This window comes from Pseudorasbora parva, chromosome 3 (assembly GCF_024679245.1).
Source record: "Pseudorasbora parva isolate DD20220531a chromosome 3, ASM2467924v1, whole genome shotgun sequence".
NCBI classification, from domain to species: domain Eukaryota; kingdom Metazoa; phylum Chordata; class Actinopteri; order Cypriniformes; family Gobionidae; genus Pseudorasbora; species Pseudorasbora parva.
This window is the reverse complement of record NC_090174.1, coordinates 3,621,938-3,910,295: the sequence shown is the minus strand read 5'-3', so window position 1 is coordinate 3,910,295 and position 288,358 is coordinate 3,621,938. Positions and strand designations below refer to the sequence as shown.

General features: G+C 39.6%; 2 protein-coding genes across 7 annotated transcripts; both read left to right on the top strand.

Annotated features, from left to right (window-relative positions):
• The first annotated feature begins 58,649 nt into the window (after window positions 1-58,649).
• znf618 (zinc finger protein 618) lies at window positions 58,650-117,804 on the top strand. Of its 6 annotated transcripts, none has more exons than XM_067437555.1 (14): window positions 58,650-59,304; window positions 63,144-63,223; window positions 83,460-83,733; window positions 87,096-87,173; window positions 88,900-88,947; window positions 89,084-89,173; window positions 93,485-93,556; window positions 98,197-98,286; window positions 104,295-104,387; window positions 109,376-109,420; window positions 109,736-109,813; window positions 110,932-110,967; window positions 111,430-111,555; window positions 113,732-117,804. In XM_067437555.1, exons 3-14 carry the CDS (start codon window positions 83,493-83,495, stop codon window positions 115,261-115,263), a joined length of 2,529 nt encoding a protein of 842 aa, XP_067293656.1. In that variant the 5' UTR covers window positions 58,650-59,304; window positions 63,144-63,223; window positions 83,460-83,492; the 3' UTR covers window positions 115,264-117,804. The 6 variants fall into 6 exon arrangements, with proteins under 6 accessions (XP_067293656.1, XP_067293652.1, XP_067293654.1 ...); XM_067437551.1 differs by having other exon boundaries at window positions 58,650-59,699; XM_067437556.1 differs by lacking the exon at window positions 58,650-59,304 and adding an exon at window positions 60,163-60,210.
• Window positions 117,805-152,908: 35,104 nt separating this feature from the next.
• pappaa (pregnancy-associated plasma protein A, pappalysin 1a) lies at window positions 152,909-286,999 on the top strand. The gene is made up of 23 exons (XM_067439882.1): window positions 152,909-153,296; window positions 161,314-161,606; window positions 163,726-164,495; window positions 172,135-172,280; window positions 173,617-173,910; window positions 175,300-175,492; window positions 178,475-178,596; window positions 193,851-194,349; window positions 204,697-204,825; window positions 207,562-207,653; window positions 212,415-212,611; window positions 228,663-228,770; window positions 230,145-230,280; window positions 230,367-230,580; window positions 238,267-238,435; window positions 250,019-250,202; window positions 251,378-251,579; window positions 251,687-251,876; window positions 253,271-253,418; window positions 255,851-255,966; window positions 268,298-268,369; window positions 270,681-270,779; window positions 285,369-286,999. The coding sequence occupies exons 1-23, from the start codon at window positions 152,909-152,911 to the stop codon at window positions 285,471-285,473; spliced, it is 4,866 nt and encodes a 1,621-aa protein (XP_067295983.1). The 3' UTR covers window positions 285,474-286,999.
• The last annotated feature ends 1,359 nt before the right edge of the window (window positions 287,000-288,358 follow it).

Below are 288,358 nucleotides of genomic sequence, written 5' to 3'. Positions count from 1 at the left end.
GGACCCCCTAAGAAGGGGGCTCCTGTATCCAAGCAGAGGATGAGCAAGTGGGTGGCCGAGGCCATTTCACTTGCTTATGAAGCTGCCGGGCAGCCATCTCCTTTGGCTGTCCGGGCACATTCTACCAGGGGTATGGCTGCTTCTAAAGCACTTTTGTCGGGGGCTTCCCTCCATGATATATGTAACGCGGCCGGATGGTCGTCTCCTTCTACCTTCGTCAGGTTCTACGAGCTAGACCTGGCATCTACAGTAGGGGCACAGGTTCTCTCGTAACCGTGTGCGCTTCGGTTTCACACATACGAGACACTTGGTCCTATGGCGATGTGGGTATAAGCGTTCTCACAGCGTTTCGACGCAGCTCGAGTTCCCCGAAAGGGAACGTCTCAGGTTACGTATGTAACCCTAGTTCCCTGAGGGAACGAGACGCTGCGTCGCTCTGCCATACTCCCGGCGTGTCCGTGATCACTTACTTCAGGCTTTATCAGAAGTTAGTTCCTGTTTGTTTTCACGGACGTTTTATAGCTTCCGGTCGATGACGTCATCACGCCGACGATCGATCTTTTTTCCGATGGAATGGTTCTACAGGCGCTTCACGACGCATTAACGCAGAGGCGTTCTCACAGCGTTTCGACGCAGCGTCTCGTTCCCTCAGGGAACTAGGGTTACATACGTAACCTGAGACGTTTTTATGATGTATAATATTGTGTTTTAGCTGGTTGCTGGTTGGTTTGGTTCATGGCTTGAAAGTGTTTAATGAAGTCTTTTCAAAAATCCCGGAAATTTTCTGCAGAACCAAGGCTGTTGAAAAAGTGGAAGGGCACTTTTGTACTATATATCAAAGAATGATCACAGTCAAATGTCTCACATGAAGCACTGGTACCACAACACATCAAGCCCTGAATCGCCCATTGGCTTAGATTAAATAGAGAAGTTACTTCATAAAGACTCTACATTATGCAATCACAGGTACTGCATATCGGCAATCCTCTCCCACTTCAAGCAATGACTCCAAGTATGATTTTTTATAGCCTCAGGCATGAAAAACTCCCTTCTCTGTATATGCACCAGTGAACAATTCTGAGAGGCAGAGCAATTCTCAAATTGCATGTGTGCACACATTGAACGCAAGAGACTCCTGTTAGAAAACAGCAAAGGCTGCTAAATTAAAGTGACAGAGTGTTGTTCATGAGTAAAATAAGCATGGAAAAATAGACTGTAAAATCAAATTAGTTAGACTTAAAAGGTCATGCAAACCGATTGCGAAGTGAAATTATGTTGTACTGACGAATGCTTATTAAATATAGTAGAAGTGTAGAGAGTGGATGATAATTTACTTTCAATGTACTCTTGACTTAGTATAGCTAAAATTGTTGTTTGCATTGTTGTGTTTATGCTGAAGGCTGAAGTATGTGTGTGACTCAAATAATTGACACAATAAAATACATTATCACTAATATAGATGGATTATATCAACCCGGTTAAACATGTCACAAGGTGCTTATGACATAAGTGTTTGCAATAATACTGTAAAAGATCATTATTCTGCATGACATTAGACTTTAATATTTATTTAGGTCATCTATTTATTACTTCTCTTCCTTTGAAACCAAATAACTGATTTCTTGTGGCATCATTGCATCAATAGGAAGAGAATTACAATAATATGAATGAAGCTCCAAGTGCACATTTAAAGGGAACACTGATCACCATTGTGGTGAGTTCAAACAAAAAGATTTTAGGAAAATAAACATTCATTTATTAAGTCAGCTTAAGTGATCTTCTTTTATTGACAATTCAACATTCAATATGACTTTGGGAGATGAGTGAATGCAAGATTGACACTATAAAATGTTATCTGTTCTCAGAGAAGTTTTTTTGTTGTACAGTTTATGGAAGCAGATGAATAAACGGTTTTGAAAATTTGTATTTTTTAAGAATTCACGAGGGAGGACCATGCTGGAGAATAATTTATTGAAGAAGTTAGGGATGAATAGGGAGGGGATGTGAAAGGGAAAGTATGCAGGCTGATCTAGGCATCTAATGTGGAGACTCAGAGCGGGGACATTATCTCAGTTAAATGTAGGCAAGGTGATTAGCCCCTTCTATATGTAAAGCGCTTTGGGTGTCTAGAAAAGCACTATATAAATGTAATGAATTATTATTATTATTATTAGATGCCCGATACAACCTGAAGGGAAGAGAACAGGGGTCGTAAAAATGGTTGAACGGATGAGAGAGGGAGGGGAAGGGAGGATTCGAGAGAACGAGACAAACATACTGTAAGGGCTGGCCGATATAAGAAGGTTTTGAGAAGTCAGGTGATTGGTTGAGGTGTTGCCCCGCTCCCGAACTCCAGTTAAATAGTTAACTTCATTTATTAGTAGCGTACAAGTATTATACTTTTGTGAAGACTTTCAAAGAAATTATTAAAATGAGATTACCTAAAATCAGTCACAATTGACTGATTGCAAAAAAGTAGTCAACCACCAATTGTGCAAGTTCTCCCACTTAAAAAGATGAGAGAGGCTTGTAAATTTCATCATAGGCACACTTCAACGATGAGAGACAGAATGAGACCCCCCCCCCCCCCCCCCAGAAAAACTCATTATCTGATTTTTAAATAATTTATTTGCAAATTATGATGGAAAATAAGTATTTGGTCAGTAACAAAAGTTCATCTCAATACTTTGTTATATGCCCTTTGTTGGCATTGACAGAGGTCAAATGTTTTTCTAAAAGTCTCCACAAGGTGTTTACACACTGTTGCTGGTAGTTTGGCCCGTTCCTCCATGCAGATCTCCTCTAGAGCAGTGATGTTTTGGGGCTGTCGCTGGGCAACACAGATTTTTAACTCCCTCCAAAGATTTTCTATAGGGTTGATATCTGGATACTGGCAAGGCAACTCCAGGACCTTGAAATGTTTCTTATGAAGCCACTCCTTTGTTGCCCGGTGTGCTTGGGATAATTGACATGATGAAAGACCCAGCCATGTTTCATCTTCAATGCCTTTGCTGATGGAAGGAAGTTTTTACTCAAAATCTCACAATACATGGCCCCATTCATTCTTTCCTTTACATGGATCAGTTTTCCTGGTCCCTTTGCAGAAAAACAGCCCCATAGCATGACGCTTCAACCCCAATGTTTCAGAGCAGGTATGGTGCATCTCAGCATTATTTCTCCTCCAAACATGACAAGTTGAGTTTTTACCGAAAAACCTCTATTTTGGTTTCATCTGACCATATGACATTCTCCCAATCCACTTCTGGATCATTCAAATGTTCTCTAGCAAACTTCAGACGGGCCCGGACATGTACTGGCTTAAGCAGGGGGACACGTCTGACACTGCAGGATTTGAGTCCCTGGTGGCGTAGTGTGCTACTGATGCTATCCGTAGCCTTTGTTACTTTGGTCCCAGCTCACTGTAGGTCATTTACTTGTGATCATTTTGACCCCACAGGGTGAGATCTTGCGTGGAGCCTCAGATTGAGGGAGATTATCAGTGGTCTTGTATGTCTTCCATTTTCTAATAATGGCTCCAACAGTTGATTTTGTCCTTTGACAGTTCTTTGATTTTGGCCATAGTGGAGTTTGGAGTCTAACTGTTTGAGGTTGTGGACAGGTGTCTTTTATACTGATAACAAGTTCAAACAGGTGCCATTATTACAGGTAACGAGTGGAGGACAGAGGAGCCACTTAAAGAAGAAGTTACAGGTCTGAGAGAGCCAGAAATCTTGCTTTTTTTGTAGGTGACCAAATACTTACTTATTTTCCACCATAATTTGCAAATAAATTATTTAAAAATCTGCTCAGAAAAAGTGATTTTCTGGATTTTTTGTCCTTATTCTGTCTGTGACCCGGCGAGTTTGAAAATTGTGCAGTCTGACTAGGCTTAAGAGTGTGATTCTAAACTGAATCAGCCAGCATAATTTTATTTACATTTATATTTTTTATTTATTTACACTATTTAGTACACATACACAGTGGTGTAATCAGTAAAGGGTAAGGCGCTAAAGATATTGGTTTTGACGAGATCGACCTGGTTTCAAATCCACCTTTTGTTGAGCTCACACTTCTCCCTTTACCCATTATATACCTCATCAGAAAGGCATTTACTTTCAATAAATATTGAGAAATTTTTCTAAAAATGGAAATAAAGTGCCTAAAGAAATGTTTAATAATAATAAAATTATTTGTCGGTTAGGTCTAGGGAGGGCTTTTATTGTCCCATTAAGGCGACATTTATTTAATACTTTTAATAAATAGTATAAAACCCATTTACACTGTTATTATTGCATCCTGTAAATGTACAACAACACTGAGGTGTTGTATCTGTCAAAATAAAGTATAAATTGTATGTAATTACTATTTACAAATATGCAAAGAACTGCTACTTTTCGTTGTGTGAATATATCACGGTTTTCACTCAGTAAATAGCATGTACAGCTATTTTCACTGAGTGCAAATAGCCGCTGCCTTATTTTTAACCAATGCTCCAATTGACCCTGTTGCATTGAAGCAGCTTCTAAAACACTTCCAATCATTATGCCTGATGATATAGAGTTATCACTGCTAAAACAAGACAAAACACAAATGCATTCTCTTTTTATTGTTCTTTTGTGAACTACGTTTTTGAATAAAAAATAGGGATTATAAAATGGGAGATTTGCACAAAAGCAGTGTGTTCCATCTCTGTTAGAGGCCAAAAGAATGAGCACAATTTGTTTCAGAGTTATGTGGAAGTAGAACATATTCCTAATTTATCTGCAAGTCAGGGTATAAATTCACCGTGACTCTGGTAATGACGCACATTCGCAGGAGAATTGAATTCCACTCACGCCTTTCTGTAAATCCAATTGGGAGATGTTTTTCCAAAGTCTCTCTGTGACCACTCCACAGCGCTTGATATTATGGATTCACACCATAATTGCTGGCTCAAAGTGAGCCCTAAGTCACCTTAAGAAAGTGTGCGCTTTTCCATCCGGATGATTCTTCCACAATTAATATAATGTAGCTTTTTTCAGACCTCTTCCTCTCAGATGTTGTCTTTCAATCAATAGTGTTGCACAAATCACCTGCGTCACTTGCAGGCTAAATAAGGACAGAACATTTGATCCGAGTCGTGGACCTGAACCCTGAATAATCCCATTCAGCTTTGGTTTCTCTGGGGTGTGAGATCCTTCCATCATTCCCAATATGATCTTTTATGATCTTTCAAAATCAAACAATATTTTGATGTTCTGCAAACAAGTTAATCATTCACTGTCAGAAAAAAAGGTACATTTCTGTCACTGGGGCGGTATCCTAAGGTACAAAACCGAAAAGGTACTAATATGTACCTTTAATGTTCTACTATGTACCTTTAAGGTACTGATATGTACCATTTAGGGGTGAGTAAGGTACAAAGATGTACCTTTTCACTTTTGTACCTTAGGGTACCGTCCCAGTGACAGCACTGTACCTTTTTTTCTGAGAGTGTTCAGTGACTTTCCTTGTTTGGGCAAAGTTATGTACAATTCATGCAAATATTAAACTTGCACATTTTGTTATGCAGACACAAAATTCTTCCCATCCGCTGCAGCTCTCATATCTCATTTTCCATTAATACACACAATAACGAATGATGTTTTGCATCAGAGCAAATTGAACAAATTACCTACTGTTGTCAAGAGGCTCTACTAACGTAATGGCTCTCTTGAGAAATCTAATGAGAATGATTGCTAATATTACATTATGTGCTTCTCCTTGTGTATTTTGACCTAACTGAGCTTCCGTTTGTGTGTCTGCATCTTAGAAGATGGATGGTATTCTAAGAAAAATGAAAAGGGTCATGAATTGGGGAATCAACTTTCACTCGAGCTTTTACAGTTTTTCTCAGTCGCTTGGTACATTTCTCGAATCAAACTCACAATTTGCAAAACAGTAAGTGCATTTCTCAAAATAATATAGAAATAGCAAAACACCATGGATAACCTGCAAAAGCCACTCTCTTCCTCAAAATCCTTAGTTCTTTTCTCAGAAGTAAATATCTGTGTCAATGAACATGTCAGTGCCGTCAGAATGACGAGTCCTTGTGTGATTGTGTACGGATAACTGTCTTAAAAAAAAAAAAAAAAAAAAAAAAAAAAAACATTGTTGTGTATTGTGCTAATTAATTGAGATTTCTTACAGCTCTTACAGGTTTTTGGCCTTGTCTGTTCCGTTGCTTCTATTACTCTCCCCTTTTTTGTAAGTCGCTTTGGATAAAAGCGTCTGCTAAATGATTAAATGTAAATGTAAATGTAAATGGATAAGACAGTCAAATTGTTTAGTCATGTTGTCAATATAACCGTTTACTCTGGAGGATGTTCTGATGGAAACTACGGCTAAAGTTTTGATCACAATTATTGCCAATTGTATGTTACATCTGTATGTGTGAGTGTAATTGCAAGAGAAAGGAAAAGATTCAAATTGAGATGCAAAAATGAAAAGACAGCACTGAATAGCACACAAACACAAAAAAAACCTACAGAAGAAATGTGAACATAGGAAAAACTGTACATGCGGTGCTGTAGAAATATATATATATATATATATATATATATATATATATATATATATATATATATATATATATATATATATATATATATATATATATATATATATATATATATATATAATATACCTGCTAGTTGATGTTTCATGAGAAACACCTTGGTTCAAGGGCGTAGGTTTGGTCTCAGCTTTGGTGGGGACATCCCACCAGGTTTGCCCAGATTATATAGCCTATTATTTATTACTGAGTATGGAAATGCACCATAGTTTAGGAATGAATACGATTATTAATTTATGAGGCTTTTCAGCCCAATTTAGTACCATTATAATAATAAAACAAAATACTCTTTAATTGTCAGGTTTATAAATGATTTTAAAAACTGATTTGGAAAAAAACCACAACATGCACACAAAATTACTTATTTTCAATATAAAAAATGATTGTGGACTGGATTTTTTTTTTTTTTTTTTTACCTCTTATCACATTATTGAGCATGTCAAAGATTAGTAAGATCTTTAGATTTGATGCATTGTTAGGTTTTGTTACTGTTCGTGGCTCTTTTTGCCCCACTGACTTCCATTAAAACCACATTTTTTGATTGTAAAGCCATAATGCTTTGTAATCATGCACAATCACTTTTTATATTAAAAATAAGTTATTTTGTGTGTAAGTTTTTTTTCCAAATCAGTTTTGAATCAGTTTTTGAAAATCATTTATGAACTTGGCATTTAAAGAGTGATAGTAGTGATAAGAGTGACAATTAAACGATGACAACAGCTCGACAATAAACATGGAATCAAGTAGGCCTATGCAAACTTGCAACAGAACACATTTTATATTATTTTACATTTGATTATTTTATTTATTTCTAAACAACTCTTTAGTAGCCTATATTGGTGCACTTTAAAGGGACATAAATAAATACCCAAAAATAAAGATTCTGTCATCATTTACTCGCCCTCATGATGTTCCAAACCTGTATGAGTTTTTTTGTTCTGCTGAACACAAAAGAAGATATTTTGAAGAAAGTTTGTAACCAGACTGCTTTGGGGGCACCATTTCCTTCCATGGTAGGAATTCAACATAACAAAGAAATGTATACAGCTTTGGAAAAACTTGAAGGTGAGGAAATTGACAGATTTTTAATTTTTTGGTGCACTGTCTCTTTAAGCAGTCATTTTGAACCACTAACCACTTTACTGACAAACATGTTCTGAAATTCAAAAATTAAATAAAAATTTCTTTATTAATTTATTATTATGACTATATTATTATGCAATTATTTGTCCCATTTCTATCTAAATATTTTTTTAGATGTCAAACTTTATATGACAGGATTTTCATTATTAATATAGCCTATAGCTAAATGATAAATCAATAACATTAATCAGGCTATAATCTATTAATTAACCAGTCTAATGTCTAGAAAAATACGTCTGCCAAGCTTTGATAATGTATGGGTTATTATATTAATATATTATCCATTAAAAAAAAACAATAGGCCTACCTAGAAGCACGGATGTGTCCGTCATCGCTGCTGCTTTCAGTCAGACAGTCTGAGACACTAAAATGCTTCTCTGCAAAGGGTGCAGTTTGTCTTTGGTTCATCGTAAGTTACTGGACAGACCCACTGATACCTTTTTTCTATTCAGCCCTATATCTGGAAATCCTCTTGCGTTTAAACGGTGGACGCGAGCTCGACATTTTTTTTTAAAAACCGCACAACGCGGTGCAAGTGTACAGCGCATGTTCTCGAGACTCCGTCGCTATGGCAGCAAAGTCGCTAAAGCAATCTTGTGCATGTGCGTCGACCCGTATTGGTTTGATACGGCGGGACGCGTCATTTTGCTTGTAAATACGGGACGAAACGGAATCGATCCATATAGCAGCACGAAGGAGTTTGCTAAAATATTGGTGGGGACAATTTTGCCATCTTAAAATATTGATTGGGACTAGTACCTAGCGTCCCCCCCTAAACCTAAGCCCATGCCTTGGTTAGAGAAAGTCAAAATTCACCTGGGAGCAATTTACCAATTCAGGAAAGATTTAGAAAAAAGTCTAATGGAAATATAGAAAGTATAGAAATATGCAAGACATATTATATTACGATAACTTGTTCAACCATTTTGCATGTAAAGACTTATGCTATAAACTAATGCCTAAATGTTGTGGGGGGTGAGACTATTCAACAGAGACCCAATATAATACATTTTGATCAACATGACAGAAGCAACTGATATGAATGAATGAGGCATATATATAGCGCTTTCATATGTACTACTGTACACCCAAAGCGCTTTACACTCATGTCAATCGAGGCTAGATTTACAGACAGGGCAACATGACATCATGACTTTGGGCACTTTCTAAAGCCAAGTGGTGTGTTATCTGTACGCATTTTGAGTTATCCGCTTGTATGTCTACGCCGTGTGATTCCGTGTTAATGTCTACGCTAAAACGAACCATCATCTCAGCGTCTATATCTGTGCCGTGTGATTCCGCGTGTATGTCTATACCGTGTGATTCTGTATGAATGCCTACGCCAAAACGAACCTGTGGCAAGGGGGGCATGGTTCAGCGAGGTCTGCAGCGGGAGAGAGAGCCGCGGGACGAGCGGTAAGTGAGTGGGTTGGAAGCAGATTAATAACACCTGTCTCTCGTTCCAGTAATGAGCGCGGAGAGGGTACAAAACATCGGTGGAACCGGAGATCGAGGAGAGAGAGAGTCGGACTGTTGGTGCGCAACACGGAGAGACTGAGTTTGACCCGGAAGCCGGAAGTGCCGTGAACCGGAAGTTATTGTTGCTTGAGTTTGACTGAAAACACACGCCTGAGTGTGGTATTGACTTTGCTAAGAGAAATAAAGAGAAGCATCAACAGTCCAGCCGACCCCTGTGTCCTCTTCCTTCCTTACTATATCGAACTTGTTACAGAACCATTATGTGTGTGTATGTGTCCACAATGTAAATGGATTTATAAACATACTAAATTAATAACAGCTTTGGTCAGGGTCACAAACGATCTTTTGATGGCGGCAGATGCTGGTTCCCCATCCCTTCTCATCCTCCTGGACTTAACTGCAGCTTTCGATACAGTTGACCATAACATCCTCCTTCACCGTTTACATTCCACCATTGGTCTCTCTGACTCGGTCCACAACTGGTTTTCTTCTTATCTCACTGGGAGAACTGAATATGTTGCGTTAGGAGAAGCTACATCCCTGTCACACAATGTCACCTGCGGTGTCCCTCAAGGCTCTGTGCTCGGACCCACCCTGTTTATACTCTACATGCTCCCCCTTGGCCGTCTCATCAACCGGCATGGGATTTCTTTTCACTGCTATGCTGATGACACTCAACTTTACTTTAGGACAAGTTCATCTCCCTCTGCTGACCTCACACCATCCACTTTGATCACTTGCCTGGATGAGATAAAGGCGTGGATGAAGCAAAACTTTCTGCAGCTAAACAGCTCCAAAACTGAAGCTATCCTAGTCGGCACTCCACTTCAGGTCCAGAAGTCCGTTATCACCAGCATTGCTTTCTCTGATCAGGTCATTCCTCTTTCCACTTCAGTCACGAATCTGGGGGTCAGAATGGAATCACAGCTTACTTTTGAAGCGCACATCAAACACCTGTGTAAGACCTCCTTCTTCCACCTCAGAAACATTGCCAAACTTCGTCCCATTCTATCGCTGGCTGATGCGGAGAAGCTTGTCCATGCCTTTATCTCCTCCAGGCTGGACTACTGCAATGCGCTCCTTATTGGCATCCCTAGCAAAAATCTCCAGAGGCTGCAGTGTATTCAGAACAGCGCTGCTAGGATCCTCATGAGGGTGCGCAAATACGACCATATCACCCCCATTCTAAAATCACTCCACTGGCTTCCTGTGTCGTTCAGGATCGAGTACAAGATCTCTCTCCTTACCCACCAGTGCATCCATGGTGATGCTCCCTCCTATCTCAAGGAACTCCTCACCACACAAACAGCCACTCGTAACCTCCGCTCTGTTTCGCTGTATCGCCTCAAAACTCCCACAGCCAATCTCCGTACTATGGGGGATCGGGCCTTCTGCTCTTCAGCCCCCAGTCTGTGGAATGCTCTCCCTGACCACCTGCGGACTCCACAGACTATAGATACTTTTAAGCGTGGTCTTAAAACCCACCTTTTTAGCAGAGCTTTTAATTGACTTTTAATTGACTTGCTACTTGTTTAATTTATTTTATTTTATTTTTCGGTTTTATTTATTTATTGTTGTTGATTGTTTTGTTTTTGTTTTTAAATTCTGTAGCACTTTGAGATTTTGTTTAATATAAAGTGCATTATAAATAAAATTTATTATTATTATTATTATTATTATTAAATTATGTTTTTTTTTGAAAAGGTAAAAATGCAGAATGTTTCTTGTGATGGGAAGGTGTGTGTGTGTGTGTGTGTGTGTGTGTGTGTGTGTGTGTGTGTGTGTGTGTGTGTGTGTGTGTGTGTGTGTGTGTGTGTGTGTGTGTGTGTGTGTGTGTGTGTGTGTGTGTGTGTGTGTGTGTGTGTGTGTGTGTGTGTGTGATGCAGTTTGCGGTGATATCCACCGATTAGGTGGGCCAAGTAATACAAAAATAACATTCCAATAACTGCAGGTGGATGAGAGATAAATCATTGCGTTTGTTTGAAAAAGACGTTTTGCAGGCCATGTGGGCGAATCATTCTGTTTGCCGTTTTCAAAACACTGTACTCATAGAGATGCTGAAGCTCATTATAATATGCAAAACTTTTATCCAATCCTAGCCGTGGGCTTACTTCGAAGACTTCAAAGCGGCACGCCCATAAAAATTGAGCGTTCCATGAGAGAGGCTACAAACCAGGGTAGAAAGTAGCCTTTTACTTATTCATTATGATGTCTAATTATGATGAATGTAAAAAAAACATGCAAACGACCGCCAAAGTTGAATAACACACCAGTTATGAAACACTTAATCACCACGGGTTACAATGGAAGAAGACTTCAACGAGTTCACCCAGAAATTAAAATTAGCCCATGATTTACCATGATTTGCTATATGACTTTTTTTTTTTTTTCAGATGAATAAAATTGAATAAAAGTTATATTTAAAAAGTCCTTTACGCTTTTTAATGCCAGTAGTTGTAGCTATGTTTTTGAAGGTGCATTCTGCATTCCGTATTCAATTTATGGGAAGTCTATTGAAAGTGCCTCTGCAGTTGAAAAGGCTTTGGCATCTTGAATTGCGAGAAGGCGCTTTCAACACTTTTTCCACGGAAGGCAATAGGCAGGAACTTTACTGTATAAAGTTTTAATATGGATATTTTTCTTACATAAACTCATAGATTCACTTCAGAAGTCTATACTAACCCCCTAGAGCTGTGTGGAGCACAATATTTGATGTACGGACATGGACTTCAAAAAGAGAGCTACAACTTCCATTATAAAGCTTGGGTTAGCAGAAATGTTTTGATTCTGATTTAATTCGTCTGATAGAACTTAATTTTTGTTGATATATGGTAAAAAAAAAAAGTTGATATATGGTAATATATATATATATATATATATATATATATATATATATATATATATATATATATATATATATATATATATATATATATAAGAGCTAATGAAATATTTAAACTTAAGACAATATTTTGTGTCTAATTTACTTGAGACAATTAGCCGTGCAGGATAATGTACACCCAGCCGGTGGTTATTGCAGAATAAACCCCTTCAGAATGACACCAGATCCTGATCACTCAGTCAGAGTTTATTCTGCGATAACAACCGGCTGGATGTTTCCCTTACTTGTTTGCTGTAGTTTAGAAAATGGTATTAAAATATGACAAACTCTGAGTTAGTGTCAGAACAAATTCATCTTGATAATGTCAGATAACTGTGATAGAAAGGAGTGTAATGAACTACAATCAACCAATCAGCTGTTACATTTAAGGACATGATTAAATAATACCAGTTCAGGTCAACCAATGACCAACAATGCTTTATTTTGTTCTGTCTGTGGTGTCAAAGGTCGCATTAGCAATTCAAGAAAAAACACTGAAGCAAAACATGCTCCAGCCAAAGTGTCGGAATCAGTTTGGTTCCAAATTTTTATAAATTTTACTAGTAAACACTAATTTAAAATGCTTTAAAATAAAAATGTAACTGACATTATTACAAAGTTGACATTTTAAAAGTGCACGTAAGAAACAATCATGAAAGTGTCTCCCTCTTTACTTAAATGGCCTTTTATTTAATTCATATTATATTATACAAGCACACCACCAATCAGGGGTGCGTTTACAGTACAACAGCGTGGCTCTCTGCTGAACTACCATCATACGAACTATAAACTAACGAACTGCTCACGACGGTTTCCCTGAACCGTATTGCGCAAATTTCAACCATGTTGGTTAATGATGTCACGCAGGTGGTGGAGTAATAACTTATTTTAATGAATTCGTTTGAGATCAAATTAATGCTAGATTTTTTTATTTATTTTTTTGCTATAAATTATCGACATGGCACTACAAATCTGTTAATAAATCTGTTTTTTCTCAGTTATTTTGCTTTATTTCCAGATTCAATCATAAGCCTGTTCTTATGTACTAGTGCACATCAGCACATGCACACTCTTCAAAAATGGTGCTTTCACGTCTTTTAGTTTTGCTTTAAAGAGATTTAATGACATTTGTATGTATTCGAAAGAAAAGATACAGATTGTACTAAATGTCAGCCTGCTTATTTGGCTCATGATATTGATTTATTAAGTCCACGTCATGCAAACAAGAAACTCTCTTGTCTTGTCTCTCGCTGTCACTCCAACCACTTATTCATTGAAACTGTGGTTTTGTAAAACACAGACTGGTTGAACTATGCTGATAATGACGGAACTTGCGACCATAGTTGGCTAACGAGGCTTTTGGGAAACACACGCTGGATCTGGTGTGACTCCTCCCTGAGAAACAGTCCAGTGATGCAGTCAAAGGAATCCAGATCCTGAGGGGATGTGGTTATATCACCCATTACATGTCTTTACGAGGAAATCAGATTTCAAGGTTCGAAATTCCTTGGCTCAAGAATGAAACACAAGGTCATGTTCTCTCGCCTCCTCTTGTCAGTTTAGTGAAGTATCAAGTAAAGTAGTTTATGAACTCATATTGCTTTTTAAGTATTGTATGTTTTTTTATTTTTTTCGTGGTTTGGAACCTGATATCTCTTTGCAGACAAACTGAAGATGATAATATTCTTTTTGTTAGTATTTATAGGTTTTCGGTCAAATTTAGCTTACTGCTGAATGTAGCGATAAGCATTTATGGTAAGCTAAAACTTAATTCAAAGGTTTTTTTTATATTGAAATGATATATCATGTATTTAAATATACACTATAGTATATAAGTATTGGGACACCCCTCCAAAGCACTGAGTTCAGGTGATCAAATTCATGGCCACAGGTGTATAAATCAAGCACCAGGCCTGCAGACGCTTCTACACACATTAGTGAAAGAATGGGTCGCTCTCAGGAGCTCAGTGAACTCAAGCGTGGGGCCGTGATAGGTTGCCACCTGTGCAATAAGTCCATTCCTGACATTTCCTCACTACTAAATATTCCACGCTCAACTGTTATTGCGATTTATAATAAAAATGGAAGTAATTGATAAAAACAGCAACTCAGCCACGAAGTGGTAGACCACGTAAAATCACAGAGCGGGGTCAGTGCCGAGGGTCGAGTGTGCAGAAGTCACCAACTTTCTGCAGTCAATAGCTCCAGACCTCCAAACTTTCTGTGGCCTTCAGATGAGCTCAAGAACAGCGTAGAGAGCTTCATGGAATGGGTTTCCATGGCCGAGCAGCTCATCCAAGCCTTACATCACCAAGAGCAATGCAAAGTATGGGATTCAGTGGAGTAAAGCAGCCGCCACTGGACTCTAGAGCAGTGAGACGTGTTCTCTGAGTGACCAATCACGCTTCTCCGTCTGACAATCCCATGGACGAGTCTGGGTTTGGTGGTTGTCAGGAGAACGGTACTTGCCTGACTGCATTGTGTCAAGTGTATATTTTTTGAAGAGGGGTTTATGGGGTGGGTTGTTTTTCAGCTGTTGGGCTTGGCCTCTTAGTTCCAGTCCACATTTTGGACAATTTTATGCTCTCAACTTTGTGGTAACAGTTTGGGAACGGCCCCTTCCTGTCCCAGCATGACTGCGCTCCAGTGCACAAAGCGTCGGTCCATAAAGACGTGGATGAGTGTGTTTGATGTGGAGGAACTTGACTGGCCTGCACAGAGTCCTGACCTCAACCCGATAGATCAGCTTTGGGATGAATTAGAGCGGAGACTGAGAGCCAGGCCTTCTCGTCCAACATCAGTGCCTGACCTCACAAATACGCTGGTCAAAATGGTCAAAAATTCTCATAAACACTCCTAAACCTTGTGGAAAGCCTTTCCAGAAGAGTTGAAACTGTTATCGCTGCAAAGGGTGGGCCGACTCCATATTAAACCCTAAAGATTAAGAATGGGGTGTCATTAAAGTTCATGTGCATGTAAAGGCAGGTGTCCCAAAACCTTTGGCAATATATGTCAGTGCAAGTTGCTTTCAAATAAAACAGTTCAAACAGTCTGGGACTAGCCTTAGGCCCTGTCTGTGAAACCGGGGGGTTAAGTACTTGATTATAATTTTAACAGTGTGATATTCAATATTACATTTAAAGTTATTATAGTTTAAATGTGCTAAATTGCACGTGCATCTAATACATACACGTTCCAATAGAAATTACATTAAAGTAGGCTATATATATTAGTTTACCACAAATGCTTGTCAGTGTATTCATCAGTACACTTACACCAAAACAATAGAAGGTATTATGAAACGTCATAAATCCTACTCAAATGAGTAAACAAAACAAAGTTCATTTAATTGCATTTAACATCTGAATTTTTATTTTTATTTTTATTTTTTAACTATGCAAAAGTGCATTTATTCACAGAGGACATTTTAATCTCTGATTTGTATTTTTTCAAAGTGTGCTTGTGTACAGGCGTATGTATTGTATTTTGGTGAATTTTTGCTTTAGACCGTTTTTACAGTGGTCTCAGATATACATTCCCATCAGTGCAGTCTGATATTGAAACACTGTCCTCTGCTGACTATATTTATTTGCCTTCATTTTCTACAGCATGCATGTTGAGCTGTTCCAAAACGCTGTTATTGCATGTTGTGCATGTGTACATCACTCCATCAAGAACTCATTAAAGTTGAGCATTTGATGAGTAAGACCCGTGGTATGAGAAACACTGCCACACGTAAGAACGGTTATACAACCTGGAGAGAGAAGCAGAGGTGTATTTTATGCTGATGTTCTTTGCTGTACTTTCAGATAACATTTGATTTGCAAGTCGAGTCATGCTGAGCTCTCAGGAGATTATAACTGTATCTGATTGGACTAGAGAAAAATACCTTAGAAGAAAAATGTGTGTGTGTGTTTCTCTGTGTACAATTTCAATATCGCTACCCTGAAAATAAATAAATATAAAGTAAATATATTTTGAGGGGGTAGGGTGAATAGATGATTAATTTTGTTCATTTATTTAAATCATGAAAAATAATTTTAGCATGTTATTGAATATGGCAATGCTTGCATTTTTTTGTGGCTGATCTTATAGTAGGAGTATACTGTATATATAACTGATAATAATGTAAAATGTGCACCTTGAATTTAATGTAAGTCGCTTTGGATAAAAGCGTCTTCCAAATGCATAAATGTAAATGTAAATATCCATTGATATTTAGTGTACACAACTTTCATACAAAGGGTAATAATTAAACAAATAACCAAGGAAACTATACCACATACTATAAACTTAAATAGTTTACTGTCAGACGATCCAAACTATAAAAGATGTGAACAAGTCTACTTTAAATGTACACATAAACAACTTCCCAATGCAACGAATACAGCGAAAACAAGTGTGGCGGCAAGTTTGAGCTCAGAGTCTTGGGACGTGTTCTTCACCTCACAGCCGGTGGAAAAGAATCGGATAGGACTCGGGTAGAAGTCATGTTGACGGATGTGATTTACTGTAGTGTGAAGCAGAGCAGGAGTGAGTGTTGTGGAGCGGAGCAAGGCCGCTGGAGCGATTGTTAATGAGATGAACAACACACACCTCACGAGCAGCGGGACTTTTATTATGGCCGGCGCCATTTCTGTTTTTCCGGTGATGAGTATGAGGTAACGCAGCTCTGTTTATCAAATTAGATTAATTTAAGTGTGTTTAAAATGATATTATGACGTTACTCTGTGCGTTAGCTTAGCGGCTGCTGTGACTTGTTCACACTGCTAAGAGTAAAGCGCTTCTGCCAAATAAAACCGGAAACCGAGGGTAACGCAGACATGATGTCATGGACAGGCGACTCCCTCAGACATCTCGGTTCATTGGTTAAAAATAGCAATTTTCAAAAAGTTCGAAACATTTGGGATATTGTAAGAAATCAATATATAACACTGGCCTAGTGGTTTTTGGACATTTTACTTCAAAAATGCAACATAGTTAACCTTTAATCATGTTACACTGTAAAAAAAAATATTGTTGGTTTAACTTAAAAAAAAGTAAGTAACTAAATAAAAATTAAGAGTTAATACAATGAAAGAAATTGGTTTAATAAATAGAAACTCAAAATATAATTGTATCTGAACCATATAAATAAAGAAAGAAATTGTGATAAATCATGAATATTTGGCATATTTCACTGCATTATTACAAATAAAACACAATTATGCTATATAAAATATTTTAATACTATTTAAATAAAGAGTGATGTCAGTTCTAAAAAAAATTCATTGTATTAACTCAAATTAATTTTTAATTTCAATGAACTCAAAATTTTAACGCAACCAGGTAACTTACTTTTTAAATATATATATATATATATATATATATATATATATATATATATATATATATATATATATATATATATATATATATATATATATATATATATATATATATATATATATATATATATTATTTATAATATATATATATATATATTTTTTTTTTTTACAGTGTAGAAACAATACAGAACTGATGAGAACAGAAAATAAAACTATAATTAGTAAGATGCATGATGAACATCACAGAAATGCTTGATCATAATAATTCCTCAAAGCATGCATGAGTCTGCCATGTCTCTGTTTTATGGCTTTATACAGCTGCTTTTCTGCCTTCCTATGTTGCGAGGGCCGGGTTTCTTCGCACTAATGGGATTCCAATTTTAGCTACATCATTTGGAATATGTCAACGTTCAAGTTCAATTTCCCTTCCAAGCCTCGCAGGATCCAGTCCCTGACGGATGTCTTCAATTCAATCTCACCTGATGAGGCTCGTTTTTTAATCAGACAAATCCCAGCTCTTTCTTTATAGGGCTTCTTTGACCCAGAAACTAAACATTACTGAAGAACCCTTACATAACGTTTACTTGAGAGAAATCTGAAATAGCTATTAGGTTAAAGCAGCGGAACCGCATTATTCATGCTAGGCTGAAACCTGTATTGTGTGATTGAGAACACAGCCAGGGCTGCTGTGTATATTAGTGATTTACGTGAGCGTGGTATGCATGTTATGCCATGCTGATATTGTCTTGGGAATATTTGGAAATATTCAACTAAAAATGTATGTAATATTGCTGTGGTGTATTGCAGCGGTGCCCTTTTGTGGTTTAATGTAAATATGGAGAATATGGAGGAGGACAGTCTGAAACGGCAGGAAACATGAGTCACTGGAGTCAAACAGGTTTTTTGGTGTCAGCAATAGTCATTATTTCTTATTTCACTAACTCATTATTCCATTTTTATAAACAACTGCTAATGTTCTTAAGAACTAATAGCAGTATGTAATGTGTGTTTTATAATAAGAGAAAAAAAGTGTAAATTAAACCTCTGATGAGAAGTCCAATTAAGTAATTATTTGACCCTAATGGGTTTCTCCCTTGTGTCTAACCTCATTAAATCAGAACACCTTAATGGTTTTCTAGTAGATCTATTCCAGAAGGGATTTTGTTACGTAAATGTCACCGTGTGTGTGTGAGTGTGAGAGAGAGAGAAATATAGATACTGTGGAGTCTGCAGCAAATTTACAATCGACAGGACACTTACTGAAGATTTCTGTCTGTGTGTCGCATGAAGAGAAGGATTTGACTGCCCTCTAGTGGTCTGCGTTGGTTACAGCAGGATCCATGCCCTTTACTTCTGTCTTTCTTTAAAGAGATAGTTCACCCATACATTTAAATTCTGTCATTTATTACCCTCATAAATCATCCTCAATCACCCGTAAAGGTATGGACACCACAAACCGATGCCAAAGATCTAGCACTGAGGAAAGTCGATTGTGTTGTCTCCTCACGTCGCCTGAGTCGGGAAGAAAACAGCACAACACACCAAAAGGACTACAGGAGAATGTCAACTAGCATGTGTATTAGCTAGACCCGGTCCATTTAAAGGGTTAGTTCACCCAAAAATGACCCTCATGTCGTTCGACACCCGGAAGACGTTTATCTTCAGAACATAAATGAAGATATTAGTGTTGATATCCGATGGCTCAGAAAGGCCTTCATTGGCCACATTTCCTCTCAAGACCCATAAAGGCACTAAAGACGTCATTACAAAGCCCATCTCACTACAGCGGCTCTACAATCATTTTATGAAGCCACGATAATTAGTTTTTGTGCGCAAAAAAACCCTAAATAACCACTTATATGGGCCGATTTCAAAACACTGCTTCCTGAAGCCTCGGAGCTTAATGAATCAGTGAATCGATTCATGATTCGGATCGTGTGTCAAACTGCTGAAATCATGTGACTTTGATCTTAACTGCTGATTCGATACACTGATTCATAACGGGTCGAAGCTTTACGAAGCAGTGTTTTGAAATAGGTCCATCACTATAGAAGTCGTTATTTGGTTTCATTTTGCACACAATTGTTTTGAAAATGAGATCTCTGGCAGCGAAAATGTACAGATTGTGCCTTTAATCGAAATAGCCAACCTCTTCTCTTCTGATATATAAAGTTATTCAGAAGGTTAATATATTTTATAAAGTTGGGTATCCACCTTAGAGATAAATCACCATATTTATAATGAAACAATCATATACTGTATAAAACATGATATTAATAAAAAACATAGATAGATAGATAGATAGATAGATAGATAGATAGATAGATAGATAGATAGATAGATAGATAGATAGATAGATAGATAGATAGATAGATAGATAGATAGATAGATAGATAGATAGATAGATAGATAGATAGATAGATAGATAGATAGATAGATAGATAGATAGATAGATAGATCAGCAATAGCAATGCCCAAATTCCTACAATCCAATCAATTTGAAATCATTTTTGAAAAAAAATAATTATGACGAAAGTTTCATGCCACTTTAAAGTAAAATGATGAGAGACCAAATACTAAGAAAATCACATGTTTATTTAAACTTTTCACAATTACTAATATTATTATAAAATGTTGAAATAAAATGTGAAAACACTGACCAATTGTATATTTTTTACTAGTGGTCTCTGACTTTTGGAGCCCAATGTACAATAGAAAGAAAGAGTGAAAATATTGGTCCATCAAATACAAGTTGAAGTAGGATCATTTCTATATTCTTGCTGATAAATAATTATCTTCCCATACACAGATGTATGTACAACGATAAAACATCACTATCACTTTCATTTTTACATTGATTGAACACATTTTGAAGAGACTCATCCTCCTTTCATTCTGATAAAGAGCTAACAGAGCTAAGCACATCTGCAGCAGGCCTAAAGAAATAGTGTGTGTGTGTGTGTGTGTGTGTGTGTGTGTGTGTGTGTGTGTGTGTGTGTGTGTGTGTGTGTGTGTGTGTGTGTGTGTGTGTGTGTGTGTGTGTGTGTGTGTGTGTGTATGTGTGTGTCACCTCATATTTAATGTGTTCTTGGAGAAACTTGTAATGAAAAAATAAGTGTAACAATGGGAGACACAATTGGCAACATTATCATAATACTATCTAATATTTTCTTTGATGTGTAGTTTCTTTCTTCATTCACTTGTTGTGTGTCCAGAAAAACATTTGCTATCTGTGAGAAGCTAAATGTGTTCTTTACAGATCAAAACTGTGACATGTGTGGTGTCACAGATATTAACTCAAATATAATGTCCAGACCACTACTACAGTGGACAAAAGTCTATTGTAGTCCCAAGAGGATTCAGCCGGTCTGACACTGACACCTAGCGGTAGAGAACTGGAACATCAGCTCAATGAATACAACTGATGTTATACACACACGTGCATTTGTTATGTGCACTTTTATCAGGCCGCTTCTGTAATTGTTTGGTGCCTGTGACCAAAAAAAAACAAAAAAAACATTTCCCTGAAATGACATGATCAGTAAGTTAAACATAATATGTCACTATGGCCTGTGCTGTTAGTGTTGCCTCCAGGCAACATAGTCTATTTTAGCTTATTTTTAATAAAATGAAACATCTTTTTATTGCTCGAAAACCTATCTCAGGGCAGAAGAACTCAATTACTAATCAGTGAAAATGCACAAAATTGTTCATATGACCCACAGGAGTCTAGTTTGTGTCATGCACAGGTCACATTGCTTCATATTTTCTCCAATGAAAGTGCATTTTTCACTGATTTCCGTCCAGTTAATCACCCACAAAAACACATGAGTCACCTTCAGTGGTAAGTAAAGAAGTATTTTCAAGAACTTTACATTATATATCATCAAATGTTTAAGAGTAAATAACAAAAAAAAAAAAAAAAAAAATAAGTGTGTTTGCTCAAGGCATTGTACCATGGAATTGCGTAAGACCACACCAGACTCTAGGTTGGATACAGATATAGTGGTAACACTTTACAATAAGGTGGTGTTAGTTAACATTAGTTCATGCATTAGTTAGTTAACATGACTAACCATGAACAACACCTCTGTTCAGCATAGTTCAGCTTTTTTTAACGTTAGATAATAGAAATCCAGCTGATAATGGTTTGTTCATGTTAGCTCTCAGTGTATTAACTATGTTAGCAAGATTTTAAAAGTTAAAATTAACATTAACAAATATAAATAGCCTAAATGCTTTATAAGTGCAGTTCATTATTAATTCATGTTAACTAATGGAGCTTATTGCAAAGTGTTACCAATATGGTATATTTATTAGGAAAAAGAGTTAGAATTCTCTAAATATATTTGAATTTTTGCATGATTTTGTAATGTGCTTATAAGAATATTAATTCACATACTGCATATATTATGAGCTGCACATTTTCTTTAGCACTTAAAAAGGGAATAGAAAACCCTGCCAGTTGATGTGGGTGAGGATGAAGAGTCACGTGATCATAGTGACAATCGGCAGAGAGAGATCGCAGGAGATGAGGATGAAGATATGATAACTTCATGGCATGGTTTGGTGATACTTGTGCTGAACGATTGTCAGGATCCTGCCCTGTGTGTGTGTGTGTGTGTACTTGTTACATTGTGGGGACCAAATGTCCCCACAATGTAATATAAACCTGAGATCACCAGCCAGTGGTCCCCACAATGTAAATGGATTTATAAACGTACTAAATTGTTTTTTTGAAAATTTAAAAATGCACAATGTTTCCTGTGATGGGTTTAGTTGCAGGAGCTGTGTGTGTGTGTGTGTGTGTGTGTGTGTGTGTGTGTGTGTGTGTGTGTGTGTGTGTGTGTGTGTGTGTGTGTGTGTGTGTGTGTGTGTGTGTGTGTGTGTGTGTGTGTGTGGGTGGGTGTACTGTAAAAATAATAATAATCCAGGTCTTCAATTGAAAATTTTCTAGTGACTGATCACATCTAAATTTTTCAGTTGGCCGAATTGAATTTCTGTGAATTGATGCAATTTAAATCACAGAAATTCAATTTGGCCAACTAAAATATTTAGATGTGATCAGTCACTAGAAAATTGTAATTTGGGAACCTAAATTTTTTTTAAAGTGTGTGTGTGTGTGTGTGTGTGTTTCCCCTGGCCACCGTCTCTAACTGCCTGGCAGCCAAAACTGGAGTTGCTTCTGTGAGAAAATATCAAACCTCAGGTTTCCTGATGTTCTAGATTTTCCCATCATCATCCTCTTGATCTGTCCTAAAGTTCGCTGTCTCCGTGGACTGGTCTCAGCGGTCTGCCCCCTGCCCTGCTGTTTGAACTCTCACTCATTATCACTTCCTTGTCCTGCCCTGTCTCGGGTCTTGTTAAAGTGGTGGTTGCATGCCATTTGACTTTTTAAACTTTAGTTAGTGTGTAATGTTGCTGCTTGTGCATAAACTGTATCTGCAAAGTTACAGTGCAAACGGAGATATTGTCTTTTAAAGTCATGCCAGTTTATTGCCCACAAAAACAGCCAGTTTGGACTACAACGAGCTTCTTCCGGGTTGGTGACATCATAAACCCTTGCTGGTCTCCACAGATGTGACTTCTGCCCGTAATGGTAAGGGACGTGGCTTCCGGACAACCTGTGCTTGGCACTTCAGCCAATAAAAATACAGGAAACTACATCTGGCCATCTAACCAATCTAAGGCCCCGTCCACACGGAGACGCGTTTAGCTGTATACGTATAAATTTTGTACCGTATCAGCGTTCGTCCACACGGATCCGGTGTTTGGAAGCATGAATCCGATATTTTTTGAAACGGTGATGTCATCACACTACATCACACTACGTCCAGCACGGTGAAAGAGGTAAGGGATACAACTACGGGCACTGGGCATGCGCACATCAATATCACGTCATTTAATTAATGTATCTGCATTATTGTAAGGGTATGTTTTAGGTTGGGGTAGGTGTAGGCATTAATAAAACACATCTGTTAAGTAGCAAATGTATTTATTGTTATTTTATTGTGAGATTTTGCCTCACCTCCCACCACTGCTATAGCCACAACTCTTCTTCTCCGTTTTTAGTGTATTTCTGTGGCAGAATTACAGCGCCACACACTGGCCTGGCATGCAAACTACATCATTTTTAGACCGCTTTCGTAATCTCGTGTGGACGCAGATATTTCTTGAAACGAGAAAAAAAAAAAGGATTAGGAAATTAGGAAAAGCGATGGAAAGCGGATTAGGAAAGCGCTGGCTTCGTGTGGACGGGGCCTAAGACCTTTGCGTTTTTCGGAGGGATGGGCTTCATAGAAGCAGGAACCAAATGAGCCAATCAAAGGATAGTGGAGACAGCGGTGTGAAATAAAGGTCAAATATAAGAAAAATATGGTGTTTTAATACTTCTTTTTTTAAGACATTATACTGCACACCATAAACACAAACAGGCCTGGAAAAAAAAACACGAAACCACCCCTGTAATAAAGTCTTCATTGTTCATTCTGCGCCTGGGTCCTCCTGACGACGACAATGTTGCCTGAGAGCAACATCTGAATTTGAAATGTTACTTTTTATTAAATTTGACATTTTTAATACTGTACATTAAAAACTGTATAAATGTGTTTGTTCAGGTGTCTGGTTAAAGGGGGGGTGAAACACTCAGTTTCAGTCAGTGTCATGTCAATCTTGAGTACCTATAGAGTAGCATTGCATCCTGCATATCTCCGAAAAGTTTTTATTTTTTTAATAATTATATAAGAAAGATGCGCTGTTCCGAGTCTTTCCGAAAAAAGCCGAGCGGGTGGGGGCGTGTCGTGTGAGCGGAGCTAAATAATGACGTGTGCAGCAGCGCGCTGTGTGTTGAGTCGAGCGTCATCCCTAACAGCGGAAAAAAACTTTATTCAAAATAAAAATATGGCTTTTAATCAGATACAGCCATACATCTATGATCCGGAATCAGACCCAGAGGCTGCAGTTGAACAGGAGCAGCAGCAAAAACGACTAGAACAGGACGTCTGTATGTGGTAAGTTACAAGTTATACACTAACTATATAATATGCTTAGCGGCTTGTGTTATTTACATATTTATACTTGAATTATATCGTCGTATTTTTGTCTTTGAAGGTGTACATGTGGGAAGTGCAGTTGTGCACTGTAGTAAGTTCGATAATGGAAGGAAGGAAGAGGACACGGGGGTCGGCTGGACGGTTGATACTTTCTTTATTTATAACTCAAAACTTGTAATAAACTTCACAACACACACTGCGGTGTGGATTCTCATAGACGCTCGATTACTTCCGGGTCGGCACTTCCGGCTTCCGGTAACTCAGTCTCTGTGCGCTCGTATCAACCGTCCGATCTCTCTCTCCTTGATCTCCGGTTCCACCGAGGTTTTATTCCCTCTCCGCGCTCATTACTAGAACAAGAGACAGGTGTTATCAATCTGCTTCCAATCCACTCACTTACCGCTTGTCCCGCGGCTCTCTCTCCCGCTGCAGACCTCGCTGAACCACGCCCCCCTTGCCACATACCCCCACCGCCCGACTCAGGCCGGGGAGCCGTCCGGCCTGCAGCCCCCCCCCCCCCCCCCCCCATTTCTGGAGAGGAAATCGGCCACAGCCATCTGAGCACCCGGCCTGTGGACCACCTGGAACTTAAAAGGCTGAAGAGCTAGATACCAACGGGTGATCCGGGCGTTGGTATCCTTCATGCGGTGGAGCCATTGGAGAGGAGCGTGGTCCGAACAGAGGGTGAACTCCCGCCCCAGAAGGTAGTAGCGGAGGGTGAGAACGGCCCACCTGATGGCAAGGCACTCCTTTTCGATGGTGCTGTACTTAGCCTCTCTCTTCGAGAGCTTACGGCTAATGTACAGCACCGGCCGCTCTCCCCCCTCCACCTCCTGGGCCAGGACTGCGCCCAGCCCCCTGTCCGACGCGTCAGTCTGCAACAGAAAAGGGAGAGAAAAGTCAGGGGAGTGTAAAAGCGGCCCGCCACATAGAGCAGCCTTAACTCGGGTGAAGGCCTGCTGGCACGGCTCCGTCCATTGGACCGTATCTGGTAGCCCCTTTTTAGTAAGGTCAGTCAGGGGGCTGGTGAGGTCCGAATAATTTGGTATAAACCGTCTATAATATCCCGCCAGCCCCAAGAACTGCCTTACCTCCTTTTTGGTCTTGGGCCTCGGGCAGGTCGCAATTGCGGCGGTCTTATCAATTTGGGGACGCACCTGTCCATGACCCAAGTGGAAGCCCAGATACCTTACCTCCACCCGCCCAATTGCACACTTCTTCGGGTTGGCCGTGAGCCCCGCTCCCCTCAACGACCTCAAGACCGCCCGGACATGTTGCATATGCCGCTGCCAATCGTGACTGTAAATCACGATGTCGTCCAGGTAGGCAGCAGCATATGCGGCATGGGGACGCAAAATCCTGTCCATGAGGCGCTGAAAGGTAGCGGGTGCCCCGAACAAACCGAAGGGAAGCGTGACGAATTGGTGCAATCCGAACGGCGTGGTGAAGGCTGTTTTTTCTTTGGACAATGGAGACAAGGGGATCTGCCAATAGCCCTTCGTTAAGTCCAATGTCGAATAAAATCGAGCCGTGCCCAGCCGATCAAGCAACTCGTCAACCCGCGGCATTGGATACGCGTCGAATTTCGACACTGCGTTCACCTTGCGGTAGTCCACACAGAACCTGACCGAGCCGTCGGTTTTAGGGACCAAAACAATCGGGCTCGCCCAGTCACTGTTGGACTCCTCTATTACTCCCATATCGAGCATTGCCCCTAATTCTTCCTGAACTACTTTTTTTTTGTGTTCAGGTAAACGATACGGCCGGCTGCGAACTACCACGCCCGGCTCGGTCTCGATATGGTGCTGAATTAAGTCGGTACGGCCCGGTAGTGGCGAGAACACGTCGGCGAATTCCGCCTGTAGTTTTGAAAGATCAGTGAGTTGGGACGGTGAGAGGTGATCTCCCCCAGGGGCCAGTGCGACCGATTGTGCTTTGATGCTCGCCTCTGGCCCGAGATCATCCTCTCCCCCGATCACCGTCGCCAACAACACTGATTCGACCTCATTCCATTTCTTCAGGAGATTGAGGTGATATATTTGCCGTGCTCCGTTCCTATCGGACCGTATCACTTCATAATCGAGATCTCCAACCTGTCGAGCGACCTCAAACGGCCCCTGCCATTTCGACATTAATTTAGAGCTCGATGTCGGGAGTAATACAAGCACTTTCTCTCCCGGTGTGAATTTGCGTAGTCTCGTACCCCTGTTATACGACCGGCTTTGGCGGTCCTGGGCTTGCAACAAATTCTCCCTAGATAGCCGCCCCAAGGTGTGGAGTTTTGTTCGCAAGTCCAGCACATATTGAATTTCGTTTTTGGCCAAAGAAGGCCCCTCCTCCCAAGTTTCTCGTAGGACGTCCAGCACCCCACGGGGCTGTCGTCCGTAGAGAAGCTCGAAGGGGGAAAACCCCGTGGAGGCTTGCGGGACCTCTCGCACAGCGAATAAGAGGGGTTCTAACCACCGATCCCAATTTTTGGCGTCTTCCTGTACGAATTTACGGATCATGGATTTAAGAGTGCGATTAAATCGTTCGACCAAGCCGTCTGTTTGTGGGTGATAGACGCTTGTCCGAATCGATTTGATGCCCAATAACCCGTATAATTCGCTTAACGTGCGTGACATAAACGCCGTGCCTTGATCAGTGAGGATTTCCTTCGGAATCCCCACTCGGGAGATTAAACGAAACAGTGCGTCCGCAACACTCTTCGCCGAGATGTTGCGGAGAGCCACTGCTTCCGGATATCGTGTTGCGTAGTCCACGATAACTAGCGCAAAACGATGTCCGCGTGCGGATCGCTCTAATGGCCCGATGAGGTCCATCGCAATTCTCTCGAAGGGGACCTGCATTAATGGAAGGGGGCGCAATGGCGCTTTTGGGGAGGCCAGGGGATTCACCAACTGACATTCAGGACAAGACGCGCACCACCTGCGCACATTGTCGTGAATGCCTGGCCAAAAAAATCGGGTCATTAAACGATTCAGCGTGGCCGCCTGTCCCAGGTGGCCCGCCATTGGGTTAGAGTGAGCCGCCTGGAAAAGCATTTCCCGGCGGCTCTTTGGTACTAACAACTGGGTTGTATCCACTTTTGTCTGAGCGTCTTGGGTCACTCGATACAACCTATCCTTAATTATGGCAAAATAAGGATACGTGACGGGCAAGGCGGGTTGAAGGGACTGACCGTCGATAGTGCGGACCTGTTGGAAAGCATGTTTTAGAGTCTCATCTTGGGACTGCTCCAGAGGGAAGTCATCGCGGTCCGAGAGAATCAGTCTCTCGACCCCGCTCGTTTCCTCTGAAGCGGTTCCCGAGGGCCCCGCATCAGTCTCGCCAACCTGCACTCGCATCGCCCCGTTCCTAGCCTTGTTCTCCCAAGCGGCATCCGCGCATAACGACCCCAATAATGCCGGAAAGGCGGGCCAATTTGTCCCCAGAATTAGCGGATGCCGGAGGTGGGGACTAACCGCCACCTCAACACTATGATTTTCTCCCCTAAACTGTATCGTGACTGGGACAACCGGATATTCCACCACATCCCCGTGCACACACCGCACCTTAACCATGCGGCTTGTATCCAATGCCCCCGGTTGCATCAGGCTTTGATGGATCGAGGTTTGGTTACAGCCGGAATCCACCAAGGCCTGATATGTACCCCCCTTGATACTCACAGGAATTTGGTACTCTCCTGCTTGATCAGGGGTGGTCCGCTGGAAGTCCGGGACCCGGATCATTGTCCCGACGTCCATCATCGGACATCGGTCCACAAAATGGTCCGGGTCGCCGCACCGCCAGCAGGCCAGCCCAGGCCTGCCCGCCGCCCCTGCGGCGGGGAGTGGATTGGAAAATGAGCGCGGAGGGGGGGTGGAACCGGAACCGTTATCCCCGCCCGACCCCAGCAGCCCCGCCCCCCTGGGCGGGGCCCTCGAACTCCCGTATTGCCCTGGGCCCATTCCACCCCGACCTCTGGGGGGAATACGAGGGGGCCCTGGAGGGCGGGACCTAGGGAGAGGGACAGGGCGAGAAGGAGAGACAGAGGGGGGAGAGAGAGAGGGAGAAGTTAGTAGGGGCTCGCCGACCCCCGGGCACGCCACCAGATGGTCCTCCGCCAGGTTGATGGCCGTCGTCAGCGACGTGGGCCGGTGGCACTGGACCCACTCGGCGGTCTTCCTGGGGAGCCGAGCGATGAACTGCTCCAGTACCACCAGATCGACGATGTGGTCCACGTCGCTTCCACCGGCCAATAGCCATTTGCGGCACTCGTCCCGGAGCTGTTGGGCCATCGCGAAGGGCCGACCGGCCTCACCCCACGCCAGCGAGCGGAACCGCTGTCGATGCTGCTCGGGGGTCCGGCCGACCCGCTGGATGATGGCCCTCTTTAGGTCTTCATAATCCAGGAGGTTCGCCACCGGCAGTTGTTGAGCGGCCGCCTGGGCTTCTCCCGTGAGCAGTGGTATGAGGCGCACCGGCCACTGTGCCCGGGGCCACCCGCAGGCCTCCGCTGCCTTCTGGAACAGTTCGATGAAGGCCTCGGGATCGTCCTGTGGCCCCATCTTATGTAGGGGCACGTGGACCGGTGCGCTGGCGAGCCCGGCGGCTTCGGTGCAAACCTCCCGGGCTGTCCAGCTCCGGAACCTCTCGCGGTCCTCTTGCTGGCCGCGGACGATGGCCTCGAAACGGCGCTCCTGGTCCGCCCGCAGGTCCAGCATGGACTGGTGTTGTTCCTGGTGGAGGGCCGCGAGAGCGGTGATGATGTCCGCAAACGGCGTGGCGGAGGGCGTTGGTGTTGTCATGGCGGCGGCGCGGTCCTACTTCCTTCCCGGGTTTCGGCACCACTGTAGTAAGTTCGATAATGGAAGGAAGGAAGAGGACACGGGGGTCGGCTGGACGGTTGATACTTTCTTTATTTATAACTCAAAACTTGTAATAAACTTCACAACACACACTGCGGTGTGGATTCTCATAGACGCTCGATTACTTCCGGGTCGGCACTTCCGGCTTCCGGTAACTCAGTCTCTGTGCGCTCGTATCAACCGTCCGATCTCTCTCTCCTTGATCTCCGGTTCCACCGAGGTTTTATTCCCTCTCCGCGCTCATTACTAGAACAAGAGACAGGTGTTATCAATCTGCTTCCAATCCACTCACTTACCGCTTGTCCCGCGGCTCTCTCTCCCGCTGCAGACCTCGCTGAACCACGCCCCCCTTGCCACATGCACGTGTGTTTGTGTGTTTACGCGTGGTTTGTGTAGACAGTAAGCGGACTAAAAGCAGTCTCACTCACCCTTCTAACGTTGGGACTGCTCCATCATTCAGCATTAGGCGATTGGGAAAATTCGGCGTCGAGCTGGGCCTTGTTTATGAAACACCGAAATGCAGCGAACAGATATAAACATTCGCGCAACTCAGTTGCTGATCCGGAAAAGCAAATTACATCCACTGTTGCCTTAACGCGGGGTTTTTGGCGAATCTGTGCAGGACTGTCTTGGTCTGGCAACCAAAAACCCACTTTTTTGGTGACATTGTTATGTGCTATGTGTAATTGTCACCTGTCCAGCATCCTACAAGCCCCGCTTTGATGGGCGTAGGCTGTTGCTTTCGCTCTCTCCCTCGCTCTCTCTCACGCGCTTCCGGTAGAATTGTCCGTAAGGCCCATACAAGGAAATTCCGCCCCCACTAACGTCAATGGGGACGCATGATCTCAAAAAACTTGCCGAAACTTATGACTAACCGGAAGTAGTATTTTTGACAAAGAAATACTCCCATCAAACGTCCACCTTAACTTTTGAAACTTTGTCTATGTTTAGTATGGGATTCCAAGTCTTTAACAGTGTAAAAAGATCAGTATGCATGAAACAGCATTTCACCCCCCCCCCCCCTTTAAAGAAATTGATGTTTTAAATAAATATATTTATGTTTTCTACATGAAAATGTCAAAATGTTTCACAATGGTGGTACAATGTGGTTGTCAGACACAGACGAGGACACAGATGGATTAGTGCAAGTGCAAAGTTTATTATCAGAGGTAACAGACACAGGTGATACTAAGAAGGGTAGTGACACTCAGATGACGGACGATGAAGGTGAAGATGATGATGATGATGGTGGTGAAGACGAAGATGACGAAGAAGACGAGGATGGTGGTGGTTACAGGCGAGGGCTTCGAAGAGGGACAGGTAGTTGAGGTAGGATCAGTGCAAGACAAGACAGTGAGTGTGAAGGTGAGCCAGGTATATATACAGGGCCGTACCCAGGATTTTCTAAATACCGAGGTCCAAATTCCATATCCAAAAAAATTATTTCCCTCCTTTACACGCATTTTAAGACATAAGAAAATCAAAGAATCAGCTAACTGTAGCTTTAAAACCATGATGTCAGTGTGCAGTATACATTATTTTAAGAAGACAACAGATTTTTATAAATGAGAATCTGGTTAAATGTTGCAACAAAATTAGACTCCAAATTAGAAAATCAGTTTTGTTGTTAAATTGAGCCATAGACGACATATGTGTGACTCCGTCTTTGAAAACCTAGCTAAAGTTAATTATTGTGATTTACATTATGTAAAGAACATTATTTGAACATAACCTTGATATATTTAATGTTGAATGAGTAAGATCATGTCAAAGATAGAAATCAATGTGAAAATATAACCAATGAGTGAAGTCAAAATGTGATGCTCCTAATCTCAATATTAGATTATGAGACTTTAGCCTGGATTTTACAGACAAGAATCACATTATGTGTAGCAATTAGGAATATATTGTAGGCTAATGCTTTTTCTTTTCTGAGCACAGGGGGCTACCTGCTCTTTCGGTCTCATCGCCATCATCTTCTCTCTTTCTTTTTTCCCCAGTCTCCTTCTCTTGCCCTGTATCTTTTCTCTTTTCAAAGCTCAGCTTTGTTTGAAGCAGTCTTTTCATTTCCGTCCGTATCGGTAAAAACAAAGTTGTAAATGTAAATTTACTGAAGGCTTCCAAGAAAACCAGGTCAAGAACACATTATTAGTTTGCATCCCTGATTATTAAGCACTCTCGCGGTGTTGTGATGTCAAACATCAGTCGTTGTTCAAAGCGCCGGTTGGTGGTTGTGGCATTTGTCCCGCCTCTCCTCCACTGTGATTGGACATTGATGTTCACCCACAGTTGAACTGTTGGGCGCTCAACGCGTAAAAATGGACAAAACCTGCCAGCTGTTGGCGCTATTGAAAAGTGCAGCGCATCCATTGGAAATAATTGAAAACATACGCCGGGCGAGGCGAGAACACCTGTTTGTACACGCCGCCTTAATAGGCTATTATTTTGCAACTTCTATAATGTAGCCTACACCTCTGAGAATTACCGAGGTCCGGACCTCGGGGACCTCAATGGTGGGTACGGCCCTGTATATATAGGGTGACTGGTGATGGTGCCCAGGTGTTCAGAATGCCGGTGATGGTGAACGAGTGGGCGTGGCAGTGTCTGATGGCTGTGAGGGCCTGACAGTGGTACAATGTTGCCTTGAGAAAAAAACAATAAATAAATTATGACAATTTTATTGTTATAGTGTCCAGTTTCAAGCAGGAAAAACACATAATTTTTTTTCTCATTTAAATCATATTGCTGTCACAACTGCACCATCTGACAAGGACACTTACTCACTCATTCACAATCACCAGTATTCTGATCACCTGCGCATCATCACCAGAGCCACATATAAGCACGACACTCACCATCACTCATTGTCTGGTCTTGCATCGATCGCCATCCATGACAAACGTCTACTCACCTGTTGTTCTACTTCTTCATCATCATCATCAATCATCAATCATCATCATCATCATCATCACCATCTTCATCACCATCTTCAAAGGGAAGTTTTCAGACATCAGTCAGTTTGTGTTGCTACGTGTCAAGAATCCATTCTGTGTTTTGCCTGTGTCCGTTACCTCTGTTAAATAAACTGTTTCACCTTACACTTACCTCTGTGTCTGACAGAAGACTAGACCTAATTCAGAGCTCTTTGGGACACAGGCGGGGACCGCACCGCTGATCCCTACATCAATCCTTCACCACCAGCGGCTAACCCGACCGTACCACCATCACCAGCACCTGGGATGTCCGTCACTTCTTCAGCTGCCTCTGCGAGTCCCATGGCCCAACCAGCGACATACAGCGCCGTGGCAGAGTATTGCAGTGGGTTTCTGTTACAATGCTCACTGTACATGGAAGCGAATTCCCATCTGTTCCAACATGAGAGAGACCGAGTGGCATCTATCATTTCCTTGCTCGCTGGACGAAAACTGCAATGAGCACTATCCTTGTGGGAATGAATGTCCCAGTCACCGGCACTGTCTCCGCTTTCTGTTCTCACCTAAAGGAAGTCTTCGGTCAACATGCTGCTGAACTGTCTGTTCACAATCAACTCTTCAACATTCGTCAAGTAAGGAGAAACCGCTAGTTCCTACGCCTTACGTTTCCGCACGTTGGCTTGTATTAGCGGTTGGAATGAATCAGCCCTCATCACAGCATTTCCCCACGGCCTTCTGAATGAGGTAAAACAACTAATCGTCGTTTATGTGTCTTGAGTTGTTAATACAGAAAACAGTTTGAGTATGACATTGACTATCAGCCTGTGGTCTCACCACGCCCCCTGTCAATCCTCTGCCCGTTCAACCAACTGTCGCACCTCCAGCACCTGAACCCATGCAGATTGACACATACCATCTCACCACAATGGAATGGCAACACCAGATCAACCAGCAGTTGTGTTTGTACTGTGGGGGAGATGGACATGGGATTTCCACCTGCTCTGTGCAATCTCCACGTCCAGCGGTGAGTACCATCCAGTTACCTCATCAAACTCCTCATCTTACCAAGACCCTGGTGTACGTTAATAATTCTCACTCATCCATTTCAGCACAAGACCTCATCGACTCCGGGTGGGCTGGGAACTTCATCAGTCAGCAAACCCTCCAGAAACTGAATGCCCATCAGCAACGTTGCCCAGTCGACCTCAGGATAACCACAATACAGGGAAAACCGCCTGGTCGAGGTCGTGTCCACCATTTCTCCCCCACACTTACCCTCCGCATCGGTCATCTGCATGTGGAAACCATCACGTTCATGGTGCTGGAGGAGTCAACCGCCGACATCATCCTGGGATGCCCGTTGTTAAACCTGCACCAACCCCACATCCACTGGTCATCCTGGGAAATTCTCTAATGGGGTGAGAAGTGTTTCAAGCAATGTATTAGTCGACCAGTCAAGGTCAAACCCAAATCCTCTTCAGTATACCAACAGCTTCCAGTGCAGTCTACGTCAGTGGAAAGTCTGACACCCAGATCAACGTAACCATCCCTCCTGCTTACCGGGCGTTCCAGGATGTCTTCATGTCTTCAAGCAGCTGGCTACCAAACTTCCAACTCATCGGCCATGGGACTTTGCCATTGACCTCCTGCCTGGGGCAACCTTACCTAAAGGTTGCATTTATCCACTGTCCATCCCGGAGCAGCAGGCCATGGAGGAGTATGTGCACGAAGCGCTACATCAAGGGTTTATTAGACCTACCTAGAGGTATATCTATTTATGATATCAGGAATTGGGAATCAGGAACTCCTGGCTATTAAACTCGGCTTGGAGTGGAGACATTGGCTGGAGGGAGTGAAACACGCCTTCGAAGTCATCACTGATCATCAAAACCTTGAATATCTGAGAGATGCCAAACAGCTCAACCATCGCCAAGCCCGATGGCCCTTATTCTTCACACGTTTTAACTTCAAGGTAACATACCGTCCTGGAGACAAAAACAACAGGGCGGACGCCTTATCTCGGCTATATCAAGCGGATCCTGAACCCGAGAACCCAGAGACCATTCTCCCTCCAGTCATGTTCGTCAGTCCCATTCAATTGGCCATTCATCAACAGATCCAACAGGAGAACAACCAAAACCCTGCTCCGCTGGGAGGCCCAGAGGGGTGCCTGTATGTGCCGCCTGACCATCGCTTTCCCCTCTTGGACTTGGCTAATTTCTAACCGGGCTCTGGACACCCAGGAGAAGGACCCTCTCGCTCATCCATCAATGTTACTGGTGGCCCTCCATGCCTCAGGACATCTCCCGATATGTCAGGGGTGCTCAGTCTGCGCCATTGCGGATACTCCTAGGAGATTGCCTGAGGGTAAGCTGGTGCCCTTGCCCATTCCGGGACGCCCCAGGACTTATATCGGGGTGGATTTCATTACGGATCTTCCTTCTTAAGGATTCACTGGATTCTCAATCAAATAGGCAGAATGAGCATAAGATTCAGGAAGTCGGGACGACGGGACGAAGTTTAGGCTCGTCTGAGGACGACCTAGAGAGAGGGAGGTTTACTGCTATCGGAACCAGGATTGTTGGAGCCAATATCTACCCTGGGCCGAGTACGCCCAGAACTCCCTCTGGCAGTCCACCACAGGGCTCACTCCGTAACAGTGTGTCCTGGGTTATCACCGCAGTACCAACCAGGACAGAAGGTCTGGTCATCCACCCGGGACATCCGTCTTCGGCTGCCTTGCGGTAAGTTGAGTCCCCGCTACCTGGGACCATTCACCATCGAGAGGCAGCTGAATGAAGTGACCTACTGGCTCAACCTTCCTGCACAGTACCGTATAGCACCATTAGACATGTGCCGATTTTCGATAATGCGATTTATCACGATAATGAATATGCACGATATTGTTATCGTGGGCACTTTAAAATATCGTAAATAATAATTTATTAACAATTTATAATTTTTTTATAATGCACTCAAGAATACTTTGCCCATCAACCGTATAAATGCTCAACACCGCTGCGTCAAAGGGACACGCGCTCAGATATAAACAAGCCCAATGTGCGTTTGCACATGACTGAACCGGTGAAGGAGACGCGCTGCTGAAGTGCCGCTCAGTGACAGCAGAGGGCGCTGATGAACTGCAGAATGAAGCCGGTTACCCCGGAAACCAGCAAACAAACAAAAAAACGCGTGTAGTTTTTTAAAACAGCCATTCGTTTTTGTAATCTCAATGTTGTTCATCACCGCACCAAATACTTAATACTGAAAGACTTAATAGGCTATTTATTTTCAAATTTAAACATTTTTATGTTTTAATCTGGACTACAACCCTAATAATTAGAACTGTTCTAATTATTTGTTATTGTTCAGTATAACTTTTGAGACACGACTTCATTAGTTAACATGTTAATTCATTATTACCAAACTGACAATGAAAAATACTTATAAAGAATTAATCATTCTATGTTAATTTCTTAGTTACTTTTTAATAACATTAAAATCAAAATCAAAATAACTTTTAATGGACCTAAGATAAAACTAACAATGATCAGTATTTCTTAACTAACATTAACAAAAACATACTTTCTGTACCAAATGTAGCTATTGCTCAATCTTAGTTAATGCATTAACTAATGAGACCTTATTGTAATTTGTAAGCCTACCTGTTGTGCTTTATAGCCTAATTCTTTTGCACTTTAATCTGTTTGAAAATTTTACTTTTACAGCTCTGAAAAAAAATCAAGAGACCACTTAACATTGATTTCTCAATGAGGGTCTCTTAATTTTTTTCCAGAGCTGTATATATATTTTTGGTGCATTATTGTATTTAAACATTCAGTTATTTTTGTTCTTACAAAAATAGTTCTTAAAGCTGTTATGCTATGGCAACACTTTTTTTTTTTTGCAACTTATTTAAATATCGTATATCGTGATAAAACGTCATCAATTAATCGCAGCATGAAAAATTGATATCGGCACATGCCTAAGCACCATCATTCTACGTATCACAAACCCTTCACTGAACCTTTGTCTCCTCCCTCCACAGAGCCTGTTGATGATGCCGTACCTCCTCCCCAATGTCTACCGGGTGAGCTATCCTTGACTTGCGGCGGCGATGATCTCAGCTGGTATACATAGTGGACTGGGAGGATTACGGTCCCGAGGAGCTGTGCTGGATCAACAGGAATCATCCTTGACCCCAGCCTTCTGACTCAGTTCCACCAGGACCACCCTGAATGACCTGCTCCTCGAGGCCGTTGTAGACCCCGTCGCTGCCAACCATCGCAGTTGTCAGGAGCCGCCCGTGGAGGAGGGGGTACTGTCTTTGGCGTGGTGAGGTCTTGCACTGATCACCGTCCATGACAAACGTCTACTCGCCTCTTGTTCTACTTGCCTGTCTTCATCATCATCTCCATCTCCATCATCGTCTTCATCATCATCATCGTCTCAGGTTTCACGTTACACTTACCTCTGTGTTTGACAATTGCATACCATGGGGGTTAACTCATCAAAATAAATTACTGTTTTTTTTTTTCATTGCTAACACACAATTTTGAAAACTAGGTTGGTTTAATCAAAATACTTTACAAAACCACACTTCCAAACTGCAAAATTCCTCATATATCTTGCAAAATGAAGCACTGCAACCAAAACTACATATAGCATTATCAAAATCAAACTTTTGCACACAATGGCACACACTTCATTCATATGAGCAGATTTTTGTCTACCCAACTACACACTGTTGGGCATAATGAACAGCGCTCTCATCTTTAGTATGCTTTGCCATAATACTAAAATGTGTTCAATGTTTTCAAATTGTTGAAATTTCTTCAGATTTTTCACATGCACAGAAATATATATATATGTGTGTCTTATGCAGAGAACTGTGTTCAGTGCATTTAAAAAGAGATATTTGCAGATACACACACATGCTGTTGAGACATTTTTTTTTTATATTTTCATCAAACAAGTCAGTGCAACATAATCACAGCAGATATATTTACATTGGACTGAATTAAAATATGCTCACAAAAATAGTAAACTGAAGAAAACACACACACATTGCTTTTTGTGAATTGTGGGGACTTTCCATATAGGTGTAATGGATTTTACAATGTACAAACTGTACATTCAATCTCCCTGTACTGCCTCTGCCCCTAAATCTACCCATCACACAGACACACACACACACACACACACACACACACACAATTTTACTTGCCTCTTATTTATATATATATATATATATATATATATATATATATATATATATATATATATATATATATATATATATATATAAGAGGCAAGTAAAATAATTAAATAAGACCTGTGGTCTTTTCATAGTGCTTCCATCCTGATGGAAGTGTTAATCATTAACCCTTGAGGTGTTTGGCCAGGCACATGTGTTGGCCATTTAGCTCATGTAGTGTCATTTTGAATGGCAGTGTTTTGAAATGGCAAACATGTGACTTTATGTGTCTTATGCAGAGAACTGTGTTCAGTGCATTTAAAAAGAGCCATTTTAAATTTCAAAATTTGTGTAAAGCAGAAAATGTGTTTAGACTTTAGGAGACTTGAGCAGAGGTTTTTCTCTCTGTGTCAGTTTAAATAATTGCGCTGTGCATGTCATTTTAGTGTGTTAGCAAATGGAAAAAACTGTAAGCAATTTCAATTTCTCAATGAGATTAATATAAGTTTAAATGACTTGTACAACCAAGTTGATTATAATATAAAGAAGCAACTGAACTAGAGTTTTTAAGATGAAATATTTTACAGTGGAGCATTTGTGCAGATTGGTTGTGATGTGCAATGCTTTTCACTTTCCATGTTGTTTATAAGCGAAGTGGCTTTATTGCATCAGATATATGCCAGTTTGCTCACAGTCTCTTTCTTGGAATATCCATGCCTGAAATTAACCTTATACGAAAAAAAAAAAAAAAAAAAGTGTATATATATATATATATATATATGGGTCTCCAGTTGAACATGTTCTAGTGACTGATCACATCTAAATTTTTAATTTGGCCAAATTGAATTTCTTTTAATAAATTGCATCAATTCACAGAAATTCAATTTGGCCAACTGAAAAATTTAGATGTGATCAGTCACTAGAAAATGTTCAATTGGGGACCTGGATTTTTTTTTTTTTACAGTGGATGAGGATCAGGCCCTTCCTATTGGAGCATGATACTCAACTCCTCATCGACGCTCTTGTTTTATCCAGACTATTGTAATGGGTTCTTTCCAGCATCACTCTTAAACCTCTGCAACTGACCCAGAATCTGCATTTGCGAAGAGAGTGCATGTCACACCTCTCCTCATAAACGTGCACTGGTTGGAAATTGCCATTTGTATCAAATTCAAGGCACTGATGTTTGCCTACAGAACAGCCACTGGCTCTACACCCCTATACCTAAACTCATACTTCAGACTTATGTGCCCTCCAGAAGTTGTGTTCTGCCGTGTGGTGCCATCCCAAAGAGGCACAAAATGACTTTCACAAACCTTTACCTGAACTGTTCCCTGCTGGAGGAATGACCTAAGTCAACCGAGTTGCTGAGCCTGTAGCCATTTTCACATTCAAAAAAATTATACGTTGGATTTTTTTTTTTTTTTCAACTGGTTTAAATATATATTTTTTTTATTTTGTCTAAAACTATTAAGTTAATTTATTCTGAAATGAATATCAAACAAAAACCACAACAAGTAATCCAGTGTAATTACAAATTTACAAATGTTATCTAACAAGAAAACCTTTTACAAAATCGTATTAACTAGCCAGAAGATGGTTTTGTTACATCCATGGCATGCTCAAAGTATTTGTTTTTTATGATTAAAGCAACTTTGTTATTAGCAGGTCCTGAACCTATACTCTACACTTCACCACAGTGTGAACCTCTAAAAACACTAACAAAACACACACTTTTAAATCGCAACATTAAACATTAAAAAGTCTCTCCATTTTCCCAACGCATTAAAAATGCATACAATAGCACTGTATTTAAACATTTACTCTCAGAATTCAGCCCCTTTGCAAAGCATGATGGGAAGTGAATGTCCAGTTTGTTTGGGCTACTTCATTGAAACAATGAAAACATCAAGTTATGTCAAAGAGCAGTTTGTCAAGTTATGATGGTTTTATGTCAATATAACATGAAGCAGTCACATTTGAACCAGAAACCTGATATAATGGTGTTAATTCAAGAGGAGTTACTAAAGTGAACAGTAATGCAATCATTTTTAGAGGCTGAAGATGCAGCTTTTTTTGTCAAACTCTTTACTAATCTATTCTGTAGGCCATATATATTTATGTAAAAAAGTTTTTTCACTCTGTTCTGTTCCCGTAAGCCTGATTTTGCACTGCAAAAAAGTGTTGTATTTACATGATTTAATGGTGTACATCGGTCCCACATCAATCAATTAAGTTAAACAAACATAATTTGTTCATGTAACGTCAACATCATTGAAGAATACATTTTAAGTGACCCAATTATATTTTTTTACGATCGCCATGACAATTTTTTCAAAAGTTTTAACAATTTCCCTAAACTCTCAACACAGCTACAACACACACAGTTGCCAAAACGGTTAATTTCTTGCTCAAAATCCCACATTGTAAACTAAACTCAAACACTCATTTTTAAAATAATACACTAACACAATAATAACACATGTTCTCTTCAAACAGGAACATTTAGTCAATGGAATTACAGAAACTGCATTATTTTATGTGTCAGGTCTGCCTTATACAATACACAGTATATTTTATTGATCATAGATTGTGTGTCTTTTGAAGCCTCTCCAGAAGCATCTTGTTTTGTTGGGTTTAGTAAATGCATTCATTTTGTTTCTTTTGCTCCAGAAATTCAATACAAAAAATAAACAGCCCATCTCAGAGTAGCTTTAAGGGATGCCCTTCAGTTTTATTTCATTATCAGCAATCACTGTATTGACAATAGCACGTTCCTGTTCTTCATTTAGGAGCTTTCCTGTGGGAGGTAGACATTAAACCCTTAGATTGACAAAATACAGTTACATATTAGAGACCAGAGGCATACAGTCACTGCTACATGCTACAAGTATTTACACTTTGCAGCTGGAGAAGCCCTGCTTATACTATATATATATATATATATATATATATATATATATATATATATATATATATATACACACACACACACACACACACACACACACACACACACCCTCTCAAAAAATGAACTTATGATGCTGTTCACTTTATTTATATTGATTTAACACCATTATATCAGGTTTCTAGTTCAAATGTAATTGATTCATGTTAAACTGACTTAAAACCGTTACTCTTTGACATAACTTGATGTTTTTATTTTGAAATAACATGATTCAATCAAGTAAGCCAATCAAACAGGACTTCACTTCCCATCATGCATTGCAAATTGGCTGAATTTGGAGAGTAATAAATATATGTAATAAATGTAATAAAGTGCTATTTTATGCATTTCTAACTAGATGAGAAAATGGAAAGACTTTTTAATGTTTAATGTTTTGTTTTGTTATTATTTAAAAGTTTGTGCTATGCTAGTGTTTTTGGACGTTACCATTGTGGTGAAGTGTAGAGCGTGTGCTTGGGCTGAGGATCTGCTAACAACTATTAAACTTGTATTATTAATAAAACTATTACATATAAACAACTACTTTGGGCATGCCATGGATGTAATAAAACCATCTAGCCAATACAATCTTGTAATGTAAAAGGTTTTCTAAATGTTGTAAAAAATAGCATTTCACTAAATAAAAATAATCAATTAAACTGGATTACTTGTTTTGTTTTTTTATATTCATTTCAGAGTAATCAAATGTAATAGTTTTGGAAAAAAAATAAGAATGTTAACCTTATTTAACTTATCTGTTCATGTTAAATGAACACAAATATTTAAAGCTGGTTGAACATCATCCATTGTTGTTAAGATAATGTGGTGTAATCATGTGGAACCACTGTCCACGATTAAATCATGTTCAACCAATATGCTATTTTTTTTGAGTGTATATACAGTATATATATATACCCTTATACCTGTTGGTTTCTTGAAAATTCTGGATAATGGATGCCAGTGTGTCCCGGCTGAGATTTGGCTGTACAGTCACCAGACTCTCTGTCTGATAGCCTGTGGTTTATGACATGGTGTCAGATATTTCACAATTCCCAGTAGTGTCCGATGCACTGACAACCATATGAACATTTATGATGCTATCCAGATAGTCCACTTTCTACCGATTCTGTAATTTTGGTGTAATCTTCACTGTGAATAAAACATTTGCTACAAAATATGTAAATATTCACTACATTAATGACAAGATGATCTAGCTGTTTGGGGAATAATAACTAATAAATCATACCTGTTACAGCAGTAGTTCTCCCACCATGTTTACAGTTTATGGCATGTCCATCTCAGGATTTTAGGTTTCAAAATTATTTCTGAATTTCCCAGTGGTAAACATGACATCAGAGGGAGATCATGTGCAATTTTTACCTTGAAATCTCGTATTTATGATAATACCAATAGCATGTGAATGGAGCATTAGTTTCCTCATTTGTTCATTAGTCCCACACAGCTGTTCTGTTTCATCCTGATTATGTTTCCTCATGTTTGCAGGGTATACATCGACGTTACTTTCCCGCTGGAACACACCAGGGGCCTGTACCATGATGGTAGTTTAGCAAACTCAGGGTTACAGGATTAGTTTTGAGTTGACCAAACCTTTGTATTAAGGCTTTGTTGGTACCATGATGCTGATCATCAGCTTTCTCTGTCAACTCAGGCTTTGATCCTGAGTTCAGGGGTTTCGCTGTGACATCAGCAGTGAACAGCCAATCACACGCTGTGACATCAGCAGTGGACAGCCAATCACACGCTGTGACATCAGCAGTGAACAGCCAATCACACGCTGTGACATCAGCAGTGGACAGCCAATCACACGCTGTGGAACTGAGATTCACTTCTCGCGAGACAAGCAGTGAGATTAATTTCTCTCTTCTGCAGAATATTACATGATTGAAAAATATTAAGAATAATAAAAAAAGCTGTCTATGAAAGAGGAAAAAAAAACTTAAAGAAAAAATAGTATACATCAATGCAAGTAAAAGTTATTAAGTTAGTTTAGTTGATATAGAGATAATTGAACATTTAAGCTCAGTAAGCTTCTTTTTTTAAATAGTTGTATTTATTGATTTTAAAGCTTATTTGTATGACTTTATGTAGGCTATTTATATTAATTTTAACAAAGTTCCTATTAATGATTAACTAAAATGATAAATGTGTAATTGATTAAGGGTATAATAATTACATAAATTATATCTAAATCATTCAAAACTATTTTTATAAATATGCATTTTTAAAAGCCATGCGCTTTAGTCTTTAAAAACCATTTGCTATGTAGTGACCTTTAATTTGAAGCAGAAAAAGGGGGAGTGACTTTATTGCATCAGAGGTGTGTCACTTTACTCACAGCTGATTGGCCCAATTTCAGTTTGAGATCTAGTATCCAGAACATAACCTGCCCTGGAGCAGGTTAGCCGTGGAGCATAAGTTACTATGGCGATGAACACAGCTAAAAGCTAAACCACATTAATGGTACCTAAAACCCAGGATTGGCACAAACTAAGCTTAAACAAATCTGCCAAGCCAGCTAAACCGGCTTCATGGTACAGGCCCCTGGGGTCTCATTTATAAATTGCGTAGATTTCATCCTAAAAGTGTACGGATGTACACAAACAAATTCTGATTTATAAAACCATGTGTACTCCAGAACCTGCGCAAAAATCCCTTTATAAATCACAGCCAGCAGCAGATTGTGTGTATATGCTTCTCCACCCTGTCTCCTCCCAGAAATCACCATATATGGAGCTGACCACGCCTAGTTTTACTATGCATGACCTCATCTGCATATCATTTGCATGCATATTCCCATCAACGTGACACCATGTTCAACACTGTCAAAGGTAAAAGACATTGAAAAATATTAGTACGGACTATAAATGCCATTTGTGCCTTACACATTACACTGCTGAAAATCAATCAATATCCTTTTTATGTTGTCAAATAAATATAGCCTATTAAAATATCCATAAAAACAAAATTGTATAAAATACTTCTCAGGTATTTTTTTTTTTTTAAATAAAGTGTTATTTTAATTAAAACTATTTCGTTAATTTTAAACACTTCAAATCAAATCAAATTCATGCAGTTTTGATGATAATGTCCCTGAATGAAAACTCGTTCTCTCCTTATTCTGCCATTGCCGTAATCCTCCATCAGTGCCATCATGAAGCATTATACCCGGGTCACCGGAGGATTAATATGTTTTTAACAAATAGACTGATCGCTAACACCTCGAAAAAATCACAGAGTTAATTTGTGGGCGAAAATTTAAGATGAAAATGTTATAGTGAACACATGCTTCTTCATGACGGTTTTGTAATGAACACCGTAATAGTTAGGACCGATGAGCGTTTGTGCTTCATGACTGTATTTGCAGACTCTGAGATTTTATGATATATACATTAAGGTAAATATTTCGTTTTTACACTGTGTTCTGCAGTTCTCTAAAAGGGGATTTCATGCTATTCTGTATCACATGTAGTCGCGCCATCTCCTCCTGCGCTCGACTGTAAGGCAGCGCTGATTATTAGTAGGCTATTATATATTTTTTTTAATAGATTTTGAATTCCTTTTGGATCTAGATGCATATAGCCTTACACAATCGGCACAAATAACACTGTTGAATTTAATCTTCATGATAATGTGGTTATAATGTATGAAATGGAGTGAAAATTAAATGTCATTAAAGGGTTACTTCAGCGATTAGTGTAACATGCCCCTCGATGCAAGGATGAGACTTTTACTGATAGTTTTATGATGTTTATTCCTTTGAGAACTCTTATCACTCATCATATCACCAACGTAAGAGCTGAAACATATACAAACATGTAAAGGATCAGTTTACACGGTGCTGTCTTACATTTGTGCAAAACGAACATATTAACAGACAAAATGCTCAGATATCAGCATAGTATACAATACCTTTTGCCTCTTCAGAGGGGCTGTTAAGTATCTTGACAAAGTTACTACCGGTTTAGGATATGCTACATACTATTGAAACAACGGCGCTAGCCAGCGCGTGTGCCTCTTCAAGCAAAACAAAAGCGCGAAGCCTACAACCGGAAGTTAACCATTTCTGTACAAAGAATTTCAAAATAAAAGAATCACGTTTTTTTTCAGAAACAAAATATACTTATGGTTATTTACACTCCCACCAAATTATGAGTAAATGTTATATCAGGATAACAACAACGAAGAATTTTCAACAGCAAATAACCATTTCTCTTAGTTAGTTTAAGAACTTTCTAATATCAAAATTAGCTTTTGCACAGGTCGCTCTACAGTAGAAAGTTTATTGCAGCGTTGACCTTTGTTATTCAGTCTCCTGTCTCCAAAGGAGATTTTTGCTCTTCTCACGAGTCCGTCCTTGCCACTAACAGTCTCCAGGACTCTGGCAAGTTTCCATTCACCTCTGGGTGACAGTTCATCAATGTCCAACACAATATCACCTTCTCTTAGATGTCTTTTTGGTGAGTGCCAGCGCTGTCTAGCAATGATGTTGTGCAGATATTCACGCCTCCACCTGCACCAGAACTGCTCGGTTAAGAACTGCACACGACGCCATCTCCTTGCTCCATAAAGGTCTTCCTTTGGGAAGGCACCAGGTGGGGGCAGTGTTGTGCTGGATTTCATGTGGAGCAGGTGGTTAGGGGTAAGTGGTTCCAAGCTGTCAGGGTTGTTCAGATTATCTACAGTCAGTGGGCGACTGTTAACTATGGCCATAGCTTCATAGAATAAAGTCCTTAGTGAAGCATCATTCAGTCTCCCATGCGCAAGTGACAGAGTAGTGGTCAATACACTTCTGACAGTCCTTATCTGCCGTTCCCACACTCCTCCTGCGTGACTGGAGTGAGGTGCATTCATCACAAAGTCGCATTGTTTTTGGGACAGATAAGTACTCAGTCTTTTGGTGTCAAGTTCGCTTAGAGCGGTTTTAAACTCATTCTTAGCGCCAACAAAGTTTGTTCCCTGATCGCATTGGATTTGGCGAATTGTACCTCTGATAGCAATGAAACACCTTAATGCATTAATGAATGTGTCAGTGGACAGATCCTCTAAAAGCTCAATATGAATGGCGCGGCAGCAAAAGCAAGTGAACAAAAGTCCATACCTTTTATGTTGCTTTCGGCCTTCGGTAGTTACAAAAGGGCCAAAACAGTCCATCCCGCAGTATGTAAAGGGTGGAGAGGGCTCTAACCGTTCTGCAGGTAGGTCACTCATTCTCTGGCCCTCTGGAGCCTTGCGGAGTCTGCGACATATGACACATTGGCGGATGAAAGAAGCAACGGTCCTGCTCATCCCTGGGATCCAGTAGCCACTGGATCTGATTTCGTTTATGGTGAAACCTTTTCCTTGGTGTTTTACTTTGTCGTGACAGTGATCTATTATGAGTTTGGTCACATGATGTTCCTTCGGAATCACAATAGGGTGTTTGAAAGAGTCTTTGATGGATGAAAGTCTCCCTCCGACCTTGATGAGACCATCCGTGTCCCTGAAAATGTCTAAGTGGAACAGTTTGTTGTGATGTGGGAGCTGGTTGCCTTTGATTAACAGTTTTATCTCTTTTCCGTATGTTTGTTTTTGTACATCTTGAATGATGACCTTTGCCGCACTTTCTTGTTCCCTCACTGTAGCCGGCGCATTTGATTTGACTTTCTTGGCCCTTCTTATGAGACGTGCTACAGCTTTGACCGCGTTGGACCATGATGAGAACTTGGACAAACGTTCTGCAAGGCTGAAAGTCTCTGTAACTTTGGTTAACATTGCCTGTGTTTTTCTGACTTCTGGATCACCAAGAGACAATTCCAGCTCTGCACTTTGTGTAGTGGGCAGGTCTCTTTCCCAGAGAAAGGCGGGACCGGTGAACCAGTTAGATGAGAGTAGCTCGGTGACAGATTTACCCCTTGATGCACTATCGGCTGGGTTCTCTTCAGATGGCACATAAAACCATTGCTGAGGGCTTGTACTTTGGCGAATCTTTTGAACCCTATTCGCTACAAAAGTATGGAAACGACGTGCCTCATTATTCACATAGCCCAAAACTACCTTTGAATCCGTCCAGAAAAACTCTTTGATGTGTGCATAGCGGAGTTCATTTCTCAGCAAGTTACTAATTGAGACTGAAACTACAGCTGCAGCTAGCTCGAGTCTGGGGATTGTAGTGAGCTTGGTAGGAGAAACACGGGCTTTGGCTATTACCAATGAACAGTGAATCTCTTCTTTAACGTTTTTGGCTCTTAAATAGGTGCATTGTCCATAACCACTCATGCTCGCATCAGAAAAGTGGTGCAACTCTATTTCTCTAAGCTCTCCGAAACTATCGGGAAAGTAACAGCGAGTTATGTTTACCTTGTCTAAGTTGGCAAAGTCACGTTGCCAGCTCTCCCACCTTGGCCTTAGTGCTTCTGGCAGGGAGTCGTCCCAGTTGATACCTCGGTGACACATTTCCTGCAGAATCTTTTTCCCATGAAGCACATATGGCGCCAGGAATCCAAGGGGGTCGTAGATGGATGCAACAGTAGAAAGGATACCTCGACGTGTTGGTGGTTGGTCTTTTAAGGTGTTGTCAAATCTGAAACAGTCCCTTTCAACGTTCCATTGGATGCCTAAGGCCCTTTCTTGTGGCATGTCCTTGAATGTCAAGTCTTTTGTTTTTGTCTCTATTGCACATTCAGACGGAGGGATGCTTTGCAGAACAGCAGAGCTGTTTGAGATAAATTTGTGTAGACGGAGCCCTCCTTGCTTGCATATCTCTGTGGCCTCTTGTGCTAGCTGTATTGCCTTTTCTACGGTGTCGGTGCTTGTGACTCCATCGTCCACATAAAAGTCCTTCTCCATGAACTCAGATCCTGCAGGGTGTGTGTGACAGTGTTCTTTAGCCAAATACCTCAGACCGTAATTTGCACACCCTGGGGATGATGTCGCACCGAAAAGATGTACCTTCATTCTGTATACCCGTGGCTGTGTCTCTGTGTTGCCGTTTTTCCACCACAGAAAACTCAGGTAATCTCTGTCGCACCGCTGGACGTGAAACTGGTGGAACATCTTCTCTATATCGCACATTAAAGCGATAGGATGTTGTCTGAACCGAAGGAGGATGCCTGTTAGATTGTTAATCTGGTCTGGTCCTTGGAGAAGATGATCATTTAGACTTGTACCATTGTGTTTGGCTGAACAATCGAACACAACACGTAACTTAGTGGGCTTTTTGGGATGATATATCCCGTGATGGGGAATGTACCATCGTTCACCTTGTTTTCCTTCATTGTGTACTTCTTCGACATCACCCCTTTCTATAATGTCTTCCATGTAAGCTATATAGTCTCTTTTGTAGTTTTCGTCTTTGGTGAATTTTCGCTTTAATTGTTCGAGTCTGATTTCAGCAAGCTTTCGGTTGTTGGGTAAGTGTGGCCTTTGTCTGAATGGAAGAGGCATCTCACAGTGTCCTTGTTCATTTTTCCTTATTCCCTCCTTAAGCTTGTCCAAAAAGATGAGATCCTCTTGTGAGACAGTATTGTCACTTGCCTTTATGTCCTTAAAATCTGACTCTAGTGCATTAATCACGTCCATGGGAGTTACAGGGGGTAATTCCTTTATTGTGATTCTATGACACAAACTTGACTGAGTTTCACTGGACGCTGGTGTGGAGCCTCCGACGATACTCCACCCTAGGTCAGTGCGGATGGCATATGGCTCCTCACCTTCTCCTAGTAAAACTTGTCTTGGAGCTAACGTTCTGGGACAGTTAAATCCAATAAGGAGTCCAACATCACAACTCAGAAGAGGTGGTATCTTATCAGCGATTTCTGTCAGGTGGGGCCATTGATTTGCTGTGTCACTAGTGGGTATGTTGTCATAGTTAACTGGAATAAAGTCTTTGGTATATGAGGGGGGGAGGTCGATGTGAATGTCTGATTCGTAACCTCTCACACGCAATCCCGATACTCTGTGACTCTCAACAAAGGAGTGAACACCCAGCATGGTAGTTAGCTTTAACTTTACAGGGTGAGTGTCCGCTTGTAGCAGGTTGCTTAATTCTTCACAGACAAATGTGCTGTCACTCTGTGTATCTAATAGTGCGTAAACTAATTGCTCTTTAGACGGGCTCTGAACCGTAGACACCCATACAGGAACGATCATGGATGTGCTACTTGACTGACCCACCTTAGTGACGTTGAGAGCTGTGACTGCCGCGGTTTCATTTGGAGTGCTTGAAGCAGTACTTTCAGAGCTTTGAGGTCTTTCATATGCCTTGTAATTGTCATTGTGCAGACAGGTGGGATGCCTTCCTTTACAAATGTCACAGGTGTGACGATGGCGACAATCTTTGGCATTATGGCCCAACTTTAAGCATCCATAGCACAGTTTATTCTCTTTAACATAAGTGCGCTTCTCTTCTAAGGGCTGATCTGAAAAGTTAGAGCACCTTGACAACTGGTGGTTTTCATTTTTGCAAAACATGCAGGGTACCTTTAATTTTGTGTTGCTTGTCCTTGCCTTGTTGTTTTGTTCCATGGCTTGCGTTGAGAAGACTTGTGTGGATCTGTTTGGTTTAAAGTCCTTTGTGGTCCTTTTCTCGTAGGATGAGCTGCATGAGTGAAGGGCAAATGAAGAAGTGACCGGGTTGCATGCGATTTCCGCTTCGACTGCCACAAATTGTGCGAAATCCTCAAAAGACGGAAAATCCTTGCCTTCCATGAGTGTAACTGTGACCTGACGATTCCAACGGGCTGCCAGCCAGTCAGGAACCTTCTGCAGCAACTTTCGATTTTCCTCACAGTCGCTGAGTATCTCTAGACCCTTTACGTATGGTGTGGCTTGGAGACATGCATTTAGAAAGTCTGAGAATGTCCTTAATCCTTCTGCGTCCTTTGAGCTTATTTTAGGCCATTTTGACAGTTTGTCTCTGAAAGCTCTTTGAACAATAAAAGGCGGTCCATAACGTTGGTCAAGCTTTTGCCACGCATCCCTGTATGCTTCATCATCACTGCGAAAGAATGTGCCTTCAAGACAATTTTGTGCTGGGCCTGTGACATACCTTTTGAGCAAGTGAAGTTTATCAGCAGGTGAGATTTCTTTGCAGTCCACAAGTGAAGAGAATGAAGCCCTCCATTCGATGTATTTAATTGGATCTCCGCTGAACACTGTGGGCATTGGCATTGGGATTCTGTTTATGTTTATACTGTTTTGAATAGCTTGAGCTAACTGGGAAATGTCTGTGGGAGGAGCTTGAGTGACAATTTGAGGGTTTGGATTGTTCACTGTGCGATTTGACATATGGATAGACACATTGTTTCGTGGCAGGAATGGAGGTAAGCCACTAGAGGGCACTGGTGCTGCATGAATAGATTGGTGGTCAGCAGAGAAAGGTACATCGCTTTGTTGTATTTGCTGATTGTCCATATCCATGTTAATTTCTCGGTCGTAGATCTCAAGTTTTGCGCGAGCAGCTTGCATTTCCTTTTCTGCCTTCAGACGCTCAAGTTCAGATTCAATATCTTTCATTTTTTCCTTTTGTTTAATTTCTTCCTGCACAATTTTATATTCTGCTTCTTTTACAGCCAACTCCGCAGCCGCGTCAATCCTTTTGGCTGCGATGCTTGAAGTGTCAGACTGCTTACTGACACTAGACTGAGAGGCGGTACCATAGATGGAGCGGGCGTACTGTTGTGACAGTAGCTGATGAAGGCGCTGCCTTTCTCTATCTGCATCAAAATCACCGTCTATTGCTGTTATACGTTCATTAAGTATTTTCATAATGTCCTTAGTTACTGCTTCACAAGAGTCCATTTTGCGTCTGGTGTCAGGGGATGGCATAGTGCGCTCTCTTATCTCACTGTACACCTTCATCATGTTGCTCAATCCGTTTTCAATATCATCGGCCATTGCGCATAACTTGTGCTCTGATAAGTCAGTCTTTAGGCTTTCTCTGGATGTTCTAATTAGCCCTTTCCATTGTTCATAGAGACTTAACAGTTTTTTGTCCTTTTTAATTAATTCGTCTTTTTGGTAGGCTAGCATTTTCTCCGTCAGCACACTAGGCCGCTCTGAACGCCTAACGTCAGGTAATGATGACTCGGTCGCAGCCTTCATTTTATGGAGTTCGGCTAATTGTTTCTCTTTGCGTTCCATATCATCCTTTAACTCCTGCCTTGACATGCTCTCTGTATCTCCTTGATGTAATAAAGCTCTTGTTTCATTGATTTCAGTTTGTAGCTTACGTGCTCGCTCTTCAATGCCGTCCATTTTCCGTGTTGTCCGTTATCGTTGTCCTTAAAGTTCACGGGCCGTTCGATGTGGCACACTGAGGTGAAGCTCTTACTGTAACATGCCCCTCGATGCAAGGATGAGACTTTTACTGATAGTTTTATGATGTTTATTCCTTTGAGAACTCTTATCACTCATCATATCACCAACGTAAGAGCTGAAACATATACAAACATGTAAAGGATCAGTTTACACGGTGCTGTCTTACATTTGTGCAAAACGAACATATTAACAGACAAAATGCTCAGATATCAGCATAGTATACAATACCTTTTGCCTCTTCATAGGGGCTGTTAAGTATCTTGACAAAGTTACTACCGGTTTAGGATATGCTACATACTATTGAAACAACGGCGCTAGCCAGCGCGTGTGCCTCTTCAAGCAAAACAAAAGCGCGAAGCCTACAACCGGAAGTTAACCATTTCTGTACAAAGAATTTCAAAATAAAAGAATCACGTTTTTTTTTCAGAAACAAAATATACTTATGGTTATTTACAATTAGCATATGGCTTTGTATCAGTAGAAACCCTGGAGTATATTCAAATGATCGTGCTCCCCCCTCTTATATCCCCCTGAGACCAGAGATTTGTGCATTTTATTTCTGGAAAAATTCCTCTCGTGATGCAAATTGACGATATTTGTGTCATGAGAGGAATGTTTGCCCAGAGGCTAAAGACTACAGCCAGCAGAGGGAGCCATTTCCACATGTTTTGAACTCGCGCATGGGGAATGGAGATCACACTTACAGCACAACTCAGCTACAGGCATTAATTTAAACGGATGCTAAGCAATGTAAGTGTTTTAACTTCTCAAATTAATTTCTATGAAAGTTAAGCTTCCAAAGGCATGAACTGAAAACGCGTTGTGAATGTATGCCGCGAATTTGGTCACGATTACCTCAGCTCTCATCAGGAGAGCTCATCAACTCATTTATGACGTTAAATGTAATCTGACTCCTAATCTGAGTCTGCTGTGAGACTCACGCGGCGACTCGATCGTTATATTGAACATACACGTGCAGTATTTAATTGTACTTTATGAACTCAGTCACTGTAATCCAGTAGCGGCGGAATGGCCTCACAGGGCAGCTAAGCATTCTGGGAATTGTAGTCTTTCAACCCCATGAGACAAAAAATACATTTTCTGTCTTTTCTCAGTCTAGAAAGCACCAAGTTCAAAAATAATTTCACATTTCTACTACATTAATGACCCAGTTTAAATACAGATTCATCTTCCCAGCGCTGAAGTACTCCTTTAATTCTTATAATCGTTCTTCTCACATTTATTTTCTACAATCTAACTTCAGTTCACGACTTCACCATCTGTGTCGCCATTTCCTTTTGTCTCCAGAATGTGCGTACGCACGGCTCAAAGTTTGCTTAAAGGTGCGCACATCCTCCAGTCAAGTTTGTTTTTTATAGATCACAGCCTTTGTGTGGGAACAGGCGTACGTACGTTTCCAGCCCCGTTTTGTGCGTACGCACACTTTATAAATGAGAGCCCAGACCTTCACAGTGTTCTGACTTAAGTTGCTATAGCTTCTGATCCATCTTATGGTTTTTCTAAAATGAAAATTAAATGTTCTACACGTTTTTATTGAGGGGGGCAAAACTTTGATACAATCGCTTCATCCACTATATCTCTAGAGGGCATGCATCCCCGTCACTTTCCCGCCAGAACACGAGTGGCAGAAGAGCTGCTGCATGACTGGAGGTAATAGAGGAAAACGCAAGTAAAACAAACGATTATCAGTTAAAACTAAAGATTGGACTCGATATAGTGTTTCTTTTAACCTAACAAAGATCCAGTAATCCATGGATATTGACATGCTGTCACAAGGTGTTTGGGTGTTGGGTTTATGTTTCATGTCCACTGTCATGTTCTGTCTTGCACTTCCTGGTTTGTCATGTAATCCTGCCATGTGCGCCATTGTCTTGTGTTCTGTTGTGTCATTGGTTTATCATTGTAAACAGGTGTGTATTTAAGCCCTCCTGTTTGCCATGTGTCTTTGTCAGTTATTGAATGTGTAAATCTGCTGGTGTTGAGTTTATGGTAAACCAAGTCTTTTGTTCGTTTTGCCAAGTCTGTTTCATGTTTTAATTTAGTTTAATAAAAACAGCATTTGGGTTCTTAACCTCGCCTCTCAGTGGACAATGTTACACATGCAGCCAGGAATCGGGTTTTCCTCACATTTTTATGAGCCTTATTTCGACATGATAAAATAAATATTTATCGCTGTCAGTCATCAGTTTAGAGAGGGAATCCCACATTTATATGCAGATGGGTCTATGTATTGAAGCGTGTGTGCACTGTAAAAAATTCAAGTCTCCAATTGAACGTTTTCTAGTGACTGATCACATCTAATTTTTTCAGTTGGCCAAATTGAATTTCTGTGAATTGATGCATTCAATTCACAGAAATTAATTTGGCCAACTAAAAAATGTAGATGTGATCAGTCACTAGAACATGTTCATTGGAGACCTGATTTTTTTACAGTATGTGTCCACTTGTCAAGAATGGAAAACATAACACTTTAGAATAATGGTCATTAGTTACATTTCACCCAGAAATGAAAAATGTGATGTTTATCTGCTGACCCCCAGGGCATCTGAGATGTAGGTGTTTTTCTTTCTTTACAATATACAGTCTTGTTCAAAATAATAGCAGTACAATGTGACTAACCAGAATAATCAAGGTTTTTAGTATATTTTTTATTGCTACGTGGCAAACAAGTTACCAGCAGGTTCAGTAGATTCTCAGAAAACAAATGAGACCCAGCATTCATGATATGCACGCTCTTAAGGCTGTGCAATTGGGCAATTAGTTGAAAGGGGTGTGTTCAAAAAAATAGCAGTGTCTACCTTTGACTGTACAAACTCAAAACTATTTTGTACAAATATTTTTTTTTCTGGGATTTAGCAATCCTGTGAATCACTAAACTAATATTTAGTTGTATGACCACAGTTTTTTAAAACTGCTTGACATCTGTGTGGCATGGAGTCAACCAACTTGTGGCACCTCTCAGCTGTTATTCCACTCCATGATTCTTTAACAACATTCCACAATTCAGTCACATTTCTTGGTTTTGCTTCAGAAACAGCATTTTTGATATCACCCCACAAGTTCTCAATTGGATTAAGGTCTGGAGATTGGGCTGGCCACTCCATAACATTAATTTTGTTGGTTTGGAACCAAGACTTTGCCCGTTTACTAGTGTGTTTTGGGTCGTTGTCTTGTTGAAACAACCGTTTCAAGGGCATGTCCTCTTCAGCATAGGGCAACATGACCTCTTCAAGTATTTTAACATATGCAAACTGATCCATGATCCCTGGTATGCGATAAATAGGCCCAACACCATAGTAGGAGAAACATGCCCATATCATGATGCTTGCACCTCCATGCTTCACTGTCTTCACTGTGTACTGTGGCTTGAATTCAGAGTTTGGGGGTCGTCTCACAAACTGCCTGTGGCCCTTGGACCCAAAAAGAACAATTTTACTCTCATCAGTCCACAAAATGTTCCTCCATTTCTCTTTAGGCCAGTTGATGTGTTCTTTGGCAAATTGTAACCTCTTCTGCACATGCCTTTTTTTTAACAGAGGGACTTTGCGGGGATTCTTGAAAATAGATTAGCTTCACACAGACGTCTTCTAACTGTCACAGTACTTACAGGTAACTCCAGACTGTCTTTGATCATCCTGGAGGTGATCATTGGCTGAGCCTTTGCCATTCTGGTTATTCTTCTATCCATTTTGATGGTTGTCTTCCGTTTTCTTCCACGTCTCTCTGGTTTTGCTCTCCATTTTAAGGCATTGGAGATCATTTTAGCTGAACAGCCTATCATTTTTTGAATCTCTTTATAGGTTTTCCCCTCTCTAATCAACTTTTTAATCAAAGTACGCTGTTCTTCTGAACAATGTCTTGAACGACCCATTTTCCTCAGCTTTCAAATGCATGTTTAACAAGTGTTGGCTTCATCCTTAAATAGGGGCCACCTGATTCACACCTGTTTCTTCACAAAATTGATGACCTCAGTGATTGAATGCCACACTGCTATTTTTTTGAACACACCCCTTTCAACTAATTGCCCAATTGCACAGCCTTAAGAGCGTGCATATCATGAATGCTGGGTCTCATTTGTTTTCTGAGAATCTACTGAATCTACTGGTAACTTGTTTGCCACGTAGCAATAGAAAATATACTAAAAACCTTGATTATTCTGGTTAGTCACATTGTACTGCTATTATTTTGAACAAGACTGTATATTGGTGAAAATTGTAATGATAATGTTTCACCAGCATGTATGTGTAGCTGTAAATATTTCTGTGCATGTGAACAATCTGAAGAAATTTCTACAACTTGAACAATATTATACATAATATTTGTTATAGTATTATGGCAAGGCAGTCTAAAGATGAGAGCGCTGTTCATTTTGCCCAACAGTGTGTAGTTGGTTAGACAAAAATCTGCTCATATGAATGAAGTGTGTGCCATTTAAAGGTGCACTATGTAGTATTATTTCAGTAAAATACCCAAAAACCACTAGGCCAGTGTTATATATTTTGTTTAGCTGAGCACTTACAATATCCCAAATGTTTCCGACTATTTGTAAATTGTGAGAAAATTGTTATTTTAACCAAGGACCGGGACGTGTCAGCATAGTGTTTGAGCGAGTCGCCTGTCAATCGCGTCATATCTGCGTTACCCTCGGTTTTATTCTGCAGAAGCGCTTTTCTCTTAGCAGTGTGAACATGTCACAGCAGCGCCGAGCGAACGCACAGAGTAACGTCATAACATCATTTTAAACACACTTAAATGTATCTAATATGATAAACTGAGCTGCTTTACCTTATAATCATGACCGGAAAAAGCAGAAGTGCAGGCGCCCGGCGACTGTGTCCCGTCCCGTCATAATAAAAGTCCCGGTGTTCGCGAGCCGTGTGTGTGTAACAATCGCTCCAGCACCCGTGCTCAGCTCCTCAACACTCGGTCCTGCTCTGCTTCACTACAGTAACGTTAATAACCGCATCCATGAACATGATTTCTACCCGAGTCCTATTTTCCACCGGCTGTGAGGTGAAGACCACATGACCCAAGATGCTGCGCTCACACTTGGCGTCATCAAACTACACCTTTGTTTAGAATAGGCGCCCTCCAGTGGACGGAAAGTTGCATAGTGCACCTTTAATGCAAAAGTTTGATTTTGATAATGCAATATGTAGTTTTGGTTGCAGTTATTAATTTTGCAAGATATATGAGGATTTTTTCAGTTTGGGTGTGTGGTTTTGTGTTAAGTATTGTGATAAAACCAGCCTAGTTTGCCAAATTGTGTGTTAGCAATGGGAAAAAAAACTGTAAGCACCAGTGTGTGTGCACTCCTGGTGGCTGTGTTTGACCAATTGGCTCATGTGTGTGTTTATGTGAAATCCTTTGCGTTGAAATTGCAAGGAAATTACATCATGATAAATTGCTGTTTCGAATGCATGCTGACAATGTGCTTATAGTTCTGCAAATCTAGGCTGGTGTTTTGCTGCTTGAGTGTAAGGTTTTGCTAATTGTGGGAAAGTTTTAATTTTAATGTGTAAAAAAAAAAAAAGACTGTAAATGATTATGTAAAATGAAAGGGATATCAGAGCTATGTGTCATGTGGATTAGATTTGGCTGTATTTTGCGGAGCAGTTTTTGTTACATTAAATAAGGAGGCTTGAACAAAACTGCTGTGGGGAGAAGAAATCATTGAAGGTTCTTCAGCAGCAACACTAGCATGGCAGCCTCCAGAGAATCTTAAAGGTACAGTTCACCCAAATGTTTCATGAAAATTCTGTCATTTAAAGGTGGAACGACATTGTACCTGATTACAGTATTGCACCCCAATCTTTCTGCCACTTTGCTTTAAGTACTCAGACCAGCGTAAACTCTTTCAAATGGAAACACATGTTAACAATGGAAATTTAAATTAAATCACTCTCCCATATGCCTGTATTGTTAGAAGACAAAATGGCCGAAGCCACACCCACCATATTAGCATGTCTCTAAACTTCTTAAAACCTTTATTATATTCTCGTTAACTTCTGTGGGGATGAGATCTTTACCAGCCACACCGAGACGTTTCGAACGATATCAAACACATATAATACTGTATCCTGAGGACTGACATTGAAGCAAATCGATTTTGGGTGTATTTCAGGTGATCTCAGCATGAGGGGAAGCAGGAGTTTGGGGGAAGTTTCATGTGAAAGGAAAGGGATGCAGATTACAGCCATTCTCTGGAGGTGCTAAGGCGCTAACTGTATGAGTTAGTTCAGATGCAAACAGTGTCATCTGTCCTTTCAGTGAGTAATTGTCCCCCACCAGACATTTTGAGTTTCCCCAGTCTTTCAATGCTGAGTTATTTATAAATTAGCAATGACTTATATATATATATATATATATATATATATATATATATATAGATCTACCGTTGTGCTGGGTTTTGTTCAGTATTCTGTAGAAGAAGCAAGATCATTTAATAACTATATTACTGTGTAGAGATCCTATGATTACTCATATTTAAACAACTATCGCTGTGTTGTTGTCCAGATAAAATGACAGAGATCAGAAAAACAGACTTATTATATTTTTTTCAGAGCGCCAAACAACACACAAGTACGGTTTGTCTCCCCTTTAATAATTGCCTTTGATCAATTTTAAATTATTTATTTAAAAAAAAAATGTTTACTGTCCCCAAATTTCATTTGACAGTTTGTAAAAAAATGTTTTGATAATATATTGGCTATTTTAATATTTCATATTTTTCAAAAAAAAAAAAAAAAAGTGGACAAGGGAGTCTTTCCCCTTTCTTATGCAAACACACACACACACACACACACACACACACACACACACACACACACACACACACACACACACACACACACACACACACACACGAGATATTACAGTATAGGTGTTTTGCTCAAAATCCATTCAAATGCCTATGTTTTTAACTAGAGATGTTGTGGAAAGTGTCTTTTTAATTTAAATAGTAGGATCAGAACATGAAAATAAAGGTTTAGATTTTATGTCAAATTTAAATCACGTTTCAGATTTTGTACTGTTTCTAACCATAACTCATTTGTTCAAAAGTTCACATTCACTCTTTACAAGATGCTGTTTGGAACAATTATGAGCCAATATGTTGAAACTCACACATTCATGTATTCATGTAACTTACTTTTCTTTTTGTTTCTTTTTTTTGAGGCTCAATATGGTAAATTTCCAGAGATATCAGGATCAGGAAGTGCTGCACATTTTCTGAAGAGCAAATAACCAAATAATGTTGTAACTACAAAAGCATCAACACAACTGAACATTCATGTCTGAGTGCCATAAATAGTGTTTTTCCAAAGTTTCTGTGCCTGTTACTAAAATTAGTATTAAAAATATAATAATACACTTTTATTTTGTAATCTCCATTTTAAAGGCTCTGTTTGGTTCAGTCCCATAGATATAATGTGGTTACATTTTAAATATTATTGAAAACATGATGCATTGGTAACACTGTTACAATGCATCATGCTTTCATTTGTTAGAATTAAGATAAAAAACAGACAAAAGGACAATCTGGATTGGACAAAGAGAAAAGAGAAAAATCATGTTTTGTTTTCATTTTGTATGAAGTACTACATGATATGAGCCGTGTGTGGTTACACTTGCAAGCTTCCAAGTATTATAATTCGCAGAAACACGTTTTTCTTTGTTTTTTTTTGAAAATTAGAATTTGCATGTCAAATTTCATGAATCACATTTTGTTTTTCTGCGCATGCCCAGACTGTCCGCTAGAGGCGCTGCGGGACGAGAAGTCAGAGGGGGGAAAAGGAAACAGCTCAGGACACATAAAAGTCCTTTCTTTAGAGATTTGCTATTTTATTTTATTTTTTGGTACAAAATAATGTGCATCTGACATTATTTCATTTTCTGTAACTCATGACAGTGATATTATCCACATATGTTCGTGCGTCTCTGCAACATATGACAAAAATATAAAAAAAGGCACACAAATGCTTTAGTTTAAAATTTAGGCACCAAACTGTGAAAAAGTGACTTGTGGGAGAGTTTTCTTCATTCAGGCAGGTGAAAAAGAAGTTTGGTCACGAATGTAAAATTTGTTTCGTTTTGCATGCACAAATGTCCTATTGTATGCAAACCCTCCGTTGAATGATTTTGCTCCTCTAACCCAAACGCCGGGCCAGCTGACGCGATAGCTTCATAAAGGCATTGTGTGAAATTAATGCATTTGCAAATTGAGTAGCTGCCCTTGCATGATGGCGGATGAATGTGTCCGTGGGGCAGACCGCAACATTTCCACGGCAGCGACACATCAGGAAGAGAAGCAGCAAATCCACTCACAACTAATTCACGAGCTCCGTTTCTAGAAGAGAAAAAAAAATGCCCCGGAAAGACCCGCTCGTTTCGTCATTTTGAGATCCGAAGGGGAGGATTTCTTCATTCCCAGAAAATTTCTCCGCATGACCCGCATCATTTTGGGAGGCAACAAAGTGGAGCGCGCGCGTCTTTCCTCATTCACAAATGATACAATGTAACGGGCGCTTTGATCGCAATCACCCGGAGCTCGTGTTTGTGCGCGCGGTAAGACCCAATCCCGATTCTCTCAAATGTGATCTCAATGTGTCGTGCAGTGCATGGATCTGTTGATTTTTTTTTCTTTTCTTTTTTTCTCTTTTTGCGGAGCTGCTTTCGAAATAAAGTTTTGCAGCGAGTTTGTGTTGCAGTGAATTGTTGCATGTGTCCTGCGGTGTGTGTGCTCGGCTCGAGCCGAGGCTTTCGCAGGAGATTTGCGGAGTTGAAATCCGACGGGGTAGGGTAGAATCTGAAAACACAAAAAGCACACGCAGCAGCCATGTTTGCTGAATTTTCCTGTGAATTTTCAGCCCTGGACTCTTTCTGTGGCGACGGGGAGCCGCGCGTGTCTCGAGCCGCTCGCCCGCGCGCTAAACCGCTCCACGCGCTGAAGTTTGATGCAGGTGAAAGTGATGAAAGTGTGATTACTGAAAGACAGGGTTATTTTCGATGAAATCAGAGTGTAAATGTCGTTTTCATTTTTGCAGCGAAATTAGCGCCCTCTGTCGGTAGATATTTCGAGAAATTAAGAAATTACAATTAATTTTGCTTGCATGCATATTTTTTTTTCTTTTGACATATTGTGAGTTAGACTATATATGAATTGTTTTCTTCAGACCAACTTCTCCACGCATTGCATTCGTTTTTTTTTAAATGTTGTTTTGTAATGTATCAATTTTCCCTCAATGCCACAAGAAAACAACACCTCTTTAAACGACAAGCCTTTCACACATACACACTCACACATTGATTTTTTTTCCTTCTTTTTTTTCTTTCTTTTTGCACAGCACAACTGCAAATATTAATGATCAGTCAGAGCTGACGGAGGGTGCAGAATGGATGGGATTTTGGTTCCTGTGTTATATGTTCACACGTGCTGTTATCTGAATATTTTTTGCTAGTTACTCGAGGGAAGTGAGTATTTTTAACTTCCCTTTAAATGCACTGAGAAATTGTTTTTTTTTTTAACCAGCACTGCATGAAATGATTTAAAAGACAAATTTCAAATATTCTAAATATGTGACCCTGCACCACAAAACCAGTCAGTGAGATCTAAACATCATCTGGAAGCTGAATATATAAGCATTGGTGTGTGGTTTGTTGGGACAATATTTGGCTGAGAGATACAACTATTTGAAGATCTGGAATCTGAAGGTGCAAAAAAATCTAAATATTGAGAAAATCGTCTTTAACGTTGTCCAAATGAAGTCCTTAGCAATGCACATCACTACTAATAATACTTTGTTTATATATTTTTATGGTAGGAAATGTACAAAATATCTTCATGGAACATAATCCTAATATTCTAATGATTATTGTCATAAAAGTAACCTGGATAATTGTGATAGTGTAGTGTTGGCTACTGCCACAGATATACCCGTGAGATGCAGGACTGGTGAAGTGCTCTAGGGTCACATATATTCAATATTGTGAAAATGTAAAAAAAAAAAAACTGTTTTTTTCCACCCTGTTATTTAAAGAAAGTTTTTTTTTTCTTCTTTTTTTTTCCCTCCTCGCTGTTTGCATAAAATAGCAGTTTCCTGTTCTGGGCAGCAGTCTTTATTTACTGCAGTTTTTGATGACAGGCCCTGTTTTTAATCTGTCTGGAAAAAAAACAAAGAAATCAAAATGAAGATGTCAATGCATATTTTCAATATTTGTACCTGAAAACAAGATGTACAAATATGTGCTGTTGACAATGATTTAACAGTCGCTGTAATCATTGACAGGCCTTGCTATTTAACCTTTTTGTATGTTGAAATATATTTCTATCAGTTTCCCTTATTTATGCTGAATACACAACCGAGATCTGGTGTTCTCATCTCATTTTAGAAAAAGGGGCCTAGCGTGTAAGAGGCTTTAGTTAAAAAATGAAAATTGTGTCATTTACTCATCCTGTATGACTGTCTGTCTTTTGTGCATCATGAAACATGTTCTGACTAATGCTGGGGTGCACAACAGATTTGGACCCCATTGACATTCATTGTATGGAAATATTATTATTATTATTATTTTTTTCAAATGTTCCACAAAAGAAATGTCCTCATAGAGGTTTGAAACAGCGTCTGGAAGCCTGTTTCCACCACTCAATAAAACGTTTTAAAAGATAATTGCTACTTTTTATCTGAGTTTAAATCTCAGAATTTCAAGATAATGGCCCGTTTCACAGACAGGGCTTAGATTAAACCAGGATTAGGCCTAATTAGACATTTAAGCTGTTATTTATGTGCCTTAAACACAATCAATACACTGTACAAAATTATTTAGAAAAAAAGTTACCTGGTTGCCTTAATTTTGAGTTCATTGAAAATATTTTTTTTAGTTAATACAATGAACATTTTTGGAGATTCGACAACCTTTATTAAAATATTATTAAAGGATTTTGTAGCCATATTGGGTAATTGTGTGTGTTTTATTTCTGATGACGCAGTGAAACATGCCAAATAGTGCTATTTTCATGATGTATCACATTTTTTTATGTGGTTCAGATACCAAAATATTTTTAGTTTCTATTTACTGAACAAATTTCCTTCATTGTATCAACTCAAATTTTTAAGTCCAATAAACACAAAATATTAAGGCAACCAGGTTACTTACTTTTTTAAGTTAAACCAACAACAATCAACATTTTTTTTTTACAGTGTACTGGTGTGCATCTTGAGCCAAAACAATGGAACGGTCAAATTACATTATGTTAGTGCAAGTTTATTTCAGTTAAAACAGCTCAAACATGCTTTTTAGTCTAGGACTAGATTAAGCCTCGTCTGTGAAACCAGAGGATCAAATTAGAAATAAATATACTCTCAATTTTTCCCCCTCAAAATTGAGTGATATAAAGTCAGAATTGTGTGAGGAAAAAGTGGCAATTACCTTTTTTTTATTTTTTTATTTAATTCTGTGGCAGAAACAAGCCTCCATAAACATGAGGGCGAGTAAATGACATACGGTTTATTTTTAGGTGACCTAACAAAATATCAAAAACATATGCTCTAAAAGTCCACTAGTGAAAACATGCTTCTCTTTTGCAAATGTATAATTTCATACAACATTAATTCCAAATTCAGACAAGTTCATTACAAATGCTATTAGCAGCATAACAATTTAAGAGAGCTTGAATTAGAACATGAAGATGAATTTGTGAATTTCTTAGTGTTTGTTAATTCACCCTTTTCTTTTATGACCGTATGAACTAGTTTTTGCTAAACCATATTTCAGAATGATTTTGAGCAACTTCTGCGCTTCGTTTGAAGCATGCTGACCTTTTGTACAAAGGATCAAGATTTCGTGCGTGAATCATCAGGTTTTGCATGGCTTATGTCACAAATGTGATTTAGAATAACTTAATTAAGTTTACAGCTGGAGTATAATCCCAGGTTTCACCGTGCTCTTAGAACTTTGGAACCACATAAATTCCAAAAGTGTTTTTTTCCGCCTTCCAAATCTGAAGACAGAACCTCAGCTTTCTTAAGGAAAACAACTTCGCTACACAGATGTCACAGCATGATTTAAAAAAAAAAAAAGCTTTTTCTGCCACGGTTTTATTTCAGCTGTAAATGGTTTAGTGGCAAGTAGTATTCAGATCTATATTGGGGAATCAGGCCTGTTTTTGGTCAGGATTTGCTGCTCAAACACAAAACCCACACTCTGCCCTCCAACTGTTACTAATCTAAGAATAGAATTTTCATGGAAATTTTCAGAAGCCTGCCTTTCCCCCTTTTGTGTAATAAATTTAGGGATTTTCCATGCATGGCGTCCGGGGTCTGTAATTTTCCACTGCATTTCAATGTCAGTTGATGTAACTTGGAACAAGTGGCTAATTTTTAACCCATTGACCCCTTTGTTTTCAGATCTTACTCTTGTTTGGCTGAATTCAGGAGGGAGAGGAATAGGAGAGAGCAGTCGACTCCTCCGAGCTCTGCAGCACAAGGTAAACCGTCTTCACTCAGAAACCATGCGAGGTAGCTGCGTTTTACTTGCAGTGCTTTATGATGAGGACAGCTTTAAAGCTGCAAAAAGGACCACCGTGGAGGTGTGGTAAAAGTAGTGTGTGATATCTTTGTTTTAAAAACAGACCCAAATTAAAATCATTTTCCTCTTCTGCTGCTCTCAGTGCTGGTGAGATTTCACAGCTTTGGTGGAATGAAAGGTTATCAGTGAATAAAAACAACTTTTTTTTTGTTCTTCACACAAAGCTATTGTATGGTTTCAGAAGACTTTTTTAAGAATGCATAAAAATGCAATTCAATACATTTAAAGGGTTCGTTCACCCAAGCCGTCCTGGGTGTGTGTAACATTCTTCTTTCAGAGGAACACAATCGGGGTCATATTTAAAAATATCCTGACTCTTCCAAGCTTTATAATGGGAGTGAATGGTACCTACATGAGATTTTCACTCCCAAAAAGTGCATCCATCCATCATAAAAGTAATCCATACGGCTCCAGGGGTTTAATAAAGGCCTTTTGAAGCAAATATATGCATTTTAAAGGTGCACTATGCAACTTTCCGTCCACTGGAGGGCGCCTATTCAAAACAAATGCGTAGTTTGATGACGTCAAGTGTGAGCGCAGCATCTTGGGTCATGTGGTCTTCACCTCACAGCTGGTGGAAAGTAGGACTCGGGCAGAAATCATGTTCATGGATGCGGTTATTAACGTTACTGTAGTGTGAAGCAGAGCAGGACCGAGTGTTGTGGAGCTGAGCACGGCTGCTGGAGCGATTGTTACACACACACACACACACACACACACACACACACACACACACACACACACACACACACACACACACACGGCTCACAAGTCCCGGGACTTTTATTATGACGGGACGGACACAGTAGATACATTTAAGTGTGTTTAAAATGATGTTATGACCTTACTCTGTGCGTTCGCTCGGCATTGCTGTGACATGTTCACACTGCTAAGAGAAAAGCGCTTCTGCAGAATAAAACCGAGGGTAACGCAGATATGACGCGATTGACAGGCGACTCGCTCAAACACTATGCTGACACGTCCCGGTCCTTGGTTAAAATAGCAATTTTCTCACAATTTACAAATAGTTGGAAACATTTGGTATATTGTAGGTACTCAACTGAACAAAATATATAACACTGGCCTAGTGGTTTTTGGATATTTTACTGAAAAAATACTACATAGTGCACTTTTAATACTTATTTTTATAACTAATAAGAAACTTTAATCACAGGCTTACTCGAGTCTAGTTCTGGAGAGAGTGACCTCTGACCCAACGTACTGACGAACGCGGGAGCCCAAAGGACAGATTAAAACTAAACGCCGGTCATAAGGAAGTTAGGAAATGTGGAAGAAGCTTGAGTTTGTTGTTTGAACCACGAGAGGCGTCTACTCTCACCGGAGCTTACGTAACTTACAGTCTACGTCATGTCACTCGCATACGACTGTTTTCTTTTTTGGGTGAACTAAACCTTTAATACTGCTCTTTGTTGTTTTTTTTCTTTTTCTTTTTAACTGGTCCCTCCACACCCCAGTAAAGTAAAAGCTGTATGTTCTCATATTATAATGGAAAAAGCCACATTACATGAAAGAAAATATTTTAGTTTTGCATAATCTTTTAAAAGCCAAGCACCATGGGTGCTGTTCGCCCTAGTGGAATTGTTAGTTTTCTATGGCGTCCCTATGAAACGTTAATAGGAAAAGAACGCACGCTTAAAGGCCCTTTCACACTGGACGCAAATTTGACGCGCGAATAATTCGCACAATGGTTTTTTTTTTTGGTCAGCTGTTTGTGTAATGAGCACTTCCACACCGAACGCGAATGTGCTGAGGCGAAAAAACGACATTTATTTTTTTGGTTTCAGTTTCGATTTTTTTTTAATTTTTATTATTATTATTTTTTTTACACTAGCTCCGTCAAAAACGGCTTCAACCAATAAAATACAAGGAAACAAAGGTGACGAAATGTCCAGTTGATGTCACGAGCTATTCACTCAGCATTAATCTTTGCCAGGTATGGCATTTCTCATGAGATTACAGCTGTAGGTCTAGTCAAAGCAGTGCACCTGCAGCTGTGTTTACTACTGTGTTTACAGACAGCAATAACTTAAGTTAACCTTTTATAAATCTTTTTTTTTGTTAACCTTATGTCCACGATTATGGAAAGTGAATGTGTTGCCATCAGTATGTCTGTGGCACTTACATGTTTACATTGTGACTGTGCGTCCGGATCGTTTGGTTCCCTGAAGTGGGCGGTTTGTCTCGTCAGATGCGCTGCTAATGCTGACGTCTCAGGATGAGATCCTCAAATTGTCCCACAGACTTTAGAAAGTAAGTGCAGAACCGGCCATGATAAAGTTTTAGCTCCTGTACATGATTAGCATACTCTCCTTCAGACTCTCTGTTCTTCAAGACTGGGTTGCACCAGAAACCGACTTTTAAATAAAATGAAAAGCTCGTCTTCACTGAATGATGCAGTGCCGTGTTTTCTCGGCTGTCGTAGCAACTGTTTTGGAATGTTGGAGCTCTGAAATGTAGCAAATTCGTGTCGCGGCTGATACGAATGAATTTGACGCGAAATATTCGCATGCTAAATATTCGCTTATTTGTTTCGCTTTTCCGTTACGCGTTCGGTGTGAAAGGGCCTTTATAGAGGTGGCCCTGAATAGTAAAAGGGTCTCTAGGACCAAAAGTGCCACCAACATTTCAACAATTCTGTTTGTTATAACTTTTGGAAATTGAGTTCCTTATGCTGATAACAATCAATGTTGTGCATTTTGCCCATTACAGTCCCTGACAAAGTCTTGTCGCTTATCTATTTTCTAGAAATACCTGATATTAACCTGACTTTTAATTAATTAATTGGTGTTAGAAATAGCTCATATAAAAAGCTAAAACCCTCCCAAATGATGTTTAATGCACTGAAATAAATAATTTTCACAGAAAAAATAATTATCATTTAATCAAGACAGAAAGGTCAAATTTTGGCAAGACAAGTTTTGTCGCCTATACAGAAATTGAACAAATTTACTGCAAATACAAAAATATGTCAGCAAATTAAGTTGTGGTGCTGTGAGATTCAAATTTAATATCTTGTATGACTTCCATGAGCTTGAAGGACTGCATCCATGCGGTTTGGCAAGGATTCATACAATTTATTGATGAAGTCATCAGGAATAGCTAAGAAAGCAGTCTTGCATGCCTCCCAGAGTTCATCAATATTCTTTGGTTTCGTCTTCCATGCGTCCTCTTTCATCCTACCCCACATATGCTCAATGATGTTCATGTCTGGTGACTGGGCTGGCCAATCCTGGAGCATCTTGATCTTCTTCGCCTGAAGAACTTTGATGTGGAGATGGAAGTATGCGATGGAGCACCGTCCTGCTGCAGAATTTGGCCTCTTTTATGGTTGGGAATATAAGAGGTAGCTAAGATTTCTTGGTATTTTAGACTATTGATGTTGCCTTCCACCCTGCAGATCTCTCGCACACCCCCATAATGGATGTAACCCCAGACCAGGATTTTTCCGCCACCAAACTTCACTGTTTTCTGGGTGAATCTCGGATCCATTCTGGCTCCAGTAGGTCTCCTGCAATATTTGCGGCGACTGTGGTGTAATTCAACAGAAGATTCATCTGAAAAATCCACCTTCTGCCACTTTTCCAGCGTCCATCCTTTTAGCAGGCTGTGGGCCTTGGCAAATGCCACACGGTTTTTCAATTGTCTTTTGTTTAGTGCTGGCTTCTGGGCACTGATTCGACCATGGAGGCCATTTCGAGACAGAATCCGACAAACTGTTCTGGTTGACACAGAGACTTCAGGTGACTAGGTCTAGTGGAGCTCTGCTGCAGTGGAAAATGGGCTGGCCTTGGATTTTCGAGCCAACAAACGGTCCTCTCGAGCAGTTGTCTTGCGGGGTCTGCCTGACCTGGGCATGTCAAAAACGTCTCCAGTCTCTTCAAATCTTTTTTTTTTATCCTCTGTACTTGACGCTGAGACACATTGAAGGTGTCTGCCACATCAGCAGTGGATCTGGTCTTCAGCCTCTTGATAATCAAAACTTTAGTCTCAGGGTGAATCTTAGGCATGTTTGCAGAGGTCTAGTTGCAGTTGATGTGAAGGTCTAGTGTACTGGGGTTCTTTTTATACACACTTGAGACCTAATTGATCCATTATTAGTCACAGGTGAAGATCATATGACAAGGTGACAACACTTATGTCAATATTCATTATCTGCTATATCTTGGCAAAACTTTGATCTATCAAATGAAACTTGGTATACTTCATTAGCACCTTGATCAGAGGGTACGTGCCAAAATTGGGAACAGCGCCCAATTTTGACCTACAGGCAAAGAGATCTGGCTTTTTTTTGTTCATAACTTTTGAATTTTATCAGAAAATCTTGGTGTCTTCAGGTTAAATCTTGATCTTGGTGTCTATGGGTTCCTTGGGTGATGCAGAATCCTCTGATACCCAGTTTGCTAGGGCCATTTTGAAATTTGATACGCATGTTTTTGTTTGAAGGAATGTCTGTTCACTTGGCAGCATTTATGTCCTATAAATGTTGTTTCTTATGCTCAAATGGCATCAAAAAGGATATTTCACACCGATAATGTTGTAAATGTAATTGAGGACCACTGTAGACATGCATGATTGTGTGTTAAGGTCAATTAAGTCTCTTATAATATGATAATTTGACCTTTTTATGACCATTCAAATTTACATTTTAGGTTGTAAAATGTGGTGTGGTGTGACTTTAATATTGTTTTAACTACGATAAATATATTTTAAAATGTCTTAAGAATTGTAAAACATGACATTTATTAAATGATGACAGTGTAGAAATTTTGGTGAACTATCCCTTGAAATTCTCCATAAAGTGAAGCAACTTTAAAGTAACGCAGATGCTGTGCTATGCAGTGTTTTCCTTTAAATCCCTTAGAAACTCCATTAAGGTCCTGCTTTTTCCCAAAAGCAATGAATACAAAATGACTCTGATATTGTGGCTCTGTAGGATAATGTTAAGCCCAACTGCCTTTATGTAAATTTGGGCCTTATTTTTGATTCTGGTAATTATTAACGTTACATCACTCTGGGAACCTAGATTTCATAATGTGCTACATTGACTCCATACTGTTAGTTGCTCATAGCAAACTCTGCCTCTCTCACAGTTCAGAGAACTCAGAGAGGAAATCAGTACCAAATTATGGATGTGAGTGTTTGGATGTGTGGAATAATAAATACATTTTTGCATTTATTTGGAAATTAAATGACGGTAATAAGTTATATTTCTATACATTTATATATTTACTTTTGCTGAAATAATGTTTTTTTTTTTTTTTCAATATTCCAGTAATTTTCCCCCCATGTTTATATCATTACTTGAAGCATTACAAAATAATTACTTAACTAAAATAAAACCAAGAATAATATTAAAAAACTAGAATGACACAACAAAAATCTATCCAAAAAAACAAATTCAATATATTAACACAACACTGCTTCATATAAACAAACAAACAACAACAGCAAAAACATTATTTTTGAATAACAAAAGAATGTCATTAGTTTGGATTAATTTAATTTATCTTAATTTATGCTATCTTGTGTGACTTCCTTTCCTTTCTTTTATGGAACATAAAGAATAAAATAAACCTTAGTTTCATCTGTTTTTGCCCGTACAGTGGAAGTCATTGGGTTCTAAAACCACTTTAAAACAACATTGAGCCAGTATATGCACACTGGTTTGGAGCGACATGAGAAAATGACATGAATTTCAGTTTTCAGTAAGCTATCCCTTTAAGACATGGTCACCATTTGCCATATTCATTTTAATATTTAACCTTTAACTGCCATCCTCTGAACTTAAAATATGTGGTAATTCATGCAGTGACAATGCATTGGAATACGGACCTAAGGTTGGCCTCTTTTTAAAGACACTCTTATTATTGCTGAAGGCAACAGCTAATTCTTGCCCAAATTGACTCACTAAAGGATCACTGGGCCAAGGCACACAGAAATTACTGACTAATGTATGTTAATATTCAACCATGTCAACCTAAATTCACATTAAATGCTATATCTTGGTAAAACTTTGATTTCCAAATGAACCCAAATGAAACTTGGTATACTTAATTAGCATCTTGATCTGAGGGTATGTTCCAAAATTGGGAACAGCGCCACCTACGGGCAGTGTTGGGGAAGCTACCCTGAAACTAAAGTTTGACAAGCTACTCAACTTAAAGGGATAGTTCTCTTTAAAATGAAAATTGTTATCCTTTACTCACCCTCAAATTGTTTCAAACCTGTATGAATTTCTTTCTTCAGCTGAACACAAGGGAAGATATTTTGAAGAATGTCAGAATGAAAAAAAAACAAACAAAAAAAACTATGGAAGTCATGTGTGTGTGTGTGTGTGTGTGTGTGTATATGTATGTATATATATATATATATATATATATATATATATATATATATATATAATTTTGCTAGAAAATCAAATCATATCTAGCCACGTTGTGTTCCAAATTTGAAGTTGATATCACAAAAATTGGGCTGCTTAAATGTTTTAAAGAACCGTTTTAATTGTGACTCTGTCCAATTTCCAAACCAGTTTTACAGGATGAATTTTAAGTGTTTAAACTTTCATATAATACCTATTTTATGATGATTACTAAGCATAAAAAGCATGCCAAGTGACCAGTATCAAAAAAAAAAAAAAATTATATTTGTATTTTTGCCTTCTTTAGATAACTCTATTTTTTGATTATTTTAAGTGATTTCTTTGTTTAAAATGCCAGTTTGGTGTTCATGCAAGTCATTAAAACTTTTCATTAGCAAGTTCTATGTTTACTCGTTCATTTTGTTCGTTTTTAAGTTCTCTGTTCACCATATCAATAATATTGTGTACCTTGATAGAAGTTTCAGCACTATTCTGGATATGAAAATTGTATAGTGTATAATATGTATATTTTCTTATCATTTGGCCTGTCCTGGTTTTGCTTTGAATTGAAACTCACACTCAAGCTGAAATGAACTCTATGGGACTGTTCAGAACTGATGATCCATGTTATCCCAGCAGGATTTGTGCATTTTCCAAAGAGCATCTTATGTGCTTCAGTGGAAGCAAGAAAATCTGACCTTTTGCGCACACATGGTCAGTGTCGCAAATTTGCTTGTATTTGGTTAGTTACTTAGACGTACTCTAGAATATAGTTCACCCCAAAATGAAAAATTCCCTCATTTACTCAAACGTGCATGGCATTCTTTTGTTCTGTGGGACAACTGTTTTTTTCCCCCCATATTCAATAAAAATCGATAAGTTCCCGGACAAAAAGATAATGATAGTGTGTTAATATTTCACTAAATATAACGTCTGTCATTTTGCAATGTGCTGCATTATTCTCTGCAGCATCTAAGCTTACCGTGATGATTGACGATTGGATCGGCACTCTTAAAATATTGGTGATCATGATGGTATCGAATGTCTTGATTGGTGCAGCGTTACATTTTACACATTGTTAATAGCAGTACAACTCAATCGGTGCTCTGCTATGGAATATGTTTTGGTAGCACTGTATTTCACAGCCCTGTTTCCCATGTACTGATTATAGCCCTTACAATAACTGGGTAATACTACACCTTAACCTAGATAAGTTACCTTATATTACCAGTATTTTCTTGTGGAAGCACTGTACATGTGCATACTGTAAAACAAAGTGCAACCACATTTTTTCATTTAGTAATTAGTCAGTGTACATGTTATTTCATGGTGGACTGTGAGCTGCCGGAGGCTTCTTGATGGCCTCCTTTAGTGTCGGTCTTTCTGCTCGGATACTTTGGAGGGTGGCCAGTTCTGGGCAGATTTATTATAATTGTTCTACATTTCCTCACCTTTTTAGTATTAGTGGCGCTTGCTAAATCCCATCCACTCGCTTGACAGAGGAACCCTAACACCCTAGAATTGCAGATTACAATTTGGCATGAAGCACCACATGCATGTAGTGTTCATTTCATCAGCTATTTTTAGTTAATTTAGTCTTTGACATGGTGCTATGTCAAATGTACTTCATAGTTTTTATTATATTTAGTCATGCTTTAGTCAAATAAACATCTGCATGAAGATGGTTTCAGTTGCTACCCAAGTAAGTTGATTAGTTTTAGTCTTTTTGAGTGGAACGCCCCCAAACCAGAAGTGGCACCCATCTATAACGCAGTAGCCTCCATAGGAAAAAGATGGATGAGGATCGGTGTAAACATAGACTGTAAAAAAATGGATGTAGTGTCTGTGACGTCACCCATATGTTTCTGAAGAGTGTTTTTGAAGCCTCAAAGACAGCCGTTGCCATAAACATGTTATTTCTGCTGTAGAGCTGTAACATGGTAGCCTGACAAGCCAGACCCACATCAAGATGTTTGGTCTGGAAACTCACCATTGACAGCTCAATCCGAGGGGCGGATAAACGGTTGTCTTTCAAACTCCCTCTGTACGCGATGGGATAGCGCTACACCAACCAGAGCAACGAAGGTGAAGCAGAGCTCGTTGACAGATTAAACATTCGCCGTATCCGGTCGGCTAAACTCTGAACACATCTTCCCTTCTTAAGAATGACTTCAGTGCCGTTCTTTGTTCTTTTCTCAGAGAAAAGCTTAACTCCAAGTCTTACAGAGTCGTGGTCAAAGCTGATTCGAAAGACCGCCGTTCGTCAGTTTCTGTGTTTACTAGAAGCACGCAAACGCAACTCTGGCATCAGTATGTTAAGCCCCGCCTACCGACTCTATACACGATGTGATTGGCCCATCAAGAGTTTGGCGGTTACAGCTCAGAAGTGTATAGAGAGTTGCTAGACGACACTCGCGGCAGATTAGATTTGCTGCCGCTAGGGTGCATCTAGATTTCCAGGCTAGTAACATGGGGCTCAGTGAGATTTTGTTCACTTCTGGAGCCTGTCTCTAGTGTCCAGTCGATGATTTGCAGTTTAAGTATTTGCTTCAAGAGAAACTGGGGGAGGAGCCGCTTGGTTGTGAGCCCTCTTAACCAGATCTAAACCAGGTTGGATTTGAATGGTTTTGTCAGCTCTAAATCTACTCTAAAACTCTGAGTTTGTCCCGATAACTTCATTCAACAGGCCACTGGGTATTTTTGTCTAGTTTTAGTCAATGGAAACTCATTTTCTTCAAGCTGGATTTTGGGTAAATTCTTGTTTTTTTGGCTGAAATTTATAGCAATGATCTGAGAAATTTATTTTTACATTTCATCAGAATTTTTACACTTTCACCAATAAGCAGAACTCAAGAAAATAAACTCATACGCATGGTATTTGACCTTATCACACCCTACATTATGAAAACTGGTAAAAAAAAAAAATAACTTTTCTCGAAATATAAAACAGTGAAATTCCTAAAAGTAATTCCAAATTTTTTATTTTCCTGTTCAAACAACAGTAAACAAACAGACTTTGTATTGTCACACAGAGGTTTCTTAAAAGTGCATTTACTCAGCAACCACAATCGCAAACAGTTAAGGTTCATGTTTAAATTTATTGCAGTTCATCACTGAGAAGGTTTGATGGCAGATTTAGCTGCAACAAACAGCACAGTTGGCTTTTGACAGAACACATTCTGGGGAAATAAGGCCCCGTCCACACGAAGCCAGCGCTTTCCTAATCCGATCTTTTTTTTTTTTCCTCGTTTCAAGAAATATCTGCGTCCACACGAGATAACGAAAACGGACTAAAAACGATGTAGTTTGCATGCCAGGCCAGTGTGTGGCGCTGTAATTCTGCCACAGAAATACACTAAAAACGGAGAAGAAGAGTTGTGGCTAGAAGGGGTATAGCAGTGGTGGGAGGTGAGGCAAAATCTCACAATAAAATAACAATAAATACATTTGCTACTTAACAGGTGTGTTTTATTAATGCCTACACCTACCCCAACCTAAAACATACCCTTACAGGTATGCAGATCCGTTAATTAAATGACGTGATATTGATGTGTGCATGCCCAGTGCCCGTAGTTGTATCCCTTAACTCTTTCACCGTGCTGGACGTAGTGTGATGACATCGCCGTTTCAGAAAATATACGGATTCGCTGTACACACGAAAACGGAAGATGATCGTTTTCAGATTTATCCGCTTTGGGACCCGGTTTCGAAAAATATCGGATTCATGCTTCCAAACACCGGATCCGTGTGGACGAAACGCTGATACGGTACAAAATGTATACGTATACAGCTAAACGCGTCTCCGTGTGGACGGGGCCTCAGAGTCTTTCAGCTGGTCTATCTCAGCGGACATCGCTGAACATGTTCATCTGTGTTTTCAGATCATCCACAGTGTGTAGAGAGAACAACACAGGGCAGAAAATGTATCCCTTTAAGAGAAAATCTTTGATTGGTGGATTTAAATTCCTGACCTCTTGAAAGCTTGTAGTTGTTTGTAAAAACAGTCTTTAACTGTCTCCTGTTTTTTTTGGTCAAAAACAGAGGTTTTTTTTTTTTTTTACAAGTGCATTATTAAATTATGGATTCCATGAACAAAACTGATGACAAAATATGCAGGTATACAGATAATATGCTGGCTTGTTTCATGCCATATGAGACAGAAGTCATTACTTTCTCATCCACGCAGCCCAGCGACAATGGTGAATGAAACGACTACATTTTAGTCTCGCCTTTTTGCAATATTACATGTTGATATAGTCAGTTATTATTTAATGACACTGGTGTCTCGTCTTATTCTTAGGTAAAAAGCTCTTCAACAAACATGTTTTGTCCACTACTTGCATGTTATTGAGACATTTAGCTGATGGTTTCTTTAGAAGAAAGTATAATGACTCCCCCTTCATTAAATAAGCTTTCAGCAACTTCTTAAAAACCGGCAGGTATGTGATGAATGCTTGGTAGTATTTGGGTACCCGGGTTGTCCTGGGCACTACAAGTAGGTTTTGTTTTTCTGAACGGAGTGATCTTTTAGGATTGTATGGAAGTAGTAAGTTTGTGAGATATGGTGGGGCCTGGTTGTGTAAAGATTTAAAAATTAATAATAAAATGTTATACCTTATTCTAAGGTGAACTGGTAGCCGTTGTAACGAGGCTAGTATTGGGGAAACGTGATCGTGTTTCTTTACCCTTTTTAAAAGCTACGCTGCAGCATTTTGTACAGCCTGCAATCGGGCCAGGGATGCAGAATTCATACCGACATACAGGGAGTTGTACAAAATCCAATCGTGAGAAGACGAAATAATGGAGTACTCTCTCAAAATCTGCATCTGATAAAAATGGTTTTACTTTAGGTTATAAAAAAGGGTTTCGGACCACCAAGTTTATTTGCTTGTCCATTTTTTTATTATTATCGATTAGGAAACCTAAGTCTCTTACAAGAGGTTTAGAATATGGTTCTAGGGGACTCAAATCTAAGAACTCTTGAGTGGTGATTTTTGGATGACCGGTGTGGTGGTGTGGGTCAGTTTAAGGGTAGAGTTAGGGACAGGTGTGGTGGTGTGGGTCAGTTTAAGGGTAAAGTTAGGGACAGTTGTGGTGATGTGGGTCAGTTTAAGGGTAAAGTTAGGGACAGTTGTGGTGATGTGGGTCAGTTTAAGGGTAAAGTTAGGGACAGGTGTGGTGATGTGGGTCAGTTTAAGGGTAGAGTTAGGGACAGGTGTGGTGGTGTGGGTCAGTTTAAGGGTAGAGTTAGGGTCAGGTGTGGTGGTGTGGGTCAGTTTAAGGGTAGAGTTAGGGACAGGTGTGGTGGTGTGGGTCAGTTTAAGGGTAGAGTTAGGGACAGGTGTGGTGGTGTGGGTCAGTTTAAGGGTAGAGTTAGGGACAGGTGTGGTGGTGTGGGTCAGTTTAAGGGTAGAGTTAGGGACAGGTGTGGTGGTGTGGGTCAGTTTAAGGGTAAAGTTAGGGGCAGGTGTGGTGGTGTGGGTCAGTTTAAGGGTAGAGTTAGGGTCAGGTGTGGTGGTGTGGGTCAGTTTAAGGGTAGAGTTAGGGACAGGTGTGGTGGTGTGGGTCAGTTTAAGGGTAAAGTTAGGGTCAGGTGTGGTGGTGTGGGTCAGTTTTAAGGGTAGAGTTAGGGACAGGTGTGGTGGTGTGGGTCAGTTTAAGGGTAGAGTTAGGGTCAGGTGTGGTGGTGTGGGTCAGTTTAAGGGTAAAGTTAGGGACAGGTGTGGTGGTGTGGGTCAGTTTAAGGGTAGAGTTAGGGACAGGTGTGGTGGTGTGGGTCAGTTTAAGGGTAGAGTTAGGGTCAGGTGTGGTGGTGTGGGTCAGTTTAAGGGTAAAGTTAGGGACAGGTGTGGTGGTGTGGGTCAGTTTAAGGGTAAAGTTAGGGACAGGTGTGGTGGTGTGGGTCAGTTTAAGGGTAAAGTTAGGGACAGGTGTGGTGGTGTGGGTCAGTTTAAGGGTAGAGTTAGGGACAGGTGTGGTGGTGTGGGTCAGTTTAAGGGTAGAGTTAGGGACAGGTGTGGTGGTGTGGGTCAGTTTAAGGGTAGAGTTAGGGTCAGGTGTGGTGGTGTGGGTCAGTTTAAGGGTAAAGTTAGGGACAGGTGTGGTGGTGTGGGTCAGTTGAAGGGTAAAGTTAGGGGCAGGTGTGGTGGTGTGGGTCAGTTTAAGGGTAAAGTTAGGGTCAGGTGTGGTGGTGTGGGTCAGTTTAAGGGTAAAGTTAGAGACAGGTGTGGTGGTGTGGGTCAGTTTAAGGATAAAGTTAGGGACAGGTGTGGTGGTGTGGGTCAGTTTAAGGATAAAGTTAGGGACAGGTGTGGTGGTGTGGGTCAGTTTAAGGATAAAGTTAGGGACAGGTGTGGTGGTGTGGGTCAGTTTAAGGGTAAAGTTAGGGACAGGTGTGGTGGTGTGGGTCAGTTTAAGGATAAAGTTAGGGACAGGTGTGGTGGTGTGGGTCACTTTAAGGGTAGAGTTAGGGACAGGTGTGGTGTGTGGGTCAGTTTAAGGGTAAAGTTAGGGACAGGTGTGGTGGTGTGGGTCAGTTTAAGGGTAAAGTTAGGGACAGGTGTGGTGGTGTGGTTCAGTTTAAGGGAAGAGTTAGGGACAGTTGTGGTGGTGTGGGTCAGTTTAAGGGTAAAGTTAGGGACAGGTGTGGTGGTGTGGGTCAGTTTAAGGGTAGAGTTAGGGACAGGTGTGGTGGTGTGAGTCAGTTTAAGGGTAAAGTTAGGGTCAGGTGTGGTGGTGTGGGTCAGTTTAAGGGTAAAGTTAGGGACAGGTGTGGTGGTGTGGGTCAGTTTAAGGGTAGAGTTAGGGTCAGGTGTGGTGGTGTGGGTCAGTTTAAGGGTAAAGTTAGGGACAGGTGTGGTGGTGTGGGTCAGTTTAAGGGTAAAGTTAGGGACAGGTGTGGTGGTGTGGGTCAGTTTAAGGGTAAAGTTAGGGACAGGTGTGGTGGTGTGGGTCAGTTTAAGGGTAGAGTTAGGGACAGGTGTGGTGGTGTGGGTCAGTTTAAGGGTAGAGTTAGGGACAGGTGTGGTGGTGTGGGTCAGTTTAAGGGTAGAGTTAGGGACAGGTGTGGTGGTGTGGGTCAGTTTAAGGGTAGAGTTAGGGACAGGTGTGGTGGTGTGGGGCAGTTTAAGGGTAAAGTTAGGAACAGGTGTGGTGGTGTGGGTCAGTTTAAGGGTAGAGTTAGAGACAGGTGTGGTGGTGTGGGTCAGTTTAAGGGTAGAGTTAGAGACAGGTGTGGTGGTGTGGGTCAGTTTAAGGGTAGAGTTAGGGTCAGGTGTGGTGGTGTGGGTCAGTTTAAGGGTAGAGTTAGGGACAGGTGTGGTGGTGTGGGTCAGTTTAAGGGTAGAGTTAGGGACAGGTGTGGTGGTGTGGGTCAGTTTAAGGGTAGAGTTAGAGACAGGTGTGGTGGTGTGGGTCAGTTTAAGGGTAGAGTTAGGGTCAGGTGTGGTGGTGTGGGTCAGTTTAAGGGTAAAGTTAGGGTTTAGGTGTGGTGGTGTGGGTCAGTTTAAGGGTAGAGTTAGGGACAGGTGTGGTGGTGTGGGTCAGTTTAAGGGTAAAGTTAGGGTCAGGTGTGGTGGTGTTGGTCAGTTTAAGGGTAAAGTTAGGGTCAGGTGTGGTGGTGTGGGTCAGTTTAAGGGTAGAGTTAGGGACAGGTGTGGTGGTGTGGGTCAGTTTAAGGGTATATATAAATATATATATATATATATAAAATGCATAAAAAACATTTTTTGGCCTGAAGTGCTCTTTTAAAATTGCGTTTTCTAAGAGTGCTGCTTCAATGGTTTGCCCTCTGGAAGGAATCGACCAGTATTCGCTTCCTATGACTCATTTGGTCTGTTAATTCCAATAAAGCGATTACAGTTTGATGACGCAGAAGAGTAGATCATGTAACCCTTACTTGTGGTGTACATGATTGTAGCATCTCAGGCTTCATGGGGTGTGGGTAAAATAATAAAATTGCAGGTTATAAGGTGAGAGAAAATTCATTAAATAACGGCCAACCATTGCACACGTGCTCTTCTCTGATCTCGGAGAAAGTGTCGGACGATTCAAATAATGAAACATCCAAGAAAAACGAAACGGAGTGGAATGGAATTAAAAATACAGTATTTTAACACAACACAGAATTGTAGGAGTGTAATGATTTTATATATATATATATATATATATATATATATATATATATATATATATATATATATATATATATATATATATATATATATATATTACATACATATACATTTGCATACATATATATAAATAAAACGTATGTATGTGTGTATATATGTATGTATGTATGTATGTGTGTGTATATATATATTTAATGAATATATATATAAATAAATAAAACACATATACTCATATATATATTATATATATGTATGTGTGTGTGTGTGTGTGTGTGTGCATGTGTGTGTCCCAGACCAGGTTCAGTCTCTTCATCTCCTGCTTGTTTTGCAATTTTGATTTCCATCAAAAATTTAATCACAAGTGTTTAAGGGCTCAGCACTGGCCTGTGTGCTGCCCTGAATTTCTAATTTTAGTCTTTTCTTTCAGGATTTATTTTTTGTATAATTCAAGTGCGCTTTTCAATATCTCCCAGTTATTAAATTTTAATTCGAAGATCATTAGCATATAAATTGAAAAGGCTTTTTTTATATAGTTGCCCACTCTTTCAGAGGAAATTTAAGAGTGCAATATTTTTTTTTCACCACTCCCATTTAAATGTAAAATAGTAAAAATAAAAACTAATAAACAAAAAAGGAAACTAATCTTTTTTTTTTTTCTCCACATTACTCATTTTTTGAAAGTGGTACAGGCATGGCAGCGTTTTTCATGATGGGAACGTGTCAGTGTATTCTGGTTCAAGGAAACTAGGGCTGTCAGCCTAATCTCTTCCAGTCATCTCCTGAAATAGCCTGAGAGTAATAAATTCTCATTAGGTGACAGGGTTGAAATTCTGTTACCGCAGTTTGGAGTTGGTTTTCAAAATGAATCGGTGAAAGAGCGTACCTGTGCACAATAATAAATGCCTTCTGGCTCTTTCTGTGGAGGACGTGACATTAAGAAGTGACTCCACACTGTACGAGATTTTTGAAGAAATGTAAATTTAAAAATGACTGCTTTGTTTGATTTGTATTTGTGTTTTAAATTTGAACATTTCTGTCGTTATGGTAGCGTTTCAGGCATGTTAACTACCAACTTGTATAATCAAAAACACGGCTACTAGCATTATTCTAAAATAAATATATCACCACTAAAAATAAAACCACTGGAAAACACCCATTTCTTTTCTTTTATCAGCTTTGGCCAATACGTTTTTCTATTTGTCCGATATGTGTTGGAAGCAGGACTTTTATTTTGACAGAGAAACCCGTTAGCGGTTGGTTTGTTGTAAGGTACGTTCACACCAAACGTGAATAGAGCGTCTGGAGCGAATGATTTCCATGTTAAGTCAATGGAAAGGCGCGTTGACGTGCGTCTGGAGGTCCTGCGGCGCGATAGACGCGTTTCGTGCGGCGCGATGGATGCGATTCCGCCTCATTTGCGCATCCAGTTCGCGCGAATAACGCAAATTTGAAGCGAATTGAGCGTCTTGCGCGTGTGGTGCTTTTTGTGCGTCAATTTTGCCATCAATTCGCGCCGCGTTAACCAATGAGGAGCCTGCTTGCTGCTGCCACGTGATGAGAAACCCTGCATATAATTAATGTAGTTGTTTAAAGCTAAAATATGTGGTTTACCTAGGATGTTTTACTCATAGACAGAGCCTATTTAAAAAGAACACTCTTGCGTTCTTGGAGTTGTGAGATCCAGGCGATCTCCGGGCACTCAGCGCTCCTTAACCCCGGCGAGAGCAGCCTTTCCTCGGCCAGTCCTTCTGGCGTTTGCCGCTGGCTCGGATATCTATGTAGAGATTAAACATGACATACTTCGTCTTGTGTAATGTCTAATGGGCGATATTTGGTCCAATTAATCTATTGTTGCCTACCAAATCATTTTAACTATGGGCAAAGTGAAGTTTCATAACTTTATATTTTATTTAGATATACATGCAGTGAAGATAATCCATGTAGTGCGTTGGCTGAAGCACATGTGCTGTTAATGCTTAATATATTTCACCTGAAGCGCCTTTAACGCGCGTCTATTTCGCTTCAAATGCTCGATTTCTACACGCGTCCAATTAGCTGCGGAAGCGCAAATAGATTCAAAATGTTCACGCGTCAAACTAGACGTGGTAGACGCGATTTTAACGCTCAATTCACGTTTGGTGTGAACGCAGCGTTAGAAACCAACTATTATCATCCAAAACACTGCTATGAGCATGATTTGTTTTCCAGTGTGTTTCATTATTATTAATGTTGTAGTTAATGGTGTGCTTTTGTTTTTATTGGCATCAGCCAATAAGTGTTTGAAGTGGAACTTTTCTTTTGACACTGAGAAAACAAATCCTAAATGCAGGCAAGCCAGAACACACATTAATTTTAATAAATATTATGTAAAATAAATTTTTATTGCAGCATTATAATTGTGATTTTTGCAGTCTTTATCGGCAATCAAAAAAACCTTACAGACATTATTTATTTAGTAGCTTTGGCCAATACGTTTTTCTATTTGTCTGATATTTGTCAGAAGCAGTACTTTTATTTTGGCCACAGTTTGTTTTAGAAACCAACTAATATGATCCAAAACGCTGCATATTGCGCATAATATTGGCCATCAGAAAATATACAGACGTTAATTATTATTGCTGTTATTATTAATATTATTATTTGTGCTGATATTTTTATTTTTGCTTTGAGCATTTATATAAACACTAAAAAATAAATTTGGTTTTAAAATATATCAAATAGCATCAAATGTTCATGTTGTGATAATTACTCAAGCTTTTATATATCACAGTGTACGTTATTATCATGATATTGAAATAAGGTGTAAAAAAAATGTGTCATACTATAATGTTTTTCTTATAACGAAAAGAAAAGTGATTTTTATATTTTGTCTTTTAAAAAAATAGTATTTATTTCTTTTTATATTTCTTTGAGACTGTCTTTCCTTCTGAGAGAGCACATTCAGTAGATATAGATGGAGCTGTAGATTGTGTAGATTGCAGACACATGTATCAAGTTGATTTTATTCCTCTGCAGAGAGTTCTGGCTAATGCATATATAGTTGTAGTTTTTCTCCCAAACATAAATCTCTGCTATTCTGAACTGTTATGAATGTCTCCCACACAGAAGGGAAGTATTGTATGCTTTAAAACCGTTCTTGTGCATTACTGAATTCAGTGTTAAATTAGGTTATGCTGCTGTATAGAGTTTCTGAATTTGTTTTGATTGCTTCTAGTTCTTCTCTAACATTTGTTCTTATTGTACTTTAATAGTTTACAAGACATGAATTGCCCCAAAATCACAGTTGGGCACTTAAAGAGGACCTATTATGGTTTTCTTTTTTTTTCCTTTTCTTTTTTTTTTTCAGTGTGTAATAATGAAAAAGACAATGATAGAGAGAATAACTTTGCAGAGCTGTGTTTCTGAACTCTATGAAACACCTCCATTGTAGTCGTGATTGTTCTTCTGGGAACCAGCACATCTTAATATTTCTCATTTAAATAATTCATATGCAGAATCAATGGGCGGGGCCTGGTACGGCAGTGTTTCCCAACCGTTTTTTTTTTTTTTTTTTTTTTGCCACGGCACAGTTTTGAAAAGTAAAAAAAAATCCCACAGCAAACCACTATATAAAATTATAACAAAATTGCATGATCACACATTGCTTCAAATGGCATATAAAAGCTAGATATTATATTAAAATAGTAGGGGAGAGTGGGGCAGAACCTAACGCTTTCTCAGTTTGTGTAAATCCACTTGAGGTTCAGAGTATTTATTTTTTTCCCACATTAATTGCACACGTCTAGCACAATTATGTGGTTTTGTTTCATTGATACAGTGTATACTTTTTTCTTGATTTACCTCCGAAATAATGGAAGTGAAATATAGTTCATTGTAATATGACAGATTAACATGTTGTCTTATATAATAAATAAAAAAATCCAAAACAAACTAAAATATTAATAAAAAATGATCAATAAAATACAATTATTATATTAACTAAAAAATTAATAAAAATAAACACATTTGAGTTTGACAACAAACACATCGCAAAATATACATAATAGTTAAAAATAAAAATTAATAACTTCTGAAAATTGACTGAATTGAAAATTATTACTCACCTCTTTCTCATGGTTTCTCAATATAATTCATAAAAGTATAGAATATAATATAATATCATATTTCTAATAGGGGTTCATTGTAGCGCAGTGTGACAACATGCCTACCAGCGCAACTGGGATTTAACCCCGGCTTGTGACTTCTGCTGTTAGATCAGCATTAAATAACTATCTCAACTGTTAAATGAAAACAGTTCCATCAAGTGTAACGTTTGGTGGTGGGGGGATTATGGGGTGGGGTTGTTTTTCAGGGGTTGGGCTTGGCCCCTTAGTTTCAGTGAAAAGAACTCTTAATGCTTCAGCATACCAAGACATTTGGACAATTTCATGCTCCCAACTTTGTGGGAACAGTTTGGGGACGGCCCCTTCCTGTTCATACATGACTGCGCTCCAGTTCACAAAGCGATGGATGAGCAAGTTTGGTGTGGAGGAACTTGACTGGCCTGCACAGAGTCCTGACCTCAACCCGATAGATCAGCTTTGGGATGAATTAGAGCGGAGACTGAGAGCCAGGTCTTCTCGTCCAACATCAATGCCTGACCTCACAAATGCGTTTCTAGAAGAAAATGGTTAAAAATTCCCATGAACACACTCCAAAACCTTGAGGAAAGCTTTCCCAGAAGAGTTGAAGATGTTATCTCTGCAAAGGGTGGGCCGACTCCATATTAAACCCAATGGATTAAGAATGGGATGGCATTAAAGTTCATGCGTCCCAAAACTTTTGGCAATATAGTGTACTTAAAACAGTACATTCGCTTTAACTTGACGGCAAGTATCAGACTAAGGCTATTCTCTGCTCTACAAATACAAAAAAAAGTTAGCCTTTATGGACATTTTCTTGAGTAAAGAAAACTCTGTAATTACTCAAACATCAGTGCTTTATTTACTCTTGCATTGCAAACAAGTAGAGATCTCCAAACTGTGCCTGGCTCATTCTATATGGAGGTGGGAGGAGTTATGAGGTTTGACTGACAGTTTGAGGAGCCAATGGTTTAGTCACAACATTTTTTACATTTTTTATATTGGTTAAATATTTGTAAAACCCACTTACAGACATAAAGGATGACAAATAGCATTTATTTTATAAAACAATGACGAAATATAGAGAGAGGCCCAACAGCGTGTTGATATATTCTTATTTGTAGCATTTATTAATTTTTTTGAATAATTTTTGGGAATTGGATAATTTTCCATGGCACACCTGACAGGCTATGGAAAGGAGTGGGATATTTCCTAAACATGCTCGAGGCTTGACCAATCACAACACACTGTTCTAGTAGACCAATCAGAGCACATTGTGTATTTTAGAAGGAGGGGCTTCATAGAGGCAGGAACTAAGCAGAGTGTTTCTGACAGACTGGGAAGAGACAGGCTGCAACAATAGAGAATATGAGAAAATAATCAACACTTTCCAAGCAGGAAAACCTGTTCTAGTAGAGCACAAAAATTAAATCATTTCTTTGAAAAGTGGCATAATAGATCCCCTTTTAAAATGCCACTTCATGTTTCTGTCTCTTCTAGTTTCCTTTGCTCTTGCTGAGCAGTCCTGGAGTCATGAGTTGTCAGGAGGTTCCTAACCCCAGCCAGGAGCCGAAGGACACAGCTGTGGTCCCCACAGAGTCAGGAGCCACGCAAGCGGTGCCGACAACTTCACCGAAGCTCCCCTCGGTCACCGTAAAGACCGAGGTGGCTTCCACCGCCGAGTCTGTGGCCAGTAACGGCAAAGCGAGCGATGGCAACATACCCGCGGAGATCTGTGTGGTTTTGGGGAGCTCTCGCAACTCGCAAACACAAGGTATGAAATAGTTTTTAGTTGATATGTTCTACAAATGGGTGGCCATGTGTATCCCTTTATATTTATCTATCTATCTATCTATCTAATCTATCTTATCTATCTTATCTATCTTATCTATCTTATCTATCTTATCTATCTTATCTATCTATCTATCTATCTATCTATCTATCTATCTATCTATCTATCTATCTATCTATCTATCTATCTATCTATCTATCTATCTATCTATCTATCTATCTATCTATACATACATACTTTTGGAATGAAGTTTCTCAATATGATCAATTTCACTGTATTTTTTCAATTCATGTACAGTTTGACAGTAGAGTACTTATTTTAATGTCGATTTATTTAGCTAAGCAAAGTAGTGTATAAGCTACTCAAAATACTCAGTGTCATGTTTACTACTCACCCGCTGCAAAATAATTATACTTCAGTTCTCAAAAATGTATATTTATTTAACAATTTGACTAGAAGCCTTGTCAAATGACTGTCATTTCAACTTAGATGGTGGAGAAGGTGAGGTTAGCTACAAGGATCGAGTGAGCTATCTCTAAGCAGTGTTGATGATGACATTTAGGCTAATTTAGATTTCAATCCATCAAAAGTGATCGACATGCGTATCTACTGTTGTATTGTATGGCAACACTGGCAGGGAATAATATTAACCTTTGTCATTTGACAAACTGTTGTGTGCTACTTGGAGTTTCCAATTCTTACTTTACTGGCATCTTGCGTTGGATCTAGACAACACAGGGGATATTATCATAATGTTATCTTACTAAGAAACTTTCAGTTTAATCAGAAATAGGTTCGACAGTCAAGAAGTGGATAAAGTCATTACTTACTGCTTGCAGGAATTGGAATCGGCCCTTTCTTCAGTTTTAGACGCTGAGCGAATCCTGCTTGATATTGTCCCAGGTTTAGAAAAACTCTCCGTGGTGAAATGGGCAGAGCAAACTAACAATTTTGAGTTAAATTGTTGTGGTATCTGATTGTAAATAAACATCAACCATGACTGTTGACCTTTTTTATCTGTGGGAAGGGTATGAAAAGTCCTCACATCCCCTGCACAGCCTGGAACATAACATTTATTTCCATGATCTGCCATTTTCGCTACCCTCGCGTGAGGCTTGTTTACCTGAACTCCCAATGATTCGGCTGCGCAGTTCTGCTTGACATTGCAGATGTTTTAAGGGTGTACATAATCAGGATTCCAGCGATCGCTTCACAGTTGGCGTTATGAGAATCGCCTGTTTTTCCGTGGTGTTTTTCACAAAATAGATTTGATGGAGGAGGCAATGGTGTTTGAGACTCGCTGTATTTTTCTTTTAAAGGACTCAGGATTTTGTTTCAAGACCAGTTAAGACTGCTGGGATATCACTAAATTGCCGGTGCATTGTCTGATTTATTTATTAACATCATTCATTGGTTTGGATGTAAAACTCACTGCTTCAGATGCAATCAATAACTAATTTCTAATTTGATTTATTTATTGTGCCGGTTCAGAAATTAGGGATTGTGTTAAAAATGACACCAAAATTAATATAAATGCTCACAAAATTCAAGATATTGTTACAAAAATGTTTATATGAGATCTGGATTTTTATATTGTAATGTGATATGATTAATCAATATCAAGAGCAAGAGCGCTGTTTTCACACATTTGAGCATGACTGCAAACATTTATATTGCTTTTATACAAACATTTAAATAAAGAAAATATTAAAACGTCTTAAGAATGAATGGTTATGTCTTGTGGACTATATGCAAACATTTTCTACGTAAAATATCTTATTCAGCACAGCATTACATGAAAAATATCATGCATTTTGTATGATCCCTCGCAGGGTTTTTCCTACATTTAAATTTTTTTGGCGGCCGCCAAAACAAATTTTTGTCCCGCCAAAAGTCTTATTTAATGAGTTATTGTGATTTATAAATTGATGTCGATGACAAATGTGTGTGACAGGACACGTTAACTGAGTGACAGAGAATGCATCATTGCTCTTTTTCACTCGCACATATCAATCAAAATCAACTGAACTGACACAATGGTAAAAGGTCGGAAGACGGAATCCATGTTCCATGTGGTGCGTTCGATATTTTCCCTGAATTACTGCTGAATTATAAAGTCTGGATTCACACAACGCGTCCAACACTGAACTCACGAATCGGTGTGTAATCTTTTACTCACATAACTTCTGAAATGAGAATGCAAGTGTGCTTACCCCATTAAACAAGAGGGCTTAGTAAGAATTAGTCTTAATAATTCACAGTATTTTCATGTATTTATTAGTATTTATATTGATAATGTGTAACAAAAAAAATGTTTAGACTGGAATAAGGTGAAACCAGAACAACGCAAGTTGTTGATAACCAATACTTTTATTAAATTGTATATGGTAGAGAATTAGACTATTTGTTATTACTTTTTTAATGCTACTTTTTGATGATTGTTGCCAAAATAATTAATCAGTAAACCATGCAAACGGTGTAAAAATGAGGAACAAAAGAAACAAACATCAATACATCATACATAATGAGATATCAAAATTAGATAAGCAAAAAAAAAAAAACAAGTTTGCATTTATTTTACATTTATTGTCAGTATTGGACTCACAGATAACGCGAGTAGGTACTTTTACTGTTGGTGTGTCTGTGTCTGTGTGTGCGTGTGCGTGGATGACGATGTCTGGTCAGCCAGCACCGAAGACCATTTCTGACCCAGGAAAAACCCTGCCTCTTTATTTTGTTAAAATGATTCAGATTTTCACAGATTCTGCAAGCGGTTCACATACTTTTTCTTGCAACTGTATGATATCATTTGTTTCTGCTGCTTCTTTATTTGTGTTTTGTTCAGGAGATTCTGTACTCTTTCAGAAGATGTGTAATAGCGACCCCTACCGTGTAACAGTAAAAACATGGAAATCCCCAAAATTCGGTCAATGGCAGGGAAAGAGTTGAGAGTGTCACTGTGTTTTCTGAGATATTAACATGTTTTCAGCGCAGTCAAAATAAGACGCTTACAGAACAGAAAAACTTGGCTGCTAATGTGATAATTAAAAAATCAACATCCAAACCATGATGATATACATATTGATTGACTGGTAGTTACTGTGACTATACAGCAAGTAAATCATAATTGAGACATTTGCAGAAATATCTGATAATATTTCTCTTTTCAAGGAACACCAGCTTGTAGTTTCCCAACTTGTGCTAAAGTTTTAAACTGTAAGCCATTCGGTGTAATGTCTGAAGGTGTAATTACACAATGCACCTTTACTAAGACTTGAAACTTAGTAAAGTTTATTTACTTATATTTTACTTTACTGATATTTCCTCTGTTCTCTCTCTTACAGGCTCTTACATCTGTGGAGTATGTGGCAAAAAGTACAAATACTACAACTGCTTTCAGACGCATGTCCGAGCTCACACAGGTGCCGTTCTATTCTTCACCTACTCAATTTGATTTAGGATAGTTGTAAGTTCATGAACTGATTCGTACTGGGAGCATAGTTCTGACTTTGAAATAATATGAAGACCATAAACAGACAACAAAGACAGTACAACTTTCCATCACCTTGTCTTAGATGGTTGCGCATTACACCAATCATCTTACTCACAAACCCATGACTCAATGTGTATGTATATAAGTGAATGTGTGTGTGTGTGTGTGTGTGTGTGTCACACACACACAGTAGCTGGTCATATAGTTCGAATATCATCAAAAAGTTGATTTTATGTGATTCTTGTATATTATATTCATTCATTACACAAAGATGGATATATTTAAAATGTTTATTTATTTTAATTGTGATAATTATAACTGACAACTAAGGAAAATTCCAAATTCAGTATCTCAGAAAATTTGAATATTGTGAAAAGGTTTAATAATGAAGAGACCTGGTGCCACACTCTAATCAGATAATGAACTCAACACAACGGCAAAGGCCTTTAAATGGTCTCTCAGTCTAGTTCTGTAGGCTACACAATCATGGGGAAGACTGCTGACTTGACAGTTGTTCAAAAGACGACCATTGACATCTTGCACAAGGAGGGAAAACACAAAAGGTCATTGCAAAAGAGGCTGGCTGTTCACAGAGCTATGTGTCCAAAGAGGCAAAGGGAAGGAAAAGATGTTGTGGAAATAAATGTACAAGCAATAGGGATAACCGCCACTGGAGAGGAATGTGAAACAAAACCCAATTAAAAATGTTTGGGAGATTCACAAAGAGTGGACTGCAGCTGGAGTCGGTGCTTCAAGAACCACTACGCAGAGATGTATGCAAGACATGGGTTTCAGCTGTCGCATTCCTTGTGTCAAGCCACTCTTGAACAATAGACAGCATCAGAAGCGTCTCACCTGGGCTAAAGACAAAAATGACTGGAATGCAGTGCCAAAGCAACCAGTACCTGGTTTAAGGACCATGGTTTCCCTGTTCTTAATTGGCCAGCAAACACACCTGACCTTAGAAAATCTATAGGCTATTGTGAAGAGGAAGATGCGATATGCCAGACCCAATAATGTAGAAGAGCTGAAGGCCACTATCAGAGCAACCTGGGCTCTCATAACACCTGAGCAGAGCCACAGACTGATCGACTCCATCCCACACCGCATCGCTGCAGTAATTCAGGCAAAAGGAGACACTACTAATTATTGAGTGCTGTACATGCTCATACTTTTCAGCTGGTCAAGATTTCTAAAAATCCTTTCTGGATTTTTATTGGTCATGAGTAATATTAAAATTTTCTGAGATACTGAATTTGGGATTTTCCTTAGATGTCAGTTATAATCATAAATTAAAAGAAGCAGATGATTTGCTGTGGCGACCCCTGAAGGGAACAGCCGAAAGAAGAAGAATTATAAATTAAAGAAATAAACATTTCAGTCTGTGTGTAATACATTAATATAATATTTCAATTTTTGAATGAAATTAGTAAAATAAATCAACTTTTTGATGATATTCTAATTATTTGACCAGCACCTGTATGTGCTGGTCATGCTGCTGGAGCAGTTATTGGTGAATGCATCATTAAAAGTGCTGAGATGTTAAGAAATCATTAACGAACTGAAGTCTGAATCACAACCAAAATCATAAAAATACTTATCACATAACCAGTTCATATATCTGTCTGTATTTTGTGTGGTTTCTTGCTATGTAGAGGCCGAGGGTACGGCTTCAGGAGAAGGAGCATCTCTGGGAATCAATAGTGAGTTGCACATTTTCTCATTCATTGGAATTTTTTGAGTAATTGTCCTGGAATTTCTAAATAAAGTGGATAAAACTTTGTGAAATAGTCTTTTCACAAATTTTCTATTAATAAAAGTCCTTGTTTTCTAATCCAGGTTCTTTCCGTTATACATGTGACGTCTGTGGGAAAAAATACAAGTACTACAGCTGTTTTCAGGAGCACCGAGACCTCCATGCTGTTGATGGTGAGTTTTGCATTCCCTCGTTTCATTTGTAATGTATCCAAACTATCCAGTTTTTGGTTTACTGTATGTCATTGAGCGCAGGGGTGCTGTCACAGCTGTTTGAAATGTCTCCATATTTAATTTGGGTTTTACATGTACAATGTAAAACCTATTGAGAAATATATAAAATGGTTATATAAAAACGGTTAAGGACACAATTGTAGTCAAGACCAAATAGACCAGAACCCAGACCTAGAACAAGACTAGACACTTTGCCATTTAACCAACAAAACTGTTAGATCAGACGCTTTAATATCCTGAAATTAAGACCATCAGTCGGAAGGGTTCATTAAAATCGCCTTAGGGTCATTCCGTGTCAAATCAACCATATTTTGGAAAGTTCCCCAGCTCAAATTTAATTTTGTTGTTATTATTTTTTTACAAAGACAAGAATACATAGTGATGAAAGCTAAAATATTAAATGTCACATATGTATATTAAAGAGAGATTGGTAGGTCTATTAGTTAAATCTGTCGACTTTAGCAATCTTAGTGCATTTTACAATTTACCATTTTACTCATCAAGATCTCCATATCTCTGATATTGAACCATATAGAGCTCCGGAGGTCACCTGACCCAATCTGTTTACGACGCCATTTTGGCAGGCAGGAACAGCCGGCGCCAGCGTGAGTTTCAAGGCAACAGAGATCACTGCACACCTCAACGGATCTCTATAATTCATCCGGGGTGCTTTTGTTTGTTTTATTATGTGTGCGTGTGCGCGTGCATGCGCGCGGTTGTCCGTGAGGGGCTGCCCGGGTTACTTTCGTTTTGTTTATTTATTTGATTAAAGTTTTTTTTTTTTTTTTTAGATGTTCACAGCTTACATTTTAAGAGAGAAATCAGGAATAGATTAACATTATATGTTAGCAGTTAACACGAACTCGTCCAAATCAGCGCGCCACTGTGTGCATCTGTTCCATAGGTCCGTGTTGTGCATGCCAGATAAAATCAGTCATTACAATAAATGTCTTTTCTAATTTTTTTTTGTTTCAGTATTTATTTATTGAATCTTAATTTAGTTTCAAATAGCCTTTCTGGATGTTATTTATTTATAAAAGCACTTATGTTTTTCACTATTAAATAGCCTATCGTATTTAATGGGAACTTTATTTTTATCATTAGTTATGTGAGGCAAAATTTGTTTTTCTCATTTGCTTTGCCCTGTCTGTTCTGACATCCTGGCGCACATCATCTGTCCATCATGTTGAAATAGTAAGGTTTAAACAGTCTGGTTTAAATTATTTTATAGCTACAAATGCTATAGCGGCTCCGATTGCCTACCAAAATGGCAGCGTTTAGGCTGTGTGACGTCAACCTCCGGAGCTCTATAGGGCCATTAATATAAAGATACTAAAATACAAGTTTAAGAACTAGAATCTAAAAAGATATTGACATATATTTAATACTTCTTGAGATATAGGAATGCAACCCCCCCCCCCCCCCCCCCCATGGTCACATTTGGCATATAATGAAACAAAGATTGCTGAAGTCAAAGTATTTCACTCATATCCAACCATCTCTGTGTAAATAAAATAATGATGCTGCCATCTTACTAAAATACCCCCCACCTCCCTGTAATTTGGCTCCTAATCTCAACAGAAAATTGTCATTTTGACTCTCCTCTACAAAATAGTCACTTACTCAGTAAATATACATTTTTGACATTTCCTATTTTGGCTTTCTTCACCATTCATATTTGTCTTTGTACAGAATTTTTTTTAACAAAATCAAATATTTGAGCTGAGAACCTCTGGTTGAGTAAGTTCTTTCAAAGTACTTTCCACAAATATGATCATCACAAATCCTGTTTTCTGTTGAATAACTATTGTATTAAATATTAGATATAATCAAGGAAATATAGCTGCAAGCAGCAATTTAAAGGGGTTCAAGCACTTTACGGACTCTAAGCACATAAATAAAAAGTTATCATGTTTAACTTAGCAAGCCTGTAACCATCTTAGCCATAGATGGAAAAGCCAATTTACAGCCAATGCAGAACATTTACCATAGAAAATATATAGTTTTTAAAGCTTTTTAATACTTATAGCCCCAACTCTGGCCCAACCTCCATAAAAGAGTGCATGCTACTTTAGGATCATGTGCCACAAGTGCTCACCTAATGATGCAAAGGTTTTATTTAGGAATTATAGGCTTTTTGTTTACATGCACTCTTAGTTAGCCCCTCGTGCATTAAATTCCCTCTGGGTGGAGATAAGGTTTTCCTTAAACCTAATCCAGCCTTCATTTCGAAAAGTTTCCCTGCGTTCACATCGGAGGTGTTGGAGCTGTCTGCTTTTCACCCTCCGCCCTTTTCCTCCGCAGAGGATCAAAGGTTGAATGCCCTGTGTCTGGTCCATGCATTACAGACGTATTTGACTAGGACCAGCGTGTTTCAGAAGAGTGACCAACTCTTTGTTCCATGGTTTCCTTCTCAGAAAGGGGATCCCCTGTTTAAACAACACCTCACATTGGCTTGTGGACGCTATTATTTTGGCCTACGAATCAAAGTGAGTGCTACCCCAAGGTAACATCAGAGCTCATCACACGAGGAGCTTGGCCGCCTCTTGGGCTCTGTTCAGGGGAGTATCACTGCAGGATATATGTTCTGCTGCCAGTTGGGCTTCTCCCCATACGTTTGTGCGTTACTACAGGCTGGATGTCACCAGAATCTCTGTAGCACATTCGGTCTTGGGGGTGGGGTCTTCCTAACCCTGCCTTCTTTTGTGTGCCAGTGCCACAAATATGTTTCATGTCCTGCTCCATACTGCAGTTATGCGTATGCGTCGGTTTGGCGAGTTCGTGATTATTAGACGTGGCGAGCACCGCCCCTTGGGGTGACCATCTTTTTCTGGCTAACAGGACCTCTCCGTGAGTGTATTGGGCAATCGGAGAGCTGTCCATCTCTCTCCCATAGGTGGATCTCGAAATGAGATGAAAGAGAACAATAAGTTACTGTTGTAACCCCGGTTCTCTGAAACATTGAGTGGAGAGATCAACCAGCTTTGCCCCGCTTGCCGCACGAGAACCAAATATACTTACTGATATACAGTAGCGTATGCAGCCTATATATGTCCGCAGGTAAGGGGCGGGGCCTTACTGGGCATTGGCTGCGTGCTCCTGCCTATCTTGTCAGACTTGGTGCAATCGGATGCTTCTGCATAGGTCAGGTACGGATGCCTTCACATTACGGATACATTCCGTAATGCATGTGAAGCGAAATATCAGGTTTCAACTAGTTGTTTTGAAAAATCCAAAATATAAGAAAATATCACCAGGTGCCGATCAATTTGAGCATTGGTGACTTTGTAGAAGGGGTGAGTACGACCATCCCTTAAAAGTTTAAAGTCTCTACGACGTATGGTTTGGTCTGCCCGATCAATTTTAGGGGTGCTGGAAATCCTACATACCACTGTCACTGCTTTTCTACACACACACACACACACACACACACACACACACACACACACACACACACACACACACACACACACACACACACACACACACACACACACACACACACACACACACACACACACACACACACACACATTGATTGGATATTGGGTGCTACTGTATTTAGATATGTCCCAATATTACAATTTTAGATTTCTAGCATATTTTAAAAATTGCAAACCTCTTATAAAATGCAGAAACAAAACAGCTTCAAATATATTAAGTTTCATAATTTGGTTGACAGTCAAATGTTTTCTGGAGGTTGAGTACTGACCATTGACCAAGTTTCAGGTCATACTGTGGGCAATATTTGTGGAAAAAAAAGCCTCAATTTAAAGAGGAAATTATGAAAAAAGCTCTCTTTTTTCCATTTTTTAATTGCCAACAGTACTTAACAGTAACACACTTTGTTGATCTTCAAAACATTTTTCCCCATAAAAGCTGATGGCAAATGTATATACACATCTTGACATGAATTACTGATCATAAATTCTTTATTATTTTCTTTACTAATGAAGCAAGCATTGTAACTCCAGTGACAATAAAACCAGTGACATTTTTATGAAAGATATATTTTCTAAGATGGTGTTTGTGATGCTATTGATGCATTTATCCTCTTCATAACTCTCATCTTTCCCTGCAGTTGTTTTCTGTAAATACTGTAGTTTAAACATAGGCATGAAATTAAGACCCTCATTGGGAGAAGCAGTACTTTTGTCATCTTTAGAGATCTTAAACGCATGTATGAGTCTGCTATAAGGTTAAAAGTCTTGCCTTCACTAATTTCCATCCTCTTTTTGTTGTGTTGTTCAGATCCATATGACCATGTGATACCTGTGGAAGACCTAAAAGAGGAGACTGAATCCTACCAGAAAATGGGACCAAGTAAGAGTGCCTAACATCTCTGTTGCTCGTGGTTCTCTTTCATGTCGGTCATTTTGATGCTGCATCAGTAGCTGACTGAGAACTCAACCCGGGAGTGATGACTTCTCATGACCAAATGCACTGCAAAAAGTCAGAAATCTGAGGCAGCCAGCTTCAAAGTTTACTCAATTTATGGAAGAAAAAAAGATTGTTTATAGTTGCTCTGCGGTTCCATCAAACACAGTATATTCTATGAACTCAAAATGAATGTTTTTGACTTGCAAATCCACATTTAATCGGCTTGCATTTGACGTTAATATGAGTATTGATATTACATGACAGTGTAACAAATTGTGTAGTGAAATATAATAAAAAAAAATTCAGAATAACAAATATTTGTCATCATCACTTCCCAAAGCTTTGACCAAAAATATGAGTAATTAAAATGTATCAACAGTGCTCAAACTAGAGAACTTAGTTCAACCCTCACCACCAAACTTGACATTTTATGTTCTTGCTTGTTAATATTTTAAGTTGCTCAAACTTGCCAAAAGATTGACTTTAGTTAATATTTTCAATGTCAACTTGGACCCACTTTATATTACGAGGCCTTAACTACTATGTACTAACATTGTAATTAATCATTTGATACAATACACTTTGTATCAAATTGTGTACATACATGTCTTTACATTGTACTTACATTAAAACAAATACCTGCATGTAATTACGTCTGTAATTAATTTCTGCAGTTACTTTTGTTATTACACAGTTGGCACTTCCCTTACACCTAACCCTACCCTTAAACTTACCCATACCAACACGCCTGTCCCTAACTCTACCCGTATCCCTCCTCAATATCAGCAAAAGTGTTTTGCAATACAATTTGAACACCATAAATACATTGTACTTATTTTTTGATTTAAGTACATAGTACTTAAGGCCACCTAATGTAAAGTGGGGCTGTCAACTTCTTTGATAGTTCAATCAACCTTTAAATTGGAGTTTGTTTGATGATTGATTTTTTTTAACAGTGTAGAATTAGGCAAATTAATTTTCATATACCGTTTAAGCCCCAGTGTGCATATAAACAGGGCTAAGCTGTCAGCATGACAACCGCTCCACCGTGGTTTTTGCATGTATTAATAATTTTGTAATTTGGACCTGTGCAGACCCCTATGCAATGGTAGCTTAAAGTCTGCATGAAACTATAACTATATAATGTAGGGCAGGGCTTGATTTTGTCCGTGGGGAATTGATTGGATGGTTGCGGTTTGCTATTGGTGGATCTTGTGGGTGACGGGTTGCCCCGCCCTCATCATCAGAAGAGAAGAGATGTCACTACAAGAGAGATTCTGATTCAAGATTATGAGGTCACATGAAAATGATAATGATGTGCATGGATAAATCATTTATGATAAAAACTGCAATATGCCATAAAAAAAAAAAGAATTGTCAATCTTTGATTTTCGTGATGGGATAAGCTGCTGACGCTGCATTGAAGTGACTGATCTGAAAGGGAATGTCTGGTTTATGAATTTATCCCCAGATCCCTGAAATAAGTTATGAGATGCTGCAGAATGATTTGAGTAGCTCCTGTAGCTGAAAATCTGATTTACATGACACTGATCCCTCCGTTATATGCACATAAGGGCGGAGCTTAGGCACAGTCAGCCAATAAATGACTGTCTATTCAGGTTGACAGAATTCATCGCTCCTGGGCGGAGCTTCCACCGCATCAGTTCTACATTCAGGGATCCGGGTTATATTTAACACCCAGATGTTCTAATCGGGATATATACGAAGTGATAAAATATGCTGCAATCAAGAAAATGAATGTAGGGTTATTGTTTTGAATTTTCAGTGTAAAGCAGTGGCTCAACCTTTTTGACTCCAAGGCCCCACATTGTTCACAACAATATTTGAAGTCCCGACACGGCTACTTTCTGTAAATTAAATCCCAGGATTTCAGAAGTTTTAGGATCTGAATGCTTTTCAAGGTTTCCAATCTTTTTAACCAATGAATTTACATAACTTTTCTAATTTTATGCGCTTATGCATAAGAATTTTTGAAAATGTTGTATATATTAGCATGTTTTAACATGTTGCTAGCAAAATGTAACAATTTTGATAACATGTTTTAAAATTTTGCTAGCATGATTAACATGTTTACCATGTTGTTAACATTGTGCTAGCATAATTAACATGTTACTAGCATCTTTTAACACATTGTTAGGACATTTAACATTTTAATAGCATGTTGTTAGCATTGTGCTAGCACGATTAACATGTTACTAGAATGTTTAACACATTGCTAACATGTTTGTGCATGTTAACATAATTAGCCGGTTTAACATGGTTTAACATTTAACAAACATGCATTGCACTTTATTAGCACGAATTGTGTTAATTAATGTCTAACAACATTAATGTTGTTAGATATTAATGAATTAGCATGTTGTTAGACATTAACACATTATTGGACTGTTGTTAACCATTTTAATATGTTGCTAACACTATTAACATGTTGTTTGCATGTAACTAATGTGTTTTAACACTTTGCTAACATGTTAATGTGATTTAACACTTTAACCTGCTCAGATTATTTACAGTAGCACATTACATGTTCTATCATGTTAACATTATTTAGTATTGCAGTAGCTAGCATGAATAACATTCTGCTAACATGTTTTATCATTTTGATAACATGCTTTAACAGATTATTAGCATTTTATTACCATTTTGTTAATGTGATTAAAATGTTGCTAGCATGTTTTAACACATTTGTCACATTTTAACATGTGAACATTATTGTTAATATGATTTAACAGTGCTAACATGTTTTAACACATTTGTTAACATGCTTTAACACATTTTAACGTTGTTACCATTTTACTAGCAATTTTTTAATGTTTGCCAACATGTTTCCACATGTTGTTACCATGATTAACATGTTACTAACAAGATTAGAGGTTGTTAGCATGATTGGTATTTTGCTATTATGATTTAGCAAGTTAACATGTTTAAACCTCTTGCTACCATGTTTAAACGATCACAGTGCGCTAAATCACATTGCTAGCATTTTTTTATTTCAAATTATTTAATACTTTGATAGCATGTAGCTAGCATAATTAGCACATTGCTAGTATGAATTAACCTTTTGTTAGCATTCCTAAAAATAAATTAGCATTTTGTTAGCATGAATAAGCATGTTTTTAGAATTACTAGCATGAATTAGCATTTTGCAAACATGAATAAAAAAATTTGCTAGCATGAATGAACATGTTTACATGAATTAACATGTTACTAGCATGATTAGTACATTGCTAGTATTAATTAGCATGTTTTATAGCATGACTTTGCATGTTGCTATCATGAATTATCATGCTACAAGCATGAACTATCTTTTTACTAGTATTATTATTATGTTGTTAAAGGGTTTGTTTGCCCAAAAATTAAAATTCTGTCATTAATTACGTTGGACACCCGTCAGACCTCCGTTCATCTTCAGACACAGATGAAGATATTAGTGTTGAAATCCGATGGCTCAGAAAGGCCTCCATTGACACCAATGTCATTTCCTCTCTCAAGACCCATAAAGGCACTAAAGACGTCGTTACAAAGCCCATCTCACTACAGCGGCTCTACAATCATTTAATGAAGCCACGAGAAGAGTTTTTGTGCACAAAAACAACTAAATAATGACTTTATAGTGATGTGCTGATTTCCAAACCAAGATTCGAACCGTTATTAATCAGTGTATCGATTCATGATTCAGATCGCGGCTCAAACTGCCGAAATCTCGTGACTTAGGCGATCCCAATCATGAATCCATACACTGATTCATAATGGGTTAAAGCTTCATGAAGCAATGTTTTGAAATCGGCCCATCACTATATAAGTCGTTATTTAATTTTGTCTCTTCATAAATGATTGTAGAGCCGCTGTAGTGAGATGGGCTTTGTAACGACGTCTTTAGTGCCTTTATGGGTCTTGAGAGAGGAAATGACATTGGTGTCAATGGAGGCCTTTCTGAGCCATCGGATTTCAACAAAAACATCTTCATTTGTGTCTGAAGATGAACGGAGGTCTTACGGGTGTCGAACGACATGAGGGTGAGGAATTAATGACAGATTTTTCATTTTTGGGTGAACTAACCTTTTAACATGAATTAACACGTGCTAGCATTGAAGCCATGCTGCTGTTAACATGCTAGCTTGAAGGAGATGCTGTTAGAAGCAGCTTAAATATTAGATCGATATGCTTGTATTAAATGCTTGTTGTCTTGAGGTCCACTTGGTTGAGAACCACTGGCTTAAAGGAACGGCACACCGAGAAATAATATTTCTGTCATTATATTCTCACCCTCATGTCATTGCAAAGCTCAACACTTTTCTATTTGTTATTTGAATACGATTTTGTTTTTTCTCCAATGGGTTCCAATGTAGATTTGGACTATATTGACTTTCATAGTTTGGACAAACACATTCCTCCACAGAAAGTAAGTAATGCATGTTTGGATTGACATGAGGGTGAGTAAATGATGACAGATGATCATGGCTTGAGTGGAATAAATGGATCTCAAAAGCATTACGTTTGTGGTAATGCGTCTTTGGCTAATTAATGCATGTTGACTAATCACTGTATTTTGTGTTCTGAAGAAACAGGAAGCTACACGTGCGAGTATTGTGGGAAACAGTACAAATACTTCAACCCCTATCAGGAGCATGTGGCTCTTCACGCTCCAATGAGTAAGTCCTCACTTCATCGCCAGTGTTTGTGTTGGTGTTTATGGCAGTAAACGGATGAATAGAGCTGTGTAGATGTTATAGATTAGACGCAGGAAGCTCTAATCATTAAATATGGAGATTGCGGAAGCTTGTTCACCAAACTACTAGGAAACGTAATATAGCGAGATCATAATTTCTGCTGTAAAACTACCCAATCTGTCTGCAATAAACCTCACAGGATCTCAAACCGTTATTACGCTCGGCTGAGGTGTTCACTGCAAAGTCTTTCTTATTATCTCCGTCCTTCGTCTCTCCTCTCATTTATCTCTTAGTCCTGCGTTGAGGAGTTTGACATTGAAAGCTATTTAAAGTATGGTGAGAATATAGAAATGGGTCAGAGGGACTGTAGTGACGCTACCAGAATTAAATTTCAATTTGCTTCAAAAATGACTGATTATTCTAAATGAGCTTTAGAAATTTGAACGAGTTTTGCAGGGAGATGCGAAAGCATGTTTTCTTTATTGGTAAACTGAATGCTTGTAATTGATTGTCAATGAAAATTGCCTGGTGAATAATCTTATGCATAGGAAACATTTTAGACTGTCTATTATTGGCATAGTCATTTTATTAATATATGAACATGCTATATCAAACAGATTGTCTAGCTTTTATACATCAACATCTGTTTTATTCTGGCTTCATGCTTCATGTTGAAAATGTTTTTCAACATTTGAATGTGGGTAAGATACATTTAAAGAAAAAACAACATTTTGAGCAAAAATCTGAGAAAATCACATTTTTGTCAAAGACTCCATCCAGTAGATGGAGTCCATGAACGCCCTAAAGCTTCACAGTCTTATAGCTTGTGATTTAAAAAAAAAAATCAAAAATCAAAAGGATAAAACAATTTTGATATACACCATCAGGGGTGCCAATAATTCTGACCACAACTGTCAGCTCAAATAGAAATTTAGGTACTAGATGCGTGTTTTAATGACAGGATTTCTTGACTCACAATGATTAAAATGAAGTTGGAAAAATCTAATAACATGATCCAAAACAAAAAAACATCTGAATATCCTAATGCTTCCTTCAGAAGCAAAATTATATATATTAGACTTCTGATACTTCTGATACGTACTAAAAATATTTATTCGTCACCTTTTAGTGATTTTTGCCACTTTTGAAGCCAAAATATGTAATTATACGTGATTTGTGCAGACTGAGTTTTGGTGCAGTGTTTGGAGGAATCTGTCCAAAGAGAAAAAAAAAAAAACCATTCATTTGTAAACAACCCAAGCTAAGAGTTTTTATCATTTGATGAGATATTTGAGCTATGAAATGACTTTTGCAGATTTCTCTGTGCATTTCTCTGTGTGACTACAGAGAACGACCCCTGATTCTCAATATTTGCTCCCAAATGCAGAGATAAGATGCACTTTAGCCTTGCGGTGTCTGATTGTTTAAATAATCTATAAAATACGTGGAAGCTGGGCCAATAACTAACCTTTTTTCCACATCTACCAATGGCCAGAAAATTTTCCGGCCCTACATTTTTTTATTTTTTATTTTTTATCGGCCAGTAAACTGCTTTAGCAAAAACAGCAATTCATCAACGTTTCGGATACCATTAAAAATTCACAATTTTCAGGTAGAAAAATTGATTGAAAGTATGCTAAAGGACACTGGAAGCCATCAAAGGCAGTGTGTCGGAAACTCCTCCCTATTGTATAGGGTGACCAAACGTCCTGTTTTCCCAGGACATGTCCTGTTTTCAGGCCCTGTCCTGGCTGTTTTTTATAAAGTGATCAAAATGTCCTGGTTTTCATTATTTTCACTGGGTCATTAAGTTGACTGGCACTAGGGCAATCTACAAGTATCTCATTGCCGGGCCGAGTTTGCTGTTTTTCCACCCTACTATTGAAGGGCAGGAGGTCATGAGGAAGCTGGGCTGCTACTGGTGGATCTCACAAACCGAAAATCTCGTTTCGACTTTAATATGATTATTTTTACAACCTGTTTTTTAAATTTGAATAAAATGAAAACTAAAAGACTTATTATTATTCACAAATATTTAAACAGAGATATTACACTTATCCACTAATTTAGCTCATTTCGAACTAAAAGTCGGGATGGGGCATAGCATCTCTTCCTTTCAAAACAGCTTGGAGATGTCTGGGCATTAAAGATATGAGTTTCTGGAGTGGTGGAGTCTGGTCCCATTCTTGCCTGATGTTTGGTCATCTTTGACGTATTTTTTTGTTTAATTATGCATCAAAGGTTCTCTATAGGTGAAAGATCAGGCCAGTTCAGCATCCGGACTCTAATACGCTGAAGCCATGCTGTTGTAATAACTTCAGTTTGTGGTTTTGCATTGTTCTGCTGAAATACACAAGGCCATCCCTGAAATAGATGTTGTCTAGATATGTTGCTCTTAAAACTTTATATACATTTCAGCTTTCGATTTCCTACAAGAATGTCAGATTTGGACTCGTCTGACCATAGAACATTTTTCCACTTTGAAATGAGCCTTGACCCACAGGACATGTTGAGCGCTTCTGGACTATGTTCACATATTGCTTCCTTTTTGCATGATAGAGCTTTAGTTGGCGTCTGTAGATGTTACAGAGGACTGTGTTTACTGACAGTGGTTTCTGGAAGTATTGCTGGGCCCGTTTTGTAATGTTATTGATATAATCATGTCGATGAGTGATGCAGTGTCGTCTGAGGGCCCGAAGACCACGGGCATCCAATAAAGGTCCCTTACACACAGAGATTTCTCCAGTTTCTCTGAATCGTTTGATGATATTCACTGTAGATGAGGAGATTTGCAAAGTCTTTGCTATTTTACGTTGAGGAACGTTGTTTTTAAAGTATTCCACAATCTTTTTACGGACTATTTTACAGATTTCACAGCATCTGCCCATCTATACTCCTGAGAGACTCTGCCTCTCTCAAGACATCTTTTATAGCTAATCGTGTTAAAGAACTGATATCAATGAATTAGTTGCTAGATGTTCTCGCAGCTGAATCAAAATTGTCTTGCTTTTTCAGCCATTTGTTGCTCCTTTGCCAACTTTTATGAGACCTTTAGCAGGCATCAAATTTGAAATGAGCTCGATTAGTGGATAACAGCGTACAATTTCTACATTTAAACATTTGTCATCTATGATCTATTGTGAATAAAATATTGGCTTGTTAGATTTGAAAGTATTAGTTTTCATTTTATTTAAATTTTAAAAACGTCACAACGTTTTCTGGAATTCGGGTTGTATTTCTTATACATGGTATTATTTATTTCTGATGCATATGTTGTGATTATCATTATTTTAATACCTTTCTATGCAAAGCACTTTGAATTACCATTGTGTATGAAATGTGCTATATAAATAAACTTGCATTGCCTAGCCTAATCAATTGTAAAATAACACTACATTGTCACTGTTTTTATTAAATGAATTACATTTTACAAAATGTTATTCATGCTAGCTACTGCAATCAAAGTACTAAATAATGTTAACATGATAGAACATGTAATGTGCTACTGTAAATCATTTGAGCAGGTTAAACTGTTAAATCACATTAATATGTTAGCAAAGTGTTAAAACACATTAGTTACATGCAAACAACATGTTAATAGTGTTAGCAACATATCAAAATGGTAATTAAACTTGGATTAATCCTTATTCAATTTACAAAAGTTATTCAGTCAAGAGCAGGAATATCAGGCAGCTGTCACCGTGTGAATGCATGTATACAATATACTGATACTGTACACATACGTTTATGTTCATTTAAGCAATGTTTACTAGGATACTCACTGAGATGGTCATTTTTTTGACAATGTTTTGTGTGCATTTGTCTCTTCAAGTGCAAGAAGACCAGCCTAAAAATCTAGACGCACCCTAGCGGCAGCAAATCTAATCTGCCTCGAGTGTCGTCTAGCAACTCTCAATACCCTTCTGAGCTGTAAACGCCAAACTGTGGTCGGGCCAATCACATCGTGTATAGAGTCGGTGGGTGGGGCTTAACATAATGACGGCCGAGTTGCGTTTGCGTGCTTCTAGTAAACACAGAAACTGGTGAACGGCGGTCTTTCGAATCAGCTTTGACCGCGACTCTGGAAGACTTGGAGTTAAGCTTTTCTCTGAGAAAAGAACAAAGAACGGCACTGAAGTCATTCTTAAGAAGGGAAGATGTGTTCAGAGTTTAGCCGACCGGATACGGCGAATGTTTAATCCGTCTACTAGCTCTGCTTCACCTTCGTTGCTCTGGTTGGTGTAGCGCTATCCTATCGCGTGCAGAGGGAGTTTGAAAGACAACCGTTTATCCGCCCCTCAGATTGAGCTGTCAATGGTGAGTTTCCAGACCAAAGATCTTGATGTGGGTCTGGCTTGTCAGGCTACAAGATGACGTGAAAGAGAGCTCAATTCAGTATTTGTCTGAGGCGTGGCTCTCTTGACCGCACTTCGGATGATTAAACTTTCCACACAGCACGCAAATTGAGTTTCCTTTGGCATCTTGCACTTGAACATTTAAATTGACAAGGCTTAAACTCTCGTGGCAATGCAGCACTGGCCCGTCAACTGTGCCAAACGCCATTCATGTTTGTTCACATTCATATTCGCATATTGCATTTTTAGAATTTTTTTAAATGTTACCAATGATTGACACTGTTTCCATATACTTGCCAACATTGATTTATATATATATATATATATATATATATATATATATATATATATATATATATATATATATATATATATATATATATATATATATATATATTATTGTTTTATTTTTTTTTATTTTTTTTACTGCTATTTGCCGCTTGGTGAGTGTTTTATCTTTAGTCCCTGCATGGAAGACTGAAGCCAAGCAGGACAAATAGTGTAAAGACATTAATAATGTGTAATCATGCTTCAATTCATTATTCAAAACAAGTTCAAAAAGACATAGGCCTTATTGTTGTTATTATGGTTATTATTGTTAGTATTATTATTATTACAGTGAAAATTTAAGTTGAAGTCAGAATGAAACTGAAGCTCTAGTCTTTTCTTCCTTATTGTGCCGTATATCCAGGTGAAACGGCTTCTCAAACAAGAACAAATATATGGCGGGGCTTTATTCTTTCATGATTGGATGGTTGTCATGATTATTGACGGGTTGCCCCGCTCTCAGCATCAGAGAAGAGAAGAGATGCCATTGGAAGAGATTCTGATTCAAAATTATGAGGAATTCAATTACGATTGGTTTTATAGTGACTTTAAGAATCCATACCAGTATTGATTAAAAACGAGGAATCAATATTGGTTATCCACTAGTGTCCGCACTGACATGTTCAACGGTTGTATTGTATACATGTTAAGTGCATGTCAAAACGTGTCATTGGAGAAACGTTAATTTAACATCACTGTTTTGGGCTATGACTTCGGCCCTCCGAATCCAGTGTTTCGGCTGAACATTTTAAATGAAATCTGTGCAAAGTCTCATTCATCATTCAGGTTCATCCCAACGGCATTTGCTTGTCTGGTGTACTGACGTCTTTGTTCATGGGTCCTCCGTTTTAGACATAAACTTTATTTGTTTCTCTGAGCCAGTCACCTGAGGAGTGATTGTCATGTGACTCGATTGCTCGAGAGCTATTGGAAAATGACAGCTCTTTCTAACTGATGGCACCACAAGAACACGCAGTAAAACCTTCAGCTATCCTGAAATGTGAAAGGCAGCAGAGAGGAAAAAAAAAAATCAATCTCACATTTGTAGGAGCTCTCCATAAATCAAGCACTGGTAAAACATCTAATATATTATAATGAAATATTTTGAGATTTACATTCTGCTTGCCAAAAAAAAAAAATTATTGATCAACTTACAATTCCCATAAATCAAAGAGAAATTGCTTTAAGGTTCTCTATTCATGGAAAGTGCCTGTTGTATTTTGAGCAATGCACTAAGGATGACGAAATGAGCATTTAGGTATTTCTCAACTTTGACTGATATGTATTGCTTTGATTTTTGCATTGCAGAAGGAACTTATGGCCTTAAAATGGAAGGGAAAATGTCTAGCCAGTCAGGCCAGTCCAGTCGTGCTGACGTCAACAATTCCCAGAACTCTAGTGGTAAGTGACATTGAAATCTTTGAAATCTGTCACCTTTGGTATTGGAATCTCATAAAGTGTTTGCACTTTGCTCGGAGGGATATTTTACTGTCATAATCAAAGGTCTGCAGTGTCTCTCTCTCCAGACTGCCCTCCACAATGACATGTTTCATCTTCAAATCATTTTAAGCATGTATAGATGCTTTTTACCGGAAAAGGTTTTTTTTTTTTTTGAGTAATGCGATCCGCAAGGACTGCTCCGTGTCTTAGTAAGGGCGCGCAGTATTAAACCCTCTTTACTTTTTCTCATGTTTCAGTACATGACCCCTGTTATGACTGAGTAACCTTTTTCACTTGTGAATTGTGTAAAATTATTTGCTCACTGCGTATGAGTTTGCTGTGCTGTCCAATATAATTTGTGCTGCTCCACTATTTATTTACCAGGGCTGTATTACATTGCAGCAGATTCATAAAACAAACTGCTGTGCCATTAAAATCAGACTAAAAGATCAGAAGACCGTACACCATTTGGCAGACTTGTCTAATATTTTCAACTGGCACTACATCTCTACAAACTAGAAGATGAAATTATAAAAACATGAGCTTCAACTGTTCAAATACGAGTGTCAAAGAAAATGGGTTTGATCAAAGCTGGAAAGGGCTCCAGTACATCACAGCTGTGAATGTTAACATGCGTGAACTACACTAGAGAATAGTGTACACTCAGACCTACAGTAAACACTACAACTAGCACAAAAAGGAGAGCAACTCCAGCTTAATATCCTCGCCTGTTTTGAAATGCAAGAGTTATTGAACATTTATGAAATCTAAAATCTTTGTACTATCATAGTTCATGCATCAGACTTTTATAGCTCATACAATATGATATGCAGTCAACTCCAGAATTATTGGCACGCTTGTTAAATATGAGCAAAGGCGGCTGAGAATAAATCTGCATTGTTTATCCTTTTGATCTTTCATTAAAACAAAAATCACAAAATGCTAACCTTTTATTGAAGTAAAACAACTGAAAGTAAGGGGAAAATCTCATTATGAAATAAATGGGTTTCTCCAATGCATATTGGCACCCCTAGAAATTCTTATGAGTAAAATATCTCTTGTATTCCTTTAAGAGTATATTCCTTTCATATTTACTTTTTCTTAGCACTCAAGGGTGAGTGTGAGCATGAAATTGTCCAGCCATGACTTCTTGTTCCACAGGAGTATACAAATGAGGAAACAAAGAATTATTAATCATCAATAAAGAATATAGTTCTGATGTGCAGCAAAATATTTTGGAGCTTCACAAAAGCAGAAAGTGCCTTTAAGAAAACAGCTAAAGCATTGAAAATCCCCATTTACACCATCACGGCAATAATTAAAAAGTTCCAGTCAACTAAAGATGTTAGGAATCTGACTGGAAGAGGACGTGTGTCCATATCGTCCTAATGCACACAGAGGAGGAGAATTTGAGTGGACAAAGACTCTCCAAGATCACAGATGGAGAATCCCAGAGATTAATCGAGTCATGGGGTCAGAATTCCTAAAGTCACTTGCTCAAACAGCCCCTACATCACCACATGTTGTTCGGGAGGATTTCAAGATAAATCCTCCTCACTCATCCAGAAACAAACTCACGCATATTCAGTTCAGACACCATTGGAGCTTCAGACGGGACCTGGTTCTGTGGTCAGATAAAACTAAAAGAAGATCTTTTTGGCAACAAACCCACCAGATGGGATAAAACTCATCCCATGCTTATGGTTAAAAATACCACTGGATCTATAATGTTGTGGACCTTTTATTTCTTTTCTTTTTTTTTTTCTTTTTTTTTTCTGGAGGTCCTGAACATCCTGTTCAGATTCATGTCATTGGATTTCAGCAAATACCAACATATAAAAAATCAAAACCTGGCAGCCTGTAATAGAAATCTTATAATGGGCCGTGGTTGGATCTTCCATCAGACCAATGATTCAAAACAAACATCAAAATCTACACACACATGTATCAATGAGCACAACATTTATCTTCTGCCATGACCATCCCGGTTCCCTGACCTGAACACTATACAAAATGAGTGACAAACCGGAGAGAAGAGGGAATCTGAAGGATCTGGAGGGATTCTGTGTGGAGGAATGGTCTCTGATCTCCAAAATCATCAGGCATTATAGGAGAAAAAGCAGGTTGCAATAATTGTGTGTCAGTAATTTGGCCAGCATGAACAAGAAAATAACATTAATTTCATAATGAGATGAGACTTCAATGAAAGGTTTGAATTTTGTGCATTTTTTTGCATGAAAGATCCAAAGGAAAAACATTGCATATTTATTTTCAAAGCCCCCTTTGATCACATTTACCAAGGGTGCCAATAATCATGGAGCTGACTGGTGAGAATATTGAGCTCAAACCAGAGGATGAAATAACCTGATTTTATTTAGTCCCAATCGGATCAAAAATAGCAAATTTGGTGCAGATGCTGATATGGCCAAAAAGTCAGATTAAATTCTGATGCATTGCAAATTAGTGAGATCTATAACAGTATAGCACATGCTTACATGAAATGCATATACAGTAAATATCAGTCATCACTCTAATCTTAATAACATATGTAAATGCTTTGTTTTATGATCAAAGCTCTGCAGTTTTAAAACGTATAATAACAACGATGAAATCTTCCTCAAAAGTGTAATGGATCATATTTGAGACTCACTTATTGTACCTATTACTCAATTTAATGATGTATTGATAATCAGGTGAACCTAAGATACTTCATATTGAAATATTACTGACAATAAGTTATTCTCATATGTACTTTATAAAAATAAGTGAGGATGTGAACAACAAGCTGAAGGTGGACATTTTTACAGTTATACTCCAGATTTACTAACGGCTTGTGCCAGCACAAATCCTCTTTTGCTGTTAAACTACTGTCAGTATTTTCTAAAGATGCACAGAGAGAAATAAGTGCTGAAAAGGCGTGGATGGGGTTATTAATTTATGCGTCTGATATGCAAACCTGATTACAAAAAAAGTTGTGACACTGTACAAAGTGTGAATGAATAAGAAAATGCAGTGATTTACAAATCTCAAACTTATATTTTATTCACAATAGAATATAGATCTCAAATGTTGAAAGTGAGACATTTTGAAATGTCATGCCAAATATTGGCTCATTTTGAATTTCATGAGAGCTACACATTCCAAAAAAGTTGGGATCGGTAGCAGTAAGAGGCTGGAAAAGTTAAATGTACATATAAAGGAAGAGCTGGAGAACCAATTCGCAACTTATTAGGTCAATTGGGAACATGATTGGGTATAAAAAGAGCCTCTCAGAGTGGCAGTGTCTCTCAGAACTCAAGATGGGCAGAGGATCACCAATGCCCCCAATGTACTTTTGCCCCCAAAAGTAGTTTATCAGAGAAAAATTGCAAAGAGTATGAAGTTATAATCATCTACAGTGCATAATATCATCCAAAGATTCAGAGAATCTGGAACAATCTCTGTGTGTAAGGGTCAAGGCCGGAAAACCATACTGGATGCCTGTGATCTTCGGGCCCTTAGACGGCACTGCATCACGTACAGGAATGATACTGTAATGGAGATCACAACATGGGCTCAGGAATACTTCCAGAAAACATTGGTGAACACAATCCACAGTGCCATTCACCGTTGCCAGATTAAACTCTATACGTCAAAAAAGAAGCCATACCTAAACATGATCCAGAAGTGCTGGTGTTTTCTCTGGGCCAAGGCTCATTTAAAATGGACTGTGGCAAAGTGGAAAATGTTGTGTGGTCAGACAAACCAAAATTTGAAGCTCTTTTTAGAAAACTGGGACGACATGTCAATCCAGACTAAAGAGGACAAGGACAGCTCAAGTTGTTCTCAGCGCTCAGTTCAGAAGCCTGCATCTCTGATGGTATGGGGCTGCATGAGTGTGTGTGGCATGGGCAGCTTACACATCTGGAAAGGCAACATCAATGCTGATAGGTATATCCAAGTTCAAGAACAACAAATGCTTCCATCCAGACGTCATCTCTTTCAGGAAAGACCTTGCATTTTCCAACATGACAATGCCAGACCACACACTGCATCAATTACAACATCATGGCTGCGTAGAAGAAGGATCCGCTACTGAAATGGCCAGCCTGCAGTCCAGATCTTTCACCATTAGAAAACATTTGGGGCATCATAAAGAGGAAGATGCGACAAAGAAGACCTAAGACAGTTGAGCAACTAGAAGCCTGTATTAGACAAGAATGGGACAACATTCCTATTCCTAAACTTGAGCAACTTGTCTCCTCAGTCCCCAGACGTTTGCAGACCGTTATAGAAAGAAGAGGGGTTGCCAAACATGGCTTTGTCCCAACTTTTTATGAGATGTGTTGATGCCATGAAATTTAAAATCAACTTCCCCCTAACAATATACATTTTCTAAGTTTAAACATTGGATATGTCATCTATGTTGTGTTCTGAATACAATAATGAAATTTGAAAAACGTCCACATCATTGCATTCTATTTTTAATCACAATTTGTATAGTGGCCCTTTCAGATGTAGTATTTATGGGAGGAGAGTATTTGCATAAATCATGCATGGTGATTTACTAAGGTTTTCACTTGTCAATTTACTGGTGTTTGCAGAATTATTTACCTCCCATTTTTTTACTGGTTGCCGAGAGTTGACGAATGCCGCTTGCACGATGTCAAAAAGCAGCATAATAACAGAACAAAACAATTTAAAACGAGAGCCAGAACGAATACTTTACATTGTATCTGCATTTTTATTTAGAATCAATACAGAAACAAACTATCTGTGAAATGAGATGCGAGTAGCTAGTAACACTTCCATGGACATGAGCTGGCTAAAAACATTTTGGTGGACATGTGGCCTAAGTGTCCTAGTACGTTTTGGTGCCATGGTTTAAAACCTTTACCTACAAAGTGTTGCACTTCACATGAAAGTGTAGTCATCATAAAAATGATATGAATTATTTGTCTTCCTTCCAGATACTCCAAACAGCCGGACCTATACTTCCCTCCCCAGCCCTCAGAGTATGTATTGTGGAAATCAGTTTTACCTTTTTCATTTTCACTTGATATATCACTCTTCTCATGCTCCACGTAGTCCTTTTTTGTGTGCGTGTGTGTAAATCATGACTGACCTCACTCATGCCCATTTTTGTGTCATTTGCATGGCTTTCCAACCTTGTAGGTTTCTTAACCTTTAAGTAAAAACCTTTTTCCTGAATGCCTGATGCTGACCTAAATTTGTTAGCCGTATGTAGTGCTCTGATGTGAGGCTAGCCGGTTGCGCTCTGTTATGAGAACATTGCTGTGTTCTGAGAGAAACTGGACGTTTTGTTCCAGAAACCTACACGTGTGGAGCCTGTGGAATTCAGTTCCAGTTCTACAACAACCTCCTGGAGCACATGCAGTCCCATGCTGGTGAGTGAGCCCAGAAAATGAAAACATTTTCAGCTGTGCGCTCATCCAAATTTGGACTCACTCTGTTTTGTTTGCATTATTCCTTTGCATCACCACTTGGGTAACAGTAAAAAGGGCACATTTTTACAGAGTGTATATTGTGTGCACTGCATACTGAATTCGTTTCCTCCATGCGAGTTTGTTTCCACCATCTAACCTCTTTACTCATCACTTATTCATAGGCGTGCATGAATCTACGCCTTCGCAATTTCATAACTCCACATAGTTTTATTGCTCGTCATTCATTTGTTCACTCTCACAATCCCAACATACCCATTTTTTGTTTAACAGGGTTCCCACTGTCATCAAAAAACATGGGGTAATATTTCACCCAAATAAAATAGATTATTTACATAACATTTTCTTCAGCGGAACACAGAAGATATATTATCATATATTAAAAAACGTTTCAGCTGTTTTTGTCCATATTGTGGACATGAGTCAACGCAAAATGCTTAAGCTTTCAAGCCAAACAGGCATTTTGAAATGTATGCCTTTTATTTACAAATCAAAGAGAGTGTTGGTGACACGCATACACCAATAAATATGGCAACCTCAAATGTCAGTTCTCGTATTAAGATCAATACGGTCAATCGGATTAGAAGTGGAGAACGCTAAACACAGGTGTAAACAGGGTCTACAACGTTTTGAGCTTGTCTAATTTTGATCACTTCCAGAGATAAACGTGTTTAAAACCTGACTGCTTTCGTAGTTTAAATGCTTTGTCAAATACATTCGAACAGCCACTAAAGACCCCCTACTCTCCGCCCACTGACTTTACTGAACACGTAAACATTATGGGGACTGCGCTAGCCAGGCGGGATTTAAACTGTCAACATATTTGATGTAGTCTTTGTATGCATGCATTGATCAAGAATTTGATTTGGAAAAGGCTTATATTTCTGTAAAAAAAAATATTTCATCATGCAGTCATTTCAGAAGAGTTAAATAGCAACGAAGTCACTTGGCTCGATTTCACACTACCTTAATTCCTGGTTCCAGAGAAAACAAATTGACTTTTAATATGGGCAAAAACAGCCGAAACATATTTTCAAAATATCTTCTTTTGTGTTCAACAGAAGAAAAGAAAAGAATAAGTTTGGAACGACATGAGGGTGAGTAAATAATGACAACATTTCCATTCTTAGGTGAAAATTGTGTTTCCAGGCCAGGAAAAGTCATTGAAATTTCTGCACTGAAAAAAAAAGAGTGGTTCCCCGCTAAAATATTTGGCAGGCTAAAGATGGTTATTTGCACATTCAGTTTCTTTCAAATGAATTTTCGAACAAATCTATAGAAAAGGCATTGGAGTTCTTTGGTCAAAATGTGAGAGAACCATATATTAAATGTCTTGGTTAGTTTTATATCATCACAGATTTTCTGTCAAAATCAACTCAGAAAACATTAAAATTGTTAATTCTGTGTGGACCTTGATCAATAGATCATTCTCATTGCTCATTTGTAAGTTTTTATTTCAGCCGAGTATATTTCGGTTGGTTTTCATTGAATATCTTCACTTTTTCCAAGAATGAGTACATAATGCGTTTTCTTTATTCCTTTCTGTTTTCCCCGTTTAGCTGATAATGAGAACCATGTCAAAGATGAGTCTCCGAAACCTTCCCAAGCGCCTGTGGCCACACAGGAGCAGATGTGGAAATCTCCTCAGCCGGCACAACAAAGGAACCACATACCACCGTCTTTTCGTGAGTTATTTCTTACCACCACTACCAGAATCCATTCGCACTCATTTCACAATACACTCAATTTATCATAATGCAGATTCTCATTTGCTTGAGCCAGTAAAATTATTATCTATGGATAACTGGTTGCACATACTGACTGAAAATGTAAATTTAAGTTGCAGTAAGTGATTTCTGAGAAATGCATTACCACAACACACTGGTAACCAATTAGCAGTAGGGGGCCGTGTCCACTCATGATGGTGGAGGAGAGAAAGTGAGCAAGAGGGAGATTTAACAAAAGTCTATAGAAAGAGAGATGGCTAAGAGACATTACAAAATACAAAAGGTCAGAGGATTATCACTGGTTATGATCTGGCTAGAGCTTTAGGGCCTGCATTAAAAAAAGATGCTGAGGTTGTTATTTCTGTTCCATATCCGAGTAACATTGGTTAGGCTATGTTTCACAGAACTAATATATGCTGTTGATGTAATGTTAGCTATAGTAACCAGACCATTTTGAGTGCCATTGTTTGTGTGAAGCTGCTGGCAACTAATAAAGTACTCTTGCTTGTATGCACTTGTACTAGTACTATATTGGCAAAAGTATTGGGACACCCCTCCAAATCTTTGAATTTAGGTGTTCCAATCACTTCCGTGACCACAGGTGTATAAATCAAGCACTAGGCAGGCAGGTGCTGCTACAAACATTAGTGAAAGAATGGGTCGCTCTCAGGAGCTCAGTAAACTCAAGCGTGGTACCGTGATAGGTTACCACCTGTGCAATAAATCAATTCCTGAAATGTCCTCACAACTAAATATTCCACGCTCAACTGTTATTGGGATTATAACAAAGTGGAAGCAATTGGTAACAACAGCAACTCAGCCACGAAGTGATAGGCCACGCAAAATCACAGAGTGGGGTCAGCACATGCTGAGGGTCACAGTCGAAGAAATCGTCAACTTTCTGCAGATTAAATAGATACACACCTCCAAACTTCTGTGGCCTTCAGATTAGCTCAAGAACAGCGTAGAGCTTCAAGGAATGGGTTTCCATGGCCAAGCAGCTCATCCAAGCCTTACATCACCAAGTGCAGTGCAAAGTATGGGATGCAGTGGAGTAAAGCAGCCCCCACTGGACTCTAGAGCAGTGGAGACGTGTTCTCTGGTATGACCAATCACGCTTCTCCATCTGACAATCCCTTGGACGAGTCTGGATTTGGTGGTTGTCAGGATAACAGGACTTCACTGACTGCATTGTGCCAATTGTAAGCGGGGATTATAGTGTGGGGTTGTTTTTCAGGGGTTGGGCTTGGCCCCTTAGTTCCAGTGAAAGGAACTATTAATACTTCAGCATACCAAGACATTTTTGACAATTTCATGCTTCCAACTTTGTGGGAACAGTTTAGGGATGGCCATTATTTTCCAACGTAACTCCGCACCAGTGGACAAAGCATGGTCCAATAAAGACATGAATGAGCGAGTTTGGTGTGGAGGTCCTGACCTCAACCCGATAGAACACCTTTGAGATGAATTAGAGTGAAGACTGCAAGATGCAGGCCTTCTTGTCCAACATTCACAAATGCAATTTTAGAAGAATGGTCAAAAATTCCCATAAACACTCCTAAACCTTGTGGAAAGCCTTCCCAGAAGAGTTGAAGCTGTTTTAGCTGAAAAGGATGGGCCGACTCCATATTAGGCCCTACAGATTAAGAATGGGATGGCATTAAAGTTCATGTGCATGTAAAGGCAGGTGTCCCAAAACTTTTGGCCATATAGTTTACTTAATTTGTTGAGCTTCAGCTATGATACATCCACTATTGCATTGCATGTTCATTCAGTTTGGAGGCGGAACAAAGAAGGGAGAGGTGTGTTTGTTTGTATTAAGTATCAACGTTTCTCGGAAATCACTTACTGCACATTTAATGTTGGTGTCCTTATTAATTTTCATCATGTTTGGGAATCTGAGGTGACTGTGATTAATCCCCAACACACACTTCACAAGATTTATCACAAGAAAGGCAAAAATACCATACATCTTAGGTACCTTGTGTTACTCTTGTATGTGCCCAACAATCTTTTACTGCATTTTTGATTTCATATGACGGATTGCAACTGTTGCTGTTATGTGTGGATATTTTGTAAGATCAGTTAACTTGAAGAAAAAACAAACTAATTCAATTTTTTTCTGCTTTTGCAGAGAACAGATTACTTCCAGAAAAGGAGAGACAACAAGTGGCTGAACGTTTACTGAGAGTAATGTGCGTAGACCTTGGCCTTCTTGGCGTTCTCAGCAGCAAAGACTTCCTAAAGCTTGCTCAGACCCTGGTGGACACGGGTTCACGTAACGGAGCCTACTCCATTCGTGAAGCCTTGGGAGATATGAGCTCGCTGGCATTAAAACAGCTCCCTCGTATGTACAATCAGGTCAAAGTGAAAGTCACCTGCGCCCTGGGTTCCAACTCTTCCTTGGGCATTGCAGTGACCTGCCATTCGCAGACTATAGGACCAGACTCCTGCTATTTGCTAACGGCGTATCAAGTGGAGGGTGTGCGACTCCGACGCTATGTTCTAGGACTCAAGGAGGCTTCTTTAAGGGAGAGTCCTGAGCAGATACACCACTGGGTCCAGAATGTTCTGTCAGAGTTTGTCATGTCAGAAATACGCACGGTCTACGTGACAGAGCCCCGTTTGTCTTCGTTGCCCTTTTGCGGTCGCACCGGAGTTGGCCTTCGCTGCGCAGGTTGCTCTTTAACTGCAACGGTTCAGGCTGTTCTCGGTCGTCGCAGCCTGCAAGCACGAGGGCTCCATGAACTAGGGGAGCTTCTGGCCACGTGTCGCGACATTGCTGCAACGACCAGCTTCAGTCAAGAAGGGAAAGCTGGGGAAGAATCTGCCGCTCCACCCTGCTGGGACGCAGTCGCGGAAGCCTTGCTCAAGGTTCATGAGAACTTTGAGGCCACCTGCGAAGCATACGGCCGTTCGAAGAGCACAGTGCCGCTCTTGCAAGGCCTGAACAAGCATCTGTTAGGCACGCTTGCATGCTTGCTTGCGCCGCTAAGACAGGCAGCTCAGGAGCTGAGTGTGGAACGCTGCCCCACGATCCAGCATGTCCTTCCCGTCTACCTCCGTCTTGAAAAACTTTTCACCTCAAAAGCCGGTGAAGTGGGTGCTGGCAGTAAGCTTTGCCACTACTTCCTGGAAGCCCTGAAGGAGAACTTCAAAGTGGAACGTGTCCATCAGGTCGCAATGATCCTGGATCCGCAGCTGAAGCTGCGGCCAGTCCCTGCGTATCAGCATGAGGATATAATCTCAAGGGTGTGTGATATGGCTGCTAATATGAGGGAAGCAGGAAGCAGTGGTTCTGGAAGTACATCCGTGGATGAGCGAGATGGCGAAGGGCCGTCAGCACCCAAGCGTGGCCGTCTGGACTGTGGATTGGAGAGGCCATCGTGTGATGCCGAAGAGCCACAGGTACGAAAAGAGTTGTTCCAGTACCTCGGAGAACCACTGTTCAGTGGCACAGGTGACCTGCTGCAGTACTGGAGTTCGGTCATGGACAGGTACCCCAGACTGTCGCGGTTAGCGCTGTGGTTGTTGGCTGTACCGGCTGTAGCTGTGCATGGGGAGTGTGTGAGCATCTGCGAGCAGACCTTAGCCATGAAGCGAAAGCAGCAGGTCTCTGCAGAGGAGATGAACAAGTTGGTCTTCCTCAAGAGTAATTTTGCTTGAGACGGCTCAGGGCTTTCAGCTAACGGCACCATAGACTGTTTGAAATGGAGACTTTTTGAAGCAGATGTATTGTCACTTCTCTTTACCCCTTCCAAAAATCCTGGTTTACCGTAAGTGTCTATCAATGTGGCACATGATAGAGATTTACAAAGGAAAGATACATTGACAATTCATTCTCAAACACCCCTTCAGGCCATAGCTTTGGCAACGACAACAGAGCAACTCGATGAAAATACCGTCTGCCCGAGGACACGGATGTGAACTTGTGTTTTCGATGTTTCAGTTGAACTACCACTTAAAATTGATGTTTTTAACAGTATGTGGTTCATCCATCCTTCTTTTTCTTTCTGTGAACCCATCTGAAATTCAGTCAATGGATTATTGAAATTACTTTCAACTTTCCATCTATCTAAGGAAAAAAACGGGGTACTTAGAAAAAGCCATTTTTGTTTGCAACTACGCCTTTATGAAAACCACAAACACTCTTTGCTGTGACAGCTGAACAATACCTCTCTTTAGCGTTTTATCAGTGGGCAGATCAAGCTGTAGAGGTGTAAGTCTCTTCTTAGACAGGCCCTGATTCACTTATCTCAGTTAACCGGTTTGAGTGTTAAGCTCTTGTTCAGACTCAGGAGTTTAAGCCCAGCAGAACTCAAATTTATACTTGGGTCACACATAAGTAAACTATTTTGCAATTATTTATTTACATTTTTTGTCAGTTCACAATAACGTTGCAATAAATGTTACGTAGCAGAAGTTATTCTCTCAAGCTGATGCCTTGCACCTTTGTAGCAACCTTTTTTTCCCCATTACAGCTCACTGGGATCATTTCAATACTATCTGCAATACCTGAAACAGCCACTTAAACCCCAAGATTGGTTTTCCAATAATATTGGGTTATGGAAGTATATGGGAATGATCTGATGTTGTGCAAAGTTCTGGTCCAGATGATCTGATTATCTCGTCTTTTCTTTTGTCGTTTTTTTTTTTTTTTTGAAAAAGTGGGAATAGGGCTATGAAATGCAGAAACTGTCTGTCTCTCACTGTCTCAGTACAAACCTCGCTGAACAGAGGCAGCTAATTGCATTATTGTTTGAATGCATTTTAAGAGGATAAAGCTAAACAAATATTTCATTATTTATGCACTGGATTTCTCTTATTATTTTCATCATTTATCATCAGCAGGTAATTAGATTAAGGATAACACTAACTAGAGAAAACATTGCCTAGATTAGGACCAAAGTATCTTTTAAAAGTAGTTTGTCATTGTGAATAATTGCCATTTACAAACAAGTTATCTCATAATGCTCATGCTTCCTCATAACTCTTTCGCCCTCATAAATTTCCACTGCCTTTGAACAACTGTTTATTTCAAATTGTTCCAAGTAAACGAACAGCAGTAACAATTTTCACTTCCATGATAAAATAAACGATCTTCAAGAGTATTTTGCCGTAGTTTTTCCAAGGAAAGATGTGATTTAGTATTCTATAGTTTGTCTTGTAATGCCTTGAACATCTTTGTGTGATTATACAGATATGCATGCAGACAATATAAGAGTTTTTTTTAAATCTTTAATAAAATGGCTGAGATCTACAGACGTATAGTCTACGTTCACACAACAGCAGAATACAGTTGTCCGTCCTGCTTTGAGTGCTAAATAGCTGCGCTTCCGGTCACGCACAGATCGGTTATAAAAGAGTGACTGCATTCTGTTCTCAGAAAAGTTCTGTGATTAACTTCAGGAGTCACAACCAGATTTTGAGAGTTCAGTTATATACGTGCTAAAAAATGAACAATACAGCAGTCAAGTAGTTGTCTATCACACTGAAATGGGTTTAGCATGAGGCGTGCGCTTGGGCCCGTTAACCTCTCAGGTTATTTATAATGGTACCGTGTGGTGGGACAGAGAGTGAGAAGTGTTTTTAAGAAATAGGCTTACAAGGTGGAAAAACAGAAGAGTTTTTGACCGGGTTTATGAATCGTTTCAAGTAAATCGAAAATTTTGAAGATGTAATAAAGCCTTGATATTTTCATTATCAGGTGTTATTTGCCATGCCAGATGAGGACTGACTTTTGCCTGTATAGGCGTTTTGCACTCCTCTGCTGTTGTAGGTACAAAACCATTTGAAAGTCACGCCTGTAAGTAAATACGGTTGTTAATCCCGAACACTTGATGTACGCACCCCAACATTTTAGAATTGACAGAGATGAACGTAGCAGACGCTCGTTTTGGTCTAATGGTTGTGAACAAGAAACCTGTATAACAAGTTTAAACTATTTGGTGTCCGCTATGTTTGACCAAAGATTAGCGACCAAAGACGCATGATGTTGTGCAATTATAACTAAACCACCACTGAAAAAGACGCTTAGTGTTTTCTTGTTACTTGTGAAGATGCTGGTTTTAAATGGCACGCTCTATGCTGTTGCCTTATAACCATCTTGCTTTTGGACTTCCCCATACAGTCACTAAATATGAGCAACATAGAGTATTTGTTTTAGCCATAGAGACAGAGATGTCAAGATGTGCGTATGAGTCAGAACATTTTTTTCCTGTGATTTTCTTGTAGAGACTGTTATGCTTTTAATTGCGTCATTGACAACAAGTTTTTTTTTTTTTTTTTTTTTTTTTTGTACATACTGTTTAGATTTAAGTTTAATATGTTGTTACAATTTTATAGTTTTAAAACTTTACAGAGTCAAGTCAGTTGTAGAGTGGATTATTTTTATGTTTCGGATGGAGGCAGAGGTGGTAATATGACAACTGAAACTGACCTCACTTTACACCACTAGATGGTGCCATGACCCAACATGAATGTCATGTTCAAATACCAAAAAAGTCATGTGCACTAAATCAGAGGTCTTCAACAGAGTTTAGCTCCAATCCTAATCAAATGCGCCTGAACCAGCGAATCAAGCATTGGCATAAAAATCACAAGCTGAAGTTGGATCTAGGGTGTGTTTAAGTCAACAGTCAAGTCCTTGTCAAGTCCTTGATCACAGTGCATAGGGAAGTCCAAAAGTGGAGTTAAACACAGCTATAAATGCTACAAATAAGAGGTCTCCCGGAGCAGAGTTGAAGACCTCTGCACTAAATGCTAGGGTTAGCTTTAAAACTACTGGAAAACAAACAAACAAGGCATCGTTGTATATTGCATTAGGCTATAAATGTAACTTTTGCTGCACTCGTCAGTCTCTGCCATCATTGAAATATCTTTTTTAATGAGGCCGAGGTTGATTTAGGTTAGCTGGTGTCCAGGTTTGAGCATCGTTCCACTCGTTATTTTCAAGTAGGAGGCGGGAAAGTTACGAGTTCCAGTCTGTCTGCAATGCAAAAGCACTCAATAGAGGAGTAACAACCGTATTTAGCTCCACTGTGTGTACGCAGCCGTAGGGCCGGAATTGCTTAAAGTCGGCATGAAACAGAAACTGCGATAGTCGATTCTTTCCTATTGTGACAAATCAGAGTAAAACGGCTTCTGGAAAAGGGAAAAAAAAAAGGCCAGGGCTTGATTTTGTCCTTGAGGAATTGATTGGAAGGTTGTGGTTTGCTATTGGTGGATCTCATGTAAGTTGCCCCGCCCTTGCGCCAGTAAACGCATCATCAGAGAATAGATGTCGCTGCAAGAGGAAGGGGATGTCGTTTTGATTCAAGATTACGAGGCACGTGAATAAAAATAAAATAAAAAAAATGACATGCACGGATAATTTATATAAAACGCTGCAATATTCCTTAAAAATTATTTAATGGTGACTTTAAGAGCTTAGTTAATACAAAACCGAGCAGGGATGCATGCAGACTTGGTATCTCACAAACCCCAAAATACAGATGATGATGATGATGATGATGATGATGATGATGATGATGATGATGATGATACTGGCTAGCATGTGCAAATGTGCATTTGTAAAAACGATTTTGATAAACCTGGCCCAGAAATTGAAACAGCTGCTGTTGAATATTGTCGCCTTTCTCTGTAACCACAAGAGGGCAGAAGTGTCTCAGAAATCTGTCTTTGCAAAGAGTCTCCAAACATCTTACCTCTGTTTTCTAATCAAACATTTCAACTATTTTGATAAACTCAGTCTATGAATATGTCAGACTTCATGAAGGTTTTATTTTATTTTTATTTTTCCTTTCGCTGTCTTTTTTTTTCTTTCCTGGACGAATGTGTGCATTTCTTTGGGAAACATGAAAACTGGTAAAATCCTCTTGAGCAGCAGTCAAGATTGTGTTGACAAATACTAATCTCTGAAAGTATAAAACACTGTTTTAATCACAGCTATTTATGGATGTACAACAGTTATTAATATCACTCATGCTGTTTGTTTGAGAAGGGTTTTTTTTCTTCCCATTGTAGTTCAGCCAACATTTGTCTTTGACAGGCATTTTTCTGATTTTGTGTATTGAGTTGTTTCAGCTGTAGGTCTAATTTATACTTTTTTAACAACACTATTTTTCTAAACATGACTGATAGAGTTTTTCTCTCCTTATCAACTGTCAGTAGTACACTGCGCTGTTCTCAGAATCTATCTACTCCTGTAGTATGTGCTGTGTGAATAAAATATCCTCAAACAAGCAAAAAAAGGCAAGGGTTAAGTCTTTGTTTTAGATGGACACTCTTTATCTCTCATTGGTCATGTTACAGCCTGTTAACTTATTTATTTATTTTTTAGGTTGTTTTTTTTAAGGTGCACTATGCAACTTTCCGTCCACTGGAGGGCGCCTATTCTAAACAAAGGCGTAGTTTGATGACGCAAAGTTTGAGCGCAGTATCTTGGGTCATGTGGTCTTCACATCACAGCCGGTGGAAAATAGGACTCGGGCAGAAATCATGTTGATGGATGCGGTTATTAACGTTACTGTAGTGTGAAGCAGAGCAGGACCGAGTGTTGTGGAGCTGAGCACGGCCACTGGAGCGATTGTTAAACAAATACTCGCCTAGAGTTTTTGGGATATTTTACTGTAAAAATACTACATAGTGCACCTTTAATGTTTAATAAACAAGTGGGAAAACTGTTAAGGCAAAAGAATTAGCAAGAACATATGATCATTCTGCTTATAGCCTCCTGGCCTAACTGCATTTTTATGAGTAGAAAAATTACCTCAAAGAGGGCATATTGTCATTTGTATCGCGGTTTCATTTAAAAGAAAAAAAAAAACATTTTTTTTAATTAAAAAGGGGTTATGATTTAAGAAATCAAATTGTCCTTGAGCTTTTGATGTATAAAAGATCATCGTAATATAAGAATATAAGTTTCAGAGCTGAAAACTTCCTCCATGGTCAAATAAATGTGGTTATTGACAGCTGGCTCATTAAACGGGGGATCGTTTCAGTGGCAGAAATTGAAGTCAATCAGAGGCACTCACTTCCTGATGGCTGAGTGAACTGCGCAGGCTCAGACTGAGCTTGATGACGTAGATGTGACGTGAGCCTCCTGTCTGACAGCTGTAGGTCTTCTAGTAGTTGTGGAAAGTGAAATCTGAATCACGTTGTTTAAATGTTTTGTCCTGTTGCTTTTGGCTCACTATGGGCTTCTCTCCATTCTTCCCCCTTGACTTTATCAGACTTTGTCTCCACGTCCCCCCGACTGTCTCATAGACCGTAAAAGATTGCTTCTGAGCATCTCCTCAGGTCTATACGGTAATTTCTCAACTGTGCGACGCGTTGGTCATGACACAATCGTTAGCCTATTTTTACAAAAACAGCTTCTGCGGGGCGATAGTGTAAGATAATAGGTAATGGAGCCTTTTATACATTCTCGTGTTTCTTTATAAATAAACAATCGACAAATGGAGTCTTTAAACGCCGCAGATGTAAAGTTATTCACTGTCAAAGTGACTCAAAAATGAATGGGAGACAATGGGATGCTAACAGCAGGTGATGGCTTGGTTAGCAATGGCTGCCTCAATGGGTGGAACGCTTTCCGATCGCTAGATTACCCCCTTGGTGTTTACTTCTAAGTTTTTAATGCGGCACACACATACAAACCAAGAGCGTTCCATGAGAGGATAAAACCAGGGTAGACAGTAGGCTACTTCTTTTTCATTATGATGTTTTTCAATGTAAAAACCACATGAACATCATAAGTTGACAACAGTATAAAAATCCAGTTCAGGACCCCTTTAACATTTAAAATGAATGCGAGCATCTGATGTTCTCAATTAATTTTCAACAATGAGAGATGTCGTCGTCACGATTTCACTAGATTCCTTTCAATTTGTCATGCACAACTATATATGCACACTGTGAAAGTACAGTCCCTGACAAAAGTCTTGTTGCTTGTGTACAAATTGACCTAAAGTGCCGCTGAAATATGTTTCTAATCAAGATTTTTTTTTACAAGAAATCGCTCATTTTAATCCCACCAGCTTTTGTGATTATGTTTCAGTGAAAAACTAAACTTTCAAAAAGTATTCTAATATTCACAGCTTGGTAAAGCCCATTGAGTCAAGTTTTGCAAAGACATAAGTGTTGTCACCTTGTCATATGAGCTTCCCCTGTGACTAATAATGGATCAATTAGGTCTCAAGTGTGTATAAAAAGAACCCCAGTACGCTAGACCTTCACATCAACTGCAGCTAGACCTCTGCAAACATGCCTAAGATTCACCCTGAGACTAAAGTTTTGATTATCAAGAGGCTGAAGACCAGATCCACTGCTGATGTGGCAGACACCTTCAATGTGTCTCAGCGTCAAGTACAGAGGATAAAAAAAAGATTTGAAGAGACTGGAGACGTCTTTGACAAGCCCAGGTCAGGCAGACCCCACAAGACAACTGCTCGAGAGGACCGTTTGTTGGCTTGAAGATCCAAGGCCAGATCATTTTCCACTGCAGCAGAGCTCCACGAGACCTGGTCACGTGAAGTCCCTGTGTCAACCAGAACAGTTTGTCGGATTCTGTCTCGAGATGGGCCTCCATGGTCGAATCAGTGCCCAGAACCCAGTACTAAACAAAAGACAATTGAAAAACCTTGTGGCATTTGCCAAGGCCCACAGCCTGCTAAAATGATGGACGCTGGAAAAGTGGCAGAAGGTGGATTTTTCAGATGAAACTTCTGTTGAATTACACCACAGTCGCCGCAAATATTGCAGGAGACCTACTGGAGCCAGAATGGATCCGAGATTCACCCAGAAAACAGTGAAGTTTGGTGGCGGAAAAATCTGGGGTTGTAATGGTCTGGGGTTACATCCAGTATGGGGGTGTGCGAGTGATCTGCAGGGTGGAAGGCAACATCAATAGTCTAAAATACCAAGAAATCTTAGCTACCTCTTATATTCCCAACCATAAAAAAGGCCAAATTCTGCAGCAGGACGGTGCTCCATTGCATACTTCCATCTCCACATCAAAGTTCCTCAAGGCGAAGAAGATCAAGATGCTCCAGGATTGGCCAGCCCAGTCACCAGACATGAACATCATTGAGCATATGTGGGGTAGGATGAAAGAGGACGCATGGAAGACGAAACCAAAGAATATTGATGAACTCTGGGAGGCTTGCAAGACTGCTTTCTTAGCTATTCCTGATGACTTCATCAATTAATTGTACGAATCCTTGCCAAACCGCATGGATGCAGTCCTTCAAGCTCATGGAAGTCATACAAGATATTACATTTGGATCTCACAGCACCACAACTTAATTTGCTGACATATTTTTGTATTTGCAGTAAATTTGTTCAATTTCTGTATAGGTGACAAAACTTTTGTCTTGCCAAAATTTGACCTTTCTGTCTTGATTAAATGATAAATATTTTTTTCTGTGAAAATTGTTTATTTCAGTGCATTAAACTTCATTTGGGAGGGTTTTAGCTTTTCATATGAGCTATTTCTAACACCAATTAATTAATTAAAAGTCAGGTTAATATCAGGTATTTCTAGAAAATAGATAAGCGACAAGACTTTTGTCAGGGACTGTATATATGCATTTATATCGTAAAAGGGATTGTGACATCACAACGAAACTTTAGCAAATTGCCCATCTACTTATTGTACGCAAAGACATCAGAGAAACCTTGAAGCACCTTAAATACTGCAGCTGATTCCTGTGGATACTGGATAGCATCATGTCGAGAAGACGCTGTGCTTCATAATGTGTTTATTGGGTTTCATATTTTGTAGGTCTCTGGCTAACCGGGTAAAGTTCACATATATGCACCGCAATACATTACACAGACACACACACACACACACACACGATAATATTGATGGTGAGGAATTACAGTTGAAACATCTCATAATTTACCTCAAACTGAGTAAGATCACTGAGAAATGTCCTGCTCAAGGTTCAGCTTGAAAAATTTGTTCTTCCCTTGTTTCGTCATCAATTCAGACTTGCGCTGGAATTGGTGTTAAATCAACGTCACCGTTAGTGTCTATACCATGTGTACAATCGCTGAGCCAGAGCTGGAGTTCAAGAACCAATGAGGTTCATTCTCGTGTTACGCAGTACGTTTGAGCTTCAGCGAGAACCAATGAGGTTCATTCTCGTGTTACGCATCACGTTTGAGCTTCAGCGAGAACCAATGAGGTTCATTCTCGTGTTACGCATCACGTTTGAGCTTCAGCGAGAACCAATGAGGTTCATTCTCGTGTTACGCATCACGTTTGAGCTTCAGTGAGAACCAATGAGGTTCATTCTCATGCTACGCATCACGTTTGAGCTTCAGCAAGAACCAATGAGGTTAATTCTCATGTTACGCATCACGTTTGAGCTTCAGTGAGAACCAATGAGGTTCATTCTCGTGTTATGCATCACGTTTGAGCTTCAGTGAGAACCAATGAGGTTCATTCTCGTGTTATGCATTACGTTTGAGCTTCAGCAAGAACCAATGAGGTTCATTCTCGTGTTACGCAGCACGTTTGAGCTTCAGTGAGAACCAATGAGGTTCATTCTCGTGTTACGCAGCATGTTTGAGCTTCAGTGAGAACCAATGAGGTTCATTCTCGTGTTATGCAGCATGTTTGAGCTTCAGTGAGAACCAATGAGGTTCATTCTCGTGTTACGCAGCATGTTTGAGCTTCAGTGAGAACCAATGAGGTTCATTCTCGTGTTACGCAGCACGTTTGAGCTTCAGTGAGAACCAATGAGGTTCATTCTCGTGTTACTCAGCATGTTTGAGCTTCAGTGAGAACCAATGAGGTTCATTCTCGTGTTACGCAGCATGTTTGAGCTTCAGTGAGAACCAATGAGGTTCATTCTCGTGTTACGCAGCATGTTTGAGCTTCAGTGAGAACCAATGAGGTTCATTCTCGTGTTACGCAGCATGTTTGAGCTTCAGTGAGAACCAATGAGGTTCATTCTCGTGTTATGCATTACGTTTGAGCTTCAGCGAGAACCAATGAGGTTCATTCTCATGTTACGCATCACGTTTGAGCTTCAGCGAGAACCAATGAGGTTCATTCTCATGTTATGCATTACGTTTGAGCTTCAGCAAGAACCAATGAGGTTCATTCTCGTGTTACGCATCATGTTTGAGCTTCAGTGAGAACCAATAAGGTTCATTCTCATGTTATGCATTACGTTTGAGCTTCAGCAAGAACCAATGAGGTTCATTCTCGTGTTACGCATCATGTTTGAGCTTCAGTGAGAACCAATGAGGTTCATTCTCGTGTTATGCATCACGTTTGAGCTTCAGTGAGAACCAATGAGGTTCATTCTCATGTTACGCATCACGTTTGAGCTTCAGCGAGAACCAATGAGGTTCATTCTCATGTTATGCATTACGTTTGAGCTTCAGCAAGAACCAATGAGGTTCATTCTCGTGTTACGCATCATGTTTGAGCTTCAGTGAGAACCAATGAGGTTCATTCTCGTGTTACGCAGCACGTTTGAGCTTCAGTGAGAACCAATGAGGTTCATTCTCGTGTTACGCATCATGTTTGAGCTTCAGTGAGAACCAATGAGGTTCATTCTCGTGTTACGCAGCACGTTTGAGCTTCAGTGAGAACCAATGAGGATCATCCTTGTGTTAAGCAGCACGTTTGAGCTTCACCAAGATGTTCTCACGCATTAAGCAATTTTGATTGAGCTTCTATATCTGTTCACTGATCAATATTTCATAAACACTCCTAAACCTAGTGGAAAGCCTTCCTAGAAGAGTTGAAGCTGTTATATGTGAATAAAAGCCTAAATTCAATCTGTTCATCAAGTCATCGAGTCTCTTCAGAAAATTTGGACTATTCATTTACGTCTGAATATAAACTTAATATATAGTTTTAAGATCTCTTTATTAACTTTTTGAAGTGTTGAAGTTGTAGTTGTGTCGCTGTCAATGGAGAGACAAAAATTCGAAAAACATTTTTTGTTCTGTATGTGAGCGAAAAACTTACAGTTTTGGAATGACATGAGGGTAAATAGTTAATGACATAATTTTCGAACCATTTCACACTGCATCATGCAACGTACTAAACATCTTACCATTCCTAATGCATCGTAATAGAGTAAATTACTCTGAAAGTTTTTATTTTTATTTTTTGTTATTGTGTTCTTAAATTCAATGTAGATTTTTTTTCCTTTTCTTTTTTTATTATGCTTTTTCTTTTTTTTTCTTTTTTAAAGCTACACTGTGTGATATTTCCTCCCATCTAGCGGTGTAAAGGTTTATGACCATCCAGTCAATATTAGTTTCTGTTCCTCTCAATTCTGATTTCGTTTTAACTCCTACGGTGGCCGATTTAGTCCAAGATTAACATGGCTTCCAGTTCGTCCTCGTCTATGAGTGTTCCTTCAAGTGATGAGGTTACTTTAGAAAACTATTATAATTTGCAGTTATTTAATTTGTCAGTTAATATGTAGGTTATGACATCTATGTAAAATGAATAATAGTTTTACGTTTTCATTATTTTTTTACCATTTCATTGCCAACATTAGCTATCAGGTTCCCAGACGAATGGAAGCTAATCTTAGTAAAGTAACTTTTATCAGTGCTATCGTTATTCTGTTTATTGTACGACATCACTAGCGTAAGGCAAAGTTCACATTGTAGGAACAGACTTTTAGAAAGGCTTTCAGGTTTTCATAGAGCAGTCTCAAGCAATCCCCCTCTTCACATTCGACACGGTGCCATTGAGTGTTAAAATGCCAGAGGCTGAGCTTGAATTTACGGGTATGTCCCTCTTTGGCTACTGTACTTTCAAGATGGAGGAGCAACATGGCAACCGGCATTCGAACCCCTCACCCGTATGTATTTTCAATGGCATATTATAAACTTACGAGAATACTTTATTACTTGAAAGAAGTGAATATACATAAATGAGCACATATATATTTTTGAAAGAACTAAGTGTTTTTAGCTAAGATTAAACTAAAAAAAGTTACACAGTGTAGCTTTAAGAAAAATAATGTATTTGGCCTGTATTTGAACTACATATTATAGTTCTTGGCACAATGCATTGTTATTAAATGTTTTTTGCACTTTAACCCCTAAATTATTTTGGAATGTAACAAAATTATTTATGGTTTGTAATAGTACATTTTGAACATTCGTACTGTAGGTGCAAGGCTGAAACTGCATATTTACAGTAAGGGTAACCAATGGGATGATTTTAACAAAGTGCCATCATATCTTGAAAGCATACATTCTCTGTATTTGTTGTGAGGGCCCAGAGGTAGAATAGCGCTTTACCTTAGAAGACACCAGGTGGCAGTAAAATATTTGCTTTGCAGTTTAAGTTGCTGTATTTCACAGCAATCCCCTCTGATGACCTATCAAACATGTGTTTCAGTTTTACACTGTCTCGCTGTTTGTTGAAAACAGGAAACGACTAGCTGTCTTTATTGGTTCTCTCTCTCAGTCAGTTCTTACAGAAGTGAGTCAGAAGAATGAGACAACAGGTAGAACATTTCTGTTTAGTTTTAATAAGAACAGATCTGTAAAAGAAAGTGTCCTGTTGGTTGTGTTGTTTAGATGTTCTCTGCTTTATCAATATGGAAGGACATTTTCCAGAAAGGAGACAGACATGTTTGGCTTCCGCTGATGTAACGTCCCTGATTTATATGACTATATCCTCAAGTGTGTCAAATAGATCAGCCGTCTTCTTCAGATAGTTAGTGCATGTTGGATTCTGTCCTGTCTCTGTTTTATAGTGAATGAACAGAACTGGATAAAAATGATGTGAATGTGGCCAAATTAGTTTTGTAAGAAGGCAATGTAAGGGCAAATCAATCTAAAACGACAATACTACAATAACATAAAGATTCAACTATGATTATGAAGACTCTACAGAAAACAGAATAATTTTTGTTAAAAACGTCAAAATCTAGTCACACTACAATTTCTAAGTTTGATATGAAATGTAATTTGATATATATATATATATATATATATATATATAATATATATAGTAATAATGTGTCTGTGTGTGTGTCAATTCACTTTCGGAGAGAAGAGAGTGAGATCAGTGTATCAGTATCAGCAGAAAAGTAATATTGAAACTTTATTTTACTATCGATACATAGCAAAATATCTATATTTTTGACAACACTAATCTGAATTAATAATTACTAGCTTATGATTTAACCAAGCGGGTTAAAGTTTTGCCCATGGGTGTCAAGTTTACTTGCCTCAAACAAAACTTTAAATAACTTTAAAACATTTGAAGCCATGAACCTGGCACATTCACTGGCCAAAAGTTTTGGGACACCTGCCTTTACATGCACATGAACTTTAATGCCATCCCATTCTTAATCCGTAGGGCTTAATATGGAGTCGGCACATCCTTTGCAGCTAAAACAGCTTCAACTCTTCTGGGAAGGCTTTCCACAAGGTTTTCTTCTAGAAGGGCATTTGTGAGGTCAGGCACTGATGTTGGACGAGAAGGCCTGGCTCTCAGTCTCCGCTCTAATTCATCCCAAAGCTGTTCTATCGGGTTGAGGTCAGGACTCTGTGCAGGCCAGTCAAGTTCCTTCACACCAAACTCACTCATCCATGTCTTTATGGACCGACACTTTGTGCACTAGAGCGCAGTCATTCCCACAGTTTAGTAGGGAACATGAAATTGTCCAAAATGTCTTGGTATGCTGAAGTATTAATGGAACTAAGGGGCCAAGCCCAAACCCTGAAAACAACCCCACACCATAATCCCCCATCCACCAAATTTACACTAGCACAACACATTCATGCAAGTACCGTTCCCAGACTCTTCCATGAGATTGTCAGACGGAGAAGCGTGATTGGTCACTCAGAGAACACGTCTCCACTGCTCTAGTCCAGTGGCGGCTGCTTTACTCCACTGAATCCCATACTTTGCATTGCTCTTGGTGATGTAAGGCTTGGATGAGCTGCTCGGCCATGGAAACGCATTCCATGAAGCTCTCTACGCTGTTCTTGAGCTCATCTGAAGGCCACAGAAGTTTGGAGGTCTGGAGCTATTGACTCTACAGAAAGTTGGCAACTTCTGCTCACTGTGACCCTCAGCAAGCCTGACAAGCCCGACCCGCATCAAGATGTTTGGTCTGGAAACTCACCATTGGCAGCTCAATCCGAGGGGCGGGATATCTATATAAGAATGACTTCAGTGCCGTTCTTTTCTCAGAGAAAAGCTTAACTAAAAGTCTTCCAGAGTCGCGGTCAAATCTGATTCGAAAATCCGACGTTAGCCAGTTTCTGTGTTTGCTAGAAGCACGCCAGCGCAATTCGGCCGTCATTATGTTAAGCCCCGCCCACCGACTCTATACACGATGTGATTGGTCCAACCAGAGTTTTGCTAGACGACACTCGCGGCAGATTAGATTTGGTTGCCGCTAGGGTACGTCTAGATTTCTAGGCTAACCCTAAGCATGAGCTGACCCCGCTCTGTAATTTTATGTGTTCTACCACTTCGCGGCTGAGATGCTGTTGTTTCCAATTGATTATAATTGATTGTTATAATCCTGTTGAGTGTGGAATATTTAGGAAATGGACTTATTGCACAGGTGGCAACCTATCACGGCCCCACGCTTGAGTTCACTGAGCTCCTGAGAGCGACCCATTCTTTCACTAATGTGTGTAGAAGCGTCTGCAGGCCTAGAGCTGGAGTTATACACCTGTGGCCATGAACTGATTGAACACCTGAACTCAATGATTTGGAGGGGTGTCCCAAATACTTTTGGCAATATATTGTGCAATAATGAACCCAGTATCTTTTTAAAACATGTTCTTTTCCGGAAATTGCTTTGTCAGGCAAACTGATTGGAGTTCATAGTGTTTTTAGATCTCTTTTGTCGTGATTCCTAATCAATCACATCACAGTGAGTTCCAGCTCTCCTGTTGTGATGTCTTTAACATACTGTCTATGGCAGGGACAGAGCTATTTAAGCACTCTCAGACAGAGCTGTTTAGATCAGACAACAACGTTATTCCAGTTAGTTTCTTCATCCAAGGTCAGTTTGGAGAAAATATTGTTTTCAAAGACTGAACAGTTTGTATCTGTTGGCCAGATGGAGTTCATATTGTATTTGGATGTTTTAATTTAAATGGGTCATGAACTGTATTTCTTAAACCTATAAATCCTGACATATGAAACAAGTCTTTTTTATATTTTTTATGAAACTGTTTATCTTTAGATTAAATATATCTTTAATAAGTTTGCAATTTTTCTTTATGTTGACGTTTACAGTTGATGCATCAGGCTTTAATGCATGGCTTTATATGGAGCTCATATTCATATTCACATTTATTCCTCATATATGCAGAAATATGCAGTCTGATGCAGTTGTTGATTTGAAATCCTTATGCTTCTAATGTAAATCAATGAGATATTAAAAACAGTAAAGCAGATACTTTCATACAATGTTGTCACACTACTTTGTGATGCATATAATACATAATAATGCAATGCAATACAATGACTGAGAGATGAACAAATAAACCTTCATTGAAAGCCTGGTGATCATATTTGAGACTCACAAGTGAGCACGATAAAAGAAAAAAAAATCTGGATAATCAAGTTTTTCAGCTTTGATCATCATGTTCATCATTTAGAAAAGAAATAAATACTGTTAGTAGATTTTTTAGATAAAAAATGGCAAAGTCTAGTCACATTAAGCGCAATAAACGATGTGCAGGCAGTCTTGTGCTGACGTATTAATCTCTATTACGCAATAAAAACCTGGAATGGAAAATGATTTATTTTCGCAGCTCGGTTTCAAATAAAAGTTGTGTTTGGACTGAGAAGGAAGTTGTGAGTTATGACACAAAAAGACCACGAATCCAGCTTACGATGCAAATAAATCCATCTTGTGACATTTTGCGATCCTGTTGACACGTGCTCTGTCTCTCTACATTATTTCCTTTATTCTGTCCTCTTTATGGATGGATGGATGGATGGATGGATGAACAATAGATGGCTAAAGGAATAATGGATAGAAAGATATTTCAGGATCTCAGAAATTCTGACTTATTATAATTTTACTCATTTCTGATATTGCAAGAAATAAAGTTTCACTATGATTTAAATTAAAAATCATCTTTTATAACAATATAATATAATGAACTACTTATGATGCTTGTTGCTTGCTTTTTTTGTCAATTAAACAATACAAATATTATACAAATACTGCCATTGATCATATCAAATATTAATGAACAAGTATGCACACATTCACTCTTATTTGTACGTCTAATGTGTCAAAAACGCAAAAAGTTTTGTCTCATCACATTCAGTTATGAATTACATGAGTCATGTAAATGATGTAGTTTGCATCAATAGATATTACTGTCGGTCACAGCCCCGCCTTCTTTGATCTTATTGGTCATCTCGATCATTTTGACAACTTGTCCCTCTCAGTGTCTACGGTGGTGAAAGTGAATGAAAGTACTTTACATTAAATTACATTGCAGCAACAAATTGTACTTTTTACAGCACTTCAGATTAGAGGATAATCTCTTGACTCTCTTTCTCCTGATGTGGGTTTATATTGAATGGCAGAATTGCTTTTAATAGGATGTGATTAGAAACTTTATTGCATTAAACCTGTGGTGTCTGGGACTTTGTATGGGCATTTCAGCAGTGTCAACTTGACAGAAACATTGAAACCGCTGTTATGTTATCAGACAGAGGTTAAAGAATGATTTCCTAATGTGGTTCAGATATTTCATTAACTGGTATAATAACTTTAAATATTTGATTCTACGTGAGATGTTGTTGTAATTGACTAAAGCCGTGACCGTTTTGAGTTTGGTGTGTACTGTACTGAGACGGTTGTTTAGCCCGAGGCTGATGCTGTAAACGTCTAAGCCTTGATAATTCATCAGCGCAGGGTTTTTATAGTAGCACATCACTGTAACTGCTTAACACAAACCATCTAATGAGGCCTCTAACCGCCTCCAGATGGACAAGAAAAGACTGTTTTACATCATGCGCTCCCTGCCACGACAATTACAGCTTTTAGTAATGCTTCATAACAGGATCTGAACTGATCATGCAGTGCGGTGAACTTCATAAGAGCCCGAGTGCGATTTCTCAATTTGAACTGAAAGGTAGCGAACAAAATGAAAAATTGACATTCGAAATTTAAAAGAGGAGTAGAATGAAAAAAAAAAAAGAATCACCATTGCATTTTTGGGTAATATTGTGTGTGTGAGGTAAACTATAGACCATAGAAACTGTGTACACAAACCCTAATGTATGTGCACCAATCAGGCATAACATTATGACAGGTGAAGTGACTAACACTGATTATCAGAACCAGAATCCGAATGAGCTTTATTGCCAGGTATTTTTCCACATACTAGAAATTTGATTTGTTGTAGTGACAGAAGCACAACGGTGCAACAGAATGACAGTGACAAGCAGAGCCGGACAGTAACGGAGTACAGTACTTAAGTACGATTTTAAAGCTCCACAGTGTGATATTTCCCCCCAGCAGTGTAAAGGTATATGACCATCCAGTCAATATTAGTTTCTGTTCCTCTCATTTCCGATTTCGTTTTAACTCCTACGGTGGCTGATTTAGTCCAAGATTAACATGGCAATCCCCCTCTTCACATTCGACACGGGGCCATCGAGTGTTAAAACACAAAAGGCAAAGCTTGAATTTACGGGTATGTCCCTCTTTGGCTACTGTACTTTCAAGATGGAGGGCCAACATGGCGACCGGCATTCAAACCACTCACCCGTATGTATTTTCAGTGGCATATTATAAACTTACGAGAATACTTTATTACTTGAAAGAAGTAAATATACATTAATGGGCACATATATTTTTGAAAGAACTAAGTGTTTTTAGCTAAGAATAAACTAAAAAAGTTACACAGTGTAGCTTTAAGGGATCTGTACTTTACTTGAGTATCATTTTCGGGGAGTACTCATAACTTTACTCAAGTACATTTGAGAGGCAAGTATTGTACTCTTTACTCCACTACAATTCTATCCATAACCGTAAGTACCTGTTACTACTACTACTTAAAAAAAAAAAAAAAATCTTGGAAAAACCCTCAATTTGTTGTTTCCCTCTCTAACGTGATTAGATTTTGCAGGCGCCACAAATTAGGAGAGCATATCAGCAAATCACCTTTAGCTTTCTACCAAAGTCAACTCCATGGTCAGATTTAGATAAGAGATGAAACCATGGATGAAACAATGGATGAAGATGCAGTAGGTCCATCAGGGAATGTGCCGACCCGTGATGTTCTTGAGTATGCGGTGTGTGTTTAACGCAGTCAGTTTCAAATGTGGCAGCAAAACATCCATTAAAACTCTAGCAGAGGTTTGTCAGAGCGTTGTCCTTGTGCTATCGCCTTGTGGGCAAGTGAGAAATGTTAAATAAAGCAACATGGTAAGAAGATGAAAATTACTTGATTTTACTTTCAATTCATTTTACATTCTCCAAGGTATTAACTTTTACATGTTTCATAACTCCATAAATGTAAGCACTGTGGCAGTATGGTAATGCAATATTTAGAAAATATACTCTTGTACTCTTGATACTTACATACTTTTAAAAACAAGTACTTCAGTACTTAACTTAAGTAGTCATTTGACTTACTTGTACTTGAGTAAAATTTAGCAAGGGGTATCTGTACTTTTACTCAAGTAATGAAGCTGTCCGCCTCTGGTGAGAAGACACAGATAATAAAAATAGCAATACACAAATATACATACAATGTGCAATATAGCAAAGACACAATATACTAGTTCAAATAAACAAATTAGATTAGCAATTTGCTATGTACACTTATATTAGGTATAATTTTGGAAATGTAAATAAATGTGCGTTAAATAAGTGAATGAATGAGGCATTTATATATAGCGCTTCCGTGTGTACTACTGTACACGCAAAGCGCTTTACACTAATGACATGGATCTCTCCTCAACCACCACCAGTAAATAATTGAATGTGTGTGTGTGTGTGTGTGTGTGTGTGTGTGTGTGTGTGTGTGTGTGTGTGTGTGTGTGTGTGTTTCTCATTTATTGTCGATTGTTAATGAGATGGATTGCCTGAGGGAAGAAACTGTGTGTCTGGTTGTTCTGTTACTCAGGGCTGTGTATCGTCGACCAGACAGCAGCAGTTCAAGTTGCTGTCTGATCACGGCACCTGCTAGTGATGTTAGTTGGATATATTAGGCAGCAAGTAAACATTTTGTCCACTCAGTTTCAGTCAATCTCATGTCAATCTTGAGTACCTATAGAGTAGTATTGCATCCTTCATATCTCCGAAAAGTCTTTAGTTTTATTATATTTATAAAAGAAATAAGGGCTGTACCGAGTCTTTCCGGATAAAACCGAGTGCTTGGAGGCGTATCGAGTGGGCGGAGCTAAAGAATGACGAGCGCGCAGCTACTGCACGAGAGATTGCTGAAAGCGGTGACATCCTCAAGTGTGGAAAAGAAAACGTTACCCTAATAAATAACTATCAATCAGATTCAACTAATACAGATATGATCCAGAGGCAGATCCGGAGGCTGAAATAAATTGAACAGGAGAAACAGCAACAGCAGGACGTCCGTCTCTGTGGTATGGACTGTATTTAGTGGCCTGTCAACATTTGTGTGTGTTTACTCGCAGTTTATGAGGACATGATTCGGTTTATGGACTATTGTATGCGACTAAACCTTAGCAGTAGCAAGCAAAACGGTTTTGCATGTCAGATAGTGTATAAAAAAACAATGGAGTAACGTTAGCGCATCTGAATGAAGAAGCACGCTTTGTTAGAACGTCCCCTAGGTTTATGTTTGGGTGGTTTTACAATAAACAAACTGACACCTGTATTAGTCAGCTAAACAAATGTATTTAAACACACACCATAGATCGCATGCTCCACTGATAAATTAACTAACGTTATACACGATCGTGTTGTTTACTGATGTTTACTCACGCGACGATAGCCGACAGCACAGACATTTGAAGCAGTTTTACTCACCGCCTGCTTCCAAAGCACGACCGTGAACCTTTATCGCTGGGACCGCTCTGTCAAAAACACACTCTTCTTGTTGATTTCGTGAAGTCATGTGACAGCAGTGACAGTGGAGATCCACTATTGCGACGCGACTGAAGCGTGATGTGACACTTCTCGTCATTTCTGCGTTCATACCAGTTCAAATGCAGCGCTGCCTTCCCGGAATGCTATGTGGGCGCATTAAAGTCGCTTGACGTCACCCATAGGAATAAAGTGGAGTGTGGTGCGACAGAAGTGTTGCATGGACGAGTGGGTCTGCATCTTGAGAGCAGTGTTTATGGGGCATGCATTTGCTCTTTCGCCTCAGTCACGCGTACATGCACCCTACCGGGAGAAGAGCCCGTACGGCCCATACAAGGACCTTCCGCTCTGTCGACGTCAAGCCGACCCATACTCGAAAAAATCTCTCCGAAACTTGTGAGAAACCGGAAGGAGTATTTTTAACACAGAAATACTCCATCAAATGTCCAACTTAGTGTTTGAAACTTTGTCTATGTTTAGGATGGGAATCCAAGTCTTTAACAGTGTAAAAAGCTCAGTATGCATGAAACAGCATTTCACCACCCCACTTTAAAGTTGATGCTTAAGAAGCTGGAAAAATGGTCAAGCGTAAGGATTTGAGCGAGTTTGACAAGGGCCAAATTGTGACGGCTAGACGACTGGGACAGAGCATCTCCAAAACTGCAGCTCTTGTGGGCTGTTCCCGGTCTGCAGTGGTCAGTATCTATCAAAAGTGCTCCAAGAGGAACAGTGGAGAACCAGCCACAGGGTCATGGGCGGCCAAGGCTCACTGATGCATACAGATGACAACGCTGTCAAAATAATCCCCGCAAAAAACAACAACAGCAAAACACTATCCTGCTGTCAGGCCAGTAGATGGCGCCGATGTCACTTTGTAAATCACCATTTTCAAAAGTTTACTTTTTGTAGTTCCCATGGAGATGATAATGGTATCATTTTTGAAAACGTTTGAATATTTAATACAAATTAATGAATTAATTAACCACATGCACTTACTATAGGGTTAGGATTATAGGATTAGGGTTTGGTTTAGGGTGCATCATTTATAGTTATTACCATAGTAATGACATGTACGTGTAACAAAATAATGTGTTACCAGATATTCTAATAAATATTTTTGTACTGCAAAACAATAATAGTTCCACTTCCACACAGTGAAAGACTGACATTTGATGATGAGTTCATTCTGAATACAGCCACATACCCAAATATAAAAGGGTGACCACACTTCTTTTTTTTTTTTTGTAATTAAATGTGCAAAAGTAGTTTAATTTTTTCATCACAAAAGCAGCTGTTTTAACACAGGTGTAGCGCTTTTAGATCCACTGTATTTACAAATAATTAATTGTTATTTTTCTGTGGTATTTGTGTCTGTGAGACTGTTACCTTTGGTGTGTGTGTGTACGTGTGTACTTGTTTATGAGAGTAAGTGAGTGTGTGTGTGTGTGTGTGTGTGTGTGTGTGTGTGTGTGTATGTGTGTACTTGTTTATGAGAGTGAGTGTGTGTGTGTGTGTGTGTGTGTGTGTGTGTGTGTGTGTGTGTGTATGTGTGTACTTGTTTATGAGAGTGAGTGAGTGTGTGTGTGTGTACTTGTTTATGAGAGTGAGTGTGTGTGTGTGTGTGTGTGTGTGTGTGTGTGTGTGTGTGTGTGTGTGTGTGTACTTGTTTATATGAGTGTGTACGTGTGTGTGTGTGTGTGTGTGTGTGTGTGTGTGTGTGTGTGTACTTGAAATGAATGTACACACTTTTCTGTGACACACAGAGGCCAGTCAGTGGACATCTGAAGCAAATGCTATCATTATTGTACACTTTCTCCACAACACTGTCTTAGTGAAAAACACAATGATTGTCTTTACAGCAGAATGCTCTGGAGAAATAAGTGCCATAATAATTTACGGAATAAAAGTCACAATTTCTTTTGTGCAACTGTGTTGAATTTTCTATTGAATGTAATTGCATTTCTAATTCAATCTTAACATCCCATGGGTTCATGGCACTTTCTATAAACTCTTTAAACAGAATGTTTCTTTTGTCTCTAACGGTTAATGTAGTTATACATCTCTAGAAAAGCCTCATGAGCCTTTAAAGTGAGGCTCTGGGCCGGATTTGTGGATGACTTCCCTCTCAGATGCCACCATTGGATTTGCATCACCTCTGTCTTGTTTGAGAGATTCGAGTGAATGCTGGGACAGACCTGCTCATGCCTGTGACTGTAATCAAGCAGCAGTTGTCCAGGACAGGACGTCAGGGTGACCACTGGAGTCGGAATGACAATGTATTATACTTCCTCTGTATGTCCAGCTCAGTTTACGTTTAGCAAGCTTAAGAACGGGAAACATTATTATCAGTGTGCAGAAATGCACCCTCCATTTATGTGCACTCAGTATGAATTATTTCTCCCACAGAAGGCCTGTAGGCCAGTGATGTACAGGATTAGATTCACGGATAGGGGCTTTTGGTGGATTTTGTGTGCCGTAGTGGATTTTCTGCTGTAGCTTTGGGACTATTTTTGATGGCAGAACAAAAACAGACTGGCAATATCATGTCTAAAATATAAGCTGCTCAGTTTATTGAACACTTGTTAAAGTGAAATGTCATTGGCTCTCATGTGTCTCGTGACCGATTGTGGTAAAACATTAAAGTAACTGTATGTAAGAAATGAACTTCATTAATCATAAAACGGCCCTGAGAGGTTTATAAATCATGTTTATTTCAAGTAGCCTACTTATATCACTGACAACAGTAGTCTGGCCAGGATATTGTCATTATAAAGTTGTTGTTGCAGCCCTCAACTGATGCTGATGTTGACATGTATGGCAAGCCGTTTTAGCATTAAATACACCTTCGCATACTAGTCATAAATCAGTTTTGACTAGTCATAATTCCAGTTCCAATGTGATTGTGACTAGTCATAATATGGATTGAAGATATCTACAATGTTAATTTGACTAGTCACAATATACATTCAAGATATCTATAATGCTATTTTGACTAGTCACATTCTTCCATTGACTTCCATTGGAAATTTTTTCCAGATATCTTCAAATGAGTTTTGACTAGTAGAAATTGTAATTAAAGATATCTATAATTGATTTTATACTAGGCATAATTCTAATTAGAGATAGCTCAAATTACAATTGCACTAGTCATAATTAAATTAGAGATATCTCTAACTGAATTAATTCTAGTAAAAATTCTAATTAGAGATATCTCTAACTGTTTTTTGACTAGTCATAATCACATTTAAGATATCTTTAATTCATCAAATTTAAAGATATCTAAAATACATTTGTAGATATCTGCAAATAATTTATTACTAGTCAAATTATAATTGTAGATATCTTGAATTTGATTTTTTGTCTAGGCAAAACGTAAAGGGGGTCAATCAATCTCAATCTCAATGATTATCAAAAGATAATCAATCTCATGTCAATCTTGATAGAGTAGTATTGCATCCTTCATATCTCCGAAAAGTCTTTAGTTGTATTATATTTATAAAAGAAATATGGGCTGTACTGAGTCTTTCCGGAAAAAAACGAGCGCCTGGAGGCGTATCGTGTGGGCGGAGCTAAAGAATGACAAGCGCGCAAAGTGGTGACGTCCTCAAGCATGGAGAAGCCCATCGCTATCACAGATAATGATCCAGAATCATTCGGAGGCTGAAATAAATTGAACAGGAGGAACGGCAACAGCAGGACGTCCGTCTCTGTGGTATGGACTGTATTTAGTGGTCGTCAACATTTGTGTCTTTACTCGCAGTTTATGAGGACATGATTTGGTTTATGGACTATTGTATGTGATTAAACCTTAGCAGTAGCAAGCAAAACGGTTTTGCACGTCAGACTAGTGTAACGTTATACAGAGAACAGCAATGGAGTCCGTTAGCGCATTTGAATAACGAAGCACGCGATCGTGTCATTTACTGATGTTTACTCACGCGACAACCAAACAGCATAGACATTTGAAGCAGTTTTACTCACCGGCTGCTTCCAAAGCAGGACCGAACCTTTATCGCTGGGACCGCTCCGTCAAAAACACACTTCTTTGGTATGATTTGGTGAAGTCCTGACAGCAGTGAACGGTGGAGATCCACTTTTGCGTCGCGACTGAAACGATGTTGTGACGCTTCCCGTCATTTCTGCGTTCAAATGCAGCGCTGCCTTCCCGGAATGCTGTGCTGAAGCGTTGAAGTCGCTCGACGTCACCCATAGGAATAAAGTGGAGCGCGGCGCCTGGATCGACTGGATCTGCAGCTGAGGGAGTGTTTATGGGCGTGCATTTCTTCTCTCTCCCTCTAGTCACACGCGCGCGCCCTACCGGGAGAAGAGCCCGTACGGCCCATACAAGGACCTTCCGATCTATTAACGTCAAGTAGACCCATACTCAAAAAAAACTCTCTGAAACTTGTGAGAAACCGGAAGGATTATTTTTTAACAGAGAAATACTCCATCAAACGTCCAACAATAGTTTTTGAAACTTTGTCTATGTTAGAACGTGCTACATAAGGGCCTTGATATCGCAAGCCATTTTAGCATTTAAACCTTTGTCTGACTATCTATAAATATATTTAAAGATAGTACCAATTGTATGTTAACTAGTGATAATTATAATTCGACTAGTCAGAATGACAATTAGAGATATCTGCAATTATAATTGCACTAGTAAGAAATCTGATTCGAGATATCTCTAAACACATTGTGACTAGTCAAAACTCTATTTAAGATATATTTAATGATGTCATAGATATCGTCAATAGATGCGTCACACATACGCAAAGGTAATCAGAGATATCTCTAATTCAGTTTTGACTAGTCACAATTCTATTTTAAGATATCTGAATTGTACCTGCTCCTAGTCAAATCTGCTGTTGTGGTTGTGACGTGAGGAAATTTTCCACCAATAATCGACGAGTGACAACATTTGGATGCATATGATTAAATGTCTCCAGCAGACCCAGTCAAAAATATTTTGAAGAATGATTTAAAAAAAATTAGAGGTTAATAAATGTTTAAATAACATTGACAGGATGTAGCTGATTACTTTGATTAGTACATTGCGTTGTATTTACTCGTGTCATAAAGGTAATAATCCACAAGGTGGGAGTGGTGTGTTGTATTATAACAAAATATCTGCGATGTGATATTCTGCTGTGTTGAGTGATGAGCGCCAGTGCATTGAAAAGTTATTTTAAAATTATAGCATATGTATGTTGCACCAGAAATAAGGCCAAATACAATGCTTAACCTAAAGATTTTAAATGTGTTTGCTTGGGAATAAAAACAAACACAATTTAATACACAGCATGCACATCTCAACATTATTTATTACTTTAATATATAGCCTAGAATAAGACAACAACCTTCTTGATCTTCTCTGCATATTATATGTCACTTTTACACGTCCCAGCTACATTTTTATTTTCATACGTTTGATTTCCTTTTCTATAAAGAAGTTTAAAATGACCAAAGACGCAGGACTTTTATTATACAATTCTTAAACAAAATGGCAGATGACAACGGATTCCGAGGTAGGATTGGTTAATAAAATGTTTAAGGTGTGGCTTAGCTGAGGCATATTTGCATGCATGTTTAAGTTATCTATAATGAGAATGAGTGTTAATTCCAGATATCTACATCTATATTCTTCCTAGTCACAAAGCTAATTGCAGATATCTCCAAAGAAAGATCTTTCTAGTCAAAGAACAGACAGAGATATCTATAATTAAATTGCAGATACCTTTAAATGAGTTTTGACTAGGAAGAATTTCAATTCAAGATATCTCATATTAAGTTTTGCCACGACAAAAATCCAATTCAAGATATCTTCAATTACAATTTGACTAGTAATACATTATTTGCATATATCTTTATATGTATTTTAGATACCTTTAAAATTGATGAATTAAAGATATCTTAAATGTGATTATGACTAGTCAAAAACCAGTTAGAGATATCTCTAATTTAATTATGATCAGTACAGTTGTATTTGTATTGTTTATGTGCACTGGAAGCTTCAGCACCAAAAAAAAAAAAAATCCTTTTTTTGTGAAAGGCACACTTGGCAATAAATCTCTTTCTGATTCTGATTCTGATACAATTGTAATTTGAGATATCTCTAGAATTATGCCTAGTATAAAATCAATTATAGATATCTTTAATTAGAATTTCTACTAGTCAAAACTCATTTGAAGATATCTGGAAATATTCTCCAATGGAAGTCAATGGAAGAATATTACTATTAAAAATAGCATTATAGATATCTTGAATGTATATTATGACTAGTCAAATTACCATTGTAGATATCTTCAATCCATATTATGACTAGTCACAATCACATTGTAGATATCTTAATTGCAATAACGACTAGTCAAAATTGCAGAGGAGATATCTGGAACTGGAATTATGACTAGTCAAAACTGATTTATGTATGGGAGGCCGTTTCAGCATAAAAACGTTCCAGCGTTACTCGTCGTAATTATATTTTTACTAGTAACAATTCAATTACAGAGCTCTATAATTACATTTTTACTAGTAACAATTATGATTGTAGAGCTCTCGAATTCAATTGTTACTAGTAACAATTATGATTGTAGAGCTTTCTAATTGTATTATTACTAGTAACAATTCCAATTAGAGAGCTCTACAATTCATTTATTACTAGTCATATGTCTCCATTGACTTCCATTCATTTTTAATTATAGAGCTCTGTAATTCAATTGTTACTAGTAACAATTACGATTGTAGAGCTCTCTAATTGAATTCTTACTAGTAACAATTACAATTATAGAGCTCTGTAATTCATTTGTTACTAGTAACAATTACGATTAGAGAGCTCTCTAATTGTATTATTACTAGTAACAATTCAATTAGAGAGCTCTGCAATTCAATTATAGAGCTCTGCAATTACACATATCCTTAATGTGCATTTTTACTAGTAATAAATCATTTGAAGAGCTCTCTAATCGTAATTGTTACTAGTAACAATTGAATTACAGAGCTCTATAATCCCAATTGTTACTAGTAAAAATTCAATTAGAGAGCTCTACAATTGTAATTGTTACTAGTAACAATTCAATTAGAGAGCTCTATAATCCCAATTGTTACTAGTAACAATTGAAATACAGAGCTCTATAAATAAAAATGAATGGAAGTCAATGGAGACATATGACTAGTAATAAATGAATTGTAGAGCTCTCTAATTGGAATTGTTACTAGTAATAATACAATTAGAGAGCTCTACAATCATAATTGTTACTAGTAACAATTGAATTAGAGAGCTCTATAATCATAATTGTTACTAGTAATAATACAATTATAGAGCTCTGTAATTGTAATTGTTACTAGTAAAAATATAATTATAGAGCTCTTTAATTGAATTGTTACTAGTAAAAATATAATTACGACGAGTAACGCTGGAACGTTTTTATGCTGAAACGGCCTCCCATATTAATGACTAGTATGCGAAGGTGTATTTAATGCTAAAACGGCTTGCCATACCTTGATCTGTATCATAACCATGATGCTATTTGGGAAAAACAGCACTCTTGCTCATTTGTTATTGCTTATAATGTAATACAGCTACACTATTTAAAGCATAAACTACAAGTTACTTTGCTAACATTGTTTTGTTAATTTATGGTGAGATTTGCATGAATGAATCTGATGTGTTGAGGTGTACCCATGGTTATTATCTTATCAGTGAAAAATACAGTGCCTCAAAATGTTTTCAAATAAACTCTTTTTGCATTTTCTGGAGGAAATGTAAGTAATGCTTATAGTGCACAACACTCAAGGGTAAAATTGGATTAACAGCTAGCTTGATTTACCATGTCACTAGCATTATTTAGCATTTTGCTATTATTAATTTTCACTATCATTATCACTATCATTATTTAACATTAAGCTAGTGCTAATTAACATGTCGTTATGTTTTAACAATGTTGCTAGCGTTGATTATCTTGCTACCATGATTTAACACACTTGTTGCTTGAATTAGCATGTTGCTAGAATGATTTATCACGTTGCTAGCATGTCCTAAGCTAGTTGCTAGGCTTTGTTAGTGATAGATATGCAGTGGATGAAGCTTAAATACTCTATATTAGATATTAAAGTTTATGCTAATGTTAGATTAATGATAATTTCCCCCCTTAAAGCTACACTTTTCACATTTACAGCGGTGAAAAGGTATATGACCATCCAGTGAATATCAGTTTCTGTTCCTCTCAAATCAGATTTCATTTTAACTCCTACGGTGGCCGATTTAGTCCAAGATTAACATGGCAATCCCCCTCTTCACATTCGACATGGTGCCATCGAGTTTTAAAATGCGAAAGGTGAAGCTTGAATTTATGGATATGTCCCTCTTTGGCTAATGTACTTTCAAGATGGAGGGCCAACATGGCGACCGGCCTTCGAACCCCTCACCCGTATGTATTTTCAGCGGCATATTATAAACTTATGGGAATACTTTATTACTTGAAAGAAGTAAATATACATTAATGAGCACATATATTTTTGAAAGAACAAAGTGTTTTTAGCTAAGAATAAACTAAAAAGGTTACACATTAGCTTTAATGAAAGTGTATGGGACTTTTTGCGGTTTTAATCGTCTGTTTAATGAAAATCATAAGTTGGATCATTTTGAAAAGATACAGCAACAAGAGTCAGAACCGTCTGAAGGTCTGAGCCGGGTTTGTAGCTTTAAAGCTCTAGGAGGAGATAAAGCTCTAGGTTTACATTTTGGTGCAGAACAATAATAACAATCTTAAACAGTAGGTCAGTGTGTTGGCTTTGTCAAGCCAACATAATAATAATCATACATTTAGCTTAGCATTTAAGCACTAACATTCATATGTCTCAAAACCAAATGCAAATAGACTTTATATTGTCAGGCGCCCATTATAATTGTTTACAATTATTACAATATTTCTCTCATGCATTTTTTCCTCTTCTTCTAGTGGATCATGCTCAAAAAGAGGCATTTACATTTGGAGCTTGTTTTTTAGACTGCATTAATGGATTATATCCCAGTGTTTTTCCTTTTCTACGCTTGGAGGATTATCATGTTATTCTCTGTCAAACCTCATGCCCTGAATCTCACACGGCCGTGTGTTGTCAGCACAGGTTACCCTTCTAAGGAAGCATATGGTAAGCAATTTGCCATATTTTCCATACCAATGTGTGCAACAATTCAAATTAAAATTACATTTGCTATTTCCCACACTATATTTAAAATATACTTTAAACATATATTTTAAAGCTTTATAAGTTGCAAAATTAAAATGAAAATCTGTTACAGAAATAATTAGATGGGTTTAACATATTCAATCAGAAATTGCAGCAAAAGTAAATGTTATTTTTCTTAATTGCATTTACACTTAGTTAAGATACTTGCAATAGCATTTTCATTGAATGTACCGCAATGAATGTAGCAAAATTTAATATGGAATTGAAAATGCCAGCCGATCAAGTCTCCGCCCCCACCCTGTCAATCACTGCATCATGGCTGGGCCAGGTGTTGGAAACACGGCAGCAGCAGAGCTAGTCTGAATGCCAGATGAACTTATTCCTGTCCACAATATTTGAGGTCGGGAAGTTCGGTCTGGACTTGAGCCGTTGTGGAGCAACTATGCTTAAACCAGAGCTGTTCGGATCAATCAAATCATCAAGGCGGGCTTTAGACAATGACGGACAGATGATCAACAGTAACGCAATCATCCATGTCACCAAAGAGCGCTTGTGTTGAATTTGTTCTTATCCTAAACGCAGAACTTGCTCGTATAAGCATTCACCTTAATGATTTCTCTCAAAAATGATGATCATGTTGGTAAGTACTCTGTGTATCCTTAAATTATTTTTAGAAGACCGGCGAAGATCGTTTACACTCATCTTCTTCTTCTTCAAGGTAGGAAGGCATCAAGGCATGATAATGTTAGCTTCACTTCCTGTCTCCTGAGAGACCTTCATCTGTGAGTTTTGAAGGCAGCGTATCCTTCACTGCCATTGATATCCCACAATCCTGTGCATTCCACTCAGTAACAGTTGAACTGGAAAAAAAGATGCCGTCCCAAAGTTACATTTGCTAGTCATTTTGTTTGTAAATGTTAAATGTTTTTTTACCAACATTTTCCACTTCTGATGTACTTAAATATTTGTTTAGTTCTCACCAAAGCTCGCTCTATTTAGCTGTAGATCATTAAACTGTTACACTGCCTTAGAAGTCTGTCCGAAATCATTTTCGTGGGGTGCCTTCATGCACAAAACGCTGCCTTACAACTATTTTCTGATAAGGCAGCAGGGCAACAATTCAGCTGCCTAGATTTTCGGACACAGCCTATGCGACACTCAAGTCACTTACTCCATTGTTCTGATTGGTTGTAGGTCTATCCAATTGATGGTTCAGTTGAAACACATTCCATAATCACAGCCCAATGGAGCAGAATTGGACTCATATTCTGACTCTGTCAGAAATCATCAATCTGAGTATGATGACGGCAGACTACAGCAGAGCTATTAGAGCGAGGGATTTTCTCAAAGCCTTAAAATCCCCTTATTAAAACAGCACACTTTTAGTTTAACTGTCCAATTTAGTCCAATTTAGCAACGACTTGATGAGTGGCTATCAGCATTGCTACCTATCTCTGTCACAGGTTGTTTTTGGTTATGATTCATGTTCATGTTTTTGAGTTTGCCTTGTTCAGTGTTACGTTTCTCAGTTGCCATGTTCACATTCATGTTTCTCAGTTTGCTTTGTTCACAGTCATGGTTTCTGTTTCTGATTCCTTATCCTCTTGTGATCCTGCCATGTTTTCCTGTGCCATGTTGTCATTGGTTTATTGTTTAATGTGTCAAGTGTTCACAGGTGACAGGTGCATTAGTCTCAGTGTATTTAAGCCCTCCTGTTTGCCTTGTATCCTTGTCTTGTATTGTACAGTGCCTTGCGAAAGTATTCGGCCCCCTTGAACTTTGCAACCTTTTGCCACATTTCAGGCTTCAAACATAAAGATATAAAACTGCCATTTTTTCGTAAAGAATCAACAACAAGTCGGACACAATCATGAAGTGGAAACAAAATGTATTGGATATTTCAAACTTCCCTGTCCCTGCTGAAGAAAAGCAAGCCCAAACCATGATGCTGCCACCACCATGTTTGACAGTGGGGATGGTGTGTGTTCAGGGTGATGAGCTGTGTTGCTTTTACGCCAAACATAACGTTTTGCATTGTTGCCAAAAAGTTCAGTTTTGGTTTCATCTGACCAGAGCACCTTGTTCCACATGTTTGGTGTGTCTCCCAGGTGGCTTGTGGCAAATGTTAAACTACACTTTTTATGGATATCTGAATGGCTTTCTTCTTGCCACTCTTCCATAAAGGCCAGATTTGTGCAGTATACGACTGATTGTTGTCCTATGGACAGAGTCTCCCACCTCAGCTGTAGATCTCTGCAGTTCATCCAAAGTGATCATGGGCCTCTTGGCTGCATCTCTGATCAGTCTTCTCCTTGTATGAGATGAAAGTTTAGAGAGACGGCCTCTTGATCTCCTTCCATTTCAATATTATCGCTTGCACAGTGCTCCTTGGGATGTTTAAAGCTTGGGAAATCTTTTGTATCCAAATCCGGCTTTAAACTTCTCTACAACAGTATCTCGGACCTGCCTGGTGTGTTCCTTGTTCTTCATGATGCTCTCTGCGCTTTAAACGGACCTCTGAGACGATCACAGTGCAGATGCATTTATACGGAGACTTGATTACACACAGGTGGATTCTATTTATCATCATTAGTCATTTAGGTCAACATTGGATCATTCAGAGATCCTCACTGAACTTCTGGACAGAGTTTACTGCACTAAAAGTAAAGGGGCAAATAATTTTGCACGCCCAATTTTTCAGTTTTTGATTTTTTTTGTTGTTGTTGAAATATCCAATAAATTTCACCTCCACTTCATGATTGTGTCCCACTTGTTGATTCTTCACAAAAAATACAGTTTTATATCTTTGTTTGAAGCCTGAAATGTGGCAAAAGGTCGCAAAGTTCAAGGGGGCCGAATACTTTCGCAAGGCACTGTATGTGGTAACTTGCCATTAGTTTGTCAAGTCAAGTCTTTGTTTTCTGTTTTATGATTTCGAGTTTAATAAAGAGACTGTGCTTGGGTTCTTCAACTTGCCTCCCAGTGGACTAATGTTACAGAAGATCAGACAGCCAAATATGAACCCACCAGTCAGTTTGCTTCGCCTCTGTCAAGAGGATCAATCTGTTGAGGACTATGTACTGGAGTTTTGTGGACTATGCGGCCAGGTGGACTTTAAAGAGTTAGTTCACCCAAAAATTTAAATTCTGTCATTAATTTACTCTAATGTCGTTCGCAACACCTGTAAGACCTCCGTTCATCTTCAGAACCCAAATGAAGATATTTGTGTTGAAATCCGATGGCTTAGAAAGGCCTTCACTGACACCAATGTCATTTCCTCTCTCAAGAGGAGGTACTTAAGGTACCAAAGACCAAAATAAAAGGTACTAAAGACGCGTTACAAAGCCCATCTAACTACAGCGGCTCTACAATCATTTTATGAAGCAATGAGAATAGTTTTTGTGCCCGAAAAACAACTAAATAAAATAATTAATGACAGAATTTTCATTTTTGGACCAACTAACTCTTTAATGATGCTGCCTTCGAGGACATGTTCCTTAATGGACTTGAGGACTTTTTTAAGTTACCAGATGCCTGAGAGCAATAATATATTGATTATGCCCTTCTTTTAAGGGGCTCCTCATTTACTGTGGGAACCACTATCCCACAGCACCCTCCACACCTGAGCTTTTTCCCACACCCACTGTCATGTCGGGATTCTTTACATCATGTCTGCCACATCTCCAACCTACATCCAGAGCCAAGCCAAGCCAAAGCCCCAGACCAGCGTCTAGAGGTGGCTCCAGGCCATGACCCCATAGTCCCACCAAAGAAAATGTTTTGGAGGGGGCAGTGGATACCTGGAGAAGGCCTGGAAGGCCATATACATGGTCCAGGTCCGCCAATTCTCCATGATCCAAGTCCGTCCACACTCTACGATCCAGGTCAACCTATGCTCCATGATCTAGATCTGCTCATGCTCCATGCTCAAGATCTGCTCATGCTTCATGATCCAAGTCTGCCTATGCACCATGATCCAGGTCTGCCCATGCTCCATGGTCCAGATCTGCTCATGCTCCATGATCCAGATCTGCCTATGCTCCATGGTCCAGATCTGCTCATGCTCCATGATCCAGATCTGCCTATGCTCCATGGTCCAGATCTGCTCCTGCTCCATGATCCAGGTCTGCCCATGCTCCATGCTCAAGATCTGCCTATGCTCCATGATCCAGGTCTGCCCATGCTCCATGGTCCAGATCTGCTCATGCTCCATGATCCAGATCTGCCTATGATCCAGGTCTGCCTATGCTCCATGGTCCAGGTCCATCAATGCTCCATGATTCAGATCCATCTATGCTCCATGATCCAGATCCGCCCATGCTCCATGATCCAGATCCGCCTATGCTCCATGATCCAGATCCGCCCATGATCCGTGATCCAGATCCGACCATGCTCCATGATCCAATCCGCCTATGTGCCATGATCCAGATCCGCCTATGCTGTATGATCCAGATCCGCCCATGCTTCATGATCCATATCCGCCTATGCTCCATGATCCAGATCCGCCTATGCTCCATGATCCAGATCCGCCTATGCTTCATGATCCAGATCCGCCCATGCTCCATGATCCAGACCCGCCTATGCTCCATGATCCAGATCCGCCTATGCTCCATGATCCAGATCCGCCTATGCTCCATGATCCAGATCCACCCATGCTCCATGATCCAGATCCGCCTATGCTCCATGATTTAGATCTGGCTATGCTTCATGATCCAGATCCGCCCATGCTCCATGATCCAGATCCGCCTATGCTCCATGATTTAGATCTGCCTATGCTTCATGATCCAGATCCGCCCATGCTCCATGATCCAGATCCGCCTATGCTCCATGATACAGATCCGCCCATGCTCCATGATCCAGATCCGCCCATGCTCCATGATCCAGATCCGTCTATGCTCCATGATCCGCCCATGCTAAATGATCCAGATGCGCCCATGCTCCATGATCCAGATCCGCCCATGCTCCATGATCCAGATCCGCCCATGATCCAGTTCCGCCTATGCTCTATGATCCAGATCCGCCCATGCTCCATGATCCAGATCCGCCCATGCTCCATGATCCAGATCCGTCTATGCTCCATGATCCAGATCCGCCCATGCTAAATGATCCAGATGCGCCCATGCTCCATGATCCAGTTCCGCCCATGCTCCATGATCTAGATCCGCCCATGCTAAATGATCCAGATCCGCCCATGCTCCATGATCCATATGCGCCCATGCTCCATGTCATAATTTACCCACCTTCATTTTATTCAAAAACGTTTTTCTGTAGAACACAAATTGAAATAATCATATTTTAAGTGAATAAAAATTAGATGTAATATAGCATTAGAGTCTTATGCACTACTATAATCGTAGTTTGCATCAATTTAGGCTTTATAGTAAAAGTCAAAATTTACTTTCAAAATATGTAAAAGCATTGGTTTGGACATTGGTTGGGTTCAAGAGTCTGTGTTTATTAAAGCAGCAGTATAATCAAAGGCCTCTATTTTAGTCTGGTGAACTAGAACGTAGTCAAGGGTCTTATGGAGCTACTATTTTATGTAAATGACCATGTCCAATGTCCAGTTCTGAAGAAAAAAAAAATAGAAAACTAGTCTAAAGACTTTATGCCACCAATCACATGTACTGTTTAGAGTTTACCACAGTGAAATCGAACAAATTAAGCCACAACAGCATTGAATACATATGTCTGGTTTCACAGACAAGGCTTAGATTAAGACAGGATTATAGGCCTTAGATCAAGTAGGACATTTAAGTAGCTTTTATAAATGTGCCTTATAATTATTTCATTTTTTTTACTGGTGTGCATCTTGAGACAAAACAATGACATATTTTAAGATATCGCAGTACAAGTTGCTTTCAGTTAAACAGCTCAAAAATGAATTTTAGTCTGGGACTAGATTAAGCCTTGTCTGTGAAACTGGGTAATAATGTCACATTCAATGACTTGGATAATCCAAAACAGAACTATTTATTTGCCTTTCTAAATAATCTTTCATATTTCTTAATGAAGAGATCATACCATAAACGTATCTGAATGTCCTTAAAAACGAACAAAATAATTGATATATCTTGAATTAGGCTGTTTGTTTGTTTTCCTTCTTTCCAGATTTTAAGCATAAACCTTGTCAAATGTTGTTTTGCTTATTTTGGAAAATAATTTTACAAACTTTACCATGGTCTCACATATTTTAAGCTTAGCTTAGCAAGTTTAGCCATCAAAATAAATGTATTAACATTTTTTGATTGATCCGTTAACCATTCTTTAGTCCAATCATTTTTATTGAAGGCAATTTACCCTACATTTAGTGACATGGAATTTAGTGGAGCTGAAGGTTTCCTCTGAAGATCAGTAGGGGTGATCTGACCGCTGAGACCCATGCCATTCTTCTGTTCTGTCTGGACAAAGGGGAAAAAAAGTGGTCTCACCACTGCAATGTGACAAAACTGAGACAAATATTTAACATTGGTTTGGCCCTGTTTAATGGTAGGTAGCAATTTTCTGCTGTCTGCGTGTTCGTTTACACCAAACAAACAGAGAACAAAAGCTCTTGTGGCATTCCACACCAGCTCTGTCTCCACGCTCCACACAGATGGTCTGCCATACAAAGGTGGACCACCTCAAAGAACTGAGGAAATGAACTCGCCAACAATTTCATGCAGAATAGCGCAAATTCCTTGTCTTTGTCTTTCTCCATCCCTTTCTCGCCATCATATTTCTTCCTCTTTTAGAGGGCTGCGTGCAAACGGAAAGTTTTGCGCAGTAAATAAAGCCCAGTCACATGTTCACGTGCGCATTTACATGACAAATCCCTACTTAGGTATTCCAATCAAGTATATTTGATTAAGGTTAAAGCTTGTTATTTATTTTAATGTAATTATTAAAGTTAACCTACTTAATGAAAATCATTTTCTGTAATAAGCAAATGTTTCCACGAGCCCGTTGTGATAATTTCTTGTTAAAATGTTGGTAACACTACAGTAAGCTCCTATAATTGTAATGCATTAACTGACAACGAGCAAAAACATTTGTTACACCATTTTAAAAATCCTATTCAAAATACAACTGTTCTTTGCTGGTGCATTTTAGCTCAGGTAATGTTGAACTGTAAGATATAGTTCACCCAAAAAATGAAAATTTTTCCATTAATTATTCAGCCTCATGCCTTTCCAAACTGGTAAGATTTCTGGTCATCTTTGGAAGATAAATGAAGACAATTTGATGAAATCTGATAGTTTTTTTTGTCCCTCCATTGAGAGCTACACAACTACCACTTTGACACTTCAAAATATTCATAAAGAGATCTTAAAACGAATCCATATGAATTGAGCGTTTTGGTCCAAATTTTCTGAAGAGACTTGATGACTTTATATGATGAACAGATTGAAGCTCAAACGTGATGCAAAACCCGAGAATGAACCTCATTGGTTCTCACTGAAGCTCAAATGTGATGCGTAACACGAGAATGAACCTCATTGGTTCTCACTGAAGCTCAAATGTGATGCGTAACACGAGAATGAACCTCATTGGTTCTTGCTGAAGCTCAAACGTGATGCGTAACACGACAATGAGCCTCATTGGTTCTTGAGGAAGCTCAAATGTGATGTGTAACACGAGAATGAACCTCATTGGTTCTTGCTGAAGCTCAAACATGATGCGTAAAACGACAATGAGCCTCATTGGTTCTTGAGGAAGCTCAAATGTGATGCGTAACACGAGAATGAACCTCATTGGTTCTTGCTGAAGCTCATATGGATTAGTTTTATGATGTCTTTATGAACGTTTTGAAGTTTTGAAGTAGTGGTTTTGTAGCTGTCAATGGAGGGACAGAAAGGTCTCAAATTTCATCAGAATGTCAATTGGAACGACATGAAGGTGAGTAATTAATGACAACAGTTTGATTTGTGGGTGAACTATCCCTTTAACATTAAGATTGATAAATACTTGACTTGTTGCCAAGTGTAATTGGATTTATTTTGATTTCAACCAATGTGCAGGTATAATAACATTGTCAGATGACAAAAAAAAAAAAAAAAAAAAAAAAAAAGTATTACACAATTGTTTTTTTATTTAAATCAGAAATTTTATGATTGATTCCGGCTGACCAATACCAAATAAAATATTTTAAAGTTCATATTATTATTATTATTATTTTTTCAGGACTAAAGCATAAATTACAGCTTAAATAGCTAAATAAACCACAAATATTACAACAACTGTAACAAGTGATCCCGTGCGACTCTCGTGTACTGCGAAAACTTCCAAATGAATGAACAGGTTTGAATTGTAGCCACTAGAGGGACACACACACACACGCACATACACGCACACACGCACGCACACACACACACACACCCCTTCCCAACTCTTGAAACACTATCTAACACTTGGAGGAGCATGTGTGCTCCTGCCGTCAGTGCTTTACCTGTGACTTCAGGACAACACGAGAGGAGGATCGGAAGGAGAAAAACTCATGCAGGACCGAAACATGGGCTGGTCTGCTCCCATCACATTTTCACTCTTAAAAGACTGAAGGATCCCCACCAGAGCTCACAGCATACACAAGGATCCGCGATGCTCTGGACACCTCCGAACCTCCTGCAGAACACCTCATTCACTTCAACTTCTCACGCAAAGGCAACTTCAGCACAAGCAGCATCTGAATGTGCTCCATCCTCAGATATGACAGCCCGTCATGTTTGGACGTGTTCTGCGTTCATGAATTGTTCTTAAACATTGTTTTGCGAGTGGAGAAAGACAGAAGTAGACCGAGTGTGAATGAAGCTTTTTATTCATCGATCACTGATCGAATCAAAGAATAGTAGAAATATATATATTTTAAAAAATCACTTTTGCCTGCAGAAGGAGTCAAGAGAAAACACCAGTTCGTATAGAGAAATAAAGAGCTGTATTTGTATATCTGGAACGTTCGTCTTTGACAAAAGATTGTGAAAGAAGAGGAAAATAAAACAACAGTAAGAAGTGCAAGGACTTTGGAGAGGAAGAGTGCGTCCGTGCGCATTTCTCTGCACATCATTGTCATCTCTCTAGTTTTGAATAAAATGAAAGTTTGGACTTTTCTCCAGTGTCTCGCCATCCTGCTCGTCCTGTGTGTGGGATCAGACTGCGGGACGGTCCCGAGAAAGATCCGATCCAAACGCGAGCTGGTGAAGATCAGAGAAGCCAAAGCGGTCTTCCCGGGGGCTTGTGCCACCCGGCTGCCCCGGGGCAAGCGCTCCTTGCCGGCGCTGGATCGCCGGATCCCCCGCCAGCGCGGCCACTCCTCTCCAGCGGAGGATGCGAGCTCCTCTCGGGGGAAAGCCGTTTATTTTACGGGCAGAGGGGACCAGCTGAGACTCAAGCCCGGCGTGGAGATACCAAAGGGCAATTTCACCCTCCAGATGTGGGTTAAAGCGGAGGGTGGCCAGCGATCCCCTACCGTTATAGCCGGTAGGAACAGATTTTTGCATTTTAATTTGAATTTTGGTGGGATAGTAATGCATGTGAATGATGAAGCTTTGACCGGGTGGCTTTGACAGTATTAAGTGCATAACTTCGAGATAACACCCAGATCGATCAATCAGTTCCAGTAATCGCGTCAAAGCCAGGACTCCACACACACTTTAACGCATTTCTCATTAGCTAACGTGACAGGAGAATTGTGTAGCCTAGGCTTTGGTTTGCTGTTACGGATCTGAGCGCGCGCGCGTCTTTGCACGTTTGAAGAGCCACCGGGTTTACGCGCAGGACCCTCGAATCCATGAAAGACCCCAAATCCGCCCACTTCCATTCAGTTCGGAGGGAAACACATGGGAAAAGTGACTGTTTGCAGATGTCTGAAGTGCGCGTATAAAACACATTACCAAATCGCATCGCATTGCATTGCATTTACTTTCTCCTCCAGTACCCACGGACATCAGAAATAAAGCACAATTGTGAGTTTCCAAACACTACAACAGTTCTACTACGGCTTTTCAGTGAGTAAGCATTACACCATCGCGTTCGATTCCGCTTTTCACCGACAGAGAGCGTAAACGACACAAGACTAGGTCTTTTTTCTGAAAGTCATGAGCAGGAAAAAAAAAGTGCTGGCTACTAGAAGTGTGCTTTTTTTCCTTACGAAGTCACGCACGTCTAGAAAGAGCAGAGTGAGATTCCACTACTGATGCGGCATTGAGCATCAGTGATTTACGCGGGGCGTCTGATGTCAGTGCACCCCCTCCAGTAACACACCACACTGAGATAAGATGACATCATCTGTTTCAGGATCGCAGTGGGTTTGCGTTTGACTGAATGCCTGACCAGCACAGTATTAAATCTCCCACACACGCGCATGCATGCATCCGATCCATAAATGCAAGCGTGATGATGCTGTACTTTGAAATAATCAATTTAGTCTGATTAACTATTTTGGATTATTTTATTTATTTATTTATTTATTTATTTATTTATTTATTTATTTATTTATTTATTTATTTATTTATCTTATGCATTTATATTGAATGAACATCTAAAATATCTTCATTTGAATTCCACTAAAGAAAGTAAGTCATACATGTTGGGAATGACAGAATTATGACAGAAATATCATGTTTGACATTTAAGTGCAGCTAAAAGAGCGCCAAACCATGGTCCCACTTTATATTAGGTGCCCTTAAAGGGGTACTTCAGCGCTGGGAAGATAAATCTGTATTTAAACTGGGTCATTAATGTAGTAGAAATGTGAAATTATTTTTGAATTTGGTGCCTTCTAGACTGAGAAAAGACAGAAAATGTATTTTTGTCCCATGGGGATGAAAGACTACAATTCCCAGAATGCTTCGCTGCCCCGTGAGGCCATTCCCAAAGCCACCAACTTGATTAGTGACTGATTTAGAGACACTACAATTAAAAACTGAGCGTGTGTGTTCAATATAAAAAGTGAGTCACTGCGCGAGTATCACAGCACTGAGCACTAAATGCAGGAGTGATGAGAGCTCAGGTAATCGCGACTACACTCGCGGCATACATTCACAACGCGAGTTCAGTCTGGCGTGTTTCAGTTCATGCCTTTGCAAGCTTAACTTTCATAGAAATTAATTTGAGAAGTTAAAAGACTTACATTGCTCACCATAGCTCCGTTTAAATGAGTGCCTGTAGCTGTGGGCTGAGCTCTCCCTGCAAGCTGAGTGTGATCTCCATCCCCCATGCGCGGATTCAAAACATGCGGAAATGGCTCCCTCTGCTGGCTGTAGTCTTTAGCCTTTGGGCAAACATTCCTCCTATGATGCAAAAATCGTCAATTTGCATCATAGGAGGAATTTTTCCAGAAATAAAATGCATAAATCTCTTGTCTCAGGGGGATATGAGGGGGGAAAGCACAATCATTTGAATATACTCCAGGGTTTCTACTGATACAAAGCCATATGCTAATCGCTGAAGTAACCCTTTAACTACGATGTACTTACATCAAAAATAAGTATAATGTACTTATTGTGTTCATATTGTATTGCAAAACACTTTTACTGATATTGAGGTGGGATACTGGTAAAGTTAGGGACAGGTGTGGTGGTGTGGGTCAGTTTAAGGGTAAAGTTAGGGACAGGTGTGGTGGTGTGGGTCAGTTTAAGGGTAAAGTTAGGGACAGGTGTGGTGGTGTGGGTCAGTTTAAGGGTAGAGCTAGGGACAGGTGTGGTGATGTGGGTCAGTTTAAGGGTAAAGTTAGGGACAGGTGTGGTGGTGTGGGTCAGTTTAAGGGTAAAGTTAGGGACAGGTGTGGTGGTGTGGGTCAGTTTAAGGGTAGAGCTAGGGACAGGTGTGGTGATGTGGGTCAGTTTAAGGGTAGAGTTAGGGTCAGGTGTGGTGGTGTGGGTCAGTTTAAGGGTAGAGTTAGGGACAGGTGTGGTGGTGTGGGTCAGTTTAAGGGTAAAGTTAGGGACAGGTGTGGTGCTGTGGGTCAGTTTAAGGGTAAAGTTAGGGTCAGGTGTGGTGCTGTGGGTCAGTTTAAGGGTAGAGTTAGGGACAGGTGTGGAGGTGTGGGTCAGTTTAAGGGTAAAGTTAGGGACAGGTGTGGTGGTGTGGGTCAGTTTAAGGGTAAAATTAGTGACAGTTGTGGTGGTGTGGGTCAGTTTAAGGGTAAAGTTAGGGTCAGGTGTGGTGCTGTGGGTCAGTTTAAGGGTAGAGTTAGGGACAGGTGTGGAGGTGTGGGTCAGTTTAAGGGTAGAGTTAGGGACAGGTGTGGTGGTGTGGGTTAGTTTAAGGGTAGAGTTAGGGACAGGAGTGGTGCTGTGGGTCAGTTTAAGGGTAGAGTTAGGGTCAGGTGTGGTGGTGTGGGTTAGTTTAAGGGTAGAGTTAGGGACAGGTGTGGTGGTGTGGGTTAGTTTAAGGGTAGAGCTAGAGACAGGTGTGGTGGTGTGGGTTAGTTTAAGGGTAGAGTTAGGGACAGGTGTGTTGGTGTGGGTCAGTTTAAAGGTAGAGTTAGGGACAGGTATGGTGGTGTGGGTTAGTCTAAGGGTAGAGTTAGGGACAGGTGTGGTGGTGTGGGTTAGTTTAAGGGTAGAGTTAGGGACAGGTGTGGATCAGTTTAAGGGTAGAGTTAGGGACAGGTGTGGTGGTGTGGGTCAGTTTAAGGGTAAAGTTAGGGACATGTGTGGAGGTGTGGATCAGTTTAAGGGTAGAGTTAGGGTCAGGTATGGTGGTGTGGGTCAGTTTAAGGGTAAAGTTAGGGACAGGTGTAGAGGTGTGGATCAGTTTAAGGGTAGAGTTAGGGACAGGTGTGGATCAGTTTAAGGGTAGAGTTAGGGACAGGTGTGGTGGTGTGGGTCAGTTTAAGGGTAGAGTTAGGGACAGGTGTGGTGGTGTGGGTCAGTTTAAGGGTAAAGTTAGGGACAGGTGTGGTGGTGTGGGTCAGTTTAAGGGTAAAGTAAGGGACAGGTGTGGTGGTGTGGGTCAGTGCAAGGGTAGAGTTAGGGACAGGTGTGGTGGTGTGGGTCAGTTTAAGGGTAAAGTTAGAGACAGGTGTGGTGGTGTGGGTCAGTTTAAGGGTAGAGTTAGGGACAGGTGTTGTGGTGTGGCTCAGTTTAAGAGTAAAGTTAGAGGCAGGTGTGGTGGTGTGGGTCAGTTTAAGGGTAGAGTTAGGGTCAGGTGTGGTGGTGTGGGTCAGTTTAAGGGTAAAGTTAGAGACAGGTGTGGAGGTGTGGGTCAGTTTAAGGGTAAAGTTAGAGACAGGTGTGGTGGTGTGGGTCAGTTTAAGGGTAGAGTTAGCGACAGGTGTGGTGGTGTGGGTCAGTTTAAGGGTAAAGTTAGGGACAGGTGTGGTGGTGTGGGTCAGTTTAAGGGTAGAGTTAGCGACAGGTGTGGTGGTGTGGGTCAGTTTAAGGGTAGAGTTAGCGACAGGTGTGGTGGTGTGGGTCAGTTTAAGGGTAAAGTTAGGGACAGGTGTGGTGGTGTGGGTCAGTTTAAGGGTAAAGTTAGGGACAGGTGTGGTGGTGTGGGTCAGTTTAAGGGTAAAGTTAGGGACAGGTGTGGTGGTGTGGGTCAGTTTAAGGGTAGAGCTAGGGACAGGTGTGGTGATGTGGGTCAGTTTAAGGGTAGAGTTAGGGTCAGGTGTGGTGGTGTGGGTCAGTTTAAGGGTAGAGTTAGGGACAGGTGTGGTGGTGTGGGTCAGTTTAAGGGTAAAGTTAGGGACAGGTGTGGTGGTGTGGGTCAGTTTAAGGGTAAAGGTAGAGACAGGTGTGGTGGTGTGGGTCAGTTTAAGGGTAGAGTTAGGGACAGGTGTGGAGGTGTGGGTCAGTTTAAGGGTAAAGTTAGGGACAGGTGTGGTGGTGTGGGTCAGTTTAAGGGTAAAATTAGTGACAGTTGTGGTGGTGTGGGTCAGTTTTAAGGGTAAAGTTAGGGTCAGGTGTGGTGCTGTGGGTCAGTTTAAGGGTAGAGTTAGGGACAGGTGTGGAGGTGTGGGTCAGTTTAAGGGTAGAGTTAGGGACAGGTGTGGTGGTGTGGGTTAGTTTAAGGGTAGAGTTAGGGACAGGAGTGGTGCTGTGGGTCAGTTTAAGGGTAGAGTTAGGGTCAGGTGTGGTGGTGTGGGTTAGTTTAAGGGTAGAGTTAGGGACAGGTGTGGTGGTGTGGGTTAGTTTAAGGGTAGAGCTAGAGACAGGTGTGGTGGTGTGGGTTAGTTTAAGGGTAGAGTTAGGGACAGGTGTGTTGGTGTGGGTCAGTTTAAAGGTAGAGTTAGGGACAGGTATGGTGGTGTGGGTTAGTCTAAGGGTAGAGTTAGGGACAGGTGTGGTGGTGTGGGTTAGTTTAAGGGTAGAGTTAGGGACAGGTGTGGATCAGTTTAAGGGTAGAGTTAGGGACAGGTGTGGTGGTGTGGGTCAGTTTAAGGGTAAAGTTAGGGACAGGTGTGGAGGTGTGGATCAGTTTAAGGGTAGAGTTAGGGTCAGGTATGGTGGTGTGGGTCAGTTTAAGGGTAAAGTTAGGGACAGGTGTAGAGGTGTGGATCAGTTTAAGGGTAGAGTTAGGGACAGGTGTGGATCAGTTTAAGGGTAGAGTTAGGGACAGGTGTGGTGGTGTGGGTCAGTTTAAGGGTAGAGTTAGGGACAGGTGTGGTGGTGTGGGTCAGTTTAAGGGTAAAGTTAGGGACAGGTGTGGTGGTGTGGGTCAGTTTAAGGGTAAAGTAAGGGACAGGTGTGGTGGTGTGGGTCAGTGCAAGGGTAGAGTTAGGGACAGGTGTGGTGGTGTGGGTCAGTTTAAGGGTAAAGTTAGAGACAGGTGTGGTGGTGTGGGTCAGTTTAAGGGTAGAGTTAGGGACAGGTGTTGTGGTGTGGCTCAGTTTAAGAGTAAAGTTAGAGGCAGGTGTGGTGGTGTGGGTCAGTTTAAGGGTAGAGTTAGGGTCAGGTGTGGTGGTGTGGGTCAGTTTAAGGGTAAAGTTAGAGACAGGTGTGGAGGTGTGGGTCAGTTTAAGGGTAAAGTTAGAGACAGGTGTGGTGGTGTGGGTCAGTTTAAGGGTAGAGTTAGCGACAGGTGTGGTGGTGTGGGTCAGTTTAAGGGTAAAGTTAGGGACAGGTGTGGTGGTGTGGGTCAGTTTAAGGGTAAAGTTAGGGACAGGTGTGGTGGTGTGGGTCAGTTTAAGGGTAGAGTTAGCGACAGGTGTGGTGGTGTGGGTCAGTTTAAGGGTAAAGTTAGGGACAGGTGTGGTGGTGTGGGTCAGTTTAAGGGTAAAGGTAGAGACAGGTGTGGTGGTGTGGGTCAGTTTAAGGGTAAAGTTAGAGACAGGTGTGGTGGTGTGGGTCAGTTTAAGGGTAGAGTTAGGGTCAGGTGTGGTGGTGTGGGTCAATTTAAGGGTAGAGTTAAGGACAGGTGTGGTGGTGTGAGTCAGTTTAAGGGTAGAGTTAGGGACAGGTGTGGTGGTGTGGGTCAGTTTAAGGGTAAAGTTAGAGACAGGTGTGGTGGTGTGGGTCAGTTTAAGGGTAAAGTTAGAGACAGGTGTGGTGGTGTGGGTCAGTTTAAGGGTAGAGTTAGGGGCAGGTGTGGTGGTGTGAGTCAGTTTAAGGGTAGAGTTAGGGACAGGTGTGGTGGTGTGGGTCAGTTTAAGGGTAAAGTTAGAGACAGGTGTGGTGGTGTGGGTCAGTTTAAGGGTAGAGTTAGGGTCAGGTGTGGTGGTGTGGGTCAGTTTAAGGGTAGAGTTAGGGGCAGGTGTGGTGGTGTGAGTCAGTTTAAGGGTAAAGTTAGGGTCAGGTGTGGTGGTGTGGGTCAGTTTAAGGGTAAAGTTAGGGACAGGTGTGGTGGTGTAGGTCAGTTTAAGGGTAGAGTTAGGGTCAGGTGTGGTGGTGTGGGTCAGTTTAAGGGTAGAGTTAGGGACAGGTGTGGTGGTGTGGGTCAGTTTAAGGGTAGAGTTAGGGACAGGTGTGGTGGTGTGGGTCAGTTTAAGGGTAAAGTTATGGTATGAATCATTTTAAACGTAGGGTTAGGTGTAAGGGAAGGGTAAAGGGGTAATTATAAATGTAATTACAATAAATAATTACAGATATAATTACATGCCGATTTTTTATAAGTACAATGTAAAAACATATATGTACACAATAAGGCAATAATTCATTTAAATGTTAATACATAGCAGTTAAGGCCACCTAATATAAAATGTTTCCCTAAAAGGAAATTAATGAAATAAAAATACAATTTAATGATAAAAAAAATATATATATATATATGAACACTAGTAGTATTAGATTTTGGACCCCAGTGTGAATGGAATTAAATATGGATGTCATAAATCCATGCATTATGATGTTTTACAGCCATAAAGATATATTTGTGTGATGTAGAGTATGCGTTGAATTGACCAGAGATATAGGGCTGCTACCTTATAAATTCCTTTAAAATATATATTTAAAATACTTACATTTTTAAGGTATTTGAAGAACCCTTGTGAATATGTTGTGTTAGGATTTTAAGAAGAAGAAGAAGAAGAAGAAAACAAACAAACACAACTTGATTGAAGTGGACTCTGGCTTATGTAGTCAAGCTTAATCTTTTAAATCTAATTCATGCCTCTGAGAAGGAAGACATAAGGCACTTGTTTTCAGCAATGGCTGTTCTTGTTGTTGTTTTTACGCAGCGTTAGTCTTAACGCCGAGACTTAATGTTGTTTTTGTCTTGTTTTTGTGTGTGTCATGTTTTCATTCCATAATGCTTAACAGTGTGTGGAAAGAGTCTGCTGACAATTTGATAGGAGCATTTGAGTATGTGACGGCATTGTAGGAACATAAAGCAAAATTCGGCTCTACAAGACGCTTTACGTCAGTGAATTCAGCACCCTGAACAGCGCTGAGTGTGTGTCTGTGGGACGGATTGTAGATTTGGATGAGCGCTCTATAGGCCATGAACATTATTTACAGTCACGACTTGGCAGTTGAAGTAGAACTTGAGATGGACGTCACCAGATTGAAGATCCAGCTTGCAGAGATTGTTGAGTTGTAACTTTGGAAACCGTACAGGAAAAACCACACTGTTCTAATTTCAACAGAAGCGTATGTCTCTACATTAACACGTTAGATTGGTGTGAGAGCAAGAAAAAAGTGCTTAGCTGACACTGATCTTCCATAATGATGAGATACAAATCGACTTACACAGCAGATCTGATCTGAGATACATCGCAAGCTTGACCGGTTAGGTGACATCAAAGGAAGGACATTCATGCTTCAAGATGCTCAAAACATTACTTGACAAAAGCTATTATTGTTTTCTGTATGCACCCCCCCCCCCCCCAAAAAAAAAATAAAAAAATAAATAAAAAATAAAAAATAAAAAATAAAATCTCTATCCCAAGAGTGTGTAATGTTCAAAGCATACACCGAACAGTTGTTCAGTGGCGGCTATTTATGCAGGTTCATGTCGTTTCCTGATTCTATCCCTTCCTCCTCTACTTGTTTCCTGTCAAAGCAAATTGTTGCAATTGTTTTCCCCTCCTGACGCACTCCATTCTCCACCACAGGTCTCTTCGACAAATGCTTCTACGCCTCCAGTGATCGTGGATGGCTTTTGGGAATTAGAGCTGTGAGCGAGCAAGGAATCCGTGACCCGCGTTTCTTCTTCTCCCTTAAGACGGATCGAGCACACAAAGTTACCTCCATTCACTCGAATACCCACTACTTGCCCAGCCGCTGGGCCCATGTAGCTGTGACTTACAATGGCCTCTATATGAAGTTATATGTCAATGGTGCCCAGACGGCTGTTAGCAGGGAACAGTCAGGTGATGTCTTCAGCCCCCTTACTAAAAAGTGTAAGGTAAGTTTAATTCTTTTAGAGTTTTTTGCACTTTTTGCACAATATCTTGGAGAATCGCACACAATCAATTTTTTTTTAAAGTTTTTTTTTATATACACTACATGTCTGTTGTTAGTTAAAGGTGGAGTGTGTAATTTTTGCTTCTCTCTGTGAACCGAACAGAACTGCAGAAATGTTTTCCCTTCCGCCCTGAATTACAAAACAGACTCATTGGAAAAATCTGCCTGTGGCAACATTTCTGCAAAATATTACTTTCCTTTTTGCACATTTCGTTATATTTTCAATGTATCCAGTAGGTTTTTAAAAAATGTGACCCTGGACCACAAAACCAGTCATAAGGGTGATGGTTTGTTAGGATAGGACAATATTTGGCCGCAACACAACTATTTGGAAATCTGGGATCTGAAGGTGCAAAAAAAATCGAAATATTGAGAAAATCGCCTTTAAAGTTGTCCAAATGAAGTCCTTAGCAACATTTTACAGTAGGTAATTTACAAAACATCTTCATGGAACATATGTACTTAATATCCTTATCATTTTTGGCATAAAAGAAAAATCAAACACTGTCAGAAAAAAAAGGTACATTTCTGTCACTGGGGCGGTACCCTAAGATACAAAACCGAAAAGGTACTAATATGTACCTTTAAGGTTCTACTATGTACCTTTAAGGTACTAATTTGCACTCTTAAAGTACTGATATACTGATATAATATGTAACATTTGGTACCTTTTCACTTTTGTACCTTAGGGTACCGCCCCAGTGACAGCACTGTACCTTTTTTTCTGAGAGTGAATCATTTCCCTGTACATTGTATTGTTTTGACAAATGACGCATTGTTTTGTGCTCCAGTCAAGTTTATTACGTTGATTGCTGCACTCATCTCGGCTTTTTGGAAATTAAATGTCTGATGAGTAGCGCAAAAAAGTGATATAATGTACTACCCGCACTAAACCCTACCTATCAAAACGTAACTAATAGTGTTAAAGTTAAGCAAGAATGAATGCATATTAGTGCACCCGTATTGTAAAGTGTAACCTTTCAGATCTGATATGTGATGGGAAAAGGGAGTACAGTGAGTTTGACAAAAGGCAGATTCGAACTGGGTCAATTTGCATCAAAATGTTCTGATTTGTACATCTGCACTGCAACTGTTAACAATCCAGCGCCTTCTGTAATTTGGTCCTGCCCAATCAGACATCAGTGGGCGGAGTTAGTGCAAATAGCCTCTGCCAACAAGGTGGGCTTTTTGCGCTGTGTAAATATAGACTGCATTATTAATCTGCCCCTGTAATCATAATTCGTGCGAAGAGTTGTTAAAGTTTTGCTGCCACTAGTGTTCATTTCAGCTGGAAACTGCAGTGAATTGCAGTGCGTTCTGCAAAAAATAAATAAGACGTTTTTTCTTTTCTTCCAATGAGCCTTTGCTGCTGATTTGAACTGGTGAAATCAACCTACTAAGGGCTAATGCTGCTTTTACATGCTATCAAAATTATCGTTTATACAAGTTTCCAGGTTAAAAATTGCACATGAACACCTTCTCAAGCCGTATTTACCACTGGGAAGTTCGGGGATAATTTTGATACCAGATTTCGAATGTCCCAAGATGGGCGATGTCGTGCCATAAACTTTAAACACAATTGCTGCTGTGAATGCTTTATTCGTTTTTTCCACAACAGCTACGTCACCTTGTCTTTTCATTAAAGCAGTGGATATTTACAAATACGAATAAACATTCAAAGCGTATTGTATGTATTTTACACAGCGAAAATACCTTGTATTTGAGCGAAATTCCAGAATCGTCAGCGAGCTGACTATAAATAGTGCGGTGGATGTTTGGGACGTTTTTCATATAATTTTAGCTTTAATAAGTCAAGTCAAGAATAAACCTGCTGTCCTCCATGATTCCTGTTCTTTCCATCAACTAAGCACGACTTCAGAAGTTGGAAGCATGTGAAGGCAGCATAACTTACACAACTCTCCACATTGAATACTGCAATATAAGTTTTGCCATCAGAAAAATTACACTCTTAACCTTTGAAAAGCTGCCAGATCTTACATACTGCATGCAAATACAATTAACAGATAAATGTAACAAAGTGATCTGATCTAAAACTCAAGGTGCTGATGGTGGGTGGAAATGCCTTGAATCATAACTACAGAGGCTCCGTGGAACGTGTCGGTTTGTGGCGACAGGCTCTCTCTCAGAGGCAAATCATGAGAGACATGCATGGACAAGAGGACCCCGAGGACCTGGTTGACCTGGTGATCCGTGAGACCTTTGAACACCCAGCGCGCAAATGGCTGGCGGTGAAGGACGGCAGTTTTCCGGCACCTGACGAGGGTCCTCGTGCCGGCCTGTGGTCTTTGGATACCACCCTGGAGCCTCCGGCCTGCGGACAGACGGTGTGCGATAACACAGAAGTGGTGCGCAACTACAATCATTTCTGGAGCTTCCGTCGCCCCAAAAAAGTACGATACCGTGTCGTGAACGTGTTTGACGACTTTCAGCGGAAACCCACAGTCACGGATCAACAGATTCACCTACAGCATCAGCATCTGAATGAGGCCTTCAGCATGTACAACATCACCTGGGAGCTGACTGTGCACAACGTGAGCAATTCCTCTTTGTACAACCGTCTGGTGCTCGCCAACTGTGACATCAGCAAGGTGGGTGATGAGGATTGTGACCCTGAATGCAACCACACCCTGACTGGCTTTGACGCTGGTTACTGCAAGCCCAGGACGCGATGCCCTGAACATAAACAAGGAAATGGCATCTGTGATCCAGAGTGCAACTGTGAGAACTATGGTTACGATAATGGAGATTGCTGTAACCCTAGCATCACCAATGTGACCAAGACCTGCTTCAATCCAGCTTCTCATTTAAGGTAAGACTTTAAGATTAGCTGTGATTGGTAAAGCCACCCAGTCTATTAAGCTTTGCAAAAAATGTTGTCAAAGATATTTCATAGTTTGCTGGGATGAGTGAAGAAGAGGGCAGACTAAAGTCCTTCCTGTGTGTTGTTTGCTCTTTGGTTGCTTCAGTTAAATGCTAATTATTAGGAATTGAGATATTATAACCATTTGCATCATGGATTTATAGTTCTATAAAAAATGAAAGCAATTTGACTGTTGGCCTACACAAGCTTCTCTTCTAGTACAGGCTGCATAGTGGCTTGGCTTCACATTTGCTACATTTATGACAGTAATCATATTTGCCAGTTTTAGGTCTTCTTTTTTATCTTTAGCAGGGCTTGACATGAATTTGTTTGCTCACCAGTCACTGTGGCTATTGTTTTTCCAAAGTTACTATCCACTCAGCGTTTTCACTGGCCACAATTTTGACATTGATACCATGGGGAATAACTGTCCTAAATATATTTTGAATATCATCTCATAATTTGGCAGAAGGTATATTCGACTGCTGTCTCTTGAAGATCTGACACATGGATCCATTATATTGTTACACATTTTCCTAAACACGTAAACTATGTTCGCATGAATACTCAACATTTTGACATTATTTTGTGTTTATTTGACGCAAAAGCAGCGAAAACACTCAATTTAATGCAGGCTTTATGTACCGCCCTTTGGGTGTGCGCAAATACATGCAATCCCAAGGCACAATTCATGACCTGTAACACCAACAATATTCATCTGGAGCAAATGAAACCAGTGAGTGCGGGGAGGAGGTTTTGTGTGTGTCACTCGCTGTCGGAGGACTGAGAGGGAGAGAAAGGGAAGCTGCTATGGAAGTTGAGTATTAGAAGCATTTCAGATATGTCAGTATTTATATGTATAAAAAAATGACACTACATTGCACTTAGTTTATTATTTCAGATGCCTTTTTAAAAGACTTAAGACTGAAATAACGTATAGTATATATAAAATTCATCCCACCAAAGTGACTAGTAGGAGTGACTGTGACACACACTACTGCTGAAATACACACGCATTTGACGGGTTGGCGGGTGTTAATGCCAAGCACTGATCTTTAGTGTATTACCATACAAAGTTCTGAGTTTATTTGGTCTCCAGTCCGGCTCCAGGAAAGCCACTTTCCTGCAGATTTGAAGTTTAACTGGAAGTTACTAAAGGCAATCTAAATTTAATTGGGCTTATTCTCAAGCTCTTCTGGAAGGTGGCTCTCCAGGAGCAGGTTTGGACGACCATGGACAAGAGTAAAATTGGGGATTACAGATTCATACCCCTGCTTCCTCTTGGCATGGATTTATGGAGCTAAACATTTCTTCCGAATCTCTAGGGCTGTGTTTCCCAAAAGTATCATGAGCCTGATCGTAGAACAGTTGCCATTAATGGTCTCTAAGATCAGCTTGGGCTTACGATGCTTACGAGCCTAGATCAATCTCCAAAGTTCCACAGTTCATTAAAAGTTTATTGAAAGGGAGAAGCTGAACAGCATGAATAGTGGCCTTGTCTCTTTAGGTCTTTAGGAGGCAGTGTTGCCAAGTCTGTGGTTTTCCCATGGAATTGGGCTACTTTAACACTGTAGCCGAGGGCTGTTTTTCATGTCTGCGGGTAGAAGCGACCCCAATAATGTGATATTTAGCCCCGGTAATCTCAGACTTACCAATCGATTTGAAGGTTTTACCCTAACCCAACAACCCGCAATTTTGAGTACCAATTGGGTGGGTTTTGTTGTGTAAACCTGGCAACTCTGCCTGGAGGGCTACCGTCCTGCAGAGTTTGGCTTCAACCCTAATCAAACACACCTGAACCTGCTAATAAATGTCTTCAGGATCACTCGAAAGGACAGCAAGGTGTGTTGGAACAGGGTTGGAACAGAAGTGTGCAGGAAGGTAGCCCACCAAGAGCAGGGTTGGCTTCCCCTTCTGTAAGCCAGTGTTTTTCAAACCTGTCCTGGAGACCCCTGCTGCATTGTGTATGTCTCTCTCATTGATCACACCCACTATTAGTCTTAAAGTCTCTACTAATGAGCTGATGAGTTGAATCAAGTATGTTAGATTAAGGCTAGACGTCTAAAATGTGCAGTGGTGTGGACCAGGATGAGTTTGGGAAGCAGTGCTCTCAGTAATCTGCAATGGCAGTTGTACTTACTATTTCTCACAACTCTTCATTTTGTACAGTTGGGTAGTCATTTCTGAGCACTTCAAGTAAAATGTTTTTATCAAGGATCGTCTGCTGTATGATGATTTGCTCAAAGTACGATAAACACCAGTATTTTCGCCAAAAGAAAAAAAAATGATTAAAAGGAAATTGGATTTCTAAGTCTGAGTACCTGAGGCCACTGGATATAAAGCACAACATGTTAACAATTCCACCAGAATGGATATGGTCTGGTTTAACTTTTGCTCTCTGTGAATGGTAGCAGTGTTCCTTTGTTTCGAAAAACAGGTATAGCCCAAAGACACGTAGTAATCCGATGCTATGAGATTTGTTTTAGAGGGGATTTATTGCCTTAAGAAAAAGGTTTTTTTGTGTTCTTTTTTTGTTGGTATCTTTTATTTTAGTTGGGTGGACTACAAAGTAAAAAGCCCAATGTCAAGGAAGCTTATTTCTTGTTTAGAGTGGTCTCCAAGCAACAATTTTGTTTTCCAATTGTAGTCATAAACGTTTGTTTACAGAAGTGCACGCAGCTTCGTGGAAAAAGTTTAAACATTCCACGTTGTGAGAAAATAGTGAATGAACTGATAAGTGAAAACAACCTTTTTACATCATTGTTTTGAGCTGTATGATTCATCCCAATATTCCCGTATTGTATTTTGTCACGCCTTAATTGAGCTTCTCTTTCAAGGAAAATCCATGTTTTCTATTAGCCGTTTTGAAGGCTTTCCAGGCCACAGAATAACATCCAATGGTATTCCTGAAGCTCTTCAAATGACTCTGTGTGCGGGCTTAGAGGTGACATCAGTCATGAAAAACACGCAGGTGGTTTTTCCCAAATATTATCCCATCGCAATCATCATGAGACTGTTTATCACTGGATATCCAATCCAGTAACAGAAATCAGCAGTTGGCCAAACCTGAGCTTTCGACGGAAATATTGCAACTGATAGATGAAAGATGATTTAGAAAGATTAGAGTGAGAACAGAAGAAGAATTTTCAGATAAGCACCCCAAGTGGTTGTTTATTTAGTTTTGATTATGGGACGTCCAGTGAGACGCCTGATGGCTGCGCCGCGGACATTCGTCAACATTCCTTCTTAATTGTGGAATTCTGGATGAAGACGGCGCTACATGCATGGCACAACAATGGCTGTGTGGTCGGATGTTTATTTTTGTAGACCCGGAGCCTGTTACCACTTTTCTTGTTTGGAAGTCTAGCTAACAGGAGACATCGGTTAAAGTCTCTGAAAAATGTGAATGATATCTGCTTATGTTGTCTTACATGTTTTAGGCATGCATGTGTTTTAAGTTAATTCTCCTTACTTTTTGAAGAATGTATATTCAGATTGTTATTGCAAGCAAACAGCCTGTCTAGAGAGAGAGAAAGAGAGACTTGTGTTTTTACCTTCACAAGATCACTGATCAGATCTGACGGCCCTTGAGTGCAATTGTGGTCAACCCTAAGCCAAAAGTTAAACGCTTGTGCGAATCCTCACCATGTTGTACTCATTAATTCATCCCTGGATTTGGATCACGTTGTAGATGTGTGATATGAAAAAATGTCTGTCATGGCTTTGGTCCAACGATTAGTCACAGGTGAAAGGTGGTACTGCCTCGATGTCCATGCTTTCTTCCCCCTTGGCTGTTGTGTGTGTTGGGTTCATTGATGAATGGGGTTTCCTAAGCTGTCACACGGCTCACCTCAGGGAGGTCCTTCATCAGGTGCTTTACAGTCGTGTGAACTCTAAGTGCCCATAAACATAACGGACCTTAATGGTTTTGCCCTAATGGAGTGCCCTGGTGTAAAACAAGCTCTTAGCACGTTGAGTTAAAGGAGCTACACGCTCATAAAAACACCTATCTCTGGAAAGACACTTACAGGCACACCTGGTTTGGTCTCCTAGCTTGTCGATGAAATGTTTAATGCGGACCAGACTAGGGAAATTGTCATGGATTCTTGAGAGCGATGTTAACAGTTGCTATACAGCTTCTCCACTGGCATAGAAGAGAAAGTGCTAATGAAAGAACAGAACTTGCTCTTTCAGGCATATCATTTGCAGTGTAATGATAATTATAACAATACATTCACAAATTACACTTTTGTAGTAATTAGCTTTTTTGTGGTGTCTCTGTTCAAAGCTCAGAATGAGTGTTCATTTTGACAGCAAATTTTGATTTAGTTTGTCATATTTTAGTCACCTGAATTCTTTTTAGTTTTAGTCTAGTTTTAGTCAACTAAAATCGAATGAGTTATCATTCATCAAAATTATCATTCATAATGTTTCTACTTCATGTAACATGAGCGCTCATACTGGACTGAAGCCTCATCATGTGATCACGGGAAAACATGTCTTAGGGCGTGGTGAGCTCGTGCCAGCAGGCGTGGTAGTGAGCCGTTGGAAGTACCATCCTATGTCACGATGCACCACAACATCCAATAGGAAAATTCGACTGCAGTAGCCACCGTTCAACCTTAAAAGGATGTTTTTTACACCATATATTATAGAATTAAAACAATTTATACCCAAAATGTCTAAACATTTACTCTAATTAATAAAGAGCATTAATAAAGCCCTAGTCTTGCAGATCATTAACTAAAAAAAGTTGGTTTAGGGTTTAGTTACCCTCTTTAATGGTTTAAAATAACCCTGATACTTTATTAAATAATATGTGTCAAATACTGTTCTTAGAATTTCCTCCTGACTATGAATTGAATGTGAAATAAAATAAATAAAATAATTTATTGTGTAATCAAAAACATATAAATAATGCATGGATTTTAATTATAAACCAGCTCGTAATACACATTGACTCTTATTTTGAAACTATTGCAGCTGCTCTTTCAAGTTCAGATGCGGGATATTAATATGTGTTGTTAAAACCGTCTAAACATATTACTATCGTGAACAAAACATTGTCATTATTCATCAGCATTAGTTCATAAGAAATTACCTGGCATAAATGTGTGTTATTCATTGATTGAGCCACAGCGCTGTGTTTTCACGCTGATGATCCCCACACTACAATTCAAATGCATGCATCTGTTACACAAGACATCAGTTTTGACTGGATCTCTTCCCTAATCGTTCCTCCCTAAAGTTTCCCTCTCGTTTTTATTCGTTGACGAAAAGGACAGTAGAGTTCAGTCATTGTATTTGTCAATGAAAAACGGGTTTGTTAAAATTAACACTGCTCAGAGAATTGCACAGAATCATTCGTAGCAACCACTGATCAATATACTGCATATATTAAAACAGAAAAACCTTAGTGACAAAAACTAGTATCCTTGGTATCCCTGATGAAAAATTCAGCATAGGTTATGTTTTTTTGCATGCTGGTTGCTGGTTTCTGGTCTCAGGCTTGGGAGTGCTAGTTGGACCAGCTACACCAGTACAGTTTTGCTTGAGAATAGCATAACTATGCTGGTCCCAGTTTTGCCAAGTTGACGATTTTCCCGCATAATTAGGCTACTGCTATGAGCTGTTTTTCATGTCCATGGGTTATAGCGACCAAAATAATGTGATATTTAGCCCCCTGAATTGAAATTTTAGCAGGGGAAGCCCGCTAAAAAATGCAGATTTGGCTTTAACATTTTTATCCCCTTAGCAGACCAATTCTTAAATGATCCATCTTGAATTGTTGGCAATAAAAAATGATTATGGGCAAGGATCCTGAGAAGACAAGGATCCTGAAACCACATGATTTCCTGAATTGGGTCCAAATCCTCAACAAGTGTTTCACCCCTGGGCAATCACCCGAAGTAAAATAAATTAACTGTAATTTTAGCTGCAAGCAGTGCTAGAAGAGAAATATTCTTATAAGCATATTTTTCCATATCCACTCATGATGGTCTATTGGGCAAAAGCAAAAGGTGATGATGCCACCAATACAGTATATTTCATATGCTAGCTTCCCAGTAGAAAACTTCAAATTAGGTAAGGACATACCACCATTGCATCTGGACCTCTGAAGGTATGCTTTACGCAGGCAGTGGTGCTTACCATTCCAAATAAAAGAGATAATAATAGGGGAATAAATAAAGCTAGACACTGAAAAAGATACAGTCAGAGACCCACTATTTTAATGAAATTAATGCGCCCAATGGGAGAAATCTTTTAAGGGGACCATTTAGAAAGATCTTTCAAGAAGCACGCCACAATTATTTTTAAAAAGATGCTCATGATGGCGAGTGATACAGACCCCAAGATAAGTGAACTTATTTTTTTCAGTGGTATGCTGGAATACTGTAGTTGTGTTTTTTATTGTCTTATTGTTAGGAAATAATTCACTCTTGTGCTATCACCAGATCAAGCTCAATTTAAGATTGAACATTGGTCTAGGCAGTCTGCTCTGTGTTTAGTCCTTCAACCAATCAGACCACAAGAGGCATGATCAATGGGCAACGACCCATCACTTCTCTATCCATCATCATGTTAAACCCGCCATTAGCGTTCCAGGTGGATAAGCCAGTCTGTGATTGGGTCCCACAAAAAAAAAAAAAAAAATTCGCTGCCAGATCAGGCTGGGTTTACTCAGTCTACCTTTAACCAGAAAACTGACCGAAATTCTCAAACAAAGATATAGCTGCAGGTAAAGAAGTTTAGGGGTTTGAGATAAAAAAGCAATATATTGTCTGCATATAGAGATGCCTTGTGCATGGCCTCACTACGGGTGATTACAGTTATTGGCTGACTCTCGCGTAGAGCTTTTGCTAAAGGCTCAATTGCAATGCACAGCCCTGTCGAGTTTTGCAGTACAAGTTAAATGCCCTAGAATGTAGACCATTGGTCAGGACTAGCACAGATGGAGCACTATAAAGTAGTTTAATCCAAGAGAGAAAGATTGGGCTGAATCCAAATTTTTCCTAAGCTAATAAAAGGTATTCCCACTCCACCCTGTCAAAAGCCTTTTCGACATCCAGAGAAACAACACATCCCGGAACGGCTCGATGCTTAGAAAATACCACATTAAGCTGCCGGCGGATATTAAACAAAAGATTGATGATTCTCTATAAACCCTGTTTGATCAGGAGAAATGATGGTGGGGAGGACATCTTCAAGTCTTGAAGCAAGCACATTCGCTAACATTTTGTTTGCCCCCGCCCCACCCCGAAACGCGATTGGGCTAGCTTTGGGCGGGTTTGTTGTGAAAACCTGGAAGCTAGATCAGCACTATACTACATCTAACCAGAATAAATAAGCCTGGACCAACACGGAAGGACTCTTGTTAGGATTATTTCTTTTTCACCAGGGATTGCTTTGACGTAACATTTCATTTTAGTCCAAAGGAGTAAAATGAGATGTTATTTCATCCTCTGCGGAACAAGTTTTCCAGCCGCTTTGCAGTAAGGGAAATGTAGATTCATGGGTGTGGGATAATGAGTGTCAAATAAGCAGTGGATGCTTCAACCAAATAAATTATCTCCATGTCTGGTTTCAGGGCCTATCTGGATGTGAAGGAGCTAAAAGAGATCCTCAAGCTGGACGGTTCAACGCACCTCAATATCTTCTTTGCCAACTCCTCAGATGAAGACCTGGCTGGAGTCGCTACCTGGCCATGGGACAAGGAGGCACTGACACATCTAGGTACTGAGAAATCACTGCGTAAGCACAGTCCAGGTCAAGACGTTGAATTGTCTTCCTGCAGTCATGTAATGCTGAACATTTCAATCTATCACAATCTATGCCTACCTATAGCATTTCAGTGGTTCCTATTCTCAAGACTCATTGAGAAACAATTTTATTTTGTATATTTTGGCTAAAAATACACCACATGACAGAGCACAGTTCAATGCTATGTTTCCCCAAAGCACTGTAAGCCTAAGTTGATCATATATATCTTAATCTTAATTTGATCATTCAATACTTCCTACAAGTACTAAATATGTTCAAAAACAAACATGAGGTTTTATTTTATGTCCATGCTTTTAGAATATTGTTATTGGTCAACAATAGAGGCGGTTGTTTTTGCCAAACTAGCTTGCATCTTTTATGATATCCCATCATGTAAGCAAAGTCAACATTGATTAAAGAGTTTGGTTTCAATTCTTTGGTTAAACATTTATGACATTTTTACTGACAGCCAAAACTTTGCCTCGCTATAGCCTAGTCATCAGGGCTGTGTTTGGATGGCTATTAGATGTCTTTTAAACACAAAGTTGCTTGCTGGCTAAGTAGATTGTAGAACCACTGGCAGCAGAGAGTAGAGACCTATGATTAGCTTAGCTCACGGTGCTAACAAACGCTGATTGATGAAACCGATGAGTTGAATGTGATAAATGTGAAAGACTCAAATCAGACTCAAATTGCATTCCAGCAAGATCTGATCTGTACCAGATACCAGTGAAAATGGGATTTGGTCGACTGTGTAAATGCAGCCTTCATTCCACTAATTCAGATTTGCTCTGTATCACTTCTGTTTCTACAAAAACAAAATCTGCTTCTGTGCAATGTAGTTTCATCTACAAGGTTGAAGGGTTTACCTGATGTAGATCACAATGCAAGTTCAAGGGTCTAACATTGCCATTTACATTAAATAGATTGGTAGCACTTTAGTATTGGGAACATATTCACTATTAACTACAACTTTTGCCTCAATAAACTCCTAATTTCAGTTTATTAATAGTTAGTAAGGTAGTTGTTAGATTAAGGTATTGGGTAGATTATGGATGTAGAATATGATCATTCAGAATAAGACATTAATATGTGCTTTATAAGTGCTAAAAAATTGCCAATATCCTAGTTACATGCATGCAAATAAGCAACTAGTTAATAGTGAGATCTGAACCCTAAACTAAAGTGTCACCAATGGATTTGTATTTAAAACCACATAGTATAAAATACTACGAGTGACAAGAAGCAGGCATGAGTATGTAAGTACAAGCACATCAGGGTTTACACTGTGTTTCTTCTCTTTCCATAGGCGGTATAGTTCTGAATCCGTCTTTCTATGGTACATTTGGCCACACTCATACCATGATCCATGAGATCGGTCACAGTCTGGGACTGTACCATGTGTTCAGGGGCATCTCAGAGATCGAGTCCTGCAACGATGCGTGTTTAGAGACAGAGCCCTCGCTGGAAACTGGAGATCTGTGCGCCGATACCAACCCCACACCCAAATACAAGCACTGCAGGGATCCTGGGCCTGGCAACGAGACGTGTGGCAACCGCAACTTTGTTCACACGCCCTTTAATAATTACATGAGTTACTCAGGTAAGAACATACAGAAACTATTTTCCTCAATCTATCTTTTACTAAGTAATTTATAAAGCCAAATAGTAAATGGATAGAAATATTTGTCAGAAACTTAACCCCTCTCTCCTCATGCTTGTAGCCTGATTGAAGATACTTAAAACCTTAATAGACATTTCCAAAAGTGGGGAAAATTCATGATATAGTGTCATAGTTTAATTCTACTCCTAAATGGGTTTTCTAGGATGTGTACATTAAAAGGAGAACACAAAGCAGCCATACATTTTGAAATTAGCATTTTAGAAATGGTCACTCAAAGATAGTGCCTTTATCCTTTTGGAATCAGTCTAAAATTTTGCCTAAAAAGGGCAAGCAAAGATATAAGCTGAGAGGGTAGGGCTTTCAGGTTTGAATAGCAGGTGAACTGTGTATCATTTGCATAGCAATGATCTGAGCCATGTGTCTTTATGCTCAGTGAGCTTGTGTACGTCAAGAAAAGGAGTGGACCAAGCACTAAACCTTGAGGCACCCCAGTAATGTGACCTTCTCTCCTGGAAACTTTAAACATATGTAATGCTTTATATGTCTCTATAAGATAATACTTAAGCCACTGACATACTATGCTAATGCTAATATCATAGCTGACATTATGGGCCCTATTATTGGGTGCAGGTGCAATTAAGACATGTCCGAATCCACTTTTGCTAGTTTAATGAATGAAAAAACAGTGGATGGACCAGGTGCATGGTCCAAAAGGTTTGTCTCTTGTCTCTTTATGAGTCATGGGTGTGTTTTGGGCATAACGTGCAATAAATCAATCAGAGTCTCATCTCCCATTCCCTTTAAAAGCCAGTTGCGCTCAAACCATGGCGGATTTGGTATTTACATGTTAGTGGAAAGACTGAACACTTCTCCAGAGAGGAATCCTTTTATTTTTAATATTTAAAGTTCCTCAAATAGCAACACTCCAATAATGCTCCTGAACACACCTGGTTTTCAGAACAGACGCCCATGGGTGAGCAGATGCGCCCGTGCATTTGATATTTAAACAACGAGGAGCTGGATGTAAAAATGATAAATGCGTCAGGCTGAAACTAGCAGAAAGAACTAGAAGCGTCAGGGCTGGCGAGTGTATGGTAGGGCCCAATATGTTATGTTTACTAAGTACATACTGTTAAATAATATTTTCATGCATTTTGCATAATAGAAGACTTTGATCTTGATTGTAAAGTATATAAAAATAATGTATATTTCCCTTGATTTTTGTTTCTTAACACAACAGGTCTCACATTTCATCTTAAACAGTCTCTTCACTGACTTACTGAGGGTCTGTGTAAAAATGTGTTGGAATGTGCTCTGTGCTATTAAAACTATGCAAAATAACCAAACTTACACTCCATTTTCCCCCAGATGACGACTGCACTGATTCCTTTACACTTAACCAGGTGGCTCGAATGCACTGCTATCTGGACCTCATCTACCAAACCTGGCAACCCGAATACCGACCCCCTCCAGTCCCCATGGCACCCAAAGTGGTAGAACAGGAACAAGACTCCATTACTTTAGAGTGGTTTCCGCCCATCACTGGCCACTTCTATGACAGGTGAACTCAGGTTGCAATGCCATAGCACATCCCCTAGGGACTATGCAGCAAAATATATATCAGCATTTTTTGGCGAGAAGCAATCTGATACATGAAAAGTCATGGAATATAAATGTGGACGTAGGCCGAGAGGAGACATGTCTAAGCGTGTTCTGTTTAGTAAATATTGAAAGAGGAGACATCTGAGACATTTTTTTAATAGTTTTTGAGTACAGTGAGGAGATAGATTGCAGGAAGTGCAAAACAACCGAGAATTCTCAGCGTCTGCCAAATGGCTAACACATGCTATCAATTAATAGCGCTATTTCTAAACTGCGTTTAGCTGGCTGTGCCATAGATAGAGTGGAATTGTTCACATTGCCTTCCAAACTCATCTTGTTGGCCCAAGATATCCACATTTCATGACTCAGAGCTGTGGAACTTTACAGGGTTGAGTCTCTTTGTTATTGTGCATCAGTTTCCTTAGAGCCAAGTTCAGTCAGAGATATTTATTTGTGGGCCTGCAGACAGGCCATGAGGGACCGTTATGTGTGAGACAGGTGGAATTCACTAAGGCAAGCGGCAAGGGAATCCCCTTAGAGGAGCATGTTGAGACATGTCGCTCTCAAACACTCTACTTGGACCATGTGACATTGTTTACTGTATATCAGTATGACATTCTAACACCACAGTCTGACTGCTTAAGCAGCACCCAGATTTGTCGTTGCCCTTTGACAAAGAGTGCTTAATGAGTCATTCTCACACCAGAGCAGTCTTGGGGTGTCACATTTTTAAGTAGTGTGACAGTAGCATAACTGTTTTCCAAACAGTGGACAGCTGTTTTTTTCCAGTAACAACCTGTTTTTTTTTTTCTGTTTTTTTTTCAAATAAGTAGTGGCGTAGCACAACAAAACACTGTTTACGTTGATGCATGTGTAAGATGCTTTTATCCAAAGCGACTTATATTGCATTCAAGATAGACATTTTGATTTCCCTGGGACTCAAACCTTTGACATTGGCATTTAGAAATTGAAATATTTAATTAAATGCTGCTCTGCAGTATTACTTTTCAAGGTTAGTGTAAATTTAAAGTTGCTGTATGTATGTATGTTTTTGACTGTGCTAAAGTATAAAAATACCATCTTATGTTTGCAGATATTTAGGAAACATGCTAAGTTCACATGCTCGTCTCTCTGAAAAGCAGTGCTACAGTCAGTTATTCTGCTTTCTGGTCTTAGTGATAACGCACATTACCAGTTTACCCAATAGTGTTTCGACACCTAGTTCCACCAGTTTGGCGAAAAACACAGTGTATTGCAGCAAAGGAAGCATGCCGACCTAAAAAGTGTCGACATTCATCTAAAAATCTCTATTAATGCAAGCATGTTAAAACGCGGAAAAATCCACTCAACATCTTTAGTGTGTCTCCTCACCTTCCATTGTCAACGCTAGTTCCTGTCGCATGTCCATAAACTGGCAACACCCCCGGACTTTTGAACATTTAATTTGACCTTTAACTCTTTCTCCGTCAGCGTTTTTGAAAAAAAGTTGCCAGTCAGCACCAGCATTTTTCGTTCCTTTCCATCCATAAAGGTTCCATGGCCCCCTAGTTCTATGAATATATTAACATGCAATATATACTAATTATTTTTTTAATCAACTTTTGAATTTATGTTGATAAGTTTCATAAAAAGGCACATTTTGAGTGAGAAAATCGGATTTTTTTAAAGACTCCATCCACATGGGATTCAGAGCGATGATCAAACACAGATGGAGTAGATGGAGTCCATCAACACCCCAAAGCTTCACAGTCCTAGAGCTCGTCCTAGGGCCACATTTCATTCAGTAACATTAGTTTGATTTATATGCTGTTTAATGTTGATAATGGCGTTATTTCACATATGCATATGATTTAGGGGTGGGCGATATAGCCTCAAAATTATATCACAATATTTCAAGAATATTTGCGATAACGATATTTATGACGATATAGAAACATATCTATAACATTATATGTTCCAAAAATATATGGAACAAAGTTACTAGTGTTTTCACTGGAAATCTTAAAAAAAAAAAAAAAAAAAAATATATATATATATATATATATATATATATATATATATATATATATATATATATATATATATATATATATCGTACTGCGCTGAACAGACGAATCTCTCTCTCTCTCTCTCTCTCTCTCTCTCTCTCTCTCTCTCTCTCTCTCTCTCTCTCTCTCTCTCTCTCAGACAGGTGTTGTTTTTGTTATGCGCACTAGGGAAAGTAAATGCGCCATACATCATTGCGTCACTATATCATTGATATCTCGATATGACAATTTTTTATCATGTAAAAATTTATACCGGTATTATCACGGACGATATGATATGGCACACCCCTAATATGATTATATGTGATATTTGTTTCTGCTTCTTCTTCACCTGTGTTTTGATCAGATTCTTTACTCTTTCAGAAGATGACTCTTTCATAGCGCCCCCTACCAAATAACCGTGAAAACACAGAAAGCTGGAAATTTAAATCAATGGCGGGGAAGCTTTTTTTTTCTCATAAATTATGGAAAATTCCATCAATGGTGGGGAAAGAGCTAAAAATGGCAGCTTGACTGCACTAAACTATTAGTGGTGATGATATCGAGTGCACTGTCTATTAGCAATACTTTCTATTTTTGGTATATTTATGATTTTTCCCACTTTGTACTCTCTGTCACTGGGATGGTACCCTTCCAAACGTTTCTAATATGTATACTTTTGGTACCTATATTTACCTTTGAGAGACTAAAATGCACATATTTTAGGTACAAAGTTGTACCTTTTAAAAAGGTACCACCCCAGTGACAGCTTTTGTACTTTTTTATCTTTTTTTTCTGAAAGTGTGGCGTGCTTAACAGTTTTTGCCCTATATTGACGATTCCCATTGAATTGGTCATCTTCTTGAATTTGCTGTATCTAAGTTGCATTTTGTCTGTCTTTGTTGGTTTCCTAGAGAAGTGGGATCAGTATGTGATAAATGTTCAGAGGGTCGTGTCCTTCAGCAGTACGCCTCCAATTCCTCGTCTCCGCGGCCCTGCTCTCCATCTGGCCACTGGAGCCCCAGAGAAGCAGAGGGTGAGTTGATTTGTTCCACCACTTTCACATCGTTTCTTCCAAATACACTTGGTTGCCTTTGGCCAGTCCTGCAACCAGTCAATGCTTCTTTTAGATAATCAACGCACTGACTGCATCACAGACTATTCCATGTGTTGTGTCTAAGATGCAAGTGCCAAAAGTGCCTGGATATTACGCATTTTTCAACTATCCCGATATAGAGAATGTGTCATAGAGTTGATTAACTCGTCTACTGTCTGCATTCCGGATAAGTGTGATTTAGACTCAAGCAAAAGCCTTGAGAAAATATTTGTGGTCTGTGCATGTCCCTGGACAGGCGCTTGTGTGAATTTCTGGTCCAGCATTTGTAATACTGAACTGTCTCTGCAACCAAAAAAGAAAACCTCAATGTCACTGGCCCATTGAAACTCATTACAAAAAGGCCCATTTGCCTCAGCGGGGCACTTGCTTAGCACAGTGATACAAGTGTGCCGGCTCTCCTGGTCAGAGGCATGTGGTTGCCAAAGTCTCATGAGTTCATGGCGGCAGCATCCCAAAGGAAATGTTTGTTGTCTGTTGCCATGACAAATTTGCATCCCAAAAGTAAGATTCTCATTTCATGTTCTCCTGGAATAGTAGGATATTCAAACCTGTAAATCTACACTACTGGTCAAAAGTTTGGAATAATTGATTGTTTTTAATGATTTACATTTTTACAGTATATTTTACAATATTATTACAATAGAAAATAACTCTGTGTGTATATATATATATATACATACATACTCTATGTCAATATACATATAGTACCTTGTAATTTATTCCGGTGATCAAAGCTGAATATTCAACATCATTTCTCCAGTCTTCAGTGTCACATGATCCTTCACTAATCATTCATTGAAAATCAATCATGCTCCTCAAGAAACATTTATTATTATTATTATTATTATTATTATTATTATTATTATTATTATTATTATTATTATTATTATTATTATTATTATTATTAATGTTATATTAGCAGTTTTTATTCAGCAAAAACAAGTTGATCGAAAGTGACAGTAAAGACATGTTTAATGTTATAATAGTGTTTGTATAATAGTGATTTCTAAATGATTATATGGCACAGAAGACTGGAGTATGGCTACTGAAAATTCAGCTTTGAATAAGAAAGAAATTAGAAATTAGAAAATAAGTGACGTTATGTTGTACTTACTCATACAGAGTAATATTAATTAACTACAGGTACACTAAAAATGTTTTTCAGGATTTACGCAATTTAATTAATAGTAAAATTTCATCAGATCGAACTGATTAATCCTCACGTATTTTCATTTAATAACTGAAAAATCCTTAATCATTTATTATTAAAATAAAGATTGTTCAATTGAATTTTAATATTTATTAAATTGTGTGAATCTTTAAAAAAAGGCTTACATTAGTTACTTGTAATTATGCATAATTTACTGTTATTACTATAGTAAGTACATGTCGTAACTATGTCACGTTTAAATAAAGTGTGACTCATTTCTTTAATATTGTGATAATATTTGACAATATTACTGTTTGTACTGAATTTTTGAGAAAATTAATGCAACCTTGGTTGAAAATAAGTGTCTTCTTTCAAAAACTTAATTATTACAAAAATCTTAATTATTCCACACTTTTGACCAGTAGTGTACTTCACATCAAATGTTCAATTCTAGTCCTTCAGAAAACCGGAGAAATTGGAGAATACTGGAGAAATTTTCCACAGCAACAAATTTGTAAACCACCTATAAAACCTGTTGATGCCAAACTATTTTGTGTTCATGTTGTCCAACGATTGTTTCCAAACAGGTTTCTCAAATGTAGTCCTGTTTCAAACTATGTGAGGATGCTCCAACAAACCGAGGGGTTGATGTTTGGCTCGTTAGCATGGTCCCATTAGTCCTTGTTGGTTTATGTCCCACTTCAGGATCCTAGTGAATGATTTCTGACTATGTGTGTTCTTGAGGCAGCATTAATGTTGCCATGATGGAATTCTATTGTCTCTGTACATATACGGCAGACTCTGAGTGCCATTGAGCTGAATGCATTGCATGGAAGGCATTTTCCTGGTAACATAAAGCTCATTGAAACATAGGAATGTTCTGATTACACTTTTTGGTTAAATCAACCTTCACTATAATGCCAAAAGTATTGTTTTTCAGGGGTTGGGCTTGGGCCCTTAGTTCCAGTGAAAGGAACTCTTAATACTTCAGCATACCAAGACATTTTGGGTAAGTTCAGGCTTCCAACTTTGTGGGAACAGTTTGGAGATGGTGCTTCCTTTTCGAATATGACTGCACACCAGAGCAAAAGGTGTCTGTCCATAAAGACATGGATGACTGAGTTTGGTGTGGAGGAACTTGACTAGCCTGCACAGAGTCCTGACCTCAACCCGATAGAACAGCTTTGGGATGAATTAGAGCGGAGACTGAGAGCCAGGCCTTCTCGTCCAACATCATGCCTGACCTCACAAATGCGTTTCTAGAAGAAAATGGTCAAAAATTCCCATGAACACACTCTACAACCTTGTGGAAATGCTTTCCAGAAGAGTTGAAGCTGTTAACGCTGCAAAGGGTGGACCGACTCCATATTACACCCTACGGATTAAGATTGGAATGGCTTTCCAGTTCATGTGCAAAGGCAGGCGCCCCAACAGGCATTGGCTTGGTAATTTACAGTGTTCTTGTCCAGTGTAGTGAAGGATGATTTAATGCGTGAGTATTTTAGATGAATCCTCATCTTGTCAGGGCATTGTGACACTGGCTCCTCACACTGATCTCATCAAAGCACCCTGTATCTCTAAGTGCTCTTTAATTTTTAGATGAATTAATGTATCCCTTTTCTCTATTTTTTATTTCTCTTTTTTGTAAGCCTCTGTAATTTCTCTGTAAGCCTTATGCCTGTTCTCAGTGTAACTGTGAACAGCTAAGTGAACAGTTAGCTGGCGGTGGAAATTTTTTCCTTTATAAATAGTCTACACAGCTGTGCTGCTCCAGAATTTGCAGACAGCTGCTTTATTAATTATTGTTTGTGAGCATGGCTGGCATAAAATAGAATTATATCAGTTAGTTCCAGTCACGTCTTGGAGGAATACTCTTAGCCTGCAAATCAGAGCATTCTGGGTTCTTGTGGGATTTTTGGCCGTTAATATAGCATATATGTTTTTGTGGTCAAATCAGTGCTGTTTCAAAAGCATGATAGTCATTTTTTGGAGCAGAGGGGTGCTTTCAAGGGTAAAGTGGGTAAGTTTAAAGGAAGTGTATGTACAATTGTGGCCAAAACTGGTATTGCAATCACTTTCAAATTACTGTAGAGCGGTGTATCCCCTCTCCCCTCCCCCTGACTCGAGGGTGCCAGATAGTCTGCAGGATCAACAGAAACATTTGTAGCTAAAGTTGTGGTAACTAGAGCAGATCTAGCAACCTGGATGCAGAAATAGTACTGACTTCGTGATTGGTCGAAAAGTGAAGGACGGAGCTTTAGGCCAAAACATCAACATCAGTTGAGGGCTGCAACAACTTTACTCTTGACAATATACTGGCCGGACTACTGTTGTCAGGGATATAAATATTTGAAAGTAACATGATTTTGATCAGTTTAAGGGTAGAGTTAGGGACAGGTGTGGTGGTGTGGGTCAGTTTAAGGGTAGAGTTAGGGACAGGTGTGGTGGTGTGGGTCAGTTTAAGGGTAAAGTTAGGGACAGGTGTGGTGGTGTGGGTCAGTTTAAGGTTAAAGTTAGGGACAGGTGTGGTGGTGTGGGTCAGTTTAAGGGTAAAGTTAGGGACAGGTGTGGTGGTGTGGGTCAGTTTAAGGGTAAAGTTAGGGACAGGTGTGGTGGTGTGGGTCAGTTTAAGGGTAAAGCTAGGGACAGGTGTGGTGGTGTGGGTCAGTTTAAGGGTAAAGTTAGGGACAGGTGTGGTGGTGTGGGTCAGTTTAAGGGTAGAGTTAGGGTCAGGTGTGGTGGTGTGGGTCAGTTTAAGGATAGAGTTAGGGACAGGTGTGGTGGTGTGGGTAAGTTTTAGGGTAAAGTTAGGGACAGGTGTGGTGCTGTGGGTCAGTTTAAGGGTAGAGTTAGGGGCAGGTGTGGTGGTGTGGGTAAGTTTTAGGGTAAAGTTAGGGACAGGTGTGGTGCTGTGGGTCAGTTTAAGGGTAGAGTTAGGGGCAGGTGTGGTGGTGTGGGTAAGTTTTAGGGTAAAGTTAGGGACAGGTGTGGTGGTGTGGGTCAGTTTAAGGTTAAAGTTAGGGACAGGTGTGGTGGTGTGGGTCAGTTTAAGGGTAGAGTTAGGGTCAGGTGTGGTGGTGTGGGTCAGTTTAAGGATAGAGTTAGGGACAGGTGTGGTGGTGTGGGTCAGTTTAAGGGTAAAGTTACGGACAGGTGTGGTGGTGTGGGTAAGTTTTAGGGTAGAGTTAGGGACAGATGTGGTGGTGTGGGTAAGTTTTAGGGTAAAGTTAGGGACATGTTTGGTGGCGTGGGTCAGTTTAAGGGTAGAGTTAGGGACAGGTGTGGTGGTGTGGGTAAGTTTTAGGGTAAAGTTAGGGGCAGGTGTGGTGGTGTGGGTAAGTTTTAGGGTAAAGATAGGGACAGGTGTGGTGCTGTGGGTCAGTTTCAAGGGTAGAGTTAGGGACAGGTGTGGTGGTGTGGGTAAGTGTTAGGGTAAAGATAGGGGCAGGTGTGGTGGTGTGGGTCAGTTTAAGGGTAAAGCTAGTGACAGGTGTGGTGGTGTGGGTCAGTTTAAGGGTAAAGTTAGGGACAGGTGTGGTGGTGTGGGTCAGTTTAAGGGTAAAGTTAGGGACAGGTGTGGTGGTGTGGGTCAGTTTAAGGGTAGAGTTAGGGTCAGGTGTGGTGGTGTGGGTCAGTTTAAGGATAGAGTTAGGGACAGGTGTGGTGGTGTGGGTCAGTTTAAGGGTAAAGTTAGGGACAGGTGTGGTGGTGTGGGTAAGTTTTAGGGTAAAGTTAGGGACAGGTGTGGTGGTGTGGGTAAGTTTTAGGGTAAAGTTAGGGACAGGTGTGGTGGTGTGGGTCAGTTTAAGAGTAGAGTTAGGGACAGGTGTGTTGGTGTGGGTAAGTTTTAGGGTAAAGTTAGGGACAGATTTGGTGGTGTGGGTAAGTTTTAGGGTAAAGTTAGGGACAGGTGTGGTGCTGTGGGTCAGTTTAAGGGTAGAGTTAGGGACAGGTGTGGTGGTGTGGGTAAGTTTTAGGGTAAAGTTAGGGACAGGTTTGGTGGTGTGGGTCAGTTTAAGGGAAGAGTTAGGGACAGGTGTGGTGGTGTGGGTAAGTTTTAGGGTAAAGTTAGGGGCAGGTGTGGTGGTGTGGGTCAGTTTAAGGGTAGAGTTAGGGACAGGTGTGGTGGTGTGGGTAAGTTTTAGGTTAAAGTTAGGGACAGGTGTGGTGGTGTGGGTCAGTTTAAGGGTAAAGTTAGGGACCGGTGTGGTGGTGTGGGTCAGTTTAAGGGTAAATTTAGGGACAGGTGTGGTGGTGTGGGTCAGTTTAAGGGTAAAGTTAGGGACAGGTGTGGTGGTGTGGGTCAGTTTTAGGTTAAAGTTAGGGACAGGTGTGGTGGTGTGGGTCAGTTTAAGGATAGAGTTGGGGACAGGTGTGGTGGTGTGGGTCAGTTTAAGGATAGAGTTAGGGACAGGTGTGGTGGTGTGGGTAAGTTTAAGGGTAAAGTTAGGGAAAGGTGTGGTGGTATGGGTAAATTTAAAGGTAGGGTTAGGTGTAAGGGAAGTGTCAACTTTGTAATTACAAATGTTACTCCTGAAATTAATTACATATGTAATTAAATGCAAGTCATTTTAGGACAATGTAAAGACGTGTATATACACAAGTGCATTGTCTTAAATGATTAATTCAAATGTTAGTACATAGTAGTTAAGGTCACCTAATATAAAGTGGGTCTAATATATATATATATATATATATATATATATATATATATATATATATATATATATATATATATATATATATATATATATATATATATATATATATATAAAAAGAAAATGTGGAGCGGCTAGTATCTTTGGAAAACCCCTAGCCACAGTGTCTGTTGAGCAAAATAGTTAATGTCAAGCCCTGCTCACAATGCATTGCCCCCAAAACTGCCTATGATGGTATTGTAATTCATATCACAGTACAAATGCTAGTGCTTTAAGAGGAGGCGCTGAGTTTCCTTACAATTAAAACACTTCCCACGGTTAGGACTCGTTCTTTCATGCCTTTTTGATGAAATGGTGTCTTGCAGTTTTGATTTATATCTCTAGCAGAAGGAAAGGGTCATTATCAATTGGAGGAGTGTTTCCTCTTCAAAATCCTGCTTTGATGATAATGAACTCACGCAGACAGTGATGGATGCGGGTCAGCGATTGCTGTTAACCTTATCAGAGAGCACCTCACTTTAGAACCCATTATTTTACATAGACCGTAATTCATAATTTCTTTGATATGGCACTCTCTTTTTAGGCAGTGCACATTCACAGTCTTAAAAATAAACACACACGCTCTCTCACACAAACACTAACACATGCCGCACTTGTTGCAGTGTTGCGGAGACATGCCTGGGCTTGCCGCTGCTGCAGCGTGTAAACGGCTCTCTGTTTTCCCTCTTGGAAAGATGCCCTGTTAATCTCAGTCCCCTCAGCGTGCCCCTCTTACGCCAGTACTCATCCTGCGTGACATGCACCAAAGACCCCAGCACAGCTGCTTGGCGATCTGTTTGTTTGTGCTTCTCAGCCAGGGGACGGCCTTGCAGCGTCCACCCACTTTTGATCAGTTTCCCCGATGGCATTGCCGTGGCGTGGCTGCTCCACCTGTCGGCCATGGAGTTCACAGGGTTTGTGGTTCATGTCCTCAAGCCACTCCTGCTGTTTGTATTCGCAACCTTCATGAGTCGGAGTGCCTCTCTCGTAAATCTTTACGGCCAGGAGAATTATAGCAGACAAAGGAAAAAAAGCACGAGAGAAAGTTTGAGGGGGAGAAAAACACTGCAGATTGGGGGAAAACATAAAACCCACTCTTGGCATTTTAGGCCACAGAAAATCAAATGCAAACCAGCAGACTGAAGGGTTGGTTAGGCTGATTGAAGAGTAAAAAGAAAAACTCAAAAGCCTCATCTCTAAATAACTAACAGTCTATCCTACATTATGGAGCAATTTGACCAGATGCTTAAGGCGTGTTTTAATCAAAAGTTTGGAATACATTTAAAATGTTAAAAAATTAAGCAGCAAAAACTGTTCTCAAGCATGAATAATAATTGATAACTCAGCACAAAAAGACAATTTGAATGATTTCTAAAGGATCATGTGATGCTTAAGACTGGAATGATGAAGCAGAAAATTCAACTTTGATCACTGGAATTAAGTACAAGTATATTACAAATGTTAAAATATAGGAAAGTTCTTTTAAATTGTAGTGCTTTTGTGTTTTACTGCATTTATTTTACTCAAAGAAGAGTACTCTTGGTGACTCTTAGGGATTTTAATTTCTCTTTGATTTTATTTATTTCAAACGTTTGACTGGTAGTGCATAGTTTGCTTGTGTGTTTTTTTGGACATTGCCACACTGTCTGTGTGTAACCCCTCCTGGTCTAAGTGGACTCGAACACTCTAACAAGGAGGCTAAATGCTGCAACCTCTAGAGTCAGTCGCTAAAGCGTCTCTTTAGATCAAAGGAGTGAGGTTTACTCGCACAGCGACTACTAGCTGGCCTCCGTTACAGGTGCGCAGCCGATTCTACTAGACATGCAGACTTGTGCATGTGCAAATTATTGAATGTAGTACAAGGGTTCGTTTAGCAATGTGCATGCTTTAAACTTACCCAACCATCCTTCTTGCCAATGGAGTATACTTTATATGTTTATATGTTTATATGATTTATATGAAAAGTTTATATGATCAACTTTGCGAGAGATGAAAATGCATACTACAAAGATTTTACTTAAAATCTATAGCTACTTAATAAACCAATAAACATATTGTCAGGATACACACACTGGACAAGGTTAGGGTGAATACACAAGACGTTTATTGAACCACAGGGCAGGGAGTGGAGCGTGAATGGATATGGATCAGTCTTACGGAGATATGTGGAGATAATGGCAGGATGCAAAGAGACAATGGTGGAGGAACTCAGACGACTTGAGAGACTTGAGACATGAAGCTCTGGTCACAGGTAGTCACTGGAGTATGGGTATTCGCTGGAGAACAGGTAAGTGGGTCTTCCCTAGTTTGAGGTGAGACGTTGACTGAGGGTGAGTGCTGGGATTCTATGGGGAGCTGTGATGAGGTGACGAGATGCAGGCGTGACTGATTAGTTCTCGGGTGACTGTGAACGCTGAGTGCAGGAGGGGAGAGAGTCTGGCAGATCTGTGACACTAGCCCCCTCTACAGGTGGAGCGGACCAAGGACACCAACAGTGGTTGGCCGCAGGGACGAGGAGCAGGTCGAGTATGATGACTGCGATGGAACTCGGAGAGTAACGAAGGGTCAAGGATTTCGTCCTTGGGAACCCACGGCCGCTCCTGAGTTCCGTAGCCTTCCCAATCCACTAGATATTCAATATGACCACCTCCAGAATCTCATTAACGGAGTAGATGGGGTCAGCTTCAACTGGTGGCTCGGGGGGTAGGTCATCCTGGCCAGACTCTGTGGAGGGAGAACAAACAGGAGGATAGTGAGGCTTGAGGAGGGAGACATGGAACACAGGATGGATTCTGTAGTGAGGAGGTAACACAAGCTTATACGTGACAGGGGTGACCTGTCTTTCGACCTGGAAGGGACAGAGGAACCGAGGACTCAGTTTCTTGCAGGGCAGCCACAGACTGATGTCCTGTGTAGAGAGCCAGATGAGTTGTCCCGGATAGTAAGTGGGAGCCTCTTGGCATCGTCTGTCTGCAAACAGGGTGTGTCTGCGCACTGCCCGCTGAAGATGGTGGCGAGCTTCAGACCCTCTCGCTTTCCCAGAACCAGTTATTGACAGAAGGAACCTCAGAAGGTTCACTGGACCAGGGAAACAGAGGGGGTTGAAAACCAAGGATACACTGGAAGGGCGTGAGACCGGTGGTAGGTTGATGGAGGGAATTTTGGGCATATTCGGCCCAGGCAAAAAACTGGTTCCAGGTGTTCTGGTGGTGCTGGCAAAAGGTCCGAAGGAACCGGTTGATCTCCTGCACCTTCCTCTCCATCTGTCCATTGGCTTGGGGGTGATAGCCGGACGTCAGACTAACCGTGACCCCCAGGAGGTTGAAGAATACCTTCCATATGCGGGAGATATACTGGGGTCCACGATCGGAGACGATCTCTTCTGGGATACCAAAGTTACAGAACACTTGAGTGAACAATGCTTTGGCCGTTTCCATCGCGGTGGGAAGTCCTTTCAGGGGAATTAATTTACATGCCTTGGAGAATCTATCAACTACGAGGAGAATACACCTATTACCGTCAGAGGAAGGAAGTTCAGTGATGAAGTCCACCCCCAAGTGGGACCAAGGTCATCGTGGAATCAGGGGAGGAAGGAGCTTGCCATATGGCAGATGGCGGGGAACCTTGGATACGGCACACAGTTGGCATCCTCGGACAAACCTTTTCACATCCCTTGCCATGCCAGGCCATCAGAACTGGTGTTGCACAAGCAAGAGAGTCTGGGCGGTCCCCGGGTGGCCAGTACCTATGGATGAGTGGACAGATTCCAGAAGGTTATTGCGGAGAGTTGGAGGGACATAGCATCGGTCGGCGGGGCACCCCGGCGGAGCAGGTTCAAAGGAGAGTAGCCTTATCAAACTGACTGTCGAAATCCCACTTGATGGGATTGAGGAAGACACTGGAAGGAAGAACGGGCTTTGGGAGTTTCAACTACATCGGAGGGAGCGTAGAGTCGAGACAGCGCATCTGCGCGTATATTCTTGGAGCCTGGATGATAGGAGATGTGGAAATTGAAACGAGTGAAGAACAAAGCCCACCGGGCTTGACAGGGATTGAGTCATTTAGATTCTTTAAGGTACTGAAGATTCTTGTCTTCGGTGAGCACTACGAAGGGATGACTTGCTCCTTCCAACCAGTGTCTCCATTCTTCCAGCGCAAGCTTGATGACAAGTAGCTCCTGGTTGCCTATGTCATAATTCTGCTCCGCCGGGGACAACTTTCTGGAAAAGAAGGCACATGGAAGAGGCTTGGCTACATTCTCCTGCTGCTGCGATAAGATGGCTCCAACTCCGGTGGTTGACGCGTCAACTTCTACCCAAAACACCTTGTTTGGGTCAGGGTGGCACAGGAGCAGAGCGGAAGTAAAGGCTATCCTTCAGGGCCTGGATCCACCTTCTCAGCCTCTGGATTCCAGGCTAGAGTTTTCGGTTTACCCTTGAGGAGGTTAGTAAGAGGTGCAGTGAGCAGGCTGTAGTCTTGAATAAACCGTCGATAGAAATTTGAGAAACCTAGGAAGCATTGCAATTCCTTGACTGTCGTAGGAGTGGGCCAGGAAGTGATAGCGGCAACCTTCCCCTCGTCCATCGAGCCACCTTGGGCACGTACGTTATAACCCAGGAACTGTACAGAGGATTGGTGAAAGTTGCACTTCTCGGACTTCAGATACAGGGAGTACTTGTTCTGTTGCAGTCCTCATTCAGACCAGAGAAGGGAGTTGGTTTGACCATGGGACCGGCTATACAGACAGGTGAAGACAGGGTGGTGGTAGCAGTGACAGTGGTGTTTGTTGTTGCCCTGGGTTCAGTCAACTCTCGCCGGAGAGTGTCTGCAGGTTCTTGAAATGGATCGCGGGGACCCGGATCCATCTTCGGTCTAGGTCTCACCTTCTGTCAGGATACACACACTGGACACGGTTAGGGTGAATACATAAAACGTTTATTGAACAACAGGGCAGGGAGTGGAGCGTGAATGAATATGGATCAGTCTTACGGATATATGTGGAGATAATGGCAGGATGCACAGAGACAACGGTGGAGGAACTCAGACGATGTTGAGAGACTTGAGACACGAAGGAACTCTGGACATGTGTAATCGCTGGAGAACAGGTAGTTGCTGGAGTATGGGTAATCACTGGAGAACAGGTAAGTGGGTCTTTCCTAGTTTGAGGTGAGACGCTGACTGAGGGTGAGTGCTGGGATTATATGGGGAGCTGTGATGAGGTGATGAGATGCAGGTGTGACTGATTAGTACTCGGGTGGCTGTGAATGCTGAGTGCAGGAGGTGAGAGAGTCTGGCAGATCTGTGACACATATAAACTATATATAAACAATTAAGTGTAAAGGGTGTTGTACTGCTACTGTGGTTAGTGGAGTAATTGTTATAAGGGATAATGTACACCCAGCCAGTTGTTATCGGATGAATAAACTCTGACATAGTGATCAGGATCTTGCGTCATTCTGAAGGGGTTTATTCTGCAATAACAACCGGCTGTGTGTACATTATCCTGCTTATTACACGGCTAATTGTCTCAAGTAAATAGTGTCTTGAGTTTAAGCCTTTATTGTTGATCAGGATTTGTTATTACCATATATGTTGAAATTAAAGCTGAAAGACAGTTCACTCAAAAATAAAAATGAACCCATGATTTACTCACCCTCAAGTCATCCTAGGTGTATATGACAATCTTCTTTCAGATGGATAAAATCGGAGTTATATTTAAAACCGCATGGCTAATCCAAGCTTTATAATTGTAGTTAGTTGTAGTTTTTGAAGTCCATAAAAAATGCAGCTGTCAGTCAAATAACGTGCACTGCCATAATAAAGCTTCGAAGAGCCAGGACTTTAATATAACTCTGATTTTATTAGTCTGAATAAATCATGGGCTAATTTTAACTTCTGGGTGAAGACCTTGAAGTTTTCTTCCATTGTAACCTGTGGTGGTTAAGTGTTTCAGTCACAAGATTGCACCAGACAGTCGATGGAGGGACACTTTAAGTATAGTAGTGCTGGTTAAGATAACTCGTAGTACCTGGATGAGCGGTGTGTTATTCACTTTGGCGGTTGTTATTTGGAAATAACCCACCGCTGGAATGCGCAATTGACCAATTCGAATCAAATATTCCCCAGAGCCATGTGATAACTGGTGATAGTATACGGTGGCATTTGGCAGATTTGGATCAGTATACTGTATATGATATACCGTATATGATATATGGACTAAATCTTTTGACTGCATTCAGGAGGGCACTGTAGAGCCCACCAACCCTGCTACGCCCATGTGCCAGCTGTGGTCCTGCCCTGATTATCAAATTTCCCATCATGTGCAAAGTTTCAAGAGTTTATTGAGCATGTTAAGGGCCCCTGAAGACCCCGAAAAAAGCGGTGTCAGAATTATCGTAACTACGACGAGATTAAGCATTCCTCATAAAACCTGTAATTACTTATAACTTGTAAACTTGGAATTTTCTGAGAAAACTTACTTGTACCACATACCATGGCAGATTAGTTTTGCTGTTTATAGTGTTTATAAAGAAAACTGCTCAATCACTTAACTTATTTTTATAAACATTTCGGCAACAAGCCTTTCTCAAGGTGTGTTTCTGACAATTCCATACTAGTTTTAGTTTTAATATATCTATATAGTTTTTATACATTTTTATTTCAGCTTTAGTTATTTAGTGCATTAAAGGGTTAGTTCAGCCAAAAATGAAAATTCTATCAATACTTACTTACCCTAATGTCGTTCGACACCTGTAAGACCTCAGTTCATCTTCGGAACCCAACTGAAGATATTTTTGTTGAAATCCGATGGCTGCGAAAAACCTTCATTGACACCAATGTCATTTCCTCTCTCAAGACCCATAAAGGCACTAAAGACGTCGTTACAAAGCCCATCTCTCTACAGTGGCTCTACAATCATTTTATGAAGTGACTAGAATATTTTTTGTGCCCAAAAAAACCCTAAATAACACCTTATATTGTGATGGTTGATTTCAAAACGCAGCTTCTTAAAGCTTTAAACCGTTAAGAATCAGTTTATCGAATCAGCGGTTCAGATCGAAGTCACGTAATTTCAGCAGTTTGGCGGTTTGACACGTGATCTGAATTCTGAATCGATATGCTGATTGTTCAGGAAGCAGTGTTTTGAAATCAGCCTTCTCTATATAAGTCATTCTAGTTTTTTTGTGCACACAAAATATATTCTCGTGGCCTCATAAAATGATTGTAGAGCCACTGTAGTGAGATGGACTTTATAACGACGTCTTTAGTACCTTTTATGTGTCTTGAGAGAGGAAATGACATTGGTGTCAATGAAGGCCTTTCTGAGCCATCAGATTTCAACACAAATATTTTCATTTGTGTCTGAAGATGAATGGAGATCTTACGGGTGTCAAACGACATGAGGGTAAATGAATGACAGAATTTTCATTTTTGGGTAAACTAACAATTTAAGTTACACAAAATCAGATATGTTAAGATATTTTAAGATACTTCATATAAGGTTCATTATCATTCACATTGAAGAATGTGTTTTTAAATGTATGGTTAAGTTTTAGTTTAATTATCCTGGTCACTATCAGTCACATGGTTCTCTTCATTTAGAATCTGTTCACTGTTTATTGGTATCATTGACTGGGCTTGATCTCAGCTGTTTTCACTAGGCTTGTTCCAACGTCATACTGGGAAGTTCACTGAAGCAAACCTGTGCTCACAGTTCAACATACTGCAATTACCTTAAGCGGGATGTTTTCAGCCATATAACGCCAGCCCCCCCACCTTCCCTTTTTTTCCATGAATGAGCACTTTCCTAGACAAGCTAATACCCTGATGGGATTAGCTAATCAAGTGAAAATGCAAGGCACTAATTCATGGGCGAATTGTCAGGTCACCTTGAAAATCAGCTCACCGCTGCTGTGGCGGCTGAACCCTGACTTGAATACCTCCGGGACAGGGTTATTAGTCCACCGCGGAGTCATCTAGATACAAGATGGCAGTTATTCAACTTGTGAAATGACTACCTGATGAATACATTCATTACAGCCATTTCTTTCAAATGTGCTTGCTAGAAGATATGCTCCCATCTTGAAAAGTTCTGTGGCCGGTCAAATGCAGCGTAAGCAAGGTTAGAACGTAAACCTGCGGTATCGAAGACATTTTTATTGTATGTTTACTTCTATTCTGGCCACACACATACTCACAATAATAAACGTGTTGAGATGATGTGGCCTGGAAAGCCAAAAACTCAGTGCTCAGTTGATTAAACACTGGAATTTTGTGCACTGCCCAGAAATGAGGTTAGCAAATGGCTTTTGCTGTTTCCAGTTTGGAAGTGCACAAAGGAAAAGCAGGAGAACACACTGTCTACAGTGCCCTGGCTTCTCCCCACATTTGATGAATGTTGGGGTACGTCACTCCCCGTAAAATGAGTTGCTGTTGACTCCAAATATGGCTGGACTGCAGCACATGAGAGGTAATTGCCAGGCTGAAATCGAAAGCCTTGTGCGGGCCTCATCCTCAGGTCGCTCAGATTTCTGCCTCTTGCCACAGAAACGAGCGAGAACGTGAAGGAGCATGGGATAGGCGAGATGAATTTTAACAACATGTCATGCATTTCTCATTATGCTTAACTCCTTTTTCTGCTGCACCTTATGATTTACTGTTCCTGCTTCACTTCAGATATAGATACACAGTACTGAGCTACTGGTCTTATGTTATTGATAATATGATACAATGTTTACTACATCAGCACTGCACAATCTCAGAAGGAAAATATGCACAATTTTTACCTTTTGGGGGTACTATAGCTTGTCACTGCAGTATGTTTAAAAGACAACTCTGTACCTTGTCAACCCCTAAAAGGTGCATGCACCCTTTGAGGCACTGCTGTAAACTTTTACGTGTAAATTAGGTACAAAGTTGATCTTTTAAGGGTACTGCCACATCGACAAGATGTTTTATTGAAGTGTACTTTGCATTAAATATTTCTGGAATTTGTATGCAATAGTAAGCGATCCTGTCCATGAAATCTAAGGCTCTTTGTTTGCAAGAACTTGGCTTGGGTGCCGTAGAGTTATTATTCTTGTTTGAAAATCTGGTTCACATTGTTTGCTAAGCGAGAAAAACTGTAGAAATCTGTAAACCTCAAGTTAGTCCCACTTCTACAAGAACTAAAGAATCGCATCACTTACTGTATATCTGTCTTGCAAACAGTAGCCTTTTCTTTCGTTTACTGGTAATGTAATATTGCAAAGGATATCACAAGTTAAAACTCTCTCAGACTAAACATTGCTTTTAAATACTCTAATATATTTTAATGCATCTCTTAGGACCACCAGATGTGGAGCAAGCGTGCGAGCCCAGCGTCCGCACGTGGAGTCCGCATAACGGCATGGATCTGGGCAAGGTGCCCCCTCCCTGCCCTCTGCAAGGCTGCATGTTACAGCTGGAGTTCGCACATCCGGTGATCCCTGACTCCCTCACGGTGTGGGTGACCTTCTCCTCCCAGGAGGAAACCGTTCTGCCTGCCATCCACAATGTCATCTTATTGACTGTAGGTGGCAACAACCTGTCTCTGGGGCCCAGCAATTTGTTCTGCGACACACCGCTGACCATCAAGCTGGATGTGCATGAGAAGGTGTATGGAGTGCAGTTTTTCACCATGGAACAACATTTGGAAATTGACGCTACTCTGCTCACATCCAAACCTGACTGTCCTCTCTGTCAAGAATGCGAGCCCCTGCACTATCGGCTCCTACGGCAGCCAGCGTTCGTGCACGCACCCCTGGGGATCACACTGAGTGACTCAATGCGGAAATACATTGATAGGTGAGTCTTAATTTGGATTAATAAATTGCTCAAAAAAATTGCTTAAAAAAGATGCATTAATGAATGTTGACACAGTGAAACTTACTGTAAAGATGTTAACAGTTATTTAAAAAAAATGCATTACATTATTCCAGGTCCTGGCTACTATTTAGATATTCTTGTCCTGCCAGAAAATAAGTCGTATTGACTTTGGAAGTTGTCTTCGATTTTGGAACTGTTTTACCACAGAATAAAACTAACGTAATTCAAAGTTGGAGTGTGAAATGTGCCTGGTCAGTATTAGGCACAGCAAATCCCTGCTCAAATCTTGTGGTGTCTCTCTGTTCTTTTTTCAATTCTCGATTGAAGCCAAAAGAAACAAAGAGAAGGATGCAGCTGCTGGTTGATTTCTGTCCAGCGCCTGGCACCAGAATGCCAGTTAACATGCTCTGCCGTCTTGAGGTTTTTCTGGCCTCGATCGAGCACCTCTGGTTTGGGCAGTATTACATTAATGCTTCCCCATTTAAAGCCAGATATTGGGTCTCTGGTCAGCGTTTCTGTACTGGCCACTTCTGGATGCATGTGAACTTAAGGGTTTAACTTACCACCCACTGATATAGTAGCACAACGTTGCAAAGCAATTCCAATAGTTGTGGAAAATGTGCAGTTCACAGATTTATCTACAACCAGCATTGGCTATCTTTGCACAGACTATTATCACAATGCACAGTAATGCTGACACTACTGTAGGCTATTCATTTTTCTTTAGAGAGCAACCAAGTGCAAAATGTCTTCTGTATCCAGTTTTATATTAGATGAGGTTCTAACACGAGCAGCTGTCACACTGTTGGTTTAGGCTTTTACTGTAGAAATTCACCAGTCCAAATTAATCCAATCTCAAATGTAATACACTAAACACTGCATTGATTGACTTGTGCATCACAATCTAACTTTGAAAGAAATTCAGAAATGGAGAAAGCCACCTAATTTCATCTGTCACTGCAAATAACCTCAAGCATGACTCCCGTTTTGCCTTTTCTAACATATCACGTTAGAAAAGCTTATTTAGCGAATGCTCAGTCTCTTCCACTGACCAAATCTTTCCACCTGCAGCCACGTTGAATGCATGCTGGTTTGCAGATGCATCTAGTAGGCAACATTTTCCACTTTATAGGAACTTTTCTTCGCTATACTGTAGCTGAATAAAGCAAACATGCTTTTGATCTGATCTGAGGTAGGTCAGGTTTTGGCTCAAGTAAACTGTGGTCAACTCACAGCTGGGGTTGAGAGTCTGTTTTCTGAGTGACGTTGATTCTGAGATCCGAATCAATTACAATCACTTCTTCCCATGCTGAATGCATTCGTAACCACAGCTCTGATCCAAGAAAGATATTGATCTTTGGTAAATTTGTTCTGACACCTCTACCTAATTTGGGTCACCATGTCTCTCTCACTCATTAATTTGAATAGAAAGCCTTTGGTTTTGGATTTATACAATATGGAACGTTAAGGTCAGTTTAGAAATATGAGAGTTGGGTTGAAGCTCTGGAATTAGGAGTAAATCATGGAGAGGTGTTGACCCTGCATGTGTGCGACACTGGCCTTCAGAACCCCCCCAGCCATCTGCTATTCCTCTCCCTGACCTGGCCCTCTTTGCTGTCATGGCTTCAAAGGGCACCCCTGCTTTGAGCTGACAGGACCCCCCTGCCAATGAGAAAGAGGCCAAGACAACTGGCCAACTCATCCGCTTTAGGGGCCCCAGCCTCCTGAAGCCTGGTCCCCCTTGGTCTAAGACCATCACCTCATGACACTGTCATGTCAAGTCCACTGGTTATGGCATTCCAGAAGCTCCACCCTCTTACCATCTAATGATGCAATGATTACATTGTTTGATGTTTTGTCCCATAGTCTTTAATCTCACTGGAAAGTTGCTTTATTCAGTTTACACTTTAGATTAGGGTCCATTTCTGACTATTATCTAATTATTAAGTGCGACTATGCCCAATGACAGCCTGTTAATAATTAGTAAGGTAGTTGTTAAGTTTAGGTATTGGGTAGGATTAAGGGATGAATACGGTCATAATCCCTGTTTCCACCAAAGTTACCCCGAACATTAGTCCCAGGAACTTTTTTTTTCTAGGAACACCCCCCACCCCCCACCCCCCAACCCCCAGTCCTGTTGCTGTCTGTTTCTATTGCAATCTAAAGTACTGTGAAGATTAGTCCGCTGATGTAGGAATGCACGTGACTTTCCAGTTCCTGCCTGAATTCGTCCTCCGCATAAATGCATTAGCCTCGTCACCATATTTTTTAATCTCCATTGTTGATTTGAATAGCAAAAAAACTCTTACTGCACACGCCACAACAGACTTTTAAAAATGGTAAAAGATTTCATCAATATTGATTCACCAATACAAACAAAAATATGTTTTTTCTTCTTTACATTTAATTGTTGGAAGTTGGTGTAGTATTCTGATTTTGCATTTCACTGATTTTATTCATTTTGAGGAATACTGAATCTGATTTTGGGCATATGAGATCAATAAATGCCTTGCCTGCTCACATTTAGTCTAGAACTACAATACCTATCATGTTCACACACAACGCCTCTTCACTTACTCACGATTCCTCTTAACATGAGGGCAAGAGAGCTGTCAGTAAATTATTGGGGAAACGAACAAAAAAACAACTCAGTTGTACATTTAAAAGTACTGTGTTACTTTACCTATTACTTGAAAAAAAAGTAATCTGATTGCGTTACTCGAGTTGCCTGTAATGCATCCCAACACTGACCTTTAGAACAAGGTTATTTCATAACCCCTTGTGTAGGCAACTGTCACATTTCCTTGAAGATCCTCATAATCCTAATTGGTTTCGGACCAAAATTTTCCACTAAGTACAAGAATTTGGTCCAGATTATATCTAAACCAATGTAAGTTGCATAGGGAATGTGCATGTGCTATATACCGCCGTAGAGCTTTTGACGTCATAGCTGACCGCAGTAATCCCTGTTTACCAGAAGTCATGATCCGAAGGAATATTTGCACTGTGGAAATGTTGGAGTTTCTCTGTAAATTCACCACTATGAGTTGATCTCCTTTATATGTGATTGACATCATTTCTCAACAACTAGGGATGACCCAACTAATGATTTATCTTCATTGGTGCATTCACTTTATTACTGTAATTTCATTATCCCCAACTGAATCCTTAGAAATACAAGGAAAACCAAATCTTCTGTGGTTTTGGAAATATGACTACATGCGGGTACTGGTGTAGCTGGAATTCTTTGAAATGAAGATTGTTTAGTGAGAACTCCTGACAGCCTGCTGAGATGTGGGCATCTCATTTAAGACCGTCAGTTGCCAATGTCCCAGAAAATGTTTATTTTGCAGAAAATTCTTGTGCTGCTTGCGTGTGGTGTTTCCCTTGAGGAGGTCATTTGAAAAGCTGCTTTCTCTTGTCTTCGAACACTTCATGAGTCCTACATTGTATCTGTGGATGTCTTCCAACAAGTATTGAGTCCTTTTTCTTTTAATCAAGAATTCCAGGTTGGCTTGAAGTATTGTCTGAATGGGAATCTTTCTTAAGCTTTCTCTGATTTTCTCTTCCTCTCTCTCGTCTATGACTTCAACACGGGTTCTATAAGTTAAACACTGAGAATGCACCGAGGTGCAAACAGATGGTAGCATCACCCATTGAACTCGGCCAGCGTTTGACCAATGAGCTGCAAGTGCAATTCTGTTGACATGTTAACTTATTTCATGCCATGTCATCAACATATACTATTTATCCCATAAGCATATTGCTGGGCCTGTTGATCTGTCAAGAGTTTCTGGCTCACATGACATCATATGACATTTCATCAGCTGCACCAGTTCAGAACAGTTGAAAGTACAATGATACAATGCATTAATAAGACACAGATGAAGTTCTGTTGCAGGGTGGATGCTGAGCAGACGATGATGGCATTCTCTGAGACCTCTTTCTTCAACACCTCAGCACATGTGTGACATAGAAAGTCTGGAGGCAGATGTCTTTTTATGCAATAAGGAGTGGAACCTTGTTCTCTTAAGGATATGCATGATCTCTCACAAATGAAAGCAATGATCTGATCAATTTTTCAAATTTCTAGTTCGTCATACATCGCTTTGCATCACCACTGCATGTGGTGACTTTTAATCCGGGTCTGCAACTCTGATCAATGCTTGTAGAAATAGATTTGAGTATTACAAAGGGTGTGTTTCTACTTAGCTTAGTAAGAAGAAGCTTTTGCATATTCTCAACAAAGTGCAGAATCCACAAGTCCACATGGAAACTTATGCTTCTTTCTTAATTTGTTTTATGGCAATTTATATTCTTATTTCATATCACCACTTACTGGGCTGAAACAGACATGCTGCTGTGAGCATGTAAGATAAGATATACACATACCAACTTTAAATCCCATAGCAGATGCAGACAGGTGGAGCTGGGGAGGTGGAGAGTTTCAGAGGAACTGCAGGACTACCCTACAGAACACATTGTACTAGAGGTCTTTGCAGGACGTGTTTTTAATTTTTTATGTCCCGCTCCCACTAGGTTTTATTCTGCAACCACCCACCCACCCACTCCCACTTAAAATTCACTCTGTGTTCATCCGCTTACCGCTTAGAATGATTTTCTTCCCGACCCGACCGATCAGACTAAAATTAGACTTCATTTACAGATCCCCTAAAGAAAGAGAGTGATTGGGATAACAAAAACATAAATAAATAAAAAATAAAAATAAAATAAAAAAATCTTCAATCTTCTACTGTCAATACTGAAAAAAATGTTAATTAAATTTGCTAAATTAAATATGACATCTGTGACTCAAAATGAGTTACCGACTGCTACCGTCCTTGATTTATAAATGTACTCCCGCGCCACAGGAAAACTGATCTGGACCAACTGGAGAGCTGCAGGAATGCAGACTTCTACACTGTATCAGATTTAAATGTTTAGCAAACAATCTCATTGGCTGCAAGATCAGCAGAGACCAATCAGCTTGTGCCATGTGGTAATAATTTGGTTGCTTGCCGATTGCAAGTAACGGACCAATCAACTTGTAACCTCTACAGTTTTAATGGCTGAACTTTTACAAGTTTGGTTCAACAGGAATAAGCAACAAATCCCTAATGCTAGATGCTTTTCATTTATTTTGAACAGAAAATAGTGAAAATTATTACAGTCTGTTCCACCTAGTGACATTTAGTCCCCCTGTGGAAGTTGGTACAGTCTCTTTTAGTGCATTAAGCATGAAAGCATTAAACAGAATGCAGGGCTGATGAAAAACAAAGGGTATTTAGTAACGAATAAGTTATAACAATGAGCCTCTCTTGTGTTATAAAAGTACAAAATAAATAGAATAATGAAATATAAAACATGTGAGAATTCATTAACATGCGGTGACAATGGCGGATGCAAAAAATTCAATATTAAGCTTTATCAAGAAATCACTAAAAGATGAGCGAGAAGGAGCAAAATAGTCTACTTTAGTCCATGAGGAGACAGTGAGTGAAGCGGCACCCGAGGCTTCCCATTTCCAGGACACGCATATTTCATCACTGGACTTCCACGACACAAATCGGCTCAATGCCAAATGATTTTGTCTCATTATGATAGCGGAGACAACTTAAAGGGATAATTCACTTTGAAATTCAATGTTGATATGTTTTAGCTTCCCTCATGGGCATCCGAGATGTAGGAGTATTTGTTTCCCCAGTAGTTTCAATTTTGATCATTTTAGGTCAAACCGTTCTTGTCTGTGCCTCACATAATGCAGGTCTATGGTCACCACCTCAAAGAGCATACACAGAGAAGTCCAAATTAAACAATCCCCCATCGTAAGTACACACTGATGGCCTAAGACACGAAACGAGTGGTTTGTGTGAGAAAACCAACAGTATGTATATAGTTTTTACCTCTTGTACACCACTACGTCCGACTGATCCGAGGGCGCGCGTGCGTGTTTCCTGTTGTGACATTCGCACGTGCTGGCGTTAGTCTGCGCAAGCGCGGAAAGCGCCGGAAGTGGATCTCTCGCGCTTGTAAGTCTCTCATTGTTTACACAGAAATTTGGGAAGTGTTACCTTTCACTGTGAAGATCTAAACATATTTAGACGTACAGGACATCGCAATGGAAGAAGATTTCGATATATTCACAGACAAAGTTGAATTTTTTTCACAACCATATTTATTTGATATTTATTTATTTATTTTTTCGTGTCTTAGGCCATCAGTGTACTTACGATGGGGGATTGTTTAATTTGGACTTCTCTGTGTATGCTCTTCGAGGTGGTGACCATAGACCTGCATTATGTGAGGCTCAGACAAGAACGGTTTGACCTAAAATGATCAAAATTGAAACTACTGGGGAAACAAATACTCCTACATCTCAGATGCCCATGAGGGAAGCTAAAACATATCAAAATTTAATTTCAAAGTGAACTATCCCTTTAAAATGCCCATGTATGGTCATACAGATAAGAGTAAGATGTCATTCGAAACTGAAAGGGTCTATTTCTATTTGTGTACGCTCACAGTAATAATTAAACATTGTGTGTTTGTATAAAAAAGAAAACAAACAAGATGCCGCTTTCTGCCATCCTGGTTTCCTTTCCGTGATGTTAGTGGAGCAATCGGAACTCTCTTTTTTGGTAGGTGCCTAAATATTCTTATTAGCTCATCTCTTCTACTGCTCTTTTTCCTGTTGTGGCGGTTATCAAACAGCGTTGCAGTAGCCCGTGCGCCCCCTTCTGGACTGACGCATGGCTCGCTTGTGACTGACTTTATTTGTCATCTGACTGTATGCACAGTCCTTACTGTGATGGTTCGGTCCGAATGCATGTATCGTTACACCCGCATTGTTATACCATAATATAAATTCACATGTTTTTTTTTTTTTTTTTTTTTTCATGCACATTCACCTAGACTTAGAGCATGCTCAAAAACTCAAAAACTGCTGTGTTCAAAGGAGGTTTCCTGTTTTAAATAACATTAAGTTTCAGCTTTATGTGTGTACGGTCTTTCGCTGCATGTTGTGTAAATTGCTTTTCTCTGTGCAAAGCTTATTTGTTTTTTTTCTTTTATGGGATGTTTTCCCCTTTTCCAAAACACAGGCAAATTGCAGCTTAAACCTCTTGCCGGTGTCATTCATGTCAAGTGCTAATTTGAATGATTTGTTTGGCCTCTTATTAAGCGTTACTGTTTCCCTGCCCATTAGCACAGGCACATTTTATAACTCTGCTGACGGCAGCACGAAAACACTTGGCCTCACGTGAACCTGTGGCGTTCGTAATAAACGTAACGTCCACGGCACTCTGGTAATTTGGCAGTGTTGTTTTGTTAATCAGCAGTGATGTGCTTGCATTTCTCTCGGGGAACGTGTCCAACGTAAATGCAAATAATGAAGGCTTTGTGTATTTTCCTCTCGCTCAAGTTGGCTCTTTTATTAATGACCTGTGTATGTGCAGTTTTGGAGATGGAAAGCTGAAAGACTTGGGGTTCCTGTCTAGTAGTTAATGCACATGCTGTTTTGTAGCTTTGTGGGTAGGTTGTAGTTTAGACTTTTAGTAGATTTGAGTGTAGAACAAATGCAGATGAAGTTTTAGTGTGTATGGCCTTCTTTGTCTTTCTAGTGGGGATGTTTGCACAGAAATGACTTAAGGGGTCTAATAACTATTTAAACTCCAGTATACTTCAAAAACAACGGTACTTGTGAAATAGCATACAGATTAATGTTCTACTTCAAAATTCACTCCAAACACATTTAAGATCATTTTAAACTATAGTAGGTTTTAATTAAGTGTTCAAAACATTAGCTAAATGCAGTTTGCACAGTTTTTGTGTCATATTTTTTTCTAAAGTGTGCTGCTTTTTCACAAGGGTCCCCTGAGACCCGAGTAACTTGTTTTGTGTGAAGAGCCTGCAGTAAATATTAGCATCTACTGAGTATCATAGAGGAAAGGGGAATTTACTTTCAATCACTTCATGCAGTTTTGCTGACCAAATGCAAATGTCCCCCGAGACACATTTGACCTGGACAGCCCTCCAGTTCACTCAGAGAGGTGTTGAAGATGCGACTTGTGCTTGTATTCAGGTGTGCTCTGATGGAGGACACATGTCTGGCCTGTTTTTCTGATTATCAGCTGCCACAATCGTTCCCCACCAGAACGCTGTGACCCTTTCCTCAAAGCCCAGTGCTAACAGAAGGGTTTTGGTTTCATTGTCTCAGCACATCTTCATCCCTCATGACTTCCCACATGGTTCGGCTTGAGTATAGATTCACTTTCCTCTTTAGACTGACACAAGATCAGATGTCTCTTATCTCTGATCTCAGCCTCCACCAGCTAATGGTTCAAAGTGACAGCTCATGAGCTTAGATCCAGGACTAACCCAGCACTAGGAGTTTTCAGGGTGTAGAAGGTGTTGGGTCGGATTGACATTGTTCTAGTGGTTGACACAACTCTTGTGTGTTAAACCTGACTTTTTCAGCAAGGAATGATCAGATAGCTCTCACTGAGGTCTCTGAGCTATGCTAGAAGCCACATTATATTACCAAAAGTTTTGGAACGCCTGCCTTTACATGCACATGGACTTTAGTAACATCCCACTCTAAATCAGTAGGGTCTAATATGCAGTTGGCCCACCCTTTACAGCTATAACAGCTTCAACTCTTCTGGGAAGGCTTTCCACAAGGTTTAGGACTGTTGAGAATTTTTGAGCATTCTTCTAGAAACTCATTTGTGAGGTCAGGCACTGATGTTGGACGAGAAGGCCTGGCTCTCAGTCTCCGCTCTAATTCATCCCAAAGCTGTTCTATCGGGTTGAGGTCAGGACTCTGTGCAGGCCAGTCAAGTTCCTCCACATCAAACTCACTCATCCATGTCTTTATGGACAGACGCTTTGTGCACTGGAGCGCAGTCATGTTGGAAAAGGAAGGGAACATCCCTTCCTGTCGGGAGCATGGAATTGTCCAAAATGTCTTGTCCTTTCACTGGAACTAAGGGTCCAAGTCCAACCCCTGAAAAACAACCCCACACCATAATCCCCCTCCACCAAACTTTATACTTGGCACTTGGCACAATGCAGTCAGGTAAGTACCATTCTCCGGGCAACCACCAAACAAAGTTGATGACTTCCGTGCACTGTGACCCTCAGCATGCGCTGACCCCGCTCTGTGATTTTACGTGGGCTACCACTTTGTGGCTGAGTTGATGTTGATGACTTTGAGATGATGTTGTTCTCAATGGCTTCCACTTTGTTATAATATTACTAACAGTTGAGCGTGGGATATTTAGTAGTGAGAACATTTCACAAATGCACAGGTGGCAACCTATCACGGTACCACGCTTTGTTTTTTAAGCTACTAAAATGACTAATGGGAATCTGTGGTTTTATATTATAATACGTAATCTTAACTTTTGGTTTTGTCTGTGTAGCATGCAAGAAAATGTAATGCCTTTTCTCTACACATGAACACATGTTTAATGTATTCTATTAATCTAAATGAATATTCATTGTGCAATAATGAGCGCAATAATGTTTTATATATATATATATATATATATATATATATATATATATATATATATATATATATATATATATATATATTGTAATATTGCATGCCTATCTTGTAATTAGTTCCTGTTTGTTATTGTATTTTATAATGTATAAATGTAAGCCTACTGTATATACACTGAAAACAACTGGAGTACAGTTTATACATAATTACAAAGAAACATCAAGTAAATTTAAATAAGTTAAAACTATAAAATGTTCTTGTAAAATATACACCAATATTCTTTTTTTTATATATATATTGCTCGTTCAGTCATGAAACTCTGGAAGGCACATATTACATCAATCCTTTACATGCAATCTGCAAGCAAACACATAATTCCGAGTGGCTCAAGCTGATTGGCCTTTGTTGATCCTGTAGCCAATGAGATTGCTTGTTCAACATTTAAATAGTTTGGTTCAGGGTTTTCTGTGCGCTTGTCCTGAAGCTCCCTGTCAAAGTTCCTCAGAACCCCTATTTATTTATTTATTTATTTATCTATCTATCTATCTATCTATCTATCTATCTATCTATCTATCTATCTATCTATCTATCTATCTATCTATCTATCTATCTATCTATCTATCTATCTATCTATCTATCTATCTATCTATCTATCTATCTATCTATCTATCTATCTATCTATTTATTTATTTATTTATATTTCTTTATTTTTAATGATTTGGCATTAAAAGAAGAATCAATCCTAGTGGCAAATATTAATGCAATATTACATTCCTGACCTTGGACCTATGTGTGATGGTTTCTTGCATTTTCCACAGGGATGTTGAGTATGGTGGTGTATACACATACCAGGTCCAAACCATCTCCAGTCGGAGCGAGAGTGAGCCTTCACCGCCGCTCACACACCGCCTTGGAGCGCCGTATTGTGGAGACGGACTCATCCAGAGGTGAGATTGGATGAGTTTCCACAGCCTTCAGAGCAGTGGTTCTCAAGCTGAGTTAATCTAAGGCCCTGTTTACACCTGGTATTAAGATGCATTTTGATTGATCGGATCACATGTAGATGAGGGAGACACATTCCCAATCACACCTGTGGCCCTATTTTAACAATCTGAGCTCATGGCACAGGTGCACTTAGGGCACGTCCGAATTAGTGTTAATTTTGTCGCTTATTTTTTATTTAGTCTTAGTCTTGTGCTAAATGTCTTTGTTAGTTTTAGTCATATTTAGTCATTCACATATCTTTATTAGTCTTGTCATTTTAGTCTAGTTTTAGTCAAAATAAAACTCAATATAGGCCTATCTTAGTCAAGTTTTAGTTAAAACATATTAGTTTTTTTAAAAAATATATATAATTTCAGTCAAATAGTGTTTCAAACATCTCAAATATTGTTTAAATGTCATAATTACCAGACAAAATACACCTGACGAATGATTTTTGTTGAATGTAACTGTGTTACATTATTCGATTTTGATCAGTGAGATAAATATTTTAAAGGTCCCATGGCATGGAATTTTTATTTTATGAGGTTTTTCAACATTAATATGAGTTCCCCTAGCCTGAATGTTGTCCTCAAGTCGCTAGAAATTTTGATCAGTATAAAACAAGTTCAGGCTGTCTTTCTCTGCCTTTGAGAAAATGAGAGCTCAGACGAGCTGATCTTAAATTCTCTGGTTATGACATCATACCAGGAAAGGTTACCGCCCCTTCCTCTGCTTTGCCCGCCCAGAGAATTAGTAGAGAAAGGAGTCAGTTTATCAGTCAGCTCATGCTTTACCATATGGATTCAACAGTCCCACCACAAACAGTGAGTAACAGCGTTCATTAATGCCTGATCTGAGATCAGTGAGTTCTGATGTATAGCTAATCATACAAGTTCACACAGACTTTCTTTCTAAATCGTTGAATACTGTCAGTCCTGCAGCTGGCCGTCCTGATGCATCAGTGAATCAAGCCAGTGACTGAAACCATCAACTTCACGTGGTTTCTGTTAGCAGCATGAGACAAATCTGTTATTTAGATGATTAAACTACAGAGAGCAATCAAATAACACTCTTTATAATGTTCGGATCGGTCAATCACACGTTTGAATGACGCTGCTCATTATGCTCAACAGAAGCTCTTACTGTATTCATATCGATGTCGTGTTTGTTGTTAGCTGTGGTGAAAGCATTTTGTGAGAGAAATAACGTTGCAAAGTTAACTTGTGTTTATTCAGAGCTCTCAGATACAAACAAAAACTCAAAAACTCGGTACAATAACACTTCCTCAGCAATCTTTCCCCAGCTCCCTCTCTGTCTCTCTCTCGACTCGCAGCGTTGCGGCTGCTCCAGCTTGTGCCTGACTAAACCACGCCCCCTCCGCACGTTATCTCATTTCAAATGCAAAGATGTCAGCCAATCACAACAGTGGGTGTTTTCACTGAAGACTCACCGCAGACACGCCTCTTGAAACAGAGCATTCTAAACTGAGGGCTAATATCAGTATAGAAAAAATGCCTTTTATTTCTAAATTATGTTTTGTTTTTGTTTTTTATGTAAAAATCATACTAACAATATCAGTAAACTCCAGGAAACATTATAAAACAATAAAACAACCCATGCCATGGGACCTTTAAGTGCTCATTAATGGGCCTTAATTATTGCACAAATAGTTTTTACTACCAAAAGATCTCCTCAAAAGGATCAATACATATCATTGAACTAAAACATAGAACATTTAAATAAAAAAAAATAGTTAAGGTCACTTTTGATCACCTGTGAGTATGAGTTTGACATTAATGTTAACATTGTTGCGTCAAAAATAATAAAAAATAAGATTTTATTCAGCTTTGTCTTCTCTTCCGTGTTTGTTTTCAAACCGCAAATAAAGGATCAAACAGTCGCGAATCAGCAAATTGATTCGTGATTCGTATCGCCAATGTCACGTGATGAGTTTGACACGCGATTCGTATCTCGAATCATGACCGTTTGATTCTTTATTTGAGGAACACAGAAGAGAAGACAATGCTGAATAAAGTCATATTTTTTGTTATTTTTGGAACAAAATATATTGTCGACGCTTCAAAAGAGTCTAACTTACCAACTGATGTGACATATGGACTACTTCCATGATGTTTTCATGACCTTCTGGACGTGGACAGCAAGTTGGCATACACTTACATTCAAAGGACAGAAAGCCCTCGGACTAAATCTAAAATATCTTAAACTGTGTTCTGAAGATGAACGGAGGTATTACGGGTGAGGAACGACATTGGGGTGAGTCATTAATGAAAGAAATGTAATTTTTGGGTGAACTAATCCTTTAATACTAGGTGTAAACAGAACTTGATTCTCGTAATTAGCAGTAATCAAACTTAATTAAAAAGCAAGAAAAGTCAATGCAGGATCCTCCTCAACTTCTGTTTTATCAATGAACATACAGTTTTGATCAACTCTCCCAGAATCTGTTAATACATTTTATAGTTATTGGATAATGGGGATCCTTCGAGTCAAAAAGATTGAGAACTACTGATTTACAGGATCATCACATTAACCTCAAGAAAACATTTGAAAGTTGTTGGGAAACACACTGTCATATATCCACATTGCACGAGGAGGTTCATGCTTTTAGCAACAGATTTATGTCCACCAAGGGAAATCATCATTATTCTGTTTATTATGTATACATTGATTTATTCCAGGTCCCAGGGAGAGGAATGTGATGATATGAACACTATGAATGGAGACGGCTGCTCCGGCCATTGTAAGAAGGAGGCGTTTTTTAACTGTATTGGTAAGTGTCGAGAGAAAGCGTAAGTGCATCAGCAGCTCATTACAGCCATCTGTCTTACGGCTACGACGAAAACGTGGCACGCTTTTAAACATACTCAATGCTGTACGTCACTATTGGTTGACGGTTTTGCGAGATGTGTTTAGGAGCACTTTAGGAGTAATAGTTTAGCCGAGCTCTTTTAGTCGGTCCCTCCAGTGCCAAAGCTATTTTTTATCACTAGCATTATGACATCCTTGTAAAATTTGTAAGACATTTAATTCAAAACGAACACACTAACAAATGTATGAAGGATGTGTTGGCGCCTTCTCCCGCTCTGTATTATTAATAATAGAATGCTTTCCGGTCTCCGTTTTTATAGCCAGAGCCTGAGGAAAGGTTACGTCTTTGAAAGGCAGCAGTAGGGTCATTGTGTTTACTGTTAGAAACCAATGCAAAGCCTGTCAGAAGTGTAAAATACTGACTGTCACATCTTTATATAGAGAACCTATTCAGTGTTCAGCAACAAACACCCAGCAGCGAACTTGTGTGAATGTACTTACTTATTAGCCAATCACAACAGAGAGTGTTTACATATACAGTAGAAGTCTTAAAAAAAGAGGCCATTTGATCCTAAAGGTCAGAACGAGGGTGTATATGAGGAAAACAAACACAACTTTAAAATGGTAAATGCACAACATTTCAGTGGTTTGGGTTCAGTAGGATTTTTTTTTAAATATTTTAATTGAGCAAGCATGCATTAAATTGACCAAACGTGACCGTAAAGTCGTGAAAATAAATGTAAAATGAATGTAAAATTAATGTAATAAATGCTGTTCTTTTGAATTTTCTATTCAGTTTTCAACATTGATAATACGAAATGTTTCTTGAGTAGCAAATACGCATATTAGAATGATTTCTGAAGGATCATATGACTTTAAATTGTAATATTATTTCACATTATTGTTGCTGTATTTTTGATCAAGTAAATGCAACCTTGGTGAGCAGAAGAATCTTATTAAAAAAGATAGATAGATAGATAGATCGATAGATAGATAGATAGATAGATAGATAGATAGATAGATAGATAGATAGATAGATAGATAGATAGATAGATAGATAGATGGACGGACGGACGGACGGACGGACGGACGGACGGACGGACGGACGGACGGACGGAGAGATGGATGGATGGATGGACGGACGGACGGACGGACGGACGGACGGACGGACGGACGGACGGACGGACGGACGGACGGACGGACGGACGGACGGACGGACAGATAGATAGATAGATAGATAGATAGATAGATAGATAGATAGATAGATAGATAGATAGATAGATAGATAGATAGATAGATAGATAGATAGATAGATAGATAGATAGATAGATGGATGGATGGTTGGACGGATGGACGGACGGACGGACGGACGGACGGACGGACAGACAGACAGACAGACAGACAGACAGACAGATAGATAGATAGATAGATAGATATGAATCCTCTTTTAAGACTGCTAGAGATATTCAAGCACAGTTTTTAGACTATCAGACACTGCACGGTTTTTTTTCTGAGAGTTTATTTCTTCCATTTGCTGAAGGAGCCACATCTGTGTGGCAGCTTGAGATATTAGTGTTTGTGTGTGGAACCATCAGGCACCATCATGAATGAACCGTTTGTCTTTCTGACTGTGCAACTGATTGTTTTTTTAGCTGGATTCCGCTGAACCAAAAGATAGCGTTTGGTTTTCCTTATCTCAATATTGTGTTTGAATTAGGTTGTCCAGAGACGGTAAATTGCTCGTCTCATTGTGTCTGAGGAATATATTCACGGGTACGGGGTGGCACGGACATGCATATGGCTGTGCACAAGGCCAAGTGTGTGTGTGTGTGTGTGTGTGTGTGTGTGTTTGTCCCCCTCTGCAGCCCCTCGTTTAAACATCAGCAGAGGGGAGCTCTGGAATTTATGTGGAGGCTCGAGCCAACTTGGCCCGGCATGCCTCCGTCCTCCTTGTCGGAAACCCTTACATTGACAGACAGACAGGCTGAAAGAGAGACAGTTTGTGTCTCTTTATCACTAAATATACTATGCACATTATCATTATTTGGGGCTTAGTCTTACTCTGTAAAGTAGTTATTTTTTATCAATTATGTAATGAGAATAGATGACCAATTACAACAGACTGGGCCATCTAAACAATCAGAGCAGAGCAGGCTCTGGGAAAGAGTGTGTTTTGATTGACTGGGATCCTTCTTTGAAGCGTTTCAGACACCGAGAAAAGAGCTGATGCTGCAAAGCATATTATGAGGAAATAGGGCGACACTTTATTTTAAGGTTCAGTTATTATCTATTAACTAGTTGCTTATTAGCATGCATATTACTAGGATATTGGCTGTTTATTAGTCCTTATAAAGCACATATTAATGCCTTATTCTGCATGACCTTATTCTACATCTCTTAATCTACCCAATACCTAAACTTAAATGCTACAAAAACTACCTTACTAACTATTAATAAACAGTAAATAAGGAGTTAATTGAGGCAAAAGTCGTAGTTAATAGTGAATATGTGTTCCCCATACTAAAGTGTTACCGAAAATAGTTTTTTGACCTTTGAGGCATGTATACCCATTACAGGAGACTGCAAAACAAAATATTGGCACTTTAAATTACAATGAGCAATACCGATAGAGACCATTTTATTATTTTTTAGTACTAGGGCTGTCAGAAGTTGACACGTTAATAACGCATTAACGCAAATTCATTTTAAGGGCACTAAATTTATTAACGCGCGTTAACGCAGCGCGCATTTTCAGTTTGATCCATGGTCCGTAGTCGAGATAAGCCATAGACGTAAAGGATGCAGCAGCAAACATTAATGGGGAAAGAAAATGGTTAACATTAATATTCTAAACCAAAAGTGCAGTTATTGCCTATAAGCTCCCATATTTTTTGTTTAACCATATTAGACCATATTTGGTCGAAAGAAAAATCTGTTTACACTGAGCACATTCTCTGCAGTCCGAGCGCTGCGCGAATACACTGAAGCTCACTCTCGCTCATGTCTGAGGTAAATCATTGGCACATCACCATGTAAAGTAAGCCTACATGTGTTATATTGAACTAAATGCATTACAATCGTCTAAAACGAATGCGCAGGTTACTTTTCTAAACAAGAGCGCTCCCGGGTCCGTGTTCTTCACACTGTTTACGTGAATAGCGGCAAAGTTCGGCACACACACGCAAAATACCGGCATTTTTAATAGGGAGCTGCCTCTCTTAAAGGGGCCGCACTATATTCCTCCTGCTCGTTGAATATGGACCTCCTCCAGGTATGCATGACAGCTTTCACATTACGAGTTTTTCATACAAACTGTGCCCTGCTCTGAACTAAACTGCCAGTAATACAACCTTTATTTATATTCTTAAAATGAGAGAAATGTCTGCTTATTCTGAATTTTTAAACTTAGGCTTAAGAGACATGAACAAGTTCTTTGATAAACATCTATGACATTTGATACATATCTAGTCTTCATGCTGTATTATTGATTATTATTGAATAAGTATGGTTTCACTAATAATAAATGTACATTTGCATAAAGCATGCATATTTGTCCATATACCCATGTTGATTAGAGTATTAAAAACTTTATTCAAACTTAATTTAAGATACATTTACAACACATTCAAATCTGTGAATTGTGATTAATCGTGAGTTAACTCATGGCAATCATGTGATTAATCGCGATTGAATATTTTAATCGTTTGACAGCCCTAATTAGTACATGTAGAAAGGAGCATTTACTAACTTTACTTAATCCTCTAGAAGTGTTGTTCATTTTTGTGAATGAACCTTGTTGTGGAATGTTGCCATTAATGGTTAATAATGGTTCCTTTCTGTAATGTTGTAAATGGTCTCTTATGCACTGTTGTCACAATTCATTTTTATTTGCGCCACTAATTTGTTGATGGAATGCCAGATAGACAGACAGAGTAGGAGTGGACGGAGACACAATGTGGGAGAGAAAATGTGAATGAGAAATAGTGAGAGACAAACAGAAGGAATAGTGAAGGAGAGAGACAAAAAAAAACTTGAATGAGGAACAGCAGCTCCAGGGCCTGGAAAACTCATCCCAAATGTCCCAAAACTCAACAGCTCTCCTGTCTCACTCATGGCCCTGGAAAACCTGATCCGAAACCTGAAAAACGCTGCCTTCGGTGGTGGGAAGGCGTGAAGGAAGGCACATCTGAAAGCAATGTTTTGCGCAACATCCTGTCTGCCGAGATGCCTTCATCTGCTCGGATTCTGAAGGCAGCACAGATCCAAAATTAACACAATTCAGCAGGAGAGAATACTCTGCAATTGGCCGGTAACTTTATTAGGACCTGCAGCATGATGGTTTTAAATGATATTTGAGAAGGACAATCTGACCTTCACTGTTGTAAATTATGTGAGCGATTCAGATCAGGCATGCAAGCCGCCTGCTCAATAAAACATCTGCTGCCATTCTTTAGCGCTCCACGTGGGGACACACATGTTGAATATTGCTCACATTAAGCCATCAAAGTGAACATTTTAGGAGAAAAAGCACATTTCTGAAGTTTGGTTTAGGGTTAGTTGCATGTAGTTATGCATCATTTATAGTTATTACTATTGTAACTAAATGTAACATATGTAACAATGATATAAAGTGTTATTTAGTGTTGAATTTATTAAATGCTTGCATCACAGACTTTTTGTCTTTCTCCAACATGAACAAGTACGTGTGTGTGTGTGTGTGCAGATGAGCCAAGCATGTGCTACTATTATGACGGCGATGGCGTCTGTGAAGACTTTGAGCGGGAGACAGGCGTGAAGGACTGTGGCCTGTACACGCCGAATGGTTTTCTGGACCAGTGGGCCACCACAGTGGAAGTGTCCCATGAAGACAGGCTGTACTGCCCAGCTGACGTGGCTGCCGGATATCCCGCTATTACTAAGGTTTGTGCCAATTATGTCGTCAGTGCATTTGTTTGACTCTACTTTGCATTGTCAGCGGTTGCTCAAATGAACAATTCTCATTGACATTTAATGGTTGCTTTGTTGCTATAAATTGGATTCAGCTTGAATCACCTTTAGATGCTTTGCAGATTCAATAAAAATGGCATTGATCATAAAACAAAACATTTAATTATCTTACTTTTTAGTTTTTATTTCTGAGGGCTAACATACAATACAATGCAATATAAAGATGATTTAGAGATGAACAAACAAACCTCCCTCAAAAGCCTGATGATCATATTGGATACGCAGCTGACATTAAACTCACATAAAAAATGATGTATGGATAGTCAAGTAAACAATACTTGAAATATTACTAACAATATAAAAGACATTCTTTAATTTATAAAAATCAGTAAAAGACATGTGAAGCATGAGCATTTTACAATTATTCTAAAAGGCTTATCAGTCAGACGACAAAAGTCAATAGACTGTGAGCATCTGTTTTTTATGCAAATTTGGGACTTTTGGAAAAGATGGTCCTTTTCATGTAAGAACTTTGGCTTGCCGCAAATACTTGCCTTAGTTCCTTCCGTAAGGCTGGAGATAATATCTCCAGAGCTGAGTGGACCATAAAAATGTCTGCGAAACTGCACGCCGACCTCGGTGTCAAACAGCCCTTTTGCACGATGTCCTGGCCCGTTTCCTTCCAAGGAAGGACAGACGGTGTAAAATATTCTTGCTGAATGGCAGTTACCTAAAATGTAAAAAGAAGTAAATATTCGCAATAGGTGGAATATACTCTGAACATGTTTTCGTGGTTCAATCCGTTTCATTCATACTCCTAAACATGTAGCACACATGGCTCTAGCCTCATCTGCCTCTTAGAGTGCCATCTGTCGTGAACACAACCCAATCGCATCTATCAGGGCTGTGTGAAGAGCTCTTAAATGCTGGGTATGTTGTGTTTGCTGTGTTCTTCAGAAGGGTTTGGACATGACCCCTATACCTTCAAGTGCCCGTTCACCCCTGTAGGGGAATGAGCGTAGCCGAAAGGGATCAGTAGGGATGTTTTCAGAAGGGGAGGGTGGGTCAGTGCTGGAGCCAACGCTTCAAACTAACTGCCAGGAAGAACGATCCAATCTTTAGGTCAAGTGAGCTCATTTTCATTCATGTGAAAGACTTACACACTGTAATGTCTCTGCTCACCACCTGACACTTTAAGGGCCGTCTATGTCTTAATACAAGGGAGAACACAATGTCTTTTCTTCTGTGTGGCCTGGAACAGATGCTCTTGATTTAGGTCATTTGCAGTAACTCTAGCCCATTTTTATCCATTTGAACTCTAATTAACATTTAATACCAATTAATCACAGCGATTCCTGTGAATAGCCATCTCTTTTCTACATCACGAGCACATATGAAGCGAAAATTATGAGTAGCTTGACAACAGTTTAAATTGAGATAGTTTCATGTTTCACAACATTCATACCCATGGATTAAAATTAATTGTCTTCCATATTTCTGAGAGTATTTACTTTTTGGGTAATAATTGTAATTACTCCAATTGGCACCATTTGCATTGTTACAAGGCAATACTTTAAAATTAAAAATATTATTGCATACAGAGTGACAAACATGGTGAAACGGTTCCAATGCAACAGGGATGGGCCATCCCCAAAATGTTCCCACAAAGTTGGGAGCATGACAATTTCCAAAATGTATTGGAATGTTGAAGCATTAAGAGTTCCTTTCACTGGAACTAAGGGGCCAACAACATAATCCCCCCTCCACCAAACTTTACATTTGGCACAATGCAGTCAGGCAAGTACCATTCTCCTGACAACCACCAAACCCAGACTCATCCACAGGATTGTCAGACAGAGAAGCGTGACTGCTCACTCCAGAGAACACGTCTCCACTGCTCTAGAGTCCAGTGGCGGAGTGCTTTACACCATTGCATTCCACGCTTTGCATTGCACTTGGTGATTTAAGGCTTGGTTAAGCTGCTTGGCCATGGAAACCCATTCCATGAAGCTCTCTACACACTGATCTTGAGCTCATCTGAAAGCCACACAAAGTTTGGAGGTCTGGAGCTATTGACTGCAGAAAGTTGCGCTTCAGTATGAGCTGACCCGTTGAACAGTTGCGCGTGGAATATTTAGTAGTGAGGAAATGTCAGGAATGGACTTATTGCACAGGAGGCAACCTATCACGGCACCACGCTTGAGTTCACTGAGCTCCTGAGAGCGACACATTCTTTCACTAATGTGTGTAGAAGCGTCTGCAGGCCTAGTGCTTGATTTATACACCTGTGGTCATGGAAGTGCCATGTGTCTGTTTGGTTTTGGACCTTCTGTTCGTTCTTGGACTTTCAGTTTGTATTTTGATTTGTTATTGTGCTCCTTTGTTCAGTTTCCCGCCACTCTTTTGTTTCTATGGTTACCTTTGATAGTTAGTTCAGTTCAGCGGTGTCTTATCAATTAGCTTGTTTATGTTCTCTACTCTAGGTGCACCTGTTAGTCTTTAGTCTGCCTGTTCCTGAGCATCATTATTAAAGTTTCTGTTTGGAATTGATCTTCTGAGTTTATTCCTAGTTAACCACACTGTTACAAATGACGCCTGGGCTAAAGACAAAATGGACTGCTGAATGATCCAAAGTTATGTTCTCTGATGAAAGTCAATTTTGCATTTCCTTAGTTTCACTAGTTCATCAAAAAGTGAAAAAATAAAAAGCATGTTTAATGTTACATTTGACAAGATCTGATTTCTAAAAACATGCACATTAAGAGCATTCATCCGTTTTGAACTTCCCTATTAATTTTGAAGGCATTATTTGCGCCTTTCTGAATATAATATTCAGCTTCGGGCAAATCCCTACTTTCCGTAATAATGTAATAGTATGCATGCAATGTGTGTGCTACTCAAATTTGTAACCATAATGACGTAAACTACTACAGTTTGGCAAGTGTTTGCAGTTGCTTTTATATATAGAATACATTTAGGAAGAAAGTCTTTGTGTTGTTACACTGACCAGCTAATCGAGCATCAGAATTACTGTTGAATTATTTAAATCATTACCTGCTCATAATCTCCTGGGCAAACTGCTACCTGGGTCATTTGAGGTACTTCTTACACCTGACCTAGCACAAATGGGACTCCGCTGTAATAATGCTTGAACAGAACATCTTGTTCATGTAGTGGCACCAGGATTCTGCTTTTAGCTGACGCTGATCCAGAGGGAATTCACCAGTTAACAGTAAGTAAGCACATGTTAGCATAGCGAGGTCACATAATGCAGCCAGCTGATCTCTAAGGCGCCCATGTTCCTCAGTGAGCGATGACGCAAACTCCATTGCCCTGGAGGCGTAATGACGGCATACAGGAGAGCATTGTGCTGCTGGAGTCTGCGTGTGAACAGAGTCTACCGCAAAACGCTGGCAAGGTCTTGCAAGGTGGGAGGGTCAGATGAGTCGCGCCCATTTCTTGTTGGGTCACTAATCGTCTTCAGCAATGCTTTGATTGCTGCAATGTGGCAAGATAACTTTGTGCAACCTGAAAATGAGCCATTGATTCCTGTAGCTGAACCAGTAGAGCATGGGTCAAGGTCATGTAATGATAGAATGCATGCATTAAATGTGATGAATAAAAGCATCTGCCAGATTCATGGACGTAATGCATCTTTGTCATATATTGTTGAGTCTTCTCCGGCTTCAATTATTCCAGATGGTTTTCCCATGAAAGACTGGCAACCTCCATCCTGTTGGCTGTTAACATGTCAGGGTTTTTGAAAGCCTGTTGAACTAGGGCTGTTTATGTGATGTGGAGGTAGCTCACAGATGGAGTGCTCTTGGGAAGCCATTGGCCAACCACACATTTTCCTTGTTTGCCCACAGAGGCAAGAGCCAATGCTTCAGGCCTGACACCCTAGATGAAGCCATAGCCGGTGCAGTCCCAGTTATGAGATCAGGGCTGTCATAAACCATCTGGGAGAAGTTGATATGGCTGAGGTTGCCCTCCCAACTCATTCTGTGAGCACTTTTGTGGCAGATTTTTGAGCCTTTCTGCATGGCTAACAAAGGATGTTATTTCAAATGGCGAATTTTGCACAGAGTTTCCTCACATGTTGTTATGGTGGTTTGAACCCTTACAAAGGTCTCTCAATAAATATATTGCAGATGTTAGTTGGCAAAGCCTCGTCTTATTTGTTCCAATTTTTCTGGAAAAACAAGTTCAAGTTTATCCAATGTGGGCAGGGAAAATAAACATGCAAATATGCAAATAGATTCCAAATAAGAAACATTAATTTCTCTTAAAACGGTGTGTGTATGCAGGGGAAAGTCATTTAGCAACAGTAGACTTGAAAGTCTTCAAGCTTGTAAAACGAAGACGAAATGAGCCAAAATGTGCTAATTATTTTTAATATTAAACATGAACAACGGCACAGTTGCACTTTTCATGCACATCAACTTGCAGCAGATTGAGGGATCTTGCAAGTTAAACGTATTCCCCTCCAAAAAATGCACTTTTGCAAAGACAAAATGACACTTAATACCTAAAACAACATTTTCTGGTTCATTTAATCCGCACTGTTAAAGGGGGAATTCACCGCTGGCAAGATGGGCCTTAATAAAACTTGCCTGTCTATGCAATAGAAACTCACTTCTACATGACTAGAGAAAACAGAGAAAAAGGCTGATTTGTTCATACTGCATTTTTGATTTTGGAACCGACTGTCCTATGGCAGGAATACAACAATGCAGAAGTTCAATCTCTAGTTTTAACAAAAGCCGCAGACTTGTCAAAAGTCCTGTAGATGATGCAAACTTATGTATTTGTACTGTAAATGGGGATATCTGAGTCCAGGCAACACAGAAAAATAGTGAACATTGTTCATTTACATATGCTACAAAGCTGGTTGCAAATCTGCAAACTAATCCTTTAGTCAAGCGATCCAGTGGCTGATTTGTTGCCAGGTCGCACAGCTGAATGTGTTTTTGTTGCAGCGAGAAGCATGGGTTCCTCTGAGAGTCCTGAGGTTTGCGGTGACTGAGCACTTTGCTTTACCTCTGCAAATGACACCTGTTGCATATCCACATCTTTTCTGATGGATTATTGCTCTCTTTTGGTGCAGAAAACATGGACACTGGTGAACTTTGACAGGCCTGAATCATTGGCTTAGTTCATGGTAGGGATGGGCGAGCTTCCCAATATTCCACATCTCAATCTTTAATGCAAAAATTCACGATCCACGATCTGAATTACGATCTTCCCATCGAATCTTCGACTATTCGGGGTCACCCCTAATATATTTAGAATATCATCAAAAAGTTTATTTATTTCACTAATTCCATTCAAAAAAAGTGAAACTTGTATTATATTCATTCATTACACACAGACCAATCATTTCAAATGTTATTTCTTTTCATTTTGATGATTATAACTGACAACTAAGGAAAAACCCAAATTTAGTATCTCAGAAAATGTGAATATTGTGAAAAGGTTCAATATTGAAGAGACCTGGTGCCACACTCTAATCAGATAATGAACTCAACACAACGGCAAAGGCCTTTACATGGTCTCTCAGTCTAGTTCTGTAGGCTACACTATCATGGGGAAGACTGCTGACTTGACAGTTGTTCAAAAGATGACCATTGACATCTTGCACAAGGTGAGAAATACACAAAAGGTCATTGCAAAAGAGGCTGGCTGTTCACAGAGCTATGTGTCCAAGAACATTCATAGAGAGGCGAAGGGAAGGAAGTTTACAAGCAATAGGGATAACCGCACCCTGGGGAGAATTGTGAAACAAAACCCATTCAAAAATGTGGGGGGGATTCACAAAGAGTGGACTGCAGCTGGAGTCAGTGCTTCAAGAACCACTACGCACAGACGTATGCAAGACATGGGTTTGAGCTGTCGCATTCCTTGTGTCAAGCCACTCTTGATGTAAGAAGCATGATGCCTGGACTAAAGACAAAATGGACTGCTGAGTGGTCCAAAGTTATGTTTTCTGATTAAAGTCAATTTTGCATTTCCTTTGGAAATCAGGGTCCTAGAGTCTGGAGAAAGAGAGGCGAGGCACACAATCCACGTTGCTTGAGGTCCAGTGTAAAGATTTGAGAGTTTTTACCTTACTTACTCATTTTGTGTCTTAAGACATCAATGTGTCCTCACGAGCCATTTGTATTAAATTTGAATTTTTAATCAAATTAGAAATAATTTATTGATCGCATCTGAAGCAGTGAGTTTTAAATCAATCACATGAATGACGTTAATAAATAAATCAGACAATGCACGGGTAATTTAGTGATATCCCAGTAGTCTTACCTGGTCTTGAATCAAAATCCTGAGTCCTCTTAGCCTGAGACTATGACAAGACCTTCAAAAAATGAGCCGATCTCGAGTACTACAAAACTACCTTAAACTCCATGTATACTTCGCTTGTCATCTTTCTGCTCCGTTTCACAGTGGACACGGAAAGCACATGGGGATCTGTCTCTTTCATAGCTTAATTAGCTTTTTAAATATATATATATGTGTATTTTTTTTTTTCTTTAAATGAAGCATGTCCTGCAGTAGACTGTATCTTACGACAATCACATTACATGATTTGACTGATTTGGATGTAAAGTTTAGGTTTTTAAGGAGGGTACATTTAAGGAGGGTGTATATATATATATATATATATATATATATATATATACACTTTTTTTTTAACATTATTATTAGGACATAAAAGATCACAATCTCTATGATTAGCATAAAAAGTAGATTGTGGACATCTTCAAGATTGATCAAGGTATAAAATCATCAGATCTCTTACGCCTAGTTCATGAACTCCATGTTCATGCTATTTTTAATGGAGACGAGGTATACATATTTGGCTTGCTGTCCATGATGGAGGGTTCCAGCTCAAGGCTCCACCCGAGCCTGAAGTACCCCCTAGGACTTCCTTAATTGTTTTTTGTGGTAGCCAGCCAAGAAGGTGGAGTTGGAGTGGCGGAGGGATGCCGGAAGTAGGACAGAAGTAGCTGCTTATTCGCTTGTTCAGGTGCTGATTGATCAGACTGCATAAACATTTTCCTCCCAAGCTTTTCTTAGGAGTCCCTATGGAGCCTTTTAACATATACTGAGGTCTGACAGTGAAGCCGAACTTTTGCCCATGCAGTCAGATGAGGGACAGCCACGCATGAGGCCTCCCCCTGTGGCTCCCAATGATTCTTCTCCATTTCCCTTTTATCTTAAGTGGTGATTTACAAACAAAATCTTGGGGTTTGGCTGTGGTTCTGTGTATATGTGTCTGTAGTAAGGTGGTGGTGGGGGGGCGTTCCACTCCAGAACTACACAGCTGGTACACATTAGCTCTTGGACACAATTGTCAAACCATCCCAGGCTTACTTTGTTTTCAGGAGTGAACGCTTGAGGTTGTTTGCTTGTAATTAACTTCACATTGAAACTTCCAGTTGCTGGGTCGACCCTGGAGTGCATTATAAGTGCAGTTTTTCTGCGTGTCACCTGCTCTGAGAAACACGATGTGAGACGTTGTGAGACGTTGTGACAAAAACAGACGCAATTACATCACATTGCAATTGGCAAACCGCACCACGTTCAGCTTTGAAGTTGTCAGTGATCCACCTTACTAACGGGACCAGCCTCACTGCACAAGATCTCAATCAAGTTTTTTTTCAGATTGGTTTTTCCCAACCGGCTCCGAGCACAGAGTGTTGATTTTTCCAGCTCCTTTTATAATTTACAGCCTGTCCTCGCATTCCAGTAACCTGTGGTTTGAGTCAATAAGTTGTAGATCATTTGTTTTATTGGTTTATTTAGCCCCTCATGCTGGTGGGCCTTTCCTGGCGGTGGTGTGTGGTTTTACAGTGATGTCATAGACCTGCTATGCATCCGCAGGGATACTTCCACCACCCACTGATAGGTAGCTGTTCCTCCAATGACCTCATCAAATCAATGATAAATACACGTGGATAAGCCCAGAAGCCAGTCTAAATTTACAGTTTTGACCCTTACAAAGGCACAGTTTAGTATAATTTTGTAAAATAAGAGTACTTTTAATGGAAAATGTTTAAGTGTGAACTGAATATAATGTTTTTAATATGTTATATAATGTTATAATGTTATATATATATAATGAATATAATGGCACTTAAGTGGATGCTAATTGCAATTACATTTAAAATCTATTATAGAGAACATTTATTTTAAATGCAATTTTCCAAACTTTGGAGTGCCTTTTTTGGACTTACTTAAACAGGATCTAAGGACATCTTTATATGTAATTTCTTAATTATTTCTATTGTCTTTGAAATATGGTTAAAATGTAGTGGCGAATATACTGGCACGGATTTATGGCAAACTAAAGTATACTTTATTGTAATTTCTATTGAAAATCGTCATGTATTTAAATAAATTTGCATTGATATATTTATAAAGATGACATTTTTATTTAATACATTTAAGTTATAATAACTTTAAATGTAAAAGTGAAGTACTTTACTTTATGTTCTTTAGGTCAAGTTTACTTGTTTAAGATATGGTGAAAGATTATTAGAACATAATGTACTTAAGTGTGTTTTAAGGTGCATTAGTAATTTTTGCAGTAAAATATCCCAAAACCACTAGGCCAATGTTATATATTTTGTTCAGCTGAGTTTTTACAAAATCCCCAATGTTTCCAACTATTTGTAAATTGTGAGAAAATTGCTATTTTAACCAAGGAGCCGGGAAGTCTGAGGGAGTTGCCTGTCAATTGCATCATATCTGGGTTACCCTCAGTTTTATTTGTCAGAAACACTTTACTCTTAGCAGTGTGCAGCAAATGCCACATCAACCGCTGAGCAAACATCATAACATCATTTTAAACACACTTAAATCTAATATGATAAACAAAGCTGCGTTACCTCATACTCGTGACTGAAAAAGCGGAAATAGCGCCGGTGACTATGTCCATCATAATAAAAGTCCCGCTGCTCGTGAGGCGTGTTTGTGTTTGTGTTCAATCGCTCCAGCGGCCTTGCTCAGCTCCATAACACTAGGTCCTGCTCTGCTTCACACTACAGTAAGATTAATAATTGCATCCATGAACATGATTTCTGCCCGAGTCCTATCCGATTCTTTTCCACCGGCTATGAAGTGAAGACCACATGTCCCAAGATTCGGCTCTCAAACTTGCCGTCATCAAACTACACCTTTGTTTTGAATAGGCGACTTCTAGAGGACGGAAAAGTTACATAGTGCAGCTTTAAGAAACAGTCATGAAAATGTGCTCTCTTTAAAGGTGCACTATGCAGCTTTCCGTCCACTGGAGGGCGCCTATTCAAAACAAATGCGTAGTTTGATGACGCAAAGTGTGAGCGCAGCATCTTGGGAGATGTGGTCTTCACCTCACAGCCGGTGGAAAATAGGACTCGGGCAGAAATCATGTTCATGCATGCGGTTATTAACGTTACTGTAGTCTAAATCAGAGCAGGACCGAGTGTTGTGGAGCTGAGCAAAGCTGCTGGAGCGATTGTTAAACAAATACCCGCCTCGCGAATACCGGGACTTTTATTATGACGGGACGGGACACATTCGCCGGGCGCCTGCACAGATCTGCTCTTCCGGTTATGATTTTGAGGTAATGCAGCTCTGTTTATCATATTAGATACATTTAAGTGTGTTTAAGACTATGTTATGACTTTACTCCGTGCGTTCACTTGTTCAGACTGCTAAGAGTAAAGCGCTCCTGCCAAATAAAAGCCGAAACCGAGGGTAGCGCAGATATGACGCAATTGACAGGCGACTCCCTCAAATGCAATGCTGAAACGTCCCTGTCCTTGGTTAAAATAGCAATTTTCTCACAATTTACAAATTGTTGGAAACTTCTGGGATATTGTAGGTACTCAACTGAACAAAATATATAACACCGGCCTAGTGGTTTTTGGATATTTTACTGCAAAAATACTACATAGTGCACCTTTAAAGCCGCAGTCCGTAGTTTTTCCTCTTTGTCGCCATCTCTGTTAGAAATCTGCAATTGCAGTTTTTCAACTTTCATCAACTTTACTTGAATTGTGCCTCGGCAAGGCACAGCATGGATGAATCCAATGTTTTGATCAGATGTGATACTGTCATTCAGAATCACAGAGTAAGTAGCTAACATCCACTTTGTTCTGACTAACTAAGGGGAAAAAAAGCATTGCAATAAATTGTGATAATTACATCTAATGATTGGTTATCATATCACGTCAAACCATGCAAATTATACGTTGTGCTTGTTAATGTTAACATCAGCATTGCATCTAATTTCTAATTGTCATGTAACAACAAGTTCATGTGAAGAAGAGGTGCATTGCTCCCTCTCATAGCTAGCAAGGAATAATAGATATTTACCGTAATGCACATCGCAAATGAGAAATGCACAACTACGAAAACTCTTTAACTGCGTGAATTAAGCGAACAAGTGTTCCCATTGTTCCCAAAATGTAACCATTAATGTCTTACCTGACCAGCAGAAAAAGAAAAAAAATATCCTTGTTTTCGCATCGGCCCAGTTGCAGGCTCTTTTTTTTTTTTTTTGTGTAGCTGCTCCAAAATTCGAAACCTTTTGAATTTTACAATGGATTAATCTCCAGTTGTCAATGGTGATTGTCGTTTGAACCTGTCTGGATCCGCCATCAAATAGATACATTTAATTATATCAAGTGCTGCGAGAAAAGGCTATAAATCTCCACCTCCAACATCCTCACACTAGCCGGACTCCTTCTTTATGTGTTCAGATGTGACCTAATGATGCAAACATATGCTTGAGTTTCCCGCAGAAATCCACCAGTACCACTGGAATTAAAAACATCATCATAAGCTTACCATTGTAAATCGAGCAAAGTTATGTAAATCGGCTGTTTATGTACTTCCTCAAAAATGTATTTTGGATCATTTTTAACCCAAACAAGTTACTGACTGCAGCTTTAAGAGAGAGTATATCTTTTTTTAATTGATCATATCGGGTTCCCCTTTATATTAAGTGTATTAATACGGGTAAGGTTAGGATAGGTTTGGGCAAGGGTAAATATTAGAGATTGACTAATATTAGTGTAGATTAGATAAGTGTAAATATTAGAGATTGACTAATATTAGTGTAGATTAGATTAGGGTAAATATTAGAGATTGACTGATATACTAATTATTTATTTAATCTGTTTTAATGCTTTAAAAAAAAAAAAATAAATCTTGGAAAAAAATATTGGTAAGACTGATTATTGGTCGATCTAGTAATTATTGATATAATTAGGACATGAATTACAAATGTAATTACATGCAGGTATTTTTCAGTATAAGCACAATGTAAAAACATGTATGTGGACAGTCATTTTATTGTATCAAATGATTCATAGAGCTTTTTTTATAACCAATATCAATTATTGCATGTTTATTTGCCCAATAACCGATATATTGAACCAAAGATTAATTTGTTTTATTTCTAGTATGAGAGTTCAGTGTAAACGCCCACTGCTGTGATTGGCTGCTGTGAGACTTCAGTATAAATGTACACTGCTGTGATTGGCTGCTGTGAGACTCCAGTGTAAACGCTCCCACTGCTGTGATTGGCTGCTGTGAGACTTCAATGTAAACGCCCACTGCTGTGATTGGCTAACATACAGCTCGTGTTGCATTATATTTTGTCATTGCAACTCAGTTTTGTGACTGTACATGAATCATTACATTTCATATCAGGCATTAGAATGAACACAGTTACTTACATGTTGCATTACTGTCGATCCCAGGCACCGCACAATATTTTGTAATCTTCAACGGCATGTTTATTGCTTGGTAGCTCGATCTGGTTTAACACTAGGCCTATGTTACATGCACAACTTGCTGGGCGGGGCTAGGCACTAATAAAGACCTCCCCCGTCTTCTGTAGAGCTACTATACTATATATATATACATACTATAACATCATCATACTATAACCTCTTATATGTCAAAAGCTTAAGGAAATTAGTTTTATTAGTTCAAGACCCCTTTTAAAGTGGGCCCTTAAATTATTTTAAATATGTACAGTTAAATATGTGTATATATATATATATATATATATATATATATATATATATATATATATATATATATATATATATATATATATATATATATATATATATATATATACCGTAATTCCTCAAATAAAGACCGGGGCCTTTATTTACCTGAACTGCCGATGGGAACCAGCTTTTAATTTGAAGCAGGCTTTTATTAGGGGCAGGCCTGTATTTCTAACGGTGTGTTCACACGTAGGTGTTAACGCTTGACGGAGGGCACGGCTGAAGCTTGGTGCTGACGCGATCGTCATAAAGACAACAGCCAATCACATTAACTCACTTGCAGCTTGGACCACAACACAAAAAAGCGCCTTTTTTGACAGATGGTCTGTGAGACAAAATGGATGCTGATTTGGTTGTTTTGACAGCGGGAAGAATATCACGTACTGGTCCGGGAGCTGCGTCTGGATGGTTCACGGAGCAGTAATGAACGCAATTGGCTAGCGCCTGCTCTAGGATATTTGCATACGGCGATCTGATTGGTTGACGCATGTGCTGGCACTTGAAAAGTTGAGAAATCTTCAACTTCTGCCGCTTGCAACGCGAGTGAAGCGACGCGACGGAACCCACAATTCAGCTCGGCAATGGATGATGTCACCCATTCAAAGTAAATGGGAAGCGTTGAAATAGTGAAATTAGGAAATATTCAAGAGATCGTTAATTTAGTGCATATTTTGTTCTCACGTCACAAGTAATAATATCAAGCCAAGGTTTACTGACTTGTACACGATTCTTTTGTGGTGTGGTTTTTAGTGAAATGTACTAAAATAAATATCATCACCTGTGCACGTTAGCCCACTTCTTCTTGACGCGTTGGTTTATAGAACAATTACTCCGAATCGCCCTCTGACGTTTCAAAGAATAGCACAACGGCGAGCGCGTCAAGTATAAACGCCTCGTCCGTTAGGGGAGGAGCGCTTGCAGTCAGCGGAGACGGGCGAAAGTATAAATATGGCTTGAGACGCGGCGCTGCGCGGAGCTGAGCTTCGGGGCTTGGGTGCGACACCCTTAAGACACAAAAGAGACGAGAGGCTAATATTAGGTGCGTCTTAATCAGCTCTCTAGTTCAGTAGTCAGGGCACTGATCAGGACATACTGGTAAGTCAATGGGCTGATCCCTGATCAGTGTCCTGACTACTGACGGAGCAGATTGAGGCACACGCATTGTGAAGATCGATATTTGTAGCCTGCCTGACATGGCATTTTCACAGACGTCGCATCTCTCATAGAATACTATTTAAAATGGCACATGCATCCGTTATATTCTCAATTTAATTTACAAAGCAATCACTGTAAAGTGTTTAGGTTAACTATAGAAGAGACCAGGATTAGTGTGTGTCACACTGGCATGACTCACATCGTGGCGCGTGGCATTAGGATGGTTTTGCATTAAATGAACGGCATTTAGGAGATTATCCACTCATTTCCCCCCGGCCTTTATTTGAGACCGGCCTTTATTTGTTCGTGCTGACGACGCCCCCAGCCACTATCAGAGGCCCGGCGTTTAATTGACTACAGGCTTTTATTTGAGGAAATACGGTATATACATAAGTTTTGAAGTACACTACATGTGCTCATTTAAAACATCTCCATTTCACTAGCGTATGATGTTTATCCATTTGATCGAAGGCTTTTTGCTTTGCACAAACATGGAAAAAGTGCATTCCTTGCATTCAGCGAAAAAAAGTGCCACCTGCGGTTGTAGTGCTTGGCTATGCTATATCGCTTTATTCCTTGAGGGACCAGATCATACATGACACATCAACAGATCTCTTGGTCAGATGCTTCATTTTTTTCCGTGTGGTTTCCATAGTGTCTCGAATTACATATATCATATTTCATATGGTCAGGAGGTTGGGCGAAACATGGTGTCCTTGTCTAATGTCATGATGTGTAGAGCTCTATTTTTCAGTGAGGTTCGATAACATCACTTTCACAGTATTTTCAACACATTACACAGAGCAGATCAGCTCAGTGCAGACAGTGTTTTCAGAGCTGTCCACCTGCAGTATGTCTCTGGCAAACAAAAACAACACTGATACATACCACATGTGTCCTCCTTACCAGTCAATTTGTCAAGACCTGTTAAAGACCATAACATTTTTTTGGTCTTTGGCCCTGCATATTTACAGAGGAACAAACTGAAAAAATACTTTAAGGGAACTGCAGTGAAACGATAACATTTGTGAAAGTAGTCATGTATTTTATTGTAGATAAAAATTATAGGAATGTTTTTCTTAGCTGGGAGACGAGCAGTGTAAGACCAACACGTGAACAAAACATCGTTGTGGCGAGGTAGTCGAGTGAGAGACGTGGGAGGAGCGAGCGAGACCGGTGCATGATTGAAGATGAGGGTCTCATGTCCTCTCATGAGGGAGCTCGGAGGCATATTATGACGAGCGAACCCAGTGAAGGACCTGGACTTTATGTTGAGTTTTTTTTTTTTTTTTTGATTATGTATGTGTGTGCGCGTGTGGGCAGTCGTTTTTGAGAGGTTGTTGCTTTACTTTCGTTTTTTAAATTTATTTATTAAAGTCTTTTAAAAGTTTACCGGTTCCCGTCTCTAAAATATTAAACTGTTCTCTCTTCATCAGCAGATATTTTCTGCCTCGTCTTACAACCGTTCCCACTAGAGCCCTTTATAAATTATTATGACAGAATTGTCTCTTCTTCTTGAGTCTCTCCATCATTGTCCGACTCCGGTTTGAACGTAAAAGGCTAAAGAGATTCAGACATTTTCAGTGTGTGTCTGTGTGAGGTGATCAGAGGTGCTAACATAAGGTGTGTTTGACATCGGCTGCGGCTGGATGCATGCGATCGGCGAGAGTAGTCGAGTGCAGGCGGGGAGGAGCTGCAGACGGAGACATGAAGTCGGACACTTTCTGCTTCCCGTGGTGACGCTTGCGCTGCGTTTGCAAACTTTATCACAGCTGAAGTTAAATAAATGCAATATTTCTCAAACACACAGATGTTTCAGATTACATTTTCATTCAACACTTTATGTAAAGCTTAATAAATCGTCTATTTAGACACGAATAAAGTTCAACATATAAACCTACACTATCTATGAAGTGGTGTCAACGGTTTTTATCAGTTTTAGTTTGATAAACATGACAATATAACATCGTGACTACATGAAAAGAGGTTTTACTATTATAAATAAATGATTTGTGAGCATTAGCGTAACATAAGATTTTAGAATAAACACGAAACACACGTGATCACTCTCATTCGGTGTATCCGGCCAATCGTAGCTCAGCTGTGTCGTCATCAGAGCTCAAGCAGCCACCCTTGAGAATCTGCACTGGCTACATCAGCTGGCTGGTCTCGAATCGCTCTCGAGTACTTTGTTGACATACGTCACAGTCACGTGCAGTCGGCGCTGCCTCAAGTCAGACAAAATTTCTAACCGGCATGCAGTGCTTTAAGTCAGCCGACAATTGGTCTGTGCATCTCTGGGTGAAGTCGAACAAGCCTATTAGCTCTTGAAGCTCCGCCCTCTTCTTAAAAAGGGGTGTGGAGCAGCCGCTCATTTGCATTTAAAGCGACAGACACAAAAACTCCCTCAAACTCCCTCTCCAAAACTGACAATTTTAAAATGCTATAAAAAAGATTTAATGATTAAGAGTTTATTTCAGCTGTACAGTAGCTCTTAAAAGAAACAGTGTTGCCGTGCAGCTGAAGTCATTTCAGTGTTGATTCAGTTCCGTTGTAAAGATGCCTTCCTCGTGTGTTTAAGCCTTCTGTCTTCCTCAGTTCAGGGTCTTATGTTGAAGTTACGTACTTGTGTGTTCCTGGTGTTTATTAATATTATTTTTTTGTCTTTCTGCGTCATGCATCTTTGTATAGATTATCGCTACAGCTAAACTGTGACAATTTGAACATTTAGAAAAGCTTTGAATTTTGATGGCGTAATGGCATTTATTTTTTATTTTTTATATGTCATCTGTCCCCAGACATGCCAGTCCAAGATATTTGACCTTACTGAAGGAGTGTCTCAGTATGCCTGGTTTCCATGTCGAGAGGCTCAGCGTATTTCCTGGTATTCCCAGTACTGGTTGAAGGTAAGATACTTGTGATTTATGATTTTATTTGATATAATGGGAGATTTAAATCTAAATATGCTTATGTTACCGGCAATGTGTGAGTTGTGTAGAATGCCTAGGGAGTATACAGAATGCCTGATGTTGGATTTTGGATATCTCTTTTTATACCATGCATTTTAGGAATTAAATGATATATGATCAAACCACTTCAGGATATACATGTGCATGTACAGTAATCGCTACAGAATTGAAGATTTTTGGCTCAAATTAGGCAAATTGTAGCCTGACATGGTCATACTCAATTCTAGTCAGAATATGAGTCTGAAACTGCTCCATTGGGCTGTGATTATGGGGCGTTTCAACCAAACCAGGAAAGACATCAATTAGATAGAGCTACAACCAATCAGAGCAACGAAACGACGCATTGTCAAATGTCAACAGACAGAGCTCAACTGAACTGTGTTGCCAAGTCCGCCTTTTGCCCGTGGGTTGTTTTCTATGTCCGCCGGTTGAAGCGACTATTATGTGATATATAGACCCATAATTGTGAATTTTAGCAGGCAACCTTGCCAAAATAACACACATTTTACCCCCCAAACGCCATTTTTTCCCTAGAGAACCCCCCGAGAAGCTATTGTTTAGGGCTAGTAATTGGTGGGTTTTGTTGTAAAAACTTGGCAACCCTGTCTGCACGCGAGCTGAAATCAGGCTGGAATACACGATCTTTGCCGGTGTTGTAAAAAAATAACATAATTTAATGATACACAGAGAACTTACCCAACATGATCATCATTTCTGAGAGAACTTGTGAAGGTGAATGCATATAGAAACAAGCTCCCCTTTTAGGATTCGAACAAATATAGCCCAAGTCCCTTGATGACGTGATGATTACGTTACTTTTTATCATCTGTCCATTATCGTCTAAAGCCCGCCCTGTTGATTTCATTGGTCCGAACAGTTTCTGTTCGGGGATAATTACTCCTCTATGGATCGAAGCCAGACCGAACTGCCCGACCTAAACATTTTGTGGGCGGGGCTAAGTTCGGTTGGCATCCAGGCTAGGCAAATTGCTTTGACATATATGTATCGCAATTTAAATCTAAAACTGTAAATCGATACATTGAAGTAAAATAAGTGTTTTTGGAGAATTTTTTTTTCTTGTCTTTTTCTTTTTTCCCCACTAGTCTGAAAGAAGACATGTTATTGAAGAAAAATAGTTCAAAAACTGAAACAACAAATTGACTAAATATGTTTTCCTGTATTGGCTTGCCTTAAACATGTGATGTGATTTTGCTACAGTGGATTTCTGAGAGTTAGACTCATGTCTCAACTGTTAATACAGGTTAAAACAAGACTTCTATATAAATGTAAACCAGATCTTGTCTCCGGCAGGCATATTTCTCACATCCTATGGTTGCTGCGGCGGTTATCATCCATTTAGCCGCAGATGGAACGAGCTACATCGACCAAGCCCAGTGCAACATTACAGTCCAACTGATCGACACCAAAGAGGGCATCCACAGTTTAGGTAAGAGCTGGTAACATTGCAGAGACTTGAATTCTATTATTGGCAATCACCTAAATACAGTCTATTCCTTCCCCTGAAATGTTCAGGTGACTGGCGTTTGAGCTGCCGCACCAATCCTCTGGTCATCCCAGTAAGTCATGACTTGAGCATGGCCTTCTACCACACCAAAGCCATTCTCCTCATGTTCCGCTCCGATCTCGTGGCCATCTCTGGTGTCGGCCTGCGCTCTTTCCAGTTCTTTGACCCGATCACCATCAGCGGCTGTCAGAGCAATGAAATATACAACCCAATGGGTCAGAGGTGAGCAATCAGGCCTATAGAGTCAAACGACTGCTTTCATAGACCTCACACATTCTTAGAAGAAATGTTCTACATGGAACCTAAAAGGGTTTTGTCAGGTGCTGCACACCTGTTCATCTTATTGATTTTGTTTTTATTTAATTTTGATTACATTTATGGATGGATGGATGGATGGATGGATGGATGGATGGATGGATGGATGGATGGATGGATGGATGGATGGATGGGGAGAGAGAGAGAGAGAGAGAGAGAGAGAGAGAGAGAGAGAGAGAGAGAGAGAGAGAGAGAGAGAGAGAGAGAGAGAGAGAGAGAGAGAGAGAGAGAGGGAGGGATGGATGGATAGATAGATAAATTATGAGGATGATGAATATGAAAAAAACCTTATAGTAATACATGTAGTTACTTAATTTTACTCAGAATTTAAATTAATTTACAGTGTAACAAAGACAGCTTTAAATAAATTGCAGGTTTTATAATTTATGAAAACTTTATTTGAATCTGGCTGTACCACATTTACAATCCATATGGAGACTACAAAAACACAACAGAGCAAAAGTCAAAACTAAAAAAATAAATTCTAAAACTTATGTAATGACTTGTGTAGTTCCATTCTGAGTACATTCATTCTGTTCTGAAGCTGTAAGAATGTGCAATAAACATTTTGCTTGATTTAATAGAATGAGGTCATTTTGAAAGAGCTCCATTTGCATTCATTTAAAGCAGAAAATTGAATAAGCTGCCACCCAAAGCCCTTTGATTTGCAGTTTGATTTGCTTCAGGTCCATAATGTACTTTATTGAGTGGTTGGTTTTTAGTCAAATAATGCTTGGAAGCACGAATGCTGAATATTCAGAACATGCCAACTATTTAACAGTTGGGATCTTGTATGGAATCTTTTGCGCAGGCCTTTGACCACTAGCAACATATTTCCCGTAATACCACCCGATACAAAACACCACATCCCTAATCCCAATGTTGTTAACAACAGGGTCCATTAACATGGTTTGGTTTTATGTGTCCCTCCCATTTTCAGTACTGGATGTCACCAAAGCATTAGTTTAATGCGTTCAGAGGGCTGTGATTGGCACTGGGATTTGGCTCACTGGTTAATGGGTGTACCGTAAATGAATTTGCAAACGAATTAGAGGAATTTAGGCCAATACTAACAATGCAGCATTTTGGAATCACTAGTTAATGTTAAATGGTCCTGTGATGTAACGTTATTGCATGTAGTCAATACCAGTTTATTAAAAATGCATTCACAATTTGACTTTCCTGTTGAAAATATGGCAAATCACTGGACACAGCTGTAATGTTATGAGATTTTATGTCAACTATGTAATTAAATGCATGGCTCAAACCAATGCTGTAACCATGCCTTTAACATGTGGGCGGACCTATTTTTTATTTCTATAAAGCATAAGAAAACAGAAATAAGAAGCATAAAGTGAACAAAATTCTAGGTCTAATTCTACAAACCTGATTCCAAAAAAAGTTGCGACAATGAATAAAAAAGGAATGCAATAATTAACAAATCTCATAAACTTTTGTATATATTTTATTCACAATAGAATATAGATAACTTATCAAATGTTGAAAGTGAGACATTTTGAAATGCCGTGCTAAATATTGGCTCGTTTTAGATTTCATGAGAGCTACACATTCCAAAAAAGTTGGGACAGGTATCAATGAGAGGCCGAAAAAGTCAAATGTACATATAAGGAACAGCTGGAGGACCAATTTGCAACTTATTAGGTCAATTGCCCACATGATTGGGTATAAAAAGATCCTCTTAGGGCGTTTTCACACCTGAAAGTCCACACCAAAGTCCGAACCAAAGTTTGTGTTTGGACATTTGGTTCGTTTTGATTTGCTTTCACATTGCAGTTATGTCAGCGCACCAAATAACGTTACCTGACGCACTGCCATCCTGTCGTCGTCATCTATGTGGGCTGCATCTTAACATTGATTGGTTTGTTAGCGGACGTGCGTCTGACGTCAGTGTGTTGTCAATTCAGCGGCTAACTTTAATCTTTTACTGTCTTTGACTTTGACAAGAATGAATGAACAGACGCATATTGTTGCCAATACTCTTAATATTATGACATTGCTATCTGCAGCATTTGCAAATATTGCATCTGTAGTGCTCTTTCTTGGCATGAAACTGCTCACAAATGTCCACTTCTCCCCTTAGCCTTGCTTCCACTACTCTTTCCCACAACTTCATTGTATGGCTCGTCAGCTTAACACCGCTGCAGTTTCCACAACTCTGCACATCTCCCTTGTTCTTAATAAGTGGCACCAAAACACTTCTCCTCCATTCCTCAGGCATCCTCTCACTCTCTAAGACTTCGTTGAACAACCTAGTTAAAAACTCTACTGCCATTTCTCCTAGACACTTCCATACCTCCACTGGTATGTCATCTGGACCAACTGCCTTTCCTCTCTTCATCCTCTTCAAAGCTCTCCTACCTTCTCCATTGCTAATACTTTCTACTTCCTGGTCAACAATAGTTGCCTCTACAACTCTAATTCTCCCTGTCATTTTTCTCATTCATCAGTTCCTCAAAGTACTCATTCCATCTTTCCCTCAATCTCCTGTCACATGTCAAAACATTTCCATCTCTATCTTGAATCACTCTAACCTGCTTCACATCCTTTCCATCTCTATCCCTCTGCCTCGCCAACCGATACACATCCCTCTCACCTTCCTTACTATCTAACATTGCATACATGTCCTCATACGCTTTCTGTTTGGCCACCTCTATCTTAACCATATCATTTCATTCTGTTTTTATTCACAATTTGTACGTTTCCCAACTTTTTTGGAATCGGGGATTGTAGTTGGAAAATGATAATTTTGAGACTATTTGCAAATAATTTTTGCACTGATTTGCATCAAATATTTTGTTAGTCTCAAGATTCTTCCCATTAGTGAATAAATACATCTGTTGTTAGCATTTAAATTCCTTAGTGGTCTGGTGGTAGTAACCGGTTTTGTAAACCGTCTCAAAGGCTACAGGTTCTAATCTGCCCTCATATACTTTTTTTGTCTTCATTAAAATCAAATATGTTCAATGTAAACCCCACCTACTTTGATTTGATAGGCCATTACCACCTGAGGCAAACCAGACTAAACATTTAACTTTGAAACCTTTTGTCATTATAACATACAGAATGTTGCGTAATGGAGTGCGTGCAATAATTTAAAATATTGAGGGGACAATTTGGCCAATTTTAACTATGGAGGGGGGGGGGGGTGTCAATGTAAATGGTGGTTACGGTCCTGTCTCAAACAACAACTGGTTTGCATAAAACATTGCAAGTATGGGATAGAAGCTACTTTTCATGTGTTCCTATTTAAAAAAAAAAAAAAAAAGTGTGGCTGAAACCTTAAACCATGTTTCTTCATTTTTGCTTACTGAAAAGGTCCTGTAGCTCATGTTTGCCCCTATGACCACCGCCAGATCTGCCAGGATTCTACTTGGTCAGCTAAGAGTTGAAAAATGCCAACTCTGCATTTGCAAACTGACTCCAGTAGAGATTTATTTTTCCTTCCCACTGGCTTTTTTTCTCTCTTTCTGTGGATAGAGTTCAGCTTTCAATTTGTCCAGTATTGTTCATCTGGCCACATGAATTACTATGTATGTAACAAAGAACAGCGTAGACATCTGACACCAAAACTCACCCACAATCCTCTCAGTTTCCTGACTAACATCTTTTTTTTCTTGCCTTGTGAAATATAGATGACTTTCATGATAAATAAATAAATAAATAAATAAATAAATAAATAAATAAATACAATTGTTTAAAGCATTTGAAGGCATCCGTTTATACTGCATTACTGTAATTGTGCTTAAAATCTGTGGTTTCATAAATAGGTGCCACTGCTGTTAGGACATTTTTTTTTATTATTCTTTCCAGTAAGTAATAATAAATATCCAGAGCTCATTGATTTGAAAACTCAGTGTCTGCAATTCTCAATCAGCATGAAAAGTGGTAACACTTTTCTTGAAGCCGTTATGCATAATGCATTAAAAAGGTAGTCATAAATGTACAATGATCAGGCATTATATCCTAATATTGTCTTGCTCCCCCTCTTGCTGCCAAAACAGCCCTGACTCATTGAGGCATAAACTCCACTAGACCCCTGAAGATGTGCTGTGGTATCTGGCACCAAGATGTGAGCAGCAAATCTTTTCAGTTTTGTAAGTTGTGAGGTGGGGCATCGATGGATCAGACTTGTTTGTTCAGCACATCCCACAGAGGCTCGATTGGACTGAGTTCTGGGGAATTTGAAAGTCCAAGTCAACACCTAAAACCATTCCTGAAGCATTTTTGCCTTCTGTCAGGAGAATTATCCTACTGTAATAGCCATACCCACCAGGGAATACCGTTTCCATGAAAAGATGTACATGGTCTTCAACAAAGATTAGGTAGGTTTCAAAGTAACATCCACATGGATGGCAGAACTCAAGGTTTCCCAGCAGAACATTGCCCAAAGCATCACACTGCCTCCAACTGTGTGTATCCTGGGGCCATGTGTTCCCCAGGTAAGCGAAGCACATCTACATGATATAAAAAAATAAATAAAACGTTGAATAAAACGTGATTTATCAGACCAGGCCACCTTCTTCCATTGCTCTGTGGTCCAGTTCTGATGCTCACGTTCCACTGTTGGTGCTTTCGGCAGGGTCAGGGGTCAGCATGGGCACCCTGACTGGTCAGCGGCTATGCCGCCCCACACGCAACAAACTGAGATGCTCTGTGTATTCTGACACCTTTCTATCAGAACCAGCATTAACTTCATCAGTAATTTGAGCTCCAGTAGCTCGTCTGTTTGATCGGACCACACTGGCCTCACTTCGCTCCGCCAGTTCTCCACTGTTCCTTCCTTAGAGCACTTTTGATAGATAATGACCACTGCAGACCGGGAACACCAAACTTACTCAAATCCTTGCGCTTGCACATTTTTCCCGCTTCTAACACATCAACTTTGAGGACAAAATGTTCACTTGCTGCCTAATATATCCCACCCACTAACATGTGCCATGATGAAGAGATCATCAGGGTTATTCACTTCACCTGTCAGTGTGTTATGGGTGTGTAGATGCTACGAAGGAGAGTTCAAGACTTCCAAAACACCAAGAGACTTTATTCACAATAAACTGAATTTCCACTGAACATCTAACACATACCTTTACATACACAGTAACGGTGGGTATAACGGAGACCAGACAAGGAAGGACTGAACATGAGGGAACTAAATCCACACTGAAGACAGGGCTAACGAGGGGGACAGGTGGCACAGATGACTTGACACAGATGACATTAATTAACAGACGTGGGGACTGAACTAAGGCGGGAGACTGAAACAAAGGAACATGTGACTCACACAAAACCAAGAAACACAGGGGAAAAACCACAACAGACAGTCTTAACATGTGACATAACTCCCCCCTCCCGGTAGGCGCGTTCAGGGGGCGGGCACCCTGAAGCCCTGGGGACCAGGGCCTGGTTGGCTGGGGCCTTCGGGGTAAGGCCATGGCGGGTCTAGAGTCTTGGGGGGCCATGGCGGGTCTGGAGTCTCGGGAGGCCATGGCAGGTCTAGAGTCTCGAGAGGCCATGGCTGTTCTAGAGCCTTGGGACTGGCTGGGGGCTTGGCTCTGGCTGACTTCCCACTCCTCGGTTCCGCACCCACGGGCCTATAGCCCCCCCCCAAAAAAAATTGTTTGCTGAATTTAGGGGACTGTCTGGTGGAGGAGGAGGAGGCTCTGGGAAGCCTAGAGGCGGCGGCTCTCGGTAGCCAGGAGGCGGCTCTGGGAAGCTGGGAGGCGGGAGGCCGAAAGTCCACTGGCTGGCGGGGATGGACTGGATGATCATGATCTGCACTATTCTTACCGACCGATCAACATAGAAAACAGACTTACTTAGAAGAAGAACATAATTAATGAAGTCTTTTACAGACTTTTCGCAAACCTCAGGAGATAATAATTGTACGAACAGATCATCATCCAGTCCATTCCGGAAGCACGCATTCACCATTGGATCTTTCCAGCTCACCTGATCGAAATAATCCAGAAATTCCTCAACATACCTCTCCAGAGAAAGGAATTCCTCTGCCACCGAGCACCGAATCCCTGGCATCTTGATCATGGAAGTCTTGTTGGTTTGGGTCCGGTCTTCTGTTATGGGTGTGTAGATGATACGAAGGATAGTTCAAGACTTCCAAAACACCAAGAGACTTTATTCAAAATAAACTGAATTTCCACTGAACATCTAACACATACCTTTACACACACAGTAACGGTGGGTATAACGGAGACCAGATAAGGAAGGACTGAACATGAGGGAACTAAATCCACACTGAAGACAGGGCTAACGAGGGGGACAGGTGGCTTGACACAGATGACATTAATTAACAGACGTGGGGACTGAACTAAGGCGGGAGACTGAAACAAAGGAACATGTGACTCACACAAAACCAGGAAACACAGGGGAAAAACCACAACAGACAGACTTAACATGTGACGCAGTGGTCATAATGTTATGGCTTATTGCTGTATGTTACAATATTACCAAAGCTAAAATGCATAATAATATGATTAGATTCCTTGTTAAATCTGAAATGTAAATGTTTCTATTGTAATAATAATAATAATAATATGTTTATTTTTTTATAGCGCCTTTCAGGAACCCAAGGTTGCTTTACAATGTATTACAAAAACAATCAGCCTGTTCATGATAACAAATAAACAAGCAGGTGTACAAAAATCAACTCCAGATAGACAACAACAACAAAGAAGTTACATAATCAAACCGAACAATTAACAGCAACTAGTCATGTAACATGAAAAGGTGTAAGATCACTTTGAAGGCTGATGTGGTGCGAGAGATAATTATTTACTGCCCAAAGAAAACAGGTGAGTTTTAAGTTCGGATTTAAACAACTGTAGAGTCGTTGCGTTACGGATAGTCAAGGGCAGCTTGTTCTATAATGTAGGGCCAGCAACACTAAAAGCCCTACCTCCCATAGTAGTGCGTTTAAACTTTGGTACAACAAGCAGATTATCATTGCTGGATCTGAGGGTCAGGGCAGGAACATATCTGTGAACTAACTCAGCAAGGTATAGTGGTGCAGGGCCATGAATGGCTTTGTAGACTAAAACTAACAGTTTAAACTGGATGCGGCTGGCCAAAGGAAGCCAGTGAAGTTGGTTGAGGATGGGAGTGATGTGGACAGATTTTTTATTAAACGTTAGTGCTCGGGCAGCAGAGTTTTGTACCATTTGGAGGCGATGTATAGCCTTTGCTGGGAAGCCGCTGTATAGAGCATTGCAGTAGTCAAGTCGTAAGGTTATGAATGCGTGAATAACGGTTGCAGCATCATTAAAGTTGAGGGATCGGTGGGTACGTACAATATTTCGCAAGTGGAAAAAGCATGTCTTAACTGTCAGTCAAAAGATAATGAAGAGTCAAGCAATACCCCCAGATTACGCACAATTTGTGAAGGGTTAATCCGTACACCATCAATATTAATGAATCAATTGTGTTTTAATGCATTATACTTTCTAAAAGTGTAACAATGAATAGATAAATTAAAGTTGTAACTGTGGTTATAATAATTGCAGTGCATTTTGTGTTTAGCTCACTATTACCCTGCTCCGTTTCTCTCCATCTTTTCAGCTGTGTTCATTACTCCTGTGAAGCCATCGACTGCCAAGAGCCGTTGATCCGAAATGCAGAGGTGCAGTGCAGCGACGACGGCTACTTCAACGGCGCGCGCTGCACCGTCATGTGCAACAGCGGCTACGTCCTACAGATCCACCGGGACGATGACATCATCAAGAGCCAGGTATAGACAAAACTAGAAAGATTATATGTTGGGCTCTAATGCTGGTCACACAGAAACCTATTTATGTAGCCTATATGACAGACTTGTGCGGCACATGTTGAACTCAACCATACTTTCCTTCTTTGAATTGATTCCAATCATATAACAAGCAATTTTTCACCATTATAGTGAACATGTGCGTATAAAATGTCTCAGCTGAAGGAAATAATACATTATTTATCAGCTTTAATATATTGGCCAAAGATTCTTAGGTCGATAACATTCCAAATGAATATATATCGGCTGATACAGTGATCTTAAAAGACCAAATTAAATATGCACAATGCATACAGGCAAGCAGATAAGGCCAGGTTATGACTCTGCATTGCATGTTAAGCAAAGGGAAAACTTTCTCTGTGAAACTTAGCACCTTGCGTTTATATTCTGCAGTCATCTGCTTGACTGTAAGTGTTTTATTAATTATACGTATACAGAATTTTGTCCTCTTATTTCACTGCCTTAATTTATTAAGCCACATATTTTCTTTATATGGTTTTCTATGGGAAAAGTTTAATGTGCAAATGCTTGTGTTCATATTTTGTGCGTGCATGTTCCCTGCTGGTCATTTAATTAGAATATCATCAAAAAGATGATTTATTTCACTAGTTCCATTCAAAAAGTGAAACTTGTATATTAGATTTATTCATTACACATACACTGATATATTTCAAATGTTTATTTATTTTAATTTGGATAATTATAAGGAAAATCCCAAATTCAATATCTCCAATACAAAGAAAGGATTTTTAGAAATCTTGGCCAACTAAAAAGTATGAACATGAAAAGCATGAGCATGTACAGCACTCAATACTTAGTTGTGTCTCCTTTTGCCTGAATTACTGCAGCGATGCGGCGTGGCATGGAGTCGATCAGTCTGTGGCTCTGCTCAGGTGTTATGAGAGCCCAGGTTGCTCTGATAGTGGCCTTCAGCTCTTCTGCATTATTGGGTCTGGCATATCGCATCTTCCTCTTCACAATACCCCAAAGATTTTCTATAGGGTTAAGGTCAGATCAGTTTGCTGGCAAGTTAAGAACAGGGATACCATGGTTCTTAAACCAGGAACTGGTTGCTTTGGCACTGTGTGCAGGTGCCAAGTTCTGTTGTAAAATCCAATCTGCACCTCCATAAAGTTGGTCAGCAGCAGGAAGCATGAAGCAAACTCTGGTTTGACCATAAAAGGCTGAACAGTTTCGGACATTTTCAGTGTGTGTCTGCGGAGCTGGTAGCACAAGATCTTGAAGGTTCGCCCTCTTCCTGAAAGGGGACAAGCGGCTCATTTGCATTTAAAATTCCCCCTCAAAAAGTCTCAATTAACATGTTATAAAAAAAAAAATTCTGTGGAATATTTTGAGCTAAAACTTCACATACACACTCTGGGGACATCAGAGATGGCATTATAGGACCCCTTTAACACATGGGTTGGAAACAGCTTAATTCGCTATGGTTTACTCTTATGCTTACTTATGCATTTTTTCAAAAAAAAATTCCAAAGTTAAATTCACAATTTTGTACAGAGACATTGCTAATGAGTGGGGTGTAGCACTTGCAATTGATTACATTTCTGCAGTAATCTGTTTTGCATGCCGATTGTGTGCATGCAGTTTCTGTGTGGGCCTGTTCAAGATGTCTCAGATCAGCAACTCTCGTTGAAATCGGTTGCTTTGTCACCACAAATACTTTTCATTGTGAATACAAAAATGTACATTCCGAAAAAATTAAGGAGCGTCTGTTTCCCATGCAGGTAGAACGTCCCCTTTGGGTTTCATCGGTTGTCACTGAAGTGACGTAATAGTTTGATCGAACATGCCCCAAGCGATATGATCACGCCCTCCTCTTTGAGTTCTTCATTCTCGATGTCAGCAGCGTTTATGACGAGGTCATGCAATAGAATGTCAGAACGGTGCGTTTCTGTGGCATCAGCATTGGCGCAAGGACAATAGTATCAAGTTGCATCTTGTCGAGCTTCATTAGAAAGTGCACTCGCTTCAGTTGTGTCACGAGGCTTCCAGGAAATCTGCCTTAGATGGTGTTATCTGCAAAACGATCTGTTCTCTCCACATGTTTGTGTGTCCTTGTTTGTTTTCATCATGCAAACACTATGCTCAGATGTTTAATGGATAACCAATGTGAAATCCAGTCTGTTCTACAGCAATAACACAATTAAATACTACTTATCTAATCAGTGCTTATTTTTTTATTTTATTTTTTTTGACAATTTGCCTAGAAAATCTATACTATATTTTCTTTACCTGCCAACTTTCTGATTTGTTTAAAGCTACAGAGTATACATCTGGAATAATTTGCGTACTGAGGGGATGGTTCTATAAAGAGATTGTTCACCCAAAAACGAAAAATGCGGTCATCATTTACTCACCACATAATGGTACAAATAATGGTTGTTTGTTGGCATCTATGGTTCCATGAAGAACCATGCAACTTTTCCATTGCACAAAATGTACTTCCTAGTGGACAAAGTTTAAAAGTTTTCTTCGCGTCTTAACTTGTTCGGCTTCGTATTGTCAGAAGCGAAAATTCTGTCTGTGGTGTTGTTCTGGTGAATTTGAGGGCGAGATATGCCTCGTCAGGTCTTCTTGTCTATAAAACTTGAGGCTGTCGAATTTTGCTATACCATTTAGCCTTTCGTATCGGAAGTTGCGCAAGAGCAAACAGAGCGTTTCCCAGTTTGCGTTCTGGGATTTGTCGTGTTGTTGTGCCACAACCAGTGTAGACAGCATCACTGATTATAATGGTTTTGCTTTTGTCTACTCATGTCTGGTGTGGATGTGTAGTTGTGATATTTGAAGTAGATTCACTGAGTGTATTTACATGCATCCTCTTAACCCGGCAATGCTTCGTAAGCAGACAAAGTGTGTGGTCATGTAAATGTGTTTAACCGTTTTTCATCAGACGACAGCTTAAGAATAAACCGATCGACAGCAAAAATGTTGCCCATTACCCCAATTTCTCCCGACATATAAACACCTTAACATGGCTTCTGTCGTTCACGGACAGGCGCCATCTTGGAAAACAGTCTCGACTCGTCGAGCCATGAGCGCTGTTCTAAGTGATGAACTGTGACTGAATCTCATATGGTCCGTTGTTTCTGGAAGAAAGCACTGAACGCAACAGAGAAAATAAATAAAAATAAATAAAAATGTCCATGTTATTACATTTCACAAACTTAATTCCTATCGACCAGCTCACTTAGAACAGCGCTCGTGGATCGATTCGTCGAGACTGTTTTCCAAGATGGCGCCTGTCCGTGAACACGTAATGCACTATGATTATAAAGTATCTTCTTATTAAACTGTTTGTACTCTTACAAAGTTCTCAATGCTTCGGTTTGTATGTAGAGACCCTCATTATGCTACCGTGTTAGTGTGAGGCTATTTTGAGCCTTGTTAGTGGTATTAACTAGCGATTTAATTTCACTACCCTGTGCCCCATAGACAAGCGCTATACGCTAATCTGTTTTTAGAGATAAAACTCTTTACATTCGATTTTCATGAAAACGCATCCCAGAGAACGATCTACTCGGTAACCATCTGTTAATTACCCCTAGGTTCATTTCTCACCAGAGTTGTCCTTTAATCAGGTTGTTCGAATAAACTGGTTTTATTTATCAGCATATCAGTGTGCATGTAAACATGCATTACATTTCGCTGCAAAACGTAGCAATTCTGTCGTAAGCCATAATTATGACTAAAAGTTGAAATGATGAAGCGCAAAGTCAGAATTATGAGCTAGAAAGTCAAAATTATAAGATAAAAGGTCAAAATGATGAAATAGTAAGTCATAAGTATGACAAAAAGTGGAAAATTGAAATACAAAGCCATAATTATGACAAAAATTTGAAATGATAAAGCACAAATTCAGAATTATGAGCTAGAAAGTCACCAAAATGATAAGATAAAAAGTAAAAGTTATGAAATAGTAAATCATAATTATGACATAAGTCAAACTTTAGATACAAAGTCATAATTATGACAAAAAGGTTAAAATAATGAGGCAATGTCAAAATTCTGACAAAAAGTCAAAATCGAGATACTAAGTCATAATTATAACAAAAAGTCAAAATCGAGATACTAAGTCATAATTATAACAAAAAGTCGAAATCAATTGTGCAGACGACAAATCTGCAGCAACTGCACGATGATATCCTGTCAATATGGAGCAAAATCCCAGAGGAATGTTTACAGCACTTACAATCTCTGCCATGAGGAATTAAGGCGGTTCTGAAGGCAAAACGGTCCAACTCGACACTAGCAAGTGCACCTATTATTATTTTATTTCAACTAACACTATTTTTTTTTCTGTTTAGTTTATAATAACTCTGATCCAGATGTATTGCATTTAATTGGTATTTGAACAGATACTAAACAGGAGAAGTTTCTTGCATGATTCAGACTTCCTTCACAAAGGGCAGGATATTATGTAATGCAGATAAAGCTGTTTTTTTTTCCCGTTGGTGTGTTGTTTTCAGCTGCGCTCTGATTCACTCATGCCTAAAGGTCAGCCGTTACCTGCACACACCCGCCTGTCCTTCACAGCGGTATAAATGACCTTGTCCGATGTGCTAATTTATTCGAATTCAGCCCTAGCTCTCAGTTCAGGCACTTTCGGGAATTCTGTGCAGATATTCTAAACATATTGATTGAGTTTATCATGTGGAAAGCATATGTTTTATATGGAGAAACATGAAAGTGATTAATGGCTGGGTAAGAAGATATTGTTATGGTGTATCAAATAATCAAAGAAAAGGCTGAAATGAATGAGAAAGAATATCTGCCCAAGCCTATCAATAACGTCTGTGTCTAGTGGTATATTATCTAATGCTATGTTATCTTTACTTTATGATGGAAGTTTTTAGCTCTGTTATGGGACAAAACAACTTTTGCATGAAATGACTAATTATTAAATTGCAGTTATTTGACAGTTTTTGTAATTAAAAGTTAGAGATCCCCATCCAAAGATTTACAAGAACTTGAGAACTTCAGACAACACAGTACCGGATGACATGCCGATGTTTGCAGGGCTGTTTGAAGTGCACAGGTCAAGGGTCAAGGGTCATGAGTGGGTTTGCAAAGTCAAACACACTCTTATGCTTAAGAACTAACGTATAACCCTGTCTGCACCAGTGTGAACCTTAAATTGGGCGTTTTATTGAGGAGAAGAAAGCTGACATTAGGGCTGTCAAACAATTAATCGAACCCCCCCCCCCCCCCCCCAAAAAAAAAAATGTTTACATAATATATATATATACTGTACTATATGTACTGTGTATAATTATTATGTATATTTAAATACACATACATATATGTCTATATTTAAACATATGCTGTATATATTTATACCACAATCATGCATAACATTATGACCACCTTCCTAATATTGTGTCGGTCCAACATTTGCTGCCAAAACAGCCCTGACCAGTCCAGGCATGGACACCACTAGACCCATGAATGTGTGCTGTGGTATCTGGCACCAAGATGTTAGCAGCATATCATTTAAGTCCTGTAAGTTGCGAGATGGGGCCTCCATGGATCAGACTTTGTTTGTTCAGCACATCCCACAGATGATCGATTAGATTGAGATCTGGGGGATTTGGAGGCCAAGTCAACACCTCAAAATGGTTGTTGTGCTCCAAAAACTATTCCTGAAGCATTTGTGCTTTGTGTCAGGAGCATTATCCTGCTGGAAGAGCCACAGCCACCAGGGAATACCGTTTTCATGAAAGGCTGAACATGGTCTCAGTAATGCTTAGGTAGGAGGTACGTGTCAAAGTAACATCCACATGGATGGAGGACCCAAGGTTTCCCAGCAGAACATTGCCCAAAGCATCACACTGCCTCTGCTGGCTCATAGTGCATCCTGGTGCCATGTGTTCCCCAGGTAAGCCACGCACACACGCCATCCACAGGATGTAAAAGAAAATGTGATCCCTCAGACCAGGCCACCTTATTCCATTGTTCCGTGGTCCAGTTCTGATGCTCACATGCCACTGTTGGTGCTTTCAGCGGGGTCAGGGGTCAGCATGTGCACCCTGACTGGTCAACAGCAATTCTGCCACATATGCAACAAACTGAGATGATCTGTGTATTCTGACACCTTTCTATCAGAACCAGCATTAACTTCTGGAGCAGTTTGAGCTCCAGTATCTCGTCTGTTTGATCGGACCACACGGGCCAGCCTTCGCTCCCCACGTGCATCAATGAGCCTTGGCCGCCCATGACCCTGTGGCCGGTTCTCCACTGTTCCTTCCTTGGAGCACTTTTGATAGATACTGACCACTGCAGACCGGGAACAGCCCACAAGAGCTGCAGTTTTGGAGATGCTCTGTCCCAGTCGTCTAGCCATCACAATTTGGCCCTTGTCAAACTCACTCAAATCCTTACACTTGCCCATTTTTCCAGTTTCTAACACATCAACTGCAAGGACAAAATGTTAATTTGCTGCCTAATATATCCCACTAACAGGTGCCGTGATGAAGAGATCATCAGTGTTATTCACTTCACCTGCTATGCCTGATCGGTGTATAGATACAACACATTTTTCTTAAATATATACATGCATGTGTGTATTTATATTAAATATATTATACATTATTCATGTTAGTTCGTAGTGCATTAATTAGAGCAGATACAACTTTAAAATGTAAAAATGTATTAGTGAATGTTGAAATTAATGATCTAATAATGAACAATACTTCTACAGCATTTATTAACTGTAGTTAATGTTCTTAGTAATGCACTCTTATTGATTATAAATGACCTTGTCCGATCTAATAATTTACTGTAATTCAGCACTCGCTCTCAGTTCAGGCACTCTCATAAATCCAAACAGGGATGCTTACAGATGGTCATATTAATATATCTGCACAGAGGCCATAGAATTGAAAACTATTGATCATCCAATATACATATGTGTCTAATTTCAATAACAATTTGTATTTATACTCTCACGTCATTTCCTTTTATAAACACACAATGACTTCTTCTTCTTCTTTCGGCTTTTCCCTTCAGGGGTCGCCACAGCGAATCATCTGCCTCCATCTATTCCTATCCTCTGTATCCTCTTCTCTCAGACCGACTACCTTCATGTCCTCCTTCACTACATCCATAAACCTCCTCTCTGGTCTTCCTCTTGACCTCCTGCCTGGCAGCTCTAACCTCAGCATCCTTTTACCGATATATTCACTCTCCCTCCTCTGAACATGTCCAAACCATCTCAACCTCGCCTCTTTAACTTTGTCTCCAAAACATCTCACATGTGCTGTTCCTCTGATGTACTCATTCCTGATCCTATCCGTCCTCGTCACGCCCAAAGAGAACCTCAACATCTTCAGCTCTGCTACCTCTAGCTCTTCCTCCTGTCTTTTACTCTTTGTCCCTTTCATTCTTGCTGGTACTCTTTTATCACACAACAGACCTGACACTTTTCTCCACCCATTCCAACCTGCCTGCTTCTTCACCTCTTTTCCACACTCCCCATTGCTCTGGACTGTTGACCCTAAGTTCTTAAAATCCTGCACCTTCTTTACCTCTTCTCCCTGTAACCTCGCTGTTCCACTTGGTTCTCTCTCATTCACACACATGTATTCTGTCTTGCTGTGGCTAAACTTCATTCCTCTTCGACTTTCCGACTTTCCTCTACCTGCTCCCTGCTCTCACTACAGATCACAATGTCATCTGTAAACATCATAGTCCATGGAGATTCCTGTCTGACCTCATCTGTCAGCCTGTCCATCACCACCGCAAACAAGAAGGGGCTCAGAGCCGATCCTTGATGCATCCCACCTTCACCGTGAAGTCCTCTGTCTCACCTACGGCACACCTTACCCTTGTCCTACTGCTCTCATACATATACTGGACCACTCTAACATACTTCTCTGCCACTCCAGACCTCCTCATACAATACCACAGCTCCTCTCTTGGCACCCTGTCATATGCTTTCTCTAAATCTACAAAGACACAATGCAGCTCTTTCTGACCCTCTCTGTAGTTCTCCCTTAGCATTCTCAAAGCAAATATTGCATCTGTAGTGCTCTTTCTTGGCATGAAACTGCTGCTCACAAATGTCCACTTCTCCCCTTAGCCTTGCTTCCACTACTCTTCCCACAACTTCATTGTATGGCTCATCAGCTTAACACCTCTGTAGTTTCCACAACTCTGCACATCTCCCTTGTTCTTAATAAGTGGCACCAAAACACTTCTCCTCCATTCCTCAGGCATCCTCTCACTCTCTAAGACCTCGTTGAACAACCTAGTTAAAAACTCTACTGCCATTTCTCCTAGACACTTCCATACCTCCACTGGTATGTCATCTGGACCAACTGCCTTTCCTCTCTTCATCCTCTTCAAAGCTCTCCTACCTTCTCCATTGCTAATACTTTCTACTTCCTGGTCAACAATATTTGCCTCTACAACTCTAATTCTCCCTGTCATTTTTCTCATTCATCAGTTCCTCAAAGTACTCATTCCATCTTTCCCTCAATCTCCTGTCACCTGTCAACACATTCGACAGCACACGATGACTAACTTATGACAACAGTGATAACTAACAGTGACAAAAAGAGAGAAAAAAGATCAATGCAATCAAATGCTTTTCTGATTTGTTTATATTGTTTCTGTCAGCTGCATGAACTTTCTCATGTCACTAGCTTTAAATATGCAACTTTGCTTACGAGCGAATGCACAAAAAATGACCAGCTGGATATTTCACAAACATATGTTAACAATCATGACATTGAACATTTGAGTCAGACGTGCGTGTGTTTTGATCAAATATTTTTATCCGCTTGAAGTACTAATGTTAGTATCATCGACGGCAAACACACTGCTGTTCTCCATCTTGACTAGATGAAGCATCTAGTCAACAAATGAATTACTTTATAATGATATGAAGACATATACGGTAGCATACTGTAGACATACTGTTTCTTCTTCTGTTTTAAATCTGCATTTGAAGTGTCCCGCTCTGTCTCACATGTCAAAACAAACTCCATGACGTTTTATTTCACCTCTAGAGGGCGCTATAGTGCTGTATAAGTGGACTCTCCTAAGCCGCTTCAGCAATGGACAAAACCCAGAAAAACTATCGGTAGCTATTTTTAAATCAATCGGTTATCTGTGCCGATTAATCTGCAAAACCAAATCAATCAGTCGACCTCTACTATTTTCTAATGTCTGTTCATTTTGGATGCATCTAAATCAAAACAGTGTATGTTTTTGTCACATTTTTTTCATATTTTCCCCTCAACATTTGTTTGCAACTAAAAGCTACCAGGAAAGATATGATCTGCTTGTTATTTTATTGAAGTCAGATCCCACAAGATAGTCTCTGTAGGCATTTCAAAAACACATTATATGGTGAAGTTACGGCAAAGTCCTGTTTCAAGCACTGTAACCAGATGCCAGGCTTTTCGGGGGCATTTTTGGAACAACAGAGATTTGATCAAGAGTATGTGCCAGCATTTTTGCACAGCAGTGTCCAAACTACACACACTGTCTTCTTATTATCAAAACACTCTGCGTCACATGGAGCTTTAAAGGAAGATGCATATGTATTATCATTGGATTGTAGCTGTCTTGCTCTCATGCATAACTGAAATGAGACCCCATAAGTGACTGATTTGGATGAGTCTACATAGCAGGCAGCAGCTCATCACACCAACAAACAGGAGCTCAGATGACTGAAAGAAAAATTCTCCTCGCAGACTTTACATTGGATTCAAGTTTGTTGAACATGCATATTTACTGCGTTTACCAACATGCAGCTGTTTGCTTTGGAAGTGACCTCTGATGAAGCGGTGCTTTATACATCAACTTTATTGACATTGACAATGGACCAAAGGTCAAAATGTCACTGAAAATTCACTAATGTGACCAAGCCTTTAGAAGGATGACTTTTGGTTACATACTTAGGATCCCTTAATCCTACGAAGCCTCTAAGTCAGGGAAAATTACTTTCTTTTTTTCATTTCTTTTTTTTGCAAATGTGTTTTTTGTTGAGTGTCAAATCACAATTGTATTGGTTATCACGTCTGACTCAGGATCTGGGTATCACAAAAACTACCCAAACACTAGGTTGTCACGTCTGACTCAGGATCTGAGTAACACAAAAACTACCCAAACACTGGGTTGTCACGTCTGACCCAGGATCTGAGTTACACAAAAAGTACCCAAACACTGGGTTGTCACGTCTGACTCAGGATCTGAGTTACACAAAAACTACCCAAACACTGGGTTGTAACGTCTGACCCAGGATCTGAGTTACACACGAACTTCCCAAACACTGGTTTGTAACGTCTGACCCAGGATCTGAGTTACACACGAACTTCCCAAACACTGGGTTGTTACGTCTGATCCAGGATCTGAGTTATACAAAAACTACCCAAACACTGGGTTGTAACGTCTGACCCAGGATCTGAGTTACACACGAACTTCCCAAACACTGGGTTATTACGTCTGACCCAGGATCTGAGTTACACACGAACTTCCCAAACACTGGGTTGTTACGTCTGACCCAGGATCTGATCAACACAAAAACTACCCAAACACTGGGTTGTTACGTCTGACCCAAGATCTGATCAACACAAAAACTACCCAAACACTGGGTTGTTACGTCTGATCCAGGATCTGAGTTACACAAAAACTACCCAAACACTGGGTTGTTACGTCTGACCCAAGATCTGATCAACACAAAAACTTCCCAAACACTGGGTTGTTACGTCTGACCCAGGATCTGATCAACACAAAAACTACCCAAACACTGGGTTGTTACGTCTGACCCAAGATCTGATCAACACAAAAACTACCCAAACACTGGGTTGTTACGTCTGACCCAGGATCTGATCAACACAAAAACTTCCCAAACACTGGGTTGTAACGTCTGACTCAGGATCTGAGTTACACAAAAACTACCCAAATACTGGGTTGTTACGTCTGACCCAGGATATGAGTTACACACGAACTACCCAAACACTGGGTTGTCACGTCTGACCCAAGATCTGAGTTACACAAAAACTACCCAAAAACTGGGTTGTTTATGTCTGACCTAGGATCTGAGTTACACAAAACTGACCTAAACACTGAAACAATTACCCAGAAGGTTCAACCCAGAATGTATTGTTTAGGGTAGAATAAACCACCCAAGGTTTTTAGTGTGTCTAAACATTCATATTGTAATCAGAAGTATCACAGTTTGTTTTGTCAGCAAACACCACAATGCAAAACGAAATGACACTCATCACACTAGTACTGATCTTAGACCCATGCATGAGAAGAACAAATGTGTCATTTTGCAGCACTCTAAAACATGCTGGGTCAAAAACAACTCAAGGTGGGTTAGAACTGGACATGCCCATAAATTGGGTTGTTTGAACCCAGTGAATGGACCCATTCAAACAACCCAATTTCTAGGTTTGTCCATTTTCAACCCAACTTGAGTTGTTTTTAACCCAGCATTTTTTAGAGGGTTAGCTACCCCGGTATCAGCCCAGTGAATTGAACTCTAGTTGAAAATCTGCCGTTTTTTCTCTGCAGACGGACTCGACCGTGACCATCACCTGTGCTGATAGGAAATGGAACAAGCAAGTATCGTGTGAGCCAGTTGACTGTGGGCTACCAGATAAGTACCACGTGCACCCAGCCCAGTTTGATTTCCCAGAAGGCACCACCTACGGCAAGAAGAGCACGTTCCAGTGCAAGGAGCCCGCTCAGCTTGTGGGTGAGAAATGCTGGAAAATCTCAGGGTTACTGAACTTTGATGCAGTGAAGAGATTTTCAGTTTTACCTATATTTTCAATTTCCATATAGGCACATTGATATATGTACTTCTAACGAGCCTCCCCAGCATAAAGGAGGATAAATGGTTCATTGCAATGACAGGAACTAAATCAAGAATAAAGCTCTGATCGTAATAATCAGAATAAACAATTCCTTCGCCAAGTAATTTGTGACTTGCAGCTGTTTGCAATTGCGCCACAGCACATTAACATGGAATTCAGTCATGTGCGGTCACAGGTATTTCTCAGAGCTCTGGTACGTGACTCATCCAGTCAGAATTTAAAGGAGATATTGATTTTATAACTCTCATTTGAAGTCTTCACAGTATGGTTAGCAACTATTACCAGTTGATACTGAAAGTCAGAAATCTAAAGTTTCATAAGTTTTTAAGAAGTCATGTCATAACAGTCACTAAATACTTTGTGATTTGTACTGTTAAATTATACAGTAAAGGATTATTTTTCAGTACTAGATACTGTATACATGGTGCAAGCTTTGAAAATATATATAATTGAATGTAATTAAAATAATATAATTCACATTCAAAAGTTCTCAAGTTAATTTATATTAATTTAAGAATGTTTAGATATTTATACTGGAAAACAATTCCAAAATACAAATATATATAGAGAGAGAGATTATGAGCTCACTCACTCAGACGAGAGAGGGATGTATCAGCTCGTCTTAGTTAAGGGAATGACATTTAATATGAAAAAACGATGAAGTATACCTTTAAGTTTAGGTATTGGGTAGATTAAGGGATGTAGAATATGATATACATTAATATGTGCTTTATAAGTGCTAATAAACAGCCAACATCCTAGTAATATGCATGCTAGTTAATAGTGATACGGACATTATTATTTTTGACCTCACTACAAGAGAATAACCCGATTTATTAATGAAGTCATGTAAATATGGTTTACTTATGTTGTCAGTTTACTGGTTTGCATGTACACGGGTAAAACTGGTTATTAAATAAACTGATATTTGTGAGTTATCAGCTTACTGGTGTGCATGTAAACGCGCTCAGTGTTGAAAAGAGTTGTGCTGTTTCATGAAAACTGATAGATTTTTTGACAGTCTTATACATGTGAGTGTGTCGCTCATCTGCAGGCACTAATAACACTCTGACCTGTATGGAGGACGGTCTGTGGTCGTTCCCCGAGGCGTTGTGTGAGCTCCGCTGTCCTGCTCCGCCTCCCGTGCCCAACGCCGTCCTGCAGACCAAACGCTGCAATGAAACGGGCCTTAAAGTGGGAACCCTCTGCAAATACAAATGCAAACCTGGATACCATGTGGCAAAGAAGCCAAAGAGGTGTGCATGTGATTATTCACAAATCAACACAGGGGTTGGATAGCGCACTCAGCCGCTCAATCCATCATGAGATGCCTTTATCACCACAACAGTGTGTTTTTCTGCAGGAGAGCCTTTAAGCGGCAGTGCAGTGAAGATGGCCGCTGGTTGGAGGGCTCATGTGAGCCGGTGACTTGTCCTCCTCCTCCGTCTGTCTTCTATGGCATGTACCAATGCACAGACGGCTTCAGGTTCGACAGCACCTGCTGGATCCAATGCGACGGGGCCAACCACACTCAACTGCCTCCATGCAAACAGGTCTGTCTTATTATTTATTTTTTAGGTAACACTTTTATTTTAGGGTTCAGTTATTAACTATTAACTAGTTGCTAATTAGCATGCATTTTACTAGGATATTGGCTGTTTATTAGTACTTATAAAGCACATATTAATGCCTTATTCTGCATGATCATATTCTACATCCCTTAGTCCGACCCAATACCTAAACTTAAATGCTACAAAAACTACCTTACTAACTATTAATAAGCAGTAAATTAGGAGTTTATTGAGGCAAAAGTCGTAGTTAATAGTGAATATGTGTTCGCCATACTAAAGTGTTACCATTTTGGATGTATTATCTTTATTTATATAGCGCTTTTACAATGGCGATTGTTTCAAAGCAGCGTCACAGTGTTAAACAGGACATTATTGCAACAAAATTTGATTCGGCTGTACAGTCGTTCTTGAGGAAACAATATAGTGACAATTTGGGCAGATCAGTGATATAGTGGATACAGTTCATTTAGTTATTATTTTATTTCAATACTTAGTTGAATAACTTTGATCATAATTTTAGTGTCCCCAACTGAGCAAGCCAAGCCAAAGGCGACAGTGGCAAGGAACCAAAAGTTCACCAGGGCGTGATGGAGAAAAATAAACCTTGGGAGAAACCAGACTCAGTCGGGGTGCCAGTTCTCCTCTGGCCTATTATTAAACAGTGTATGATTATTATTCTTGCAACCTTACAGGTCAGAATTCACATTCGATCGGAATATTCGAAAGTTCAAGGTGTCACGCAAGAGACGGGTTTATTGAAACCCGTTATTCTCCACTTTCTTTTGTTTTCGGTTCTGTATCCATATTCAAATCCAATTGTTCCACTCCCGATGGCTTACCATCTGCTTATATGACAATTAGATAACTCTCATTAGGGTATTAATAGACTGTCTGTTTACTATAATATCTGCTTACTATTTATTTTGATGCTACTCAACAGTGCAACTACTTATTGCACTGTGAAAATAAAAATGTCTTAGGGATAGATAATATTTACATTAAGTGGAAATAGTTGTAGATGCTATTAGTAAAATAGAAAACACATATTTTTAGAATATAAAATACATTTTATTTATTTATTTATTTATTTATTTATTTATTTATTTATTTATTTATTTATTCTACTTTACAAGAATGATTTTCACATTGATGAAATAATTGAGGGCAGAAAATGTCTCACAAAGTAACTTAATGATATTAACGTCTTTCATATCAAGACAAAGATGATAAGGCATGGAAATGAGATGTGCAGACATATTTATTTAGATCTTCATAAATACTTGACGTTATGTGTGTCTTCATCTGCCGTTTCCATTGGCTGTATGTCGGTTTGGAGATTGGTAGTGATGTGTGTCATTTCTTTTCCATCTCCACAGGTTGTTGGCAACAATATCATCCGCTGCAGAAAGGACGGGAACTGGACCGGAAGCTTCCGGTTATGCCCTCAGCTGAAGGGCCAATGCTCTCTACCTCAGAACCTGCACCCCAGCATCCGCATCAGCTGCAAGAAGGGCCACGGCATAGGTGCGAACTCTTCCCTCAGACATCCTCTCTCTCTGCCTCAGTCTGATTCCTTCAGAGCTGTGCGGGTCGCTTTTATATTGGGATTGGAATGGATGAAGCAGATTATGGTTGTGTTCCGTCTGCTGACACCATCAGAATTCAGGAAATTCATCCTCGCTTTGAAACTCTATCATCAGAATGTTAAAGGGGTACTTCAGCGCTGGGAAGATGAATCTGTATTTAAACTGGGTCATCAATGTAGTAGAAATGTGAAATTATTTTTGAATTTGGTGCCTTCTAGACTGAGAAAAGACAGAAAATGTATTTTTGTCTCATGGGGATGAAAGACTACAATTCCCAGACTGCTTCACTGCCCTGTGAGGCCATTCCCAAAGCCACCGCTACTAGATTACTGTGACTGAGTTAGAGAAGACACTACAATTAAAAACTGAACGTGTGTGTTCAATATAATGAGTGAGTTGCCGCGCGAGTATCACAGCACTGAGCACTGACTGCAGGAGTGAGATAAATGAGCTGATGAGCTCTCGTGATGAGAGCTGAGGTAATCGCCACTCGCGGCATACATTCACAATGCGAGTTCAGTCTGGCACATTTCAGGTCATGCCTTTGCAAGCTTAACTTTCATAGAAATTAATTTGAGAAGTTAAAAGACTTACATTGCTCACCATAGCTCCGTTTAAATGAATGCCTGTAGCTGAGCTGAGCTCTGAGTGTGATCTCCATCCACATGCGCGGATTCAAAACATGCGGAAATGGCTCCCTTTGTTGGCTGAAGTCTTTAGCCTCTGGCCAAACATTCCTCCTATGATGCAAATATCGTCAATTTGCATCATAGGAGGAATTTTTGCAGAAATACAATGCAAAAATTTATTGTCTCAGGGGGATATGAGGGGGGAAAGCACAATCATTTGAATATACTCCAGGGTTTCTACTGATACAAAGCCATATGCTAATCTCTGAAGTAACCCTTTAATATTAATCTATAATGTCTCATAAAATCATAACAGAATCCTGGGTTGAGAACCACTACTATCCTTTTGGGAATGGAATACTATATAGTTTTATTTTCATGAAAAATGTTATTTATCGTTTTTAGTAGCATCTCTCTAATCTATTGATAATGGTACTGCGCATTTTATTTCCATGCCTTATCGTCTTTGTTCTGATATGAAAGACGTTAATATCATTAAGTTACTTTGTGAGACATTTTCTGCCCTCAATTATTTAATCAATGTGAAAATCATTTTTGTGAAGTAGAATAAATAAATAAATAAATAAAATGTATTTTATATTCTAAAAATATGTGTTTTTAAAGACATTACTTTTAATCAGCAAGGAGACATTAAATTGATCAAAAGTGACAGTAAAAACATTTTATAATGTTACACAATAAATGCTGTTCTTTTGAACTTTCTATTCATCAAAGTATCCTGAAAACATGCTTTACAGTATAACTATATATAACTAGAGTATTGACAAATTATCTGACTGTCTGTAATGAATGTAATTATTTTAAAAAAGCAGTGGCTATTTACACTATATATATATATATATATATATATATATATATATATATATATATATATATATATATATATATATATATATATATATATATATATATATATATATATATATAAACATTTTTTGCAATAAGTGTAAATAGTAGTTAGATGCTATTTATACTTATAAATAGATGATATTTCCACCCCCGTGTTGTTGTACATTAACCAGTTTGCATTAATAACATAGTGTAAATTTAAGATTATATTTTATATTTGTAAGATTATATTTCTTAGAATTATTAAAGGGGACAATAAAGCCCTCCCTACACATACCCATAACCCTAAAAACACATTAGATACTTTATATCCACTTTTTAAACATTTTCTTCATTTTTATTGAAAATGAATGCCTTTCTGATCTGATATGTAAAAGGGAGTAGGATGAGTTTGGCAAAAGACGGATTCGAACATGTAATGGTTTGTGTTCAGACTTTCAGACTTTCTGACATTCGCCTTACCTCTACACTATTGCTACTGTTGACAATCCAGCGTCTTCCTTAATTTCGTCCTGGCCAATTAGACACCAGTGGCTGGAGTTAGCGCAAATAGCCTCAGCGAACAAGGCAAAAATAGACACTCTGTAAAAAAAACAAAAAAAACGTAACAAAACAAAACCTAATGGTTCTCAAATAATCAATAGTTTACTAAATGTTATTATCTTAACATGACGTTTAGACCTCAACATGTTTAAACCGGTGGAAGTGTCTTTAACATGACTGAAGTCTCATGGTCTCGAATGGCCTCAGTCATGAGCAGACCAACTGGGCCTTTCATGCATATTTATCAAGTCTACAACAGCATGTAACAGATTTCATTGTGTTTGTAGAGAAGATCCATGAGCTTATTTCCTCCGTCTGTGTCCCTCAGGAGAGGAGTGCGAGTTGTCCTGCAGGGACAGTAGCAATGATGTGGTCATTCTGCCGAGTAACATGACAGCCGGCAGCATTATGAGACATCACTGGATGAACCCTCCCAAAGTCAAGGTTTGTGTTTTCAGCTTCTCAGCTTACTGGCAGGGAATGTTGCACCGGGACGCTGATCCCGAGTGTGACTCAGAGTTTGAGGTGACAGCAGATATTGGATTGTGCCTGATGATTCATCAGTGTCGTTCATCAATGTCTAGGCTCGGGACTTTGGGGTCAGACGGGGGCATTGTGGATGAGGAATTAACCTCTTAAATGCAATTTATTACATTCAGTGCCTCTTTTACATGCAGTCATAATGATGCATAAGAAAATAGGCGTGAAAACATTCACTCAAAAGGACCGTTCACACCAAGAACAAATGGTGTCCATGCTAACGGAAAATACCATTCTGTTTATTACAAGCGCACACCGACATTATGTTGTCTCAAGCTTTTAAATGTGTGTGCTCTTTAACATTTGATTAATTTTTTAATCATTCACCAACTGGTAAAACATTTTTTGAAAGTGATCCCAACAATTGTGTTTATATATAAGGTTTTTCAAACCACACGTAAGGCCATTTCAGACTTAATCAGGCCAAACCGAAGTTTGGAAATGTTTGCTCTGGTAAACACCTCTGTACTACCATTGGTCTGTGGCGATGATGTAAAAGGTGTGCGTATTACAGGCTCTGAGGCTCCGCCTCCTTTGACGAGTAAAAACATGAACATGAGTTCACACTGGAGAGCCATTTTACAATAGGAAATTACGTTGTAATTCTAAATGAAAGAGGTACTGAAGGCCTGTACACACCGTGGCGATTAACGTGCGTGCTTATTGCTAGCGTTTGTCGAGACGTTTTTTTTGGCGCGTTTTGAGTGTTCACACCCAAACGATTTTCGCTGGCGATGCACCGAGTGGACATGCAAATTCAGTAAATGGTGCTCCGGGTACACAAGGTGGTGCTGAGGCACTTTACGCTTCTGACACTCGCACGTCACACAGAAGAACAAGGGAACAGTTTTCCCCGTTTACATGCAAACCAGTAAACTAAAAACGTAAGTAAACCGCATTTACATGACTTAATTAATAAATCGGGTTATTCTCTTGTAGTGACGTCAAAAATAATAATGTCCGTATCTGACTCGGATGTTACGTCAGTTGTGATGTTAAATAAAGCGTGTCAGCGGGAGATTCACGGCTCATATTATCCCTCATGCAGTTCCAGATGCAGCGTTTTGTCTGAACCCTTTTCTACTTCTGCTGCATGAGATGATGATAACACATCTTTACAATTTTCTGGGTCTTAAAAGAGTCTGCGTTTGTGACATACTGTTATGTCCTTATTTATTGCAATACGCTAGCTTGCTCTGTCTGGATGCATTTAAATCTGCTCTAAGTTTCCGTTTTTCTCACCTATGCACACTTAAGCCGACAGAAAGCAGATTAATGCATTTACAGGCAGCGTGAAATTAGGGTTAGAGGCAAAAAAGTTCCTTTCCTGACCAGTTTTTGCTTATGCTGTGTATGACCTTACTCCGATAAAAGAAAACGGGTGACTGCATTTACATGACAATGTTCACTGTAAGCTTAATAGGCATAATCGGTTTAAAAACGTGCATGTAAATGCGCTCAATGTGTGTTCGGCAAGGCCGTTTTGTGCTTGAGTGCCACCAAGCCGTGTACGTGTAACGTCAGCAGCTTCACAAAAAAAGCAGGCGTCTATCAGTGGATCCGTCTATCAGACTTGGTCCCAAAGTCGGTACATTTGACAACTCTACACCAAAGTATTATGCTGTATAAATATCTGAACATGCAACATATCAAAGGAAAGAACTGAACCTTTGCTTTTAAACAAAAAATAGTTTTATTCTAGCTTCATGCATTCCTTTTTATCAACACTTGAATTTGGGTAAAGTTCATTTAAAAAGCAACATTTTGAGCAAAAATCTGAGAAAGTCACGTTTGGTCAAAGACTCCATCCAGATGGGATTCAGAATGATGATCATACACATATGGAGTAGATCCATCAATGCCCCAAAGCTTCACTTTCCTACAGCTCATCCTGGACACACATTTCATTCAGTGACATTAGACATTTTTTATTTAAATGCTGTTTAATGTAGATGATCGCGTTATTTTACATATGTATATGATTACATATGATATTGCTTGTTTCTGCTTCCTCTTCTCCTGTGTTTTGTTCAGGAGATTCAGTACTCTTTCAAAACATATGTAATAATGCCCCCTACCGTATAACAGTGAAAACACAGAAAGCTGGAAAAATCCACCCTCTGTGGGAAAAGAGTTTGGGAAAAGACTATCTACTGAATAAAGTCATATATCAATAAACGTGATGTGACTTTACCAGTGTATTGAACTGCAAAACTTGTGCATATATCCACCTCTCTATGATCAGATACTTACTTAACTGCTGTTTTTCTCATAGCTGTCATTTTTGTTGTGTGTTTATTGTGTTATTGAGAATGCACGCAGCACATATTTACGTACTCGTCTAAGCGTTTCTGTCAGCAGAGTGGATGCAGTCATGATGTTTGCTAAAAGTACACAACTGCTGGTCGCGCATTTCTTCACGCAACTACTTTTTAACCCAAAGCGGAAAAAAGAAAGAAAAAAGAAAACTTATTATTGTCATTCTACACCCTGCTTTTAGCCCCTGGTAAATAATCATTTCACTCTTGTAATTAAGAAGTGGGGTTAGCATTGCTTTTTGCAATGGATTATGAAACCCCACGCTGCTTTTGTTGGGTTAACCCCACATGCAGAATGTTACGACTAGATGCTTATCAACCCACAGCCAATCGCATGCTTTGGATAGTCATAAAAAAAGTGCATTTTTTAAACAGTAGTTTTAGGATGTCAAATGGTGACATAACATGTATAGTAAATGTATTTAAGTATTTACTTTATTACATTTAGTCTTTTTACCTTTATAATGCGAAAAAAGTCCATTTAGGATTAATGGAATTGCTTCCATTGCTTCCAAATTATAAATAATTTTTCAAAATAATTTTTCCACCAAATGAACAAAATGTACGACACAGACACACACACACACACACACACACACACACACACACACACACACACACACACACACACACACACACACACACACACACACACACACACACACACACACACTCACACACACATAAAATTAACTTCGGGCTCTGCTCAGTGAACACATGCAGCGATTGTAACTTTACATTGAATGTCGCAGTCCTCCAATTACTGTTCATTAGCCGCAGGCTCAGGCATGCATGGCTTTCCCAATTACCTGGCATTGGTAAAACAGGCTATGATTACAGTAATCTCTGAACTCATCTGAACCGCAACGAGGCAGAGGCCAAGTCATAAAAGTTAAAAAGCCATCTGTAATCACTATCATTTCAACAATGACCCTGTTACAGACATTAGTAGAAAGACTTTATATTAATGTACCTGTCAGAAGTATTGAAGTGTTTTAGCGGTGACTGCTGGATTTGACAAGCAGTGTTGCAGGTCTTCAGGCTGTTTTGCTGAACAGCTGTCGGGCAGGAACATTCGATCTTCGATCCTTGCTCAATTCATCGAAAGGCTGGAATACACCACACAACTATACAAATCTGAACAGATTTTTAAGCACTACTGCATGCATCATACACATGCCTACTTTGTAAATGGTTACAGAGAACAAATGGTCATCATATAATAAATGACTGAGGATCACATTCCAGTCTCATCCAGAAATATGCACCACATGATTTTCTGTGAAATCTGTCAACTCCAACTGCTCATAATCTGTGGACTGGCTCTGATTTTTGCCATGTAGTGTCGAATCCTCCAGACTATAAATCAGGTCAAAAATCTTGTAGTGTATGGAGTTTTGGAAAAGTCTACAGAAAAACTGTACTGAAAAAAAAGAATAAAATGTAATAATAAAATGTAATATATAGAACAATTCTGTTCAATTTCTCATTAATGCAATTATCTAATCAACCAATCACATGGCAGGTCTTCAGTGCATTTAGGGGTGTGGTCCTGGTCAAGACAATCTCCTGAACTCCAAACTGAATGTCAGAATGGGAAAGAAAGGTGATTTAAGCAATTTTGAGCGTAACATGGTTGTTGGTGCCAGATGGTCTGGTCTGAGTATTTCACAATCTGCTCAGTTACTGGGATTTTAACGCACAACCATTTCTAGGGTTTACAAAGAATGGTGTGAAAAGGGAAAAACATCCAGTATGCAGCAGTCCTGTGGGCGAAAATGCCTTGTTGATGCTCGAGGTCAGAGGAGAATGGGCCGACTGATTCAAGCTGATAGAAGAGCAACTTTGACTGAAATAACCACTCGTTACAACCGAGGTATGCAGCAAAGCATTTGTGAAGCCACAACACACACAACCTTGAGGCGGATGGGCTACAACAGCAGAAGACCCCACCGGGTGCTACTCATCTCCACTACAAATAGGAAAAAGAGGCGACAATTTGTACAAGCCCACCAAAATTGGACAGTTGAAGACTGGAAAAATTTTGCCTGGTCTGATGAGTCTCGATTTCTGACATTCAGATGGCAGAGTCTGAATTTGGCGTAAACAGAATGAGAATATGGATCCATCATGCCTTGTTACCACTGTGCAGGGTTGTGGTGGTGGTGTAATGGTGTGGGGGATTTTTTTTCCCCTTAGTGCCAATTGGGAGTTGTTTAAATGCCCCGGCCTACCTGAGCATTGTTTCTGACCATGTCTATCCCTTTATGACCACCATGTACCCATCATCTGATGGCTTTCCGTCTTTCGGATGAGACGTTAAACCGAGGTCCTGACTCTCTGTGGTCGTTAAAAATCCCAGGATGTCCTTCGGAAAAAAAGAGTAGGGGTGTAACCCCGGCATCCTGGCCAAATTTGCCTATTGGCCTCTGTCCTTCATGGCCTCCTAATCATCCCCCTCTCCTGATTGGCTTAATCACTCAGTCTCCTCTCCACCAATCAGCTGGTGTGTGGTGAGCGTTCTGGCGCAATATGGCTGCCGTCGCATCATCCAGGTGGATGCTGCACACTGGTGGTGGTTGAGGAGATTCCCCCCTTCAATGTAAAGCGCTTTGAGTGCCTTGAAAAGTGCTATATAAATCAAACGCATTATTATTATTACTTCCAGAAGGATAATGCACCGTCACAAAGTTCGAATAATTTCAAATTGGTTTCTTGAATATGACAATGAGTTTACTGTATAAAATGGCCGCCACAGTCACCAGATCTCAACCTAATAGAGCATCTTTGGGATGTGGTGGAACGGGAGCGTCGTGCCCTGTAAGTGCATCCCACAAATCTCCATCAACTGCAAGATGCTATCCTATCAATATGCCATTATAAAGCTTGGAAGAGCCAGGGCATTTTTAACATAACTCCATACATTTTATTCGTCTGAAAGAAGAATTTCATATACACCTAGAATGACTTGAGTGTGAGTAAATCATGGGCTAATTTTCATTTTTGGGTGAACTATCCCTTTAAGAGGAGGCAATTTGGGGATTGATCGATGATGCTAGAAAGTTGGAAACAAACTCACTGTGATCAAACAGAATGGCGTCCCGCCACTCCTGTTGTGTTTAGATGGGCATTTGTGTCTAGTCAGGTGGTTTTCGGCAGAGAAATGAAACAACACGTTTCTGATTGATTTGTGTAATTGATATGATCTTCCCTGGGTGGTAATTCGAGTCTGGAGACAGAGTGTGAGGGGAAGAGGAGGCCAAATCGATGCGGCTGAAATGTTCCAGGGTGGTCGACTGAGGTCAGATCAATAACTGTTCTCTCAGCAGCCTGTGTCAATCGATGCTATTTGAATTCCTCAGCACCTGTTCCCTTATGCTCGCCGCGCAAGGGCACAATCCGTCCCGTTACCCCCGGGCCCAGGGTGGCCCTGATTGACACCTGCGCTAATGCTAATGGTCATGCTGTGTTTGTTGGCTGGTGCTGCGAGAACGTCCTATAAATCCACACCAGCCAAGGTGTCAGGGAGAAGTGGAAAAGTAAGCTGGCGTTTGCACAAGCTTTGGTGGCCATACAAATTCAGAGTCTCATTCCCATTCTCACTTTGTTTTATGTTTTCTGCTGAGTTGGTTAAATCACTTATTGTGACGAATCGGCCCTCGAGAGCGATTCGTTTCGGGTTTCAACGCTGCCCTACTAAGAAGCTCCTCTTATTTTCTCACTTATTTGCTTCCCTGACATCAGCAAAATGACTGCGCACATTGCTGATGCATTAGACTGGCTTGGCAGACCGTGGCCTTTACGTGATGTCGGCATCTCTTCTGAGAGTCGATTGTTCATGCTGGGTCCGCTGAGGGGAGTACTAATATTAACCTCTAATTAATAAACCAAAACTTTATTACAGGCATGAGAGCTAAATGTGATCTCAGGAGTTACGGGAGAACAGAGTGTGGCCATCTAATATGATATAGGCTTATTCTGACGATGACACAGGCATGCTAGTCTGAGGAAATCAAAGCGATCTTCATTTTATCAGTGTGAGGTCACTCAGGCTAACAGCGCAACATGTGTTCACTAAAGTAAATCTTGCAATATTCTGTGCTGGTTACCTTTCAGACCCCAGTAAGCGTTTATTCGTAAACTTCGCCATCATTCACCACCATCCTCTTGATTAAAATACTCAAGCTTAAGTCACTGCTGAGGGACTGATTAAATCTCATTGTACATTTCTCCACGGATGAAAATATTATAACAGTCAATAAGGGTCATTTCTTTTCTTCATTCTGGATGGTGAAAATCGATTTGTTTATCTGCAGTTTTTAAAGAAAGAACATATTTGGCAGAATTCAATTGGATTGTGAAATGATTTATTGAAAGGTGGGGTTAAAAGGTTCATGAGCTCTTGTGAAAAATAAGTGCACTTAATTTTATTGAATGTACTTTTGGTGTACTTTGTGTGCATTAAAGGAATAGTTCACCCAACAATGAAAATTCAATGAAAAGTCATTTTTTCTCCCCCCTCATGCCGTTCCAAACCCATAAGACCTCCGTTCATCTCCAGAACACAAATAATGATATTTTTGATTAAATCTGAGAGCTTTCTGTCCCTCCATTGACAGCTACACGACTACTTTGATGCTTAGTCGTGAGACTGTAAAACTAATCCAAATTAACTGAACGGTTTAGTCAAAATATTCTGAAGAGACACAATCACTCTATTTGATGAACAGATTGATTTGTTGGCTTTTATTCACATCTATACACTGAACAGAAGCTTAACCAAACCTGCTTGATGCTCGAGAACAAATCTTTTTTGGTTCTTGCTGAAGTTCAAACCTGCTGCGCAACACTAAAATGAACCTCATTGGTTATCGCACTTCAAGTGAACATGCTTGATCTTCCGTCTACTTATGTGTGAGTTGATGGATGTGCATGTGAATAAAAGTTTATAAAACAAACTTGATCAATGTGATAGGCAGCAAAGTTATTTTGAAAAAGCCACAGCAACAGCAAAAGTGAAACTGACTTCATGCAAAATTGCTTATCGCATTGCACAATGCAAGAAATCACACACGATTTCATAAGAACTGATTCTTCCCGCTGCCATAGATATGGTGTCAGTTATGCTTGATGAGGCGAGTGTCACGGAATGAAAGATCCCAGTTTGTAATGAAACAATATCAAGACGTTTTTAAAAAATATATATTTCAAATGACGTGGAGGAACAGTTCATTGAGAAAATAAAAGAAAAGGAAACACTTTTCTCCAGGTTGACAAGGCCACTGACATTTCCAAGGACAGTTTGTTAAATGTGTGCTTTGCTGATGAAAACATACAGATTGAAGATATACCATTTTGCAAATACATCCCAAACAGAGCAACGGCTGATGAACTTTTCGAGATTATAGATTTGTACTTGAGAGAGGCAGGGATTCAATGATAGGACTGCTTGGGAATTTGCACAGACGCCCAACAGACCATGGCTGGGAAACATCAGGGTTGCAGGCACTCACCAAGACCCTCTTGAAAAGAGACCCTCGCACTGAAAAGTCAAGTGGACTCACTGCTTTATACATCGAGAAGTGCTCGCATCATGTCCTGCGTTAAATGATATTTTGTCTGTTGTTTTTTCCATGGCCAATTACATAAAAATAAGACTTCTGCCCGCTCTGTCAGGAGATGGGCACCGATCACAGTGCTGTGCTGTTTAACAGTGAAACGAGATGGCTCTCCCGCGGCAAAGTGCTATCCAGAGTGTTTGAGCTCAGTGAGCAAATTCAAACTTTTCTTCAAGAAGAAGATTGAATGAACTTGCCAATAAGTTCAGCAATCAACACTTTCAAATTAAATTGGCATATCTCAGTGACATGTTCGCCAAAATGAATCAATTAGACCTTCAGCTGCAGGGCAAAGACAAGCACCTACCACATCTGGCAGACCAAGTCAACTCATTCGTCTGAACACTGAAGATGTGGGGCAGGAAACCTGAGCAAGGAAATACAGGTTCATTTGAAAATATTACACATTTTTCCAAAATTAACAATCTCACACCGATCACCTGTTTTTTGGAACACATTTTGTGCTCTGAGAGGTCATTTTCAGAAGTACCTCCCTGACAATAGTGTGCAACTTGACTGGAGGAGAGATCCATTCACTAGGAATGTGGATCACAGGTTCCTATCACAAAGACTCTGAATTCTGGCTTGGTGTGGGGAGGCAGTTCCCACTCATTGGTCAGAAGACTGCTCCCTTTGTTACATCCTATCTGTGTGAAACAGGGTTCTCTGCTGTTTCCTCACCAAAGACAAAGTGCACATCTAAGCTCAATATTGAAATTTACTTAAGAGGGGCAATATCAAAGCTGACCTGTTTTGAAAAAAAATTGCAATGAAAAGCAGGCTCACTGCTGCCACTGAATGTTCATACAAACCCGATTCCAAAAAAAGTTGGGACACTGTACAAATTGAGAATAAATTTCAAATTTCAATATTTTATTCAGAATACAACATAGATGACATATAAAATGTTTAAACTGATCAAATTTATAATTTTAAGGGGAAAAAACTTTGATTTTAAATTTCATGGCATGAAAATGTTTAATTTCAATTGAAATATTCAATTTACATGACCAAAGAAGTTTGAGAAGCACTGATATAAAGCAATCGTTTCTCTTCTGAATATTTGGACTAAACTGTTCAATTCATATGGATTAGTCTTACGATCTCTTTATGAACTTTTTGAAGTGTCAAAGTGGTAGTTGTGTAGCTGTTAATGGTAGGTCAGAAATCTCTCAGATTTCATCAAAAAGATCCTGAAAATAAACAAGTCTTATGGTTGGAATGATACGAGGGTGAGTAATTAAAGACATTATTATTTTATTTTTGGGTGAATTATCCCTTTAAATATAATGAATTGGGTTTCCTGTTGTTCCTTTATTCATCCCATGGTCACGTTAAATCCCCTAAACCTACAGTTTATTTATTAGCTCTATGAAGTGAACCCTTCCCCACCTGTCCTGAAACACTTCAGTGTTTTCTGTCTCTTCTCATTTACTACCTTTATTTTGCTCTCTTTTTTGCATTGATTTGCTGACTGGCATGAAATGAGAAATACCTTAGTTTGCAGTGGTGGGTACAGCATAAGAAGAGGCAGGTGTTACAGGCACAGGTGATGTTTAGGCGATGTAGAGGTCACACAGTCCTCTAGTTTTGACTGGCCTCATGTCAGCCTCACTCGACTCTTGAGGTTTCTTCATGAGAGCATGCAGTAAACATATACAACATAGATCAGGCATAACATTATGACAGGTGAAGTGAATAACACTGATTGTCTCTTCATCACGGCACCTGTTAGTGGGTGGGTATATATCAGGCAACTTTTTTTTACATTTTGATCTCAAAGTTGATGTGTTAGAAGCAGAAAAAAAGGGCAAGCATAAGGCTTTGAGCAAGACTACAGCCTTCAAAACTGCAGCTCTTGTGGGCTGTTCCCGGTCTGCTGTGGTCAGTATCTATCAAAAGTGCTCCAAGGAAGGAACAGTGGAGAACCGGCCACAGGGTCATGGGCGGCCAAGGCTCATTGATGCAATCTGATCAAACAGACGAGCTACTGTAGCTCAAATTGCTCAAAAAGTTAATCAAGTCATGTCAAGTCAAGTGTGTCTTTATTGTCATTGCCCTATATACATGTATACATTGGAACGAGATGGCGTTTCCTTGGGACCATGGTGCAACATGGAACATTACACAGCAAACATCAGAACAGATTTTAGGTGCTCAGAACAATATACGAGACAATGCTACAGGACAATAAGTGCCCCGGAAAAGCATAGAACAAGAATAGATACAATAACTTATTTAATATGTCAAGTGTACACTACAACTAGTAACATGGTTATATTTTTGCATAGCAGCAATACTGGCAGAAGTGACTAAAGTGGCTTAAGCAGGTACTGTACGTCAGTGCTGCTTGTAGTAGTATAATGCTATGGGCCTGCATAGCCGATGACCAGTCAGGGTGCCCATGCTGACCCCGCCGATAGCACCAACAGTGGCACGTGAGCATCAGAACTCGACCACGGAGCAATGGAAGAAGGTCGCCTGGTCTGAGAAATCACGTTTTCTTTTACATCCCATGGATGGCCGGGTACGTGGCCCCAGGATGCACTATAGGAAGAAGCCAAGCTGGCCTAAGGCAGTGTGATGCTTTGGGCAATGTTCTGCTGGGAAACCTTGGGTCCTCCATCCATGTGGATGTTACTTTGACACGTACCTCCTACCTAAGCATTGCTGAGACCATGTTCAGCCTTTCATGGAAACGGTTTTCCCTGGTGGCTGTGGCTCTTCCAGCAGGATAATGCTCCTGACACAAAGCAAGAATGGTCCAGGAATGTTTTGAGGAGCACAACAACCAGTTTGAGGTGTTGATTTGGCCTCCGAATTCGCCAGATCTCAATCCAATCGAGCATCTGTGGGATGTGCTGAACAAACAAGTCCGATCCATGGAGGCCCCACCTTACAACTTGCATGACATAAAGGATCTGTTGCTAAAATCTAGGTTCCAAATACCACTGCACACCTTCAGGCATCTAGTGGAGTCTATGCCTCAACAGGTCAGAGATGTTTTGCCAGCAAAAGAAAGACCGACACAATATTAAGTCATAATGTTATGTCTGATCGGTGTATGTGTGAACACATCTCCCTCCTGTTAAACACTTATACTATCTCTCCTTAACTTGATGACAAACATGCTGGAAAGAGTTGTAACTTATGAGTTCACACAATTATACGTGTTTCGAAACTGGTAACATTTCTCAGGTTGTTTAGTCTGGATAGGTTCCTGAATGTTTTTTTGTTTTTTTTTCAAGTTGGGCAGAGCTGAGAGACTTGTGAATGTAAACAATCTTGTTTTTGTTTTTTGTTTTTTTGGGGGTTGGTGTATGAGGGAAATCGAATATTTACAGTAATTTAGCACTATTGTGTTTCATGTCTTTCCTGACGCAAGGATTGGTCAAGTCACCTTCATATTTATAGCATTATATACACTAGAAACTATTTCAAAGCAGCTTCACAGTAATAAACAGCAGAGTACCAAAATTAAAGGCATATTTCACTTAAAGGTGCACTATGTAGTATTTTTGCAGTAAAATATCCAAAAACCACTAGGCCAGTGTTATATATTTTGTTCAGTTGAGTACTTACAATATCCAAATGTTTCCGACTATTTGTAATTTCTGAGAAAATTGCTATTTTAACCAAGGACCGGGATGTGTCAGCATAGCGTTTGAGCGAGTCGCCTGTCAATCGCGTCATATCTGCGTTACCCTCGGTTTTATTCTGCAGAAACTCTTTTCTCTTAGCAGTGTGAACATGTCACAGCAGCGCCGAGCGAACGCACAGAGTAACGTCATAACATCATTTTAAACACACTTAAATGTACACACTGAGCTGCTTTACCTCATAACCATGACCGGAAAAATAATCTTTTTTTGTAGTTATCATCCTCTTTTTTTGTCAGTGAAATAAGGTCCTATATTCAAATAAGGTCGTCAATGAAAAATGTTGACAAAAAATGTCAATGAAATGAACACTGCGGTGGACCCCATTGTCTTCCATAGTATTTTTTTCCCCATTCTCAAAGTCATTGGGGCCCATCAACTGTTTGGTAACCCATATTCTTCAAAACAACTTGAGGGTTAGTAAACAACGCCAGAATTTCCATTGCTGAATATTAAGTGTCCCCGACTAAGTAAGCCAGAGGCAAAGTGGCAAAGAACCCAAACTCCATCAGCAGAAACCACGGGCATTAGAAGGGATGGAAGAGTTAGAGTTGGTACTGACTTTATGATGACGATGGTACATCAAAATTGCACGTTCTTCATGTCTTTCTGAAAACCTTCTTTGTTTGTCTCTTTACAGCACATAGTCTGCACCATGGGCCTGAAGTGGTACCCCCATCCGGAAGTCCTGCACTGCATAAAAGGATGCGAGGTAAGACATCCGGACAAAATCCTCTCAAATGGCTCTCTATCCTATGTCCTCCCTCCCTCACTGGCGACACTCTTGCCTTGACCTCCATTTGCAGAGGCCCAAGAAGATTCATGAAGATGAAGATGTAGACGAACTCTACACTAAAGTCAGTACATGTACAAGTGACTGTGATGTACGGTGCTCTTCATGTCTTTGTTTTCCCCTCTGTGCTTGTCGATACCTGTCACTCGGTGCGATCTGTTTGTAGGACGGATCTCTACAAATGTTCAAGTAATTCTCACCTACACCATACGTGCTCTTTCTTGTTTGTTAAGAAAGGAACTGCCAATGAAAAGCTTCATATTGAAGGAGGCCATTAGCTGATGGAAGCCAATTTCCACCACATTATGACTTATTTCTTACATTTGACTTTTTATATCAATTCTGGCTTATCATAAGTTCAGCTTTGTCAATGATGTCATAATTATGATTAATTTCTTTTCTTTTTTTAACTTTTTATCATAATTTTGACTTCTAGTCAATTTTGACTACGGTATGTCAGTTTTTTAATCTAATAATTTTGATTTAGTTTCTCATAATTGTGCCTTTTTTGTAATTGACAGCATTGTTACTTTTATCTCATAAATTTGATTTACAAAGTAAATCAAAATATTAGTATCATAATGTTGTGTATTAGTATCATAACTTTGACACTACAGTATGTCATAGTTTTTATTGTTTACTCATATTTTTGACCTTTTATCTCTTAATTTTGCCTTATCTCATCAGTTTGACTTTATATCTCATAATTCTAATTTAGCATCTAAATTTGACTTAGTATCTCATAAATGACACTTTTTTATGTCATAATTATGACGTATAAAGGAAATCTAACTTTTTATCTCATCATTTTGATTTAGTATCATAATCGTGATGTTTGCCATAATGTTGACACTTCAGTGTGTCATATTGTTTTATCTTATAGTTATGACTTAGCAGCTCATAATTTTGACTTTTTATAATAATGAACATCTCAATTTTGACTAACTTTTTAATTATAACTTATAAAATAATTGTTACTTTTTATTTTATAATTGTGATAGAATAACACTACAGTATGTCATAATGTTGACTTTTTTAAATAATAATTATGACAACATATACATATATAAGACTATATATATATATATATATATATATATATATATATATATATATATATATATATATATATATATATATATATATATATATATATATATATATATATAAATTTTATTTTTATTTTTATTTTTGCCAGAAATAGGAATTCTAGCCTTTTCATAATTGACAGCATCTCATCATCATTTTGCCTTTCTGGCTTGTACTGACTTTTCAATTAGACGTCTTCATCTCATAATTATTATTTATAACAGATTTTTTTAAATCTCATTATGATTTAGTATATCATAATTTAGATTTAGTATCTCATAATGTTTACTTTTTAAAGTCATAATCTGACTTCTGTTATAAATATGATTTACTAAAGCATGATTTTTTTTTAAGTGGCAGAAATTGGCATGTGTTCTAGCCAAGCACAGATTAGCCCAAACTGGTAAAGTTTCATATTGAAAGGCCAAATGATCTAATACTCTTATCATACACAAATACATGCACTGATTAGGACAAGTGTGTGAGCTTGTCATGAGCTTGTTTACATGGTAATCATGTAAATATTAGAGAGAGAAGAAAAAAAGTGTTGTTGGAGTGTAAAGACATTCCAGTTTAAAGAAATACCCTAGGTTAACTACAACTTTGGTCAATTTGGATGAAGATAAAATATGTCTGCATGCTGTTGATTTACAGAATATTTTAATCACAAAATAATTTAAACTATGCTTTGGTATGTTAAGAAAGCCTATAAACAAGACGTGATTGGAAACGCTACAATTGGATGTACTGCAAAAAAACAACAACAACAACAAAACATTTCCTACCCCCATTGGCGTTTTCTTTCTTTCTCTGAATAGTAAAATCTCAAACTTTGAGCTCAAGTAGTATTTCGTATTTGTACTACTAACAAGATAAAAATGCTGAGGAAGAAAATATTTTTTATAGTGCATCTACCCTAGATGTTCATGCAATAATAATTCTTTCTAAGTAAGTAAGCAGTTTTACAGAAATGCAAATATCCTTTAAAACGGATGGTGTTGGAGAAGATGAACCTATGGCCATACTTCTCACAGAAGCCTAGAAGCAATGAAGCATTGAACATCTTTAGGTTGGGACTTCAGCGTCTCTCCATTTCTCATGTTAGTGATGCTCTGAGTTTCTCTCTCTGTTTTTGTCTCAGCCGTTCATGGGTGACAATTACTGTGATGCCATCAACAACAGGGCCTACTGCAACTACGACGGCGGCGACTGCTGTCATTCCACTGTCAAGACTAAAAAGGTGCAGTACATGTCTGCAACATTTTTCATTTATGCATTTCATGTGTCTGCTTGTATGTATAACATCAAAAACTCACTCCATTTAGGGACGAAAGTCCTAGCTATGGTAGCTATGGTTCCATCCACCTATTTGTGTGTGCATAAATTCAAAAAATGTGCATTAAAACATATGCACTCAAATTGAGGCAGATACATTTTGTATTGGATAAGAAAACATGCACATAAACTACTATGGGGACACATTTACCAAATTAATTTCTCAATGTGCATCAAAAGAACAGTCAACAGCCATATAATGTTGCGCAATTGGATGATATAACTGGACTAACCGGCGCTCTGATCGCGTTGCACATCTGAAATGTTTTGGTCGTTGTGAAATACCTGAGCAAAGTCTGTCATCAAAGTGGTTCGGTATAATTACCTTCCAAAACTGTCTGCATTCCCAAACAGTCGGTATCCGCCTCTGAAAGCAAGAGAATATGGCACAAGTCATTTATTATATGAAAACTTTCATTTTTTCTTCAATTGGCAAATGTTCTATGTGATATTTCCAGTTTTGCGCACAAGTTAAATGTGCAAATTTGGATGGAAACATAGCTACTGACAAGTATGAGATGCTAGATGTTACCCACTAACCATCTGACACTTATTGCACACAAAAACGCCAAACACGTTCTGGCAAGCTCTAATCTGATTGGCTGCCTATACATAATTCCTTGGGCTGGTATTTATCAGTACGCCTGTAAGCAAAGTTGTGTTTACAAAGTATCAGGTTGTTGCGATGACCACTTCTGAGAATCTAATCCCTGGATTTACCCATGTCTGCCAGGTTGGTGCAATCTTTTAAAGCTATTCTGAGTTTTTGTTACACTTTTTCACTTTCCATTTTCTCAGAATTGCTTTGCACATGAGCTGGATAGCCGTTGAGTCAGCTGAAGGAGTTGTTTCCACACTTGTGTATTATTGGGATATTTAAACAAGCTCTTCAGTCATCCTTCGTCATGTTCTGCTTCTAGCAGGTGACAGACATTTTAAAAGGACAGAACATGCATTATGAAATCCAGTGTCTTGTTTTGAGCAGCCTAAGATTTGGCGGTGTCATTTTCAGCATAGTGCTACATTAAAGTGTGAATGCCGAGACTCCACACACTGGAATACCTCTACTTTATGACGTGACAACACACATTCATTGAATATTTAAAATGATGGAAATGGTATAACGTGACAAGAGATACATCCCATTTCATCCATCTATCTTTTCATCTGAACAAGCCACAACAACTGACAGCACATTTTTAACAATTGCTGGTTTCTGGTTTCTCATCCACACAGCTGTATATTAAATATCAGATATCTTTGGAATTGGCTGTGGTGCTGCATATCATTTTCACTTTCAGTTCACACACTAAGCAGAGCTATGGCACCCATGCCACGAAGTTCTATGGATGACGATTATTTTATAATAATAAAATCGCTATAGTATTTAATAATTAAGTGCAGTTACTAATAATATTGCACATTTTGTCTCCTGGAAATGCACACTTGACAGTAAAGCACTGAGTTTGAGCGCAGATGTAAATTAACAACAGTAACACAGTATGTAAAAATTATAAATGCCTAATTTCTAAAGCGTAAAATTTGAATATTCTGACTATGCTCCATTGAAATTTACCATTGTCCTTCCAAAGTATGCATACATTTGTACATTGGTTTGTGACTATATGATTTCTATAAAACTATAAAATTAAAAAACAATTAGTATAAATACAAATATCCAGAGCCCCTAAAGCAGGGCTATTCAAATCTTACCCTGGAGGGCCAATGCGGTGCAGAGTTTAGCTCCAACCTTAATCAAACACACCTGAACATGCTAATCAATGTCTTCAGGATCATTGGAAAATCACAGGTAGGTGTGTTTGATCAGGGTTGGAGCGAAAATCTGCACCGCATTGGCCCTCCAGGGTAAGATTTGAATAGCCCTGCCCTAAAGCATGGGTGTCCAAAGTCGGTCCTTGAGGGCCACTGTCCTGCAGAGTTTAGGAATGCAAAATGTTTTGTGGGCGAATGCCAAGTTTTTTTTGGGGAAAACGCTAAGCGAATGGAAAGCTTATCGATGGAACGCAAAGGTATTGTGAGCGAGCGACAATGTTTTTTGTGGGGGAACGGACAAATTTACGTAAAGTTTCTCATGGAAACGCAAAGGTTTTTCAAGGGAACGCAAAATGTTTTGTGAGTGAATGCAAAGTTCCTTCTGGGAAAGCAAAACTTTTGTGAGAGAATGCAAAAGCATTGACTTATTATTTTTCCTTTCCTCTCATCTCATCATTTTTTTTTTTTTCAGCACCATGTCCCATTAGGGGCTTCGTTCAAATAAACACTCTAATTATTCTCCTTACCTCTTATAATACTTTTGTTTCAGCGAGATTTAAACTAGTTTAAATCAAAGAGACATTGGGTTTTGTAACAAAGAATTCACTGGCAAAGTGAAAATCGACATTGTCTGCTAGGAAACGTACCAGCTCCGAGTTTGTGGAATATTCTGTGAAGTCACAGCCAATCAAAATGCATTTGATGTTTTATATATTCTGAATTTTCATTCATCTGAAGAGATTGTGTGGCGTTCGATTTATGTGAGAACAGGTTTGTGCTATCTTTACTCTCAAAGTCACTGGGTAATTTCCCTTTTGTCTTGTCACCTTTGTGCTGTCTCGTCAGTTAGGCAGCTCTGGGCACTGTCATTGCCTTATATATTTGGCATATGCTCAGAGTGCGAGTGCATGAACAGCGATGATTCACTGAATCCAGTCTAGAGGATGCTTTTTGGGAGTTTCACAATGTGCTGCCTACGTCATTGAGCAGACAGGGATCTTAGCGGGAGTTGACCATGCGCCAGTGTTGAAAGAAGGTTAAATTGTTCTGCAGCTATAAGCCAGACCGCTGGTGCCTCCTTCCTTCTGATAGTATGTCACACGTTGGCAGGCGAACGTCAGCAAGACGGGGCGAGATAAAGTCGTCTTTTGATGAGCTAGAGCTTTTTGGTGGCATTGCATTGTAACAGTGTCCGTTTGCTCACTCCTGATGTCATGCATGCAGCTTGTTAGATAGTTATTTGAGAAACGTTGTAAAAATTTCTCATTTTAGGTAATCTAGTTGCTTTTGGGGAACTTGAAGACCAAAGTGCCCACTTATAACCCTTGAAAAACAATTTTCTGTATTTAAAAGATGTCTTCTGTGTTTGATGTTGGGAAAGCTGCTATTGATAAGGGATCACCTGGCATCCTGAGCCTAGCTCAGCGTCCTGGCAGTCCTTAAAGCAAATTATATCAGCAGGGCTTTGCAAAACATCCTGTCCCTGGAAATAGCCAGGGTTTAGGGAAGAACTGTAGAAAACGACTCTGAAAGAAGCAATCATATTGCGATAGATGGATTGCCAGAGTTGGATGTGATGAGGGGGAACTCTGTAACGTTTACTGTAGGTCATCTGCCGGTTGGCTCCAGGAGTTTCACCACATCCATTTTGTGTCCTATATTTATCTGTTTAAATTCCCCAACTCATTCATACATTTCCTGGTCAGGCCCATAAACACAAGTGCAGACCAATGGAGTTCACGCATTAGTACACAGATAAGCGGCGGCCTGCTTTGTTGTGAGCCTCTGATTTCAAATTGCACTTAACTTCTCTGCGTCATTCCTGGAGGATTTTGATCCGTTAATCACTTGAGATAGTATGCGACTCTTTGTTATCCTTGAAATTTGCTCCTAGTTATCAAGCCTACCAACCAAGAATTTTGTGACCTCACCACCTGATTTTCATTTCTCTCAGGAACAGAAAATGATTTCTTAAGGGTGCTGAGGGGATAAAATGAGTTAACATTTTTGCGAGTGCAGGGATGAGTGTGTCAGAGAACGTTTAGGATTTATACAGGAAATTGCAGTACAACACAGGTTTGGAAGAATTGATCAAATTGAGGAAATTTCATTAGAAAAGGATTTCATTACCAGATATATCTGCAGGGACTGTGTACAGAATAAGGTGTTTTATTTAGCCATTTTTAACCATTTTTAACTTTATATATGCTGGGTTAAAACAACAGCTTGTTTAAAATTGCGCCAATCTATATTGTTGGCTTATTTCTAATCAGTGCTAGGTAAGAATAGAAAACAGAATTTGACTTATTTTAAAGCATTTTCTCTACTTTTCATGTTACTTGGAAACCACAGCAGTGGCTCAGGAGGTAAAACGTTGGACAATAAATCAGCACTTTCAAGTCTAGTTCTTTCCAGATCTACGTGAAAGTCTATTGATGTTTCCTGCACAATGACTTAACTCACTGTTTAGCCACCATAGTATGATGCATCGTTGTAGAAACTAACTAGCTGGTCATGACTGTTTTCCAAAACTGCCATGGTCACACCTCCGCCGTTTTAACCATGTTTGTTGGACATTATAGGACTTTAGTTAATGACATCAAACCTTGCACAGTCATTACCTCTTCATCGGGATGACATTTCATTCAGTAACGTTAGCCAGTTTTTGATTTATATGATGTTTAATATTTTATGATTGTGAATAGGCAGTGTTTTTATTTCTACTTGTTTTTGATCCTGGAGAGTCTGTACTGTTTCAGAAGATCGCATCACCTATTGTATAACCGGAAAAATTTTAAAATTCCCTCAATGACAGGGAGGCACCTTCTCATAAATTACAGAAATTTCTATTAGTGGAAGTGAAAGAGTTAATCACGTTATTTGATTGACACTTAATTCCTGTTAATTCAAAGCTTTCAATGTAATTTCTCTGTCGTGCTCCTGTAACAATCTGTGGACTACTTAACTGATTTTGTTCCTCGTCGTTTTTATTTAATGTTTGAATCATTCGGGTTCCCTCATAAGTCATACTCTTATTCGGGTTTCCTTTGTGCACTCCTCAAAAATGCAGCTGATGTCTTGCTCGATGACTTGCAAAATGCACCCCTAAATGGTGGCAATGTTATAAAATTGCATAGTGCTGCTCATGAAGTTTGCTAACTGATAACAATGAAAGCCATTTCGAGATAGCCATCACTGAGTGTAAGGGTTAGAGTGAATACAAGTAATTTGTTCATAAATTGAACTACACTGATTTGTGTGCAGCCCATGAGAAACACTGAAATAATCATGATAGAATCGATACTCCCCAAAATTCTCCATTCCCTCTCGTCATTTGAGATAAATGCATAGGTAAATACATATGTTAATATTGACTTGCCATATTTCATATCTTGCCAAGAGCAATGCCTGCAATGAGGTACGCCTCTCTCTGGCCATGATGACCCTCAAGCAAAGGAAGCCGAGGCACTTCCCTGCTGCTTGTGTGTTTGTTTCTCTTCCTTATCTCACCCTGCCGTGCTCACTTTATCCCGGCTCTCGTCATGTTCTCTAAAAGGTTGGCATATTAAGATGTTCTGGATGGCTGGCTGTGTATTATTTCTCTCAGGGACTTTGAAGGTGCGAGTCAAACAGCATCTAAGGTCACTGCAGGACGCTTTACTAATCACTACAAGCTGCTGGCATGAGGAAGGAGGCCGGTGGGCATATTTCAGTTTTATTTAGAGGAGATTCCTTTCTGGCTAAGGATGGGAGGTTTTTAACTCTTTCCCCACCAACATTTTTTGATCATTTTCACAAAAGTTTCATGGCCCCCAGAATATTTTCTTATATGAATATCTGAACATGCAATATATCAAAATAAAGCAGCAAGCCTCTGCTTTAAAACAAACAGACCCCTTTTATTTTAGCTTGAGCCATTATTTATCAACACTTGAATATGGGTAAGTTAAATAAAAAAGTAACATTTTGAGCAAAAAGCTGAGAAAATCGTTTTTGCAGATTATCCAGATGGGATCCAGAACAATGATCAAAACACAGATGGAGTCCATCAACACCGCAAAGCTTCACAGTCCTAGAGCTCATCCTGGGGCCACATTTCATTCAGTAACATTAGACAGTTTCATGTTATTTTACATATGCATTATTACATTTGATATCGCTTGTTTCTGCTGCTTCTTCCCCTGTGTTTTGATCAAGAGATTCGATAGAGGTTCTCTTTCAGAACATGTGTAATAGTGCCCCCTAAGTATAACAGTTAAAAGACAGAATAATCCACCAATTGCTGGGAAAGTGGGGTGGGTTTGGCCATGCTAAACATGCCCAAAACATGGCCAAAGTAAAAAAAAAAAAAAAAAAATCCCCAGAGTTGGACGCATGTCTGAGTATTTCTGTGCCAAATAAACTCCTTCAATATTTGAGCTAGTTTCGGGAAGTTTTTGTCAAGTATTGTCCTGTATGACATCATAATGGGCAGAATTCCTTGTATGGGCACTTCTCCAGGATAAACACACACACACACACACACACACACAGCAACCAGAGCGAGAGCAAGAGTGTCCCCATAAATGAGCTTTGTTTGGCTTAAGGAAACTGTCGGCAGTGCTGGCATTTTTATTTTATTTTATTTTTTGTTAGACCATAGAGCTGGCTGCCCGGCCAAACCGAACGATTGGGGAAAAGGGCCTTAGTCAGGGAGGTGAACAAGAACCCGATGGTTACTCTGGCAGAGCTCCAGCATTTATTTGTGGAGAGAGGACAACCTTTCAGAAGAACAACTATCTCTGCAGCACTCCACCAATCAGACCTGTATGGTAGACGGCATATGACAGACTGCCTGGAGTTTGCCAAAAGGACTTACCTGAAGGACACTGAGACCATGATAAACTAAATTATCTGGTCTGATGAAACAAACATTGATTTGTTTGGCCTGAAAGTCAAGTATAATGTCTGAAGGAAACCAGGCGCCGCTTATCACCTGGGCAATACCATCTCTAGAGTGAAGCTTGGTGGTGGCAGCATCATGCTCTGGGGATGTTTTTCAGCGGCAGGATCTGGGAGACTAGTCAAGATCGAGGGAAATATGAATGCAGCTGACATCCACACAGTTGTCAGATTAGATGGGAACATTCAGAATATGTGTGTGTGTGTGTGTGTGTGTGTGTATGTGTGCTTGTGACTCTTTAGCAGCATCCAATGCACGCCTGCACAAGCTCTGCTTCTGAAAGAATCGGTACAGTGTATCTGTCTTTTAAAAATATGATAAAACTAAAGACTCTTAGGAGATATGAAGGATGGAATACTAATCTATGGTTACTCAAGATTAACATGAGTGTTATTTATCCTTTAACAAATGAAAAGTTGTGTTTTCATTTTAAGTTCACATGTTTGGCAGAGTAGAAAATCATAACCTTGTAATGTTAGCTGATCAGTTTCGCCTCACTGATGACTTTTACTTATGATATATGGTTAGAAATCATCGCTAGTCATTGCCTTTCAACACATAGATTGTTTTGCACCTACTCTGAATAAAATTTGTTGTTGGAAACCATTTTCACTCCAAAATTTGCTAGTAAATGTCACAAAAAAAACAGCATGTAAAACATTGAATTAAACATTACATTAAACTAAGATTATTGTATATCATACTCCAATAATCTTTATTTTATCTACAACCACTGAAAATCTTCCATTTTACATTTAAATACCACAAGAGGTTTTATTAAAATAATAAAGCCAACAATTCTAAACAACCAAATTCTGATTCTCCGTTTTAAGATGAATGAGGGGCAACCTGAATTCAGTATTTTATTTTCTGCATTCCCAACACCCAAAACTGTGCCAAAGTGATAAATGGAAGCAGGGGAACTCCTCCAGGGGCCGGCCTGCAGTCGTGGCGGTAGCAAATGTGTGCCTCTTACCTTTTTATAAGACATAATTATCAACGCATGTTGGTTTTCACCCTGCAAAGTTTATGGCTATAAAACCACATCTCCAAATAAGCTTTTCAGTTTTCCAAATTCTTTCCTTTAATCTAAGCTGTTTTAGGGAAAAGTGTCAATGAAGTGCCAAGTGTGCAAGATTGAGGCAAGATTGCTGTTTCTGCAGCAAAAAAAAAAAAAGCAAAAAAAAAAAAAAGAGGGTGAGAGAGTTTCCGAGACTTTCACAACAAGGTTTCCCCTATCGAGGCTGAGACTTAAAGCTGTGCTTCCCATGACTCCTCTTTCCACATGTTTAATGGCCTGAGCACACGAGGACCAGGTTGAACTGAAGAAAATGCTTCAACGCAACAACAAACCTATGTCCAATACATAGCAAATTTTATTAACTCTTTTTCCACCATTTTTTTTTTTTTTTTAAGAGGCAATTTTTTTTTTATAATTTTCGCAAAAAATTCATGTTTTTGTCAAAGATTCCATCCAGATGGGATTCAGAACAATGATCAAAACACAGATGGAGTAGATAGAGTCCATCAACGTCCCAAAGCTTTACAGTCCTAGAGCTCGTCCTGGGCCAACATTTCATTCAGTGATATTAGGCAGTTTGGATTTTTTTGCTGTTTAATGTTGGTGATCGTGTTATTTTACATGTGCATATGATTACACATGATAACGCTTGCTTCTGCTTCTTCTTCACCTGTGTTTTGATCAGGAGATTATGTAATGGTTTAGAAGATGTGTAAAAGCACCCCCACCATACAACAGTGAAAACACATAGTTAATGATAAATTGTAAAACTTTACAATAAAGTCTCATTTCTTAACATTAGTTAACATGAACTAATGAGCAATATACAGTCAAACCAAAACTTATATACACAGGGTTTTTTTTTTTTTTGTTGCTATAGTTAAGAAAATGTAATAAAATATGACAAGAACTCAGAGTTAAACTGTGTCAGAACAAATTCATCTTGATTGGATTACAATCAACCAGTCAGCTGTTATATTTAAAGGAAGTGAATGTAAGATTGTGGCCAAAACTGGTACTGCAATCACTTTTAAATGACTGCTGAGCGGTGTATCCCCTCTCCCCCTCCCCCTGGATGCCGATTCACTATACTGACTTCATGATTGGTAGATAGGTGAAGGGCGGAGCTTCAGGCCAAAACATCAACATCAGTTGAGGGCTGCAACAACAGCTTTTAAAATAAAATATCCTGGCCAGACTACTGTTTTCAGTGATATAAGTATTTGAAATTAACATGAATTCTTAATGTTAAGTGACATATCAGGGCCATTTTATGATTAATTGAAATACATTTCTTACATACAGTTCCTTTAACGGGTTCCTTCAGTGATTTAGCATTAAGCTTTGTATTTAAACTGGGTCATTAGTGTAGTAGAAATGTGAAATTATTTTTGAATTTGGTGCCTTTTAGACTGAGAAATGACAGACAATGTATGTTTGTCTCATGGGGATGAAAGACAACAACTCCCAGAATGCATTGTTTCGCTGACCTGCACAGCCACCCCCAAAGCCACTGCTACTGGATAACTGCATCACTTGCCAACCACATTCATTTTCATAAAATTAGTTCAGTTAGAGAACAGACACTAGCCTACAATTAAAAAATAAAAGTGTTTGTTCAATATAATGTGAGTGTGCCAAACGAGAGTCACGATCATTCGAATATACTCCCGGGTAATCGCTGAAGTAACCCTTTAAGAACATGATAGATAATACCAATTCAGGTCAACCAATGACCAAGCAACGCTTCATTCTGTTCAGTCTGTGGTGTCAAAGGTCGCATTAGCAATTCAAGAAAAAACACTGAAGCAAAACATGCTCCAGCCAAGGTGTCGGAATCATTTTGGTCCCTGTAGTCACTGTATTACGATTAACATATAATGAGTTTTTGGGTATAACATGTCACCGTTTAATTTATTGGAGAACAATAGACAGTATAATAAATCATTGCTGCTTCTCAAACAATAAACAAATGTACTTTAAATTCTCCCTCATTTTGAATGTAATAAATCACAGTCTTACAAATGGCGTGACGTGCGTGTCTGAGCCTCAGTACAGAGTACAGACCGACATTATTCTGGTCTGTTTTGAAGCTCTCCGTCTGCGCCCCGATCCCCAGCCCCCTTCAACTGCAGTCTGACACATACGTGCGTTCTGCCAGGCGCCCTGCAGAAGTGGGGGGTCGTGCGCCGTGACGTACACGTTCTGTCAGGGAACTGTGTGTGTGTGTGTGTTCTGGACTGGCCTCTGCCCCATGCTGACATTCCCAGCCACCATCGATGAGCCCCAGATGTGGCAGCTGGTCCAGCCACCCTAGGGTCAAGGGCAGAGGAAACCATGTTAAATTTGCCACCCACATCTTAGTCTGATGGTGCGATAAAGAAAGGGTGCTAAACGAGAACTGGGAGAGGTTGTGTGTGTTGTGAGATGGGAGGGAAGGAACAGGGAAGATTGGAAAAGAAGTTATGAAAAGTACTTAGGGTGGTTGATAACGACCCCCTGATTAGAAAAGGCAGCTGGCGTCCCACAGCTGGTTTGGTTGGTCTGTTTGATGGTTTTAGAGAGGTTTGGGGCACTTGTCAGCTGGTCAGGATGGGCCAGTAAATGACCTTAGGGTGTTTGTTCAGCAAGGTTAGCAAAAGCCAATCTGAATGTGTTCGAAAGTGAGGGAAGGCACACGGGAGCACAGGAAATGCCATGCAGGGCAATGACGGCTGGTTTTGATGTGTCCGGTTCATGCTTGTAAAAGCGTCACAGGTAAGTGGCTCTGGAAAGACTAAGTGCTGCTCACACAAACATGTTTTGTTTTCATTATTCATACATGCCATTTCCGTCAGGATCACTGCACTCTCACACGGCAGAAATCTTAGTAACACTTTCTCTGAAGCCCATGCTTATAATAAGTCATAGCTCCATTTATACTTATTCATGAGTAAGTATTACTATTCTATAAATATATTTATAAAGGCTCATTAAGACCTATACTGCATTATAACAAACACTTATTAGTTACATTTGTATTCATTTTATAATTACGTATAAGGCATGCATTTACTTTTCAATGCACATCCTCATAATCCATTATACACTGATTTATGAGTATAATCATGGTTCCATGAATGCATTTATTAAGCTGTTTCCTGCATTGCTATAATGTTATAATATTATAGTTACAATTACTTTTTAGTCATTCAGATTTATTTCTGTAGAATAAGTGAATAATGTTATTAATAGCCGTTTTTTTTTCTTATAAATTGTGAGTAATAATACAGTTACTAAGATCTATAAATGCATTTTTGATGGAATAATGAAAACATGATGCAATAAAGCAAATGTTAAGAAATCTTGAAGATGTGCTCATTATACATTTAAAGTGGTTTACTTGAATGTACCAAATGAACGATAATTATTGTAATAAAATAATGAAAAAAAACAGGAATCATTAATACAAAATGTATGTTTTTATTGTTACATACTAGCACAACAATACTGCAACAATATTGTTTAAAGTATAATTTCAAACTGCTACTACAAGCAATACAATGCATATGGCTGAGGAGATATAGATTATAACAAAGCAAAATGACCATTCTTCTAATGCAAATATTAGCCTTTAAAAACATAATTGGTAACTTATTGGTATACAGCAAACAAGTGTCTCTGGAACTGGATTTCATATTTGCTTATTTATAAATCGGATTATGAGCATGAGCATTGGAAAAGCAAATTATAAGCATGGGCTTCAGAGAAAGTGTTACTGAGATCTTTTTCTCATGGTACGTTACATGACAGTGATGTACTAAATCCAGATGGAAATATTGTCGAAATTCCCCAAAAACACGCTGCGAACACGTAATAGCTATGCCCATGACGTCCCCATTTTCACAAATTCCTGTTTTGGTGTTTACATGGAGGCATTTTTTTCAAAACCATACACTTTGAAAACCAATTTTAAAAGCCTCCACCGCGTAACTGAACAGCCAAAACACAAGAAAAGTTTTCCATTTTCACTTGAAAACTGTATCTTAACGGTACATTATATGGAATATTAGGATGCTGTCAATTTTAGACCTGACGCACGGATCCATTATACTGTTACACATGCGTTTTCTTTCTCAACCGTTTACATTCACTTAATACAGAACTTACTGTGTTTAGGTGAATACTCTGCATTTTAACATTCTTTCGTGTGTGTTTGACGGTTTAAGTGCAATAAGTTGCGAAAAATAACTAAATTTAGTGCAGAGAAGCGGCTGTATGTGTGAGCACAAAATCTGCAGGAATGAGAAAAATACGTACAATCCCACAGAAAAATTCAAGCCTCGGTTTCGACATGTACTTACTATAGTAATAACAGGAAATTATGCAAAATTATAAGCATCTAACCCTAAACCAAACCCTAACAGTAACTCTATAGTAAGTACATGTAGTTAATTAGTAGGGATGCACGATATGAACAATTTGAACTGATAATGAAGTCCTTCTCGTGTAATAAAGTAATTTAGTTTAGTTTGAGAACAGACCGTACAAATAAAAATTGAACATGTTTGCTTACTAAAGCATTACTCGAGCAAAGTGCTGACAGACAAGATGATTGCAGAATATTTGGTTTCAAAACTTAATGTAAAAGTTTCTATTTGTCATTGTACAGTGTTGTTGTTGTGTTTTCCATAATAATAATAATAATAGGCTAATGAAACCACAATTCAAGCAACCCCGAATTGGCTCTAATTCAAAACGGAAACTAAAATATGCATAGCCGCACAGAGCCCGCATTTATGGCTGCACTGTCACCCATTCACGATCGCACAGAGCGCGCATTTACGAACGAACTGTCATTCACGTGTGCGCACTGGCATGTTTTCAGTACATGCATATGGAAGCTTAATTTTCATAGGATTTAATTGAAAGCACTCACTTTGCTCTGCTGCGTTATTAATGCCAGAGCGGCCGTGTGCATGTTACTTTCGGTTCGGTAGAATTGGTGATTTAAAAGCCCAGTCGGGGTGCTAGTTCAGGATCCACTGACTGGTTCTCTTAACAGTGCCCTGACTACTGAGCAATAAATGTCATCATTTTCACCCATATCACCCGATGATTCATCTGTCTGATAAATATCGTGCATCCCTATTACTTACTATTAAAGGAGTACTTCAGCGCGGAGAAGATGAATCTCTATTTAAACTGGGTCATTAATGTAGTAGAAATGTGAAATTATTTTTTTAATTTGGTGCCTTCTAGACTGAGAAAAGACAGAAAACAAATGTTTGTCTCATGGGGATGAAAGACTACAATTCCCAGAATGCTTCGCTGCCCTACGAGGCCACTCGCATAGCCACCACTACTAGATTACTGAATCACTGATCACTTTCCCACCGCGACTGTGTTCATTTTCATAAAATCAGTTCAGTTAGAGAACAGACACTACAATTAAAAACTGAACATGTGTGTTCAATATAATGTGATTTAGCCGCTGAGGGAGTCTCACAGCCCAAAACGCTGCAGGAGTCAGATATATTGACAGTCATGAATGAGCTTGGGATGAGAGCTGAAGTAAACGCGTCTGCGGCATAGATTCACAGCGCATGTTCAGTCTGCTGCATTTTCAGTTCATGCCTTTGAAAGCTTAACTTTCATAGGAAATAGTTTGAGAAGTTGAAAGACTTACTTTGCCCTGCCGGCTGCACCGTTTAAACATGAATGCCTGCGGCTGAAGCTGCGAGCCGAGTGCTGTGAGTGCGCGCGAGTTGAAAACATGCGGAAATGGCTCCCTCTGCTGGCTGTAGTCTTTAGCATCTGGCCAACAATTCCTCCGATGGCGCAAATTGATGATATTTGCATCATGGGAGAAATTTTTCCATAAATCTCTTGTCTCAGGGGGATATGAGGGGAGAAGCACAATCATTTGAATATACTCCAGGGTTTCTACTGATACAAAGCCAACCCTTACAAAGGAACCCTTTAAGTGCACTATAACTACTTCACCTTAACTTAAAGTGTAACCTATTCCAATATTCACCATCATCAAATGTGCTAGTGTCACGTCTCTCGAATCACTCTGCTGACTTGTGCTCTTGTTTCATACAAACATTATTGATTCTAGTGAAGACCTTTGAGATCTTGAGTATTAATATTACTGTAATATTGGTAGCGTTTTCAACTTGTTGCCAGGTGGATTCTGTTGTACACTGATAAATTTTTCTTACATGAAGCTTTAATTGTACAATGTGATAAAAATTGCATCTATGCCATTATTGTTGCTCCTGTTATGAGCAAAATCACAATGAACTGTTTTCATAGGCTACATTTCAATTGTTTACACACTGTTTCGGCCATACTGATGTTACCCTATTCGCTGGTACAAACAGGCAGGATATTACTCCATAAACGATGCTATGAATGAGAAAATCCACTTTGTTTTGCACCAAGATAAATTGGCATATGAAATCACGTCATGAACAAGTCAGTCTGTCGGCCGCTGTGGCTGAGACAAATCGTTAAGCGAATGCGCAAATGCGAACGGCACATATGGTCCTGATTTTGAGCAACTAGAGATGCATTTTATCCAGAAAAGCAGCTGAGGCCTCCCTCGAGGGAGACGCACCACAGCAGCTGGTGTCACTGACGCACTGCCAACATTCAATTGTGACGTCAAGTGCCAAACGCCATTCAGATTCTATTTTCAATCCCTCCACGGGGCTCATCAATTTTCCAAGTCTTGACCGACGTCTTAACATGTGTTTCTTTTCTCCTTCAAGGTGATCCCGTTCCCCATGTCTTGTGATATCCGAAGAGAGTGTGCTTGCCGGGACCCCAAAGCCTTGGAGAACCGAAAGGGCGAGCCCTTGCACTCAGTCGGTTAAGACGCTCTACCAGGACTGGGACAGGATGAGATGTTCTTCCCAGAAATGCTGCTGCTTCACAGTTGTACCTCTCCTCTTATAGCTGTTCATCCTTTCCAAGTCGAAGTCTACCTGCTATCTCCTATAATACGTTTGGAAAAGGATCCCCCCCCCCCCCAAAAAAAAGGACCAAAGCTGGTTTGTGTAGAAGCATCAACATCACCGACCCCCCCACCCCAAATTACGAAAACGAAAGCAAGTGAACAAGGGAAGAAAATACGAGAGATGGCTTTCCATACTGTCAAATTTCTTGATTTGATTTGACCAAAGGCCAAAAAAAAACCTCCACAGTTTAGGGGGCTTGATTTGTTTTGCTTTGTCTCGGTCATGTTTTCGGACAAAGACTTGGTCCCGGTTGGCTGGAGAGCAATCACATGATCACAGGCCATTTTTAAAGACTAATCACCTATTCTTTTGATGTTCCTACAATGAAGCAATCAGAAATCCTTCAAATATAAATGCGCAATGGGGAGCGGCTGCAGGTCCCGTCGCACACTATTTATGAAATAATTGAAATTTGAGGTTTATTTAAAATGCATACGGACAGATCCGTGAGAATGAATTGGTTTCTTTAGCATGGCTGCTGCTGTTGTTGCTGCTATGATTGCTGCTAATTAGTCAAACAACAGACAACAGGAAAATGCAGGCCATGTTCTAGTGTGTCGTTAGTCTGCCTTAACACTTACCTCTGATCAATATGACCGCCAACGACCGAAGACCTCCCATTACAGCGCCAGTGCTGAATCTTATCTCATCTGGTCAGAATGCATAATAGACACAATATATGAATGTAGAGGCCATTGTCATAAACCGTTTTGTTTAATATAAAAGGTCAGTTCACCAAAAACCTGAAAATTCCATCATTTACTCACCCTCAATTTCTATGTTTATTTTTGTGTTTGAAAACATAAAAAATAAGCATATTCATTCAGAGTTCTTCTGAAGCTGTAGCGGTAGAGCCCGAAATGAAAGATTTTATTCAAAGGAAATCGTTCCATCTGCTGCCGCTCTCAAATGTCATTCTCTGGTTACAACACCCATGGGAGCCAATGACATTAAACCAAAATGTGACGTCCAAAGGTGCCATACTTAAACCTAACCTTTGGTCTGTTGCTCATGCAAATCCATCAGCTTCAAAAGACTAGAGCACTAAGGACTACTTTTCATTATTAAATCGACCCTTATAACCTAATACAGAAAACAAATTCTTTCACACTATTTCCAATGTCAGTGACGGTTGTCAGTCAAAACCACTTTGAAAAGTTAACTTACCGCACATGTGCCAACTTTTTAAACACGTGTAAGTGTTTATAGCCCATTTGAAACAAGTTAAAATGCTGTGGGCGCTTGTGCCATGGATGTGCTGCCAAAAAACTGAAAATAATATAGCTTCAGCATAATCACAACGACTTCATATACGAAAAATCATCATAAAACAACACTTTAATTATTATGACTTAATTTATAGAGAAATGTACTTCAGCCGCCCTGCCAAAATATAAAAAAAAAAAAAGTCACTGGCAAATGTTTAAGCGTCAATAATTGGATCATTATTGCAGTGATTATCATGTTTCTAGCATGGTATATGTTTGGCAACAGTTCTTCTATCCCTCATTGATGTGTGTAGTGTGTAGCTTTTCATTTCTTAAACAATCATGTTTTTGATCAAGATCTTGTGTTGACAATGCAAGAGTCCAGCACTCTTTAAAGTCTCCTCCAGCACATCCCAAAGACTTCCACCAAATTTAAAGTCTGGACTGGATTTTTTTTTTTCATGCCCAAACATTATTTCACAGTTTGAGCTTATGTTGTCCTGGAATATGGCCATGATGTATCCCACAAACAGAGCTTTTCTGTGAAAAGAACACGCATACTATCTGGTGTTTTACCTAAACATGTCCAATCTCGCAACCATATGCATGTGAGCTCTCTCGCGCATGCGGAGAATCTGAAAACACCAATAAACAAGTAAGCTGTATTTTATCAATCTCCATTTGAGATGTTCTGCTTAAAGTGTCATTCAGTCGGTCTGTGTTCTGTCAGGACTCACAAGCCGCTTCGCTGAACAACTGAACTGCTGTGAGCTGCTGAAATAACCCAATCAGAGCAGAGCTCAACATTAATATTCATGACTCTTCCGAATAAGGCAAAACAGAGCATTGCATCCTAGGGACAATTTCAAGGGTTGTAAATGGACCTGTAAAACTGTATCTGGACATTTTTTGCCCTTAAATAAGCCACATACCCTCTATGTAGATATCAGAGAACAGTTTAACATATTGTTTCAAATCATTCTAGGGCACCTTTAAGAATAGTAACAAACTAAAGGATCGTCAAGAACGGATTTCATGAAAGGACTTTGCAAGCACGGATTTCACAAGACATTTTAGATACATTATACAACACTTAGTAATGGTATTTGTCGAAAACCATGGTGATACAAACAGTAGTCGATCACAAAACCATGGTTAAGTTTCCTAAAGGCTGGTGAACAGTCTTAAAAAAGCCAGTAAACACTACATCAATACTAATGTTGGCTAGAAAGCTAGTGGAGGGAAAGCTTTGCCATTTGTTCACATCATAGCAACAACATAAAACGTATAATTGAAACTGTTAATAGAAACCGCAACAAACAAATAATAAGACACGTACAAGTTGTGATCCATAAACAACAGATAGTCCCGACAAAGTGGGAACTGCGCCATTTCAGGAGAAGCTTTTTTGAGTAGCCTGCATTGTCTTAAGCCCTATTTGGACGGGATTCATTTTACAAGGGTAGATGAAGTAATGTAATTTTATCAAAGGACGTCTGTAATATTAATAACTAATTAGCATGGGGTTGAGAA

Excerpts from the sequence above, each read along its gene's own strand:
- znf618 (XM_067437551.1), top strand. The coding sequence starts at position 59,576 with ATGTTTGCTGAATTTTCCTGTGAATTTTCAGCCCTGGACTCTTTCTGT. Across the intron at positions 88,948-89,083 it reads AGCATCTCTGGGAATCAATA|GTTCTTTCCGTTATACATGT; the intron begins GTGAGTTGCACA and ends TTTCTAATCCAG. Across the intron at positions 93,557-98,196 it reads CTACCAGAAAATGGGACCAA|AAACAGGAAGCTACACGTGC; the intron begins GTAAGAGTGCCT and ends TGTGTTCTGAAG.
- pappaa (XM_067439882.1), top strand. The coding sequence starts at position 152,909 with ATGAAAGTTTGGACTTTTCTCCAGTGTCTCGCCATCCTGCTCGTCCTG. Across the intron at positions 173,911-175,299 it reads TAATTACATGAGTTACTCAG|ATGACGACTGCACTGATTCC; the intron begins GTAAGAACATAC and ends ATTTTCCCCCAG. Across the intron at positions 255,967-268,297 it reads TGAACCCTCCCAAAGTCAAG|CACATAGTCTGCACCATGGG; the intron begins GTTTGTGTTTTC and ends GTCTCTTTACAG.